The sequence below is a fragment of the Erythrolamprus reginae genome, chromosome 1 (assembly GCF_031021105.1).
Source record: "Erythrolamprus reginae isolate rEryReg1 chromosome 1, rEryReg1.hap1, whole genome shotgun sequence".
Classification (NCBI taxonomy): domain Eukaryota; kingdom Metazoa; phylum Chordata; class Lepidosauria; order Squamata; family Dipsadidae; genus Erythrolamprus; species Erythrolamprus reginae.
Genome location: NC_091950.1, coordinates 385,533,546 through 385,773,143, shown reverse-complemented (window position 1 = coordinate 385,773,143; position 239,598 = coordinate 385,533,546). Strand labels below are relative to the sequence as shown.

General features: G+C 39.4%; 2 protein-coding genes across 12 annotated transcripts; one reads left to right on the top strand and one right to left on the bottom strand.

The window, feature by feature from the left end:
- The first annotated feature begins 24,699 nt into the window (after positions 1–24,699).
- USP34 (ubiquitin specific peptidase 34) lies at positions 24,700–192,687 on the top strand. 5 transcript variants are annotated; one of them, XM_070734803.1, is made up of 80 exons: positions 24,700–24,731; positions 43,147–43,234; positions 46,198–46,621; positions 55,774–55,824; positions 64,807–64,956; positions 65,165–65,232; positions 66,162–66,354; positions 68,373–68,434; positions 68,804–68,885; positions 69,063–69,155; positions 71,001–71,126; positions 71,472–71,601; positions 72,283–72,318; positions 73,104–73,234; positions 75,615–76,258; positions 78,779–78,993; positions 82,618–82,733; positions 82,816–82,943; positions 83,142–83,231; positions 85,250–85,345; positions 87,070–87,152; positions 95,573–95,727; positions 95,815–95,928; positions 102,192–102,291; positions 102,661–102,820; positions 103,561–103,687; positions 103,775–103,922; positions 104,193–104,293; positions 110,442–110,651; positions 113,034–113,159; positions 114,759–114,881; positions 114,983–115,066; positions 117,123–117,209; positions 117,351–117,551; positions 119,020–119,102; positions 120,032–120,072; positions 126,229–126,353; positions 126,940–127,092; positions 129,697–129,801; positions 131,020–131,075; positions 131,210–131,330; positions 132,337–132,520; positions 133,367–133,530; positions 134,932–134,997; positions 143,443–143,589; positions 143,670–143,726; positions 143,893–143,970; positions 145,209–145,303; positions 145,434–145,606; positions 148,430–148,583; positions 149,319–149,397; positions 149,955–150,023; positions 150,124–150,219; positions 151,868–151,932; positions 152,044–152,119; positions 152,215–152,262; positions 153,059–153,124; positions 156,320–156,400; positions 158,462–158,547; positions 158,976–159,144; positions 159,314–159,388; positions 159,819–159,970; positions 162,378–162,426; positions 162,511–162,615; positions 162,716–162,760; positions 164,404–164,508; positions 164,960–165,107; positions 167,863–168,497; positions 169,763–169,920; positions 172,572–172,650; positions 172,791–172,917; positions 173,134–173,241; positions 176,274–176,378; positions 177,836–177,960; positions 178,563–178,686; positions 182,765–182,844; positions 183,234–183,374; positions 183,538–183,684; positions 187,416–187,575; positions 191,759–192,687. In XM_070734803.1, the coding sequence occupies exons 1-80, from the start codon at positions 24,707–24,709 to the stop codon at positions 192,367–192,369; spliced, it is 10,683 nt and encodes a 3,560-aa protein (XP_070590904.1). In that variant the 5' UTR covers positions 24,700–24,706; the 3' UTR covers positions 192,370–192,687. The 5 variants fall into 5 exon arrangements, with proteins under 5 accessions (XP_070590904.1, XP_070590905.1, XP_070590903.1 ...); XM_070734804.1 differs by lacking the exon at positions 24,700–24,731 and adding an exon at positions 26,002–26,142 and having other exon boundaries at positions 119,041–119,102; XM_070734802.1 differs by lacking the exon at positions 24,700–24,731 and adding an exon at positions 26,002–26,142 and having other exon boundaries at positions 149,970–150,023.
- A 12,607-nt stretch (positions 192,688–205,294) lies between these two features.
- SANBR (SANT and BTB domain regulator of CSR) lies at positions 205,295–239,273 on the bottom strand. Of its 7 annotated transcripts, none has more exons than XM_070734816.1 (22): positions 239,090–239,273; positions 237,981–238,070; positions 235,069–235,227; positions 232,306–232,492; positions 230,065–230,158; positions 226,077–226,315; positions 223,081–223,139; positions 220,576–220,736; positions 220,079–220,165; positions 219,870–219,980; positions 219,111–219,234; positions 218,839–218,991; positions 217,362–217,507; positions 217,029–217,128; positions 215,927–215,959; positions 213,322–213,421; positions 212,529–212,620; positions 212,099–212,127; positions 209,628–209,701; positions 208,934–209,022; positions 207,751–207,842; positions 205,295–206,739 (listed from the first exon to the last, which is right to left on the bottom strand). In XM_070734816.1, exons 3-22 carry the CDS (start codon positions 235,216–235,218, stop codon positions 206,703–206,705), a joined length of 2,157 nt encoding a protein of 718 aa, XP_070590917.1. In that variant the 5' UTR covers positions 235,219–235,227; positions 237,981–238,070; positions 239,090–239,273; the 3' UTR covers positions 205,295–206,702. The 7 variants fall into 7 exon arrangements, with proteins under 7 accessions (XP_070590917.1, XP_070590918.1, XP_070590919.1 ...); XM_070734817.1 differs by having other exon boundaries at positions 238,785–239,100; XM_070734818.1 differs by lacking the exon at positions 239,090–239,273 and adding an exon at positions 238,785–239,032 and having other exon boundaries at positions 237,981–238,033.
- Positions 239,274–239,598: the final 325 nt, after the last annotated feature.

The window sequence follows — 239,598 nt, the reverse complement described above, 5'->3', positions numbered from 1 at the left end:
TCTTTTTGAAATAGATGCATATCTACCCTGATTTGGCACCTCTCAAAATGCAACATGGCAAAGGCCAAAAGGGGGAAGATTCCTTCCTACAGGTGTATCACAAGCCATTTATGTCCTTCTGCTGGCTCTGCCCAAATAATTTTTTGCTTTGTGGTGTCCAGGAGTGGCCTCTTAAGATCATCACATACACAGATCCTTTTCTCTTGGTAAGGAGAAGCTGTGTTGATCAGAAGAGTGGATTGAGCAGCATCTTTGTTCAGAGTCAGAATTGCAGAAAAGGCAGTCAAGAACGAGCACTCCCAGGAAGGCAGACATGGGTTTTGTCTGGATTTGTTTTCTTTTGAGTAGATTTACTATTCAAACTTTAAATCCAAACAATGCAAGTGAACATCTGCTTGCTGTCACTGGCTTGTAACATTCTGATTGAAGTTTCAGTCAAAGCACTAATTTATGTAGTCATATACTGTATATGTATTTTTAATCCCTCATGTTCATTACTAAAATGAATACCAAATAGAGGATCAGTTTCATTTCAAAAAGGAAAATAATATATAATTAATCAAACCTCATTACAATTTTAAAAACTACCTTTTAAAATAATGTTCAATGTGTATCTAAAATTGCAAGTGCCAAGATACCTTTATGTATAATAAATGGATGCAGATACTATACCTTCCCCACTTTGTTGTCCAGTGGCATTGAGTTGTCCCTGTGTTTATTTGGCCAGGGCCATCCAGACAGCAGGGGCAACCCATCTGCACCAAATGGTTCTAACATCCTGCCTCTGTTGGCACGGTTGGGATGGACCTGTCTCACTTGTCTCCATTTTGCTTAGATGGACGGCAGGCCACTCCTATCTGAAGGAATTATATAGGGAAAAGGGCTTTCAATACTAAAGCATAATACATCCATCTAGTCTAATGTCCTATTTATTTTTGATCCTTCAAAAGAAATACTTAGATAAGTAGATAATCTAGATTTCCTAGATAAGAATGTAGAATGAAAAGATTTTTCATCCACATTACTAATGTAAATGTATATTTACTACTAATAAAATTGGTAGCATTTTATTAGTTGTCTCACAATTGTTCAGATTGGTCCTGTTAATATTTTCTGGATCAAAGGAACTAAAAATATGCAGTATTTTATTTAGGAGGATCCTGGAACATATAAGAAAGGAAACCTTATCTGGACCATTTTCAATAAGATTTCAAACCTACATACATTGCCAAAATGGCATTGATCGTACTTGTGGATGATTTCTGGTAGTGATGCAAAGGTGGTGTAGCCACCCTAACTCTTTATTTCAATGTCCATCATTTGTTCATGGTATACTTCTGGGCCAGTTCTGGGGATTAAGAGTGGAAGATGCAGTTCTGCACTGTTTCTCTTCCTTTCTCTGGAGTTCATTCCAAATATTGTTGGGAGGAGAGGGTGGGGGTTTAGTGCACAGCCTCTTCTATGTAGAGTCTTTCTGGGCTCAATATTCTTCTCCAATCTTATTTGATATCTACATATATAGGTGAAGTCATCCACAGCAAAGGATAAATTATCAGCATGTTGATGGTTACCAGTTTTACATCTGTGCCCTTTCCCAACCTAGTGATGCCTCAGTTGAAGGTATACTTGAGACAAGTGTGCTACAACTTGTTCTTTCCAAATTACATCTTCAATGTGCTTTTTACTCTCAAATATCAGGATATATGAGAAGTAATAAAAATGTCCAATCTCCAAGTCAAACCTGGAATTTCTATTGACTTCAAGGACACCGTTTTTTATTGTTTTTTTAATTGTTGCTTGCTTTTATTTCCTTTTAACTACCCAGTGTGTCTACAGTTCTGATATTTCCTGGACCTGGACTAATTAGGCTTCAACTTCCAATTCGAGATCATCCAGACAATGCTACTTGCCAAGTGTAAACTAGGTACACTCCATAGTAAGATGTCTCCTGTTTGCTATTAATACTGAATACTCACTCTGAGAGATTCTTCTAATTCAGTGTGATGGTAGCAACCTAAATAAATTGTATTTTGACAGGTAACTGAGTCACATATAAATCGAGCAAATCATAAAATCTGTTTATGCCATTTAGTTTTCCCCAAGTCCATTCCAAAACAGGAAAAGGCTAAGAACCAGATAAACCTCAATCTCAGCGAGGATCACAATTAGACTGAAATCTTCCATTATCAATAATAATAATAATAATAATTTTTTTTAAAAATTAGATTTGTATGGCGCCCCTCTCCGAAGACTCAGGGTGGCTCACAACAATAACAAGTGACAAATCCAATATTTTTTAAAAAAATCTAAAAACCCATCATTAAAACCATACAACACAGTCATACCATACATAAACTATATAAGCCTGGGGATATCTCAATTTCCCCATGCCTGGCGACATAGGTGGGTCTTCAGTAACTTACGAAAGGCAAAGAGGGTGGGGGTGGTTCTAATCTCCGGGGGGGGGGGGAGATGATTCCAGAGGGTCGGGACCGCCACAGAGAAGGCTCTTCCCCTGGGGCCCACCAGACGACATTGTTTAGTCGACAGGACCCAGAGAAAGCTGAAAGCATAGTTCTAAATTACACAAGCCTTGCCTTTCCAGTATAGTGCAAATAAATTAATTTTAGATGTTTTCATTACATTAGATTGGAAGAAATCTCCATGGTATATACCCAGCATTTCAATCTAAATGGAATAATAGATCATCAAATTAAAATACTACCAACGGTTCTCTGTATTAATTAATAATACGGGATTGTAACAGTAAAGTACAGTACTATAGCAGTTATATATATATATATTTCACAATCTACCAAATAGATGAAAGATGAGAGTTAACACATGCTAAGGACAACTGAAATTGGTACAGTAGAACGAAAGAAACCTGTGTTTTGCTTTCCCATAATCCTGTGTGTTTCAGATGTTAAACTTTAACTGCCATCATTCTCAACACCCAACTAACCAGCATCATCACTGTTGGTTCAATGCATTCAAACAGTGCTAATCTGAGTAAATACCAGTATTAATAAAAATTATAGTTACAGTACCTTAGCAGATCAATTATTTTGAAGCACTTTCTAGACTGCATGGTTACCTTGCAGTCTGATACAGTATACAAGGGGCTGGTTCTTCTTACCTTTACTATGGGTACACGAATTTACTTTGTGCATGCTCAGAGAGCCAAAAAAATTACAAAAAAAGATAGTGTGCATGGACCAGCAAAGGCTGCGCCGGAGCTGTCGTGCCAAAATTGCATCATTAACAGGCTTCTACCAGATCACGTGCACCAGACCGCATGGGTAGGAACCCACCTGTGAAGGTCTTCTAACGCTGGGAATTGGAACCAAATTTTCCATCACTAAATGACATCATAAAATGGGATGCTGCAGCAATTACCACTGTTGCTATTATTAAGAAAATCACTGCTGGTCATTAGGTTAAGATATCGCATGGTCACTATTTATAACCACCTGCTAGCTTCGCAAATGACTTTGCTTGTAGGAACCTGGAAAATAAGGTTGCAAATGGCAATTTTGTGACCATGGGACACTGCCACCAACATATGCTAATTATATCTATCATGATCAATTTAAACAATTGCTGACTAAATGGTCATTAAATAGGGACCACCTGCATTCTACAGCAGTATCTAAATAATGGAAAGATACAAAAAACAAACATTGAAATACATTGAATAGAGCCATGGTGGCACAGTGATTATAATAATAATAATAATTATTATAATAATAATAATTATTATTATTATTAATAAAAACAAAACAAAACATAGAAGTCTGACGGCAGAAAAAGACCTCATGGTCCATCTAGTCTGCCCTTATACTATTTTCTGTATTTTATCTTAGGATGGATATATGTTTATCCCAGGCATGTTTAAATTCAGTTACTGTGGATTTATCTACCACGTCTGCTGGAAGTTTGTTCCAAGGATGATGATGACGATGACGATGATGATAATAATAATTTATTAGATTTGTATGCCGTCCCTCTCCGCAGACTTGGGGCAGCTCACAACAATAATAATAACATAGAAACATAGAAGACTGACGGCAGAAAAAGACCCCATGGTCCATCTAGTCTGCCCTTTTACTATTTCCTGTATTTTATCTTACAATGGATATATGTTTATCCCAGGCATGTTTAAATTCGGTTACTGTGGATTTACCAACCACGTCTGCTGGAAGTTTGTTCCAAGGATCTACTACTCTTTCAGTAAAATAATATTTTCTCATGTTGCCTTTGATCTTTCCCCCAACTAACTTCAGATTGTGTCCCCTTGTTCTTGTGTTCACTTTCCTGTTAAAAACACTTCCCTCCTGAACCCTATTTAACCCTTTAACATATTTAAATGTTTCGATCATGTCCCCCCTTTTCCTTCTGTCTTCCAGACTATACAGATTGAGTTCATTAAGTCTTTCCTGATACGTTTTATACTTAAGACCTTCCACCATTCTTGTAGCCCGTCTTTGGACCCGTTCAATTTTGTCAATATCTTTTTGTAGGTGAGGTCTCCAGAACTGAACACAGTACTCCAAATGTGGTCTCACCAGCGCTCTATATAAGGGGATCACAATCTCCCTCTTCCTGCTTGTTATACCTCTAGCTATGCAGCCAAGCATCCTGCTTGCCTTTCCTACCGCCCGACCACACTGCTCACCCATTTTGAGACTGTCAGAAATCACTACCCCTAAATCCTTCTCTTCTGAAGTTTTTGCTATCACAGAACTGCCAATGCAATACTCAGATTTAGGATTCCTTTTCCCCAAGTGCATTATTTTACATTTGGAAACATTAAACTGCAGTTTCCATTGCTTTGACCATTTATCTAGTAACGCTAAATCATTTACCATATTACAGACCCCTCCAGGAATATCAACTCTATTGCACACTTTAGAGTCATCAGCAAATAGGCAAACCTTCCCTACCAAACCTTCTCCTATGTCACTCACAAACATATTAAAAAGAATAGGACCCAGAACAGACCCTTGTGGCACACCGCTTGTAACCTGTCTCTGCTCAGAATACTCGCCATTAACAATAACTCTCTGATGTCTATGCTTCAGCCAGCTTGAAATCCACTGAACTATCCAGGGATTAATTCCAATCTTCACTAATTTATCTATCAGCTCTTTATGTGGAACCGTATCAAAGGCTTTGCTGAAGTCCAGATAGGCAATATCCACGGCACCACCTTGATCCAACACCTTTGTGACATAGTCAAAGAACTCAATGAGATTAGTCTGACATGATTTGCCTTCAGTAAAGCCATGCTGATTTGGGTCCAATAAGTTATTGTTTTTTAGATGCTGATTTATCCTCTTTTTTAGTAGCGTCTCCATCATTTTAACTACAACTGATGTCAAGCTAACTGGCCTGTAGTTACCAGCTTCTTCTCTACTGCCCTTCTTGTGGATAGGCACAACACTGGCCATTCTCCAATCCTCAGGAACATCTCCTGTTAACAGGGATTGGTTAAACAAATCAGTCAGGGGGGTAGCAATGACAGATCTGAGTTCTTTAAGAACTCTGGGGTGGATGCCATCTGGACCCATTGCCTTATTTATCTTTAATCTTTCAAGTTCTTCTAAGACATCGGCTTCTAAGATCACTGGAGCTGAATCCGTACAGCTGGAAGCAATGCTATATCCCTCTATAGTATTATTTTGTAAGGTGTCTTTTGAGAAAACTGAACAGAAGTAGCTATTGAAATGGTCAGCGATCTCCTTATTCCCATCAATGCACGTATTATTCCCGGTACTAAGCTTTGTGATGCTGCAGTTTTTCTTCTTCCTATCACTAATATATCTGAAGAAGGTTTTATCCCCCTTCTTTACAGATTTTGCTATTTCTTCCTCTTTTGAGGCTTTAGCAGCATATATTATCTGTTTTGCCTCCTTCTGTCTCATTTTATACACCTCTCTATCAGCTATACTTCCAGACTCATTATACCTCCTATAGGCAGCCTTTTTTTCATTGACTATAGCCCTTACATCATTGCTAAACCATAGCGGTTTCTTCTTCCTTTTACCTTTAGTTACTTGCTTTACATAAAGTCTTGTGGCTTTTAAGATGGCTTTTTTTAATACAGTCCACTGGGTGCTCGCTCCTGCCATTTTATCCCTCCCCTTTAATTCATTATTTAAATATTCTCCCATTGCATTAAAATTTGTTTTTCTGAAATCCAATACTTTGGTTGCAGTATAGGATTGCTCACAATCAGTTTTTACATCAAACCACAAACATAGATGGTCACTGCAACCTAAATTTTCTCCCACCTTGACCTCTGAAACCCGATTCCCATTTGTAAAAACTAAATCTAGAATATTCTCCCCTCTAGTTGGTGTCTTAACTAGCTGTGCCATAGCTGCTCCTGTAAAGGCCTCTACTATATTCTTACTTTTGCATGTAAGGGCACTGGGGATATTCCAGTCAACATCAGACATGTTGAAATCACCCATAACCACAATATCTCCCTTTACTGCCATTAGGGTAATCTCATCCACCATCTTGTTGTCATGTTCCTCAGATTGCCCTGGAGGCCTATAGATCACCCCAATTCTAATGACAGAACCATCTTTATTTTGCATGCAAATCCAGAGGGTCTCCAGATCTTTACATGTATTTTGAATTAGTATTGTTTTTAGACTTTCTTTAACATAAACGGCTACTCCACCTCCCCTTCTCTCTATTCTATCCTTCCTATACAGTGTATATCCTGGTATGGATATTTCCCATTCATTAGAATCCTTAAACCATGTCTCAGTTATGGCAACCAGATCCAAATTATCTCTAGATATTATGGCCATTAACTCACAGAGCTTGTTGCTCAAGCTTCGAGCATTCGTGTACATTACCCGAAGAACATTATTTTCATTATTAGTTTGCCCCTTATCATCAACAACTACATCTATTTTATTTACAGCTCCCTTTTCATAAGCTTCCAGAAACTGATGTATCCTCATTGGTCGGGGACAGAAATCCTCCACATCTGGTACATCTCTGTCCCCTTTACCTAGTTTAAATGCCTGTCCAAAAAAGTTCTGAATTCCTCACCGAGCACCTGGGTTCCTCTGTATGATGGATGCAAACCATCCCTCTTAAACAACTCCCTATTAGACCACCTACTGACATCATGACTTACATAACCAAAACCTTCAGCTTTACACCACTGCCTTAACCACACATTAAACTCTCTGATACAACTTGTTTTACCCTCCTGGCCACAAACCGGTAACACCTCTGAGAAAGTCACTGAATCGGTTATTTTACCCAGCTCCACACTTAGACTTTGAAAATCTCTTTTTACTACATTAATATTTCTCTGGGACAAATCGTTTGTGCCAAGATGCACCACCACATCAACTTTATTACCTTTACTCACAGCCCTGACAATGTTTGTAATCCGCCTCCTGTCCCTGTGGGCAGTGGCTCCTGGAAGACACCTCATCACCTTCACCACATCCTTCCTCTGTCCCAAATCAACACCTCTGACAATCGAGTCACCCACAAGAACATGTGTCCTCTCTTTATTTCTACTAACTGGACTTGGTTTGGTGACACTATGCTCCACATTTACAACAACTTCTCCTTTGAACATCCCCTCATTCTCCACCTGAGGGGCCTTGCTAATATCTACAACATCCTTACTATTTAAATCCGCAAGAACATTATAGGAGTTGGATACAGAGAGACCAAAATTGTTATGTTTTTGTTCAACTGCACGTAATCTTCCTGAACCAACAGTTGTCCAAACAGCCCTCCTCCTTGGGGGGCGCTGTGGAAGTGGAGGCTGCACACATGGCTGCATTACAGCACGTGGCTGGGACAATCTTTCCACTTCTGCCTGCAAGCTACAAACTAAGGACTGCAATCTAGAGATCTCTCCATCTAACCTAGATGTCCTAATGCAAAGAGGGCAGTACCCCAAGTTCCACAAGGTATTGCGGAACACAACAGCCAAACAAGTGTTACACTGCACCAAGCCAATCATCTTAACAATGTATTGAAATACAGGTACTTAGGAAGAAAATGAACCCCTATTGCTACCAAACTTTGCTGATTTTGGTTTATAGTTATGTAATTCGCGCACCGCCAGGCGCGCGGTCCACTATTTTCCTCTCCTCTTCCTCTTTCTGAAAGTGCAGTTTAAAATGGTTTTACTCACTCTTTTAAACTTCCCAGTCTAGTCCCCTCCTCCCTGAATTCAAAAACACAATCAGCCAATAGAATTTCTTCTTACAGCCAGTTATATCCTCTCCCCCTTGAATTCAGAAATACAAACTGTAAGAGAGCACTATTTTCCTCTCCTCTTCCTCTTTCTGAAAGTGCAGTTTAAAATGGTTTTACTCACTCTTTTAAACTTCCCAGTCTAGTCCCCTCCTCCCTGAATTCAAAAACACAATCAGCCAATAGAATTTCCTCTTACAGCCAGTTATATCCTCTCCCCCTTGAATTCAGAAATACAAACTGTAAGAGAGCACTATTTTCCTCTCCTCTTCCTCTTTCTGAAAGTGCTTTCTGAAAATAACAATGTGCAATGTAACAAATCTAATATTTAAAAGAAAGTATCTAAAAATCTGTCATTTAAAAACCATACATCACAAACATACCATACATAAAACTATATAAGCCTGGGGGAGATGTCTCAATTCCCCCATGTCTGGCGATATAGGTGGGTCTTAAGCAATTTACAAAAAACAAGGACGGTGGGGGCAGTTCCGATCTCTGGGGGGAGTTGATTCCAGAGGGCCAGGGCCGCCACAGAGAAGGCTCTACCCCGGTACCCGCCAGATGACATTGTTTTGTCGACAGGACCCAGAGAAGGCCAACTCTGTGGGACCTTACCGGCCGCTGCGATTCGTGCGGCAGAAGACGGTCCTGGAGGTATTCTGGTCCGATGCCATGTAGGGCTTTATAGGTCATTACCAACACTTTGACAAAACAGCTCTCCATCGCCATGAACACTGCCGAATCAAGGATCTCCAGGAGCAGGGACACTTCGCCTCCCCAAACTTCCAAAACAGGTTTGCTGACTCAGGCCTGGAACTTGAGAAGGCAGCCTTCTTAAGATTTCAAAATGTTGAGGAATCAAGAGATGAAATTCTCCACTGCACTGCTCAGAGAGTCCAACGTGGGGATATTACTTCAGCCTTATTGGCAGGGACTGAGTTAAAAATTAGCATAATTATTATGTCCCGCCCACCACTGCCCCCTTCCAGTCAGTTTTAAAAACTCAGTCACAGTGTAGGGACTATGAGTTTTATTCTCCTTTGTTAGAAAATAAAATGCCTGTTTCTAATTAATTCCTTTTTTTCTCCTTTTCTACAGAAAGAAGACAGAGTTCCTGGAAGATGAGAGCCTCTGCCCTCCGGGGTATAGCACTCCAACTGTTCAGTCCCTGAGAGGCCTCTGCTCTCCGGAGTATAGCCTTGAAGACAGGGCTCGCTGGTATGGGGTCCCTGACGCCCGCGATCATAACCCCAGGTCCATCACCCTCTTTGGACACCCAGCGCAAGCCGGCACCTCCAAGATCGGTTCTTACCGGCAGAGAGGAACCGCGGCTGTCTCGAAGCCCCGATGGAGGCTAATCAGCTGGGAAGAGGCTGGAAACCCCGCGGTTGGCGGCGCAACGGCAAGAGCAGCCTCGAAACGCCGCGAAGGACTCCCAGGGACAAATCAGCTGGGAGACGGTTAAAAGCCCCGCGGTTCGCGGCGTAACGGCAGGGGAAGCCTCAGTTGCTGAAGAGGAGCTCGTTTTGCCGCTCAGGACAAACCGGTTTTTGGCGCCATTAAAGGACCTTGGGGGTCCTCTCCCGCCATTTTCAGGGCTGTCCCCCCCCCCGGTTTAACATACGGCTGCCATTTTGAGGAGGTGACAAGGCTATTTTAGCCTCTCCAGGGCCGCCATGTTGAAAGAGGGTGTTACCAGGACAGCAGTGGTCTAAAGCCACGCCTGCCTGGACAGGAGCCAATGAGGACACAAAAGAGCGAGGTCGCTCTATTTGGGCGTCACAGAGCTTAGTCATTGCTCTATTGCCCGGCATTGAATAGGACTATCCTTCCTGCGCATACAGTATTGTGAGTAAATTGGCAACAATTATGTCGCAGTTACCTCAGGGCAATTCCAGTGAACCTGCAGCCCCCTCAACTAGCAAGGGGAAGGAGAAGTCCCATAGTACTAAGTCTAAGGGGAAATCTTCCCAGTCCTCAGCAGCCCTGAAGGAGGCTGAAAAGAGAATTAAGGCCCTGGAGGCCCAATTGGAATTGAGCAAGTCCAGACAGGGGCCTAGCCCCTCTAGCACTTTCCCTCCACACCAACAGAGCCCTTTGGCCACTGATACAGCATTGGAGGACATACACCTCACTGGAGCAGGAGGCTTATCCCCTGATCGCACTTTGAGTGCTCCACCTTCAGAAGGGTTTCAGAGGGCAGAATGGTCCAGACCAGCAATACAGCCACGGTCTCAACCCCCTCAAGCTGCAGCAACGTTTACACCAACTGCAGCAGGCCTCAGAGGCTCCATGGACAACTGGCAAGCAATGTCTCCATCCTTAGAGGATATGATAGCCTCGGCCTACTCGCAGGGCATTGCGATAGGTGCCCAACAGCGGCCCTCCCCTCTTCCTAGAGCTAGCAAGCAAGATCCATGGACTGTGGCTGCTGTTGCTACATCGGTGCATGATTCCTTTCAGGAGGAGCAAGGCCCAGAGGAGATGCCCATGGATCCAGAGGAGGAACTCTCTGGAGATGAGGCCAACTTGCCTGAACAACCTCCCCTAGCAGGTCTATTCAAGCAGTCTCTATTTAGAGTTTTGTTGAATAAAGCCAAAACCACGCTGACCCCAGACAATTCAGCAAAGCCAGCGGGTCAGGAGGTGGGCATCATGCCAGCAGCCAGGCTCATCAACGAGCCACAGAAGGAATCTGAGCACATTCCTGCAGTGCCCATCTTTGCAGAAAATATCAAAAAACCTTGGCAGCAGCCAACTGCAGCTTTAGGACCCTCGGCCTTGGACAAAAAATTGTATTCATTCGATCCAGAGGTGGAGGACTTGTTCCAGTATCCCTCAGTGGATACCCTGGTAACGTCTTTGATGTCCAATGCAGTCGTGCCATCAGACATGGCGGACGGGCTAAAGCCAGACAATAGGAAGGCGGAAAACATGATCAGGAGAATTCATCAGCTGTCTGCCTGGGCCCTCAGAGCGGCATCGGCCGCATCCTTCTTCAACAGGGCCTCCATTCTGTGGTTGCAAGATATGCTTACCAGGTTGGGCCCTGAGGATGCCAGACTTCGTCAAGACGTTAACAAACTTATTGCCACCACTGCATTTTCCGCGGGTGCCACCTTGGCTGCAGCGAGATTTTCTTCTTGCACTTTGGCATCCAACCTATCAGCTCGACGCCTACTTTGGCTTCGCTCGTGGCAAGCGGACGCTAAATCGAAATGGCGCCTTGCCGCGGCCCCGTATCAGGGCTCCAAACTGTTTGGAGAGTCATTGGACTCGGTCTTGGTCGAGGACAGAGACAAGAAAAAAGTTTTGCCGCGATCTGCGCAAAGGCAAGACAGACGGGGAGCCCCATATTTTCGTAGGCAGTCCTTTCGTTCGGACCCTCCCTCGAATGCATCCCCAGTCGCAAGGGCTTACAGACAGGGGACCTACACACCTTCTTACTGAGCTGACCAAGGTGGCTATGGAAATAGAAACCAGCAGTTCCAGCAGTCCCGCAGATCATTCAGGGGAGGCAATAGGGGAAGATATCGCAAGCAAAAGTGACTCCTCCCAGGACATTCCCATCGGTGGGCGCCTGCAGTCCTTCACCGAATTCTGGGAATCCATATCTACAGACGCATGGGCCTTGGAGACCATAGATCAAGGCCTGTGATTAAAATTTCTGCACTGGCCCCCCAACAGATTTGTAGAAACATCACTGGGTCGTCCGCAAAAACGATCCCTCATTCTTCGGGAGGTCCAGCATCTCCTGGACATAGGAGCAATAGAGCCGGTCCAAACACATCAAGAGACTCAAGGGTTCTACTCCATCGTGTTCGTAGTTCCCAAATCCTCCGGCGGCTGCCATCTGATTTTGAACCTGAGACAGTTGAACCTTCACATAAGGTATCAACGATTCAAAATGCATTCACTGCACACCATATTAGCATCCATTCGTCATCAGGACTGGATGACTTCCATCGACCTCAAGGAAACGTATCTACACGTCCCGGTCCATCCACAACATCGGCAATTTCTCTGCTTCTGCCTTCACAACCAGCACTACCAGTACAGGGCCATGCCTTTCGGTTTGTCTTCGGCCCCCAGGACATTCACCAAGCTTTTGGACGCTTTACCAGCAAGCCTCAGAGCACAATCCATACGTCTTCTAGCATACTTGGACGACGTTATCATCCTTTCCAGGAGCCCTCAACAAGCCAAGCAAGACCTGGCCCGGACAATAGATTCCCTGGAAAGGGCAGGCTTTACAATCAATCAAGGCAAGAGCCATTTTCAACCAACCATGCGCCTGCTCCACCTAGGCACCATAATAGACTCCTCGACGGGCATGGTCTTCCTCTCATCAGAGAGACAGCAGAGGATAGTAACACTGGTTCGTTCCATCTCCCGGCGCAACAGGATTTCCCTAGTTCAGCTGTCACAACTGTTAGGGATGTTCATCTCTTGTATCAACATCGTTCCGTGGGCCCGGTTACACGCTCGTCCTCTGCAATGGTTTCTCCTTCCCTTCCAAAAAGCTCATCTCAGCAACTCAAAACAACAAGTGCACCTGTCCACAACAGTCCGCCTCTCCCTCCCGTGGTGGACTTCATCCGCTATAGCCAAGGGTTCCCCCTTTTTGCCTCACCAGGAGGTGACGATCACTACGGACGCAAGTCTCTCCGGTTGGGGAGCTCACTCCGGGGGCCAGGTGGCCCAGGGCAGATGGTCTCTGGAGGACCTGTCGCACCCCAACATCAACCGGTTGGAGTTACAAGCGGTGTTCAAGACGTTACAGACATTCACGGATATTGTAAGAGGCCAGCATGTCCTGATCTTAACGGACAACGTGGCGACAAGAGCACATGTGAACCACCAGGGAGGCACGCGCTCTGGACGCCTGATGCAGGAGGCCCACGCATTGATGTCGTGGGCGGAAAAGCATCTAGCCTCGATTCGAGCGGAGCACATCTCCGGGGTGGAGAATACCCAAGCAGACTGGTTGAGTCGCACAACAATCGACCCAGGGGAATGGACACTGAACCCGGAGGTGTTCCAACTGATTGTTCACAAATACGGCGCCCCAGTAGTGGACTTGTTTGCCTCGCGCCACAACCACCAGTTGCCGAGGTTCTTCTCGCGATTCCCGACGCCGGAGGCCGAACAGGTCAACGCGCTGCTGTCACCATGGCCCAAAGGACTCCTGTACGCCTTCCCTCCAGTCTGCCTGATACACAAGGTGGTCGCCAAGATCATTTCCGAGGGGGCGGAAATTCTTCTGGTAGCCCCATTCTGGCCCAGACGCCTGTGGTTTGCCGACCTGATGGGTTTGTCAATCCTTCCGCCGTGGAAAATCCCACACCATCTTCTGGTGCTGACACAGGGCTCGATAGTGCATCCAGACCCCCAGTGGTGGAGGCTTGCCGTGTGGCGATTGAGGGGAACCGCATGAGGGCAAAACAGGTTCCGGAGAGCGTCATCAGTACCATTCAAGCAGCACGGCGCCCGTCAACGACACGCATCTACCAGGCTACCTGGGCAGCATACGGCGCCTTCTGCAGGACTCAAGGAATCTCTCCCTCATCATCCTCAGTGCTACATCTCCTGGGCTTTCTCCAGAAGGGACTGGAACAGGGGCTGGCACCCAACACTCTCCGCCGACAGGTAGCGGCCATAGCAACAATTCTTACGCCAGACCCCTTCTGCCCGATTTCTCATCACCCATGGGTGCAGGACTTCCTCCGAGGGGCAGCCAACCTGTCCCCGCCAGTCGTACACCACTTCCCATCCTGGGACTTACCATTGGTTCTGAGGGCCTTGATGGGACCCCCCTTTGAACCACTGAGAGAGGTGTCGCTTCGCTTACTCTCGATAAAGGTAGCCTTCTTAGTAGCCATCACCTTGGCCCGTAGAGTCTCCGAACTGGCAGCGCTATCGGTCCGCCCAGACCTATGTATTTTCCATCCGGATAGAGTGACTCTACGATTGGATCCTAGTTTCCTGACCAAGATCAACACTAGGTTTCATAGGGCTCAGGACATTGTTCTGCCGGATTTTTGCACCCATGGCTCCCACCCATCGGAGCTGAGATGGCATAAGGTGGACGTTAGAAGAGCCATTAAAATTTACATCCGCCGCACAAGCACCTTTCGGAGGTCGGAGGCCCTCTTTGTGTCATTTCTTCCTGCATCCATGGGAGGGAAAATATCAGCTAAGACAATTAGCAGATGGATCAGATCCTGCATCGTCGAAGCATACAAAACCACATCAACACCCTTACCGGGTAGGATTACAGCTCACTCCACCAGGAGCGCGGCTACCACAGCTGCTTGGACTACACAAGCACCGATTGAGGATATTTGTAGGGCAGCAACCTGGGCTGCCCCCACGACTTTCATCAGACATTACCGTTTAGACTCTTTTGCTTCAGCGGAGGCTGCCTTCGGCAGAAGAGTTCTCCAGGGAGTTTGTGTTCCAGCGCCCCTGGTCCAGCCTATCCCTCCCTGAAGTGTGGCTTGGGTATATCCTACGTTGGACTCTCTGAGCAGTGCAGTGGAGAAGAACCGTTGAACTTACCTGAACGGTCTTCTCACTGCACTGCGAAGAGAGTCCAAACCCGCCCGGCTTATTGGCCCAGGTGCGCAGTTTGCTTAAGTTAATAGTTGTTAAATAAAGTTTGGTTACTTTCACTATTCCTTCGTTTTTATCACTGACTGGAAGGGGGCAGTGGTGGGCGGGACATAATAATTATGCTAATTTTTAACTCAGTCCCTGCCAATAAGGCTGAAGTAATACCCCCACGTTGGACTCTCTTCGCAGTGCAGCGAGAAGACCGTTCAGGTAAGTTCAACGGTTCATCTACCCCAGATTATTTGTGATTTACTAGCAACCATAACACAGAGAACAGTGCAGGAAATATCAGAAGTCATAGATGAGATGTACAGAGTTAGTACGGGCTTTGCCTGAAGAAATAGACTCCCAAGGGAAATTCATGTTCGCTTTACAAAAAGATCTGTAAGAGATGAAATATACAACCTTTCTAAAGATAATACACTTACATTCAGAGGAAGAGAAACCAAGTCTCTTTCTTTCTTTCTTTTTTCCCCTCCAATTTATAGGCCGCCCTTCTCCTCACGGACTTGGGGCAACTTAAAATAATAAAATTGAACTGCTGTTCTGTTCACCAAGACTATACACATGTACTGTTCCCGGACCGAAAATGTTTCATTTCAGGTACTTATATTTGGTCTTTTTGAAAACTTTTTTCATTTGGAAACTAGTTTGAACATTTCTGCACACAATGAAATGAAAATTGAAAAAAAAATAATTAATGCTTATATTTTTATTTCGCTCATAAATGTCTGCCCCCCCTTTTTGTGAATTTGTTTTCAATTTATAGATAGTTTTGCCTGCAAAATGCGTTCAATTTTACCAAAGTTGGTTTGGGATTACTAGTTTGAACATTTCTGAACATAATGATATGAAAATTGAACTGAAAAAATTGATGCTTATTGGTTTATTTTGCTCGTAAAAGGGCCGGCCGTCCCCCCTATTTTTCAAGTACTTCACTTTATATTTTTTATGCTCCTAATTCCAAATATTTTCAATAACTTTGGCATGGAAATACTAAAATGAACATTCCTAATCACAACTAAATAAAAATTGAACTGGAAAAATTGATGCTTATTTGCTTATTTTTTTCTGAAAAGCCCCCCACCAGCCTGTGCACATGTTTTTCACTTAGATATAAATTGAAAATGATTGCACATGGCCAGGTTTGGAGGCCTTTTTTCTGATGTTCTGTTTGGGTCTGTGAGACCTGAAATCAAAGTTTGAGACCCTGTAAAAAATTTTCCCTGCATATCTGAAACTTGAAATTTTATGACTTTTCATCATTTCAGGGGTTCTCTCTATGATAATTTTTTTTGGGGGGGTGGGGGGTTTCTTTCTTGCTGGGAAAAAAAAAATTCACACTTGTACTGTTCCCAACCCTGACCCAGACCGAAAACTCTTCATTTGAAGTGCTTATGTTTGGTCAATTTGAAAACTTTTTTCACTTGGAAAGTAGTCTGAACATTTCTGCACACAATGATATGAAAATTGAACTGAAAAAAAGATGCATATTGCTTTATTTTGATTATAAAAGGCAGATCCCCCCTTTATTTGTGAACATGTTTTCAATTTATAGATAGATTAGGTTGCAAAATGTGTTCAATTTTACTAAAGTTGGTGTGGGATTGGTAGTTTGAACATTTCTGAATATAAGAAAAATATAAATGAACTGAAAGAAATTATTATTGGTTTTTTAAAATCAGAAATAAGGCCTCCCCCCCTCCTTGGCTGCTTGCAACCATTATGAGCCAGGGTGGCGCAGTTCAATTTTCATATCATTATGTTCAGAAATGTTCAAACTAGTAATCCCAAACCAACTTTGGTAAAATTGAACGCATTTTGCAGGCAAAACTATCTATAAATTGAAAACAAATTCACAAAAAGGGGGGGCAGACATTTATGAGCGAAATAAAAATATAAGCATTAATTTTTTTTATTTCAATTTTCATTTCATTGTGTGCAGAAATGTTCAAACTAGTTTCCAAATGAAAAAAGTTTTCAAAAAGACCAAATATAAGTACCATTTTCGGTCCGGGAACAGTACATGTGTATAGTCTTGGTGAACAGAACAGCAGTTCAATTTTATTATTTTAAGTTGCCCCAAGTCCGTGAGGAGAAGGGCGGCCTATAAATTGGAGGGGGAAAAATTGATGCTTATTGGTTTATTTTGCTCGTAAAAGGGCCGTCCGTCCCCCCTATTTTTCAAGTACTTCACTTTATATTTTTTATGCTCCTAATTCCAAATATTTTCAATAACTTTGGCATGGAAATACTAAAATGAACATTCCTAATCACAACTAAATAAAAATTGAACTGGAAAAATTGATGCTTATTTGCTTATTTTTTTCTGAAAAGCCCCCCACCAGCCTGTGCACATGTTTTTCACTTAGATATAAATTGAAAATGATTGCACATGGCCAGGTTTGGAGGCCTTTTTTCTGATGTTCTGTTTGGGTCTGTGAGACCTGAAATCAAAGTTTGAGACCCTGTAAAAAAATTTCCCTGCATATCTGAAACTTGGAATTTTATGACTTTTCATCATTTCAGGGGTTCTCTCTATGATAATTTTTTTTGGGGGGGTGGGGGGTTTCTTTCTTGCTGGGAAAAAAAAAGTCACACTTGTACTGTTCCCAGGTCACCCTGACCCAGACCGAAAACTCTTCATTTGAAGTGCTTATGTTTGGTCAATTTGAAAACTTTTTTCACTTGGAAAGTAGTCTGAACATTTCTGCACACAATGATATGAAAATTGAACTGAAAAAAAGATGCATATTGCTTTATTTTGATTATAAAAGGCAGATCCCCCCTTTATTTGTGAACATGTTTTCAATTTATAGATAGATTAGGTTGCAAAATGTGTTCAATTTTACTAAAGTTGGTGTGGGATTGGTAGTTTGAACATTTCTGAATATAAGAAAAATATAAATGAACTGAAAGAAATTATTATTGGTTTTTTAAAATCAGAAATAAGGCCTCCCCCCCTCCTTGGCTGCTTGCAACCATTATGAGCCAGGGTGGCGCAGCAGGTAGAGTGCTGTACTGCAGGCCACTGAAGCTGACTTGTAGATCTGAAGGTCAGTGGTTCAAATCTCATCACCGGCTCAAGGTTGACTCAGCCTTCCATCCTTCCGAGGTGGGTAAAATGAGGACCCAGATTGTGGGGGCAATAGGCTGGGCTCTGTTAAAAAGTGCTATTGCTAACATGTTGTAAGCCGCCCTGAGTCTAAGGAGAAGGGCGGCATAAAAATCAAATAAATAAATAAATTTTCACTTTATATTTTTTTGGGCTCCAAACCCTAAATATTTTTAATATCTTAGGCATTTATTTACTCAATTTAACATTGCTGATCATCAAAAAAATATTTTTAGGTACTTGAATTTGGTCTTTTTGAAAACTTTTTCCACTGGGAAACTAGTTTGAACATTTATGAACGTAATGATATGAAAATTGAACTGGAAAAATTGAGACTTATATTTTTATTTTGATCAAAAAGCCCCTCCCCCCATCCTTTCTGAATTTTGTGTCAATTTATATTTTTTTAGGCAACAAATCTCTAAGGAATTTCCCCCCAAAAGTTTTGATATACTAAATTGAACAATCCTGATCATAAGAAAAATAGAAATGAACTGAAAAAAATGATTCTTATTTGTTTATTTTGGCCACAAAAGGGCCACCACCACCCCTCGCCCTTGCTGTGTGCCATTATTTTCACTTTTTATATATATTTGGCTAGAAATATTTGGAATATCCTTTTGAAAAGCAAGCACATTGTAGCCAGACAATTACTTTTATGAAAGAAATCCATTTTACTAAAAACAAGTATGTAAGTTTGAAATTAACAGCATAATTTTTATATAAATTGAAATAATTGAACACGGGGGGGGGGGAGACCTTTATGTATAAAATAAATAAGTATGCATCAATTTTTCCAGTTCAATTTTCATATCATTATGTTCAGAAATGTTCAAGCTACCAATCCCACACCAACTTTAGTAAAATAGAATGCATTTTGCAAGCAAACCTATCCATAAATTGAAAAATATTTCACAAAAACAGGGGGGGCGCATTTCATCAGCAAAATAAACCAATATGCATCAATTTTTCCAGTTCAATTTTCATATCATTATGTTCAGAAATGTTCAAGCTACCAATCCTACACCAGGTTTAGTAAAATAGAACGCATTTTGCAAGCAAAACTATGCATAAATTGAAAAACAATTCACAAAAATGTGGGGGGCGCACATTTTATCAGCAAAATAAACCAATAAGCATTAATCTTTCCATTTCAATTTTCATTTCAATGTGTGCAGCAATGTTCAAACCTGTTTCCAAGTGAAAAAAGCTTTCAAAAAGACCAAATATAAGTACCTAAAATGATCAATTGGTGGTCCGGGTCAAATAGACCCGGGAACATAACATTAGGGAGGTTTTTTTTTAACAGAACAGGGTTTAAAAAACCAATAAGCATCATTTTTTCAGTTCATTTATATTTTTCTTATGTTCAGAAATGTTCAAACTAACAATCCCACACCAACTTTAGTAAAATTGAACGCATTTTGCAGGCCAAACTATCTATAAATTGAAAAAAAATTCACAAAAAAAGGGGGGGTGTTTATGAGTCATATCATTGTGTGCAGAAATGTTCAATCTAGTTTCCAAGTGAAAGCTTTCAAATTGACAAGTAACAAGTGTGAGGTTTTTTGCCCAGCAAAAACTAAGCCTCCCACCACCCCCAAAAAAATTATCATGGAGAGAACCCCTGAAGTGATGAAAAGTCATGAAATTTCAAGTTTCAGATATGCAGGGAAAATTTTTTACAGGGTCTCAAAGTTCAAAATGGGTCTCTCAGACCCGAACAGAACTTTAAAGGAACTGAATATGTTGAGCCTTCTATTTTATAGAATAATACCAGGTATTTAAAGATTGTCTCATAGAAGGGGAAATTGAGTTGATTTCTAGGGTATGGATGGAATCAGCTGGAATCAATTCCCTCCAGAGATTCTTATGACCACCACCACCCTCCTGACATTTCTTAAGGTTTTAAAAATTCACCTGTCGGCAGGCTTGGGCTGCTCAGCATTAGCATCTTGCTCTGGCCCTATGCAGGATTGTGATGGAATTAATGGTGGATTATTGTTTTTAATAATTGCTAATATTGACTGTAAAAATTCCAGCTGCTTGCAAGCAGCTATTTCTTTTATTTGCCATGGAACAGTTGAAAAAGTAGCAGTGGTTTCTTTGCTATTGATCAAAATAAAATTGTTGATTGCTTGTTATGTCAACTTCCAGGTGAATTTGATTGAAATCATTGAAAGGTGGAATATATTTGATTGAAAGGTAGAATATAAACCTTTACTTCCCTTCCCCCATGAAATGTTTTCTATGTCTTCAAGTAACATGTGTGAATGAGATTATGGTTTTCCATTCTATATATAGCAATAACATTAGACTTATATACCGCTTTATAGTGCTTTTACAGCCCTCTAAGTGATTTACAGAATTGGCATATTGCCACTAACAATCTGGGTTCTCATTTTACCCACCTCAGAAGGATGGAAGGCTGAATCAACCTTGAACCAGTTTATGCTGCTTTCTGGAATTTTTAGGAAACATAAGGAATAATCTCAAGCACAAGACACTGTTGAATTAGAAGCCTTGAGTAAGTTTGTTGGATCAGGGTAGCTTCTTCTTCTTACAACACTTAATGATTGTCATAGGGGTCCAATTAGCAATCAAGAAACAATCAATATTAATAAAAATCTTAAGGATACAGGCAACAAGTTACAGTCATAAGTGGAGGAGGTGGGTGATAGGAATGATGAGAAAATAATAGTAATAGTAGTGCAGACTTAGTAAATAGTTTAATAGTATTGAGGGAATTATTTGTTTAGCAGTGAAAACGTTTGGGGAAAAAAGCCTGTTCTTATGTCTAGTTTTCTTGGTGTGCAGTGCTCTACCGCGATATTTTGAGGGTTTAAGTAAATAAGGTTGTCACTTTCCACTTTCCTCCTAGGACCTAGGCAGCTTTGTATCATGCATTTATGGAAAATCTCTTACTCCAAACTCAAGAGATAAAAGGATGATGGTAGTTTATTCTATGACTTAAATGTCATGCCTGCTAGTTTACTGTATCTTACAACGGACTCAAAAGATGAATGAAAGAAAGCTATCTTCTTTTCTATTATAGATGGCTTGTTTTCCCCCCCTCACTCAATCTAGAGTTTTTTTTCAATTTTAAAAAGAGGTTCTCAGAGTCTATTGAAGCTAAATAATTCCTCTTTTATCTTACTTTATTTTCCTCCCTTGTTTTCCCATAACAGATTTTAAACTAAGTTCTTTGAGGGTAGAGTTTTATTAACAAGGAAGTTAAGATAGGCAGTATTAGAGTGACAAGTATCTTTCTGTAGGAAGTTAGCACCCACCCCTCACCTAGGAGAATGAAATATTCTAGGAAATAATAAAAAGGCAGAATATTATACCTCCCAGGATGAGAAAAGGAGATACATGCTCTTGGAAAACAGCCCCAGAAAGAATGGGCCATCCTATCTATAGGACAAAAGACTTTTACCCTCAGGACATAATAATAGGATTAGCCCTCTCCTCACCTCACCATATGGCACCTGGGAAGATTACATCACCCAGCAAGATTCAACCAAGCCTGGGACTCAAGACAACCTACAAAGTTAGCCCTGCATGGCCCCATGGGAGTCTGACAACCAATCAGAGTAAATTTCTTACACAGGAACAGGAAGCTCCAAGGCGGGGCCCAAGAGAGGGTAAAAATATCTCCTTCACCCATGTGCTCCATTGCCCAGGACCTCAAACCATGTGGTCCTGTCTACCATTAAACCATCTTCCCAAGCAGTCTTCATGTTTCCAGTGTCTTTCTTCCCAGTTGGAATTGAACGCAGATGGACATTTCTTCCAACACTTCCCTCATCTTAGATTTTATTATTACCTGATCCCTTAGAATGCAGGTTGGCTGAATGATAAATTGCACACTTTGTAAATGGTTAAGTCAATAGTTCATAGTTCAATTTCACAGTTGACTTCTTTTAAAAACACTTATCTAAGAGCCATGTTTCTCCAGTAACTTGTTGCTGTTTTATAAGTCCTTAGAAGTTCACCCTTTGTCTTCTCTGTTCACATAGTTCTTAGTTTTGTTTTGTTTATAAAGGAATTTTTTATAGTAGATAACTGATCTGTGATTTCCAGCTTCAATCGCTCTAGAAAGGCAACGAGACAAAAAAGAAACTATGGAAAACTCTGAGTTTACTTTTTAAAATAAAATTTCTAATTATTTGAAACATCTATGCTTTTCAATAGAGCAACCTGGAGCAATTATACAAAATCTTTTTTGTGTGTGTCTTCAAGTCATTTTGATTCCTGATGACTACTGGATTGGTCCTTGCAATTTTCTTGGCAACATTTTCAGAACTTATTTGCTTTTGCCTCCTTACTGGATCTGAGAGAGAGTGATTGGTCCAAAGTTACTCAGGTAACTTGTGTCTAAGGCAGAACTAGAATTACTAGAGTCCTGTAATTTCTGACTTGGTGCACTATACTGCTGCTGCACCACATTGGCTCCCATACAAAATCTAAACATTTTAAAAAGCTGGAAAATGACACAAGAAGAAATACATTTTTTTAAAAAGGAAAATAATTGTATAGTTTTCAAGTTAGAACAACTGTTCTTTTACAATTTGCAATAAAACTTGATTAACAAATGTATTCCATTTCTTTGAATTTGTCTTTTTCTTCAAGGGGATAGATATGTTATTTTATTTATTTATTTATTTATTTATTATTTGAATTTATAGGCAGCCCTTTTTCAATGGACTCAAATTGGCCTATTACTAGAGACATTATTAAATTTATAATGCTGTGCATCTCAAATACATGACTCTGGACAAAAACATGATAAAAACAGTATAAACAAACACATATACAGCAGCCAAGAAAAAAGATTACCAACACAAGAATTAAAACAATTATGATATGGACTTAGCCACGTACCTGATGTCCTAAGTTTAGAAACAAAGCCAGGTTGTCAAGGCCTTGAGAAAGATTATCAAAGCCAGGGCAAGTCTACTCTCCACCACAATGATGTTGCAGAGAGCATGTGCACAACACAAAATTCTGTCCCCCTGGCTTCTGTCTGCTGGTGTTCCCTAATGGACAGGAACCAGAGCATGCCTCTCCTGTTATATCTTTAGCAAACAGATAATGAGGGAGAGATGGTCCTACAGATAATCTGACTATAATACACACTGTCTATTTTCTGGTTGGCAACCAGTCACTGATCAAATATTGAAATAATCATTTGGTTAATTAAATTGCAATTCTTAGCTACCAAATCCAGATCGCCATTTAAGTTGCATGTAATTTTAATTACATCTTCTCTTGAATTTTCCTTTGAAGTCTTATCTTTGCAGGAAGAGAAATTATCAACTACCCAGCCAAGTAAGGAACCAAGTTATTGGCAGAGGTTGCAAAGGAAGAAAGTAAAAAAGACTTAAATAAGAAATATTTGCACTGAGGCTAAGTTTAAATTTAGTTGCCGGGATGTCTGTGTAGCCTTGGCTTGTTTGGAATTCCTAGAATTTTCTCCCTGCAAAATCTCAGAATTGTTCTTCCCTTTGATCTGTCCCTTTGATTTTTTTTTTGCTTCTGCTTTTTAATTACTATTGCATTGTACTATGAGTAGTTCAATAGCAATAGCATTTAGACTTATATATGCTTCATAGTGCTTTTACAGCCCTCTCTAAGCAGTTTACAGAATCAACATACAGTAGTCCCTCGCTATACCGCGCTTCACCTACTGCGGCTTCACTTCATTGCGGGTTTCTGAGGAAGTCGATCGGCAGATTTAAACAGCCCGCCGAACTCGATCGGCAGGTTTTTCAAAAAAAAAAAAAAAAAATCTAAAATTGTAAATACTGTATTTAAATACTGTATTTAAAATAAATACTGTGTGGGAAGGGTTTATAAACACTTAAAACAATGAAAACCTACCAAACAATTACAATATAAATACTTAAATAAGTACTGTACTGTCAGTCGATAAATTCCCCATCGCGGATTTCACCTATCGCGGCCAGGTCTGGAACGTAACACCAGCGATGGGTGAGGGACTACTATATTGCCCTCAATAATCTGGATTCTCATTTTACCCACCTCAGAAGGATGGAAGGCTGAGTCAACCTTGAGCCAATGGTGAGATTTTAACTGCTGAACTACAGCTAGCAGTTAGCTGAAGTAGCCTGCAGTGCTGCACTCTAACCACTGTGCCACTCCGGCTCAGTGTTCAAGGCTCTTGGATTCCGGTTTTTATAAACATCACCAAAACTTAACATACTAGATTAGTAATACTGTACTAAATACTAATTTTAGTATTGCATAAAAAACAATTGCTACCAACCTGCCTTCCATTGAGGACCTGTATACTGTGTGAGTCAAAAAGAGGGATGAGAAAATATTTAGAAACCCACCACATACTGGACACAAACTGTTTCTACTCTCAGGATACTATAGAGCAGTGATGGCAAACCTTTTTTGGCTTGGGTGCCAAAAGGGTATGTGTACATGTAATAGCTCGCACATGCCCACACCCATAATACAATGCCCTCCTCTCCCACGCATGCACACAGGCCTCACTGAAGCCTCTGAACCCAAAATAGAAGCCCCAAAATCAGCTGGCCAGCGTGCACATGCACACTGGAGCTAACATAGGGCAATGCCTTTCGTGCCCTCAGATATGGCTCCGGCGTGCCACCTTTGGTACGGGTGCCTTAGGTTCACCATCACTGTTCTCTCTTGAACTTTTTGGATGAAACCAAAAAAATGAAATTGTTACATATGGATTTGAAGATCAGACAAAATGGTAGGTAATAGTATGTTGTGACTTTAGAGTTTAATGTAAATTTGTATTTGTAGTTGTGAAGGGAAGACTGAGGTTATTTCTTTGTATGTCTTTCTCTTTCTGCATTTCTGGCTTTACTTTCTTTTTCGTTGTTATTTATTTATTTATTTTGTATACACAATGAAGGTTATAGAGGTTATACTCGAGTAAAATATATTAGAGAAAGAATAGAAGTGAAAATTTAGGAATAGAATATATCAATTAGAGAATAGAAGGATATTATGAGAGTAGTATAAGAAGAATAGAAGAATAGTAGATATGATATATGATATATAGGAGAGACAATAGGACAGGGGACGGGAGGCACGCTAGTGGACTTATGCACGCCCCTACTTTTTAAAAAATTTCTCTACTTTAATTTTATCTCTACTTTTTAAAAAATTTCTTGAATTGAAAATGTTAATAGTTATCCAAATAGTCTTCACATTTTGTATTGTGAGAAAACTGACAAACATGGCGAAGACTCAAATCTAATTCAGCAAAGGATATTTTTTTCTTATCTCCACTCAAACTCTATTTACTCACATGATCAACAGTGTTATACCAAAAAAAAAAAAAGCCCTACAGCTGATTGGACAATGCATCTCTTCTTATGTTAAAGACTACGGAATTCTCTCGAAGGCTTTCGCCCTCCCACCACGGTGTTCACCACTGAGCCTCGGTGACGTTGGCAGCCGAACGCCTCCCGCCTTGGACGAAACGGGGGCGGAGACGTCCTCGCCGCCATTTTGCCCTCCCAACTGCACTCTTTTCTCATTCTGTTCGCGCCGCCTCCCCCCCCCCCTCCCGACGCCCTGAGGAAAGAACTCCTCCTCCTCCTCTCTTTCCTTCGCCTCCCGCCGTTCTGCCCGGAAATATCCGAGCCAGGACAGAACCTGCGCGCGCGGTCTTCGCACTCCCCTTGCCTTTCTTGCCCCGCCTCCTTCCCTCGTGCAATCTCCACCCCTCCCTTCCTCCCTCCGCCTTTCCCCCCTCAGCAAAATGGCGGCACGTAGAGGCCTTAGCAGCCAGTGAGTGACTTGCCTTCTCCTTCTCCCTGTTCCTCGGTGGTCGCCAAACTCTTTTGCATCAGACTGTCGCCTCCCACCTCGTTTTTCCTCCTATCCCGAAATCACTTTTACAACCCTTTCCTCTCTTCCCCCACCCCTTTACGATTATTCCTTCCTTTCCTCCCCCCCCTTCTGTCACACTCAGGTACCCATCCCCCCTCCACCGGCCTCTTCCCCTCCCCCTCCTCCATTCGCCATCAATCAATCAGCGGCGACCGAGAGCGGATCAATCAATGGTCGGGAGGAGGAGGCGGCGGCTGCTGCTGCTGTTTAATGAACAATGTGTGAGAGCTGTGCTGAGCTGCTGGAGGTGTTAAATGAGAGTAAGTGGGAAATCAACGAGGACCGAGGGGAAGCATCTCATACCCCTCTTCCCTGGACGGTTTTGCAAGGACCGGCTGGGCTAGAAAACGCAGGGATTGTTGTTTCTGCTCTAGAGGAGGGAGGGGAAGAGACTGTTGGTACCGGGTCTCCTTGCTCCCCTCTTTTTCACTCTCTCAGCGGAGGGAGAGCTGAAAGGACTTACTGGGAGTGAAAGAGTCATACGGGAAAGGCCCTGGCACCCTCCGCGCAGAGAGCAGGCCCCATTGGAAAATCTGTCGGCGCTTCCTCTGGAATAAAGCATGGGCTGGCGTTTGTCTTGAGAAGGAGTAGAGGACCAGGATGCTCTTTCTGGCCGCCGTCCCGGTCCCCCGGCCCCCCTCCTCGTTTTCTCTCATCTTGCAGACGGCATCTGCAAACGAGAGATAACTGGCGATATGAGCTGCCGAAAGATCCTCTGCCTTAAATGGCGCAAATTGGGTAAGGGGGTGGTGGTGAATGAAATCCAACGCTGGCTTGCATTTACCTCTGCTTTTTGCTCTTTAGTATGTTCCTATCAGTTGCATCCTCCGCCTAATAGAACGCGGCCTAGTTCTTGTGCTCCAGATGAGCTTGCAGACAAACGAAGCCGGCCTGGATTGATTATGAGATGTTTGGGGCATGCCAGGAATAAACCTATGGTTTGCAGTTTCACTTTTCTCACCTGCAGAGCTATAGGATCTTAAGTTGGGTTGATAGGAAGACTTTCAAGTGGACTAATCTTTCCTTTTTTGGAAAAAAAGGTTTATTGTGGAAAAGTAGTTAACTTTATGTCTGTTTCTATTTTGCTTTTTTTTTGCTGCATTCTACATTGTTGGATGATGTTACAGTGCTTTTTAATGCTGCAAGATATTCTTCAAATGTTTAAAGCTTGATGCCACCCATTCTTTAGATATTGATGCAGTAGAATCTATGATTTTTAAAAAAAATATTTGCCTCGTTTGCCTTGCTTCCAGATTTTTGTGTTACTCATAATGCAACTACAGTATGTGAAAATTTACCTTCCAAACAGAGTAATTTTTGTAGGTTTTGGAGTAAATCAGAACTATGACTTGCTTCTAGTGAAGAACATGTAGAATTTGGGCTGTAAGTCTTTGATATTTAATGTTTCTTTGGATCAAAAACCTTTAAAATTTATCTAGTGTAAAATTGTTTTTGATGCTTGAATGGATGTTGTTCTGCCTTAATTTGTGATATAAAAAGAAACCTGTAGCTCTTGGAAAGAATAGTTAAAAACAAACTACTGTACAAGAATAAAGTTATCTTTGGTATGATTTGCTTGCAGCTTATTGATGAGTTGGTTTCAAGAATTGTAGGCAATGTTTAGAATTATCTGTGGTATGTCTGATGTAATTCTAATTGTAAATTATTTATTTGTATTAGTATGGTTATAATTTGAGGGAGAAAAATGTTCTTGGTGCTGCGATTCATATATAATGGTAGATAAGACTTTCACAATCAAAGTTTATTGAGATCTTACTTTTGTAAGTTGTTCATTTATTTGGAGAGATTGGTCATACTTTGAAATAATGACTTTTGGCTATTTGAATTCAGAAATTTTCGTAGCTATACAACTTCCAATTATTTGGGATTTACAGTATATTTTCACAGATCTTGACCATTGATATGCAGTCCTCTGCGTGTTGACCAGAAATAGCTATCAAATTCTGCAATATCTCATCTCATTTTAGTGGATTTGAAAAGGCTTTTGCTATGATTAATTTCAGTTATTCGAAATTTTATGTTCTTGAGCGTTTTTTTAATATTGATTCAATTATTAAGAATCTAATAGCACCTTTTGAGACCAATGTGTTTGATTAAACAGCATAGGTACAAATAATCTGCAACTTGCAACCATTTGTTTAGAGACTGTTCAAAGTTTCAGTGGCAATAAAAAAGTGACTTTTATTACCTTTTTTCACATTACTATAGCACCCTCAGAAACACATGATGAAAATTCAGATGTTTGGAAACTCATATTCATATTTATAATTGCAAGTGCTTTGAGTCTATTTGATCACCTTTTGTGACCTTCCAACAAGCAAAGCCAATGGGGAAATCAGACTCACTTAACTTTAATAACTTAAAAACTGCAGTTGTTACTGTACTTAACTGTGGCAAGAAAGGTTGTAAAATGGAGTAAAGTCAGGAAATGGCTAGCTTAGCAGTAAATTTTTTAGTTTCAGCTGTGATGGTAAATTGAGAACTATTTGCATTTGTGAGCTACATCAAATGAATGGAGTGACTGAACTGAGTTATAATCTGGTTTATATATCTAAAGAATTGAGCTGCAGGGGACAGTGCTTTTGTCTTGTAATATTTGTTAGCCAAGCTACACAGTCCTCCTGATTTTTGGCTAGGATAGACTAATATTCTTCACTTTTCATTGTATCTTGGATCATTTAATATATAGTGCTGTGAACTGGTTATTACCAGTTGAATATTTTCATAATGTTGTTTAGTTGAGAATGTATTTTCTTATTTCAAGATAGAACTCATAAAAATAGCAAAATGATAATTGTGGTTTTCTTTTGTTTCTATATTAAAGTATATTTTTTAAAAAATCAAATCACATTTAAAAGTATCTATAATAGAACTTGTGAAAATAATTATAAATAAATATTTTTTTCTCCTTAAGTGTAAAAATATATGCCCCAGCTACAGTAGTCATGTTAAGAATTGTTATCATACACTTTTATTTCCATAAATCCATGGGCTTTGAAGATTATGGAGTACATACTTGCAAACAGTTTTTGCTTGCTTTTCATTTTTTATAATTGCTTTGTGAGTTTTTAACTGCTTCACATACTCCAGTATCTTCCACATTAAAGCTGCACAATATTTTTGATTCAAAGGCAATAATGTCCTATAGATTTCACAGTGATGTAAAGGTTGCAATTGTATACAATTCTTAAAGTAACCATACTTTTTTCTAAGCTGCCCAACTGCCTTTCAAAACTGGTACGCAACTTCAGAAAAATACTTTTGATATAGGAACAGTTTGAACAGAAAGGACATGTTCAGATAGTCTTCAACTTACTACTACAATTGAGCCCAAAATTTCCACTGGTAAGCAAGATAGTTAAGTGAGCTTTTCGTGGCACAGTTGTTAAGAGAATCAGTGCAGTTGTTAAATTAGTAGAATGGTTGTTAAATGAATCTTGGTTCCATATTGATTTTGCTTGTTACAAGTTTCAAAATGTGATCATTTGATCATGCCACACTGCCATTCTCATAAATATATGTCAGTTGCCAAATGTCTAAATTTTGAACACATGACCATGGGGATGCTGCAGTGGTTGTGTGAAAAACAGTCGTAAATCACTTTTTTCAGTGCCCTTGTAACTTTGATCATTACATGAATGGTTGTAAATCAAGGACTACCAGTATACATTACTTTGAGGCTCATAAGATTGAGGTGACTTTTAAAAATACTTCACATATAGTATATGGCTACTTTTGAGGAATGTTTAGAATTAACTCAACACTAGAATTAATGATGGTCAGTTTTTGGGAAGGATGTAATTCCATTATTATATCAAATAGCTTTTGATCTGTTTTTAAATTCAGGTTAATGTGCTATCTGTGACATTTAAAAACCCATACAGGTAGTTCTTGATTTACAACTGTAATGGAGCATGGAATTACAGTTGTAAGTTGTTGTGATTCTAAATCAATATATCATATGACCAGACCTGATATTTTGATATTTTTTTGCAATGCTTGTTGAGGGAATCAATTTTCTCCAAGGGCATTTTTTGCTGGAAACCAGAAATAAATGCTGGAAACTAGCAAAAATATTGCAAATTACAGTCATATATAAAATGTTAATTAGAATAAAATGATTTTGTATATTTTCTGGCATGCCTAACTAAAGATATAATGTAATCTTTCCATAAACCATTTTTTAAAAGGATAAACTACTTATTCAGCATACTAGGCATGTTTCAGGTAAAGCAGAGTCGAAATCATTCAGTCAGCCCATGTGTTATGAAAGTGTTCCGTGAAATAGTATTTTTAAATCATCCAGGCTTGTAAATTCATCCAAATATTATTGAAGACTATAGAACACACATACACACACCAGCCACAGAATAGTTTTATGACCAATGCTATATTTAAACAATTTCTGATAGCAATACCACTTATATTACTGCTTCAGAGTGCTTTATAACCTTCAGAAGCATTTTTTGTTAGATAATACACTCCATAAGCACTAGGAATTATACAGAATAAAAACATAGTATAAGGAATGATATACAATAGTTCTCTACTTAACAATTACAATTGGGACAAGAACCTCTGTTGCTAAGTGAGGGGTTATTAAGGGAGTTATGCCTGATTTTATGACCGTTTTTCCTGTACTTAAGCAAATGTGGTTTCCATCATTGACTTAGTTGGAAACTAGCTAGTAAGGTCTCAAATAATGCTCATATAACTCAAGACACTGTCTCCCTCATAAATACATGCCAGTTGCCAAGCACCCAAATTTTGAAAATGTGACTGCGGATGCTATGATGGTAATAAGTGTGAAGACTGTTTGTAAGTCACTTTGCAGCACTGTTATAATTTCAAATGGTCACTAAACAAATAGTCATAAGTCAAAGACTGTAGTAAAAACCAAAACTTTAACCAATAATGACTGATTATAATAGTCTAATATTTTGTATCAAGCTAAATAGAGGTTTGATTTTTTTTCTAAGAACATAAAAAATGATAACTGAATTTCTTAGTTTGCTAATAGATATCAACAGTATGACCTGTGAAAACTGCAAAACATGTAGAATTATATTTTATTTGCAAATAAAAACTACAGCAAAACTTCATTTTAATGATCAAATTAGAGGGTGGTGTGTTCCTTCATGAAAATATGGTAAATTGAATTCCATTGTTTTCATCATGGAAATTTTATTTATTATACTGATTTGAGATAAATTTGGCAGAGTTTTGCATAATTTGTATAATATGTGGTACAATTTAGACAATGTGCATAAATTTATTTTTTTAAATTATATCTGTATATAAACAGTATAAATTGTGGTGGCATTGTCGTTTAGCAAATTTTTCATTTTAAATACTTTATAAACTGTTGAACTCTTAATTGTTTTACTAAACATTTGCTTCAAGAGATTGAGTAAAGTTATAGCAGAGGGTTGAATGAAAATAGGGCTTTTTTAATATAAATGAACAAGTATTAAATCCCAACTGCGAATTTTTCATCAAAACAAAGTTTGTTCTATATGTGTGATAAGAATGTTTATGGTGGAGAGTAGATTATAAGTGTCTAATGAATATTATATACCCTAATTAATTAAATTATGGAATAGTAAACTTTTGAAATAGTTTTAAGTACAAGATTCTTAAAATTAACCACTTATGAAGGTTTTTGTTTCGTGTTATAGTAATTTATACCTTGGATAAAAGAGTGGGTAAATCTGAGTAACAAACATATTACAATTGGAAGGACATGATTTAGAGAAAGGATGGCATGCCTATTTATGGGATATTAGAAGCAAAACACAAGAATATTTTAATAGACATCTATTAGAGAATCCCTGCTAAATACAGTACTTGGAAAGAAATTAAACGGAAACACAAACAACTGCTGCATATGTGGGAGGGGCAGATGATAGGAGAACACATTAATAAATACCAATTTGTAGTCAGAAGATCCTATGAAAAGTCCTTAATTTCACAACAGATGGACAGATATCCACTCTAATTTCAATTGGGAAAATGTGAGCATCCTATATCAAGCTAGATCCAAAAATGCTAGGGAATTATTGGAAGTTTGTGTTTAGAAAAATCATCTGTCTATAGACACAAAGAAAATAAATACCATAATCAAGGAACTGCCAAGGAGAAAACCACACCTCCTATCAATACTGACAGGGCAAGCTTCAAATAGAAAGCAAGCCCCACATCATCCATACTTGTGATATTACCTAGTCAGGTAATAAAGTGTCTGCAACAAACAGTCAAACTCAGAAAACATTAAAGACTCCACAAGACTTTAATTATGAGCACTTTAACCATTTGATGCTCAAATTCTTGCAGATAATATTGAGTTTATACATTCTGCTAACTCATTGTGTGATTGATTTTGACTTAGAATATGTTTGAATCTAACATGGTTTGAATAGAAAACCATAGAAAATAGCATGTTGTGGAAACTGTCCCTCTCGGAGTCTTCGGAGAGGGGTGGCATACAAATCTAATAAACTATAACTATAACTATCATACATATCTTGATGATAAAAACAAATCATATACTGTATTGCAATATATGAATGCAAACAAAGCTATGATATTTTTTTAAATTTTGCTTTGTTAATATTTGAGCAGTGTACTTCAATTTTTTCATGTCTTTCTAAGGTATACCTTTATCTATGGCAGCACAGGTAGTCCTCATCTTACAACTAACTTAACCCAAAATTTCTGTTGCTTAGTTAAGTGCTGTCCCATATTATACCCTTTTTTGCTGTAATTAAGTGAATTAACTGCAGTTGTTAATTTAGTAATAACTTAATAATCTATTGGCTTTAGTTGTCAGAAAGATGCAAAAGGTGATCACATGACTGTAAAACATTGCAACTGTCATAAATATAAATCAGTTGGCAAGAGTCTAAATTTTGATCACATGTCTCTTGGTGCTGGAATAGTCATAAGTGTGAAAAAACATCATAAGTCATTTTTTTCAGTTCCATTGTAACTTTGATCACCAAACAATATATTTTAGGTCAAGGTCTATATGTAGTGTAATAGTAATTGTTATATGACAGTGATGGCAAACCTTTTTTTCCTCGCGTGCCGAAAGAGCATGCACACGCAGTATCGCACATGCGCGAGTGCCCACACTCATAATTCAATGCCTGGGGAGGGCGAATACTACTTCCCCCACACCCCAGAGGCTCTTCCTTGGAGGCTGGAAATGGGTGGGTCCAGTAGGCTTGTGTTTCGCCCTCCTCAGGCTCCAAAGGTTTCCCTGGAGCCCGGAGAGGGTAAAAACATCCTCTCTCATCCACCCAGAGGCTCTCTGGAAGCCAAAAATGACCTCCCAGAGCCTCTGTGCAAGCCAAAAATCAACTGGCTGGCACATTGGAGCTGAACTAGGGCAATGGCTTGTGTGCCAGCAGATATGGCTCCGCGTGCCACCTGTGGCACCTGTGCCATAGGTTCGCCATCACTGTTATATGATCAACTTGTTGATACAGTAGTCATTTGAGACTGTAGTCACATAATACTACATACATTCTTGAATATGTGTGCCATGAATAATGATTTATTTGTTGGATTAACCGGATTTAAACTGATGTTCAGTTTTCCCTAGGTGCATTGAGATAGTTTTAGGATAATTTTCTTGGCAGCATAAGAAAAATTAACATTAAAAAGAATTTTGAATTTAAACAAGAATGTCCTTCCTATATATCACATGTCATATACAAGGCAAAGTCAGATACTTAAAAATACAAGTTCAGGTGGGAAGAAGTTTTAAGGTTTATTTTGATGAAATCCATCAGATAGATGGGGGGGGGGGATTTAGAAAATTTATTGTGTTTTAATACTCATTTTTTATTTTTTAACAAGATCATGTTTTTTAGGAATAATGATAAGTGATATAAATTTAGAGTTTTGTAATTAATTGTATTTCTTAAGTCTAATTTTATATTTCAATTCATTATGTAATAAATGAAACAATTATTTATTGGCTTTGAACGTGTGTGTGTGTGTGTGTGTGTGTGTGTGTGTTTGTTTGGATTGAGAGATGTTGGAGCCTGTGGGGGAATTGGGGCAGATATAATGATGGTGACAGGCATGGATAGTTTTTGGGTGAGATATGGTGAATGGGACATTCTTAGGGAAGATGAAATTGGTGCTTTATACTGGTTCTGTGTTTTAGCTCCCCAAACTCAACCCATATACCTGACCAGCAAACCTTCAGAGGCCTTAGTTTTTGGCTGCTACCACTAAATACCAGTTTGACCTGTAATAAAGCCTCTTTCATTTGTGGTTTAATCTGATATGTATTACTGAGAGGCTGGGTCCAGAAGGGAGTATCTCTTCCAGAAATGTATTCAGCTGGATTTGGGGTGTGACATGAACTGAGACCTGAGGGCAGGGATGGTGGTGTTTGTAGCAATTGTCATGCAAGAATTATTTAAGGTTTTCATGAGTTCTGTTTCACAGATTGCATAGGTGAGATCCTGTTCATTAACTTGGACTCTAGGAATCAGTTAGTATTTCTGCTTCTATACCAGCCTTCCAGCTGCAAAGCAGCCTTTCTGCCTATGATGGTATGTGGGAATGACCTTGGGAGAAAGGGCAATGAAACACAACCAAAGGAACAATCAGATAAAATGAAGCTTAGTCTCTAGCAGGAATATGGATAAGGCAACAGGTTCAGAAAAAACTCACCCTAGTTTTTAGACTGTAAAGGGTGTAAGAGAGAAGTACTTTTGGATATATAAGATTCCATTAATGTAACCTTACAATACAGTACTGTGACCCAACCTGCGAACCTGTGACCAAAATTAGGATTGGAATCTCAGTTGTTGAGAAACATGGTCGTTAAGTAAGATGCCCATATGATTGCTTTGCTGAACAACTGCAGTGATGGTTTTCCCAGTTGTGGTTGTTAAGTAGAGAAAAAGCGCTGGTTAAAAAGGAGGACTGGCATCTCTCCTCTATACACAGAAGGGAATGCATGCGAAGTAGAAATCCCAAAGATCGGACCTTTGTTTCTGCAGCCTAACAAAGAATTTCTGTTTCCCTTCACTCCCATGCATGGAAGGGAGGGGAAATCCTTTGGCAGATGGCAGTGGCTTATAACTTTCTCTGCGAGCTTCCCCACTCATTTTCCGGGGAAAGGTAGCACAGAGGATTGCAAATGGCAATCACATTACAGGGCACTTGGCAAACAGTTTTAAGTGTGAAAGGTTGCCAAGCACCCTAATCATGGTCACATGACCATGGTGGAGGAGGTGGCTTATGAGGGCTGGATGTACTTCATGGATCATAAAGCACCACTTCCAAACCATTGTAACTTTGGTCGCTAAACAACAGGTTGTAGGTCCAAGGTCTTGGATCAGATTATGGCTATGTGACCTTATCTCTGATATTTTCGGTGATTCATGGAAAAATTTTGGGAGATATGAAATGGGAAAAGAGACATTTAGAGTATTGTTGACATTGAAGAAGGGACAGACAACCAAACATGGACTAGAATTCCTATTAAGACTACTATGTGGAGATAAGGGCAGTGAAACAGCAATATTTCTTTGGCTTTATTGTATCAGCATATAGCTGCCCCAAAGCCTTGTTTCTGAGGATTTGTGCACACTTGGGTAGAGAGGACTTGAAACTGTATGGAGAAATTTGTCAGTCAAAATTGTCCAAATTTGTTCTCAGTTGAATGTCAGCCTTATTGGAAGCCTTAAAGAGGTTCCAGGGCAGACTCTTGCCCTGCTATCCTAGATCAATTTGAACCTATGAGCCTGGGGAAATGAACAGGGCCCATAGGATTGTGAGCTTGGTCACTTCTCCATTGTGTTGAGCAGAGAATCCAAGGAATGGGTTAACTCTGCTCTTCTGCTCAGAGACTGAGTCAATCAATCCTTTGGTCATGACTCCTTTGCATGCCCAGTTTTAACTCCGTTTTCATTCAGAGGAGATGTACAGAGGAGTGCTCTTAGAACAAAGAACAGAACAAAGAACTATAGTAACATCCCACTTCCACATAAACCTTCATAGGACAGCGAATGGCTATGCTGGCTTCTCGCGGTCTGTGGAGTATAGCCGCCTCACCCATTCTGATTGGCTGGCTCCCCCAGTCTGTCTAACATAGCTGCCCTCATCACAGCTGGAGAAACCGCCTCACCCCTTGTTTAGTGGCTGACTCCCTGGTCTGCCTGACATAGTCACCTTTGCCACGATTGATTCCCTCATTCTGTCCAGAACAGCCATCTATGTCTCAGCTGGCTCCCCAGTTGATCTGGTATAGCTGCTGTTGTCCCAGTATCAGAATAGAGTCCAGGCTCCTCAGGCATCAGAAAGGGCAGGAGTTAAATCCTGGTGCATACTCCGTAGTGTTTAGATGGGAAAAGCCACAACAGCAAGCCTGAAATGGCAGATCTTGTGACCCCAGGAATGTCAGGAATGAGTGAGGAGGACCAGGGATTGCCAGTCCAAACCCAGAGCCATTCAAAAAGCTCTTTAGGGCTAAAGTAAGTCGGCCACTAAAGGAGCATGGCCAGATTAAAGGCTAAAACCCGTTCCTCCCAAAGAGCTTCAAAAGCAGAGAAAAATGACGCCCGGAGGTGCCAGAAGACCATTGACAAAAGAATTGCCAAGGTTGAGAGAGAAGTAGAACGAAGGGGGCAGGGGAAGTCCCCCTAGAGAGGAAATGGTTGAATTTTCCTAGGCTTTACAGCAGTTAAGCCAGCCACTTGATATAAAGCAAAAGATTCCACTTTGCTCTCAGATTCGGGTACACATGGCACCAGAGAGCAATTCTCTCAGCCATCCTTTTCAACAGAAAGCAATGAGGTTTTTGAAGACCCACCTCCAAAGAGAATGAAAGCTACACCAGAGGCCACCTTTACATCCACTGCAGTGGGACCCACAGGATGGTTGGGGGTCTGAAATTGTTGACAAGATGAAAATTATGATTTCAGAGGCCATAGCACAGGGCATCGCTGCAGGCTTACAACAGGGACATTAGGCTGCTCCTGTGGCCCCTGAAATTCCCCTGCATCATGACCAATATATGGCATCCCAGCATCAAAGAGATTTGACGACTTTCCAAGAGTCTCAGTCAGTCCCTTCCTCCATGCAGAGTCTGCCTCTGCCGGCCATTCACCGCAGCATGTTCACCACAGCTGCCCGTTCATCGTGATAGGTGGTGGCAGTCCCCACTGCCTAAAACAGCTGATCAACCTCTCTCCCCACCCACCATAATAAAACGTGCAGACATTTCCTCCCACTTTTGGGGGGAGGGGAGTGCGTCTTATAGTCCAAAAATATGAAAAAAAATAATTTCCCCATTGAATTTGTCAGAAGGTCGCAAAAAGTGATCACATTTCCCCAGGACATTAGAACACTTATAAATGTCTCTTGCCAAGCATTTGAATTTTGATAATGTGACCTCAGGGATGCTGCGAGGGTCATAAGTGTGAAAAACTGTGGTAAATCACTTTTGTTGGTGCCATTGTGAATGGTCACTAAAAGAATGGTTATAAGTCAGGGACTACCTGTAATTTATTATAATTTTCAGGAATTGGTATTTACATTTGAATATCATATTATGATACAGAACCTAGCTTACTGCGTATTGTACATAAGTGTGATTATGTACTTAGGCCTTTGTTATTGTGAAGAATTCTATCAGGAAACCAACGTTAAGACTCATAATGCATGTAGAACTTATGTCTAGCTTCTTTAATCTTGAATTATGACTAATCAAAAACAAGATGTTTAAACCAACTTTATGTATTGCAATTAATTTTAAACCCAACTTATTTTGAGATGAATTAGCTTCAGTCTCATAACATGATCTTTGTAGAATTATGTTGTCATTGACATGAAAGGAGGACATTAGAATAATTGAGGTTGTATACTAGCTTGAATTCATTAATTGCTATAGTTCAAACTGCTTGCTGTATCATTGACACATCAGGATGTAATAGCTCTGTATTTAGGAATATGCAAAAGGTATTTGTTTCCTAAAAAGTTCCAGAGAACTACCGTATATCATTTTGGGAGGAGCTTCTATAAGTAAATCCTTTGGACTGGAACGAGTTTCTCCATTCAGGAATCAATGCATTGTGTACATTTCTTCACTTTAGCTTTTCCTATGGGTAAATGATTATGATGGTATAAGTAGTATTTCCTTAACAATTCTAATTGGACGTGAAACTCTGTTGCTAAGTGAAGCAGAAGTTAAGCAAAAGATCACATGAGCATACTAATTTACGGTACAATGGAAGTCCCAGTTGTAGTTGTTAAGCGAATCACCCATAGCAGCCACACTATTCAATTTTTTTATTGTTATTTTTGCCTCAAAATATTTCAGTTTGTTTTTCAATTACTTATATGTTATTCTGAAGTGATTTATCGTTTTTAACATCTTAAAAATCTGCCTTTTAATATACATTAGATGTCTCGCTTCTATCTGATTTAATGTGTTAATACTGTATAATGATAAAAATAAATATATAAATGTGTGGCTTTCTAAAGCAATATGTGGTCTGCAAGAATATTAATGGTCCCATTTGTTTGACACACTTTTCCTATAGCTTACCATGTATAAGACGCACCTAGCTTACCATGTATAAGACCCAGGTTGATTTTAGAGGAGGAAAACAAGGAAAAAAGTATTCTGAACCTAATGGTGTACAGTGTTCCCTCGATTTTCGCGGGGGTTACGTTCCAAGACCTCCCGCGAAAGTCGATTTTCCGCGAAGTAGCGGTGCGAAAGTAAAAACACCATTTTTGACAGCCAAAAACTACCCCCACGCACCCTTTTTCAAGGCAGCGCAAGGAGCCGGGCTTGAAATTAGGGCAGGGAGCGACGAAAGTGCGGAGGCCGGCAAAGATTGCTTTGAATGTCGGCTGCCCCAGCGCCTCCGGCCCCCTCACCGCTACCTCCCGCCCGCCCGATCCACCCCTCTCACCGGCTTTCTTCGGACACGGGTCCTCCTGCAGCAGCGCTGGCGGCTACGGCTTCTCATCCTCCTCATTCGGCCGGTAGCCACTCTGAGCGCTTTCAGAATGCCTGCCTCGCCCCTCTCACAGTCCCGTAGCTGAGAGCACTTTCGTCCCAGCTATCAGCGAGGGGGCTGCAGGAGAGGTGGGGGCAGGCGTTCTCACAGAGAGGGAGAGGGAGAAAGAGAGAGAGCAAGAGGGGGGAGAGTGGAAGGTAGAGAGAGAGAGAAAAATTAAAGAAAAAGGGAGAAAAAAGAGAAATGAGAAAATGATTGAAGCAGAGAATGACAGGAAAGAAAGAGAAAGAGAGAGAGAAGTGACTCTTGGTGATGACGTATGACATCATCGGGTGGGAAAAACCGTGGTATAGAAAAAAAACTGCGGAGTATTTTTTAATTAATATTTTTTGAAAAACCGTGGTATAGCGTTTCGCGAAGTTTGAACCCGCGAAAATCGAGGGAACACTGTAGTATTAAATAGTAATAGTAATAGTAACCTCTCCAGCCATGAGGGGATGGGTTTGTGGCTCCCGGTGTTTTCTGTGGGAAATGTCTCCCTCCCTCCCTTCCTTCCTTCCTTCCTCCCTCTCCACTTCTTTCCCTCCCTCTCTCTTTCCCTTTTCTTTCTTTCTCTCTACTTTTCTGTCTCTCTTTTCCCTCTCTCTCATTCTTTCCCTCCAGGTCTCTCTCATTTCTGTGTATCTCTCCCCCTTTTCTCTCTCATTTGTTTCTTTCTCTCCCCTTTTTGCTCTCATTGCTCTCACTTTCATTTCTGTTTTTCTCTTTCCTCTCCCTCCCTTTTTCTTTCTCTCCTCTGTCTCATTTGTTTCCCTCTCTCATTCTCTTCCCACCTTCATCCTCACGATTATCAAAAGACAAAGGGTGTTAAAAGCGCAGTCTTCTCGAGCTCGATTCAGGATACATCTCAGAGCAAGATGCTCCGAATCATGCTTTCAGAATCCTAACTCCTCTCCTGCCCCCGCCGCCATACACACACACACACCTCACCCCTGTGAGTTCTCTGTCGGGGTGTTATTCAGGTAAAGCTGAGCTTTGCTGTCCGTGCAGGGTGCTCTTCTTTCAGTCCCCATCGTAGGGTGTAGTAGTGTCTGGCCGACCAAAGGTCGGTTCCCACCAGGAAAGAAGGCCCATGGCCGGCAGCCTGGAAGACAAGCCCAGAGGCCAGCTGACTGCCCATGGGGAAGGAGTCGGGTGCTCTGCCAAGTCCAAAAAGGCCAGCTGAACCGATGCCAGGAGGTAGAAAGGGAGGGAATGAGTTACTTCCACCGACAGCTGCCGAAAGCTCTTCCCAGGGGGGACGGACAGGGATTTCAGGAAAGTGATTTTCCCAGGAGCAGATCGGTCCGGGTTGAAGAGGGTGGGGAAAGGGCACCGGATGGGAGCAGTGCAGATGGAGTTGGAAAAGAAAACGAAAATTATAGTTAGGCACTTCGGACTGCCAGCAGCCTACCCCACTTCTGAGCTTATTATTATTATTATTTTTTATCATATCATGTCGTGGTCAGATCATTTCCTACTGCGGCTTAACTTCCTGGCTCCAATCCTTCCCCGCAGGGAGGCGGAACCAATTAGGAGGTTCCGCCCCAGACGCCTGATGGATCCAGAAGGTTTCCAGACAGCACTTGGGGTTATTCCAGATACACTTGTCCACAGTTCGGCAGAGTCTCTTGCTGAGGCCTGGAACAAGGCTGCAGTGGAGGCTCTTGACCGGATTGCGCCGTTGCGACCTCTCCGTGGCACTAGACCCCGTAGAGCTCCATGGTTCAACGAGGAGCTCCGGGTGTTGAAGCGCCAGAAGAGACGTCTAGAGAAGCGATGGAGGAAGAGTAAGTCCGAATCCGACCGAACACTTGTAAGAGCTCATATTAAGACTTACAAAGTGGCGCTCAAGGCGGCAAGATGCACGTATCATGCCGCCTTGATTGCATCAGTGGAATCCCGCCCGGCCGCTCTGTTTAGGGTAATCCGCTCCCTTCTTAATCAGAGGGGAGTTGGGGAGCCCTTGCAGAGTAGTGCCGAGGATTTTAACACGTTTTTCGCTGATAAAATCGCTTGGATCCGAGCGGACCTTGACTCCAATTGTAAAACAGAGTCGACTGACAACGAGTCAGTCGAGGTGACTGGGGCTAAACGTCTGTCCATCTGTCTGGGAGGAGTTTGACTTGGTGACACCTGATGAAGTGGACAAGGCCATTGGAGCTGTGAGTTCCGCCACCTGTTTACTGGATCCGTGTCCCTCTTGGCTGGTTTCGGCCAGTCGAGGGGTGACACGGAGCTGGGTCCAGGAGATTGTCAACGCCTCCTTGGGGAGGGGGTCCTTTCTGCCCCTTTATAAGGAGGCACTTGTGCGCCCCCTCCTCAAGAAGCCTTCCCTGGACCCAGCCGTGCTTAATAACTACCGTCCAGTCTCCAACCTTCCCTTCATGGGGAAGGTTGTTGAGAAGGTGGTGGCACTCCAACTCCAGCGGTCCTTGGAAGAAGCCGATTATTTAGGTCCTCAACAGTCTGGATTCAGGCCCGGCTACAGCACGGAAACTGCTTTGGTCGCGTTGATGGATGATCTCTGGCGGGCCCGGGACAGGGACTTGTCCTCTGTCCTGGTGCTCCTTGACCTCTCAGCGGCTTTCGATACCATCGACCATGGTATCCTTCTGCGCCGGCTGGAGGGGTTGGGAGTGGGAGGCACTGTTCTTCAGTGGTTCTCCTCCTACCTCTCCGGTAGGTCGCAGTCGGTGTTAGTGGGGGTTCAGAGATCGACCTCTAGGTTTCTCCCTTGTGGGGTGCCTCAGGGGTCGGTCCTCTCCCCCCTGCTATTTAATATCTACATGAAACCGCTGGGTGAGATCATCCAAGGGCATGGGGTGAGATATCATCAATACGCCGATGATACCCAGTTGTACATCTCCACCCCATGTCCAGTCAACAAAGCAGTGGAAGTGATGTGCCGGTGCCTGGAGGCTGTTGGGGCCTGGATGGGTGTCAACAAACTCAAACTCAACCCAAACAAGACGGAGTGGCTGTGGGTTTTGCCTCCCAAGGACAATTCTATTACCCTGGGGGGGGAATTATTGACCCCCTCAGAGAGGGTCCGCAACTTGGGCGTCCGCCTCGATCCACAGCTCACATTAGAGAAACACCTTTCAGCTGTGGCGAGGGGGGCGTTTGCCCAGGTTCGCCTGGTGCGCCAGTTGCGGCCCTATTTGGCCCGGGAGTCATTGCTCACAGTCACTCATGCCCTCATCACCTCGAGGCTCGACTACTGTAACGCTCTCTACATGGGGCTACCTTTGAAAAGTGTTCGGAAACTTCAGATCGTGCAGAATGCAGCTGCGAGAGCAATTATGGGCTTCTCTAAGTATGCCCATATCACTCCAACACTCCGCAGTCTGCATTGGTTGCCGATCAGTTTCCGGTCACAATTCAAAGTGTTGGTTATGACCTACAAAGCCCTTCATGGCACCGGACCAGAATATCTTCGGGACCGCCTCCTGCTGCACGAATCCCAGCGACTGGTTAGGTCCCACAGAGTCGGCCTTCTCCGGGTCCAGTCAACCAAACAATGCCGTCTGGTGGGACCCAGGGGAAGTGCCTTCTCTGTGGGGGCCCCAACCCTCTGGAACCAGCTCCCCCCTGAGATTAGGATTGCCCCCACCCTCCCTGCCTTTCGTAAACTCCTTAAGACCCACCTCTGCCGTCAGGCATGGGGGAACTAAACATCTCCCCCTTGCCCATGTTGTTTTGCCATTGATTGATTGACTGTGTGTCTGTTTTTATATACATTGGGATTGTTTTATGAATTTATTAATTTTAAACTGTAATTAGATTGGTGGGCATTGGATTTGTTATTATGTACTGTTTTTATTATTGTTGTGAGCCGCCCCGAGTTTGCGGAGAGGGGCGGCATATAAATCAGCCCCCACTCCAATTTCCCACCTTTGGGAGCAGGTCCAGGGCTGAGGCGCAGGTCTCCTGCCAAGGGCTCCTGGGACTCCCCAGCAACATTTGGTGTTTAAGACACACCCAGTTTTTGACACATGTTTTTGAAGTAAAAAGGTGCGGCTTATACACCGGAAAATACGGTAATTTAAATCTTAATATGTTGAAAAACTTTAAAATATGGGAACATCATTTTAATATTTCTGAATCATTTAAATTGTCATTATTTAATCTTTTATTTTTACTACAGAATATATAAAACATTTTCAACATTTCATGACAGTTAATAGTACCATTATTTTTCTTTAGTATCAGATACTGATGGTGGTGATGGCTTGCAACTCAGAAAGGAGCATGCACTCAAGATTTTTGCTTATATCAATTCTTGGACGCAAAGGTAAATCTGTTTTTAAGTAGCTCTTATTCATGATGCATCTACATGGATATGTGTATTTGTATAGGCAATCTGAATAGTAAAAGTAAATATGGATAAGTTGATATAGAAATAATTGTTTAATTTTTTATGCAATTCCGTATTAAACAGATAAATCATTTTGGTTTACATAGTAACTTTCACTTGAATTTTTGATAAAAGTGTTATAAGTATGAGGCTGTTATACATTTTTTTTTGAAAACTTGCACCAATTTTTCAGTTTGTGAGACACTACATTTTAAAACTTGCTTATATGTTATATTAAAGGTTGAAAAATTCTGAAGTGATTTATCTTGGTCTGAATTTTTTCAACATCTTAAAAACCTGTCTTTTGATATGTAGAATAGAATAGAATATAATTTTATTGGCCAAGTGTGATTGGACACACAAGGAATTTCAATTATATCTCATTTCTATCTAACTTTAATGTGTTACTATATAAAAATAAATATATAAACATGTGGTTTTCTAACTTAGTATGTGGCCTGCAAGTGCTTCTATTCATGGCTGTGTTGTAAATATCTGGCAGTGTAGGCTTTTCTATATCTGAGCAGAGTTTTCACTGTTAATAATTTCAAAGTAATTTCAGAATCATTGCCAGTTATTGTGTCACTATTCTCTTCACAGTTGAGCATATTTTAAATGAATCAATTGTATCTTTATAATTTCAATGGAATGCTATTACTTATTGGCATGTATTAATATGTGCAGCCATCAGTGTTATGGCACTGGCTGCATTTTTGTGCCTATTTAATATAACAGAATTGCATCCTGTTTTCTTAACTGATAGAAAAAATTATATTGGCCACAATAGATGAATCCCATGCTTTTTATTTGCAGAATGTTGAGGTGAAAGGGAATGTTGGACTCTTATACAAAGGAAAAAGTAAATACTAGCATAAAATGTCTCTTCTTTCTACTGTTAAAGGCAGGGGTCGACAAAGTTGTTCAGAATCTAGGAGCCAGCCAAAAAATTTAGGAGCCAGAATTTTTTTTAAGCAAACTTGGTTTTTTGCCGAGTCTCCACCTGACATCGCTTTCACCCCCTCTGTCTCCTCCTTCCTCTCTCATCTCTTTCCTTCCTCTCCCTCCCTTTCTCTCTTTCCTTTCTCTCCCTTTCTGTCTATCCTTTCTATCTCTCACCCCTTCTCCCTCTTTCATTCCCTTTCTCTCCCTCCCTTTCTCTCTCATTCCTTTCTCTCCCTCTTTCCTTCCTATCTCTCTTTCTTTTTCTCCCTCCTTCATATCTTCTTTCTCTCCCCCTTCCTCCCTCTTTCCTTTCTCCCCCTCCCTTTCTCTTCCTTTTTCTCTATCCTTTCTACTTCTTACTCTTTCTTTCTCTCCCTCCTTCATTCAATTTTCTCTCCCTCCCTTTCTCTCCCTTTCTCTCTCTTTCCTTTCTCTCCCTCCCTTTCTCTTCCTTTTTCTCTATCCTTTCTACTTCTTACTCTTTCTTTCTCTCCCTCCTTCATTCAATTTTCTCTCCCCCCCTTCCTCCCTCTTTCCTTTCTCCCCCTCCCTTTCTCTTCCTTTTTCTCTATCCTTTCTGCTTCTTACTCTTTCTTTCTCTCCCTCCTTCATTCAATTTTCTCTCCCTCCCTTACTCTCTCTTTCCTTTCTCTCCCTCCCTTGTTCTCCCCTGGGGCTGCCTGTGCCTGCCCTGCACCACCCAACACGGACGGACAGCCCCCGGTCGTCGGTTCGTCGCCCCCCACCCCCCCACGGAGGGAGATCAGGCTGGCGAGGGCGGTAGAACTACGTCACCAGCCACTGGAGGGAGATCGGGCTGGCGGGGGCGGCGAATCCACCTCCCCAGCCGCGCGGAGGGAAATCCGGTAGGCGGGCGGGTGGCCGCGGCTCCCTGCGCGCCCCTGGAAAAGCGTACAGGGAACAGTGCCCGGGGCCGCTTTAGCCGCCCCCCCTCCCCCCGCCATCTCCCCGCGACTGCCTGTGCCGCTGCAGCCGCGGCCCCCCCCCCCCCCGCTCCCACCGCCAGTGCCCTCCCGCCGGGCAACCAAAGGACACTTGCCGATGACGACAGGGAACCTTCAGCTGGGCGGGCGCTGCCGTGCCGGTGCCTCCGACCTCCCGGTTCCTGCTCGATGCCGCGGTTTCTGGCGCTCTCCTGCTGGGCCCCAAAGAAGGAAGGCGGGGAAAAGGCGCAAAGAATGGAGCTCTCCTTCCTGCCTGCCTTCTTTGGGACCCAGCAGGAGAGCGCCAGAAACCGCGGCATCGGGCAGGAGCGGAGAGGTCAGAGGCACCGCAGCGCCCTTCTAGGCGCCAGACAACATTTTCTAGGCGCCACTGGCGACCAGGCGCCTGGGTTTGTCGAACCTTGGTTAAAGGCACCATACATGAAGTGACTCTCATTTAGCATATTTAAGAAAGTTGTTATGAAAAACTCATTTTTAAAAAATGATGTAACACTTGCATCCAGTGTTGTCTGCTGGAAAAGCAACTGTTAAAGGAATAGATATCCATACTTCTAAGATCTTCTCTGGTAGTTTAAAAGGGTGCAAATCAGTGGGAAAGATTGAAAAGAATTTGAGCTATGATGAAACAATGGTTAGAATGCAGTATTGCAGCCTAACTTTACTCACTGCCAGGAATTCAATGGTTCAATGTTGACTCAGTCTTCCATCCTTCCAAGGTGGGTAAAATGAGGATCCAAATTGTTGGGGGTAATATGCTGTCTCTATGAAGCATATTAGAGAGGGCTTTTGGCACACAGCAATGAAAAGGTTAGCCATCACTGCCCTGTAGAAACTGCTGACCTTACAAGTCCCAAGAAAGTAGTGAGGGGTGCTAGAAAATATAATTCAGCAAAATCGAAATGATGTCATGTTATTCACTTATAGTCTAAAATAGTTAGCAGAGTTATTTATAGAACTTTGAATTTTAATTTTTATTTACCTTTCTTTAAACAGGCAGTGTCTATGCTGTTTCAAGGAATATAAGCATTTGGAGATTTTCAACCAAGTTGTGTGTGCACTTATAAATCTAGTGATTGCTCAAGTACAGGCTCTCCGGGACCAGCTGTGTAAACATTGCACTATTAACTTAGGTTCAACATGGCAAGACGAAAATAATGCATCTGATGAGCCATTGAATGTAGAAAGAGAAACTCGTGGAGAAGAAGAGAATGAAAATAGACACAAAAGTGCAGAAGAAAAAATAGATTCTGGGAGAACTTGTATCTTGACAGAAGAAGAATCTGCAGAAGGTTCTGATGCCTTTAGCATATGGAGCACTGAGGAGAAGGAAAAACTCTTGCTTTGTGTTGCAAAAATCTTTCAGATCCAGTTTCCTCTGTATACTGCCTACAAGCATAATACGCATCCCACAATAGAGGTACATATGTGAAAATGAACTAAAAGTTAGTTATAATTCTTTAGTGTTGTAAAAGCTAACAATAATAAGTATCCTATTCTTTGGATTATATTCAGTTCCAGTATCTGAAAACTTTCTTCTATTCCTAACTAGAGAGATATAAGAACTGTAGCATTTTATATGAAACGCATAAATAGCAAAAGAAATGAAAATACTTAGTTGATTTGAATGGAACAAATTATCATGTTTGAAATCATAATTACATTTTTACTATATTATGTGAGACTGTAAAATTAGCTTCAATTTGTTATATTTTTTAATCCCTAAAGTTGTACCAAAATCTACATATGGGTGGAGTGTTTTCTCTCTCTCTCTCCCCCCTCCAAAAGCTTCCTACACCACCCAAATCACCTCCAAAATCGTTCCCCCAAAAGCTTTCTATGCCACCCAAAATCGCTTCCAAAGTCTTCCAAAATCGCCTCTTCTTTCAAAATGCCTCATATCTCCTTGCTGCCCCTCTTCACTTCATTTGCCTTTGTTAGGACGTCGATTTGGGTGGCATAGTAAGTGTTTGCCTGGTTTCTCCTTGCTGCCTTTCTTCACTCCATTTACCTTCGTTAGGACTTCAATTTGGGGTGGCATAGGAAGCAGCTGGAGGGGTGATTTTAGGAGCGATTTGGGGCAACATACAAAGGTTTTGGAGGGGCAATTTTTGGATAGATTTGGGGCAATGTAGGAAGGTTTTGGAGGGGTGATTTTGGGAGCAATTTGGGGCAACATAGGAAGGTTTTGGAGGGGCAATTTGGGGCAACGTAGGAAGGTTTTGGAGGGGCGATTTTAGGAGCGATTTGGGGCAATGTAGGAAGCTTTTGGAGGGGTGATTTTTGGAGTGATTTGGGGCAACGTAGGAAGCTTTTGGAGGGGCAATTTTGGGAGCAATTTGGGGCGGCGTTAGCCTTTGTTAGGACCTCCATTCCTCGCTTCTCCTTGCGGTCCATCTCCACTTCGTTAGCCTTCACTTGTGCGCCCACCGCTTTTTTTTTTAAAGCCTTAAAGTTTGGATTTTCCTAATGGGTTTGCACGCATTATTTACATTTCCATTGATTCCTATGGGAAACATTGTTTCATCTTACAAACTTTTCTACTTACGAACCTCGTCACGGAACGAATTAAGTTCGTAAGGTGAGGTACCACTGTAATTCTTTCTTCTACTTTTCCAGTTCTACCAGAGGGTGAGATCTAGATTTGCACAGCTTGGTGCATGTGCTCTATGGAACACAGAGAGGGTTCTGTGTGCCATAGGTTTGTCATCATGTACCTAGATTAAGCCCATGATTGTCATGACCATGAGCTTGTGGGCTGATTCTGAGGCCAGTGCAAGGGATGGCAAATTAAAATATACTCCCCCTCCCCAGTCAGTAGCCTAGGGCCAAGGCCATAATGACCTGCAACAGCTGAGGCAGAAGGTTTTACACAGCAGTAGTAGTAATCTCAATTGATCCTTGCCCCCTCTTCAGAAACAGAATGTCATAACTAGGAACTTGTGGAGCAGTGCCTCTGAAGTTTCGGATAACAGTTGCTACCCCCCCTCCCTTGCCTTGAAGTCCCAGCTGGTATTATTCCCTAAAGTCATCTAGACATGTTTCAGAGAAGGGACCTTCTATCTGAGCCTAGTTTCAATAACAGAGTTGGAAGGTCCTGTAGTCCAACGCCATGCTTAGGCAAGAAACACCACATCACTTCAGACAAATGTTTATCTACTGTATTTTTCGGAGTATAATGCACATCTTTTTCCTCCCAAAAAGAGACTGAAAATTTGGATGCATCTTATTCTATAGCTTTCCCCCCCCAGTCCTAACTAGGTACTAACCATCTTCCCAGCTCTTACCTTGCAGGTTCTTTCATTGTTACTCTCTGCAAATAATGATTTCCAAGCCCTTTGCAGGGGTTTTTTCATTGCTCTACTTGTTCAGAATGTTTCTTTCCAGCCCTAACCAGGTGCTAACAATGTTCCCATCTCTTATAGGCTTGCAAGCTCTTTCATTGTTACTCTCTCAGAATAATTTTTTTTAAAGCCCTAACCAGGGGATAAAATAATGTGTTGAAGCTGATACTAGCCAGATGAATAAGCAGATTCTTTTCCCTGTTTTCCTCCCCCAAAACTAAGGTGTGTCTTATCCTCCACAAAATACGGTAATCTCTTAAAAACTGAAGTTGGCCTGTTTCTCACTGGTGAGATTGCAAATAAGACAAGCTGTGTTATTAAGTAGTAGGTCTTAGCCTCTTGTATTAAGCAGTAGGCCCTAGCCTCTGGTCTTCTTATTAAGACCTGGGTATATAGTATACAGAAGGAAAGAATAGGACACCAACCCCCAAAACAACTGATGTCTTCAATGGGACAATCCATCCTCTGTCTCCCATCAAAAAGTCCTACGCTTATCACTCTCTGAATAATTTGAACTGCCTCAAGCTTCACCAAGTCTTCATTCCAATTTCCAAACTATGTGATATTGGCGAGGTTGCATGGTTCTTTGGCTCCTCAGCATAATTGGGAGCCCTAACTGCTCTCTCCATCTGATTAAAATGTGTAGATAGATGATGGATGGATGGATGTAAGGAAAGAAAGAAAGAAAAGCATTGGAGAAGACCCTGATGTTGGAGAGGATTGAAGGCAGAAGGTTAAGGAAATAGTAGAGATGAGATGATTAGATAGCATGATTGACACAATGAACATGAAGTTGTGCAAATTCTGGAAGTTAGAGGGGCCTGGCGTGCTTTGGGCCATGAGAATATGAAGTCAAACACAATTTAGCGACTGATCAACAACAACAATGAACACACTCACACTTATCCTTTTTAATCTACTGTACCGTGTTTTAACTTTATGTACTGTATTTTCTTATATTTGATGATACAATATCTATATAGGCAGTCTGCTAGTCGATAGCAAGTGTAATCTGAGCCATTGAGTAAATGTGGCCATACATTTATCTTTCTAGTATTGCAATACCAGTCTTTTAGTTTTAAGAGCATGGACAGTCCTTTTATATTTATGGGGGTTTTGTAATTTCCCCCCACAATTTCCATATATACATCAATGCATATACCTTAAAATATGTCAGTAACAAAAATAATTATATGTTTTTATCCAATCAATCATAAATCAATTATCCTATTTTGCACCTATTTTATGTTACTATTCATCAGTCTTTTTTTCTACATTTCTTTATACAGTGGTACCTCTACTTAAGAACTTAATTCGTTCCATGACCAGGTTCTTAAGTAGAAACATTCTTAAGAAGAAGCAATTTTTCCCATAGGAATCAATGTAAAAGCAAATAATACATGCAAACCCAGTAGGAAAGAAATAAAAGCTCAAAATTTGGGTGGGAAAAGAAGGAGGAAGAAGAGGAGGACAGTCGCTCCCAAAGGAAGAAGGTGAGATGAGGGGAATAGATGAGGGGAATCAAAAATATCCAAAACTTTAAGGTTTTTTTTAAAAAAGAGGGACTCTGAGGCAGCAAGGAGGAGCATGCACCTCCCATACACCCGGTGTGAGGCTGCCTCCCATATACTGTTCCAGAGGGAGAAACCCAGGCAGGCGAGAGGGGGGAACCTCCCACTCCTTTGACCGAAAGGTGGCGGCTGCTGCTACCTCTTCCTTCCCATGCTGAAGGGCTCCCCACTCCTCTAGCTTGCTTTGTAGCCGACGCCTTTCCTTCACTGTGGTGACTCCTCGGCTGCCCGGAGCGAAGGGAGCATTTCTTTTCTCTGGGCACTGGCAGAGATTTATTCCCTCTCCAAGCGCCCAGAGAAAGGAAAATGCTTCATTTGATCTGGACTGCCAAAGCCTCCTTAAGTGCCACCAAAAGGCTCCTTTGGCAGCCCAGAAAAGCCAGAGATGAGTGGAATTCAAAGGGGAACGGCAGGAAACTCTAAAATTTCCTGGGAAATTTTTCTGGACTTGGGTTCTTAAGTAGAAAATGGTTCTTAAGAAGAGGCAAAAAAATCTTGAACACCCGGTTCTTATCTAGAAAAAATCTTAAGTAGAGGTACCATTGTACTCCCTTTTATCTCCATCTCCTACCTCTACCTTCTTACTTCTTCTCTTCCCCTTTCTACTTACCTGCACTGCTCTTCTTCCTTCACTTTTCTACTTCCTTTTTTTCTCTATTTACCTTTCCCTGAGCGATTCTTGTCCTAATTTATCTCATATTTAACAGACTGATAATATCTTTAAACTATCGGTGTCCCTTCTAAAATCAGTTTTTAATGTAATTTCTATACATATAACTCTTTATTCTAAGTACAGTGGTACCTCGTGATACAAACCCCTCATCATACGAACTTTTCGAGATACGAACCCAGGGTTCGAAAAAAAATTTCCTCTTCTTACGAACTTTTTTCACCTTACAAACCTGCCGCCGCCACTGAGATGCCCCGCCTCCAGACTTTTGTTGCAAGCCAAGCGCAGGTTTTTGCGATCCTGGGATTCCCTGAGGCTCCCCTCCATGGGAAACCCCACCTCCTGATTTCCGCGTTTTTGCAATGCTGTAAGGAAATCCCAGGAGGGGAATCCCAGGATCACAAAAACGGGCGCTCTGCTGGGCAAAGTAGGGGGGACAAAAACAGGAAGAAAAGACCCATGGAGCTCAAGGGAGGAGAAAGGTGTGGGGGAAATGAGCAGAGTGGAGTGGACAAAAACAGGAAGAAAAGACCCATGGAGCTCAAGGGAGGAGAAAGGTGTGGGGGAGATGAGGAGAGTGGGGTGGACAAAAACGGGAAGAAAAGACTCATGGAGCTCAAGGGAGGAGAAAGGTGTGGGGGAGATGAGGAGAGTGGGGTGGGCAAAAACAGGAGGGAAAGGCTCATGGAGCTCAAGGGAGGAGAAAGGTGTGGGGGAGATGAGCAGAGTGGGGTGGACAAAAACGGGAAGAAAAGACTCATGGAGCTCAAGGGGGGAGAAAGTTGTGGGGGAGATGAGGAGAGTGGGGTGGACAAAAACGGGAAGAAAAGACTCATGGAACTCAAGGGAGGAGAAAGGTGTGGGGGAGATGAGGAGAGTGGGGTGGACAAAAACAGGAAGAAAAGACTCATGGAGCTCAAGGGAGGAGAAACGTGTGGGGGAGATGAGCAGAGTGGGGTGGACAAAAACGGGAAGAAAAGACTCATGGAGCTCAAGGGGGGAGAAAGTTGTGGGGGAGATGAGAGTGGGGTGGACAAAAACGGGAAGAAAAGACTCATGGAGCTCAAGGGAGGAGAAAGGTGTGGGGGAGATGAGGAGAGTGGGGTGGACAAAAACAGGAAGAAAAGACTCATGGAGCTCAAGGGAGGAGAAAGGTGTTGGGAAGATGAGCAGAGTGGGGGGGGACAAAAATGGGGGGCAGGGACTCATGGAGCTCAAGAGAGGCTCTTTTCACCTTGCTTTGTTGGGACTCCCTACCTCCTTGCTTTGTTGGGACTCTGTTCGCCTCAGCTTTGTCTGGCCACCACTTTTTTTTTTAAGCCTTAATATTTTGGATTCTCCTAATGGGCTTGCACGTATTATTGGCTTTTCCATTGATTCCTATGGAAAACATTGTTTCATCTTACAAACTTTTCACCTTACAAACCTTGTCCTGGAACCAATTAAGTTCATAAGACGAAGTATTACTGTATATGCTGTTAATCTAATGCTGCCTCATCAAAACCTAATTTTGTCACCTGGGTCTACCACCATTTATTTTCCATTTTCATCTTTTATAGTCATTCTGATTTGATTTCTATATATATTCATTTTCTATCCAATTTCACCCTATATATATTTCTATAGAAATAGAAATATATATTTCTATAGAAATTCTATAGAAATATTCTATATTTCTATAGAATTTTACCCATACACTATAAAATTCTGTATCTTCCTTATCTTAAATTTTCATTGTCAGTCTATTCATCTCTGCACAATCCAAAATTTTCTTAATTACTTCGCTTTCGGAAGGAATTTTTGCTGCTTTCTATTTTTGTGCAAATGCAGTTCTAACTGCTGTTACACATGAACAATTAATATGTATCTTCCTTGTTAAATTCCTTTGGTAAAATACCCAAAATGAATGACTCTGGTTTTAATTCTATACATTGTTTCACCATTTTTTTCTATCCATATTTGAATCCAACTCCAATATTCTTTGGCCTCTGCAAGTCACCACATATGATTCTAAAAAGTCTGGTATCTGCTGACATTTCTAACATTTCATAGATTTATCTTTAAACATTTTATCTATCCTTTATAGTGACATGTGCCATCTATAAAACATTTTATTTATTTATTTATTTATTTGGTTGGTTGGTTGATTTATATGCCGTCTCTCTCCGAAGACTCAAAATATATATACAGTGGTACCTCGAGATACGAGTTTAATTCGTTCCGGACCTGGGCTCTTAAGTCGAGCAGCTCTTATCTCGAACGACTTTTCCCCATAGGAATTAATGTAAATAATTTTAATTGGTTCCAGCCCTCAAAAAACTCACAAAGTTAGTCTAAATTATGCAGAAAGACATGTTTTTAATGAAGAAATGTACATGTACATATAAATGAATAATGAAGTTTCTTTCACTTAACTTGTAAACTTTCTTAAACTTTTAAATTTACATATGTTCAACTTCTCTGCCACCCAATCCTGTAGGACAGAGGTCCCCAACCCTTTTTGCACCAGGGACCGGCTTTAAGCGATCAAGAGAGGAATGGGTGAATGAATGGACGGAGGGTGGGAAGGAAGGAAGGAAAGAGGGAAGGGACAGGAACAGAGGAAGGAAGCAAGGAAACTTATGAAAGGGGAGAGTAAGAGAGGAATGAGTGAAGGGAGGGAGGGAGGGAAGAAGGTGGGAAGGAGAAAGAAAAGAAGAAATAGAGGAAGGGAAGGTAAAAGAGAGAAAGAAAAAGAGCAAGAAAGAAAGAAAGAAAGGGGGAAGGGACAGGAACAGAGGAAGGAAGCAAGGAAACTTATGAAAGGGGAGAGTAAGAGAGGAATGAGTGAAGGGAGGGAGGGAGGGAAGAAGGTGGGAAGGAGAAAGAAAAGAAGAAATAGAGGAAGGGAAGGTAAAAGAGAGAAAGAAAAAGAGCAAGAAAGAAAGCTGCAAGCACCCCCCCGAGCCCCCCAGGCTGGCTGCAACCTTTTAAAACACGCGCGCCGCTTCGCAGCTGTCTCCTGAAGCCGAACGCGGAAGTTAGCGTTTGGCTTCAGGAGACAGCTCCTTGGCGCTTGTATCTCGAATTTGGGCTTGTAAGTAGAACAAAAATATCTCTCCCCTCCCAGCTCTTATCTCAAGTTGCTCTTAAGTAGAGCAGCTCTTATGTCGGGGTTCCACTGTATTCTGTTGCCATAATTAATTTATAATTTCTTTCCCAAAGTTGTTGCCATTTAGTCATTTATTTAATTCTATAGTGTAGCCAAAACTTCTTGCCCATTTTATAATTATTTATTTCACTTGTTTGAATTTTAAAGTCAATATAAAGTCAATAGTTATATCGTTATTTAATTAGTCATTGATTCGTTCCTGTATTTCATCTAGTTCTGTCATCTATAATACCCTCAGTTTTACAATCTTTATCATATCTTGACTGCATTTGCATTCTCATGTACCAATTCATTTTTATCCCTTACTTCTCCAGTTCTTGAGTGGATTTCAGTTTCTGTTAAAATGCCCTTATATTGTGGAATATTTTCCCAAATCAGTGTACTTGGGTGCATTAGTGGATATTGTAGTGGTGTTTTAGAATAATGTTTATCTTTTATCTTTTCCCAAACTAAATATAAAGCGTTCTTGATAGCAATGTCTCTGGAAATAGCTATGTATTTTATTTCTCCCACACCATATAAGTGCATGCCATCCTATCTCTAGGTTATGTCCCTCCAAAGTCAAAAGTCTTGAATTCCATTATTTGTCCAGCAAACCTGGAAATCAGGGAATTATAAGGGAAATTGGTGGTTCAGGATATATCAGGGAATTATCAGGGAATTTGTTAAAAAAACAGAATAAATCAGGAAAAAAACTGAACTGTTTTTAAATGTTTAAAAGTCAGGGGAAAATCATGTTTAAAAAATGGATTGTGCTGCCTGACAGAGTGAAACAAAGATGAAAATAACTGTGGCAACAACTAGCTTTTTCAGAGTACAGGTAGTCCTTGACTTACGACTGCAATTGAGACCAAAATTTCTGTTGCTAATTAAGACATTTATTAAGTGAGTTTTGCCTCATTTTATGACCTTTCTTGTCACAGTTGTTAAGTTAGCAACACAGTTAAGTGAATCTGACTTCCCCATTGACTTTGTTATTAGAAGGTCACAAAAGGTGATTTCATGAACCCGGGACATTGCAATTATCATAAGTACAAGTCGGTTGTCAGGGGTCTGAATTTTGATTACAAGACCATGAGGATGCAACAGTGGTTGTGAAAAATGGTCATAAGTCACTTTTTTCAAGGCTGTTGTAACTTTGAATGATCACTAAATGAACTATGGTAAGTCAGGAATACCTGTATAATATTTTCTTGAATTGTATATGTCTGAAACCTCTGTTAATCACAGGTAACTGCATGACAGGAACTGTTCTGAATTTATGCCAGTTAAAATTTGTAGAAATGGACCAACATCAAACGATAATTTTGGTTTGGCCTCTTTGATCCCAGCCATCATTAAGATTAAAAAAGAGAAACAGTGATGAACTTGAGAGTAGCAAATATTGACTCATGGCTTTACAAATTATACATTACTTTTAAAACAGTTATACATGTAATTTGCTGTATCAATTTTAATTTAAAATTCAAGTACAGTAATGTATAATTTTTAAAGCAATGAGTGTCTTCCTTTCCATGAGTAGTACTGGACTTTAATATATGGCGCAAGAGAACCAGTTTTATGAAATAATTGACCTTTTTTATATAATTGCTCTTTAACACATTCCTAGTTTCAACTTGAAAAGGGATTTGTTTCCTTATGCTGAATAACTTATTCGTTTGGACAATAAAATACTATATTTTTACTAATCCTAGATGAGATACAAAGAGAGAATAGAATAAGGAAATAAATGTATTTTGGATTTTATTTCTTGATAATTTTATTTTCTGCATATGTGCCTTAAATTTTTACCTATTTGAAACATTCATAATTAAATAATTTATGCTTTTTAAACAGGATATTTCTGCACAAGAAAGCAATATATTAGGGGCATTCTGTGACATGAATGTAAGTTTTCCATTTTTATTTAAAAATGCACATTGTCAAAAATTATAACCTATTACTTATGTTCATGATAGCATTCTAATGGTTTACGTATTGTCCTGAAATCAGTTGAAATAAAAGTTTATTAAATAAGATCCTTAAACTGCATTATACTGAATCAATATTACTTTTTATAGCCTATTTATTTCATATATCCTATGCTTTTCTACTGTAGCAAATGCTGGAGGATAATATTTTAAAAAACAAAAATAGTGAAAATCTGAAAATAATATTGAAATTAGTGATAAAAGATTGGGGCAATACATTAATCCATACAGATTATCTAAATCAGGCATTTTCAAATAGTTGGCTTGGTTGGACCCCATTGAGTGAAGAAGAGTTGTTTTCGGCTGCATATAAATATATATATATTTATATATATATAAAAACATTTAACATATATATATATATGTATATATGTATATATATATAATATAGTTAGTATACAAATGCACATAATGATAAAAGTGTATGATCTTGTGGGCCGCCAGTGTGTTGGATATTCCTGATCTAAATACTAATAGAACAAAGACTAAATATAACTGTCAAAAGACTGCATTTCATAGCCTGGAAGCAGTCCAGGGAACACATAACATATTTCTCCTGTATGCTTTTTTTTAAAAAAAGTGGGAGGTCTCTATTTATTATTTGTACCGGCTTTTAAGAGATATCTTTAAAATAAACTCTGTTATAGGTCTTAATGATCAGATAAGTTTAGAATAGGAAAAATAGTTTGTTATATGTTCAGATTCTAAGCCATTTAAGAATTTAGAGATGCCAACACCATAAATTGCCAATTAATTACTGTTTCATTTGGTATAGATATTTCAATGAAGGCATTTTATAATCTCTACACCTTATAGTGGTATCTGCCTAATAGCTGTACCTATTGAACACTCAACAGTGTTGATGGGATATAATCAAAGAGGGTTAAAAATTACCAAATCTAATTGCAAGAAAAGTTGCAGCTGGTGCCCTAGTCTATAACCTTCTGCATGACAGGGAACATAATAATAGCAATAGCACTTACATAACACTTCATAGTTCTTTACAGCACTCTCTAAATTAGGGGTGACAAATTCAGTCTCATTGTGGGCCAGTTCATGCCATATCGCAATGTTCTCCCTTATGGTGGATATAGCATCCAGAAATGGGTTGAATCCATCTGCTCTCTGATTGGACTGTGTCAAAACTGTTCAGGTCCTACCCTTATTACTATGTTTGACAGCTTTTTCATTCAGTCCCTCAGGGAGAACTGCCATTCTTTCCTCCTGTGCCATTTAACCTGTTCTTGGTTGTTATTCCACCTTGGTAGCCCTGAGTTGAATTAGTTTTGCTTAGCTGTGAAGTGTATCTGATATCTGATCTTGTGGATTACTATTTGTTTCTACAAACTGTAAGTTGACCAGTTTCATTCAGGCTTGAGAGCAGGCTCTGACTACCCTAGACAGCATATCATCAATGCTTGTTGGGAGAGACAATTATGGTTTCAATTTTTGCTGGCAATTACAGCTGGCTATTGTTTGGTCATCTAATTGTTTAATTAGCCTTGTGGAGCGCAGGACTTCAGTCTGTTTGACAGCCATCTAGGCTGTTGGAAGAGATTGTTAAGAACTGTGTGAGGATCAGCAGTTGCACAAGTCATTTTAAAGTGCCGGCAGCCATTTTAACTTCAATTTTTGCTCTCAGAAACAAGGTTTGAAATTTAAACGGACATTTCTTTTTCTCGAGTGCCAGCTTCTGTTTAAAGGCTATTAATTGGAGATTGCAACTGTCCCATCACCTGCTGGTGACTAGGAAGGACGAGTAACTAATACTTTAATGCATGAACAGTGCAAAGTGTTTAGAGGGAGGGGGTGACAGCCTCTCCTTGATCAGCTGCCCTCAAAGGCTGCAGGGAGTGATGATTCCTTCCTTTTCAAGCAAGACCAATACGATTCCCTTAAGGGAAAGGGTGACAGCCCTCCTAGATAGCCACTCCTGGAGGATTGATTAGCTGCCAATTACCAAAGGGACCGATGCATTTTTACACTCCCTCAATTGGCAGCTTGCCATGCCCCACAAAGAGGGGGCAGGCTGTGCCATGCCCCACAGGAGCATGGCTTTTGGAGATATTGCCATGCCTCACCAAGCATGGCTGGGCATCCCATAACAATACAAATTGAGATGTTATGCCCCATCAAAGCGGCCTGACCTGTCACATGGCCATGCTCCACCAGAGCAAGTTACAGCTTATACTTTGGCCTCATTGAGGCAACACATATACTTTTGGGAAGTCCAGTCAGCCACTGACTAGTCTAGGCACTGACAGCTGCCTAAATTGTTTCACATCATGGCCTCAAGGAAATTGACTTTTTCCAATGCAGGCTCTAGCAAGGGCCACAAGGGCCACCATAAGTCAGGGGAATCTGCCCACTCCTTCTGTCAGACAAGAGGAGAAACTTCGTCCTCCAATTCTTCCAAGATAGTCAGTACTACAGAACAGAGTCACCATAAAGGGCTGGAAAAGCTCTGTGCAAGGCCACAGAGCGTGAGCAAGCGTGTGCAGGACTTTCCCCCTCGGCTGCCACAGGTTCCATGGTACCAGAGGAGGGTATTTATTTCCTAGACTTGGTCGTGTCTAGCTCCTATGCTGATCTTTGGGGGGGCCGATTTGGCTTTCCTCCCCCCCCCCCGAGTGTTCATCTGTGGCCATGTGCCATCATAAACCTGCACCAGAGGCAACTTTCACTCCGACAGCCGCTGGTCTTAGGCCTTCGGAGGAGAATTGGGCAGTTTTACCAGAGAATATGCAGGCTATTGTACAAGAGGCAATACGCTAGGGTATTGCCTAGGGTCTTCATCAGTCCTGACACAAATGCCATTACAACAGGGGTAATCACTATAGCCACAAACACTATTTGGAATCGATTTAGCCAGTCTACCATAATGCTTATTATGAGCGGGGGTCTGATCATTCTTCTCGGGATAATCAGTCTCGGGTTTCTCAAGAAAGGGGTTCAGATCTTGACTTATCTGAGGATGGCAGCAGGCTTTTGGAGCATCCTTCTTTCTTGGACCTTTTCCCAATTCACTTGTTTTGATCACCCTGCACAACGGGAAAATAGCGGCCAGCTTAGCTCCTTTGTAATCTGAACCAGAACAGCAAACGGTCCAGGATTTTACTGATCCCTTGTTTCTGAAGCACACCTTTGAGGAGGAGGTGGTGCCATCTCCAAAACTCTTTGTTGATGTCATTACTCAACAGTGGTCGGCTCTGGGCGCAAGGCCCAACCCATCAGCCTCGGAGAGAAAACAGTACAACATGGCTTCTGACCTGGCTAAAACTCTTCAGGTCCCACCTTTTGATAATCGCACTACACAATTCTTCTACTATGCTGGGTAATCCAGCAGAAGTGTTACAACCGGAGAACCACAGGTCCAAGCAATCCTTACAATGGACACACTAATTCACACCTCTACCATGGCATCCTTTTTCTCTCGCACATATTTAAAACATCATCCTCTGATGTTTGTCTGAAGCAGGACATTAACAAGTTGATCATGGTGACTTAATTGACTGTGGATGTGACTTTAAATGCAGCCCAATTTGCTTCTAAGTCAATTGGACCATCGGTGGCAGCGTGGAGTATGCTTGGCTCAAATCTTGACAGGCGGATGCACACCACAAGTGGTGGTTGGTGACAGCATCCTTCACTGGGGACTGTTTATTTGGCAAATGTTTGGAACCGTTGTTGATGGAATCTAAAGGTCACAGGAAGATTCTCCCATCAATCTCCAGGTGGGGTGACTGTAGTCTGACAACATACTTTAGATGCCAGTCTTATTGTTCTTCAGGTATGAGTTACTTTCCCTGTGGGGATTCTTCCCAAAGACAGAGGCCATGTAACGACAGAGCAGAAAGAGGTAGTTCCTTCAAAAATAGGTGGCCCTTTCAAGGGATAGGGAAATTATTCCACCGTCCTCAGTGAATGTATTCCTCAGCACCCCATTAGGGGCCAGCTGGCCTATTTTGCAGACCGATGGAGAGAGTCCACGTTAGATACCTGGGTTTGAGAGATGATTTGATCAGGTAATTTTGCTCCATTCCCCCTCAGGTTTTGTCTACAGTGTATAGTTTCTAAGGTACCGGTGTATAGTTTCTAGGGTACCGGCCATGTAGACAGCTATTCAGCATCTGCTGGATATCCATGCCATTGAGGCCATCCCTGAGGATCAATATGGCTAAGGCTTCTACTCTATATTGTTCTTGGTCCCAAAGTCTTCGAGAAGGGTGGATGGAGAGTGGTTCTAGACTTAAAAAAGCTTAAAAGTTATGCCATCTCTAGACTGTTTAAAATGCATTCACTGTCTGTGATCTTGCAGGGCGTTAGAGAGGGCGACTTCCTCAGTTCTATTAACTTCACTGAGGTACATTTATATGTGCCAATTATTCCACATCATAAGCAATTCCTGAGGTTACAGTTCACTGGAGCTCATTATCAATATAGGGTCATGCCCTTTGAGCTTTCTTCGACTCCTAGAATATTCACAAAACTAATAGCAGCCTTTGTGGCCACCTTGTGGGCTTTACCTGTGCGTGTCAATTGCTACCTGGATGATATACTAATTCAGTCCTCATCCCATCTTTAGGCTCAGAGGGACTTACAGACCACCATCCAGGTCCTGGCACACCATGAGTTCTCCATTATTTGGGAGAAGAGTCACTTGACTCCATCTACCAGACTACTCCATTTGGGGGGCATTATTGATATGGTCCAGGTTATGGTATACCTCTCCCCAGACCGACAGGCTACTGTTAAAGAAATGGTAGTTACCATCAGGAAGGATATGTTTGTGCCTTTAGGAGTCTTAGCCAGACTCCTAGGCAAAATGGTGTCTATGCTTGCCATTGTGCCATGTGCCTATGACCATTCACATGATCTCCAATGGTTTCTCTTGCCATTTTAGAGGTCCAGTAGGGCACCTAGCTGGTCAGGGTGCTGAATGTCATCTCCTCTGTAACCTGATGGAGTTCCATGGCAATATCCATGGGCACCTTGTTCCGGGAGCCAAGCGATTAGTCCTTACAATGGATGCAAATTTAATGAGCTGGGGTGACTATATGCCCTCCAAGATGATCCAAGCTCAGTGGAACATTCAGGACCACGAGCTCAGCATAAATTGGCTGGAGCTTCAGGACTTTCATCTCGCCTTGTACCATTTCACATATGCAGTCGCCAGACACCATACCTTACTCACGATGGACATCAAACGCTGGGGTGGCACCCAGTCTCAGTTCCTGATAGAGGAGGCACATCAAATTTCTCTATGTGGAAAATGCCATCTTCCCTCCCTTTGGGGCAGACCTTTTTTCAGATGTAGCAAATATGCAGGTGGACTGGCTCAGCCGAACTGCTGTGGACCATGCCAAGTGTTCTGATGGCTTGTCCCAACCGCCTGTAATTACAGGGTAATTAGTCCAGAAAGACACACACCACACGATAGAAGGAAAACCAAAAGTCTTTATCAACAGAAAAACAGAAACAGCTCCCTTTTTAAATGTCAAAGGGATTTTCTGATATACACAAGGCACAGGTTAAATGCAATCCAATTTCTCACCCAATAATTGGGAAATTGAGTCCAATTCTAAAGTCCAGAAAGTCCACACACAGACCTGAACAGGGAAAACAGCAAAAACCACGATCTTGACGAAACTATGAATCAGATAAACTGCCATCAGGCTAAACCAGCACACTGCTCTTTTATCACTAATTACAGCACTAATTACAGCAGCCCCACCCAACCACAGGTGGCCTCACTTATCTCCTGTAATAATCCTTCAGTTGTTCTCTCCTATGCATCACTCTACGCATGCGTGGATCTGTCATAAGTTCTTGTTCAGAATCCAGGGATGATAAGGATGATTGATCTCCTGGGCGGTCTGCCAAACTCCGCCCTTCCCTGCTACTCACGCTTCCTTCGTCAGGAGATTCTATCGGAAGCAAAACAGACCTGTGGCCTGTGGATGTTTCCCCCACATCCATCTCCACATTCCTTGGGGCAGGAGCTGGGCCAGAGCCAACCACAACACCAAGTAGTGCCTGCCCCTGGCCTTGTTCTGGGAGATGATGAACATATTTGGCCTCCTGGAAGTGGACCTTTTTACCACCCTGATCAATGCCCAGTTCAGCAAATACATCACCAGGTTTGCGACCCTGAGAGCAGTGGGGACCAACATTCTCCGGATCCCGTGGCCCAAAGGTCTTCTATACGCTTTTTTGCTGCTTCCTCCAGTACTGTGGGTAATATGGAAAATCATAGAGGAGAAAGCAGAAGTGCTTTTCATTGCTCCTTACTGGTCTCACAGGCTGTGGTTTGCGGATCTAATGAGCATTTCAATCTCTTTGCCCTGGAAGTTTCCTCAGAGCAAGGAATCCCTCAGCCAGGGGTCCTTGATACACCCGAAACCTGAATGGTTCAAACTGACCACCTGGTGCTTGAGCAGGTTACTCTGATGAAGGACAGTTCTCCTGGGTCATCAAAATGATGCAAACATCTTGCAGACCATCTACTAGCCGCATATATGATGCTAGTTGGTGGACATTTTGCAGATGATATGAGAAGGTTGATATTGTTCCCTCAGAGGCTTCGGTGAAAAAAATTCTCGAATTTCTCCAGGTCAGATTGGAAAGTTAAGGCAACAGTTGGTGCCCTTGTCAACTGTTTTATCTGCTGACTGCACCGATTCTTTAACGCAGCATCCAACGTTTCACAGTTTTCTATGCGGAGCATCTAACATCACATTGCCAATCATTCACTGCTTACCTACATGGGACCTGCCAAAGTTTTGCGGTCCCTGACAGAGTCACTATATGAACTGCACCAGGAGGCGACATTACGTCATCTGATGTGTAAGGTGGCATTTTTAGTAGCTATTACATTGACTACATAGGTGTCCAAGTTGACAGGTTTGTTGATCCAGCCTGACCTGGGTATCTTCCATACGGACAAGATATTTCTTAGGCTTGATCCAGCTTTTCTATCCAAAATGAATATGTGTGTTCATTGTGTGCAGGAGATTGCTCTCCCTAGCTTTTGTCTTAATCCAATTCCCCGTTCAGAAAAGAGGTGGCATAAGCTTGATATACGGTGAGCGCCGCACATTTATATCAAACGAATTGAAGGGTTTCACAAGTCCAAATCACTGTTTCCTTCCAACCATCTTTGATGAGCTGTAAAGTGGCACCTTCCACAGTCAGACACTGGATACGAACAACTATGGCCAGGCCGTGTGAGCTTCAGTCACAGGCAGTGCCACTGCATATAACGGCCCACCCCACGAGGATTGCTGCTACTTTAGCTGCATGGGCGTCTCAAGCGTCACTCAAAGTTTGATGTACTGCAACTTGGTCTACGCCATCTCCCTTTGTGCATCACTATGAAGTTGATGTGTATGTGCATGTTTCATTTGGGAAGAGAATGCTACAGCAGGTCATTAAGGACTAGACCAGTGGTTCTCAACCTTTCTAATGCCGCAACCCCTTAATACAGTTCCTCATATTGTGGTGACCCCCAACCATACATCTAGTGCCTATTCTCTCAACATAGCTTTAAGCTGATTTGCTAAAAGGTCAGAGGGACACCCCCACTATAAACACCTGATTGGTCAGATTATAAAAATATGTTCCAAGGCGCCAGAATAGAAGCTTTAGTTCCTAACACCATAGGAACTTTGTCTTTTCCCATGGTCTTAGGCGACCCTTGTGAAATGGTCGTTAGACCCCCAAAGGGGTCCTGACCCCCAGGTTGAGAACCACTGGAATAGACCCTCAGCAACAGTAGGGCTGCCAATGTCACCTGCTTGTTTGGACAGGCAGCTTTGGTATGTCCCATTCCTCGTTACTATATCCACCATGAGGAAGAAGGGGCATTGGTCTTAACTTGATACACCTCTTCTCTGAGAAGTGGATATAGCATTCAGCCCCGTCCAGTATAGTCAATGCCAACTGTTGGCTTTGGTTCTACGGTAAGAATGTATTGACTATGGCACATCAGGATCTGTTGCTTCACGTCTTCATTTCAAGCTGTCAAGCATAGTAACAAAGGTGGGACCTGAAAAGCTTTGACAGAGTCAGTCCAATCAAAGAGCAGACAGATTTAACCCATTCCTGGATGCTATATCCACTTCTCAGAGAAGAATCATATCAGGTAAATCTAATGCCCCCCTTTTGCCTCACATTTATGCCTCACATAAACCATATTCTGTGCTTTTAACAGAATATCTTAATGAGTGTTATATAAATCTGTATACTGCCTTATATTTTGTGTTTGAATCTGCCTGGTGTCTGTTGGATTGTTAGAATCTTGCAGCAATTTTTTTTAAAAAAAAATTATTGCTATGTAGCTTACCTAAGCTACTCTTCCAGACTCAACAAATCAAAACAACCCAATTTAAACCAGTTAAAAAACAATATAACAATATTTTACTATTGGTTGAATAAACAAGTATAGCTCTTTTATTGTATATAGACTGAATAATTGCAACTATATCATAGTTATTGTTCAGCTTCATGGGTCATAATATGCATGATTATATAGAGTTGAAGAGCCAAATCTACCAAGGCAAATTTTAAAAATACATAAAATGAGTATGTTCAGCTTTTTCAGGAATTTCAAAAAGTTCAGCATTGATGTATAAACCTAAATACATGCAGATAGATATGAAATGTGAAATTACAGAAATTTCATATATTATTTCACAACATGACAGATTTAATTTTAACACTTAGTTCAAAACCAATACATTGAATTGTGCATGGAAACAAATAGAACTTATACAAATCCTGAAATATTGAAATGCTTCAGTGCTCATGAAGAAAAGATTTCAGAATAGCATGTAGGGCTATAATAATTTTGAATGGGAAAGATATATGTGGATTTTAAAAACTGATTTTACTTTTATAGGATGTAGAAGTACCATTGCACTTGCTTCGCTATGTTTGCTTATTTTGTGGAAAAAATGGCCTATCCCTAATGAAGGACTGTTTTGAATATGGAACTCCTGAAACTTTGCCATTTCTCATAGCACATGCATTTATCACTGTGGTTTCTAATGTAAGTATATGTCTACAATTTTCTAAATGTTCAATGTTCCCCGGGATTTTGAAAATATGAATAATGTGCTGCGGCTCAAAAAAGGTTGGGAAACACTGCTCTATATTATAGGGAAGAAAAAAATCTTCCTCATTCTAGTTATAGCTTAAGTTAGTTGCTGTAAGACATTTCAGTTTAAGTTGTTCAATTTTTTGTACTTTTTGCATAGATCAGAATATGGCTGCACATCCCTGCTGTCATGCAACACATTATACCTTTTAGGACCTATGTCATCAGGTAACATTTTGCACTTATTTCTGATCCCTAAATTTTATTTATATAAAATGCTAACCTATTTATTTATTGAAATTTGGCCATCATATAGTGTTGCTTGAATTTATCATATAGAAGGTACCCAGAGCATGTCTACTGTGTCAGATTCGGAAAATGGAGAGATTCAGTTGGAGATAGGCCCATGTAATTTAGTGTTGTATAATAAAGGGATTTATTAGGTAACCAGCATCATAAAATATACTCCGAAGCGTATTGGGAAGCCAGTGCAGCTTGCATAACATTGGTAGTATATGGGCATACCCATAACTACCCTCACCATTGCATTCTGGATGCTTAGCTTTAGAATTTAAGAATCAATAATTACATTGGACAACATTTTCTGGGGGAAAGTTTTGCTTCCTGAAAAACATTTGGTGATTATGATAGATGACTTCTGGAATGAAGAGGTGAATCTCTTGACTGCTGTACAGTTGAAATTGTAATCATTTGGCATCAAACTATAGCTGTAGAAATCAGTCACACGCAATTGTAATCTAGTATCCTCCACACAATTACAGGAAAAAAATTGGCAGTATAATCATAAGATACTAGGTTGGAGAGACTATTCCAGAATTTAAGACTTTATTTATACTTTATTTCTGATGGTTGTTATATAAAAGCCATTGTGCAAATGACTAGGAGAAATCTGGATTCAAGCACCCGTTAAACAGAAAAACAATCCTGTTTGAGCCTAAATAAAATCAAATTGCTTCTATCAGTCTAGTTCTGAGGGGAAAAAATGGAATAGTAATGTATATGGTAGATTGTCTGTCTGTCTGTTTAAATTTATAGGCCGCCTTTCTCCAAGTGGACTCAGGGCAAAAAGAAATAAATTTGCAAAATAAATTTGACTTGTTAATATTAATTTGATCTTCCTTGTATTTTTTGCTTAGGTATTTATGCAAACTGTCGGACCAGGAATTAAGACAGAGTGCAGCTCGTAATATGGCAGATTTAATGTGGAGCACAGTTAAAGAGCCATTAGATACTGCCTTGTGTTTTGATAAAGAGAGTCTTGATCTTGCTTTTAAGTACTTTATGTCACCAACCTTAACCATGAGATTGGCTGGACTTAGTCAAATAACAGTAAGAAGCTTTTGAATATATTTAGACATATAGATATACAAGTAAATAAGTATATATAAAATTGTTCTGAGGCAGTACAGGTAGTCCTCAACTTATGATCACAATTGAACCCAAATTTTCTGTTGCTAAGCAAGACATTTTTAAAGTGAGTTTTAGCCCATTTTATGACCTTTCTTGCTATGGTTGTTAAGTGAATCACTGCAGCTGTCAATTAGTAACATGGTTATTAAGTGAATCTGAGTTCCCCATTGACTTTGCTTCTCAGAAAGTCACAAAAGAGGATCACAGGACCCCAGGAAACTTTTATGACACTGCAACTGTGATAAATATAAGTCCATTGCCAAACATCTGACTTTTGATCATGTGAGCATGGGAATGCTGCAATGGTTTTAAGTGTGAAAAACAGTCATAGATCACTTTTTTTCAGTGCCATTTTAATTTAGAATAGTCGCTAAATACATTATTGTAAGTTGAGGACTATCTGCATCATTTTTCTTTTCTTCAAAAGTTATGATTTTACTGCAGAAATAGAATTTGGCCCACAACACAACAGAATAAGATCACAGATTAATGAAATGAGAGAATGGGTTGTACAATGTAGAACTGCATATTGGGATATAATCTTCCAGTAAATTCATCAAGGAATGGCTGAAAAAAAAGAAGAAGAAATGAAGTATTCTAGAATGGCCAAATCAAAGTCTAGGTTAAAATCCCAGTAAGATGCTATATGGTAATTTAAGCAGTCTGTACATGAAAGAAATACATGAATGATAACAATAACAGAGCTGGAAGGGACCTGGGAAGTCTTCTAGTTCAACCCCCTGCCCAAACAGGACACCCTATAATAGTGATAGTGAACCTATGGCATATGTGTCACAGGTGGAAAGCGGAATCATATCTGCCAGCACGCGAGACATTGCCCTAACTCAGTTCCAGTGTGGTTGTGCGTGCCAGCCAGTAGATTTTCAGCTTGTGCGAAGGCTCTGGGAGGGCATTTTAGGCCTCTAGAGGGCCTCCAAGTGGGGCAGGGGAAGCCATTTTAGCCCTCCTCAGGCACCAAGAAAACCTCTGGAGCCTGTGGATGGCAAAAATGGGCATACTGAGCCCACCTGAAGTCAGCAAATTGTTGGCTGGGGGGTATTGTGTGTGCATGCATGGGGGGCGGGGTAGCACACAGGGATCACACACACATGCGTGGGGGGGCAGGGGGCATTGAATTATGGGGCGGTGCGCTCACATGTGCACAATAGCATGCACGCATGTGCTTTTGGCTCCCAAGGAAAAAAGGTTCGCCATCACTGCCCTATATTATATCATTCCAGACTAATGGCTGTCCAATCCCTTCTTAAAAACATCTAGTAATGGAGCACCCACAACTTGTGAAAGCGAGCTGTTCCACTGATTAAGTATTCTCATTGTCAGGAAATTTCTCCTTGATTCTGTGTTGAATCTTTCTTTAATAAGTTTCTAACCATTAGTTCTTGTCTTGTCATTTGAAAAAATTCTACATGAAGGAGTGGGGAAAAGTTTCTTTTAGACAATATTACAGGTTGTAGGCAATTACAAGAAATGCCTACCTGAGGTGGTTTCTGCCAGAGGGGGCAATAGCAGATATTAGAGGAAATGATGTAGTTAGTTGTTACACTGAAAACTACCCTTGTTTAGAACGATTTGAATATACTGTACATACCGTACTATACTTTGGCTCACATGTGTTATCTGAAAAAAATAAATTCCACATAATTCTAATAGAACCAAAATGATCAAGGTGCATTTTTATCACACAAACCCACAAAAATGGCAGTAAGGGTAATTTGTAAATAAGATGAAATGTCTTCACAAATATAGCAAATTTAAATTAAGGTGGATATTTGATGCAATACTCAAATTTTGCAAAATTTGAGGAAAGAATCATATTGAAATAATTGCTGTTTCTTCAGGGTGTGCTACCTTTATAAATCAGTGGTATTCTTTGGTCTTTTAAATGTATACATTTAAAATATTTTTCCTACTTGTAGAATCAACTTCATACTTTCAATGATGTGTGTAATAATGAATCCTTGGTTTCAGATACAGAAACGTAAGTAACTTTTAACTTTGGAATACTTTCATTGCACTCAACAATAAAATTTCATTAGAATTTGGTGTGAACTGTGATTCAACACCAAAAGCAAAAATGATGGTTATTTTAAGTTTTATATGCACATTAAATAAAAATCTCAAATCCTTTCTGAAATGTTAAGCTGCCCCTCCAATCTTTCAAATACAAACCCTTTCTTTCCCATAAAATTGTATTGATTTTCACCAATTGTAAATGGATATTCCATACACTGATAGGAGAGGGCTTTTGTAATGCTCAAAGTAAAGAAATTGCATATCCCTATCTTAGTAGATAACAATTAATGGAAGTTCTGCAATCACCTTGGTATGTTTCCCCCCTCTAATATAGATCCATTGCTAAAGAACTTGCAGATTGGCTAATCAACAACAATGTAGTGGAACATATTTTTGGACCAAATTTGCATATAGAGGTATGTTTAATATAAGGCAGGATTGTCTCTCTTTATCATGAACTTTAAGTTTTAATTTATTTATTTAATTGGATTTGTATGCCGCCCCTCTCTGAGGACTCGGGGTGGCTCACAACATATACAAAGAAACAGTAGTAAAATCAATTAATGTTTTAATGTTGATTTAATATTTTCCAGATCATTAAACAGTGCCAAGTGATTCTTAATTTTCTTGCTGCTGAAGGCCGGCTTAGTACTCAGCACATAGACTGCATATGGGCTGCAGCACAGGTAAACTCTTATTTAAGAATTATATCAAAAAGTGGTCTCAGGCAAAATATTATTATGCTAAGAAAATAAAAATAATACAAAGGCTTGGGTTTAGATGGAATGGAAAATATATTTATTAAATATGGCAGGTATATAGTAAATCCCTTTTGAACCTGAAAGATTTGTAGAACTGCAAAAGCCATATGTGTTAGCAGCTTATTCCCAAAGCACTAAATTATGACTTTAATTATATCTGAATTAGAGGTGTTTCTTAAATATATGTGTATATGTTTATGTGTATTAGTGTAGATACTGTTTATTGTTTTGGGATTTTTTTTCTGAATAGCTACTTTGAATTATGTCATAGATATCAAGTGATATCAACTCTTCATGTGTTAAGTGTGTTTTTCTTCAGCATGCATAGCAATTTAATTTAGTTTCTCTGATTGTTTCAAGCCATCAAGAGTTGCTTAGAATTGGGCAACCTCTAAATTTAAATTAATAAACTTCAAAAAGGAAAGGAATTTTCAGATAAACCATGAAAAAGCAGTAGTTGGATATTAACTTCTTATTCTTAAACTTACTGTATTTTTCTGTTAAATGACTTGCACCCTATTTTATGACACAGTTGTTAAATGAATCATGTATTTGTTAATGAAATCTGCTTATCAGAAATCAACTGAGAAGGTTACAAATGGTGATCATATGACCCTGGGACACTGCATTTCTCATAAATAAATGCTAGTTGCTAAATGCCCAAATTTTGATCACATGATCACAGGGATGTTGTAACCATCGTAAACGTGGAAAAATAGTCTGAAGTCCCTTTTTTTCAGTGTCATTGCAACTTTGAAGGGTCATTAAATGAATGGCTATAGGTATCTATTGCAAATTGCAATTGTGCAGATGCTTATCTTTTACCAGCTTAAAGATTCCAACCATTTTAAAAACAAGCAAAACCATAATATACCAAAGCCTTTGCATGGTGATGAATTAATATTGAAAAAAAAATATCATCCTTTTGTTTTTATTTGATGATAAATATAATTTTCTTTCAGTGCTAATCAGTGAATATTTGGCCAGCACTGTAATTATTTTTCTGAATTAGATACTTCAGTGCTAAATTAATTTAGGTTTAGATTTATTTTCCCCATTTGTTTAAAAAAATGTTTCACATCTATGAATTGCCCTTTATTATTTGATATTATTGTGTATATTTGTATTTTCATTATCACAACTTTGTAAAATATTCTAGAAGAGGATGCTATTAATGAAAACTAAGAGACAGGGTGTTCAGAAAATGAAAAATGTATTTTGAATCTGATAGTTGTGAATTCTGAAGGTTCAGTCAAACCCTGTCTCTTCATCAGAAACAAAGATACTTACGTACTTTTTAGATGGCGTCATTGTCTCTGCTGCATGGCCTCTGCACCTGTTCCTTACTGCAGCAACCATTATCCTACCACCCTGCTTGTTCCATTTTGCCACCTTTCCCTGCCTTCCCCCAACTTCTGAATTGTGGCATATAATACAGACCTGCCCATTTTTCATCTTCACTTTCCTATCCTTGAGACATTGTCACCAAGAAAATTCTTGTAATGATTTCCTCGAAACACCTCTCCTCAAAACAATTGCATTTTAGTATCTGGAACAAAACAGCCTTATTATTTCTTTCTGTATCTGGGTAAAAAAAATATCTGTCAGTTTCCCAAATTTCTATTCCAGGTAAATGAATTATTTGTGCATGGATTATTTTACTAATCCTTAGGATATGCAAACTACAAGTTTCTTATAAAAGGTATTAGGAGGAGGAAAAGCCATTTCTCTTAATTATTCCTTAAGTTGATTTTCTCTTTCTTTTTAAAGTTGAAGCATTGTAGCCGCTATATACATGACTTGTTTCCTTCATTGATCAAGAACCTGGATCCTGTGCCACTCAGACATCTTCTTAATTTAGTTTCTATCCTCCATCCAAGTGCACATACTGAACAGGTAGAAATTAATTTAAAGCAGTATTTTCTCTGGCTGGTTTTTTTTCCATATATGTCTTTTTTAAAAATAAGCAAAATTACATATGAAAGTATTTGGGAAAATTACGGCATTACTGATAAAATAAATTGGATACCCTTGCTATGAAGAGAGGGAAAGGAAATTCATTTATCTGCATAGGTTTACTTAGATTAGAGGCCAATATTTATATCTCTATCATTTGTTTGCTGTAATAGAAAAAATAAATACATTAGGAAGATTCCATTTGAGCGTAGGATAATTTGCATTTGCATTGCATCATTTGTGAATTTATAAATAACAGAATACCCATTTATTATTCCTTCATAGACTTTATATTTGGCATCCATGCTCATTAAGGCATTGTGGAATAATGCTCTAGCAGCTAAGGCCCAACTATCAAAACAGAGTTCTTTTGCATCTTTACTTAGTACAAACTTACCCATGGGAAATAAAAAAGGTGAGTGCACATTTGTTTCCTGGGCACCATAAATAATTAAGTAATAGATTTAAAGTTTTATGGGTGAGTCTATTATAGGAACCATATAATAGTTTTTTAGTTAACCATAAGTTTCTTGTTGTATTTTTGTTCAAAAGTAGAAATAAGAGTTTCAGGTAGAAAAAACCAGCATATTCTGGAAAATAAAGAAATTTTAGTTAGATACTGATACTCCTTGATTTATGGACCCCAATTGAGACCAGAACCTCTGTTGTTAAATGATGCAGTTATTAATTGAGTCATTCCTGATTTTATTACCTTTTTTACTGCAGTTACTGCAACTTACTTCAGACTGCGAAGTGAGTTGCACAGTGGTTAAATCATAGAGTTGTTAAATTAATCTGGTTTGCCCCATTAGGTTTGTTTGTTGGAAGCCAGTTGGTAAGTCACAGATGATGATTGTGTGACCTGGGATGCTGCAGCTGCCATAAATGCATGCTGATGATCAAATGACCAAATTGTAATCACATGACCATAAGGATGCAGCAATGGTTTTAAGCATGAGGACTAGTTGTAAATCACTTTTTTCCAGCACTGTTGTAATTTGAATAGATAGATAGTCATAATTTGAGGACTATCTGTATGTTACTATTGATAATATATAATTAGTGCTATCTTTACTCCTCCCCCCCCCTTCTTCAGAGGAAGAAGAGCTTCGAAGAGCAGCTCCATCACCATGTAAGTTATTTCAGAAAGCACTATGACAGAATCATCTTATTAAGGAACCTTTATATAATTTTTCATTTTACCCATCTTTCATTTAGGTGGCAGCCAAACTAAGTTACATTTTAAGCAGCAGTTGCATTCTCTTTCTAATTTTTGATCCTCCACAGACATAATTCTGTCATTCTTACTTACTTACCCTTTGCAAGAACAGCAAGTTAACTTGCAGTTATGGTATTGATGTTATTAGATGCTAGACTAGTTTTGGGGCTAATCAAAGTTTTACAGCAAGAGCCACAGCAATACAGTGCCCCCCTCCTCCCTTTTTGGCATTAGGGACCAGTTTTGTGAAAGACAATTTTTTCCACAAATTGGGGAGAGGAGGAGCGCACAACCTAGATCCCTTGCACAACACATTTTACAGTAGGTTCACACTTCTGATGTAGAACTGAGGAGCTGATGCTAATGCTGGGAAGCAGCTGCAAATATAGATGAAGCTTCTCTTGCTCACCTGCTGCTCACCACTAGCTATGGATCCCAGTTCCTACTGTATTTCCCCAAAAATAAGACCCTGTCTTATACTTTTTTGAATCCTGAAATAAGCGCTGGGGTTTATTGCCATGCACTCAAAAGCCCGAATGGGCTTATTATCAGGAGATTCCTTATTTTGGAGGAAAATAGGGTAATAGGTCACTGACCAGTACTGGTCTGTGGCCTGGGGGTTGGGGACTCCAAGATTAATACAACCGAACCTATATTAACAATTTCTGAATATACCCCCCCCCCCCCCCCCGAATTAGGGTCGCCTGCAGCAAGCCCTCAAAGCAGTGACAACAGCGATACTCATCAGAGTGGCGGAAGTGACATTGAAATGGAGGAACAACTGATTAGTAGAAATAAGCATGTCCAACAGCGACTTTCAGATACAGAGGTACAAGAGTAATTTTTAATGACAACTTCAAAAGGCTAATTAAGCTAACAAAGATTAATAAAGAATTTGATTACCGTATATACTCGAGTATAAGCCGAGTTTTTTAGCCCAAAAAATGGGCTGAAAAACACAGCCTCGGCTTATACTCGGGTCATTGACAAAGTCACCACACGAGGGCGCCATTGCTTGAGCCAGAGCGAGGAGGCACCAGCTTTTGTCCCCTCTGGCACGCCGTAGTTCCTCTCCCTGCCTCAAGCAAATGAGGCAGCCATTTGCTCCAACCGAGAGAGGGAAAAAGCAATGGTGAGTAACTATTCTTTGCTCTGTCTGCATTGTCCTTAGTCGGATTAAAAAGGCCCCCTGCTGTCAGATTCTCCTCCCCCTCCTTTGAAAGGATTTAAACTGTTTAAAAAATGGTATTTTGTGGTAGTTGCTGTCCTTGCTTGGATAGGATCTAATAATGTGTTATGAGGCAGAGCTAGACAGGAATTCTTTTTCTATCTGTCTATTTTTCTATCTATTTTTCTATCTATCTATCTATCTATCTATCTGTATCTATTTCTATCTATCTATCTATCTATTTTTCTATCTGTCTGTCTGTCTGTCTATCTATCTTTCTATCTATATCTATCTGTCTATCTATCTATCTATCATCTATCTATCTATCTATCTGTATCTATTTCTATCTATCTATTTTTCTATCTTTCTATCTATCTATTTTTCTTTCTATCTATTTTTCTTTCTATCTATCTATCTATCTATCTGTATCTGTTTCTATCTATCTATCTATCTATCTATTTTTCTATCTGTCTGTGTGTCTGTCTATCTGTCTATCTATCTTTCTATCTATATCTATCTATCTATCTGTATCTATTTCTATCTATCTATCTATCTATCTATCTATTTTTCTGTCTGTCTGTCTATCTATCTTTCTATCTATCTCTATCTATCTATATCTATCTATCTATCTATCTATCTATCTATCTATCTATCTATCTGGTTTTCTATGCTGATAACCTCACAGCAGCTAATGCTGAAGCTCTTCTTTGGATACACTTATTTATTTGTTTGTTTGTTTGTTTGTTTATTTATTTAATTGGATTTGTATGCAATCCCTCTCCAAGGACTCAGGGTGGCTCACAGCATATATAAAAACAGAACAATAATGTAAATCCAATTAATGATGAGAAGGAATCCAGTTTTGAAGGATTTTAACTGTTAGGTTTTAGCTTTGTTCCTGATCGAGCTACTTTTTTTACTTTTTAATTTATTGTTAATATTGTTAATTTGTTTACCCTCTTTTAAATTTACAGAGCTAGTTTACTGGTTTTCTTTAAAATAAATATTCTAAAACATGTCTCAATTAATGTAATTTTATTGTTTTCCATTTTTATAAGTTACCAGTAGCCACTGCATTTTCTAACCTCGGCTTATACTCGGGTCAATACGTTTTCCCAGTTTTTGTGGCAAAAATTGGTGCCTCGGCTTATACTCGGGTCGGCTTATACTCGAGTATATACGGTATATGAAATATATGTATTGTTTTGTTCAACTTATATGGCAGAGTTTATACATTGCACTGAATTATTATTTGATTTGCTTCTCCATATACAGTATAATCTGTTGGGTGAACCAAGCATTTTAGTTTATAAATCATGCTATGTTTGTCACCAAATCATTGAACGAAAATATTTAGATACTCTTGAATTTTACCATTATTTTGGATTATTCAAATGCTCTAACAGGAAAAGTGCATTTAGATTTGGAATTGGCTACCTGTGTTTTGAAAGCTTCATTTGAAATCCTTCTGTCAGCACTCTCACCATCTTTCGTCAGTTTGACTGCAGCCATTTCAGAGAACATGCCTTACAAAAGGCTCTTCCTAGGATGCCTGACATAACTTGGGTTTTTAACCAAATCTAACTTGCCACCCCCTCAACTTCTACCCTTGCGTTTATAGAAGAGAGGAAGAGAGAGAGAATGAATATATATGTCACATGGTTTTGGTTTTTTTGCTGAATTTGAAAATTAAGGGAGACTAGGATAGATCTATTTCGGCCTTATTTTGGCCTCATCAGCTAGCCATACCCACTGGGACTTGAACCTGCAATCTTTGCCTTGTAAGGCAGAGAATTATCCTCTAGGCTACAGTATCCAATCCCTTCAGCTCTGCACCAGGGAAGGGTTACATATTTTTGTGTCAAATATATATGTATGAATATATATATTCATTCTCTCTGTCTCTCTCTCTCTCACTGGTTTATACGCTGTTGTTTCCTTTAAGATGGAAAATGCATAATCTCTGAACAACATGTGACCCTACCAGATTATCTAAAGGTTCAGCATGTAGTTTTAGTATTTTTTCATTTATTTTTTTTAGGAATCAATGCAGGGAAGTTCTGATGAAACTGCAAATAGTGGTGAAGATGGCAGCAGTGGGCCTGGTAGCAGCAGTGGTCATAGTGATGGATCAAGCAATGAGGCAAACTCTAGCCATGCAAGCCAATCTGCAGGAAGTCCCGGCAGTGAAGTGCAGTCAGAAGATATTGCAGATATTGAAGCTCTCAAGGAAGAGGAAGAGGAAGAAGATGAAGACCAGACTCACAATTCCCCCAAAAATAGTCGGAATGTAGATTTGCGAAGCCGAAAAATAGAATCTCAATCAGGCATTTGCTTGGGAGATGCACAGGAAACAACAGATAGGAATGTTGTTAACAATGGATCTGGGAATAGCCATGTTTTTAATAGTGAAACTGTTCAATCAGTGGATAATAGAATTAGAATGCTAGATCCCTGTTCACACTCGGAGAATACTGATCATGACATAACTGGTGAAATGAGTACTGCTCATATATCCCAGGGCTCACAAGATTCCTGTATCACACACACAGGAGACTTTCTTGGGGAAGCAATTGGAAATGAATTATTTAACTGCCGACAATTTATTGGGCCACAACACCATCACCACCACCACCACCACCATCATCATCACCACCACCACCACCGCCACCATCATCATGAAGGGTAAGTTACTTTCAGCGTCTACTTTTGGCAAAAGCCAAGTTTGAATTTCCAGCTGAATATTATGTCTTGAAATACTGAATTCTGTGACATGAATATATTACACAAAATAATCACATTTAATAAGTATCTTTTGTTTCTTTTTATAATTCTTTTGCTGATTTAAGGGTGTAAAAAGTCAAGAAATGATTGTTCACTCAAAATTCTGCATGTAAAGCTTTGAAACAAAACATAGTATTTTCTTTAGTATGCTGAAACTTTGTTGATATATCTGTATATCAGTATATATCAGTATATTAATTTAGTATGCTGAACCTTTGCTGATATATCTGTCCACATGTGAACGTAAGCAGTCTTAGGGACAATATTAAAATCTTGTGAGATAAGTAATTTATTGCAGTCTCGTTTAACTGTGCTAAGTAATTCTGAAGCGTAATACATACTTCTTGTCTTATGTGTATATATATATATATATATATATGTCACATGTTTTTTTGCTGAATTTGAAAATTAAGGGAGACTAGGATAGATCTATTTCGGTCTTATTTTGGCCTCATCATATATATGTATATATATGACGGTCTTGGTATATTCTGGTTTCTTCCCGTGTAGGATTTGGAAATTTCTGGCGACGTTTCGACGAGGTCACACTCATCATCTTCAGGCTGGTGTTTCTGTCCTTGTTCTAAGGCGAACACGGACAGAAACACCAGCCTGAAGATGATGAGTGTGACCTCGTCGAAACGTCGCCAGAAATTTCCAAATCCTACACGGGAAGAAACCCGAATATACCAAGACCGTCATACCTGTACCCGTGAAAATCTACGAAAACAAATATATATATATATATATATATATATATATATATATATATATATATATATATATATATATTTGTTTTCGTAAATTTTCACGGGTATATGTATGTAGATTGTTCTGAGTTCGGGTTTTGCCCTGTGTAATATTACACAGGGCAAAACCCGAACTCAGAACAATCTACATATATATATATATATATATATATATATATATATATATATATACACACACATATACACACACACACACACACACACACACACACACTCTTAAGGAATGTGTAACAATTAGTGTGATGATGATTAAACTTTGTTGATATAGCTGTATATATCAGTATATATATTTAGTATGCTGACCCTTTGCTGATATATCTGTCCACATGTGAACGTAAGCAGTCTTAGGGACAATATTAAAATCTTGTGAGATAAGTAATTTTTAATTAGATTTGTATGCTGACCCTCTCCGCATTGCATTTCTACAATCAGATCTTTTTAAAAGTTACATTTGTTGTTGCGGACGAACAAGTTGTTATGTTTCTCTTCCAGATGGAATTCTATCATAGTACCACTTGCTGTGGGGTAGAGGAAGGAGATATGTTTCTTTATTAGATTTGTATGCCGCTCCTCTCCAAGGACTCCTGCTATGTGCTATTGATACAGTGTATTGTTTTATTGCATCCAACCATGATTTATTATGACTGCAAAAAAGCAACAATATCTATTAAGAATAGTTAGTTGTTTGTGTATACTTAAGAATAGTTAATTGTAGTATACATTTTAACATAAATTATCATGGTGATATGTGGTTCTTGGAGCTTTAACATAGTTGGATGCTCATACTGCAGTCCTAGCAAATCCAATCTTTATAGATATGAATGAAAAATTATTTATATATTTATTAAATTTATATACCATTAATCTAGCTGCCTAAAGTGACCATCCAAATTAGAGTTCTCTTTAGACTCTTGAAGATTTTTTAAAAAGAGTTCTAAGTAGCTATTTCTGAGAATAGAACACCTTGCGTTCAAAAATTTGATTTAAGATTGGGACAAAATGGGGACGATTCCTGTATTTCAGGACTATAAGACTCACTGGAGTATAAGACGCACCTTAGTTTTTGGGGAGGAAAATAAGAAAAAAGCTGATTGGTGGGTGGATCGGCCTCTTGGAATACCCCCAATCAGCTGTTCCTAGAGGTGAATTTTAGTAACAGGTTCATTATTATTATTATTATTATTATTATTATTATTATTATTATTTATTACCATTTCAGGGGGTTTTTTTCTGAAGCTCTGCTTCAGAGGCTTTTTTCAGCCTCTTTTTTTTGGTGCTATAGAATGGAAACATTCAAAACACTGTTTTTCCTGTTTCACCCACTTTTCACCAGAGAAATACTTTTAACTTTTCTCATATAGATATGGTATCTCTATCCTTGATCAGGCTGCTGAACTTGTTTCATATTATTTCTAAAATAGTAAAAGGAAAAACCAAAAACCAGAAATGATGACATGCTAGGTACTTCAAAAATGGCTGGAAGGGATTGCTAAAATAGTTATATTCACATACTGTATATTACTGTTATCAAGAAAAAAATTTTTCCACTGGCTAATAAGACTTTCCTCCCTTTGCTTATGTAAAATTAATATTATTCCATACTTTGCATATATTAAGGTTTAGTTAGCATATACTTGCCTTTATGTTGTAGACACATGGTTGATGATATGTTAAGTGCTGATGATGTCAGTTGTAGCAGCAGTCAAGTCAGTGCAAAATCAGAGAAAAATATGGCAGATTTTGATGGGGAAGAATCAGGATGTGAAGAAGAGCTGGTACAGATTAATTCACATGCTGAACTAACTTCTCATCTTCAGCAGCACCTTCCAAATCTTGCTTCCATTTATCATGAGCATCTCAGCCAAGGTAAGAAATAGTTAAATCAAAGATAGTCAGTCTCTAAAAAACAAAACAAAATTGTATTTGATGGAAATAGCATCATAATATTACTAATCTTCCTGCTAATGATGACCTTCATGTTACAAATTTTACAGGCTTTTTAACTTTAAAAAAACAATGAATATTGTCATATGAAACAATTGCTCCATATTTTTTATAAAAATTACTGACTTAATATCTCAAAGTTCACACTGCTTGCAAAAGAACAAGATATGAAACTAAAACATGTGATGTTTGTACTGAATAGTGTGGGCTATTGATTTGAGCAGGTTATATAAATGCTCACAGATTTTAAAACTTTATGTCAGAGGAGCTCAGACATTTAGTATAAGCCAGTGTTTCTGATAGTGGGTTAAAAAAAATATCCAATCAGGCCTTCAGAAAATAAGCTAGCTTATTAATGTGGATTTTATCAGCTTTATTTCTATAAATCGTGCTATAATTGTGGTTTATTTTTTATTTTACTTGTATTAAAAGTTGATTGAACACAATTTAGAAGTTAAAAGGTGAAGTATAAGAATAATAAAATATATAAAGAGCTAAACTACTTTATCTGATCTACAATATCAGATATCAATATCAGTTCTACAATATCAGATAAAGAAGTGCCTTTTCATCTGTGTTATTCTAGTTGTAGAGGATGTTCTCTTGAGAGGCATTGTCAGGCAGAAACTTTTTTTATGCAGGTATTTTAATCCAATATAGAATTTTACAAATTACTTTTGGTAAGAGTCAGGAATGACACAGAATTATTCCTCAGTAGTTTCTTTATTATTATGCAGCTACAGATAAAATTCTTGCTGGTTTCTAAAGTTAGACTAAAGAAACTATCTCCGTAACTATAGATATAGTCTGATTTGCTAGGTAGAGGCAATCTTAACCCTCTCCCTGCCTACCAGACTTTCCATGTCCTTCTGCTTCTTCGCCCTCTGGGAAGCAGCCCCTCCCTCTTCGGACTCCAGACTACATTACACTACAGCTTCTGTTATTATTTATGCAAAGGTAAAAGGGTGTAAAAGTAACCTGTGTTAAAATTTTAAATAAGTATATTTTAGATTTACCTTTTAAATAATAACATCAATACAAATACAAATTATTCAAAATGTATAAGAAATGTTTTTGGCTTCCAATAGTAGTATTTTGACTACATTCCAGCCTGTTGCCAAATTTTCATTGCATTATTACATACTCACAGTTACAAGGTTCTAGATAAAATTAAACTTTGAACAAATCAGGAATCACTGCAATACCAACACCAAAACCTAATGAGGCTCAATCCCAATAGCAATCTTCTACTGTAAAGTAAGTATTGCATAAGCACATGTATGGATTGTTAAACATATATATCCATGTGAAACTACAGGAAAAACCTGTCACTTAGGTATCTTCTTGGACCTTATGTAAAGGCTGGAATACTGTCAGGTTTGCAGCTCCATAGTTACTGCCTTGTTCTGAACTTCTGGATGTTTTCATTATGCTTGTTTTGATACATGCTGCCTCTTAATTGGGAAGGAAGGGAGGAATACATATGATGCTGATTAAACTGAAAACTGAGATATTTTATCATGCATCCTGAGTTATATTATGATTAAAGCTGTATGTAGGAGAGGTTTAGGGAAGAATATGCCTTACACATGCACAGAAAAAAGCCCAGTTTGGATTGCAGTGATATTTCGTCCAATGATCTTTGTGGATAATGACATACCATATTTTCCAGAGTATAAGGCACACTGGAGTATAAAATGCACCTTAGTTTTTCAGGAGGAAAATAGGGAAAAAATAATCTGCCTACCAGGTATTCATTCATCTGGCCAGTTCTTAGCCTGGTTAGCTTCAGCATATTAGTTTGCTGTTTTTGAGCACTTGTGCTTGCTTTCTATCTCCTGATTGGGGATAAAAAAGTTTCTCAAACACTTCACTTGTCTCTCTCTTCAGAGAGGGAAACAATGAGAAAATCAGGCAAAGGGAAGATACTTAGCTGGCTTCACTCTTTAGCACCTCTTTAGGGCTGAAAAAAAGCTTAGTAAAAGCAACATTCAGAGTATAAGACACACCCAAATTTTCAACCTCTTTTAGAATTTTTTTTATTGTCCAAGTGTGATTGGACACACAAGGAATTTGTCTTGGTGCATATGCTCTCAGTGTATATAAAAGAAAAAGATACATTTGTCAAGAATCATGTGGTACAACACTTAATGATTGTCGTAGAGGTCAACTAAGCAATGAAGAAACAATCAATATTAATAAATATCTTAGGATACAAGCAACAAGTTACAGTCATACAGTCCTACGTGGGAGGAAAATGATGATAGGAATGATGAGAAAAACTAGTGGAAATAGAAGTGCAGATTTAGTAAAAAGTCTGACAGTGTTGATGGAATTATTTGTTTAGTAGAATGATGGCGTTCAGGAAAAAACTGTTCTTGTGTCTAGTTGTCTTGGTGTGCAGTGCTCTGAAGCAACATTTTGAGGGTAGGAGTTGAAACAGTTTGTGTCCAGGATGCGAGGGGTCAGAAAATATTTTCCCCACCTTTTTTTTGATTCGTACAGTATACAGGTCCTCAATGGAAGGCAGGTTGGCAGCAATTGGTTTTTTTTGCAGTTCTGATTATCCTCTGAAGTCTGTGTCGGTCTTGTTGGATTGCAGCACCAAACCAGACAGTTATAGAAGTGCAGATGACAGATTCAATTATTCCTCTGTAGAACTATATCAGCAGCTCCTTGGGCAGTTTGAGTTTCTTGAGTTGGCGCAGAAAGAACATTCTTTGTTGTGCTTTTTTGATTACCTTTTTGATGTTAGGTGACCATTTTAGGTCTTGAGATATGATAGAAGCTAGAAATTTGAAGGTCTCTACTGTTGATACTGTGTTGTCTAGTATTGTGAGAGGTGGAAGGGTTTCTCCTAAAGTCTACCACCATTTCTACGGTTTTGAGTGTGTTCAGTTCTAGATTGTTCTGGTCACACCACAAGGATAGTTCTTCATCCTCCCATTTGTATGCGGATTCATCATTGTCTCGAATGAGTCCGATCACTGTTGTATTGTCAGCAAACTTCAGTAGTTTAACAGATGGATCGTTTGAGATGCAATCATTAGTATATAGAGAGAAGAGAAGTGGTGAGAGTACACAGCCTTGGGGGGCACCTGTGCTAATTGTACATGTATCTGATGTGATTTTTCCTAGCTTCACCTGCTACTTCCTGTCTGTTAGGTGGGGGAGGTGTATCTTATACTCTGAAAAATACAGTAATAGGAGGGGAGCTCTTTTGCTCCTTCTAAAAATGAGTTGTGCATAATATCTGTTGCTTAAAAACTATGCAACTTTGCCAAGAAAGAAAAAAACCAATAACATTTCATATGTTTGTTCCATAGTGATTCATAATAAATTTTAAAGAGATGAAGAATACCCAATTTATTATAATATTTTTAATAAAATTAACTGCACTTGCCTATATTTAGTCCCCCTATATCCTGACTTGCTTCAAGTTTATAGGGTTGCATATTAATGTTTATTTACAGGTATTCATGGACAGTTTCCACTCAAGTCAGGATACACATTCTATATTTTTAATAACACCTGTCTTTTGCTCAGGGCCAGCAGTTCATAAGCACCAGTACAACAGCAACGCAGTGACAGATATTAACTTGGATAATGTTTGTAAGAAGGGAAATACCCTTTTGTGGGATCTGGTCCAGGATGAAGATGCAGTAAGTTAAATATCACACAAGAATATTTTCCAAAGAAAAAAGTAATAATAATTGTCAATAACTCTTCTCTTACTTACTCTAGATACATCTTTCTGAAGGTTTAATAAATGAAGCAGAGAAGCTTTTATGTTCACTAGTATGTTGGTTTACTGATAGACAAATTCGTATGAGGTTCATTGAAGGCTGTCTTGAAAATTTAGCAAATAACAGGTAAACAACCCAGAGTTGCTCTGAGGGACATGGGCAATTTCTAAATATGATAATAAACAATTAGGCTTATTAGGTATTAGTTCTTCACTATTTTTTTCTTTAAATATAATCATATGATAATGTCAATGTAAAGGCTGTAAATTAAAGATCACCATGATGCAAGTGTTAATTTATATCTAATTTTCTTTCACTCCTTAGATCAGTTGTAGTTTCTCTTCGTCTTCTCCCAAAATTATTCGGTACATTTCAACAATTTGGGAGCAGTTATGATACACATTGGATTACAATGTAAGTACAAATACCCTGACATAGCAAAGGAAGCTGAATATGATTCCTTATACTAGTAGTATGATTAGAAATCAGAAATCATACAGGCATTCTTTACAAAAATGCTAAAAAATTTAAAATCCATTTCATTTTATCTTCAATTTAGTAACTTCAAACTACTTGCTGATTTATTTAATTACAAATGGAGTGGTACGAAATCTCCACGAACTGCTCAACGTACAGGGCAGGGAGACATATAGTGCACCCAGGCCAGCCAGTGGGGGATCAACCAATTCTCTGAACTATCTATCTATCCATCCATCCACACACCCACACACCCATACTCATACGACAAAAGGCGGTCCTGTAATTGGCATTTGGATCGGCCTCCCAGAATACCATCAATCAGCTGCCTGTTGCCGCTGCTCCACCAACTCCCCTCTTCCCCAGCTATGGCAAACCACCAGCTGATGCAATGTTCAATGTATAAGATGCACCAAAATTTTCGTCCATTTTTAGGGTTGGGGAAAGTGCGTTTAATACTCCAAAAAATACGGTAGGTCTCAAGGAAATAATAGAAAATTTGAAGCTAGCTTGGATCTTTAGCGGCTATGTGGCACAACATTAGTTTATTCCTCATTTATTTAATTACATCCACAAGATCTTTTTGAATAATGGAAGTGTTAAAACCAGTCTTGGTAATAGAGGAATAAACATCTTGATGTATTTTTTATTCTCATTAAGAGATCAAACAGCATTTATTTTCAAGTTCTCTTTTAGTTATGTTTTCAGTATGATGTTAAGAGCTATATTTACAACTAGATTACATACTACCTTACACTTGGCTGCTAAACTGCCATGGCTTGATTTTTAAAATGTCTTAGAAAGAATTATTTTTCCTTCTGAATTGTATGCAAGCATCTGTCTTGGTTATGTGATTACTAGAAGTCAGCAACCATTTGATGACACATAACCAGTATGTAGCATAAGTATTCTCTGCCTGTAAATGTATGCATTCTATCATGTATAAGAACCAGTTTGGCCTAGTGTTAAAGTACTGGCCTAGAAACCAGGGGACCGTGTTCTACTTCCACCTTAGGCATGAAAGACAGCTGGGTGAATTTAGGCCAGTCATATTCAGCCCAACCCACTTCTAAAAAAGTTACTTCTAAAGTAATAAAGGCAGGACAGAAAATCTAATAAATAGCTTAACATATCTATTGTATATGCACTGTTTGCCCTTCCACATGGATATTGTCTTGTCACTGTGTTCTGTTTTAAGGTTGAAAACGATGCTGGAATGACACCATCGGATAGTGAACTGTTCTATTTTGAAATTATCTCTATTCAATTTAGAGATAAGAAACAGGCTAAATATGCTAATCCAATGTGACCTTCAATTGTTCAATTGATTTTCACAACCTCCCATTCATAAATGCTGCAGAGTTCTTTCCCCTAAAGCCCTCCTTGAATACAAGTCTCTTCAGCAAGAGAACACTGCCCAGTCCATCTTTAGATCACCACCCAGCAGTGTTTTTAATATAACTAATGATAATTGATAGCCAGTGTCGCCAAGCTCCTAGAAGGTTGCCAACCTTCATACATCCTTGTTATTTTACCCAGCATATAATTTACTTTTAAAATCACTTCCTTTGGCTTCTTAATTGCCATCTTACCTTTCTCTTGTAGAATATATCTTCCTATAGAACACTATTATTCTCAGGTCCTACTTATCAATTAAGCAAAAATAAAATCTTGCATGGATGTGTGTAAGAAGACATTCACTCCTGCATGCTGTCACAAGATAAAACCTGCCATATCATGTCTAGTAGTGGATGTAATGAGTAATGAATGGAACAATTGCTTTACCAAAAAGTAGTTATAGTTATCATACAGAGAAACCTTAAACCTAATATTTAAGAAATATTATGAACTATCTAAGAGATCTTATTAAATGCAGCGTGGGTGTGTATGACTTACATAATGGATTTCTTTTCTATAATTCCCATTAAATGATATAAACTCTTACATTGAAACAGGTGGGCTGAAAAAGAACTTAATATGATGAAGCTTTTCTTTGATAATTTGATATACTACATTCAAGCAGTCAGAGAAAGACGGCATAAACACACATTGTAAGTATGATTCTGGAGGATAAAGATTTTGGCCTTTTTTGTCTGTTCATGATTTAATATTTTGTACTTTCATTGTTCATCCTGGCCTAGCTAAACTCTATTTGCACATGACCACACTAATTGTTTGATCAGTCAGCATCTCAGTTATTTCTGCCATTTTTCTCCAGAGATGTACTAGCTCTTTTGGTATGTGGAAAAAGGAGTTTAAAAAAAAGGAATTCTGATGCAAAATAGAATTTGACATTTTAAAATGGCATTGACCAAATAAAATTATACTGAGCCAGTGTGTAGCTCCAATATCCATCAATATTTGCTTCTGCTATAAAATCATGACTTATTTATACCATACTATTTTATGCTGAGTGCTGACTGTTAATTGAAATTGTTTATGTTCAGCAATGTATATATTGGAATGGGAGAAAGGTAAAAAGATAGTTTGGAAATTAAAACAAAAGAATGTCATTTAGGTATTAAATATACAATAGATTCCATATCTTATATAACATGAGATACAAATTCAATAAATGTATACTGAATATACATGTATGTTTAGTATTAATAACTGAAACTATTTTGAATACCATTTGTTAAAGTTTCCATATGGCACTAGTATACACCTATTTAAAACATTTAAATAGCCACACGTCTTGTATCCAACACTGGGTGCTTCACAATCAGAATATAAAACATCTATTTAAAATAAAAATATCAAAACCAAGTACTACAGTCAAAAGTTTCCCATGCAGCCCCTACATTCATCTCACCTTAACCCAGCCAATGAAGGAAAACCTACAGTTATAGTGTATTAGTCTTAAATTCATAAAAAGGTTATTTCAGGTTAATATAGCCAGCATATATATTCTCCAGTGTTATATGACAAAAAAACCACCCATGTTTCCTTGAAAATAAGACTCTGTCTTATATTTTTTTTGAACCCTGAGATAACCGCTTGGCCTTATTGCCATGTACTCAAAAGCTCAATTAGACTTATTATCAGGGGATGTCTTATTTGGAGGAAAACAGGGTAATAATATTTGATGTATACTCTGTAAGTTAGAAGGAGAGGGATGACTTCTAGGTCATGTTCACCTCCAGTGGTTTTTTTTTTTTTACATCACTAAACCCTCAGTGCAGTAAATTCAGCAGTAAAAATCAGTACTCAACATTGTGATTTTTGTTTATTTAACAAAATAAGAATGAAATAGATTAATATTTTTGTATTTATGCTATCCTATGACTAATAAAAAATTGTTCTATTTTATATTTTACTTTACAAAATATCCCCATATAAATTTTAGTTTGTTTTGATTGCGTTTCTACATTGTTGCTATGTATCACCATGCACCCTATAATCTATAAAAGCTGGGGAAACTAAAGTATTTCATCCAACTGGAAAAATGATGGAAAAAAATCTGAATCCTACAATAAAGTTTAGTTTTAAGATTTGATATTTTACAATGGACAAATTAAAATTCTCTTTTTGATTTAGGATTTTTAATTCCTCTACCTTTCTTGTCGCAAACCCTAAATTGGATGTCAGTGAAGTCTACCACAGTCAAGTTTAAATGATTTTAACTTTTTCAACATTTATAATAACTATTTTTTATCTGATAATGAGATTAAGACAATCCTCATAAAAGATGAGATGTATTAGTGTAATTTAATGTGGAAAAATGCTAAGCTGCCTTAAGGTTTACTAATTTTTTAAATAATTTCAATGATAGATACAGCCATAGCGCAGAGGTTCAGGTGCGTCTTCAGTTTCTGACATGTGTCTTTTCCACTCTGGGATCACCAGATCATTTCAGTAAGTTCTCACTATATCTTAATTTTTTTATAAACAATTTTCTGCTTTTTTGCTGAAGATTTATTTCTTAAACACTTAAGTTGAAGAATTTAGAATGCTTATTGTAACAGCAAACTTTAATTACAAGTAGTCCATGACTTACAGCCAGTTGCTTAGCAACCATTTAGAATTACAACAGACACCAAAATATAATTACTACCCGATTCCAAACTTTCCGTGTTGTGTTCCCATTGCACTTGGGTGTTCAGCAACCAGCCCAGTTTATGATTAATAGAAGGTAGGTAGCTAGATGAAAGAAAGGGAAGGAAGGAAGGGGGAAAAAAATCAATAAATCAAGGGTATAAAATCAGGCATGCAAAGAGAATCTGGATTCATATTTATTGAGCTAAAAGTTTGATGCAGCTACAAACAAAGCAAATAATTGTATCTAGGCTGCATAAATAGAAGTATTATATGAAGATCAAATAAGTTCTTTCTTTTCTGCATTGGTCCACATATTATCCGGTCGTGGACATTACATTTTAGGAAGGACAGTGATAAACTGAAACCTGTCCAGAAGATAGCAATCAAGATGATAATATGTTGGGAAAAGTGAACCTATGATGAAGTATTGGATATGTTTAGCCTATGGCTGAGGCAATTGCAAAGAAATATGATAAAAGTTTTATATGAATATCTGTCATATAAAAGAAAGAACAGAATTGTTCCATGAGATAATAAAGAAACAATAGCGCTAAATTACAATTTCTAATACTAACTAAGGAACTGTTGAGTTTTCAGTAGGGGACTTTCATTCAGTGAAGGTGTTTAAAGAGCTTGGATAGGCATATTTTGGGGATGCTGTAATAGTTGGTTCCTGAATCTTGAAGGTTGTTTACCAATTAAAGGATAACAATTATTTCTGCAGGTGTATGGAGCTCAAGTAATTTTGTACTGTGGTACTAGTTTTCTGGGTATGTTTTTTCTGGCTATGTTTGCATCCAATTCTGAGTTTTGCTGTGAAATGACAAGATAGGAAAAGGCATGAACACAGTCATTACTGACACAATCAGTTATTTTCTCCTATTCATTGATCTCAGATAGGTATTTGATTTTCCAGTAATCTGTAGACAGCAAGGCAAGGCAGATAACTGGAGAGTAAGTGGCTTGAAATGTTGGGCTTAGGTTGATCCATACTACTTGCACCTCTTCTATGGTTGCAAAGGTATAAGAAGTTTTCTTTGCTGAAATCTAATTTTCAAGTAACCAGCCACAGCCATCTACTATGTGATATTTGCAGAGCTATTTAGTGGGGAGAAGCCTTTGTATTCAAGTTGATGCAGTTTCACATAAAACATTCAAAGCCCCATTTAATCTACATTACAGGATTGAAATCTGAGCAATTAATATATAATATAAAGTTTTGCCCAATCACGTATTTTCTTAATAACTACCCTTCATGACTAATTCAATGTAGCTGGAAAGGGTTGACGGAATTTGTCAGGTTATCACTGTGGAATGTGAAATATTAATTTCTTTGAAATGAGTGGGCAGTACTGTGCTTTTTAACTCACAATATTGATGCTTAATATCTGTTGCTTAGTAGTAATATTCTGCTTGCAAAATATTCAAGGTGTTGGCAGCCCTGCAGCTTTAGATAATCTTTTTAAAAAGTGACTATCCCTTTTTATTAAATACTGGGTTCTCTTCTCTTCGTCTCATTTTCTTCTGTGCGCTGCTTAGAGTCAATGCATGGGTTAACTTCTGTCTGTTTACCAGGGGCTGACTAAGAAATATTCTGCCACACCTCCTCTCTGGCTCCACTGGGTCAGTTGTTTTACTCAGTCTGACCTAGAGGGGCGTTAAAACTTTTTCTCTTGAAAGCAGAAACAGTCTTCAGCACAAAATATTCTTTTAAAGTACCCAGAGTTTCTGTCCAGGGCTCTGGCAGAACTCCAAATTTCCACGTGAGTCAGGGATCTTCCTGTTCATGTGCCCCACATTTTATTGCTGTGGAGTTTCAGGTGCCATTTTAGCTTCCAGCCTGACTATTTAAAGGCAGAAGGAGTGTCTGTTCAGGGTTCCAGCAGAACTCATGGATCCACAACAACAGCGATCAGCTGTGAATCGGGGAGCTTTCCACTCACATGGTCGGTGCCTTTTAGTGCTGTTGCTGGGACAGTTCGCTCCCCGATCGGTCAGCATTTTGAACACAAGGAGAGCTGGAAGTCGCAAAAGAGATCTCAGTGAGCATGTGCTGGGAGAGAGCGTCTCCTCAGCCACCATGTTATTTTTGGTTGATTCCTGCTGCTAGCTCCCCTGCCACTGATGTGTGTGCTAGGTGGTCCTGATTCACTGGTAAGCTCACTACCACCTTTATTCTTTTCTCATCTCAAGTGGCCTTGGAGTCCTTTTCCTTTATAGGAAAAACTCCTTTTTAAAAGCTTGTTCCTGGATTGGAGCTGTTTGTTTATACAGTGGTACCTGTACTTAAGAACTTAATTCGTTTCGTGACCAGGTTGTTACATAGAAACATTCTTAAGTAGAAGCAATTTTTCCCAAAGGAGGAATGTAAAAGCAAATAATGTGTGCAAACCCATTAGGAAAGAAATAAAAGCTTGGAATTTGGGTGGGAGGAGGAGAAGGACAGTCCCTGCTGAAGGAAGAAGGTGAGGTGAGAGCAATTAAAAAAACCCAAAACTTTAAGGCAAAAAAAAAAAAGAGAGACTCTGAGGCAGCGAGGAGGAGCATGCGCCTCCCATACACCTGGTGCGAGGCTGCTTCCCATACACTGCACCAGAGAGAAACCCAGGGGGAATGGCAGGTAACTGGCCAGGCCTTTGTGCCACTCTCAAATTTCCTAGGAAATTTTCCCAGGCTGGGGTTCTTAAGTAGAAAATGGTTCTTAAGTAGAGACAAAAAAATCTTGAACACCTGGTTCTTATCTAGAAAAGTTCTTAAGTAGAGGCATTATTAAGTAGAAGTACCACTGTATAAGTGACCCTTGCTCCAGGGCTTAAAGAGAACTTGATCTTCCAAGGAAGTTCCTCATTGTCCCTTCTTATACATCTGACTAAGCTTCCAGATATTGTTCTGTGACCATAGTTCCAAGATTATTATTATTTTATTATTATTTATTTTGTCAAACATGTACAAAATAGTAAGTATTGGTATAAACATTATCAAAGTAGGTACAGGTAAATTAGGCAATAGGACAGGGACGGTAGGCACAGTGCTGCGCTTATGCACCCCCCCCTACAGACTGTATATAGTCTTAAGATTTTGGGGTTGGGGGAAGAAACCATAATTAGGTAGTGCATTCCAGGCATTGATCACTCTGTTGCTGAAGTTGTATTTTCTGCAGTTGAGTTTGGAGTGGTTAACATTAAGTTTGAATCGATTGTGTGCTCATGTATAGTTGCAGTTAAAGCTGAAGAAATCATTGACAGGCAGGACATTGTGATAGATGATTTTATGAACTACATTTAGGTCAGATTGAAGGTGACAAAGTTCTAGGCTATCTAAGCCCAAAATTTCAAGTCTTGTGGAATAAGGTATTCAGTTGCCAGTAGAGGAATGTAGAACTCTTCTTGTGAAATATTTTTGGACTCTCTTGATTGTATTGATATCTGATATGTGGTGGGGGTTCCAGACAGGTGAGCTGTATTCAAGAATTGGTCTATCAAATGTTTTGTATGCTCTGGTTAGTAGATTAATATTGCCAGAGAACAAGCTACGCAGGATTAGATTAATAACTCTTACTGCCTTTTTTGGCAATGTTGTTACAGTGGGCTCTGGCACTTAGATATGAGTACTCCAAAGTCCTTGACAGAGTGAGGGTCATGTACAAGGGTGTGTCTTCCAAGCTTGTATTTTGTGTTTTCATTCTTTTTGCTGATGTATAAGATACAGCTTTTATTGGTTGAGATTTGAAGTTGCCAGTTGTCTGACCTTTGGTCAAGGTCTTTTTGATATATGGTCAAGATCTTTTAGAAGGGTAGCAGTATTGTTGGTGGTATTAAATAATTTAACATTGTCAGCAATGAAAACACAGTTGCTTGTAATATGATCACAGAGATCTTTTATGTAATTTATGAATAGTATTGGTCCTGGAACGCTGCCTTGAGGGCCACCATTGTTGACAGGTGCAGGATTTGATAGGGTACTCCCTATTTTAACCACTTGTTATCTTTTGACAAGAAATCAGTTAGCCAATCATGAAGAGGTCCAGAGTTGCCATAGGATTTGAGTTTCAGGAGAAGTTTGTCGTGTACCACTGAATCAAAGGCTTTACAGAAGTCTATGTAAATTGTATCTGTTGTTTTGCACTGATCGAGATGTGTTGTCCACGTTTTTGCATTGTAGGAGTTGGAGGTTACAGGATAATTTTTTCTGAAACCAAATTAGAGAGTAGGTTGTTGGTTTCTAGGTGAAGATAATGGATTGGTTTATGATTGATACCTGACTTTGCAGGTATCCAATCATTGAGATTGGTCTGTAATTTTCAACATTACTTGGATCTCCTTTTTTGAAGATAGGGATACTGTAGCTAGTGACCATAAGTTGGGTAAGAAGCTAGTCCTGAAGGATTTTTCAAAAATTATGCTAAGAGGTTCAGCTATAGATGAGGAAAGCTTTTTTAAGACGTATGCACATAGTCCATCGAATCCAATAGATAGGGATGGTTTTAGTTGTGTAAAACCTTTCCAACATTATCTTCTGTAAAATGGATTTGTGTTAGATTGTTGTTGTTATTAGTGGTATGACTAGGAAATATTGAGCATGAGCCATTGCTGTTTACAAAGACTGACTTGAAGAATGTGTTAAAGTTGTTGGCTTTAAGAGCTTCATCGTTATATTTTTTACCATTTGGTCCTTTGAACAGTGGAATGTATCTCGAGTCTTTGAGTTGGTTAACAAAGTTATAATGCAATCCTTTAAAACAAGCATCAGACAAAAGGATCTGTTAAGCTCCATAGATATAGGCACCTTCAAGTGCCTATTCGGCCATCACACAGAAGGTTCCTAAGATTCAACTTAGCAGGGGTTCATTGTCAATAGAGAATCATGCTATTTGGCCTGTCATCCATCCCTTGCATCTTTACCAAACTCTTGGCAATGGTAGCGGCAATCCTCAGGGCGAGTCTGATAAGGCTGCAGTGTTACCTGTATGACATCATCACTATTCAAGCCCTATAAGGCCATGGCTTTTCTGTGAACATCTCCAAGAGCCATCTTGTTCTGACCACCAACCTCCTACACTTCAATGCGGTGATAAACACAGAGTCTTGTGAGGTATTTCTGTCTCAGGACCATCTGTCCAGCATCTGGTCTTTTATCACACAGATTCGGATGCTTCAGTTGGTCCCATTCATTGACCAATTTCAGATCTCTCCATTGGTGGACTTCCAGCGCCATGGTAAAGGGCTATCTATTTAGGGAACCCACCTGCATTACGATAACAACAGGCACCAGTTTTTTTCGGTTGGAGGCTCAAGTCCAGTCCCAGGTGACCCAGGAACATTGGAGCCAATCGGATTTGTCCAAAAGCATAAATTGGTTGGAGCTGCGAGCGGTTCATCTTTATCACTTCAAGCACGTCCTGGTTTTGATAGACAATGTGGCTATCTGATTACACATCAATTGCCAGTGTGGCACTTCGTACAACAGCTTCGTGCAGGAGGCCCAGAAACTAGCTCTCTGGGCAGAATGTCATGTCTATTCCATCAGCAAGGAACACATTTCTGGGGCATCAAATATGCAAGTGGATTGGTTGAGCAGGACCACCATAAATCACTCAGAGTGGTATTGCACCTGGATCTATTTGAAGCCCTCTCCCCGAAAATCAGCAGACCAGTAGTGGATTGTTCATCCATCTACCCAATACTCACCTTCCTGGAAACATGCATCGCAAAGGCCTATGCAGTCCGGGCTACTCTGTTGCCATGTTGCGTAACTGCTCAATGGACTAGAAGTGTGGCTACTACAGCAGCTCGGGCCACACAAGCCTTTGTTGAGAACATGTGCAGGGTGACAATGTGGACATCACCTTCACCCTCTCTTAGACACTAATGGCTGGATTCTTTCACATTCGCGGAAGCCTCATTTGGCAGGAGAGTTTTGCAGAGGGTCTACTCCACTTCAGGGACTCTGGACTAGCCTTCTTCCTGCCCTTGAGTCTTTAAACTTGGGTATATCCCATGCTTGGACTCTCCAAGCAGCACACAGGAGAATGAACATTGTCTTACTTGAATGTTTCTTCTATGTGTGTTGCAGGAGAGTCCAAACCCACCCTATGGTCTTCTGGTCCAGGGTATGGGCATTATTAGATTTAATGATGTTCCGACTCCCTTTAAGTCTACACCTTCGTAAAACAACTGATGCAGTGGAGCCAGAGAGGAGGCATGGCTGGATATTTATTACTTAGTCCTTGAAGCATCCCTTCACATGGGATGCTTCAACCTATGCTTGGGCTCTCCCACAGCACTTTAGAAGGAATGTTCAGGTTCATTTTCTCCTTTTATTTTTATTATCAATAACTGAAGGCAACAAGTACATCAAATACTCCTTCCTTCTATTTTACCCACAACAACCAACTTGAGAGAGAGTGACTGGCCTAAGGTCATCTAGCTGGTTTTTATGGCTAAGGTGGGAGTTGAACTCACAGTCTCCCATTCCCAATTTCTAGCCTTATACCTTAACCACTAGACCAAGGGTGTCAAACCCGAGGCCCGCGGGTCGGATCCACCCCATGGGGTGCTTAGATCTGGCCCATGGGGCTGCCCTGGAAACAGTGAAGGACTGGCCTGCACTTGGTCCAAGCTCCATTTTTTGTTGACAGAGGGATTTGTAGGAGGCTGTTGGGACCCGTTAGGGATTGTAGAAGCTCAGGGACCCGTTTTCTGTAGCAGAACTCTCAGGCCACCACAGGCACTTCTGACACGAGTGACGTAGAACTGGCCATGCTCACCCTGGCCCCTGAGGTTAAACACAGCCTTGATGTGGCCCTCAATGAAATCAAGTTTGACACCCCTGCACTAGCCCAAACTGGCTCTTCGTCAACATTGATGGATGACCTTTTTGAGCAATGTAACTCTTGAAACATTTTGATGGTGGGAGGACTTTTGATACTGTTTACAACTATATTGTGGATCAGCTAATAAGTCTGAAGTACACAATAGTGTTAAAATGGTACTATTGCAGGACCAAGTTAACATAGGGACATAAAAGTGATAGGTCTCTTCTTTTGTTGCTCCCTAGCAGCTGGAATACAAGGCATGGCATCTGTGATTCTGAAGGTAATAAATAGCCATCAGTACTGATAGACACTGATAGCTCAATCTTCCATGAATTTTTCCAGCTTCCCTATAGTCTAATTTGGTTCATGTCACATGTGAAAGGAGCATTTTCCACAGTTTACAGGTAGTCCTCAAGTTACAACATAATGGAACCTGCCTCATGGTTCCAAGTCATAATGGTCGATAAGCAAAATGCCCACGTCATAGCATTGCTTAATAACCCCCACTCATGTTCCTCCCAGTGCTTCATTAAATGGCACATGGGATGCTTCAGGTGCGGGAGGCATTGGGAGGTTAACAATAGGCACCTGTCCTGAGCCTCCCAAGGCTTCCTGTACCCATAGGCATCCTCTACTTTGCTTCCCATCCCTCAGGGTCCTCACAGCCTTGGGCCTACTTCCCATCCTGCAGGTTTCCCACACTTCCACATATTCCCAATCTTGCACTTACTTTTGAAAGATCTCTAGAGCAGGGGTGAAATGCTACTGTTTCAACCCAGTTTGGGTATACTGGTAGCGGCCATTGATTCAGAGAGAACTGGTAGTGGCAGCCATGCAAGGATCTGCCCGGACGTTGCCATTTTGAATAAGTACGTATGATGGTAGCACACGCAAAACACGTGCACAAAGCACATGCTTCCAAACCGGCAAGGAAGGTAAGTAGATTTCACCGCTATTCTAGAGGTCATATTAGGGAAAGATAGCATGCCAGTCCACTTCACACCATCTGTATGTCATGTGACTCTGCACTGCAATAGGGCAACATTTAAGATCAGGCACAGTGTTGTTCCAGAGCAACCACTCCAAAAACGGCACCTGTTTCTGGGATGGAGCAATGCAGCCTATGGATTCTGAGTGTTGGAGCAACCTGCCCTCCTTCCCCAGACAAGGTCTAGTACACCAAAACTCTGGAGCTGATGGACATCATGCACATCACCATGACAATGTATGTTTATCAGAAATTCACTGATTAGAAAAATAAAGGCTAACCTAGGATTTTATTGAACCTATGCTGCTATTGGGTTTTGTTGTTCTGGTTGTATATTATATAGAGATATTAAGCCACATTATAACCCATTGGAGGATGGGTTTTGAATAAAAATGGATAGCAAATTTCATAAATAAAATATATTTGAATTTTTAGGGTTGAGTCTGGAACAAGTGGATGTACTATGGCATTGCTTAGTTGAAGATTCTGAATGTTATGATGATGCTCTACATTGGTTTTTAAATCAAGTAAGAAGTAAAGATCAGCACGCCATGGGAATGGAAACCTATAAGCATCTTTTTTTAGAAAAGGTAAAGTCGACTTGATCTTTGCTGTATAATCAGCTATCATTTCTATTGAGCACATGCTTCAAAAATTATAATTCTTTTTCTTGTTAGATGCCTCAGCTGAAGCCTGAAACAATTAGCATGACTGGATTAAACTTGTTTCAGCATTTATGTAATTTGGCTCGATTGGCTACTAGTGCGTATGATGGTGGTTCAAACTCAGAGGTAAGCAAATGTACTGGAGCAACTGTTTCATTTTTTGTAAAATTAATATGTCTATGAATCCTTGGTGTTTTCTGAGCATGGTTGTTTTCTTGTAGATGTTTTATTACCCAACCCGATAACACCATCACTGCTAGAAGGGAGTGAATTGTATTGAAATGAATCATTAGATTTGTATGCCGCCCCTCTCCGAAGACTCGGGGCAGCTCACAACAAAGCAGCTTTGTTCCCTGTTTATAGTCTAATGATTTTCCCTATCAGTGTTGGTGGGAAGGCAGAATCCTAATGATAAAATTAGAGATAGAATCAAAATCTGTCTTTTTTATAAATGTTTACACACCAAACTCAAATAAATATGAATTTTACAAAATAATACCTAGTAAAATAACAAGATGATGTAGAAGAAAATGAAATGAAGAAATATTTAATGGCAGGACAAAAAATAGCACAAGAATCATAACAAATATTTTGGAATATTACAAAGTTCACCTCGACAAGCAACTTGCATTGGTTTTCCTGGATGCCCAAAAAGCATTTGATAATGTAAATTGGGAATTCATAAAATTACAATTGGACTATATAAAATTTTGCCCTAAATTTTCAAAATTAATTGATAAAATTTATGATAAACAAATTGCAAGCGTAATAATAAATGGTGAATTAACAGAAAATATTGAAATAAGAAAATTAGTAAGACGAGGATGCCCACTTTCATCACTCCTGTTTATTTTAACTTTAGAATCCCTCTGAAATAGAATTAGAGAAAATCAAGGTATCAAAGGTCTAAACATTAAAAATAATATAAATTACAAGCCTTTGCCGATGATCTGGTGTTTGTTCTAGAAGAACAGTTAGAGTCTGGATCAAAATTAATTAAAATGACATAAGAATTTGTCAAAATGGCAGGATTGAAAATAAAAACAAAACAAAAATAATTACTAAAAAATGACAAAAAATAGGAACTGGAATTAGAACAAATAACAAATGTACAAATAGAAAAGTAAAACATCTAAGTATATGGTTGATGGCAAAGTATTTTTTGATAAAAGAGGACAATTATAACAAATTAATTTAACAAATAAAAAAAGACATAGAAAATTGGAATAAACTTCAAATTTCATTCATTGGACAAAGTTTGGCAACAAAGTTGAATATACTACCCAAAAATTTATTTTTATTCCAAGTTGTCCCAATAAATCTAGAGAAACCATTTTAAAAAAATGTAAATAAATAATTTAAAATAAAGTAAATACAAATTTCATTTGGCAAGGGGAAAAAACAGGATTAAATTAAAACCCCTACAAGATTTTAGAGAAAAAGGAGGATTGGCATTACCCAACTGGGAACTATACCATTAAGCGGCAAAAATGACCTGGATTAAAGAGTGGATATCATTGAAAAATAAAAAAATATTGATCTTGAGGATCATGATATAAGAGCTGGACGTCATGATCTAATATGGGATGACAGATACAAAATATACAAATACAGTGGTACCTCAAGATACGAACCCCTCGTCTTACGAACAACCCGAGATACGAACCCGGGGTTCAGAAAATTTTTGCCTCTTCTTTTCGTCTTATGAACGCCAAACCCGAACTTCCGGGTTCGGCGTTTGAGAGGCTGCTGGGAAGCCCCCCCGGCTGTTTTAAAAGGTGACAGCCGGGCGGCGGGGCTTCCCAGCGGCCTCCCGAACGCCGTTCGGCAAAAGTTCGGGTTCGGGAGGCCGCTGGGAAGCCGCACTATGACAGGCAGGGGAAGCGGCGTGGAGCAATGGGAAGCTGAAGCCGGCGGCGGTTTGAGCCTCCCTTTGCCCCACACTGCTTTGCCCTGCCTGTTGTCCTGGGCGAAGTGCTGGGGGGAGGGAGTCAGGAAGGTCCTCCTGCTCCCCCCCCCAGCCAGGGCGGAGCAGTATGGAGCAAAGGGAGGCTGAAACCGCAGGCGGCTTCAGCTTCCCATTGCTCCCCGGGCGGCGGCAGACCGCCTTTGTATTTTTGGCTGGGTGGGGAAGCAGGAGGCGCAGGATCGGGCCGGCGTGGGGCGTGGGGAGAGGCAGCAGGTCAGCATCCTGGGCGGGCGGGCGGTGGGCGAGGAGGCAGGGAAGCCTCTTGCAGCAGCTGCCGGCTTCCGCACCGCCCGCCCGCCCAGGATGCTGACCTGCTGCCTCGCGGGGAAGCCGGGCAAGAGCGATCTTCTGCCGGCCATGGGCGAGCGGCAGGGAAGCCTCTTGCAGCAGCTGCCACAGCTGCCGGCTATCCCCCCCCTCGCCCCTTCGCCTCCCTGTGTTCCTAGGAGAAGTGCTGGAGATTGAGGCAAGACAGCCCTTCTGCTCCTCATCAGCACTTCTCCTAGGAACACAGGTAGGCGAAGGGGCGAGGGGGCGGAGAGAGAACGGGAAGCTCAGCATTCCGTCAGCCGCAGCGCTGGCTGTCAACTTTTCTTTTTAGCACTGGCCAGGTGCAGAAGTGCTGACTTGCCTCCCCAGTGCTAAAAAGAAAAGTTGACAGCCAGCGCTGCGACTGACAGAATGCTGAGCCTCCCGTTCTCCCCCCCTGCCCCTTCCGGTTTCGGCGTTCGGGAGGCCGCTGAGAAGCCCCACCGCCTGGCTGTCACCTTTTAAAACAGCTGGGGGGCTTCTCGGCAGCCTCCCGAACGCCGATACTGGAAGTTCGAGTTTGGCGTTTGGGTTCAGGAGGACGCTGGGAAGCCTCCCGGCTGTTTTAAAAGGTGACAGCCGGGCGGCGGCATTTTTTTTTCATTGCACGGATTAATGGATTTTACATTGTTTCCTATGGGAAACAATGTTTCATCTAACGAACTTTTCGTCTTACGAACCTCCCCCTGGAACCAATTAGGTTCGTAAGATGAGGTATGACTGTACTGTATTTCCAAAGGCATTTAATTAGGAAAGCTTTATTACAAACTTGGATGAAAATTAAGAATAAACATTACACAAAAATTCCAATTTGGCTATCAACAATTGAAGCAATAAAACCCCCAGTATTAACAAATCTAGGGAAAATAATGAGATACAAATATCTATTAACTGAGGATAGAGTATTAAAACTAGACAACAATTTCAAGGTTATATCACCTTTATGCTGGAAATTCCACAAAGTATATGGCACATACTACATCAACAGTGGACATGTGAGAAAGCTAAAAAAAATGGATTAAGATTAGAAAACTGATACAAGATATAACAATTGATTGGAAATCAGATTTTTTAAAAAATTGGGAATTATATCTGGAAATTATCCAAAAGAAATATATCATTTAATAATTCATATTTTAATGGCAGCTAATATCTGTTATGTGCAAAAATGGAAAATAGATGAAATACCAAGTGAAAATGAAATTATAAAGAAAATTCTTGATTGTGCCGAAATGGATAAGAGGACCAAAGAACTGCAGAATAAGGAGGAAACAGAATATTATAGAACTTGGAACAGGTTTTATGACTAGTTAAAAAATAGGAACTTGGAATCATGAAATCTCTCTCTCTCTCTCTCTCTCTCTCTCTCTCTCTCTCTCTCTCTCTCTCTCTCTCTCTCTCTCTCTCTCTCTCTGTGTATGCATGTGTGTGTGTGCGTATATAATGTAAAAGATTTGTATGCAAATAAATGTATATAGACGCTGAAGATTGAACATGTATTATAAAATTATAAAATTTCATAAAAAGATTAGCTGAAATAGGGTAAAAAGTAGATCAGAAATTAGAAATATATGGAGAAAAATTCAAATAAATCACAAATGTATCAAATGAGTAAACTAAATGGCAAGTATATGAAAAAAAAATTGTAGACCGATCTTCAGCTATAACCTAAATAGGAACTGTGCTTCCTATCAATGTATGTTTGTACGTTTTGTAACGTCTTTGTGTATACACAAATAAAAAAAGATTTTAAAAAATGTTGGTGGGAATTTTCTTGGCAATTTCTCTGTAGTACAATCAGGCAGAAAAGGTAGCAGAATGCATCCATAAATACTAACTAGCAACCAGAAGATATGATGAAAACTCCTTAATTTCAAATACATTTAGAAATACAAATACAAATCAAACTTAACCATAACCTCTATTGGGAAACTGAGTATCCTAGACCAGGGGTAGACAAAGTTGGCTTTTCTGTGACATGTGGACTTCAAGTCCCAAAATTCCTGAGCTTAGCATGATTGGCTCAGGAATTCCGGGAGTTGGAAGTCCACAAGTCATAGAAGAGCCAACTTTGCCCATCCCTGTCCTAGACCAAGCTAAGTTCAAAAAGGCCAGATAATTCCTGGAAGTCATCAACAGGCATGTAGAGATAAACAACATCTGCATAAATTTGAAAGACAATCAATAAACCAAAAAGGAAACAGAAAGATTAAAATATCTTCCCTCCAGAAATCAATACCTGCCATATTTCCATGAAAATAGGACCGTGTCTTATATTTTTTTGAACCCTGAAATAAGTGCTTGGGCTCATTATCAGGAGATATCTTTTTGGGGGGGAAACTGGATATATAAGCAAAGATTAACACCAAGACTAATACTAAACCAATAATCATGCAATAAATAATATCCTATTCAAGGAACTACCAACTCAAACGAACATCCACCTACTCAAGGAACCATCAAAAATAACTTCCACCAACATTTGACAGGGCAAACCACTAGCATATAAACAGAGCAAACCCCATTTCGTTCTACTACTGATGATGCTACCTAGTTGGAAAATAAACATCTGCATTAAACAACCAACCTCATAGAGCACTTAAGGACCTCACAGCTCAATTCTGAATTACAGATATTATCTTCTATTAATATTAACATGTATCTTTAATAAGATACACCTTAATAAGGAATTGCTCAGTGAACAGTATCACTTGACTACGCCATTGTCCAGTCATTCCTGTAATTAGGTAAGATTTTTATTGGAATTAAATATTTTGTAAAAAAAATTTAAAGCCAGACAGAGTATTTTAGGGAATGCAATGGTGTGTATGCTTCTGATCATTGAATACCTTTTCCAAGAGCTTCATGGCCATTTCAGCAAAAATTAGTCTGTGACATACAGTATTTCTTGACTGTTTGTTCTTTTACTGTTGATGCTTGATACTAAAAGGCACAAGCTAGCTACCCTCTAAGGTTGGTTGTTCCACTTTTTGTAATTTGTTTGGTTTTCTTTATATTTAATTTTAATCTCTAGTTTCATTTTGTTCATTATCCTTTTTTCCTAGGACTTGCAGATTCTTTACATTTTTGCTTTCAGCGTATACTGCGGGTTATTGATGTATGTTTCTTCAATTTTGATACCAGGAGTGTCTTTGTCCAATCCAGCTTCCCTTAATCTGTATTCACCCTATAGGTTGAGCAAATAAGGGGAAAGAATGCAGCCTTGTACCCTTTACTCTCTAGGCTCTAATGCAATAGAGGAACATTTCTACCATCATGCTTTATAGTTTTATCCGATTATTATGAGACATCTTTGGTTTTCATTAAACATGTTATCTAGTACTATTTCCAAATTACCCCATCTTTGCCTCATTTGTCCAGAGCACATTGTTCTAGAAATCCTGGTCTTTATTTAGTTGAATAAACTTTGATTTTGGCCTGGTGTTTTTTCTGGACAGCTGAGGTTTCCCCCTGGCACACCTTTCCAGTAGATCTAATTTATGTGGTTTATTTCTAATGATATAAAGGACATTTTTATCTCATTAGTGATGAGAGCTACCGGAAAACTAGTGATAAAATTCTGGAGTTTATAGAGGCTTCTTTCACCATGCTGTGTGAATTTCCTAAGATGGTTTGACCTGAGCAATTTGGCAGTTGTTTGAAATCATCTCCACTTTTTTTAATCTTCTAGACAGTGGAATAATTAACATCCAATTGTTTGGCAAATACTTGACATTCATTTCCAAACTCACAGGCATCTTTAACATTTTTGAAGACCTCAGAATGTTCTTTTGATCTAGACATGTGACCCTGATCTGATCTAAAATTAAATTACACAATGGACTACAAAATGTAAATGGTGCATGATATTTGTTATATTACATTCCTTTACTAATGTTGAAATGAAGATCAGGATTGTTTGTTGAAAAAGGCAATTTCAGTGAGGCGTCCTTATTTTCTCATATCTGTGTGCTTTCCTTTGGTGTAGAATAAAATCCTTACCAATAATACTGATAAAGACGTGAGGAAGATATGGTAGATAATTGTATTTGATTCTTGGACATAAATTGTCAACTGTCACCTATATTAGTTTTTCTTTTTTCTTTTACAGTTGTGTGGTATGGACCAATTTTGGGGCATTGCTTTAAGAGCTCAATCTGGAGATGTGAGCCGGGCAGCTATACAGTACATTAATTCCTATTATATTAATGGTATGATAATTTATTTGAAAATTCTGGGCTTAGAATTCCAACAAAAACACTGTATATTATTATTATTTTCTTATGGAAATAAAATAAGAGCCGGGGTAACAGATTGCAGCACTGCAGGCTACTTCAGCTAACTGCTAGCTGTAGTTCAGCAATTCAGATCTCACCACCAGCTCAAGGTTGACTCAGCCTTCCATCCTTCCAAGATGGATAAAATGAGGACCCAGATTGATGGGAGCAATATGCTGATTCTGTAAACCGCTTATAGAGGGCTGTAAAAGCATTATGAAGTGACATATAAGTCTAAATGCTAATGCTAAAAGAAATGTAAACAGGATTTTTTTTTCTAGTTCATTTATTTTTAACTCTTAGGTAAAACGGGTCTGGAGAAAGAACAGGAATTTATTAGCAAGTGCATGGAAAGCCTGATGATAGCATCTAGTAATCTAGAGCAAGATTCTCATTCCAGTCTTACCATTATTGAACGAGGACTTCTCATGCTTAAAACTCATTTAGAAGCTTTTCGGAGAAGGTAAACTATATCCTTGTATTGTTTTATCAAAAAGTAGTATCTCAGTAAAAATGACTGGCAGTTATGGACATTATTTTTGTGGTCTCAATATTAATGTGTTATATTTTTAACTGCTTTCAGTTAGAGTTTTCAAAAGAAAATTGATAATTCTGTTACAAATTGAAGTGAGTTATTTTCAAGGACTAGGCAGTAGGGCTGGAATAAAAGAGAGAAAGAAACTTGACTGTGGTATAAATTAAGGATCCCCAGATCCCAGTCCATGGACCAGTACTGGTCCATGGCACTCCAGAAACTAGGCCATGCAAAAAAGTGATGCCCCGTTCACAGGATGCAGGCAGCATGTGGAACCAAGCCCACCACCCACCCCACCGCCGCCAGTCCATGGAAAACCTTTCTCCATGAAATCAGCTCTTGGTGCCCAGAAGGTTGGGGGCTGCTGATATAAATCATTCTGGTTTTGGAATATCTTCTGGTTTCCTATGGAGTGTTGAGTAACCCACTTTTAAAACAAGACTGAAACATTAAGCTCATAAAATTATCTTTATAGTTCTTTAGATTCTGACAAAAGCCCATAAACACCACAAGCTCTAAAATACTAAGAAATTCATAGTCACTTTTTTTAATATGTTAGCTCAGCCTATTAATTTCACCTTGAACAGGTAGATATGTGCATTTCCATATATTTGCTCAGAAGAAATAGTTTGTCATTGTTTTCCCTTTTCATAATACTTTTTCTTCAGGTTTGCATATCATCTGAGGCAATGGCAAATAGAAGGCACTGGTATCAGCAGCCATTTAAAAGCATTGAGTGATAAACAATTACTACCTCTCAGAATTGTTTGTCAACCAGCTGGACTTCCTGACAAAGTATGTCTTCATTTGCTTTCAACCCATATGTTGTTTTCAATCTCTTATTTGAAAAATACATTTAATGTATAATGTGTTCTGTTCCAGATGACAATTGAAATGTATCCAAGTGATCAGGTGGCAGATCTAAGAGCTGAAGTTACACATTGGTATGAAAATTTGCAGAAAGAACAGCTGAATCAGCAAGCACATTTGCAAGAATTTGGTCAAATCAGTAGAAAAGGAGATTTTCCAGGTACATTTTTAGTACTTTTCTGATTAAAACGTGACTGATTTGCAATCCAATTTGAGTTGGATGATAGGTTTAATTTTGTCTCTATTTTGAGACTACGCTCATATCCTCCAAAAAGGCTGTTCTAATGCTTTTCTCAATTTAGTACATGGATGAGTGAATAAAATAATATAAAATCTATTACTTCTGTAGTTCTGTTAAATGATTTGTCATATATTTGGTGACTAGAGTAGAAGGCAAGATACTGAAAACAAATTTGTTTTTCATTTTTAGGGGGTCTCATGGGGCCTGTAAGAATGATTTCTTCTGGACATGAACTAACAACTGACTATGATGAAAAAACTCTTCATGAATTGGGGTTTAAAGATATGCAGGTATTAATAAATATTCAGAGGTTGATTATAAAACATTCTGTAGTAAAAATAAATTCATTATATTTACTTATTTGTTAGATTTTTATCCCACTTTATTACTTTATAAGTAACTCAAGGCAAAAAGCATACATAATACTCCTTCCTATTTTCCCTACAACAATAGCCCTATGAGGCGAGTTGGACTGACAGAGTGATTGGCCCAAAGTCACCCAGACTTTTGAACCTAAGGTGGAACTAAAGCTCACAGTCCCCTGGTTCCTGGGCCACCATCTTAACCATTACAATTGGAACTGGCAATTCAATCACTAAGCAAAGTAGTTGCTAAATAGGAAATCATGTGACCACAACTGGGCTTTTCTTTTCCTCGGCTCACAGCAACAGAACAATACAAATTCAATACAGTAGTACCTCTAGATACGAGCTGCTCCACATGCGAGTACAGTGATCCCCCGGTTATTGCGTTTCCGATCATTGCGAACGGGCTAATTTGTGATTTTGCAACCCGGAAGTAACACCATCTGCACGCCCTTTTTTCTATGGGCACGCATGCGTAGATGGCGCCGGGCAGATCAGCTGCTGGGCGGCTTCCCTGGGTCTTCCCCCTCTTGCTGGCGGGAGGGCGAAGCCCCCCCAGCACCCGCTCGTTCGCCGCTCGCCCGCCGTTCGCCCGGCCACCCGCCATTCGCTGCTCGCCCGCCATTCGCCCGGCCGCTCGCCCGGCCATCCGCCGTTCGCCCGCCCTTCGCCCAGCTCGCCCACCCTTCGCCCGGGTTGGGGGCTCGGGGGTTGCTGGAAAGCCCCCCCAGGCCGGCTCCGATCTTTTAAAACAGGCGCGCCGCTTCTCCGCTGACTCCTGGCGAACTTCCCCGCTTTAGGAGAAGCCGCGCGCCTGTTTTAAAAGATCGGAGCCGGCCTGGGGGGGCTTTCCAGCAACCCCCGAGCCCGGGTTGGGGGCTCGGGGGTTGCTGGAAAGCCCCCCCAGGCCGGCTCCGATCTTTTAAAACAGGCGCGCGGCTTCTCCGCTGACTCCTAAAGCGGGGAAGTTCGCCAGGAGTCAGTGGAGAAGCGGCGCGTCTGTTTTAAAACGATCGGAGCCGGCCTGGGGGATCGGAGCCGGCCTGGGGGGGCTTTCCCTTTCAGTTGGGAAGCCGCGCGGCTTCCCAACTGAGTCCCGAAGTCAAAGGCGAACTTCAGGACTCAGTTGGGAAGCCGCGCAGCTGTTTTAAAACGTCGCCGCCGGCATGTCCCGAAGCCAAACGAACCCGGGTGGCCGGGTGAGCAGCGAGCGAACGGCGGGTGGCCGGGCAAAGGGCGGGCGAGCGGCGGGCGCGGCAGTAGCGAGGAGTTTGCGTGGGCGGCAGGGAAACCCCAATCTTCGGCTCCTCGCTGCTGGGAAGTAAAAACACCATCTGCGCATGCGCAGATGGTGTTTTTACTTCCGCAGCGCTACTTCGCGAAAACCCGCTCGTTGCGGGGGGTCCTGGAACGGAACCCTCGCAATGATCGGGGGATCTCTGTATTCCAAGTTACGAGCCGCGACGCGAGCGAAATTTCTGTTCGACACCCGAGCTCAAATTCGGGATACAAGCCGAGCTTCCACTAGATGGCACAAGAATCTCCTTGCTTCTGGTTATCTCGGCGCGAAAAACAAAGTCTAAAGGCATTCGTTCGAGATGCGAGTTGATCGACTTACGAGCTTGGGTCTGAAACGAATTAAACTCGTATGTCGAGGTACCACTATAGTTAGACTGCTCACCCCAGTGACTCTGTGAATAGCAGACTCAAAACAATTATCACACATTTGGCTTTTGTTGGCTTTCTAACACTCCCCTGGCCTTTGGAAACCTCACCCTTGCCCTGAGTTAATTAACAAAAGGGAAAATAATGTTTGTATTTATAGTAATTGGAAACAAAGCGATTATAAAAGAGTAAGCAGACCCATAATGGGAACACACATGGAAAGCATGCACTAGTGAATGCGCTAGTGTTGGCAACTGCATTCTACACAAACAACCCAGTAATTCATATTGTGAGCTGACTTACTCTCTCTTAATTGCTCTCTTGCCAATCTTTCCACTATGCAAAGTGTGTGTGAGAGATGATGAGTCAAGCACAAGAGACACTAGTTATTGAAATAGCTTCTCCCCCTGCCCCCACAGAGTACAATATTGGGGAGGAAGGGATTACAAGAAAGTAAGCATACACAATGAAAAATACACATTGAAAGCAATGTGCTTATCAAGGTTCCAAGTAGCATCCAGGCTAAATCAAGAGTCCAAGTCAAAGCACTCCTCAAAGTTCTACTTTATTGCTGGAGCCATCCTAGCACCTACACTGGGAAACCTGAATCTGAGTTTCCCACCCAGTTGAAAGTTCATATCCTTTGTCCCCTACCCACAAACTTGTCACATTGCCCACTCAGATTGTGCCAGCATGGCCAGTCCTCCTTCTGCTTCCTCCCAGGTGGGTGGAACCTTGAACCACTCGAAAGAATGCTTTGTGGCTGCATCTATTCCCTCATAAAAATCACCCCTCCTAAGTTCCCATAAACATCAGGCCTTCTATAGATAGTGTAAGGCATTAATTTATCACCAACTTCTGCACCAGCTTGACAGTGCTGGCACCAGAAGCTCTGTCCCCACAACACAAACAACCTGGTATACAGTAATACCCCGGTTATTGCGTCCCCAACCATTGCGAACAGGGTAATTTGCGATTTTTGAACCCGGAAGTCAAAACACCATCTGCGCATGCGTGCCCTTTTTTTCTATGGGCACGCATGCGTAGATGGCGCCGGGCAGATCAGCTGCTGGGCGGCTTCCCTGGGTCTTCCCCCTCTTGCTGGCGGGAGGGCGAAGCCCCCCCCAGCACTCGCCCGCCCTTCGCCCGGGAAGTTCGCCAGGAGTCAGCGGAGAACGGCGCGCCTGTTTTAAAACGATCGGAGCCGGCCTGGGGGGGCTTTCCAGCAACCCCCGAGCCCCCAACCCGGGCTTGGGGGTTGCTGGAAAGCCCCCCCCAGGCCGGCTGCGATGTTTTAAAACACGCGCGCCGCTTCGCAGCTGTCTCCTGAAGCCGAACGCTAACTTCCGCGTTCGGCTTCAGGAGACAGCTGCGAAGCGGCGCGGGTGTTTTAAAACGTCGCCACCGACATGGGGGGCTCGCTAGCACCCCCCCCAAACCCGGGTTGGGGGTTCGGGGGGGTGCTAGCGAGCCCCCCATGTCGGCGGGGACGTTTTAAAACACCCGCGCGCCTTCCCAACTGAGCCCTCAAGCCAAGCGCCAGGGCGAACTTCTGCGCTTGGCTTGAGGGCTCAGTTGGGAAGGCGCGCGGGTGTTTTAAAACGTCCCCGCCGACATGGGGGGCTCGCTAGCACCCCCCCGAACCCCCAACCCGGGTTTGGGGGGGTGCTAGCGAGCCTCCCATGTCGGCGGCGACGTTTTAAAACACCCGCGCCGCTTTCCAATGAGTCCCGAAGACAAACGCGGAAGTTTGACGTTTGTCTTCGGGACTCATTGGAAAGCCGCGCGGGTGTTTTAAAACGTCGCCGCCGACATGGGGGGCTCGCTAGCACCCCCCCAAAGCCCCAACCCGGGTTAGGGGGGGTGCTAGCGAGCCCCCCATGTTGGCGGCGACGTTTTAAAACACCCGCGCCGCCCCCAATCTTCGGTTCCTCGCTAGCGCTGCGGAAGTAAAAACACCATCTGCACATGCGCAGATGGTGTTTTTACTTCCGCAGCGCTACTTCGCGAAAACCCGCTCGTTGCGGGGGGTCCTGGAACGGAACCCTCGCAACGAGCAGGGGATCACTGTATTCTCCATTATTGCTTATTCCCTTGTAATTTATTTATTTATTTATTTTTAAATTTTTTTAAATTTATTTTATTTCTATGTCACCCTTCTCCTGAGACTCAGGGTGACTTATAACATGTTAATAATAATAATAGTAATTTATTAGACTTGTATGCCGCCCCTCTCCTAAGACTCGAAGCGGCTCACAACAAATAATACAGAAATACAAATCTAATACTAAAAACAATTATTAAAAAGCCATTATAAAATACAATCCGAACAAACCATACATGAAATGGAACAGCTAGGGGTATGTCAATTTCCCCAAGCCTGGCCACATAGGTGGGTTGTCAGAAGTTTGCGAAAGGCAAGGAGGGTGGGGGCAGTCCTAATCTCTGGGGAGAGTTGATTCCAGAGGCCTGGGACCGCCATAGAGAAGGCTCTTCCCCTGGGTCCTCCCAGACAACATTGTTTTGTCAACGGGACCCGGAGAAGGCCAACTCTGTGGGACCTAATCGGTCTCTAGGATTTGTGCAATAGAAGATGGTCCCAAAGGTATTCTGGTCTGATGCCATGTAGGGCTTTATAGGTCATAACCAACACTTTGAATTGTGACCGGAAACTGATCAGCAGCCAGTGCAGGCCGCGGAGTGTTGATGAGACATGGGCATATTTAGGAAAGCCCATGATAGCTCTCGCAGCTTAGAAATCTAATCAGAACTGCAGAAAAAATCTATTTATTTGTTGGATTTTTATCCTGCCCCCTCCGAGGACTCGGGGTGGCTTACAATATATGAAAAAATACAGTTCTGAAATAAAATAAAACTAAAGCAAACAGTCTAAAAACCCCAATTTAACTTAAGTCAGTCCACCAACATACTTTCCATTCAGCATACATTCATTCATAGGCAGGGGCTGTAAATATTAGTGTCCCCAATCCTGTCGGCAATAGCGCATCTTCAGTTTCCTATGAAAGGCAAGGATGGTGGGGTGGTACGAATCTGCCAACCTGCCTTCCATTGAGGACCTGTATACTGCACGAGTCAAAAAGAGGGCTTGAAAATATTTATTCACACACACACACACACACACACACACACACACACACTGTATCCTGGACAAAAATTGTTTCAATTCCTACCCTCAAAGACAACAAGAACAGGTCTTTCCCGAAGGCCATCACTCTGCTAAACAAATAATTCCCTCAACACTATCAAACGATTTACTAAGTCTGCCCTACTATTACTACTAGTTTTTTTCTCATCATTCCTGTCACCCATTTTCTCCTATTTATGACTGTATGACTGTAACTTGTTGCTTGCATCCTTAAGATTTTTCTTAATATTGATTGTTACCTCATTGCTTATTTGACCCCTATGACAATCAGTAAGTGTTGTATCTCATGATTCCTGACAAATGTATATTTCCTTTTATGTACATTGAGAGCATATGCAACAAAAACAAATTCCTTGTGTGTCTAATCACACTTGGCCTATAAAGAATTCTATTCTCTATTCGCTTTTAAAAATCCCACAGTTAACAATTAGACAAACAGATTCATACACCATACATCCTACATTCATTCATTAGGCGGGGCAAGATGTTAAAGTTTCAATGGCCCCAAGCCTGGCAGCAGAGATGGGTCTTTAGAGCTTTACAGAAGGGTAATCTTTCCCTCTCCAGTTTCTTTGCTCTGCAAGGATAGGAAAGAAAATCAAAACAACAGGTCAGGTATGGGACAATATATATCGATTGTAACTTTGATAACATACATGACCAAGGGACATTATTAAAGCCAAATAGGGCATTGATCATAAAATTATTTTTTCAATACTGTTGTACTTTCAGTCACTGGAAGCAGTAGTTAGGTGAAGACTACCTATAACTAAAATACATCCCAGTGGAAAAGCTTTAACTAATTTTAGCAGAAAGCTTTATTAAATGTGCAGATAGAGGTATCTGTTGGTCAGCTGGAAAATACAAAAGATAACAAGGTTATGTATTGCCCATTGCCAGCAAGAATTTTTTATACTTTGCCAGAGGACTGACTTGTACTTTTCCTTCTCTTTGCTACCTGAACAACTTTCTCATGGCTCTAATCAGTGTGTTGAATGCATATCATTGGTACCAATATACAAATGCCTTTATAATAATAACTTTCTTACTTAAAAAAAAATAAAATTGTGTGTATGTCTGTTTAATAATGGGGTTTTTAAAATGTTTTAAATTATTAGATTTGTTATGAATTGTTTTATTGTTGTTGTGAGCCGCCCCAAGTCTGCGGAGAGGGGCGGCATACAAATCTAATAAATGAATGAATGAATGAAATAAAAAATGATCTTCACTTGTTATTTCAAGATGGTTTTCGTGTCCCTGGGTGCTCCAAGGAGAGAGCGAAAGGGGGAAGGAGTTCAGCTTCCAGCATCCTGCTTGCCAGCGCCACAGAAGGACAACATCCCAATGCTCTTACTTCTGCAAGAGCCTCATCTTACCACCCTGTTTGATTTGTTAGAAATGCTTGCCTCCTTTAAGCCTCCACCCGCAGAAGTGGCTATGGAAGATAGTGAGGTAACTTTAATTAAGGTTCTCGGGCATAAATTGTCAGGGCCCCCAACCTGTGGACCATCTATTTGTAATCGGGCCACAGGCTGGTTCACATGCATGCAGCTCAAGTCAAAGAAGTGACAGGCTGCTTGTAGTTTAGCGGTTTGTGCCGGCTGGCTTGCCACCCGTTTGAGTCACAGGCTGCCAAGTTGTAAAAGTTAGGGGCAGCTATTTTTTGCAGTGTTTAACCTTGCAAGCACAATCATGGTAGAAGTCTACGATCTGTCAAACTATAGACATTGCTGCATGATCTCAGATGATATGGGTAACAAAAATAAAATAAAAATGGAACAACCATAAATTTGTATTTTTTTAAAAAATGCCTAAATTCCCTGTCATCTCATGGAAAAATACACATTTCTGCAATCTCTATAGCAGCATTTAGGCATATATTGCAGAAGTCTATAGTGGATAGGTATGTGTTTGTGGGGATTAAATTTCAGAAGATGATGGGTGCTATCCAATGGCTCACCAAATACTGTATGTGTATAGGTAACATAATTGTTAACTTTTGCTGTTAAATTTAAGAGATTAATGAAAACCTTTAGTATTGATTAGTAAAATTGGACATTATATTTTTGTGATATGTCAGTTTTTTTATCCATCTAAAGTTTAATTTTCTGTTATCATACACGGAGCTATAGAATGGCTATATATAGTGTATAATAACTATAAGTATGATTGTCACTGTTTTGAGGCATGATAACAGTATAGAAACATAGAAGACTGATGGCAGAAAAAGACCTCATGATCCATCTAGTCTGCCCTTATACTATTTCCTGTATTTTATCTTAGGATAGATATATGTTTATCCCAGGCATCTTTAAATTCAGTTACTGTGGATTTACCAACCACGTCTGCTGGAAGTTTGTTCCAAGTATACATAAAAGCAAAAAGCTATTACTATCAATTTTACATTTAACCTGAATATAGAGTATGCTTAAATTGTTTTCACCTTCACCATGGCACTAGGTTGCCATGAACTGCCCTCCAGAGAGAGGTAATGTTCACATCTAGCAAATTCAAACATGATTCAACATGCACAATATGCTGCTGTGTGCTTCATGCCTCCTACCTTTGATTGAAAGTTATTAAAAGCAGTGGAAGTGTTGTGCTGGTGCTTGGAGGCTGTGAGGGTCTGGATGGGGGTTAACAGGCTCAGACTAAACTCCGACAAGATGGGAGTGGCTGTGGGTCCTGCCTCCCAAGGACCAGTCCATCTGTCCATCCATTACTCTGGAGAGGGGGAATTTTGACACCCTCAGAGCAGGTCTTCAATTTGGGAGTCCTCCTAGATCCACAGCTGAGACTAGAACATCATCTCTTGGCTGTAGCTAGTAGGACTTTTGCATAGATTTGCCTGGTGCGCCAGCTGCGGCACTATTTGAATAGAGAATCTCTTCTCACAGTCTTTCATGGCTTCATCACGTCAGGGTTCGATCACTGCAATGCACTCTACATGGGGCTACCCTTGAAAAAAAGTTCAGAGACTTCTAGCTATCCAGAATGCAGCTATGCGAGCAGTCCTGGCTGTATCTAGATACACCCATGTAACTCCATCACCCCCTGAGCTGCCCTGGCTTTCGATTGGTCTCTGAATGCAATTTAAGGTATTGGTAACCTATAAATCTTTACATGGTTTAGGACCATATTACCTGCAGGACCATCTTCTGCCTCAGACATCCCAGTGACCAATAAGAGCCCACAGAGTCGCCCTTCTCCAGATCCCGTCAGCCAAGCAATGTCACCTGGCGGGGCCGCAGGAAGGGCCTTCTCTGGCAGCTTCGGTCCTATGGAACCAACTTCCCCTGGAGATTCATATGGCCCCCACCCTCATGGCCTTCCGAAAGGCCTTAAAAACATGGCCCTGCCTGGGGCTGTTGAGCATTATATTCTGCTCCGGGCAGTAGCTATGAATTCATGAAGTATGAATATTTAATATTGGGGATTTTAAATTGTATTTTTATTATTGTATTTTGCTATTGTGTTTTTTATTCTTGTAAGCCGCCCTGAGTCCACTTGGAGAAGGGCGGCCTATAAATTTAAATGTAAAGAAACAAACAAATTTATGCTCAAGAACAACAGTAATAACTAGTTTTTATTGATACTGATATTCTAAAGTTAAAATATTATATGGTATTGTAATTTAACTAATTGAAAGAATAAAGAAGATAAGTTCACTAGAAAATTAAGCCTGATAGAAAGAACTGATTTTCTTTTTGAATTCAGTGTGAAAATTTTTATTGGAACATTTATTACAATCTGTGTGACAAAATTTTTGTTATTGTCATTTATTTAATGCCTGTTTTTTATATATACATGATATATTTTTACCTATGCCTTCAGAGTGCAAAATGCGAAGAACTCCATCTTCATGCAGAAAATCTTTCAAGGCGAGTTTGGGAGTTGTTAATGTTACTGCCTACATGTCCTAATATGCTTCAGGCATTTCAAAATATTTCAGATGATCAGGTGAGCAAAAAGTCATCTCTTAAATATTTGCAGTTGTTGATGCATGAAATTGGAAGTTCTACATAGAGTTGGAGTTTGGGGGTTCAAATATCTATTACTATTCATATGTCTTGAGAAGGAGAAGAAAGTTATTATGACATTCAGAAGGCCTTATGAGTTGCCAGTATTGACATCATAGACACCTTGCCACTCCCTTCTTTTTATACAGATATCAGGAAGTAAGAGAAAGGAAGTTGCTGGAAAGATTGAGGCAGGTCGAGCTTCCTAAGGCCACTATAGCACAGAATGGGAGAACTCGCAGCAGCCAACTTGCCACAGCCAAATTTGGCACAGTCAATTCCCCATGGCCAACTCTCAGTCGGTGATCTCGCCACGGCCAATTCACCACAGGAGTAGCATGGAATGGGACAATTCACCATAGTCAACTCGGCACAGGACAGCTTGCTGCAGGACAATTCAACAATTTAATTATTTAAAATAGTTTATTTAAAAAAAAACATTTTATTTTTTCTCTCCTTTGGCATCCTTTCTTTAATTATTCTATACCACTATGTCTTCAATATTAGTGTAACTCATCCCACAGTGAGTTGACCATGGTGAATTGTCCCGTGGTGAGTTGCCTGTGGTGAACTGACCATGGTGAGTTGGTTGTGGTGACTTTTTCTATAGTATAAATGAAAGTATATTACTGATAACAGCAAATGATTTTACATATCTGGAATAATTTTGTCGAATGGACAATCCAATTTCATTTTAACAAGTTAAGCATAAACTAAAATAGAGATGCAAATTGTGGAAATTTCAAAAATTGTTACCTATTCAACATTTCGCCTTTCCTTTTAATTTAGCTATAACTCTAGAAATCTCTAGTGAATCATAGATTAAAACAGAGTTTTAACGATAGGTTCAATATGAGTCAGATTATATTCAACAGAGTGTTTTTTATATTTTTTGCACTATAAGACTTTCTGGACTATTAGATGCACATTAGTTTTAGAAGAGGAAAACAAGTGAGGAAAAATCTGCCTCTGCCTCCCAGCATTTATCCAGTATTCATCTGGCTAGTGTCCTTGCAGCAATCAGTCTGCCTCCTCCATGTCTGCTGCCTCCACCGGGAACACTGGAGTCTTTGCTGCCAAGCAGCTAATTGACAGTTGGATTGGTCCTCAGAATATCAATCAGCTGTTCTAGATGGTGGGGATCACCGCCGGCAATTGGCAATAGGTGGCTGAAGCAATCCCAGTTGCCTAGAACAGTTGATCGGTGATATTCTGGGAAGCCAATCCAACCACCAATCATCTGCTTGGCAGCGAATGCTCCAGTGTTCCATGGCAGTGAATGCTACGGCCACACCCAATTCCCTCCATCCGCCACAATATTTGCTCTATAAGACACACAGACCTTCCATCCACTTTATGGGTGGGTGGGTGTGTGCATCTTATAGTGTGAAATAGAAGAGCATGTTATAGTGTATCTTATAGTGTGAAAAATACATTAATTTAAGACATGAGTTTATATAACTACAAGTATATATTCAAGTTCAGATTATAATTCTCTCTTACAGACTTCGTTTGTCTAATCTGTTTTATTTTTTAAAAGAGCAATGATGGATTCAGTTGGAAAGATCTTTTAAGAATAAAAAGTGCCCATAAACTTTTGTATGCCCTTGAAATAATCGAAGCACTTGGAAAACCCAATAGAAGAATAAGACGGGAATCCACGGTAGTATAATTTTATATTTCAAAGTTTGTTTCATATAAATTTGTTAAGTTCCTTTTATAACGTGTCTTTCACCATCATTATGTTTTTCTTATTGATTTTAGGGAAGTTATAGTGATCTTTACCCAGATTCTGATGATTCAAGTGAAGATCAAATAGAAAATAGTAAAAATACTTGGAGTTGCAAGGTTTGAATTTTATTATATAAAAATGGTATTCTGGTGTCTTTGTCAACTTGTCTGTACTTTTACTTTTTAATTTGAATTAGAAAATGAAGTATTAACAAAACAATCATAAGATACATTTTTAATAAACCATTTCATAAAACAGAAGAGGAATTGTTCTTTGCAAAAAATTGAATTACTTATTTTTAATTTAAATTTTAATAAATTTATAATGGCTATAGACCAGCAAAAGGAGCATGGGTTACAGTCAATTAAAAACAGAAAATACTTGTTTTTAAAAATATGAAAAGCTGAAATATATAAAAATATATTAAAACAAAGTAAAAAAAATTAAAAGTCTTTAAAAATCTTAAATTAAAAATAGCATTAAATAGATATAGGGAAGCATCTATGGAAGACTACCGTATATCAAATTACAACAATGGCTAATACTGGAACCTTCCTGTGTTGCCTTTCAAAAACAGCTGAAGGAAGGACATGATATCATGTCAGACTAAAGTCCTCTGACATTTAGGTAGTTCAAATTTAGTTAAGTATGCCATAGGGGAGGTAGAGTACCTGTTGGACTCACTAGCAGGAATGTTGGTGTCCTAGCTAGTTCTGTTTGGTACTCTATATCTGCTGCTTGCTGTTTAATAAGTGTTTTGGTCTGATAATATCCTGTGCTGAATAGAACACCCTGAGAGTAATCCAAGCATAAGATTTTAGTTGCCTTTGCCTTATTTCCATATAGATTGACAACCGTTGCTCATAATTAATGAAGAAAAGACAAGGGTGGAGAGGAGATAGTCTAAGCCAGTAGTTGAAAATGGTCACCTATACTTTAGCCTCCATTTTGATGAGGCCTTTCTCTAGTTGCCCGGTATCATTAGAAACATATTTTGGGACTTGAAGAGATTAAAAATTTGGATTGTACAAATTCTAATAATGCAAAATTGGAGAGGGAGCCCAACTGGGCAAAATAAAGTTGTGTTATTGGCTTGGCTTTGAATAATTTCAGTTCTACTTGTATATTGTGGCAACTTCTTGTTGAGTTAATGAATATAAGGATGGCAGCTAAGCTCCTTCATGCGTTCTTAGCAACATAGTTCCTATGGGCTTTTCTACTACCAGAGGAATGGCAAACTGCCCTCAGGTATTTGAAACAGAACATTTATAATCTTTTGGCATCTATCCCTCCCGAGAGTGGCTCTTGGATCTTTTGCCAAATGCTGTGGTTTTAGTTTTCTGATAGTTGAGTTCACAGTTGAACATAATTTTGTTAGCTTTCTCACTGTTATTTTAAGCCAGTGGGTATTCTAGAAAGTATTGGTGCAGTATCTTGATAAAATAAAACAGAGAAGTACCTATGCTCCATCAAATTTGGGAGAGTAAGTGAAAATCCATGTTGTGGGGGTGACCCACCATAAACCTGATATAGAGTAAGAGTGGAGCTAATATGCAACTTTGCTTGATGCCTTTCTCAGTTTCACTATCACTGATGAGATGGCCTTGGAGGTTACATCTTACATTGAGCGTGGTTCCTTCAGGTACCATACATATTAAACGAAGCAGACTTTGGTAAATTGAGACTGTTCAATTTCTCCCCACAAATTAGCTCATGATATGGAATCAAATGTTGCTTTGAAATCTATAGCATAAAAAGAGATTGTGTTGTGTTGTGGAAAGAATATTTTTCAATAAGATAATGAATTTCTAGGCACTGATCAGTGGTGGATTGATTTTCCCTAATGCTAGCTTGCTCCTTTGCAAGTGCATTTGCCTTTTCTATCTATTCCTGGAATTTCTATTGTAGGCATCTTTGCTGTTTGTCTTGAGGGAGACTCGTTGGTCTATAATTAGCAGAATCATATTTTTTTCTTTTTTGTATATAGAGATAATTATTGCAAGCCCCCAATCCTTGGGGACTGCTGTAGATGCTCATGAAGATAAACAGTAAAGCCAGAGTCCAAGCCAATAATTATTTAATTATTAGTGAGAGGTTTTTGTACAATTATACATATTTAGTTGCTTGCTTGCTTACTTATTTTTCTTGCTGACCCTTCTATAATTTGATTAGTTTGTAGCTTCTGGAGGCCTTCAGCAGCTGTTGGAAATATTTAATTCTGGAATTTTAGAACCTAAAGAACAGGAATCGTGGACAGTTGTAAGTAACAAGCTGTAACTGAATGATCTTAATGAGATATAAAACTTCTCTAATGAATCTGTAATTTTGTTTTAAAGTATCTGCTATTATCTATCAAAAAAATAAATGAAGTTAAAGTTGCTTATTCATTCTTATTTGTAGTGGTTATTAGATTGTCTGGCTTGCTTGCTGAAGTTGATATGCCAGTTTGCTGTGGATCCTTCTGATTTGGATTTAGCTTATCATGATGTTTTTGCCTGGTCTGGAGTAGCAGAGAATCACAGGAAAAGAACTTGGCCAGGAAAATCACGGAAAACTGCAGGAGATCATACAAAAGGCCTTCACATACCCCGTTTAACAGAGGTGAAAAACTTCTCTTTAAAAGCAATAAAAAGAAAGACTTTAGGGAAAGTCTTATCTGCAAGTTGTCATGTGTGACACTGTAAATATAGGTTTACATAGAAATTTAATTGGGAAACCCATTTTCAGGGGAAAAATTGTTAGTAAGTATAATGACTTAATTGGAATAATTGGACTAATGCAGTCTTACTAAATTACTTAAGAAGATTTATTACTATTCCACCTATCTTTGATGACTGAAAATTATGGGAATTGAAGTCCTATATATCTGAAAAATATTACGATGGGTTAAGGTTAGTAATATATATTCCTGTTTATTTTCTGGAAACATATGTACACAATAAATTAACAAGAAAATTGGATCTGAGAACAGCATATTTTGTATATACACCGATTTGACTGCGATAAATTCAGCTTCATCCACTGATATTTTAATTTTAGGATATAAGTATATATAGTCATACTTTTATTTATTTATTTTATTTATTCAATTTTTATGCCGCCCTTCTCCTTAGACTCAGGGCGGCTTACAACAAGTTAGCAATAGCACTTTTTAACAGAGCCAGCATATTGCCCCCACAATTCGGGTTCTCATTTTACCCACCTCGGAAGGATGGAAGGCTGGGTCAACCTTGGGCCGGTGATGAGATTTGAAACGCTGACCTACAGATCTACAGTCAGCTTCAGTGGCCTGCAGTACAGCACTCTACCTGCTGTGCCACCCCAACGCATTTTGATATTCTTAATTGCAGTTTGCGAAATTGAAATGGCTAATAGAAATCCAAAAGCAAAAAGACTTGAGTAAGCATTTTTGTTAATTAATTTTTGAATATATTTAGATGGGTCAGTGATTTCCAAGATATTTTAGAAGATAAACTAAACCTACATCCAAAGTCTGAACTTTTTATTTAGTTTAATTATAAATTCCTAGTTGTGATTTTTTTATATGTACTAATATTAATGTTGAAATTGCTTTAGGCCATTCATTTCAAAGTCCTTTTACAAAGTAGAATATGAATATATGGTAAAATGGTATTAATCAGATTCATACACAGCACTATATTGAATTAAATTTACAATTGCACAGATAAGTTTACATTCCCCTTGAATTATGGATCATTTTGTAAATATCTCAGAGATTCTCCAGGAAATCAGGGATTAATTCTACCGCATTAGTTGTTCTTTTAAAGATGACAATTCCCTAAATTTCATAATTGAAGTAGCAGCTGTGGAAATAGCTTCCAACTGCAAATCCTGTTAAATAACGAACGCAAACACTTAGCAAGTCCAGGATATGTTTACAGCCACACAGAAGGAAAAAAAGATACCAGTCTACCACTTGTGTGAAATGATCACATTATTATACACACAGACACACACCAACACCCCCCCATACATGTACACATATAACACATAGTTTTAAGGCAGCAGTTGCATTAACTGTTCTTTTTTGACTTCAATTTTTTTAAAGGTATTTCTTGTACTTGTCCAGGGAACCAGTTTGATTCAGCGACTTATGTGTGTTGCTTATACATATGACAACTTGGCGCCTAGGTACAATAACCTTTTTTTAATATCTTTGGTAAGATTTATAGTATATATATATACACACACACATACACATATATATATCTTTGCATTAAGTAGGTTATTAAATTATCTATTTTAGTCAGAAATGTGTAGTTAAAAGTACACATAATTATATAATTATGTTATATAATATAATTCTTTCTTGTTAGTAGTGTTTTGATCTTACTAAAAGTGTTCAAAGTATCTCTGATAAGATCAAAGCCATATGTTTTGAATTGAAGATATTTTAAATTTGGATTTTCCTATAAGTCACTTTTAGTGAAAGCGGGCTTTTGCCAGGTTTTAAGGCAGAGAAAGTTGCACAATTGTAGCTGAGGCCATGTTGCAATGTTCTAATATCTGAGTCTTGCTAAAAAGACACTTTGTGACCTAAGAAACTTACATGATTGAAAATTTATTAGGTAGCCCTAAGTGGTCTACTTAATCAACTAGGAGTCAAAGACTTTAGCTCATCTCACCTATCTCTCATACACTCAGGCTTATTGCAGCAGGTTCTCAGTTCTTCAGTTAAGTAAAACCTATTTTTTGAGGCTAAAGAAGATAAAATCAGTCATTATTATTGCTAGTCAAGAATGTGCTTGATATAGCTATTTTACTTCATAAATTGTGATTAAATCAGGGGGAATTAATTAGTTATCTGCTTGGACCAGGTAGCCATGTATAGTGCTATATTTCTGTTATCATCTAATTACCCTCTTTGCTGCAAGAGGAAATAAATATTATATAGCAAGCTAGTAAAAAATCTAAAAGATTAGTACATAATTCCGTATAATATTAAATCAGTTTTTTGAATTTGATAATCTAGTGACAATGAACAACTTTATTCATCTGTTTTTATTATTTGAAGTAACATTTTCTAAATTGATTTATTTTACTTATTTATTCCTCTACAGGGTGTTGAAAGCTCAAGCTGATCATAGGTCAAGACATGAAGGTCAGTGCATTGGTTAAGACATAATTTTTTTTAAGTTATATGGAGTTTTCAATACATCTTTCTTGACCTGAAATCCAGATATGTTAAATATTAATATAAGAGTATATAGTCGTGAAAAAGAAATTACACCCTCTTTTACTCTACGGTTTTATGTATTGGGACATAGTAAAAACCATCTAGTTTTTAGCAGTTCTTAAAAGTAGGTAAATACAACCTCAGATGAACAACAACACATGACACATAACACCATATAAAAAAAAATATTTTACAAAAAGAAAGCATTATTACTTTCATAGGTGTGAAGAGACTAAGTAGCAGCCAGGTGCTGCTAATGAACTGCCCTTGAACAATTGATTATCAGCAAGTGTGACTAACTCTGTAAAAGCGTTTTATGGTGTTTAACATATGTTCAGGTTTGTGTTAACACAGTGACAAAAAGTAAAGACTTCAGCAGTGATCTTAGAGAAGCAATTGTTGCTGCCCTTCAGACTGGGAAGGGTTGTAAAGCCATTTCCAAACAATTTAAAGTTCATCATTCTACAGCGAATAAGGTTATTCACAAGTGGAAAGCATTTGAAAGAGTTGCCAATCTTCTTAGGAGTGGATGTCCCAGCAAATTCACCTAAAGGTTACACTATGCAATGCTCATAGAAATTACAAAAAATCCAAAACGTATGTTAAATGTTCATGATAGTATAGTAGAAACAGACTGAACACGTATGGTTTGTTTGGAAGAGTACCAGAAAAAAACTTCTTCTCTCCAAAAAGAACATGGCAGCATGGCTTTAGTTTGTAAAATTGCATCTGAACAATTCACAAAACTTCTGGAATACAGTCCTTTGGACAGACACAACGGAAGTGGAGATGTTTGGCTTTAATGCACAGTCCCACTTTTGGCGAAAACCAGACATAGCTTATTGGCACAATGATATACCAACTGTCAAACATGATGATGGAAGGGTAATAATTTGGACTTGTTTTGTAGCACGGGACCTGGACGCTTTGCATTTTTTGAGTTGATCATGAACTCCTCTGTATGTTAACGTATTCTAGAGTCAAATGTGTGGCCACCTGTTCCAACAGCTAAAGCTTGGTCAACATTGGGTCATGTAACAGGACAATAATCCCAAGCACACCAGCAAATCTACCAGAGTGGCTGAAAAAGAAAAGTATCAAGTTGTGCAATGGCCCAGTCAAAATCCAGACCTCAACCTAATTGAAATTCTGTGGTGGGACCTCAAGAGAGCTGTGCATAAATAAATTCCCACAAACTTCAATGAACTCAAGCAATATTGAATGAAAATTGGGCCAAAATTCCTCCACAACAATATGAAAAAATAATAAAATCATACAGAAAATGATTTACCTCAAGTTATTTCTACTAGTGCTATTGCTAACATGTTGTAAGCCACCCTAAGTCTAAGGAGAAGGGTGGCATAAAAAAATCAAATAAATAAATAAATAAATACTAATGGTAGTTCTGCAAACTATTCAATCATAAGATGTACTTAGTTTTTCACACATTGCCTCTCCATTTTGTCTTTTTCTAAAATAAATGATGACATGATGTAATAGGCCATGTGTTGTTCTTTGTATTTACCTATTTTTAAGAATTAATAGTTTTTACTATGTCCTGATTTGTAAAACCATAGACTTCAAAGAGAATGTACTTTTTAAAATTCACATGACTTTATAGTAGGGTCTTTGGTGCTCTCTGAGCTTAGTTGTGAGAGATGTTTTATTGTTGAACTCAGTAACATCGGTGCTAGAAGGGGATTGTTGTGGTCTGCTCTCATCCTGCACAATTAATCATGGACCCATAGATCTGCGAGGAAGCATTTGGCGAGGAAGCATTTGGACCCATAGATCTGCGACAAGACAGATTCGCGGAAGAGCGGAACAGGAGATAAGTCCAGAGTCTCCTTAGACCTGTTCCAAAGACTTGCTCTGTTTTGGTAACAAGCTCTCCATTCCAGCAGGCCACTTTGAGGATAGATATTACAACAATGTCATGATAATCCCACAGCAGGACATTTCAGCCTTTTCAAGACCTTACATTTAGTGTCCCGGATATTTTGGTGGCCTCACCTTCGGCTTGACATTCACGCATATGTCACTTCTTCTGATCGTTGCCGTCAGGCCAAATCTGCCACGGGAGCGCCCCCAGGTTTGCTGCAACCCTTGTTCATGCCCAAGGGGGCTGTTTCCATGAACTTCTTGACTAACTTGCCCCCTTATTCTGGTTTCACGACCATGTTCGTGGTTGTGGACATGTTAACCAAGATGGTTTGCTTTATCCCTTATAGAGGGTTATCAACAGCACACGCTGCAGCACACATGTTTATCCAACATGTTTTCAAGTTACATGACCTGCCAGATAGGGTAATGTCGGATCGAGGGGTACAGAAGATTCGGAGCGGCTCACAACAACAATACAGAATACAAATCCAATGATTAAAAAATGAACAGTTAAAAACCCTTAATTAAAAAACAATCATACAACCTATTATTATTATTATTATTAATAATAATAATAATAATAATAATATTAATATTAATTAGATTTGTATGCCGCCCCTCTCCGCAGACTCGGTCACAGCTCACAGCAATGATAAAAAACAATATATAGTAACAAATCTAATATTAAAATATAAAATAACAATTTTTACATTAAAAAGCCTAAAAACCCCAGTATATAAAAAACATAGACACAAACATATCATCCATAAAACTACATAGACAAGTGGGAGATGTCTCAGTTCCCCCATGCATGAGGCAGAGGTGGGTTTTGAGACGTTTACGAAAGGCAAGGAGGGTGGAGGCAGTCCTAATTTCTGGGTGGAGCTGGTTCCAGAGGATCGGGGCCGCAACAGAGAAGGCTCTTCCCCTGGGTCCCGCCAGCCGACATTGTTTAGTCCACGGGACCCAGAGAAGGCCAGCTCTATGGGACCTAACCGGCCGCTGGGATTCGTGCAGCAGAAGGCAGCCTCGCAGATATCCTGGTCTGGTGCCATGAAAGGCTTTATAGGTTATAACCAACACTTTGAATTGTGACTAGAAACTGATCGGCAACCAATGCAGACTGCGGAGTGTTGGAGTAACATGGGCATACCTAGGGAAGTCTATGATTGCTCTCGCAGCTGCATTTTGCACGATCTGAAGTTTCCGAACACTCTTCAAAGGTGGCCCCATGTAGATAGCGTTACAGTAGTCAAATCTCGAGGTGATGAGGGCATGAGTGACTGAACAATGACTCCCGGTCCAAATAGGGCCGCAACTGGTGCACCAGGCGAACCTGGGCAAACGCCCCCCTCGCCACAGCTGAAAGAGGTTTCTCTAATGTGAGCTGTGGATCGAGGAGGACGCCCAAGTTGCGGACCCTCTTTGAGGGGGTCAATAATTTCCCCCCCCCCTCAGGGTGATGGATGGACAGATAGAATTGTCCTTGGGAGGTAAAACCCACAGCCACTCCGTCTTATCAAGGTTGAATTTGAGTCTGTTGACACCCATCCAGACCCCAACAGCCTCCAGACACCGGCACATCACTTCCACTGCTTCGTTGACTGGACATGGGGTGGAGATGTACAGCTGGGTATCATCGGCGTACTGATGATACCTCACCCCATGCCCTTGGATGATCTCACCCAGCGGTTTCATGTAGATATTAAATGGGGGGGGGAGAGGACCGACCCCTGAGGTACCCCACAAGGGAGAGACTTAGAGGTCGACTTCTGACCCCCCACTAACACCGACTGCAACCAATCAGAGAGGTAGGAGGAGAACCACTGAAAGAACAATGCCTCCCACTCCCAACCCCTCCAGCCGGTGCAGAAGGATACCATGGTCGATGGTATTGAAAGCTATATAACACGTAGCTGTTGGATTTGTTTTCAAATTCCTAATATAATGCATACAGCAAAGTGAAGGTAATGTCATTAATGCCATTTAGCTTAGTTTTATCTTAAATGCATTTTACTCTAGTTTTAATGAGGAAAATATCTTGATTTATTCACCTTTTATATAATTTACCTTTTATTTATATATTTAAATAATAAATAATTCACCTTTTATATAATTTATACAATGTATATATAACTAATCTAATTATATAATAACTAGTAAATAATTACAGTAGAACTTCATACTTTTCTTGTTTTTGTTCAATGTATAGCTCGTGTAGAATCAAGCTTTTGAGATTTGGCCAACTATAAAAAAGAAGAAAAAGCATACCAACAATTGATTTTCTCACATGTTTTCATGTTTAGCAACTGAAAAACATCCACTTTAAAACAAAAAACAGTGAAGGAATATTTAAGATAGACGTGCAAGCAATAATTTAGGTCAAACAGTAGTATAGTAATCCAGTAGCAGTCAGATTTTTGACTCCCATGACAGTTAGTTCCAGCAAGCATATTAAGTGGCAATAGACTGTGAGAATTTGTCCCAAACCTCTGGTGGAGTACCACATTATTTCTCCCTAATGCAGATTCTGGCCTGTGAAAATACAACTATTTTTCCATCCCAAATAGCTTCTGGCAGGCATTTGAAGAATTTCCCAACACAATTGAGAGCCTGGTTTACAGTTGGCATTGTAATTCAGGCCTTTGATGAAATTATCTCTAAGATAGTCTCCCTTTTTTGGCCAAAATCAAATGGCTCCTTGGTTTACCAGTTGCCTTCACAAGATAAAATGAAAGAAGCAATAGCTATAGTGCCATCAGAGTTCAAATCTATATTCAAATTTATACCATGGTGATAAAAGAGGTGAAAGACTTCTTTGATTACATTAAAAAGTTGACATTGAATAGTCAGAAAGGCCTCAAGGTTGCTGTCATAAATTCACATATTCCACTAACAAAATTCCCCAGATTCTTTCAAATCTTGTTGTCATGTGGACAGAATATAGGATAATGACTAGGGATGGTCTTGTTTAGTTACTCGGATTTCTTTTGATCCATGCTTTCAAATGAAGTTAATCAGGTGATATCTGTTCTCTTCCTGTAGCTGAATCCTTGTCCCTCTTGGTTCATTGGGGTAATTTGGGTGCTAGGTAATTTTCTGGACCAGGAAGACTGTTGACACTTTGTTGTGAGAGGAGATATTACTGGCAGCTTGGAAATAAAGGGGGCATACTAATTGGCTCTTTCTATTATTATATCCAGAACATTGAATAATTACCACCTAGTCTCCAGCTTTCCTTTTTTGGGAAAAATTATTGAGGCAATAGTTGGGAATAAACTACAAAGCATCTTAAAAGAAATGATCTCTGCCTAGAGTTCTCACTGTTGCAGCGCTCTAAGTCTCTTCATCAAAATTCAGCTGGCAGCATTCCCGCTCTGACAATTGCAGGAGCATTGCCATTTCTTCCCACTGTAGTCTGGGAAGCTTGGGCCAACTAGGCCCACCACTAGGCAGTACTTATAAGAAGCTCAGGTCTTCTCCATGATCCACCAAGCTTGGAAGGCCTCAGATTACTAGGATCATTGGCATCCAGATCTCTTCCATGCATTGCCACTCCTGAGAGACCTGGGTCTTTCTTCTTTCCAACCAAGGCCAGAATGCCTCCGCCAGGCCTCAGTCAACATAGGCCCACTGGCACATGGGTCTTTTCCCTGTCTTACCACTCCTTCTCCCTGTTCAACTATGTCTAGGTCTATTTACTTTTCCCTTTCTCTGCAGCTGCTAACAGATGTGCCCAGCAAGGTGAAACTAAAAAGTTAGCAAAGACAATCTGATTTCTGTGGACAGTGTATCTAGTCATCTCAAGTCTTCCAGGCATGATGGAAGAGAAAGAAGACCCAGGCAGTGGTAGGCCTATCCAGCTGAGGTTTCCTGACCCATGTCAGGTTTTCAAGTGTAGGGAGTCCTGGGCCTTCCAAGCCTCTACCCATTCACCACTCACTCACACACACACCCCAGAGGTATCCTGGTGCAGTCACTTAAGAACTTCAATGGGGAGAGCTGGAATTGCTGTCATTGAGTGAGACAGTCAGGTGAATATCTTGTTTAACAACAGCATATGACCAAGATTCTGAGTTTAATTGTGCTTAAAGGTCAAGCTAAAGCGATTTAGCATTCAAACATAATTTATCTTAATTTGAAAAAATACAAAATGGCATATATGTAATGTATAATTAATGTTTTTGATTCTTTTAGTAACTCACTATTCAATGTGGTTGCTAGTGAGCTGGGCTCACTGTTGCTCTTTAGTGAAATCCAACCTAGCAGATAGTGATAATTTACATGACTGGCTGAAGAAACTTACTCTACTAATTCCAGAGGTGAGCTTTGAAAACAATTTCTAGTTTAATATAACAAATAAGCCAAAAGTAGATTAAAAATACTGTATCTGTTGAAAAAAGCATTATAGGAGTGAAGAAAAGGCCTTTAGTATGGGTTTATTAGTAATTTAAATATTGCATTTAGTTTCCCTAAACTCAAGGTTTTTTTAAAAAAACTAAATGAATGGTTTAATCGGATTCATATTTATTTAAAACCAACCCCTACTAGATCCATAAACCCAATTGTTGCCTTCTAGGTAGCCAAGATGTCTAGCCAGCCAACAAGAAGTCAGCCAATGTCCTCGCAATCTATCTAGTATAGAAAATTAGCTGTCTCCTTCAATATTTACAACGTTATTTACAATTTCCCACTATTAATTCTTTGATGGGGTTTTTTTAGTTTCCAAAGTGTTCTAGCATCTTGTTTATAGAAAATGAAAATTATTGGTACAAATGCTTTAGTTCAAAATATTGATAGCAAATAGACATTGAAAATAGTTTATAAATCTAAAAATAAAGAAAATAAGAAAATTTGTTTTTATTTGAATTGTTTCCATTTAATTGTAATTTTTCACTTCAATTTCAGACTGCAGTTCGCCATGAATCTTGTAATGGTCTCTATAAATTATCACTGTCAGGGTTGGATGGAGGAGACTCCATAAATAGGTCTTTTCTGCTGCTAGCTGCCTCAACACTGCTTAAATTTCTTCCTGATGCCCAGGCACTGAAACCTATTAAGGTAAAATAAAAAAAAGTAACCTATTTATTTATGTGAAATTATGTTGCCTAGTAAATTATCAAAAAGCAAGTTCCTCACAGTGAAATTATCATAAATTTATAGTTCTTACATCTGCAGAACAACTTATATTAGAAGGCTAAGCAAACAATTTATAGTTAATGGGTACAAGTTTTTATTTGTCTGATTCTCCAATTCCCATAACATCAGCAATCGGTGATTCCCCCTTCCCCCTTTTCATAGTATATAATAAATTATTAGTAGTAGTAGTAGTAAATAATTAGTATAAACATCTGCCACCGATACAATACCAGTGCTTTGCCTTTCCTATGTGCATGTCTCAGCTATTATACCAGTAAGGCACATACTGGATCAAGGTGGGATAGGGACAAAAATAACTTCTGCTGACAGACTCAGAGCACGATATTTCTTTTGCCAAAAAAAAGAAAAGAAAGAAATACCCATAAAAAATGGAATAAAAGAAGAATTTCCCAAAAGATCCATCAATTACTCTTTCATAATTGTTAACCTTAACTGTAATTTATTTCCATTTCACCACTTTATGTAAACAAAAAAACAAAACAAAATATTAAACAGTGCTGGGTTATTATAAGGAGAACAAATTTCTAGTTGAGAGTTTTGATGACAGAAAAATAAGTTAGTTTTTCAGAAATATGAAATTGACAGAGAAAGAGTATCCTTCCTTATATTGTCAAACTTTTTGGAAGTAAAACTGCATACAGTATTCATTTCACTTTCACACTATTGAGGTGTTAATCAAAAGAATGTGAGCTTCTCCAATGTGATTGCGGGATAGGCTAGGAATAGGTGTTCACCTTGTCCTTCTGCCTAGAGCAGTCATGGCGAAGGTGGCACGCAAGCTGTTGCCCTAGCTCAGCTCCAATGTGAAGCCTTTGGAGCCTGGGGAGGGTGAAACATGAGCCTACTGGGCCCATCAGAAGTTTGGAAATAGGCCGTTTCCAGCCTTGAGGGCCTTCGGGAGGTGGGGGAAGCTGTTTTCGCCCTCCCCAGGCATTGAATTATGAGTGTGGGCACTCACACATGCGCAATAGTGCACGTGCACGCTCTTTCAGCACCTGAGGAAAAAAAGATTTGCCATCACTGGCTTAGAGACTGAATCATCAAAGAGTCAGCATTGATAGATGTCAACAATAGGAAGCTTCTCAAGGTGAAACAAACCAAGGACCAGTACAGAAAAACTAATTCAATGTCATGTGGACAGCTGGGGGAACAAAGCATTGCATGGCCAGTTCTTGGAGAAGATTGAATCAAAGTAGATAAAGAGAAGACCTGGTCATGGCTTACAAGTGGAACACTCAAAAAGGAGACAGAAGGACTAATTCTGGCTGCACAAGAGCAGGCCATTGGAACAAATGCTATCAAAGCCATAATTCAAAATCAACAGACGATCTGAAGTGCAGATTCTGTAAAGAATCAGACAAAACAATCGATCATATACTCAACTGCTGCAAAAAGATTGCACAGACTGACTACAAGCATAGACACAATGCGGTGGAACAGATGATCCACTGGAACTTGTGTCAGAACCAGTGAAGTCCTACCAAAATTTTTACTACCACACTGTGGGCGTGGCTTATGCAGGACCCCCTGCATTTTCTTTCAACATCTTTCAGAGTAAATTGGGTGCTCTGGAGCGGAGTTCCATTTTCGCTACCCCACTGCGTTCCTCTCTGTGGCCAGAACTATCATCTATCAGTGGGTTCATAAGCCCGAAACTGTTGGGTTCATAAGCCCGAAAAAGTGGTTGAAAATGAGCAAGCAAAACTATCATGGGGCTTCTGACTTCAGACTGACCAAATTTCGAAACATAACACACCAGACATCATGATTGTGGAGAAAAAGAAAGTATGGATCATTGACATCGCAATCCCAGGAGACAGCAGGGTTGAGGAGAAGCAGCTAGAGAAATGTTGAAATACGAAGTTCTGAAAATCGAGCTGCAACGACACTGGCATAACCCAGAAATTGGTCCCAGTGGTCCTTGGCACGCTGAGCGCAGTGCCAAAGGATAGCCATAGGAATGGACAAAATCTCCAGCTGTCAATTGCAAAAGACAGCTTTACTGGGATCGGCACACATAATTTGCCGCTACATCACTCTTGGGGAAGTGATGCTTGGTGCTTGGGAAGGGCCCAAATGGTGATGAAATATGACATCCAGCATAGTGATCGCATTTGCTGTGTTGTATTATTGAGATGATGATGATGATAATAATATCATTGTGCGCTTTTCATCCTCAGCCTCTGATCCCGGCAGTAATGCAGAAGGTGATTGCAGAGGAAGCTGAGGTTTTCCTCGTCACTCCATATTGGTCGAGGCAGAAATATTGGAAGTTGCAAACTGTCTTTGGTTCTAAAATAAAGTGTATACGAGTTACATAAATACTAATGTATATTTTATATAATTTTAAAAAACCTAGAACAAAGTAGCCAATAGTCATCTTCATCTTATTCTTTTCCTTATAATATGTTAGGATTTTTTTTATTAACAAGTTTCTTGACCGAATTTGGAAAAAGAAAAAAAACCCACTCTTTTTTCTCCTCCCCCCCCCCCCCCCCGCTCCAGATTGAGGATTATGAAGAAGAACCCATTTTACAGCCTGGTTGTAAAGAATATTTCTGGTTGCTGTGCAAACTAATAGATAATATACATGTAAAAGATGCTAGTCAGGTAAGCATAACTGATTTCATGTGAAAGGTTTGTGTTATATTTATGTTTATGCTTGCTCCTTCCCATAATTGGATAGACCAGGCATGCAGGGTGAGAAAAATGAATGTGAAATCTGTGGTTTGACCTTGTTAAGTAAGAGGAGGGAGAGAGTTTATAAAATGATGAAGTACTGTTTTTTTAAAAAAAGTGAATCCATTATGAAACTTCATAATAATAGAAGAAAAATTATTGTGGTTTGCCTGGTTCATTTATTTCCAAACTGGAAGGAGTGCTAAATTGAAAATACGTTATTGTGTTTTATTCTATTATTGAGTAGGAGGAACAAGAATGATAAAGCCTGTTTCCTTCCCCTTCTTTTTTCTCCCTTTCTTTTTTTCTTACTCTCCAACTGGTTTCTCTCCGTCTTCCCCCACTTTTTTCTACTCTTTTCTCCCACTCTCAAACTCACCCTTCCTTTCCCCTTTAGACATACCTACATGCACAAACCTTTTCTTCCCATTTGGGTGCAGATTCTTAGAGGAGCAAGGCAGCCCCAAACAGATTCCTAGAGGCTTTTGCTTGGGAGCCTGTGGGTTAAAATTATGAAGCAGATTCCAAGAAAAGATCTTCTTTCTCGAGGAATGTGCTTAATAGATTTAACTGTCAGGAAGCCAAACACTGTCTGAGAGAGCCTATGCAGATTTATTCCAGCATGGTGGAAGTTTTGCATTTTTTTTATTTTGACAGGTACCAGAGTAGAGAAGCAGTGGTAATATAATGTAATAAACACAGATTACATTATAGATATGGGAGAGGCCATAAGCACAAGCTATGTGCGAGTGTCTGGTGCTGAAGACCTCTCTTACCTACCTCAGACACCCCATATTCTGCCTGGGATTCAATCAGTTTCATGGCCAAAATGATCCTGTAACCAGGAGTATTGGGATTGCAATCATTGAGCAAAGCAATCACATGGGTGTTTTGCTTAACAACTGCTTTGCTCAATAACCAAGATACTGGTCATGTTGAGGACTACCGCTAAAGGCATATAATTCAAGTACACATAAAACATTTGATCATAAAATCAAAGGTTGGAAGTCTGCATTAGGTAACACCAGTCAGATTGCATTTATGTATATTATATTGCTTATTAAAATATATTCTAAACTTTTCTCAATACAATAAATATTTTAATAATAGCTTTGCATTTACAATTTCATTTTGTTTCTTTTAACTTAGACAACTTTACTTGATTTAGATGCCTTAGCGAGACATTTGGCTGATTGTATTCGAAGGTAAGTTAATTTGTTTAAAATATTTAGTTATTTTAATCTTGTTAATCTTGTTAATTTGTTTAAAATATTTTAGTTTAAAATGATTTCCATCAAAATATCATTTTAATAACAGAAAATTCTCTGTGTCTTTACAGCAGAGAAATTCTTGATCATCAAGATGGTAATACTGAAGATGATGGCCTTACAGGTCTACTACGTTTAGCAACAAGTGTTATCAAACATAAACCACCTTTTAAATTTTCCCGAGAGGGGCAGGTAAGACCTAAAGAACTAAACCAGGATTGTAATACTTGATCTTTTATATACTTATTATTACATTTTCCCTTAAGTGTGAATACTGTTGTAAGATATATGTTAATGTTTTCTTACTACTTCTTTTTAATATTTCTACTCAAAATTGCAGTTTGAAAGATCACATAAACTTTGTATTAGGAGAAAAATACTTGACTGTGAAGCAAAGGCAGCAGTTTCCATGATAAGCATAGTTTGAGCCTCAGGTACATATAGTTAATTTTGAAAATCCTAATTAATCAGTGATTATGACACTGATTCCACTCAGAGCAGCATTAATTTCTCAAGATCCTTGTATTATCAGTGTATATAATTCATAGTGGCAAATGAATATGAGAAATATGCAATAATTTGATTTTATGAATTATTCAAAGGCTGTATATGGTCAAGATTTAGGGAGGCAAAGACTTTGGAAATGAAAGACTTATGTCATTTGTTTGCAGCTGCAGAAGCTTAAGGCTCCTTCTTCCTATGACCATGCCTAAATTTCCCCTTATTTCACAATTGTTATTTTTTGTGTACATTTAATTGGATTAATAGATTAATTTATTGTGATTAGCCTCCTTTCTTTCCATCTTTATAAAATGAATTAAGGCCTTTCTATTTAGCCAAATGTTTTTAGTTAATATATAATTATTGTGGCATTAATTGAATAGTTTAATTAGATTTTAATTGTTTTGTAGTGTATATTTGTTTCTGTGTCAGTTCATTATTTTGAATTATTAAATATGGATATAAATTTAAATAACAAATAGCAGTTTCTATGAGTTTTCACAACTTTCTTTTCCCTCTTCTCCTTTAGAGACAGACTTGAATTGTTTACACTGTATGAAGTAATAGCTTAGTTAAGGGCCGGGGAGAGAAAATAAGTGCTCACAATGAAACTTCAGATTGCAATATTAAATTCTATGTAGAATATTCCAGCAAGTAAATGTTGATGTCAAACTTTTATATTTTCCTTATTTTATAGGAATTCTTGAGAGATATATTTAACCTTCTGTTCTTATTGCCAAGTCTAAAAGATCGACAACAGCCAAAATGCAAGTCACATTCTTCAAGGGCTGCTGCTTATGACTTATTGGTGGAAATGGTAAAAGGGTCTGTAGAAAACTATAGGCTCCTCCATAACTGGGTTATGGCACAACATATGCAGTGTAAGAATATTTTTTCAAATTTCTCAATATTCTCTGAGTAAGCAGATAATTTCAATTTCTTTGTATTTTCCCTTTAAATTAAAAAACAATTTTTAGGATGTTGATTATGTTTAGAAATATATTAAAATATTGTTGCATCTTATCAGGACCTATCAGGAGATGGGCAACCTATAAATTTAATCCATAAATAAAAACAAAAAGCTTACCCATCCTTGAATATTCCTATTTTTAAAAATGTATTTGCAAGCACTTAAGCAGCCAGGAATATTTAGATGATTAAGTTGCCCCATCATGAGAAGTCTTCTTTAAGATTTTCTGCCATAATATTAGAAAATATTGATACCCATTTTGATGGCTCTTATGTTTCATGTTTAGTTGCAATTCTGATTCATAAACATTTTGATGTACTTTAATTCATGTCAGAATCACATTGAACTCAGTTTTGAAATGACAAAAGATGTTTTTCTCCATTCAAATTGCTTTATTTTGTTATGAAGCTGATGTATAATAGAATATGCTAAAGAGATAACAGTTACTATGGAACCTGAATGAAATGCAGCTGATAGGCATTCTATTTTAATTTTACCAAGTCTTCTCTTGGAGAATCATCCTTTTATCATTTCCTAGTGCCAAATTAAGAGAGAAAAATAGTTTGTATTCAGATCAAATATGAGCACGAGGAGGTTAGAGAGAAAAATATACCATATTTAAAAGTGCAAATGTGGAGCCCGAGAAGGGAAAATAGACACTGGGCTAGGTGCTGGTTTATTCACCCAGAAGATTATATAATTAATGATTTTAGCACATGTACTCAGAAATAAAATTACCTTAATGTCACAATTTCAGCTTCTCATGCACCTTATAAATGGGATTATTGGCCACATGATGATGTTAGAGCTGAATGCAGGTTTGTGGGATTAACCAACCTTGGAGCAACTTGTTACTTGGCATCAACTATTCAACAATTGTATATGATTCCAGAAGCCAGACAAGCCATTTTTACTGCAAAGGTATGGTCTTCCACTTTTAACTTGACACGGGTTTTAATACAGTAGTACCTCTACTTAAGAACTTAATTCGTTCCGTGACCAGGTGGTTAAGTAGAAACATTCTTAAGTAGAAGCAATTTTTCCCATAGGAATCAATGTAAAAGCAAATACAGTAATGCGTGCGCCCAGAGAAAGGAAAATGCTCCGTGGGCAGCCCAGAGTGAAGGGAGCGTTTCTTCTCTCTGGATGATGGCAGAGGTTTATTCCCTCTCCAAGCGCCTAGAGAAAGGAAAATGCTTTGTTCACTCTAGACTGCCAAAGCCTCCTTAAGACCACCGAAAGGCTCCTCTGGCAGCCCAGAAAAGCCCAAAATGGCCGGGATTAAGGGGGGAATGGCAGGAAACTGGCCGGGCCTTTGTGCCGCTCTCAAATTTCCTGGAAATTTTTTCCCGGTCTCGGGTTCTTAAGTAGGAAATGGTTCTTAAGTAGAGGCAAAAAAATCTTGAACACCCAGTTCTTATCTAGAAAACTTCTTAAGTAGAGGCGTTCTTAAGTAGAGGTACCACTGTATTTCAATTAATATCACTGCAAAAGTCAGTTTACTGAATGAATAACAGTCTGAAGCAAAACTTTTCCTGCAAAATAGCCATCCTGATAAGAGAGATTCTGGTAAAGCTGTCTAGGTCTACCTGGAAAAAAAATGTGGGTTAAATAAACATATAAAATCTAACATGGTAAGATTTTTTATCTTCCTATACGTCCCCATTTTAAAATTAGATCATTTCAACATAGTACTATCAGAATGGTGCTCATTCCAGTATTATTTAGTAATTATGTGGAGGCAAAAATAAAAGGGGGAGTATATTTTATGAAAATGAATATCATGTTTGTTCTTTGAACGAAAGAAAAATTCACATATTTTAATTCCAATTTTTAATTTCATTGATTCTATTAATTTCCAACTTTAAAATAAATACCAAATCTCCTCATTGTGTTTTATTATAAATTAAGTGGAAAGCTTTAAAAGTTTTGAAAACTTTTTATTTTGTTGTTTAAACTTTAAAGAAGGCCCTCAAGAAATGTTTCTGCTTATTGGCCTGGGGACTCCAGAGTGATACAGAGCCCATTGAATAGCTTGTGTGATTATTGTCACCAACAGGATGGGAGGTTTTATTTCTTATTTTATTGAGGTTTTATCCTTGTAAACTTCCCAGAGTCACTGAGAGTGAGTTGGACAACCATATAAATTTATTTAAATAAATAAATACACTTTCTAGAATAGTTTAAAGTAGGTTTATTGTAAAATACTGTAACTTTTTAAAAATTAGTAATAAAAAGATTTTTAAATTACTAACTTCACAAAACCAATTTTATGTGTTTTATTTCCATTTCAACCTTTTCCTTCATGTTTTTTTTTTAAAGTATTCTGAGGACATGAAACACAAGACTACTCTTTTAGAACTTCAGAAAATGTTCACACATTTAATGGTAAGTTAATTCCCCCCCCCCCAAAGATATGTCCTTATGATAATGTATACCATATAAAATATCTTAATGGTCTTAGTATTTGTTTGTTTGTTTGTTGCTCACTCCAAAACAGACTCTAAACTTTTTCATTCACCTTCTGTAATCCAAGCATTAGTGAGGTCTCCATTATGGCTACTGTTTGGCAGATCCTTAAAAAATGTGCAGGAGTGGAAACCTCCATCTACCTTTGTTTCCATATTGAATGTTCACAGATGCTCATATCTGGACTGGAGTGTTTGTTGATTTTTATTTTCTTTATACAAGTTGTCTCTTGCAAGACAGAAAAAGATATAAAGAAATAAATGAAAATTAAAGTTAAATCTTGTTGGATTGAAATTACAGAATCTGAATGGCCCACAGCAAATACTTTTGATTTTCCCTACGCCTTTATGCATGCCGATTGTTGGTGTAACATGGGCAGATTTGGGGAAGCCCATGACTGCTCTCACAGCTGCATTCTGCACGATCTGAAGTTTCCGAACACTTTTCAAAGGTAGCCCCATGTAGACAGTATTGCAGTAGTCGCGCATCGAGGTGATGATGGCATGAGTGACTGTGAGCAGTGACTCCCGGTCCAAATAGGGCTGCAACTGGTGAACCAGGCGAACTTGTGCAAACGCCCCCCTCACCACAGCTGAAAGAGGTTTCTCTAATGTGAGCTGTGGATCGAGGAGGGCGCCCAAGTTGCAGACCCTCTGAGGGGGTCAATGACTCCCCCCCCCCAGGGTGATGGACGGACAGATAGAATTGTCCTTGGGAGGTAAAACCCACAGCCACTCTGTTTTATCAGGGTTGAGTTTGAGTCTGTTGACACCCATCCAGACCCCAACAGCCTTCAGGCACCGGCACATCACTTCCACTGCTTCGCTGACTGGACAAGGGGTGGAGATGTAGAACTGGGTATCATCTGCATACAGATGATACCTCACCCGATGCCGTTGGATGATCTCAACCAGAAGTTTCATGTAGATATTAAATAGCAGGGGGGAGAGGACCGACCCCTGAGGTACCCCACAAGGGAGCAACCTAGAGGTCGATCTCTGACCCCCCACTAACACTGACTGACCGACCGGAGAGGTAGGAGGAGAACCACTGAAGAACAGTGCCTCCCACTCCCAGCCCCTCCAGCCGGCGCAGAAGGATACCATGGTCGATGGTATCGAAAGCCGCTGAGAGGTCAAGAAGCACCAGGACAGAGGATAAACCCCTGTCCCGGGCCCGCCAGAGATCATCCATCAGCGCGACCAAAGCAGTTTCCGTGCTGTAGCCGGACCTGAATCCTGACTGTTGAGGGCCTAGATCAGCGGTCCCCAAACTACGGCCCGCGGGCCGGATGCGGCCCAACGAGGTCTTTTAAACGGCCCGTGGCAAGCTCACGAGATTTTACTGGTCGATAAAATAAGCTCCCGAATCTCCTGTCAACTCACCGCGGTCGGCTGCTCAGCGAGGAGAAGGTGGAGAGGCAAGGGGGCGGGGAGGAAAGCGGGACTGCAATTGGCCCCTTTGTCGCCTTTAGGGAGAGAAACTGTTGCTGCCCTATGGCAGAGCAGCAACAGTTCCTCTCCCTAAAGGCGAGAAAGAAATTGGCCAATTGCAGGCCCGTTTTCCTCCCCGCCCCCTTGCCTCTCCACCTCCTCCTCCCCTCCTCCTCCGCAGTGAGTGGACGCGAAATTCATGAAAAGGCGATTGGCAATTGAAAAACTGTCCACTGAAAGTCACAGCTAAGTGCACCATGGGTAAGTTTGTGTGGGGGGGGGGAGGCGGCTGCTTGAAAACCCCTGACCTCCATCGCCTCCCCCCCACGGCACAAGGCGAGCACACCTCGCCGCTGACACAGGCGGCGGGGACTGCCCTGTCCCCCTGTCCCCCCTGCGCAAAACTACGCAGCCCCAGATCGCTCGCTTCTCCAGCCAGCAAAGCCGACTGCCCGGCTTTGCTGGCTGATGCAGGAAAGGAAAGCGTCACATTTAAAAAGCACGCCACTTTCTGGGACTGCGGCGCCGTGGTGGCCTTCAAGCGCGGCCCTTCGCGGCGCCCCACCACCCGTTCCTGCAGGAAGAGATCGGGCACTTTACCGGGAGGTGGAGGCGGCGTGGGGCCAGACGCTGGGTGCCGGGGAGGGCGAAGGAGTGGACGTGCCTCTCAGCTGCAGAGCGGAACGGGGGTGGAGATCAGCAGCGGAGTCCGGCGTTGGGGGCCTGGGGCCATGCGGGACCGCTCATCCAGGCTTGCCGGTCCACGCGCGTCTGGATGAGCAGTCCCGCATGGCCCCAGCGCCGGACTCCGCCACTGATCTCCACCCCCGTTTCGCTCTGCAGCTGAGAGGCGCGTCCACTCCTTCGCCCTCCCCGGCACCCAGCGTCCGGCCCCACGCTGCCTCCACCTCCCGGTAAAGTGCCCGATCTCTTCCTGCAGGAACGGGTGGTGGGGTGCCGCGAAGGGCCGCGCTTGAAGCTCTATGGAACCATGGAGCTCTATGGGGTTTAGTGCCATGGAGAGGTCGCAACGGCGCAATCCGGTCAAGAGCCCCCGCTGCTGCCTTGTTCCAGGCCTCAGCAAGGGACTCCACTGAACTGTGGATTTGTATGATTGCTTTTTATATTAAGGGTTTTTAAATTGTTTTAAATCATTGGATTTGTACTGTTTTATGTTGTGAGCCACTCCAAGTCTCTGGAGAGGGGCGGCATACAAATCTAATTAATAATAATAATAATAATAATAATAATAACAACCCCACTGATGGGTACGCCTTGTCGTGGTAGTTGGGCTTGTGTGCTTCAATGAAGCTGAGAGCTGTGCCGGTGGTAGTGTAAACTACTGGTAGGTCTAACCTTGCCAGAGTAGTCAAAGCAGAGGAGCCAGACTAAACGTACCTAACCCATTTAAACTAATGGAGAGACAAAACAAAAATAAGTCCATTCTGTCGCCCAGGATAAAAAGGACCGCGGTGGCTTCTGTGGAACCTGGGCAGCCATCGACAAATGAGCTACAGGAACAAAACAAACAAAGCTTACAAATCAAAAAGCGGCAGAAATTCTCAATATCAGAGAATCGCACAATCATGAAGTGTTATTACAACTCCGAGCCTGAAAAATGTGGATATCAAAGTCGGATATACCAATTATGGAAACAAGAACATGCAAACTCAAAAATAACAGAACTTCGACTGGCCGATCACCGACGACGCATAATCAGGAACCAAATGTTCAGTGAAGTCAAATTAGAAGAAATACAGAAAATTTGTAAAATAGAAACACCAAAATCTGATCTGGCAGCAGTAGAAGCTCCAATAAGATCTGGAGTCACTGCACAACTGGAACCTGATGAAAACATGGAAAGACAGCAAGAAGCTGCAGATGAGACACTTGACACTATAACTCAAAGGCAGCAAGAACTGAAGGACCAAATACTTGCTCATGCAGGGTCCAAGGCAGAGCGAAAGAGACTGCCAGCCTTAAAAAACATAAGCAAGAAACAACTTGTCCCACTGATGGAAGATATTAACTCTGCACTTGCAACTGTCAATGTAACTTCAATTGAACAATTGAATCAGCTTGCCTACAGTACAGCTGTAATAATAACTGAAGAACTAGGGTTACTGCAACAGAAACCAACTGGAAAACCAAAATGGAAAATCTGACTAAAACTGAAAATCAAAAGCTTGAGATCAGATGCAAGTAACTTGAAGAACATTAAGGAGCAGAAACAGAACAATCAGAAGATCAAAGACTATTTGACAAAAAAGTACTGGCTTAGTACAAGAAAGATCGAGGAAGCTCTGGAAATTGTAAAGCAGCAGATAACAGCGACAGCCAGGAAAATTGAGTGATATGAAGCTAGGATCACCCAGTACAGGCATAATCAAACATTTCAATCCAACCAGAGGCAGTTCTACCAGAACCTGCATCAACAAACAGAAAATTGAAAATCCAGAGGTGAAAATAATAACAAAGTTCTGGAAAGATCTCTGGGAGGTTGAAAAGGACTATAACAAAACTGCTGGGTGGATAAAGGAGTTTGAGAAAAAATTCTTAAAGAGCAATATGCAGCAGTTGGAAATAACACCTGAAATGGTTGCAGAAAGAGTGAAGAAAGTAAAGAACTGGACATCCCCTGGCACTGATCAGGTGCATGGTTTTTGGCTGAAATACTTGACCAGACTGCATGCAAAAATGGCCGAATTGGTCAACAAAATGCTGCATACAGGAAATATCAGTGAATGGCTTACAACTGGCAGAACATATTTAATACAGAAAGATGCAGCAAAAGGAGCCATACCAGGAAACTACAGGCCAATAACATGTTTGCCGACCATGCTCAAACTTCTGAAATGTATCATAGCTGACAGAATTCAGGACTACCTAGAAGAAAATGACATCATGCCAGTGGAGCCAAAGGGCAATAAAAGACAAAGCAGAGGTATGAAAGACCAGCTCCTAATTGATAAAATGATTTCGGAGAACTGTAAGAACAGGAAAACAAACCTATACATGACCTGGATTGAGTACAAGAAAGCCTTTGACTCATTGCCACACAGCTGGATCATAAAATGCCTGGAAGTCATTGGAGTCAATGAAAACATCAGGAAATTCATAGAAAAGGCGATGAAATATTGGAAGTCTGAGCTTTTTGTTGGAAATGAAAGCTATGGACTGATCAACATCAGAAAGGGCATCTTCCAGGGGGACTCTTTGTCCCCATTGTTATTCATCATCGATATAATCCCGCTGTCACTCATCCTACAGAAAACAAAGCTAGGCTACCAAACTACTAGGAATTCACCAAAAATTTCACACCTGTATATGGATGACCTGAAATTTTATGGAAAATCAGAAACTAAGATACAGTCACTAACCAACACCGTGCGAATCTTCAGCAATGATATCAGCATGGAGTTTGGCCTGGATAAATGTGCCACAGTGGCACTGAAAAGGGGGGAAATCACTGAAAGTGAGGGCATTGAAATGCTAAATGGTCAAACCATCAAGTGCCACCAGCCAGAAGCCTACAGATACTTGGGCATCTTGCAACTGAATAATATAAAGCACGGTCATGTGAAAACTGTGATCAGCAAAGAGTACATCCAGAGGACCAGAAAAATTTTGAAGAGTAAACTGAATGGTGGCAACACTATCAAGGCTATAAATACTTGGGCCATACCTGTCATTAGATACACAGCTGGCATAGTGAACTGGACTCAAGCAGAGCTGGACAACTTGGACACCCTCGCAATGACGTTGACAGGCTGTCTTTACCAAGGAAAATAGGCGGCAGAGGACTTTTGCAAGTGAATCAGACAGTGGAAGAAGAGAAGCATGCATTAGCTGACTATGTGAAGGAGAGCAAAGAGTCAGTGTTGATGGAGGTCAACAATAGGAAGCTTCTCAAGGTGAAGCAAACCAAGGACCAGTATAGAAAAACTGTAACTCAATGTCATATGGACAATTGGCGGGACAAAGCATTGCATGGCCAGTTCTTGGAGAAGATTGAAGGCAAAGTGGATAAAGAAAAGACCTGGTCATGGCTTACAAGTGGAACACTCAAAAAGGAGACAGAAGGACTAATACTGGCGGCACAAGAACAGGCCATTAGAACAAATGCTGTCAAGGCCAGAATTGAAAATCAACAGACGATCCAAAGTGCAGACTCTGTAAAGAAACAGATGAAACAATCGATCACATACTCAGCTGCTGCAAAAAGATCACACAGACTGACTACAAGCATAGACACGATGCTGTGGCACAGATGATCCACTGGAACATGTACCGGAACTACCATTTACCAGTGGCAAAGAACTGGTGGGATCATAAGCCCGAAAAAGTGGTCAAAAATGAGCAAGCCAAACTACTATTGGACGTCCGACTTCAGACTGACCGAATTCTGAAGCATAACGCACCAGACATCCTGATTGTGGAGAAAAAGAAAGTATGGATCATCGACATCGCAATCCCAGGGGATAGCAGAATTGAGAAGGAGCAGCTAGAGAAATTAGTGAAATACGAAGATCTAAAAATCGAGCTGCAACGACTCTGGCATAAGCCAGTGAAAGTGGTCCCAATGGTACTTGGCACGCTGGGCGCAGTGCCAAAGGATCTCAGCAGACATTTGAAAACCATCGGAATTGACAGAATCTCCATCTGTCGATTGCAAAAGGCCGCTTTACTGGGATCGGCAAACATAATTCGCTGCTACATAATGCAGTCCTAGGTGCTTGGGAAGCGCCCGCCTGGTGATGAAACACGAAATCCAGCATAGTGATCTCGTTTGCTGTGTTGTATTGACATAATAATAATATAATAATGTAACCATACACCATCAAAAATATGTAATATATCCCCCAATTAATTCATCCTTAATCCCAAAATTATTTTTATTTCCATATTCACTAATTGTCTCTTTATATGTTTCAAGCCCATCTTGTTCTGGTACATCTTCTACTCCCACTTCATGTTCTTCTGCTTTTTCTACTCCAATTGCAAATTCATCAAGTCCATTATAACAGTTGTCAACGTCCTCTTTGCCATCTCCAATTTGTAATTCTATTCCAGTTCCAATTCCAATGTCAATTATTAATCTCATTTCATGATGGAAACCCTTAATGTCCTCAGAAATCTCCATGCGAAGCTCATCGAACAAGTCTTATTTCTCTTAATTCCTCCATCTCCTTCTCCTTTATGAAATGGCTAATTTTGTCCAGCTGCTTAAACAAACAGCCTACAAAAAAGCCAACAAGGATTTTTTTGTGCAGAAGCAGCAACAGATGTAATCAATCCAGATAGCACGTTTCATGAAGTTCGAGTCTAAGAAAACAAAAAATTCCAACTCGAAAACTTTCTCACGAATACAGTCTCTACCAATAAATGGCAACCATACTGTCCTTAAATCTCTTGTTGTTTTTTAAGTTTTCAACTTTTCAACTTTTCGATCCAAATAACATATATATAAAAAAATTAAAAATAAAATTTTAAAAATTCACCAATATTCTTCCAAAATGATTTTTAGACGTTAACTTCTACTCCCATTCAAAACAAAAACAGCAATTGTAGTATCCATTTAGCCGCTCTCCCCAATTTCTCAAACTCCTTTTCCAGTAATCCATAAGCAGAAAGTAACAAAAAGATTTCTCCCTCCGGCAGCAATGCTGAACTTGACAGTCAATTCTCCTTGCCACAACACCAGCACAAAACTTACATTCCCTTTTCTTTTCCGGATGACTTCCAATTCTTCAAGCAACTCTTTCTAGCACGTAGTCTCCTCGGCTAATGGTGGCTAGCCGCCTTCGCAGTGCTGATGGTGGAGGCTCCAGATCTGGTCAAACCTGGGGTTTGCCAACCCCAAACAGGGACCAAACCAAGTCCCCTTCTTCCCCTCCCCTCCAGGGAGGTTTGGGCCAATTCAAACTGAATCGGCACCCCCAAGAGCGGGGAACCGGCGTTTCTCCGCGGGAGCGAAAGAAACGCCGCTGCCACCAAGGCACTGACCACGCCCCTTCTCCCCAGTGAACACTCCCGGAAAAGAACTGGTTCTGGTAGCCTAGCAGCTCATTACAGTTCAATCAGGCCCAGTGGGTCTCAAGTCATAGTTTGGCTTTATTGGTAGACTAAATAGTTGACACTCCATGGCCTCTTGCATTGTTCGATACTGTTGCCCAAAGACCTGCTCTCACTCTTATGCTCTGTAGCAGGCTCTGCTTCTGAGACTGTTCCAGTATCTGGGACATTTGGAAGTAAAGACTGGTCAGTGAAGATGGGCCATGATCTTGGCATTGGGAAAGAGATTAAAGGAGGGTTCTGATAACTCTTCTTTGAGAGATCTCTGCTGAGAGAAAGAACAGCTGCAATGTGAGCAAGATCTTATTGCTAGACAAAGTAGGGAGGAAGGACTCTGTGCAAGGCAAAGAGGAAGTAAAGGGAAACCAAATGAAAAAAATAAGGCAAGGAGAGAGAAGAAATAAACTTTCAAGAGAAGAAAAGGTTGCACAGTCCTTAGTGGAATAGCTAAACTACGTATTATCCTATAAAGATTCTCATAAGCAAACAAATATGCTGGGTGCTTGGTTTTCAATTTCTCACATTGATTCTATTATAAGTAGAAGTTACTAAGCTATTAAAATACTCCATTCTATCTAGCTGATTGGTCTTCCACATGCCAAAAATATAAGCCAAGAGCATTTCTTGTGTTATGATTATAATGAGCAGAACTATGTTAGTATCCTAATTACCTTAACCAAACAGATTACAGACTGAACCTCCTACTTTATTTTATTCCTGTGGCAAACAAAAAGATCCAGATCAGAATCGGTTCATAAGCAGACTTAGCCATACTAATAACTTTTGACAAACACATGTACGACCTGCTGTATGTTCTTAACAATTAATTGCTTGTTTTCCTTGTTTCTAAACAAAGGAAAGTGAATGCAAGGCATATAATCCAAGGCCATTCTGCAAAACCTACACCATGGATAAACAGCCACTAAATACTGGTGAACAAAAGGACATGACAGAATTTTTTACAGATCTTATAACAAAAATTGAGGAAATGTCTCCAGAATTGGTAAGTCTAAAGAAATATTTTTTTAATGTGCTTGAAACAATTATCCCTATTTTAACTGAAATTCATTCATTCATCCACAGAAGAATACTGTGAAAAGCTTGTTTGGAGGTATTATCACAAACAATGTTGTTTCCCTGGTGAGTTCATACTTTTACTACCCAATGTTCCTTTCAACTAATGGTTTCTTTCTTTTCTTTTTTCTTTTTGTTTTTTTGAGGGAGGCGGGAATGCAAGTATTTGCTTTATATTTACAGATTCCTGTTGATACTGTTAGTTTGATCTGTCACAACTATTATTATTTAGGACTGTGAACATGTTAGCCAAACTGTTGAAGAATTCTATACAGTAAGATGTCAAGTAGCAGATATGAAGAATATTTATGTAAGTAAAGCCATAGCAATAACATTGCAGATCTCTTGGCTATCTGAGATCTCCTAAATAGTATTACAGTGTTCCCTTGACTTTCGTGGGTCCGACATTCGCGAAAAGTCTATACCGTGGTTTTTCAAAAAATATTAATTAAAAAATACTTCATGTTTTTTTCCTACACCATGGTTTTTCCCGTCCTTGACGTCATACGTCATCGCCAAATTATTGTTAATAAATAATTATGTTAATATCAGGATCACTAAGTATCTTCTTCAATCGTGAATACCAGTAATAATGGTGAGTAATAATCTAAAGGTTGTTAAGGGAATGGGAAATTGTAATTTAGGGGTTTAAAGTGTTAGGGGAGGTCCTGCGATACTGTTCATAGCCAAAAATAGTGTAATTACTTCCGGTCTTGGAATGCATCCCCCATGAAAGTCAAGGGAACACTGTATATCTAATGAAATTGTTATGTTCTTTATATATATGTATTAAATTTTTCAGTTTTTAAAAAAAAACAATACATGATCATATTTACAGATGAATCTACATCATACATACATTCCTATCGACATGAATATCTTTTAATTGCTTTTAGATTTCTTGATGTTTTATTTCAATGTTTAGTTTGAGTTTCTTTTTTTTGTCCATTGATACCATTTTGTCCAGATTTCATAATAGTCCAATTCTTTACGATTATTGAGTCCATTGTCAATGCGTAAATTTGACTTTAGCGGGCGGTCTTGGAACGCATCCCCCACGAAAGTCAAGGGAACACTGTATATCTAATTAAATTGTTATGCTCTTCAAAGGTGTTGCTTGTTTTGAATGGCAATGCCTCCAAAATTTTTAGATATGCTCTTTCTAGAACCTGGGAACACAACATGTTATTTTCTTCTGAATCAGATCGTTGTTTCATTTAAGCCAGTATTGTCAGTGATGAAAGCCAAAGCACCCTAAAATTTCAAGCAGTAATTTTTCCTCCCTACTTTTAACTACTCTCAAGTTTCAAAGTATTTGATTTTGCCTTTTAGAGCAAAAACATGCAGAGCTGTGGCAGTCTTAGTTGTATTTGTTTGCATCAGTAGCTTTGTAATATTTTTTGTCCCTAGAAACTTCATGTTTGGCGTCATAAATTAATAATTTAATAGTATTTTTGTTAACATCTATTTAACAAATAAATTTTAATAATGAATTATTATTGTAAATTCCTTTACTTTAAATGAACTTTCCTTATGTATTATATATAGGAATCTCTTGATGAAGTTACTATTAAAGATACCCTTGAAGGTGATAATATGTATACTTGTTCACACTGCGGGAAGAAAGTACGGGCCGAAAAAAGGTAAAATGGTTTAATTTGCTATACATTAAATACATCATGTTTCTAAATACTGTGTACTTACACTCTAAATATATGATGCTTTGAAAGTAAGGTAACACATTAAAGAATGAATATTTTCTTCTTGTCCTAGAGCATGTTTTAAGAAATTACCTCAAATCTTAAGCTTTAATACAATGAGATACACTTTTAACATGGTTACTATGATGAAGGAAAAGGTGAACACACACTTCTCATTTCCTTTACGTTTGGATATGACCCCTTATACTGAAGATTTTCTCATGGGAAAAAATGACAGAAAAGAAGGTATTTTATTTTATTCATCTTCACTTTTTTCCTACTAATTATGTTGACCATTTTAACCAATTTGCACGACATTTTTGGATAATGTTGGGCAGTTGTCACGGATGGGATAAGCAGAAGTTGTATTGATTAGAAAAGGCTGGTGCTTTCTGAGCTTTTGACATAGCTACTGTCAGTAGGTCACCATCTCTCTCTCCCCACCCCTTTCCTCTTTATTAGAAAAAGTCATATCTAAGAAATGAGTAGCAGAGATGGAGAGCATCAGTGAATGTAACATTATATTTTCAGAATGATATGGATGTCATGATTTTCTTCAAGAAAACCTTTGGAACCTTGCTGTTTGTTAGTCTACCAATAAAGCCAAACTATGACTTGAGACCCACTGGGTCTGATTGAACTGAAATGGGGAGAAGGGGCGTGGTCAGTGCCTTCGTGGCAGCAGCGTTTCTTTTCCTCCCGCGGAGAAACGCCAGTTCCCGCACTTGGGGGTGCCGATTCAGTATGATCTTCCAAGGACTGTTGGAGTTGGAGCGACACCACCTTCTCAACAACATTCCCCATAAAGAGAAGGTTGGAGACTGGACGGTAATTATTAATATTGGCTGGGTCCAGGGAAGGCTTCTTGAGGAGGAGGCGCACAAGTGCCTCCTTGTAGGGAGCCAGGAAGGACTCCCCCCCCAAATAAGCTTTGACAATCTCCTGGACCCAGCTCCGTATCACCTCCCTGCTGGCTGAAACCAGCCAAGAGGCATACAGGTCCAGCAAACAGGTGGCGGAACTCACAGCTCCAATGGCCTTGTCCACTTCATCAGGATTGCAGTCAGGATTGCAGTCATTAGGTGAGAGTGTTACATGGGTGCTTCACTAAACTACCACAATGAATTAAAACTAATTCCAGGGTAAATGTGTTAGTAAATCAAGGACTACCTGTAGTGGAGTGCAAACACTTGCGGTCCAGCAGTATAACCAGCAGTGTTTTATCATATTCCTGCAAGTTATGCTCCTTCCACTGTCACTCTGGTTGCTGATACTGTTCTTGATGTGCACCTGTTCAGTGACAAATTACTAATTAATATTAGCACCTGCTCTAGCACTGATTCTATATATCAGAGATCCCTAGTCTTCACAGGGATTTGACCATCAGCAGTTACTGTTGCCATTCACTATTCTTTATCATCATCAGCAGAGTGAGGAAAGCAGCAACCAGAAGAGAGAATTATGAGTTCCTTTACTGAACAAAGCAGATTTTTGAAAGCCTCTTATTTCTCACATGTTCTGACGATGATAGAGATATTATACATTCTTACATGTTCTTTCAGCTGTTAGTACTGACAATGGAGATGGATCCCTTCCTCAATTCAAGGAATGAATTATGAACTGTTCTAAAAGATAGTTTGAGCTTGGGGAGCTTCTTTTTATTTTCCCTTTTGCCATACTGCTAAATGGGGATTCTTTAGATCTGCACATATTGTGCCAAAAATGATTTGTAAGGTGTTGTAAGCACTCTTTGTCCACCTCTGGTAATGTCAGATTCTGAGGAGGATGAGCCAGGCCCCTCTGGATATCCAGGGACAGTGGGGTTGCCAGCTGATGCAGTGAGAGTGAGGAAGAAAATGGCTTGGATGCACCTGAGGAACCATCAGAGGAGGCTGATATAACAATGAGGGAGTGGTCTCATTTGGAGGATGAAGCAGACATTAGAGGGGATGATCCACTCTTCCAGATATCATAGATTTCTGAGAAGACAAAAGGACTTGCATAGTAAAAAAGGAAACAAGCTTACAACTTTACCTTTTAGGGGTTTGATGTCACTTCCAGTCAGTATAAAAGGATTTGGGATAATTGGGCATAGGGTTTCAACATCGTTCATAGAAGTTGTGTTAGAGTGTGGGGTGTTTGAAAAATGCCCCCCGAAAGCTTGTTCCTGCTTTGCTAAAAACTATTTGCCAGATGCTGTTTGAATATTAGACTCTGGTGAGCAGATTTATCTCTTCTAAGATGAATTTCCCTCTCCTATCGCAAAGGAATGCAATTAGGCCGAAGTTGGTGTCTTTCCCGGACTTTACCTGCTTCTCAACTCAGAGAGAAAAACATACTCCCTGCCTTTCCATTCAGTCTTCTTTCACTTTGTGTTGCCTTTTTATAATAAAGAGTGTGATTTTAACATGACATAGTATATTTTGAGTCTGGTTTCCCTCCAAGAGGATGTGAACAGAACATAAGCAAGGGGATATATTCTGTTCGTTGGTATCTTGATAAATAACCCAAGGTCTAGGTCCTTAGAGGCAATAATTTGTTTTTTGTTTTCTCCCTTGTTGTCTACTAGATTTTACCTATTTTTATTTTATCTCTTGATTCTTTAAATTAAAATCAATAAATGGGAAACAAACATATTGCAATGTAAAGCACTATGTGTCAAGTTTCAAGAACACCTTAGTTCCTAATTGGTCTAAAGGCATTTTTTTAGAAAATACAAATTGGTGGGTATCTTCTTCCTATTATACTATTCTTATTATCTCAGAAATAAGATAAATTAAGGTGATAAATCATATCTGGAGATAAAGGAAATGATGGAGGTTATCTTACTGATTTGCATTAAATAGGAATTCTATAAATGCCTGCCATTAAAGATAGGCTGGGAAGTTCTCATTCAATAATTATGCCTTAATATCAGTATATTTAAAGTCTCTATATGTTGTTTAAATACTATAGAGAGAGACTTTATATATATTGTACAATATATTTTACAATATTTTATAAAATAAATGTTAACTTTTCTAAGGGATAGCACAGTAAGATACTAAGTTTTGAAATATGTTATTTTAGGTTTCAAGGACGATGGCAATAGTTCAAAGGAGACCAAGAATTATGAGTATGATTTGATAGGTGTAACTGTCCATACAGGAACTGCTGATGGGGGGCATTACTACAGTTTTATCCGAGATATTGTTAATCTTCATGCTTACAAAAACAACAAGTGGTAAGTTATGAATGTTTAGTATTGATTAATTGTAGAATTAATTTAGAATTGATTAATAGTAGAATATAATTTTGGACATAGTGGCTTAGTGGCTAAGATGCTGAGCTTGTCAATTAGAAGTTCGGCAGTTTGAATGCCTAGTGGCACGTAATGGAGTGAGCTCCTGTTATTTGCCTCAGCTTCTTCCAACCTAGCAGGTTGAAAGCACACAAAAAATGCAAGTAGAAAAATAGGGCCACTTTGGTTGGAAGATAACATCGCTCCATGCACCTTTGGTGTTTAGTTATGTGGGCCACATGACCATGGAGATATCTAGGGACAGCGCTGGCTCTTTGGCTTAGAAACTGAGATGAACACCACACCTAGAGCTGGAAATGACTAGCACACATGTGCCGGGGGAACGTGACTTTTACCTTTTAATCTTTTAATTTGTCAGTTACTGTATCGGAAAATGAGAGATTTGTTTTGATTGCTGGACAAACTTATTGTGTCTTTTCAAAATTAGTCACTACATTACTTTATTAAGATTTCAGGCATTTATTCTGTCCCAGCTTTAATAGCAATAGCTAAATATTTATCTTACTAGTAGATAGGATTGTACTTACTTTGCTTGACTTTTGTTACCTGTAATATTATAGCAAACTTAAGAACTTCACTGCATTTCACTTTCATTTATCTTCAGTGCAGTGAATATTTGAATCTTAAATGAATCAAGCCAATGCCTTCATTTTCTAGGTATCTGTTCAATGATGCTGAAGTAAAGCCATTTGATTCTGCTCAGTTGGCTTCTGAATGTTTTGGTGGAGAAATGACAGTGAGTTGTGATATTTTTAATATTATTTAAAAGGAACATCTGTTGTTGCAGGCTCTGTTAATGTTAACCTCACCTTGCTATTTCATTACGTATTTATCCACTACAATCAGCAACTAGCTGAGAAAGCCTCTGATTTGACAATATGATGCCATCCTGGGAGACAAAAGAAAGAAGGGATTTTTTTTTTTAAGGTTGCAATTTTTTTTAAAAAATTACCCAAGTAGGGTAATGATGCAATGAAGTGATATCTTGATCAAAGACTATGGAAGTGAGGTTCCAATACACACTTAAAATGTATTCATCTGAAATTATCTATTATTCAGTTCATTACATTTTCATATATTACTGTTGTAGCAACAACTTGTAATTATAATTGTATGCATAAGACAGTCCTACATAAGAGACAATTATATTATTGTATTAAATATGAAATTGTAGAAAATTATACATATCCATTCTAACAAATTAAATTTGCAATGTGTAATATGTAATGTCAAGTAGTATTGATATTTGTACAGTTATCAGAAACAGTACAAAGAAAATGTATTCCTTCTAAGATTTTTCTTTTCCAGACGAAAACTTATGACTCTGTCACCGATAAATTTATGGATTTCTCTTTTGAAAAGGTACCTAATTTTATATTTAGTTTAGACAATATTATCTTTCAGTTATCTTCCTCTTTTCTGATATCAATGAAGTGTTGGCTTTTTGTTTCTCTTCTCTCAGACTCACAGTGCATACATGCTCTTCTATAAACGAATGGAACCAGAAGAAGAAAATGGCAAAGACTATACATTTGATGTTTCTTCTGAATTACTAGAAGTATGGGCTTCCTACAATTATAAAATTATTATACTTCAAACAACAACAAAAATTTATAATGATTCTGATTCAGAATTCGCCATTAGTTGTCCAAGGAAAAAATGATTATTTGTCAAGCACTGTGACTTTAAATTCTTACTGTACTTGGTGCTCCACCCATTTACCTTTAGTTTATGTTTGTATTTTCCCCCTTTGCTCTGCGCTCCCATATGGAACATTATGCAATGACATGAATTAGACAGAGTCATGCTGACCACTGGTTGTAAAATAGACAGAATTCTTAGTTTGGCCTAATTTGAGCTAATTTCCATTGCATCAAAATAACATCATTTAAAAAAAAATATTTCTGAGTAGACCAGGGGAGAAAGGGCTCTTTTTCATAAGTCATATTTATTTCATTAAATTATTAGTAATATCAATGCCAATTAAGTGGATAATATTACTAAGCATTATCATACCCTTACTATATAATGTATAGGACATTTGAAATGAAAATATTAGGATAAGAATGTTCATCAAAAAGCATTATTACTCTGTTGTTGGGATCTTCCATTTAGACAACAGAAAGCACCTATTATTCAGTAAAGCAGTAGTATTAATATTATTAAATATTAACTTAATCAGTTGGCTAAATGGAATTTTCTTTGATGTTATAGAATGCATAGAATTATATGGCTTGAAGATATATTTTCTCTCCCTACCTACCTCCCTTCAGTACTTCATCTTTAGGCGAGAACATCTTTTCAACCCAAAGGTTGCATTTCTTACATACCCAATTAAAATATTTCTGGGTGCAAGACTTAGGAAACCTCTTTCTCAAGAGAGGAATTCCAACAGTATAAACAAAACTGAGTTAGGTGCATTAGGTTGCCTCAGTATATAAAGATTTCAGGTATTCAATATATTATACCTTGGATTCTAAGGAAAGCTAAGACCTTTAGTGTGGGAGAATGAGACCCTTCGTTTCATCAGTCTTCTTTCTTTCTTTCTTTCTTTCTTTCTTTCTTTCTTTCCTTCCTTCCTTTCTTTTTTCTTTCTTTTTTTTCTCTCTCTCTCCCTCTCTCTCCCTCTCTCCCTCCCCCCCATCTCATTTTCAAATGACTGGACAACTTACAAAAATATATAAAACAATAAGATTAAAACAATGAAAGAATTAAATTTTAAGTATTAAAACATTAAAATTAAACATTTATTGATTTATTTTAATTTCTTTGGTGACTGTTGTGAACCATTTAAAGTCACTAAGAGTTAGGTAGCATGAAAATTTAATAAATTGTGAAAGTTGTTTATTTTACAGCAATAGGAAGACACCCAAACAGTTTGGAATAGGATACAGGGAACATTGTTTAGTTTACTTACTTCTTAGACACTTTTTATTATTTAAATGAAGTTTCCATGAGAGAGAATACCAGTAGCATTTTAATATACAGTAATGGCAAATTTTTAATTCTGTTACATTTAAACAGAAAGATTTATTTTATTTATTTTATTTGTTTGCCTGCCCATCTCTCCACAATATTTTTATTCGTTCAGTCAAACAATTTATAGAGGTCTAGAAAAACTTATATTAGCCAATAATCTATTTTTCATTCATCTCTGAATAAATAGCTTTACCTGGGTTGTTGTTTTTTTCCATTTTTCTCTTCAGTGGATATGGCATGATAACATGCAGTTCCTTCAGGATAAGAATATTTTTGAGCATACATATTTTGGGTAAGGTTTGCATCAATTTATATATTCTTTTAATAAATAAACTCCAGGCTTTTAAATCCATGTTTTAAAAAGTCTGTTTAAAACAAGTATTTGTGCATGTATTTGTCCTAGATTTATGTGGCAGTTATGTAGTAGCATCCCCAGCACATTACCAGATCCAAAAGCAGTTTCTCTGATGACAGCCAAGGTAGAGTCTCTTATTGTCAGCTTATTTATTTTTTAAAAAGAAATGTTTTAGCACTTGTTCAGGTTAGTCTGTGACACTCACTTATTGTCTTACAGTTAAGCACTTCTTTTGTCCTTGAAACATTTATCCACTCAAAAGAAAAGGTATGTGCCTAGATTTCCTATAACAGTGTATATTTCTAACATTGATTAACATAAACAATAATTCTTTGCTTCACTCACTGAAAAATGAAGCCAAACTTATAATGAAATTTCAGTTCGTTTCAAACTAGAAATAGAAATTCTGGTCCCAATTTCCATTTTAACCCAAGAACTACCTGGCCAGTCAGATAGATAGTATGTATTGTCCAATGCCTTACTTATTCCCCACTCCCCATCGCAGACTGGAGTGATTGGAGATGAAGGAATTACAAGACAGCAACCAGGCATACAATGGGGAATACATATTGACAAGAATGCATTGATGCCAGCTGTTTACTTACAGCAACCCTGTTGCAATTAAGTGATAGATATTTAGTCATTCAGTTATTTATTGAAAACATTTATATAATTGCCCATTTGATAACAAATTCTGAGAGGCCCCCAGCAATTGAGCCTCCACTCCCAATTGTGGTTGCTGAACAAGGACTAACTGTATGAACACATTTGATTTTCTTAGGATAGGATATCTTAACGTTAACATTATATAACATAAAATCTTATTCTTATTTTATTGTATAAATAAATGATACAGTATTATATGTCATCTTTAAACCAGATGAGTTGACTATGTAAGACAAAAGTGTTTTATGAAACTTCAAAACCAAATCACTATCCATTTTGTGGGTCTGGGAAAGTGGGAGGGTAATGCTGAACCATCACTGCATCATACTTATTGTTTTTAATGTTATGTAACTGAAGAAAAAAAATGTGCTTCAGTTTGAATGTTTACTTCCTTTAGCCCACAATGCTTCAGTGGATTGAACTGTTAACTAAGCAATTTAACAACAGCCAAGCTGCTTGTGAGGTAAGACAGAAATGAAGAATTCAGAAAAATATGCAAGTTAGTAAAACCTATCCTTTTTGTGTTTGGTAACTTAAGAAAGATAAATTTATGGATTTGGCAATGTGCTAAAGACATTACGCTGTATAAAATAAGAAAGAAGTGTTTCATGAAACCATTCCAGCTTTAGCTACAAATCTAATTAAATTAACTAGAAGCTTTGTTTTCATTTTGTATTTAATGTACTTATAATTATGTGTTTGTATACTGCCTAGATCAGTGATAGCAAACCTTTTTCCTCAGGTGCTGAAAGAGCGTGGGCATGTGCTATCGTGCATGTGTGAGTGCCCACACCCATAATTCAATGCCTCTGTGTGTGTGTGTGAAAACAGCCTTCCCCCAGCCCTTCAGAGGCCCAGAAATTGCCTATTTCCCAACATCTGGTGGGCCCAGTAGGCTCATGTTTCACCCTCCCCAGGCTCCAAAGGCTTCCCTGGAGCCAGTGGTGGGTAAAAATGCTGTCCCCCAGGCCCCAGAGGCTCTCTGGAAATCAAAAATGCCCTCCCAGAGCCTCTGTGCAAGCCAAAAATCAGCTGGCCGGCACACATGCACATTGGAGCTGAGCAAGGGGAACAGCTTGCGTGCCAGCAGATATGGCTCTGTGTGCTACCGGTTCACCATCACTGGCCTAGATTACTCTGAGAGAGATGGGTGATTTTAAAAAAAGATATAAATAAATACATTTTGATCAGTTATTTTAATAGAAAATGCTTAGGGTTTTTTGGATTAAACATAGTGAACATGGTGAATGCAGAAAGATCTTGGTCTCCTAAATTAGTACAGTTGGTTTGTTCACAATTTGAGAGCCCCATAAAATTTGCCTTTTTTATCTTTGTTGTGGAACAAATGCTTTCTAATACATGATTGCCTAAAAAGAAGGGATTTCTTTTTTGTTAATTCATAAGTAAAGTAGCCAACTATAACAAGGGTGTCAAACTCAAGTTTCCCATTGTTAGTATCCTTGAATAATGTTATTTACAGTGCATTCAGAAAGTATTCAGATCCCCTTCACTTTTTTCCATTTTGTTATGCTGCAGCCTCATTCTAAAGTTGTTGAAATTCATTTTTTCTCATTAACCTATACTAATGACAAAATGAAGACTGAATTTTTAGAAATGTCTATAAATTTATTAAAAAGAAAAAAACTGAAGTATTGCATTGTCATAAATATTCAGACCCTTTGCTCAATACTTTGTTGAAGTACTTTTGGCAGCAATTGCTTGAGTCTTTTTCGGTATGACTTTACAAGCTTTGCACACCTGGATTGGGGGATTTTCTGCCATTCTTCCTTTTAAATCCCCTGAAGCTCAGTCAGATTAGATGGTGACAGTCGAAGAACAGCTACTTTCAGGTCTCTCCAGAGATGTACTAGTCAGGGCTCCGGCTGGGTCACTCTAGGATATTAACAGAGCTACTTCTGTGTTGTCTTGGCTGTGTGCTTAGGATCATTGTCATGTTTGGAAAGTGAATCTTTGACCCAGTCTGAGGTCCTGAATACTGTGGAACAGGTTTTCATTGAGGATATTCCTGTACTTTGCTACACTCAGCTTTCCTTCAATCCTGACCAGTCTGTGCTGCTGAAAAAAATACCCCCACAGCATGATCCTGCCATCACCATGCTTCACTGCTGGGAGTATATTATGACTGGTGATGAATTGTGCCTGATTTCCTCCAGACATAACACTTAGAATTGAGGCCAAACAGTTGAATCTTGTTTCATCAAACCAGAGACTTAGTCCTCACAGACTGAGGCTGAGTTGTTTTTTTTTAACTCGTATCAGCTTTCATGTATTTTACACTAATGAGAAGCTTCTGTCTAACCACTCTGCCATAAAGCCCAGTCAGTGGAGGGCTGCAGTGATGATTGTCCGTTTGGAATTCTGTCCCATCTCCACACAGAATCTTTGGAGCTCAGTCAAAGTGACCATCAGGTTCTTGGTTATCGCTCTTACTAAGGCCCTTCTTCCCTGAATGCTCAGTTGACTGGGCAATCAGCTCTTGGAAGAGTCCAGGTTATGCCAGATTTCTTCCATTTGAGAATTATGGAGGCCATTGTGCTCTTAGGAACCTTCAGTGCAGCAAAATTTTTATTGTAGCCTTTCCCAGATCTGTGCTTTGAAATAATCCTATCTCTGAATTCTGCAGGCATGCAGAAACCTTTGACCTCATGGCATTTGCTCTGCTGCAATATGTGGTGTGTGCCCAAACAATTTGTTTGTTTGTTGCATTTATATAGTGCTCACTCCGAAACGAACAACAGCTATAAATATAATAAATATAAATATATAAATATAATACTGATAAAAAGAGCAATTAAAAAACCATCAATAAAATCTACAGTACAAAAACTGCTGTATAAAAAAACCACATGTACTAAAATTCAATTCTAATTCCAGGCCTGCCAGAAAAGCCAGGTCTTAACAGCTTTCCGGAAGACCGATAGGGAGGAGATAATGCGAATCTCTGGGGGAAGTTGATTCCACAGGATCAGAACTACCACAGAGAAGGCTCTTCCCCGAGGTCCCGCCAACCGGACGGGACCTGAAGAAGGCCGACTCTGTGGGCCCTTACTGGCCGCTGTGAGGTATGAGGACAGAGGTCCCATAAATAGCGTGTTCTTGAGCCATTTAGGGCCTTAAAGGTAATAACCAATACCTTGAATTGTGTTCGAAGACCGACTGGCAACCAATGCAGCTTGCGTAAAGATGGAATAATACAGGCGTACCTTGGTTTAATTGATCACAGGTCAACTCCAATTAAGGTGTAGAAAAATGTCAGTGAATATCAAGAGAAATAGGAGGCACGAGAGCTAAATTTCAAATGTTGTTGCAAAGGGTCTTAGTATGTGATATTTCATTTTTTTCTTTTTAATATAAATTTACAGACATTTCTAAACATCTGTTTTCAGTTTGTTACTATTAGGTACTGAGTGTAGATTAATGAGAAAAAATAAATTTGAACAACTGTAGAATCAGGCTGCAGCATAACAAACTTGACAAAAGCGAAACGGGTCTGAATGCATTGTAGGTGGCATTCACTGGAATACTTTTGGAGTTCTACTTAAGTTGTTTTAAGCATTGATAATAATGTATGCTATGAATGTATAGTAGAATAGAAAATGCTTTCGTTGTTAAGGAATATGGTACATTTTTTTCCCAGTGGTTTCTTGATCGTATGGCTGATGATGACTGGTGGCCTATGCAGATTTTAATTAAATGTCCAAATCAGATTGTAAGACAGGTAAGTAAAGCATAATATGTGTCATTTGAAATGTTATTGCGTAGGATTAGTTTCTTAAATTCACAGTATGAATTTTAACCATCCAACCCAATATGTTAGGTTGAATTGTCCTGGATATTATTACATATATTTGAGGTGTAGTTCACATTCTTTGAGGTCTTCAGCTGACAAACATTATGACAGTTTTTAGAAGGATTTCTGATACTCAATATAACAAAGTCTAAGTGTACAAGTGGACCTTGAAATTCTGTCTGCATACCAAAATAGATTTTCAATTTTTTTACGTGCATTTTTATTTGAATAAGAGGCCCTATTACACATTACAAAAAGCTTATGTTTAATTTAATTTAAAAACCTGAACTTCTTTTCCTGTAGTGTTTTGTCATTCAACCAGAGAATAGAATAGAATAGAATAGAATTTTTTATTGGCCAAGTGGTGCACATGCTCTCAGTGTACATAAAAGAAAGATATGTTCATCAAGAATCAATATACGTGCAATCAAATCATATTAGGAACCAGTCATTATAAATCGTAAAGATACAAGCACCAAAGTTACAGTCATACAGTCATTAGTGGGAGGAGATGGGTGATGGGAACGATGAGAAGATTAATAGTAGTGCAGACTTAATAAATAGTTTGACAGAGTTGAGGGAATGATTTGTTTAGTAGAATGATAGCGTTCGGGGGGACGGGACTATTCATGTGTCTATTTGTTCTGGTGTGCAGTGCTTTATAGCGTCCTTTTGAGGGTAAGAGTTGAAACAGTTTGTGTCCAAGATGTGAGGGGTCTGTAAATATTTTCACAACCCTCTTTTTGACTTGTGCAGTGGAGCTGCTCCCTTAAATATGAGGCCAAAGGCAATTTTGTGTATGGAAATACTGCCTCAATTTGGATCATTGCAAGTGGAATACCTTAGAAGTTATACTAATGTCTTCTATGTAGTTCTAACTGTTTTTTGTGCTGGTTCTGCCAAAAAGAAAAAGGCAAATACAGTGATACCTTGTCTTATGAACTTAATTGGTTCCAGGACGAGGTTCGTAAGGTGAAAAGCTTGTAAGACAAAACTATGTTTCCCATAAGAATCAATGGAAAAGCGATTAATGCTTACCAGCCCCAAATTCACCCCTTTTGCCAGCCGAAGCGCCCGTTTTCGTGCTGGTGGGATTCCCCTGAGGCTCCCCTCCACCTCTGGATTTTGCGATGCTACAGGGGAATCCCACCAGCGCAAAAACAGGCACTTCGGCTGGCAACGGAAGTCTGGAGGCGGGGCATCCCAGCAGTGGCTGCGGGTTTGTAAAGTGAAAATAGTTTGGAAGTAGAGGCAAAAAAATCTTAAACCCCGGGTTCGTATCTCGAAAAGTTCATATGATGAGGGGTTCGTAAGACGAGGTATCACTGTATAGTCTTGGGCTGCACGAATTGAAGTACAGTGCCAAGACCAAAGGAAGTCGTAATTCTTCTCTATTTTGTCTTGGACATATTCTTTTATAAAGAATATTGAAAAATTGGAATGTATATAAAAGACAGCAGTCATGATAAGGGGCTTAAAAAACAAGAAATGGTTGGCTGTGTTGGGTTTGTGTAAGTCTGCAAGAACACAGGATAGGTGTCTTCAAATATCTGAAAAACAATCACAAAGAAGGCAATGTGATATTTTTCAGAGTTATTTCTGAAGACAATATAAAAACCAATGTGTTTAAATTAAATAGAAATAAATTATGTTTGGCCATCAGGAGAAATATTCTGAGCTGTTCTACAGGAAACTGACTACGTTAAAATGAGACTGCATGGCTGTTTGTCAAGAATGCTACAGTAATAAATTCATGAATTGAGCAAGAGACTGAACAAGTGTATATTGAAAGTCTTTTCTAATATTTAAGTTTCTATAATTAAAGATGTAAGATATAGTTTATATAAAATAGTATTAATTATGTAATATGAGGGCAAAATATCACTAATTCAAAGATATTTCAACCAAATAATCCATGATCACTAAAGCTTTGTGAAAGCAAATATTTCTGTGACCCCCAAAGTAACCTTAAAGCTTATGACTTTACAGATGTTTCAGCGTTTGTGCATTCATGTGATTCAGCGGCTAAGGCAAGCCCATTCTCATTTCTACCTACAGCCAGGACTAGAAGACTGGTATATTTTCTTAAAACAATTATATGTATTTCAAATATTTATTTTGTAACACTAATTTTATCATATGTCAGTATTATACAATTATATTGGAGAACATTTACATTGGACATTTATATCAGATAACACTGTGATCAGAAAATAAATGGCAGTACAGTAAATTATTAAGAATTTCTCTTGGAGGATTATGGCATGCCTTTTCAATGTTACTATAGTGTTCAGTTCATGTAACTAAGAAGAATTTATTCATGCTGGTATAACTATAGCATGTACTGTATAGTAAAGTAAGCACTGTTGACCATTTCAGATGCTATCCTAAATATAATGCATTTTGCATAATGGATGTTGGAACAACTTTTCAGATTGATTTTGGTTCATTTTGTCTCCAGTGACTTCAATATACACTGATGAACAATTCAATGTATTTTCAGTTCAGATGACATGGATGGTCCTGTGGAAGATATTGGTAGTCGCTCGTGTGTGACACGTTTTGTGAAGACGCTGTTGTCAATTATGGAACATGGTGTTAAACCTCATAGTAAACACCTCACAGAATACTTTGCCTTTCTTTATGAATTTGCCAAAATGGGAGAAGAGGAGGTGAGTGATTTTACATGAATTCTGCTATTATATTATCATTACAAAGTTTGAGTGCCGTTAACAGATTTGTTAATTAATCTTTGCATTTCTATGTTTATTACAAAAATCAATTTAGAGAGGAAGGCAGAATATAAACAGTTGTTATATTTTATATTCAATTTATTTCCAGAGCCAGTTTTTGCTTTCTCTACAAGCAATTTCAACAATGGTTCATTTCTATATGGGAACTAAAGGTCCTGAAAATGTAAGTCTGGAGTAATCTTTTATAACCTAATTCTTATTTGCTCCTTAGTGGATAAGACCCAATCTTTCAAGGAAATATTTCATGACTACTCTCACCTTTACTCTGCAAAAATGTGTGTTTAACAAATTTATCATGATCTCCACTCCATTTTTAAGTTTTTTCAAATAGATTATCTCTTTAGTATTATCCATAGTAGATCCTTATTCTACATTTTAATTATGAATCTAGATTTGAGATAATTTATTGCAGTTCTATAGTTTAGCATGGTTAAACACTCCTAAAGAGAGAGAGAAAGAGGTAGGTAGGTGGGGAGAGACAGAAGAAGAGTAATGTTATGTATCCTTGCTACTTTAGTAAAATAAAATAAGTCCTTTTGCAGAGATTTGTAGTATGAGAGATGATGGTGATAATTTGCTCTTTTTTTTGTCAGCCCCAAGTTGAGGTACTATCAGAAGAGGAAGGAGAAGAGGAGGAGGAGGAGGAAGACATTCTTTCTTTAGCAGAAGAAAAATATAGGCCTGCTGCACTTGAAAAGATGATTGCTCTGATAGCTCTTCTGGTAGAACAGTCTCGATCAGAGAGGTAAGGAGTATATTTACATAGATTAGATTATTTATGTATTGTATTTCCTCATCTCTTTTTAATGGATTTTATTAAAAGCTAACTCAAAGTAATAAAGAGTAAGAGGAACAAGAAAACCTGTACTGTCTTTTAACACTTTTTATATTATTTGACAGCATAAGCCAGTCTAGAAAACTCACAGTCGGGCTCTTTATGTGTTTGGCTTAATATTTTACATATAATTTCAGATGTCAAGATATATCCAGAAATTGGGTTCAGCTTATTAATGAAAACATATGTCAATACTTTTTACAAGTACCTATATATCCTTTATACACTCATAGATAAACCCATCTGTTGTTAAGCAGGTGGGCACATTTTTCATAGTATTTTGGTGTAAAATTTGATGGTTGGTTCAGCTCAAGACTATATTTGCGTTTTTTGCAGAAACAGCACAAAAAAATGTTAGAACTACATAGAAGACTTTAGTATAACTTCTAAAATATTCCACTTCAACAATCCAAATTGACTTTAGGGCAATTTCTTTCTCTGAAAAAAAGTTCTGAGTTATACAAAATAGACATAATGGTTTACTATATATTATCCTTCCTTATTTACCGTATTTTTCGCTCCATAAGACGCAGTTTTTTTCCTCCCAAAGTAGGATGAAAAATCAGCCACGTCTTATGGAGCGAAGATGCAGGCAGGGAGGGGGGGGAGGCGCTGGAGCAGAGGGGGGGGCGGCGATATACTCATCTGGAGACCGCCGCCTCTGTCGCCGCCTCTCCTCTTCCCAACCCCGAAGAGAGCCGCGCCTTTCGTCCTCCGGAAGTGCTGGGCCGGGGGACACCTCCACCCCGCAGGTTTAGGAGGCGGAGCGGCACCGGAGGAGCGTTGGCGGCTCCGAGCCTTTGGGAAGGCTACGGGAATCGCTTCAGGAGGCGGGGAGGTCTCGAAGACACAAAACCCAGCCAGTCGCTCGCAGCCGGCCGCCGCCTGTGCAAAGTTTGGCTGCGAACTCGGCTGGCTAGCTGCTGCCTGGCCCCCTCCCTCCCGGAGGGGGATCTCCCTTCGCACCACCAGCTGCGCTCCCCCCGCCAGCCAGCCAGCCAAGCCCCGCGCCCGCCGGAGCCGGCTCCTCGCTCTCCCCCTGCTGCCCGCCGCGTTTGCAGGAGGTGGGGAGGATCGGGCGGCCCGCCAAGGCCAGGAGGGACGCCGCTGCTCCCCCCTCCCTCTCTCCGCCCGCCGCTGTGCCTCCTGCTGAGCCCCCTCGGCCCCGCGCGGCGCCTGTCAGAGGAAGCTGCCCTGTCCCGGCCAGGATCCGGGGGCGAGGTCGTCGGGGTTTGAGGGGCCCTAAACCGCCCACAGCAGAAAAACAGAAAAAATAAGGGAGAGAGAAAGAGAGAGAAAGGAAGAGGAGAGATAGAAAGGGGGAGAGAGATAGAGAAGGAGAGAGAGAAAGAGAGAGATACAAAGAGAGTGAGTGAGAGAAGGAGAGAGAAGAGAGAGAGAGAAAGAGGGACAGAGAGAAAGAAAGAGAGGGACAGAGAGAAAGAAAGAGGGACAGAGAGAAAGAAAGAGAAGAACAGAGAGAAAGAAATAGAGGGACAGAGAAAGGGAGAGGAGAGATAGAAAGGGGGAGAGAGAAAGAGGGAGAGATAGAGAAGGAGAGAGAGAAAGAGAGAGATACAAAGAGAGTGAGTGAGAGAAGGAGAGATAAGAGAGAGAAAGAAAGAGAGACAGAGAGAAAGAAAGAGAGGGACAGAGAGAAAGAAAGAGGGACAGAGAGAAAGAAAGAGAGGGACAGAGAGAAGGAAAGAGAGGGACAGAGAGAAAGAAAGAGAGGGACAGAGAAAGGGAGAGAGAGAAAGAGAAAGGTAGAGAGAAAGAGGGAGAGATAGAAAGAAAGAGAGAGGGGGGCTTGTTTGTATATTTTCCCAATTCCCCTAGGGCAGTGTTATTGTAATAAATATTTTAGCCTACTTTTTGGCTCAAAAATTTTTTTTTTATTTTCCTCCTCTAAAAACTAGGTGCGTCTTATCAGCAGGTGCGTCTTATAGAGCGAAAAATACGGTATATCAATCTTATCTGAACTAGCAGAACTGCTAATCATTCATCAGTCAAGGTTCTAAATTGAAGTTGTCAGCCATATATAAAACATTCAAAGAGCAAAAACAGTTGTTTGATTGTAACCCACATTTTGCAATATTTTTGCCATTAAAATCAATTCACGTTGATCCCCCCCCCCCAAACTGTGAAAAGAAAAATCCTCTTTTTTGTTTTTTGTCTTGCTTGAGCTTCCTAGGCATTTATTAGCTGCCTGATTTCCTAAACGTGTAGTTTTACATGGATTATTCCAAGAAAATTAAGAAAGCAAATTTGTTTTTACTAATTGGTTGATTAATGAAATAATCTTTATGTGTTTTAGGCATTTGACTTTATCCCAAAATGATATGGCAGCATTAACTGGAGGCAAGGTAATAACTTGACATGGAAAACAAGAATTTTAAAACATGTTCTTTTAAAATATCTGCTACAGTAACACATTAAATTTGTTTTAGGGTTTTCCTTTCTTATTCCAACATATTCGCGATGGAATCAATATTAGGCAGACCTGCAATCTTATTTTCAGTCTTTGTCGATATAACAACAGACTTGCAGAACATGTAAGTTACTAGCTGTTATTAGTTATATCTACTCTGAGAGCATTACTGAAATACTTTCATTAGAATTGCATGTAACAAAGGATTTCTTCCTCTCTTACAGATCGTATCCATGCTTTTCACATCTATAGCCAAGTTGACTCCTGAGGTATGGTCTAAAAGTACAGAATTTTACTACCATATATTACATTGTTAGATTGTCACATTCAACATTCTTAAAGTTGTTATTTGTCCCCAGTATAGTAATCCTGTAGTGAAATATGATCCTGCATTATTTTATGCCCCCATTGTGCTAATCCTGTACTTTCCTCTGGCACAATACACATAGCTGATGCCTTTACACTAAAATCAGATAAGCATTATGCCTTGGTGCCACACAATTAATTCAATCTATGGCTCTGGCCAAATAGAAAGCTGCCTTACCTTAATACTAATACTTAATACAATAGCACTGGGCCTCTTCAGATCCAGTGTTTATTTTAAAAAGCTACTTCATTTTGTTTAATTGCCTACAACTATAATAAAGCAGTCTTTTAAAAAGTAAATAATAATAATCATTATACAGACATTTATAATTATTGATTTACCTCCTTGCAGCAAAAAAACAAACAGCTAGTTTCAGCCTTTGCCTCTCCCTGCAACAATTTGCCTCCCTGTATCTGGTAACTTCAATCAATCAGCTGAGTGTCAGGAGGCAGATAATCAGTGGCTTGTGCTAATCAGGCTCTGCTGCTGTTTGCTACAAGAAGGTAAATTATTGGCAGGCAAAGACCTAAGAGTAGGTGCGGCTGGATAGATGCACCCAAGTTTTCACCCTCTTTGGGGGTAAAAAGGTACATCTTATACTCAGAAAAATACAGTAAGTTTAAGAGTAGCATTGGTTGGAATGAAGTCAGGGTTTTGAATTCCTCGTCTGTTAACTATAAAATGGATTATGATTAGAAGTACTCTAGGAAAGATAAGAGGGAAGAAGAAGAAGAATTAGAAAGGAAGGGGAGAGAGGAAGAAGGGAAGTCAGAAAGAGGGAGAGAGGGAGAAAGAAGATAGAAGGAAGAATGGGAGATAGAGGGACAGGAGTAGTATGAAATATAAAAGAAAAATAGATAGGAGATAAAATTACAAAAGGTACAAATTTAGGATATTTATGGCATTTTGGACATAAATGTATAATTATGTATGTTTTGATATTATGGTACATGTAAAGTTGGTGAAAAAATTTAAAAAATATTTTTTTTAAAAAATCACTTGATAACTTGGCTCAAACTTTCTGTTGCATCAATTTATCTCAGGATGATTGAGGGATGAATGAAAGGAAATCTATATATGCTGCATTGAACTAATGGAGAAAAATGGGATGTAAATGTAGCACATTAATAATACTACAAGATGTTGCATGGATAATTCCACCATTCTATTTATTCTGAAATAGAATCCGGGTGTGAGCAGCTATTGAATATGCCTTCTTCTGTATAAGAAATGGTTGCCTTGAAGTTGATTCAGTCTTTAGGATCTACCAGACTCTGTTCTGATCTTCCTTTCCTTATAGACACTTTTTGGCTTTTTCATTAGAATGCCAATTCAAAATTATCTGTTGCCTATGATTATCTTCAGTATACACAGACATAACATCAACTGAAAAGATTAAAAATCACAAACAGGGGATTGGTATATATATGTATTTAGAATTTGTGTTTAAATGGGTATAAATAAATCATTGAGTAAAATCAGTTATGACTTGGAATATTTTAAAAAATCTATATATATATGTTTTTTTCTTGTTTTGAACTTTAGGCAGCCAATCCTTTTTTCAAATTGTTAACTATGCTTATGGAATTTTCTGGTGGACCTCCAGGAATGCCCCCATTTGCATCATATATTCTCCAAAGAATATGGGAGGTAAAGAATGTCTATATTAAATACACTCAAACATTTGTCATATCTCTATAATATTTAAAGAAAATAATCAGTATAATATCTATGCTGTAAAACTTATTAGACTTCATTTTTACACTCCTGGACTGTGGAAATAAGAGTTATTGTCTGACAGAGAATATAATAACTTTGGCAGCCTTTTTGCCACAGTTAGTAAATAAAACTAGTAAAACAGCACTCCCCAACCTTTCTGGTTCCATGGACCAGTGGCAGAGGGGTAGTATTGTGCACATTTGCCAACAGCTTTATAGCCCAATTCCCTACCAGTCCATAGACTTGAGTGTTGGGGATACCTGTAGTAAAAGATTCAGCCTGCCTGCTTATTAGCTGAGCTGTTGATATGTAGAGTGCTATCCACTAGTCTTGTTTTTGTTTTATGTTTCATGATGTTTGTCCATTTTCCCAATATTTGTAGGTGATTGAATACAACCCATCTCAGTGTCTGGATTGGCTAGCAGTGCAGACACCACGAAATAAGCTTGCCCACAGTTGGGTCCTGCAGAATATGGAGAACTGGGTAGAACGCTTTCTTTTGGCTCATAACTATCCTAGAGTGAGAACCTGTAAGTTGCTAAGCAGAAAATAATTGGCTTCTTACTTTCTGATAAATAAGTTCATCGTTTACATGTGAAAGTTCATTATTTATGAGTGGTGTGCCACAAGGGTCTGTTCTGGGTCCTATTTTTAATATCTTTGTGAGTGACATAGGGGAAGGTTTGGTAGGGAAGGTTTGCCTATTTGCTGATGACTCTAAAGTGTGCAATAGGGTTGATATTCCTGGAGGCGTCTGTAATATGGCAAACAATTTAGCTTTACTAGATAAGTGCACAAAGCAATGGAAACTGCAGTTTAATTTTTCCAAATGTAAAATAATGTACTTGGGCAAAAGGAATGCTCAATCTGAGTATTGTATTGGCAGTTCTGTGTTAGCAAAAACTTCAGAAGAGAAGGATTTGGGGATTTCTGACAGTCTCAAAATGGGTGAACGGTAGGGAAAGCAAGTAGAATGCTTGGCTGCATAGCTAGAGGTATAACCAGCAGGAAGAGGGAGATTGTGATCCCACTGTATAGAGCGCTGGTGAGACCACAGTTGGAATACTGTGTTCAGTTCTGGAGACCTCACCTACAAAAAGATATTGATAAAATTAAATGGGTCCAAAGACGGGCTACAAGAATGGTGGAAGGTCTTAAGCATAAAACTTATCAGGAAAGACTTAATGAACTCAATCTGTATAGTCTGGAGGATAGAAGGGAAAGGGGGGACATGATCGAAACATTTAAATATGTTAAAGGGTTAAAAAAAGGTTCAGGAGGGAAGTGTTTTTAATAGGAAAGTGCACACAAGAACAAGGAGGCACAATCTGAGGTTAGTTGGGGGAAAGATCAAAAGCAACGTGAGAAAATATTATTTTACTGAAAGAGTAGTAGATGCTTGGAACAAACTTCCAGCAGACGTGGTTGGTAAATCCACAGTAACTGAATTTAAACATGCCTTGGATAAACATATATCCATCCTAAGATAAAAAATAGTATAAGAGCAGACTAGATGGACCATGAGGACTTTTTCTGCCGTCAATTTTCTATGTTTCTAAAATGTGGACTTTTAATTTTATTTATTTCTTAATATTACGATAAACAACATGTAAAAGAAAATGAGTGAAATATTTCCAAATATTGATTTCAATATTCAGTATTACCTGCAACAATTTAGAAAGAAAGGAACTGAAGTCTCAACATTGCTTGTTTTTGTGATCTCTCTGCCAATAACTACCGTACTTTTTGGTGTATAAGACACACCAATGTATAAGATGCACCTAGATTTTAGATGAGGAATACAAAGAAAAAAGTATTCTGAACCAAATGGTGTAGTATTGTATTGTTTAATAAAATACCAGTGTAGCAGAATACTTTTTACAACCATGTATACTTTTTAAAACCACGTACACTTTTTACAAACTTCAAACTTGACAGCTTCAAGTCTTGTGGACTTCAACTCCCAGAATTCCTCCACCAGTCATGCTAGTTCAGAAATAGGAAATGAAGTCCACAAGCCTTAAACTTGCCAGGTTTGAAGACTCTTGCGCTCCTAACCCCTAACTCAAACAAACAAACAAAACAAACGAACAAACTAGGACAATTAATTTTGTTAGTTGTTCTTTTAGTAACAGAAATGGCTAGTGATAGAATCATTTACAATTACAGTTCCCTGCTGAGGTTGCCTTAATATTACTACTATGCCATGAGGTTTTCAAAGACGCTTCTCTTGACTACTCCAATTTTCACAAATGAAGTGCATGGAAATACAGTGATGCCTTGTCTTACGAGCTTAATTGGTTCCTGGAGGAGGTTCATAAGGTGAAAAGTTCGTAAGACGAAGCAATGTTTCCCATAGGAAACAATGTAAAACCAATTAATGCGTGCAAGCCAAAAAAAATCATCGCAAAAACGGCGCTCTGCAGGGCGCCGCTGCCTGGCTGTTACCTTCTGAAACAGCTTTTCCCCTCGGCTGCCTTTCCATGGCGGGAGCGGTGGTGGTGGTGCTCCAAAACCTAGACAAGCCCATCTCCCAGGACCTGCCACCGGCCACGGGGTTGCTGGGGGCTCTGGCTAAGGATCGCCCCCTTGCCTCTCCCCCCTCCCTCCCCGGCCTAAGGTCCCTCCCTCTCGGGACTTTTCTGAGCCGATCCAAGCACAGTAGGCAGGTGACGGTGCAGCTGGCCACTTCCATGAAGTCCCCTTAGGGCCAGGAAGGGAGGGGGGAGAGGCAAGGAGGCGATCCTTAGCCATAACCCCCAGTAACCCCATGGCCGGTGGCAGGTCCTGGGAGACAGGCTTGTCTAGGTTCTGGAGCACCACCACCACCGCTCCCGCCATGGAAAGGCAGCCGAGGGGAAAAGTCACCTCAGCAGTTGCCTCTGCCGGGACCAGCTAACTCAGGCGGAATGCGTTGTCCCTGCCAGCTGGGACCCCTGCCAGTCAGCATTGACCGAGGAGCCCTCCCGGCAGGCTGAAAAGCGGCTCAGGTGAGCGGCTCCGCCCTTCTCCGAAGCCGCTTTTCAGTCTGCCAGGAGGGTTCCTCAGCCAACTCTTGCCGTTCATTTTTAAAGCACTTTTTAAAGGTAAAAAGGTGCGTCTTATACACCAAAATAAATGGTATATTTTTCTTTTTGAAGTTGTGTCATATGGTTGTTGTAAATATTTTGTTTTGTTTTTGTAAATAGGTTTTAAACAAAAAGCAAAATTCATTTTAAAGTGAATGTGTGCAGCCAAAAGGTCTAGCCGATTTATTTATTTATTTATTCCTTTATTCCTTTGCAGCTGCAGCCTATCTTCTGGTCTCTCTTATTCCAAGCAATTCATTCCGACAAATGTTCCGATCTACCCGCTCACTCCATATCCCTACTCGAGATCTTCCCCTTAGTCCAGATACTACAGTTGTTCTTCATCAAGTTTATAATGTGTTGCTTGGACTGCTCTCAAGAGCTAAGCTTTATGTTGATGCTGCTGTGCATGGGACTACAAAACTGGTACCCTACTTCAGTTTTATGACGTACTGCTTGATCTCCAAAACAGAAAAACTAATGTTTTCTACTTATTTCATGGATTTGTGGAACCTCTTTCAGCCTAAACTTTCTGAGCCTGCTATTGCTACCAACCATAATAAGCAGGCCTTGCTCTCTTTCTGGTACAATGTGTGCGTTGACTGCCCTGAAAATGTGCGCCTTATTGTGCAGAATCCAGTGGTCACCAAGAACATTGCCTTCAATTACATCCTAGCAGATCATGATGACCAGGATGTGGTGCTTTTTAACCGTGGAATGCTACCTGCCTACTATGGCATTCTACGGCTCTGCTGTGAGCAGTCCCCTGCATTTACCAGACAGTTGGCTTCTCATCAAAATATCCAGTGGGCATTTAAGAATCTCACACCACATGCCAGCCAATATCCTGGGGTAAGTCAAATTCATACAGAGTTAAAGGGCAGAAAGAGATTTTTCAGAGAACAGCATTAAAACAGCAACGGTTTATAGAAAGGCCATTTTTAGGGGGTAGGTGATTAAAGTATTCACATGAATGAAATATCAGAAAATAAATCTGTATCTGTTTGCCAAATCCAGAGATGTCGGTTGATAATAATGAAAATATATTCGGCTCTAATTTAAACTCAGAAAATTCTCAGAAGATGGACTTAATGGGATTGCAACAGTGCTTTCTTCCAGTTTACCAGAAGTTCTGTCATTGATGGCAACTATGGTACAATTATGAGGGTCACCCAGAAAGTAATGCACCACATTTTTTTTCTTCAACAATTATTTATTGAACACAAAGAAACTTACACACAAGAAAGAATGATGTTTCTTCTACACTCCCTATTTTTCCACGTAAACTCTGTTCCATTCTATAGCCTTCCTTCAGCAAGACACAAGGGCGTGTATGCCCTGTCGGTACCACTCCTTGGTTTGGTCACAAAGCCATTTCTGCACTGTGCGAATCACCTCTTTGTCATCCTGAAAATGTCTTCCGTAAATGGTATCCTTTAATGCTACCAAACAAGTGGAAGTCTGAGGGAGCTAAGTGAGGGCTGTAGGGTGGATGGGGTAACACTGTCCAACCCTGTTTAGTGATGTGTTCCGAATTCCATCCATTAATTCTGAAGCTTATGTGAAGACATTAACCAAACTCAAGAAGCACTTCCAGCGACTTTGGTGCCATAACAACCCAAGTGAATGTTTTATTCAACATGATAACACTCGGCCTCACACAAGTTTGAGGACTTCGGAACACATCACTAAATTTTCACCCAGATGTGTCCCTGAATTAATAAGTCATGATTCCCCCAAAGGAATTCATATGAAGCAATTATATTTATGTTAACCATATCTTTTATGTGATTTCCAAATGGTTATGTAATTAATATACCATCATATTTAATGAGTTTTCAGGAGCAGTGGACATCTTCCTCGAACTGCTCCATTTAAACGAAGATTCATGGTGTTTATTTGTATTAGTATGGTCCATTTTTCTTTCAGTTTTAAACAGGTCAAGTTGTAGAGCTGGAAAAGGAAGTATTATAGAAAAAAGTAAAAGATTGAGAGCACGTGAAACTTAGAATGCAATTTTTATTTAAATACCTTTGGTATACTGGTTGTCTTTTTAAAGCATTTACCTTTTATTGTTTTTTCAATAAGCCTCATGATAAATTCTTTTCTTTATTTAGGCAGTGGAAGAACTCTTTAATCTCATGCAACTCTTTGTAGCTCAGAGGCCTGATATGAGAGAGGAAGAACTGGAAGATATTAAGCAATTTAAAAAAACTACTATAAGCTGTTACCTTCGCTGCTTAGATGGACGGTCGTGCTGGACTACTTTAATAAGGTATTTCATATTTGGTGTGTTGATCTAGAATAAATGTTAGAGTTTATAGAGTGATTTTTGTGCTTCTCCTGTGTGCTGCTCGGTGAGTCAAAGCATGGATTAAGTTCTTGTCTGTTAGCCAAGGATGAATGAGAAATATCCAGCCATGCCTCCTCCTTGGCCCCAACTGAGCCCGTTGTTTCACTCAGTCAAGCCTAGAGGGACGCAAAAATATTTCTCTACTCAGTTCTTGGACAATGGAAAGAAATTGTCTTGGATTCGCTTTTTACTAATTATATGGAATTAGGGGCTGGTGTGCAGAGAAGCCCTGAGACTTGTGTTTTGCTTCCATGGGGAAGGCATGTGTTTGACTTTGGTTACTAATCAGACCAATATCCTTGGTTTCTGTGGGATTATTATTCAGTTCTGGGCATAGTTCCCTCTAAGCTGAGCAGGTGAGCAATCGCTCACTTAAAAATCATCATCAACTCAGAGTTTTCCAAACCTGCCCAGAAGCCGAGAGGGAAATTTTATTATTATTTCTGTGTCGCCCAGTCCCAAAGGGACTGCCGCTCAGACACTATACTTTTCCGCCCACCCCAAAAAAAATTTAGAGAGAACACTGGTTCTGGGGTGCTTGTCTGATGTCCCAACGAGCCCCATTTCTGTTCTGTAAGCTGGCCACTCGTGAGTTGGGGTTCCCACTCACATGGTCTCGTTTGAGCCTCGTTGAGAGAGAGACATTTGTTAGTAACAGAAGCGGTTGTCCAGATCTCTGGCGAGGCTCTGGTGCCAAATTACTTTGATCAGCTGGGAGTCGGCTTTCCCTTTGCGGGGGTCTCAGCACCAGATGATTATGCTTTGAACTTTTGTAGGTATGCTTGTCTGGAGAACCGGCAAGCCTCTGTATTTCTTTAGACATAGTTGACCAGCTGTGAGACGGGTCTCCCGCCCACATGGCTTCGGAGTTATTTGAATGGAAAGCAAGAGTGCCTGTCCGGATTCCCAGGAGCTCCAGATTCAAACAGCGAGCCATTTCTTTGTGAACCGGGTTTCCCGCTTACACAGCTTTTTATTATATTGCCAAAAGTCCTACCACTAGGGGAGGAACTGGGGAGAGTTTCCCAGATTCCACCTTCTATTGAAAGTGCCAGTTTCTGTCTGGGAATCTGGCAGAGCTCAGGCAAGTTGGCGGAGCGATTGTAGAACCTCATAGGTCGCTCGCTCAAGTGGCTGCAAGGATGTGGCAGGAACAGTCTTGGCACCGGGAGGATGCTTCTTAAGAGGATGCACTGACTACATATTCATTGCTTATAGTGAGTCGGCGTTGAGCAGATTTCTAACTTCAGTCGCTATTTCTTTTGTTAGAATTGGACTGCATGCGTAGCCACTAAGGGAAAGATCCTTTTAGTAGGGGTTCAGTACTCCTCTTCCAACCCTTCTGTGTTCCCAGCGGCCTGGTGGATTCCTGGTTGTAAGGAACCTCTATTAAAGAGCCTTTCTTCACCTGTGAGTGGCAGACTCCTGTGCAGAGCAAGACTCAAAGGATCTTTCTAGAAGGCATTCTTCCTCAGCTGAGGACAGGGACGCTCAGAGGCATCTGAGATCCCTAGAGAAGCATTTTGCAAAAGCATGCCAACAAATCTGCAATCTATCTCCTGTGCAGCAGGAGGAGGATCCTGCCCCTAGGGAGGAATCTCCTGAAAATACTGTGACAGCATTCTATTAGAGAATTGCCTCCAGATGTAGCCACAGAGGCTCCTCTCCTGGAAACAGCAGTTAGCAAGTCCCCATCTGGATCTTTGGTTGGCCTTTGGCTCATGAATCAGATCTGTCTCATTCAGTGACCAGATCAGTGACCCATCTGCAGTGATCATACTGCAGCAGGCCTTAGGGGGATTCTAGGAATTATCTCTGCCCCAAGTTATCAGAGATCTTATTGCATCTACCATTTCTCAAGGAGTCCCTGAAGAATTGCAACACAGAGTTTTCTCACCTGGACTACAGGAGCCATCTGCCTGGATTTCCCAACAGGGTCATTGTTCTTCTTGATCCTCCCTTTGCAGCAAGCATTCTCGTGTTGAAGAGGACAGTTTAGTAGACCAGGACCTCTGAAGATGAATGCCATATTCCTGACTGGCCTTCCTATTCTGGCCACTTTAAGCCGGCCTTCTTTAAATCTCTCTTATATAAAGCCAAAATGACATCACACATGGGGTTAGTTGACATTTCATCAGACCAGGGCTTGATCCCACAGAGGGCGTATTTTCTGAACCAGTTCTGGAAAAAGACTGCCCCAGCGCCCAAGATATTTGTGGATGTTATCCAACACCAGTGGAATCAGCCTGCTTCACCAAATGCATTCAGTAACAATGACAAACAATTCCATAAGATGGGATCAGATCTGGAGGATCTTCTCCATTGATTGATACTCCAGTGTCCAATCTAGTCTCTTTCTTAGACCTCTTTCTTTCATTATATGTTAATGCCCTTTCTTCCATTATAAGTTTTCTTAGTAAGGATAAAAAAAATATAGTAATAGTACAAGATCAGATTTGGAAATCAAAACAGTATTTTAATGATGTGCATTCTGTTTAGGATGCAACTGCTGTGTCCATATTAAAACAGGTTGTAACTTTACATTTATTTTTTCTTTACTGTTTTGCTCCAAGTGCCTTCCGAATATTATTAGAAACTGATGAGGATCGGCTTCTTGTCATATTTAACAGAGGCTTAATCCTGATGACTGAGGTACAAATATTATTGTCATTATTTTAGCCTTTTGGTGGGTGGAATATTGCAAAATAAAGTAAATTAGGATATCTTGTTTGCAGAATTCTATCTTTATATTTTAGTAATATGCTATATCATTTAATATATATATTTGGCAGTCCTTCAATACGCTGCACATGATGTACCATGAAGCCACAGCTTGTCATGTAACTGGAGATCTGGTAGAGCTTCTGTCCATATTTCTTTCCGTCCTGAAATCCACTCGGCCATATCTGCAAAGAAAAGGTTTGGATATTATCTATCTATCTATCTATCTATCTATCTATCTATCTATCTATCTAATCTATTTCTATGCCACCTCTCTCGGAAGACTCGGGATGGCAATTGTAAGTTTTATTTTAAAAAATAAAACAGATGAGAACCAAAATATAATTATCACTATCAATCAGCTGTTTATATGCCAGAGTTGTAAACTATATTAATTTGGTTTTATATTTTCAGATGTGAAACAAGCCCTTATCCAATGGCAGGAGCGGATAGAATTTGCCCATAAACTTTTAACTTTGCTAAATTCCTACAGTCCTCCGGAACTTAGAAATGCTTGTATAGGTAAAGTATATTAAACCTAATGCACTTTCTTTGATCTCAGATTACCCATCAATCACAATAAAGATAAAATAGAAACACTTCCATTTCTGTTGTAATTGTGGTTAAAGACTAAGACTTGAATGAGTGAATGATTAGGTGCCATCAAGTCATTGTCAACATTGATAGTTTTATTTACAATCAGAATTATAATTGAAAAAAATACAAATTAAAAATAATAAAAGAGAAATTTGATTCCATCCATCTGAGGCTAGTTTGTTTGTTTGTTTGTTTGTTTATTAGATTTGTATGCCGCCACTCTGTAGACTCGGGGCAGCTCACAGCAACAATAAAACAATGTACAACAAATCTAATAATAATAATAAAAAACCCACTAAAACCCCATTATTAAAAGCAAACATACACACAAGCATACCATGCATAAACTGTATAGGCCCAGGGGAGATGTCACAATTCCCTCATGCCTGACAGCAAAGGGGTTTTTTAAGGAGTTTACGAAAGGCAAGGAGGGTGGGGGCAGTTCTAATCTCCGGGGGGAGCTGGTTCCAGAGGGTTGGGGCCACTGTTACCTCTAAGCTGCAGCCATCAGGACCCCCCACACACGAACTTGTTGACGGCGCGCAAAGCCACGCCGTCCCGGATTGCGTGGAGGGGAGCTCTTCCCCGGTCAGGCGACGGTGAGGCCCTCCCAATGCTCGCCCACCGCCCAGGCCCCGTGCTGGGGGCTGCCCCTTGAAGCCGGGGGCGACGGACCTAGCCTTGGCTTACTTGGCCCCAGTGCAGGCAAAGCGTGGGGCGGATTAGGCGGCGGCGGCGGCTGCTGCTCCGGGCCTGCCTCCGAGCTGAGCTTCCTTCAGCTTCCTTGGACGCAAAGCTGCAAAGCTCACCTGCCGCCTCCAAGGAAGCCAAAGGAAGCTCAGCTCGGGCGCGGGCCTGGAGCAGCCGCCGCCGCCTACTCCACCCTACGCTTCAGCCGCACCGGGAAGCTCTGGTAGGCGCAGTGCAGTAAGGCAAGTAGCGAAGATGGCGCTGCCAAGCGTGGGTCGAGCGGGAGGGCACCGGCAGCAGCAACACTGAGCAGTAGCTGTGCGGCGGCGGTGGGGCGGTTGGCTGTAAGGCACTGACGGCAGCAGCTGGATGTGTTGCAGGACGCCGTACATGCTGGCGCTGCGCTGGGCATGGGGCTGGCCCCTCTGTCCCAGTCCAGCCAGCGGGCCAGTGCCAGCCCTGTGCCCATGCGCAGCGCAGCGCCAGCAATGTACGGCGACCCACCGCCACCGGTGGGTCGCCGGTGCCATCATCCTGGAGCTCCTGCTTGCAGCCGACCACCCCGCGGCGCACAAAAGGTTTTTGTGCGAGTGAGTGGTGTTGCAGGGCAGAAAAAAAAAGAAGAGAGAAAGAGAAAAAAGAGAGGTAGGAAGAGAGAAAGAAACTGAAAAAAAATTAGAAGGAACAGTGGTCGGAGCCGCCACAGAGAAGGCTCTTCCCCTGGGTCCCGCCAAACGACATTGTTTAGTCAACAGGACCCGGAGAAGGCCAACTCTGTGGGACCTAACCGGTCACTGGGATTCGTGCGGCAGAAGGCGGTCCCGGAGATACTCTGATCCAATGCCATGAAGGGCTTTACCAACACTTTGAATTGTGACCGGAAACTGATCGGCAACCAATGCAGACTGCGGAGTGTTGGTGTAACATGGGCATACCTAGGGAAGCCCATGATTGCTGTCGCAGCTGCATTCTGCATGATCTGAAGTTTCCAAACACTTTTCAAAAGTAGCCCCATGTAGAGAGCATTACAGTAGTCGAACCTCGAGGTGATGAGGGCATGAGTGACTATGAGCAGTGAGTCCTGGTCCAGATAGGGCTGCAACTGGTGCACCAGGCGGACCTGGGCAAACATCCCTCTCGCCACAGCTGAAAGATTGTTGTCCTCTTATTCTCTTTCTTTCTACTTTCCTAGTGTCTTTTTTTCTTTCCAGCTTTATTATACTCACTGCTATGTTACTTCTCAAGAGTAATAGTGAGTTCATGCACAGGCCCAGTGGTGAAATGTTTCTGGTTTGCTCGTGCCTGTCATTCATCAGAGAACTGGTCACGAAGGGAGCGTGAGGCTCCGCCCACACACGTGGACACTGTCATTTGGATCTTTAACCCTCTGCACATGCGCAGAACGCTTTGCACATGCACAGAGTGTAAAAAACCCAAATGGCAGTGTCCAGGCGGGTGGGCGCTTCAGTGACAAAGGCACGAGCAAACCAGGAGCATTTCATCTCTGCAGGCCATGTAGTTTTTTGCAGTAAGATGGAAGTAATTTTGCCATTCAGCTGTTACCTTTAATTTCTCATTTTAGTTTACAGGCCTGGTAGTTCTGGTGATCTTCCATTCAAGTACCAATGTCTGACCAAGTTTGGTTAAGAACGGCAGTACTTGGCATTTGTCCAAAATGAAGGCATAAGTAGTATAATAGTTAACTCTGTTCAATCAATAACATTTTTTTGGTAAACTGTGAATAGAAATATAAATTGGATAACAAAGGTAGTGATTAGCAATTTGCCCCAATCACAGGGTTTCTAAGTTGGCATTTAAAGATTCATTTGGACTACTAAAGCCTTTTTATTATTATCACAACTAACAATTTGGAAAAAATTTGCAAGGAATTATCCTTCTAATTCAGTAATTCAAGATGCAACAAATAAAGCTTAAAATTTATAGACTGATATACAATAAAGCAAACAAAATGTAGCATGCTATATTGATTGCAGTGTTTTATTTGCTGTAAAATAACTTAAAGTAAATGGATGATACTAAAAATCAGGTTGGCTGAATAACATTTCTATTAATCATGAACAAAATTTTAATATGCCTAAATGAAAGCAAACAATTACAGTCTGATCGTGTTTATGTTTTTCCTAGTTTGAATTTATAAAATGTTTATGCAAAGTTTATTAGAGTACAGTATAGATTTCTTCTTAAGAGCGCCACGTAAGTCTAATAAATAAATAATTATATACAAATCTTTTTTCTTTCTTTTGTAGATGTCCTCAAGGAATTGGTGCTGTTAAGCCCTCATGATTTTCTGCACACTTTAGTTCCTTTTCTCCAGCATAACCATTGTACATACCATCATAGCAACATACCAAGTATGTATAATTCAGATGACAAGATTATTTATACTTTATATAGAAATACTAACTTATAATATTATTTTGAGATTTGATTTGAGGCTGGAAGTAGTTTGACAGGTGAGATGGAAAATTCAATTAACTGCAAATAATATGACCAATCTAATTAACCTGAGGTATTCAACTATTGATAGATGTTTTAAACTTATTACTTTTAGATTGCTCTTAAGATTGAGAAAGTTCATTTCTCAATCAGAAAAATATATTTTAGGCAGCCTAAAGCAGGCGTGCCAAAATTGCAGCATGTGAGCTGTATGCGTCATGTGCCGGCCATGCCCATGCCCAGTTTATCAAAGAGGAAAGAAAGCCATGAGCCATCACATGGCGGTGCTGTGACTACACAAGTTTGACACTTCTGGCCTAGAGTGAACTGCATATTGTCAAGGCATTGTTTCTAGATGACAAAATCAACATTCTAAATAAATAAATAAAGAGGGAGAAAATCCCCTTCTTTTTCCTAAACAGCTGAGATTCAAAGGCAACCTGAAATACAGTGATACCTCATCTTACAAACGCCTCGTCATACAAACTTTTCGAGATACAAACCCGGGGTTTAAGATTTTTTTGCCGCTTCTTACAAACTATTTTCACCTTACAAACCCACCACCGCCGCTGGGATGCCCCACCTCCGGACTTCCGTTGCCAGCGAAGCACCCGTTTTTGCACTGCTGGGATTCCCCTGAGGCTGCCCTCCCTTCTGTGTTTTTGTGATGCTGCAGGGAAATCACAGCAGGGGAATCCCAGCAGCACAAAAACAAGCGCTTCGCTGGCAACGGAAGTCCGGAGGTGGGGTTTCGAGGGCTTTGGTGTTTTTGCAATGCTGCAATTTCACTGATGCTCCCTTCGCTGGAAAACCCCACCTCCAGACTTCCGTTGCCAGCGAAGCGCTTGTTTTTGCGCTACTGGGATTTCCCTGCTGGGATTCCCCTGCAGCATCACAAAAACACAGAAATCTGGAGGTGGTGTTTCCTATGGAGGGGAGCCTCAGGGGAATCCAAGCAGTGCAAAAACGGGCGCTTCAGCTGGCAAAAGGGGTGAGTTTTGGGCTTGCACGCATTAATTGCTTTTCCATTGATTCCTATGGGAAACATTGTTTCATCTTACAAACTTTTCACCTTAAGAACCTCGTCCTGGAACCAATTAAGTTTGTAAGACAAGGTATCACTGTAATTGTGGAGAGCCAAGGGCAAAGCCAGCAGGAAGTCAGAATTTGCGATCACATGCAACCCTTACTTAATGATGGCAACTGGGAATACTCACTCTCGGGCGGATTGCTATTACCGGCCACTACCGGGGCACTGCTTATTATGATTTAACTTATCTTTTTTAGGGGGCAGAGAATCGGGATGGCTACTCTCTGTAAAAAGGAAATATACACATTTGTTAATGCCTCTCTTTTTTCTTTACCACTACAGTGTCTCTTGGTCCTTATTTCCCATGCCGTGAAAATCTGAAGTTAATAGGAGGCAAAAGTAATATCCGCCCACCTCGCCCTGAACTTAATATGTGCCTTTTGCCTACAATGGTAGAAGCTAACAAGGTATTTATTTTATTAATTTATCAAATTTATATGCCATCCATATTGATGAAGGCACTCTGGGCAATTTGCTACTATTTAATTAAAATCAAACATTAAAACAATAAAAAAAGATCTTGAATTTAAAATTCAATTAAAACAAAATATCTATAAGGAAAGTACATTTTTCCTTTATGTAACATTTGATTAATCAAGAGTATGCCTTGATTGATGAGTCTTAAGAATATCACACATGTAACAAAATTTCCATGGCAATTTTATTATAGTAGTTTTCATAAGAGAGAAAGAACAAAAAGGCCTTTACTTGTCGCTCATCTTTGATCCCAAAAAATCCCTATAAATACTTTGGGTCCCAGATATGTTCAGCCTTTTAAGTAAGAATGGGAAAGTGGCAAATAAGAAAATAGTACATTCTTTTTAACATCTTAAGTTTGCTATATATTTATGTAATTTTTATTAATCCCTAAAATTCCCCAGTTCTGTAGCAAATAATTTCTGAACCAAGTTCTATAGGGTTTTTTAGCAAGAATTTATCATTTTTCACATTTAGATATTATATTTTTCATGTTTTTATTTTGTTAACAGAACTTTCCTTAAATCTTCAGGGTAAAGATGAGGTTTATGACCGTATGCTACTAGATTACTTTTTTTCATACCACCAGTTCATCCATCTCTTATGCCGAGTTGCCATCAATTGTGAAAAATTCACAGAAACCTTAGTGAAAATGAGTAAGTATTAATTTGTCGCATATCTAAAAGATTCATTTAACAAGCACATTCGTTCAGAATTCCTCAAATGTTTTCAGCTTTGTGGACCAGTGGAAGAAGGGGATAGTTTTGTGTGAGCATTCAGCATGCACACCATTTGTGCAAGTGATCTACAGGTGCACCTGCTTAAATGGACTGTGTATGCTCACCCATTGCTTGAGCAAGTGAGGATGTGCGCTTCAGCCATTTCTGTAACCCAGTTGCAAACCTCTCACAGCCCTCCAGTGGGCCATGACCCACAGGTTGGGCATCCCTGCATTAATTGACAAGGTCTGTCCTTTAGAGCAGTGTTTTTCAACCAGTGTGCCGCAAGACATGGTCAGGTGTGCCACGAAGAAGGAAGCTGAGCTTCCGGTCTCACAACTTTTTGCTGAGGGCATGAAGAGCAAAAAGTTGCGAGACCGGAAGCTCAGCTTCCTTCTTTGCGCCTTCCAAGTTTTCTAGCAGCTGCAGCGCCTGCCTGGCTGGAGCTTCCCTGGCGGCGGCGGTGGCAGGTGAGCTTTGGGTCCCAGCGGGAGGGTGCCGGCAGCAACGGCACTGGGCAGTAGGTGCAGGGGGGCAGCTGCAAGTGGTTGGCAACAATGTACATCACGCCGGCAACAGCAGCATCAGGCAGTAGCCATGGGGCGGCTGCAGGGCGGTCGGCTGTGAGCGGTAGCTCCAGGGTGGAGGCACTGACGGCAGCGACTGGACGTGTTGCTGGATGTTGTACATGTTGGCGCTGCGGGGCTGCCCAGCGCAGCGCCAGAATGTACGGCATCCTGCAACACGTCTAGCCGCCGCCGTCGGTTCCTCCGCCCTGGAGCTCCCACTCGCAGCCGACCGACCGACCGCCACCCAACGGCTACTGCTTGATGCTGCTGTAGCCAGCGTGGTGTATGAGAGAGAAAGCAAGAGAGAGAAAGAAAGAAAGAAAGAGTGAGCAAGAGAGAGAGAGAAAGTAAGCAAGAGAGAGAGAGAAAAGGAGAGGAAGGAAGAGAGAGAAACAAATGAGAGAAAAAAGGGGAGAAAAAAAGAAATGAGAAAATGATTGAGGCAGAGAATGAGAGGAAAGAGAGAAACAAAAAAGAGAGAGAAGTGACTCTTGATTTAAAGCATATGATAAAAAGCACCTAAAGAATGAGAGAGAGAAAAACCCCAGCCCTCACCTGTTTTTGGAAATTGTTCAAGAGTGTGTACACACACACACACATACACACACACACAAAAGGGAGGTAGGAGACAGGAATGGAAAAAGAGAGGAGAGTGTCTTAGAGTGTCATTTTGGTTGGTGGTGTGCCCCAGGATTTTTTAAATGTAAAAAATGCCGCAGCTCAAAAAAGGTTGAAAATCACTGCTTTAGAACATAGGCCAGTCCTTAGCAAGCCTTGTGTATATGGAAGAGTAAATTGCAACCTCAGAATTAATAAGTGTTTAATTTTTAGATAAGTAGATTATATGAATGAATATTTCTCTTTTATAAAAATTACATGAAGAACGGCTTTATTCAATTTTCAAATTCATTTACTAAAATAGCAAGTTGGGATTAAATGAATTAATATCTATCTATTTAGTAGAAGCCTATGTGTAAATTCAAAAATGTAGAATTTTATTTAAATTGTATTACATTGCTACCCAACCGTAGAATAAGCTAGAAAGACAGGTTAATTATTTACACATTTATCTAAGAGTAAAACATGATAAACAGTGAATTGAGGTTTATTTATATTTAAACTACTTCTATTAAACACATCATGATTTTTGATTGGAAATTGGAACAAGGTCATTTGGGTAGTGACAATACATTTGTTTTATTTTGCAGTTAAACTAGTTTGTGCCTTTTAAAATCAATTATTTATTTATTTAATTTGCAACTGTCATTGGAGCTTGTACTGTTTATGATACCTACCGTATTTTCCGGCGTATAAGACGACTGGGCGTATAAGACGACCCCCTAACTTTTCCAGTTAAAATATAGAATTTGAGATATACTCGCCGTATAAGACTACCCCTCTTCTGTACATCATAGACCTGACTGAGTCTAGGTCTATGATGTACTTGCATTGAGAAAAAAATCATTTCTGAACATGATAACACAATATTTTAATTACTAATGATGAAGATCTTATTGTTAAAATTATAAATGAATTATTTAGAGAGAGAGAGCCAAGTGGGAGCACTCTTCTGTCTATCTCTCCATATGTCTCTGTCTATCTGTCTTGTCTGCCTCTCATATTTCTCCTCACCACAATTAAGTTTATTATTATAACTCATCATAATTTGTCAACACAAAAAGGTGAACCTGGCTATTTTCCTTTCTCCTACCATCTATTCTGCAGGTATCTTTCAGTCTAACATGCAGCATGCTGACACCTATGTGAGAATCTATTATGGAATGAGAATCTGTATGTGATATGATATCGCAATCCAAACAGCCCATCCATTTTTTCCTCTTTCCGCACTTTCTGTCTTTATCCTCTTGCAATGTCACTTAAACAGATTTTAACTTGTCGGGTTTAATTAGTGACCCTGCCAATTTTCAGTACTGTGCAGTGTGCTATGATACAGAGCAGGGTGAATAATATGACCTCAGCTTTTAAAGTTATTTTAAAATGTTGCCTAAGAAATATGAAAAGATGATTCTTTTTGGAGGGAAAGTACATTTTCAATGGTTAAACATAAGAACAAATACAAACAGGCAGAAATAAATGCATCCAGTTTAACATTCAATCATTTCCCTGGCTCTTTTTATTGAAATGAACAAGTTCATACATTCAATTTTGCAACCACTAATAATGTTGGTCAAGTAGGTACAAAAATACCTGGGGAAATGATCAAAGTCTTTCTCTCTCCCCCTCTCTCTCCCTCTCTTTCTCTCTTGCTATCTCTCTTTCTCTCTTTTTTTTTTGCTTTCTCTCTTTCTCTCCCCCTCTCTCTCCTTCTCTTACTATCTCTTTCTCTCACTTTCTGTCTCCCCTCTCTCCCTCTCTCTCTCCCTCTCTTGCCATCTCTTTCTCTCCCTCTCTCTTTCTCTCTCTCCCTCTCTTGCTATCTCTTTCTCTCTTTCTTTCCCCCCTCTCTCCCTCTCTCTTTCTCTCTCTCCCTCTGTTGCTATCCCCCCTCTATCTTTCTCTCTCTCCCTCTCTTGCCATCTCTTTCTCTCCCTCTCTTTTTCTCTCTCTCCCTCTCTTGCTATCTCTTTCTCTCTTTCTTTCCCCCCTCTCTCCCTCTCTCTTTCTCTCTCTCCCTCTGTTGCTATCCCCCCTCTATCTTTCTCTCTCTCCCTCTCTTGCTATCTCTTTCTTTCTCTTTCTGCCCCCTCTCCCTCTCTCTTTCTCCTTCTCTTTCTCCCTCTGTTGCTATCCCCCCTCTCTCTTTCTCTCTGTCCCTCTGTTGCTAACCCCCCTCTCTCTCCCTCTCTTGCTATCTCTTTCTCTCCCCCCCTCTCTCCATCTTTTTTTCTCTCAGCAGCGGCAGCAGGGTGATCAGCTGTGAGGCGGAGCTACGGAACTGAGGCACGGACGGCGGCGTGTGGGCGAGCCTGCGCTTTGCGCAGGCTCGCCCAGCTGGGAGGCGGTGTTCGCGCCCCCCAAGTTGAAACTGACGTCCGGCCGGGGCGATTCTTCCCCGGCCGGACAGGCAGCGTGTGAGCGAGCCTGTGCTCCGTTCAGGCTCGCCCAGCTGGGAGGCAGTGTTCTCGCCCCCCCCCCCCCCAGCTGAAACTGAGGTCCGGCCGGGGCGATTCTTCCCCGGCCGGACAGGCACGCTTGTGCTGCCAAAGGCAGCGTGTGGGCGGGCCTGCGCTCGGCTCAGGCTCGCCCAGCTGGGAGACGGTGTTCTCGCCCCTCTCAGCCATCGCAAATAGGCGCCACTGTCCTATATCCGGCGTACAAGACGACCCCCCACTTTGGAAAAGATTTTCAGGGGTTAAAAAGTCGTCTTATACGCCGGAAAATACGGTAGTTTTCTTCGTAATTGTTAAATGTTAAACAACTGTATTTCTGGCATATCCGTATCTTTATAATCTTAACTTAATTGCATTTTTATTTTTAAAATGTAGGTGTTCTTGTTGCATATGAAGGCTTACCTCTTCATCTAGCTTTGTTTCCCAAACTTTGGACTGAACTTTGTCAAAGTCAGGTAAAATTAATTTATCTCTGGAAGGGATGTTTTTATTTGGAAAGTAAAGGTGTGTGTTTGATCATCATTTTATGATAGATGATAAATGGAGAAAGTCCTACCTTCAGTTAATGGCATTTTTATATAGGCTTTCTCTTGCCCACAGACTTAGACTTTTTTCTAAAAGTTGGTGAGATTCTAATAACTCCAAATCTAATAGTCTGTTGTGAGCAGAGGTTGATTTTAAGATACTGAGGAATTGTTACAGACCGGTATTCTTAGAAAATTCTGAGTTCAGTTCCAATGAATGATTTTTGCGTAACATCTCTGTGTAGCGAACTGAAATCACATATCTACAATGGATACGTGGAATCCTGGCTCTGAAGCTCTGATCTCCTTTCTCTTTTCAGTCTTCCATGTCAAAGAATTGCATCAAGCTCCTGTGTGAAGATCCTGTGTTTGCAGAGTATATTAAATGCATTCTAATGGATGAGAGGACATTTCTTAACAACAACATTGTTTACACTTTCTTAACTCATTTCCTTCTCAAGGTATGAAAAATAGATCAAAACTTCAATATAGATCAATTTTCCACAGACATTCACTCTTCTTTCAAATTCCACACCTGTAGTTTGGTATACAGTAGGAAATAGTGCTATGATGAGATCATTTCACTGAATTGCAAATTAAGTTTCAGAATTCCTTATTTTACAGGTACAAGGACAAGTGTTTTCTGAAGCAAATTGTGCTGGAATAATCAATAATCTGATTACAAATTTGATCAACCAGTATCAGAATCTGGAATCAGAATTTGCCAATCAGCGGGTTGAAATTTTTAAAGCAAGTTCCACTTTAAATGGGGTAAATAAAATTTATTTTCTCTTCAAATATTGTATTGATTTATGTAAAGCATTTTTCTTCCTATTCCTCAAATGAAAATGTTCAAAATGACAATCTGCAATCACAGGCATACACACACACACACACCCCATACCTGAAACAAAATGTGGTTACTTACCAAACAGATTATATTAAAGTAATATGTCTCTTGTTGGAGTAACGTTTTGCAGAAGCTAGCCCACCCAGATAGGCAAAGCAGCTAACCAGCCTACCTCAGACCAGGATATCAGGAACCTTTGTCTTGAAGATAATTGAATACACGTACTGCAGAGTTTCTGGGTGGATGGGGATGACTAGGTGGTCATGTGACTGGGTGAGCATGGCCAATTTGATGTTACTCAAGTTGAGGGATGCCTCAACAGCCTTTTCTTGCTCCTTCCCTCCCAGACACTTCTCTCCTGCTCTGCCCGGGTTCCTTAGGGCCCCAACAGGTAGCAGTTGTTGGAGCTAAGCAGTCACCATGAGAAAGAGTTAGCAAAATAGTTGGCTCAGTTCAGATTGGATCTGACCAAGAAGGAGGCTCAGCAGAAGGACTGAGGACTACAAGCATAGGCTTTCCAAGCAGAGGGAAGATCTGCAGGAAAGCAAGGCCAAATACTGGCACCTGGAAGCTCAGCAGCCAGTTCCAGGCCATAATACACAGGAACAAGGCCCTCTGCCAGCGGCATTTCCCTCCAGCCTTCGCCCAAAGTCCCACACTAAGAATTTCTGCCCCCTCCAACCAGCACAAAAAGATCACAAAGGGGAGAGACACTACAGCAACACAAGTATTCATTGAACGTATCTGGTCCAGGGCCATAATTTGAGGAACCTTGACTTGGTGCAATATAAAAAAATGCAAATAATTTTTCTTTGGACCACCAAAATTTTCTCACTGACAACCAGTAGTCCTTTGCTACCAATTGGTAATTGCTATACTAAAAATGATAAAAGGTGATGGTGTTTAATGGAAGGGAGTTACCCAAAATAAAAGCTTTGAAACTGGGCACTTTGAAAAAGTGGAGAAAATAAAATAAGAATTTAGTTCTAATGCTAATTTATTGTTAACAGTTAAAACTGCATTTATCAATAATATAGCATATACGTACATACTGTCCGCATCCCATTTGCTTCTTATAATAGATATACAGTATACATGTTACTATGTGTTTTGTTTTTTTAACCTCATAATAATATTTTTATTTAACACTATTACATATTTTGAGGGGAAAAATAATTAGATAATAGATAATTATTGAGGTTATATATTATTGTTCAATATATTAATAAGATGATATTCCATTATATTGTAGTATGATATTTTACCCATTATAACAATTATCAATAAATCATTTACAGTAAAAGATTCTGTCAAACTATTTCTCCCATCTGAGTATAATACAATAAAACTGTTCTTTCCGGCCTGGTTAATTAGCAGTAATTAAGCCCCAATGAAAATTTGGAAGCCAAATGACTAAAGTCCTTGGAGAGGGGCGGCATACAAATCTAATAAATAATAATAATATAAATGGAAGGAAGGAAGGAGAGAGAGAAAGAAAGAAGGAAAGAAAGAAAGAAAGAAGTCTATTTACAAAGCAAGGTGCTGGAAACAGTAATGAAATCAGAGGAATGTCAGTTCACCTGCCAAAAATCCAGCATTATCGGCACAGCTAATATCCTGTCTCCAACCTTCCCTTTATAGGGAAGGTTGTTGAGAAGGTGGTGGCACTCCAGCTCCAACGGTCCATGGATGAAGCCGATTATCTGGGCCCTCAATAGTCAGGATTCAGGCCCTGCTACAGTATAGAAACTACTTTGGTCGTGCTGACGGATGATCTCTGGGGGGGCCGGGATAGGGGCCATTACTCTATCCTGGTGCTCCTTGACTTCTTGCAGCTTTCAATACCATTGACCATCGTATTCTTCTGCGCCTGCTAGAGTGCTTGGGAGTGGGAGGCACCATCTTACAGTGGTGCACCTCCTATCTCTCCAGTTGGTCGCAGGGGATCAGAGGTCGACTCCGAAGTCCCTCCCTTGTGGGGTGCCTCACGGGTGGGTCCTCTCCCCCCTGCTGTTTAATATCTACATGAAACCGCTGGATGACATCATCCAAGGGCACGGGGTAAGTTACCATCAGTATGCTGATGATACTCAGCTATACATCTCCACCCCGTGTCCACTCAGTGAAACAATGGAAGTAATGTGTTGATGTCTGGAGGGTGTTAGGGTTTGGATGGGTGTCAATAAGCTCTGACTCAACCCCGACAAGACGGAGTGGCTGTGGATTTTGCCTCCAAAGGACAATCCCACCTGTCCATCCATTACTCTGGGGGGGACTTTTGACCCCCTCAGAGAGGGTACGCAACTTGGGCATCCTCCTCAATCCACAGCTGAGCTTGGAACATCATCTTTCAGCTGTAGCGAGCGGGTCATTCACCTGGACAGAGAGTCTCTTACTCACACTCATGTCCTTATCACCTTGAGGTTCGACTAGTGCAATGCTCTCTTTGAAGAGCATTTGGAAACTACAGATCATGCAGAATGCAACTGCAAGTGGTCATGGGCCTGTTTCTCCAGCACTCTGCAGGCTGCCTATTGGTTTCTGAATGCAATTCAAAGTGTTGGTTATGACCTGTAAAGCTGTACATGGCATCAGGCCAGATTACTTACAGGACCGCCTGCTGCTGCATGAGTCCTAGCGACTGGTCAGGTCCCACAGAGTCGGCCTTCTCCAGGTCCTGTCAATTAGACAGTGTCGCCTGGCGGGGCCTAGGGGAAGAGCCTTCTCTTCCCCCAGAGATTTGTACCACCCCTACCCTCCTTGCTTTCCACAAGAATTTGAAGATCCACTTGTGCCAACGAGCCTGGCGACATTAAACATCAGCCCCCGCCAATGAATGGAACATTTGTTGCTGTTAGAATGACTGGGTTTTTTTAATATATTAGGATTTTAGATTAGTTAGCTTAGTTTTAAATAATTGGATTTAGGATGTTTTGTATTGTTTTTTTATATGCTGTAAGCCTCCCCAAGGCCCCAGAGAGGGGCAGCATATAAATCCAATAAATAAATAAACGCCCAAAAGAAAGTCATTAATTCAAGTCATTAATTCTTGCCGTAGACAGGTACTCACTTCGGCTGTTAGTTCTTTCTCTCACAATAAAGGAATATTGAACTTCTGCAATCAAATTCCCATGCTCCTCCCCTTTTATACTATCTGTGATGAAAAGCTATGCCTAGATCTACATTGCCGGAAATATTCTTGTCTCCCTCGCATTCTTCTGACTCATGCATTTACTATGGGGTCCACAATATCCCCCTCCTAATCTAACTTCAACATTACCACAGCTGGGGGTTCTGCAGCCCCTGAATGGTTCCCAAGCCCTAACTCTCCCTCACTCTCGCATTACGATTCCTCTGATAAACACACTGGCCTCTGATATCCATATGGACCCAGTTCTTTCTCTTCAAAGTCCGCAACCAAAGGAGCTGGATATGAGCCAACCACAACAAAAAATACCTAAATATTGTTAGATTTACAGCTGTGACCACCATGGTTAATAGTTTGTACTTGCCTCCCTCTTGATTTAAGCTAATATATAAAGATATATGCAATTTCTTTGGTTACTGTTTATATAATCTGCATACACAGAGAGCAGATTAATTTATAAAGTCCAATTTCATTAAATGCATTGACTTAAATTTTCTTTTATAGGATCTTCGAGCTCTCACTTTACTACTTTCTGTGCACACCCCCAAACAGTTGAATCCTGCCCTAATACCTACTTTGCAAGAGCTACTAAACAAGTGCAAAACTTGTCAACAACAAAAAAGCTCATTGCAAGAACAAGAAGCCAAAGAACGAAAAACTAAAGGTTTGTTTTGTTTTCTTTATTAATCAGATGTATAGCCTATCGATCATCTGTCCAAGTGACTGATGGCAATCAGTTTACAAGTAAAAAAATTGTTTTAGGGATCCTATTTAACTTTTCCTTGCTGAATCATGTTTGAAAGTATCTACTGATTGTTCTTAGAACTATTCAGCTAGAAATATTCTGGGATACCCTCCTATCAAAATGACAAAGTAAAATCAGCAGTCTTGCAACAGCTTGAAAACTAAATATTTCTCTGCTTGTTGACAGGAACCCAATTTATCATGTACATTGAATACAAGATGGTGATAATCATCTTAAAGCTTGAATGTATATAAAATAACTTTAGCACTGATTAGTTAATTAAACCTTATTGACAAATGATTGTGAACAAAATTCGGGTTGAAATAACTCACATTTTTTCTTACATCTGGTAGCTGGGCTGGGCCCAGAGGGAGGAGTTCCTCTCTCGGAAATATGCCCAGCTGGGTTTCAGATATGGCATCAGCCTCGACCCCAGGGAAGGAGGGGAGGAGTGGCTATTGTAGCCAAGGAGAACCTTCGTCTGCGTAGACTCACTGCCCCTGAGATTGCGGGTTGTGAGTCACTCCTTGTGAAGTTGGACTTAAGGGTTCAGGTGGGCTTGTTACTCACGTACCTGCCTCCCAGCTGCATGTCAACAGCCCTGCCTGTGCTGCTCGAGGAGGTGGCCGGGTTGGCGGTGGAGTTCCCAGGACTCATTGTCCTGGGGGACTTCAACCTGCCGTCACTCGGCAGTTCCTCTGGATTAGCACAGGAGTTCATGGCCACCATGACAGCCATGGACCTGACTCAAGTATTCAGTGTCCGACTCATGAGGGGGGACACACAGGGTAGTGCCAAGGAATTTAACTCATTTTTCGCTGATAAAGTCGCTCGGATCCGGGCGGACCTCGACTCCAATTGTATAGCAGTATCGGCTGACAACGAGTCAGTCGAGGTGACTGGGGCTAAACGTCTTTGTCCATCTGTCTGGGAGGAGTTTGACTTGGTGATACCTGATGAAGTGAACAAGGCCATTGGAGCTGTGAGTTTCGCCACCTGTTTACTGGATCCGTGTCCCTCTTGGTTGGTTTCAGCTGGTCGAGAGGTGACACGGAGCTGGGTCCAGGAGATTGTCAACGCCTCCTTGGGGAGGGGGCCCTTTCCGGCTCCTTATAAGGAGGCACTTGTGCGCTGCCTCCTCAAGAAACCTTCCCTGGACCCAGCCGTGCTTAATAACTATCGTCCAGTTTCCAACCTTCCCTTTATGGGGAAGGTTGTTGAGAAGGTGGTGGCGGTCCAACTCCAGCGGTCCTTGGAAGAAGCCGATTATCTAGATCCCCAGCAGTTTGGATTCAGGCCTGGCTACAGCACGGAGACTGCTTTGGTCGCGTTGATGGATGATCTCTGGCGGGCCCAGGACAGGGGCTTGTCCTCTGTCCTGGTGCTTCTTGACCTCTCAGCGGCTTTCAATACCATCGACCATGGTATCCTTCTGCGCCGGCTGGAGGGGTTGGGAGTGGGAGGCACTGTTCTCTCTGGTCGGTTGCAATCGGTGTTTGTGGGTCAGAGGTCGACCTCGAGGTCTCCCTTGTGGGGTGCCTCAGGGGTGGGTCCTCTCCCCCCTGCTATTCAATATCTACATGAAACCGCTGGGTGAGATCATCCAAGGGCATGGGGTGAGGTATCATCAATATGCCGATGATACCCAGTTATACATCTCCACTCCATGTCCAGTCAACGAAGCAGTGGAAGTGATGTGCCTGGAGGCTGTTGGGTCTGGATGGGTGTCAACAAACTCAAACTCAACCCAGACAGAGTGGCTGTGGGTCTTGCCTCCCAAGGACAATTCCATCTGTCTTTCCATCACCCTGGGGGGGGAACTATTGACCCCCTCGGAGAGGGTTCGCAACTTGGTCGTCCTCGATCCACAGCTGACATTGGAACATAATTTTTCGGCCGTGGCGAGGAGGGCGTTTGCTGGATTCACTCATCCACAGTTCAGCAGAGTCTCTTGCTGTGGCCTGGAGGGTGTTGGGGTCTGAATGCATGTCAACAGGCTCAAACTCAACCCTGACAAGACGGAGTGGCTATGGGGAATTACTGACCCCCTCAGAAAGGGTCTGCAACTTAGAAGTCCTCCTCGATCCACAGCTAACATTAGAGCAGCATCTTTCAGCTGTGGCAAGGAGGGCATTTGCCTAGATCCGCCTGGTGCACCAGTTGCGGCCCTATTTGGACAGGGAGTCATTGCTCACAGTCGCTCATGCCCTCATCACCTCAAGGTTCGATTACTGCAATGCAACGCTCTCTACATGGGGCTACCTCTGAACAGTGTTCAGAAACTTAAGATCGTGCAGAACACGGCCATGAGAGCCATCGTGGGGCTTCCTAGATTCGCCCACGACTCTGCAACACTCCGTGGCCTGTATTGGCTGCCGATCAATTTCTGGTCACAATTCAAAGTGTTGGTTATGACCTTTAAAGCCCTACATGGCATTGGACCAGAGTACCCCCAGAACCGTCTGCTACCGCACGAATCCCAGCGACCGATAAGGTCCCACAGAGTTGGCCTTTTCTGGGTCCCGTCGATTAAACAATGTCGTTTGGCGGGCCCCATGGGAAGAGCCTTCTCTGTGGCAGCCCCGGCCCTCTGGAATCAACTCTCCCCGGAGATTAGAACTGCCCCCACCCTCCTTGTCTTTCGTAAATTACTCAAGACCCATATATAACACCAGGCATGGGGGAGTTGAGACACCTTTCCCCCAGGCTTTTTTATATTTATGTTTGGATATGTATGTGTTGTTTGCTTTTAAAATATGATAGGGTTTTTATGTGCTTTTTAATATTAGATTTGTTTTCGCTAGAATATTGTTTTTATTTTTGTTGTGAGCCGCCCCGAGTCTTCGGAGAGGGGCGGCATACAAATCTAATAAATTGAATTGAATTGAAGAGAGAAGGAAAAATAAATATATAAAAAGAATTTATTTATTTATTTATTTGGATTTCTATGCCGCCCCTCTCCGAGGACTCGGGGCAGCTCACAGCATGTACAGAAAAAAACAGGAAACAATAATAACAATCCAATTATACCTTAAAAAACAATCTTAAAATTCTAATTAAAAACTATCAATATCATTCATTCGGCAGTCAAACTAAGCATTCATCGGTCAGGGGGAAGGTCTAAGGAACCCCAGGCCTGGCGGCAAAGATGAGTTTTTAAACTTTTTTGGAAGGCAAGCAGGGTGGGGGCAGTACGAATCTCAGGGGGGAGCTGATTCCAGAGGTCCGGGGCCTCCACAGAGAAGGCTCTTCTCCTAGGTCCCGCCAGCCAACATTGTTTGGTCGACGGGACTCTAAGGAGACCAACTCTGTGGGACCTCACCGTTCGCTGGGATTCATGCGACAGAAGGCAGTCTCGGAGATAATCTGGTCCTATGCCATGTAGGTCTTTATAGGTCATAATCAACACTTTGAATTGTGTCCGGAAACAAATTGGTAGCCAATGCAGTCCGCGGAGTGATGGTGAGATATGGGCATTTCTTGGAAGGCCCAAGACTGCTCGCGCGGCTGCATTTTGGACGAGCTGAAGTTTCCGAACACTCTTCAAGGGTTAGCCCCACGTAGAGAGCATTGCAGTAATCGAACCTCGAGGTGATAAGGGCATGTGTGACTGTGAGCAGTGACTCCCGGTCCAGATAGGGCCACAACTGGTGCACCAGGCAGACCCGGGCAAACATCCCGCTCGCCACAGCCGAAAGATGATGTTCTAATGTCAGCTGTGGATCGAGGAGGACATCCAAGTAGCAGACCCTCTCTGAGGGGGTCAATAATTCCCCCCCCCCGGGTGATGGACGGACAGATAGAAGTGTCCTTGGGAGGCAGTACCCACAGCCACTCCGTCTTGTCTGGATTGAGTCTGAGCCTGTTGGCACCCATCCAGACCCTGACACCTTCCAGACACCAGCACATCACTTCCACTGCTTCGCTGAGTGGACATGGGGTGGAGATATACAGCTGAGTATCATCAGCATACTGATGGTAACTCACCCCATGCCCTTGGATGATCTCGCCCAAATGTAATATTTTGTTCTGCCAATAAAAATAATTCATTGTGACAATTGATACTTGTGTTATTTCATCAATATTTATTTTAACTATACAGATGATGAAGGAGCCACTCCAGTAAAAAGAAGACGGGTTAGCAGTGATGAGGAGCACACAGTAGACAGTTGCATCAGTGATTTGAAAAATGAACCTAGGGAAGCCTTGACTCCAACTAGCACCTCAGATAATGAGACAAGAGACTCCTCCATCATTGACCCAGGCACCGAACAGGACCTGCCTTCTCCTGAAAATAATTCTATTAAGGAGTACCGTATGGAAGTTCCTTCTTCATTTTCTGAAGATATGATGCTAGCTACTCATTCACACCATGGGGAGGAGCAGTTGGGCAGTGGAAGATTTGAAGAATGTAAAGATCTGAAAGAGCCGTCAAGCTCCAAGGATTCTCACATTATTGAGGATGATACAGAGTTCCCCTCCACATCTATTTCTGCTGTTCTTTCTGACCTCACAGATTTGAAGAACTCTGAAAATCAAGCTTCCCAAGACCCTGAGTCTGGCTTATCACTTAGTTGCAGCCATTCCAGAGGACTGTTGAGTCACATGCAGCAGCAACATCAAGACATTTTAGACATCCTTTGCAGGACCATTGAATCAACAATTCATGTGGTTACGAGGATATCTGGCAAAGGAAACCCAGCTGCTTCTTGACAGTAGAGGAGCATGTGTGCGTTTAAAGTCTTTTTTTCTCCCTTTAAAAATGCTGTTGGTATAAGTTCTGCTTATTTCTGTTTTGTGCTTCAGTTTGTCCAGTGCTTTCTGCTTGAATGGCAAGATAAAATTTATATGCTTAATTGGTCAGGCAGAACTTCAAATTAAAAAAAATATTTTGCATCTACCGTATGTTTTCTTAAAGGGCAATCAAATAATGAATATGTTTATGTAATTCAAAGTTCACTGTGGTGGCTTTCATTTAATATGCCTGTCTGGGAGAGCAGGGACTCTTTGCCCTGTATGATGTAATTGAAATTTAACTGCATTTTTACGGTGTATAATATGGTGTCCTCTGTGCCAGTTTTGTACCTTACAAAAGAGGCAGCTTGCCTCCAATTGCTGTGGTTCTTATTATCAAAATTAAGTTTACTTGTATACTAAACAACCACAAAAATTGATTCTATAAAGAATCCTCTAGCTGTGGCCTGACAGTATACACATACACAAATGCGCACACACACACACAAATATATATATATATATATACATATATATGTATACACATATTATATATATATATATATATATATATATATATATATATATATATATATATATATATATAATTAGTGCTTTATTTAACAGAGTACCTGTAATGAAAATAAAGCACATTTGATGTAAAATTGTTTTATTTTTATTGACATGACCAATTGCTATTCTGTGCACTTCATTAAACTGATTGTGATGACTTTTCATTTGTTTTTATATATGTTGCCTCTGTAGTCCATTATTTCCTTGCCAGAAATAGGAGCTCAGAGAGGTGTGGGCACGCTTCCTAGCTGCACTCTTCCCTGACATCCATGGACTGTTGAAGAATGGACAGGGCTATTTAGAATATTCTATACTTACCTATATATCCCTGTGAAGTCCTTAGTGAAGCCAGTACTCCTCTGAGTCTCACATGTGGTGATATATTTTACATTTTGGATACTTTTTTTGTCTGTAACTATTTTTTAATAAAGCAATGAATACATCTGAGTGAATGTCAGAGGATGTATCATGCAGTCAGAAGAAAAAATGGAAAATTAATAAAGGATTACAAATACACATTTTACAGGAATTGCATATGTCATACAATTACATGACAACTTGAAAATGAAAATTAAATATCAGATTATGATGATACTAAAAGTAGTAGCAGTATATTTAAAATAGGGTTTTCACCCCTATATTGAGCAAATGCAGATAGATTCTGAAGGGGGCTATATAATGTATGTCAGTTCAGTTCACTATACTAGTGGTTAATATGTGCATACCTAAAAGTAAGCATAATTCTATTATTTTGAAAGGTATCCAGATTTGAAGGCAAGAAAATCTTCAGTGAAGATGTAAAAGAGACAAGAAGGAATGAAATTAGAAGAGGTGCTTTAGCAGCATAATATACCAAAAGTGTTTTAAAGAGTTCTTGAATACTTTAAAAATATTTGGATATATATAAATCAAGAGAAAATAGTTATCTTTTTCTTATCAGAGGAGTGGATAAAATGGTAAATAGAGTGCATGAGAGGTTAATGTGCATTTTTAATAAGATTTGTTTAATGCTCTGAATTATTAAAAAATCTGTCAAATAAAATTGAATAAGAACATCAATGAAAAAATACTTTGTAGTCTTTATTTTAAAAATCTTAAATTTGTTTATAATTACACTTTATAAAATAGATATTTTGAATATCAAAGTATTTAGTATAATTCATGATTGGTAACATGCTATAAATAAATATTCAGAAGTGTTTGAAATGATAAAATGAAATAATCCTTCACTGATTAAATGAAAGAAGCATTCAAATAAAATAGACATTCCCTACCCATATATGAAAAAGTGAGGATTATGTGATCAGCATTACTAGGCCTGCCCTTTCTCTATCAATTTCATTGTAAATTTTACCTATGATAATGAATTCTTTAATTTTCCAAGCTCTGTATTTTCTTTTAAAACTATGTTTTCAACTATAATGGCCAAGTGAATACAGCAACGACCAAAAATCATGCCCACCCCCAATATTGCCAACAAGAACAATGGGTGAAGCTGTAATTGGGCATACGAGACTAGCAAAACAGCCACTAGCCATGCCTGTGATGAACCATATTTTTCTGAAAAATTTAAGAGATTTGTGTCAACTTTTCCATTTGCTTTTTATATATATATTTTTAAAGGTTTTATTATATAAACATTAAAAAAACAATAAGATAGTACATAATTTATCATCTTACAGTAATTATTTGTTTAAGTATTGTACCTACATCTTATAAGATAAATAACGAAACATAACACAACATAACCACCACCACCCCATCCCTTTGAACTGTTATCCTCACAGGAATAGGTAGAGAAACTTTGGTAGAAACCCTTGGCGCATCCCTTTCCAAATTTGGAATGGTTCCGTTAATTCTCTGTTAATCATAATTTTTGCAGACTGTGTGATGTATTGTAAATTTAGAACCAAATTTCATTTGCTTTAATAATTTGAATATAAATTCCCACCTCAAATTATTGAATGCTTTCTGCGCATCTAAGAACATGAGTGTGCTTCATAAAATTCTAATACATCCAATATGTACCTTTCTGGCAAAAATCCATTCTAATCTGTATTTATCCAGTTATTTAGAATTGGTTTTATTCTATTCGCCATGATTGACATAAAAATCTTATAATCTACATTAAGTAACGATATTGGTCTGTAGTTTTGTATATTCTGTTTTCCTAAACCATCCTTCGGTATTAGGCTTAGTAACACTTCTGACCAAGATTTCGGTGTTACTCCCTGTTCTAAGACTTCATTGAATATGACTAGCAATATTTTCCCTAATAGTTCTCTTAGTTTTTTGTATAATTCACTTGGTATGCCATCAGGACCTGGAGGTTTGTTATTTTTTTGTTTCAATATTGCATTTTCTAGTTCTATTGGGGTTATTTTCTTGTTTAGTGATGTTTTGTCTGATTCTGATATTTCTCCTAATTCTATTTTATTTAAATAAGCTTTCAGTTGTTCTTCTTTTATCTCCTCCTTTTGGTATAGTTCTGTAAAATATTTAACTGCAATTTTCTTTTTCGCCTCTATTGTATATTTGACTGTCTTCCTTTTCATCTTCTAGTCTTTGTATATAGAAACATAGAAGATTGACGGCAGAAAAAGTCCTCATGGTCCATCTAGTCTGCTCTTATACTATTTTTTATCTTAGGATGGATATATGTTTATCCCAGGCATGTTTAAATTCAGTTACTGTGGATTTACCAACCACGTCTGCTGGAAGTTTGTTCCAAGGATCTACTACTCTTTCAGTAAAATAATATTTTCTCATGTTGCTTTTGATCTTTCCCCCAACTGACTTCAGATTGTGTCCCCTTGTTCATGTTCACTTTCCTATTAAAAATACTTCCCCCCTGAACCTTATTTAACCCTTTAACATATTTAAATGTTTCAATCATGTCCCCCCTTTTCCTTCTGTCCTCCAGACTATACAGATTGAGTTCATTAAGTCTTTCCTGATACGTTTTATGCTTAAGACCTTCCACCATTCTTGTAGCCCGTCTTTGGACCCGTTCAATTTTGTCAATATCTTTGTAGATGAGGTCTCCAGAACTGAACACAGTATTCCAAATGTGGTCTAACCAGCGCTCTATATAGCGGGATCACAATCTCCCTCTTCCTGCTTGCTATACCTCTAGCTATGCAGCCAAGCATCCTACTTGCTTTTCCTACCGCCCAACCACACTGCTCACCCAATCACTCACCCAATCACTACCCCTAAATCCTTCTCTTCTGAAGTTTTTGCTAACACAGAACTGCCAATATACTCAGATTGAGGATTCCTTTTCCCCAAGTGCATTATTTTACATTTGGAAACATTAAAATGCAGTTTCCATTGCTTTGACCATTTATCTAGTAAAGCTAAATCATTTACCATATTACAGACGCCTCCAGGAATATCAACCCTATTGCACACTTTAGAGTCATCGGCAAATAGGCAAACCTTCCCTACCAAACCTTCCTCTATGTCACTCACAAACATATTAAAAAGAATAGGACCGAGAACAGACCCTTGTGGCACACCGCGTGTAACCTGTCTCTGCTCAGAATACTCGCCACTAACAACAACTCAGATGTCTACACTTCAGCCAGCTGCAAATCCACTGAACTATCCAGGGATTAAATCCAATCTTCACTAATTTATCAGCTCTTTATGTGAAACCGTATCAAAGGCTTTGCTGAAGTCCAGATTGGCAATATCCACAGCACCACCTTCATCCAACACCTTTGTGACATAGTAAAAAAAAATCAATGAGATTAGCCTGATTTGCCTTCAGTAAAGCCATGCTGATTTGGGTCCAATAAGTTATTGTTTTTTAGGTGTTGATTTATTCTCTTTTTGAGTAGAGTCTCCCATCATTTTAACTACAACTGATGTCAAGATAACTGGCCTGCAGTTACCAGCTTCTTCTCTACTGCCCTTCTTGTGGGTAGGCCATTCTCCAATCCTCAGGAACATCTCCTGTTAACAGGGATTGGTTAAACAACTCAGTCAAGGGGGTAGCAATGACAAATCTGAATTCTTTAAGAATATATATATATTTTCTTTTTTTAATTTATATGCCAACCACCTACCTGTTTTGTTCGCCTTTTCAAAATGATTTTATTTGCTGGCCCTGATTTTACCAGCAATGTCATCATGTATCAGTAGATTGATATAATGTTTTAATTTATTCCTCTTTTCTCTTAGTTTCTCATTTTGTAAATCTTTTTGCATTTCTATTTGTAAGTGTTGTATTTTGTTTTGATATTCTTTCAATTTTTTGTCTTTGGTTTTCTTAGCTTTAGCTGAATATGCTATTGTTAGCCCCCTTGTGTGGTGTCCCAAATGTTCTGTATTGTTGTATCATTGTTCCAATTATTGAAAAAAATAATTTGAGTTCTTGTTTCATATAATTGATATAATTTTGTTCTTTAGTCAGAGTTTGGTTTAAAATCTATAATATTCTCTCTCTGGTTTCTTTATCTTTATTATTATTGGGTGGTGGTCACCCCATATATTCGGCCCTATCTCAACTTCTTCAGTAATGTTTTCTATTTCTTTGTCTGCCCAAATCATATCAATCCTTGACCATGTCCTCTGAGTTGGTGAGTAGAAAGTGTATTATAAATTTTGTATGTGTCTTTCCCTCCATAAGTCTGTAAGTCTATATTCTCTCAAATAATTCAACTGGCAAGGTTTTCCGCTCTTTATTTTTCTTTTTTGCCATTTTGTAATCTTTTTGGATATTGTGTACGGCATTAAAGTCGCCAATGATACATATATTTCTCCCTCCTGTCTATCTTACCTGTTCTTCTAGTTTTTTATAAAATTCTCTCTGATTTGAATTTGTGGCATATATCACAATTAAAACTATTTCTTTGGATCTTATTCTAATTTTTATACTCAATATTCTGCCGTCATTGTCAGCATAATTTTTTTCGGGTTGAAATTTTTCCTTGATATATACTGCTACGCCCCTTTTTTTGAGTTTGCAAGTGCCGTAAATAATTTACCTATTTTTTTGTTTTCTAACAGTTTGGATTCATGGTTTCTTATATGTACTTCTTGTAGGCACAATATATCTGTGTTTTGTCTCTGCAATTTGGTCATTGGCTACGGAGTCTACGGAGAGGGGTGGCATACAAATCAAATAAATAAATAAATTGTTTGTTTTCTTTTTATGGCCGAATTCAATCCATTAATATTCAGAGAAAAAATATTGACTGTATTCATCTTTTTTTTCCATTTGCTTTTTAAGTTAACTCCTCTTAGCTTCAGTCTGATCATTTGTTAGCTTTGTCATAGATAAAAACTAGAATAGGAATTACAAAGGTCCAACACTTTCTAAGTTCATTGTAGAATACAAGCAATCTGCAAATCACAGAGAGGTGTATCTCTGAACACCTTTTAATCATAATAACCTATTAAATCATGCTGTCTCAACAAAACAGTGATAAATGGAGAATTTTTGTTAATACCCAGTAAATAAATGTTAACAGTGTTTAATACAACTTTAAACATTTTGGAATTTGAATGTTTAAAGTTGTATTAAACACTGTTAACATTTATTTACTGGGTATTAACAAAAATTCTCCATAAACCAATAATTTTTTTTTTTTTTAAATACAACTTTAAACAAAATTTTTACTCTGAAAGACTACCTTCTGAAATCTTGTCTGGTTGCTACAGCTAACCTGCCCCCTCTGCCCCCTCCATCCCTCTGTTGAAAAAAGTAGTCCTAGGTATCTGAAGATCGTAAAATATCATTCATGTGATCACAGCATGCTTGGTTGGTTGGTTGGTTGGTTGATTGATTAAACTATAGTTCTTTGTGTTACAGATGTCTTTGAATACAGATAGTTCAGATTTGCTGTACATACTAATTGGGTTCTCTAGGCTTCTCCGGGATTTTTAAAAGATTTTTTGGGAGCGAAACATTCATAACAACAACAACAACAATAATAAAAATTTATTAGATTTGTATGCCGCCCCTCTCCACACCAATTCATTAGTGTCTTCCAGTGAGCTGCCTATCACACCCAGCCTTCCCACAAATTAAAATCTTACACAGACTGTATATACTACAAGGCAAATCCACCTTTCAGCTGGTGAACTAAGGAACCCATGGGATGGGGTGCTAACATCTGCAAATCCCACTCCTCAGTGTCCCCAAAATCAGAGAAACAGTCTGCTAAATTTGCTGTCTGAAGAAAATAAAATGCACATTTCTCAAATCAAAGCATAAACTAAAATTTAGATCTACCATAGTGTAAGTTTTCCAATTAAAATGTGTTCATTAGAAAAAAAATAAACACGTATATGTATGTATGTATAAAAGGCTGAAAAATAGCCAAATAAATCCAAAAGAAGTGCAAAAAATAACAAAAACGCACCTCTGAGGTTAACTGGTCAGCTATGTACTTGCAAATCAGATAATGAAAACATTTACTCAGTTGATAATTGTATTTCAAAACTCATAGAATTATTACTTTTGTTTAGCTAAGAAAATACAGATGTATACACTAAATGTATCTCAAGTATTATTACATGAAAAAAAGTAAATCTATTTTTAAATTTCCTGTCAAAGTATTAAGTAACTTAATATCACTTAGAAATTCCTAGCTAAAGACATGTCTGTCTTCATGAAACAGACACCTCTGTACAATAAATTCTAATTTTATCATGCCCTGTGAGATTGTTCTGCCTTTTTTATGATCAGACCATTTTCTGCTGCGGCTTGACTTCAAGGCTCCACTCCTCCCCCGCAGGGAGGCGGAACCGAGTAGGTGGTTCCGCCACAGGCGTCTGATGGATCCAGAGGGCTTTCAGAGGGCACTTGGGGTTTTACCAGATTCACTCATCCACAGTTCGGCAGAGTCTCTTGCTGTGGCCTGGAGGGTGTTGGTGTCTGAATGCGTGTCAACAGGCTCAAACTCAACCCTGACAATACGGAGTGGCTGTGGGGAATTACTGACCCCCTCAGAGAGGGTCCGCAACTTGGACATCCTCCTCGATCCACAGCTAACATTAGAGCAGCATCTTTCAGCTGTGGCGAGGAGGGCATTTGCCTAGATCCGCCTATTTGGACAGGGAGTCTCTGCTCACAGTCGCTCATGCCCTCATCACCTCGAGGTTCGACTACTGCAACGCTCTCTACATGAGGCTACCTTTGAAGAGTGTTCAGAAACTAGTGCAACGCTCTCTACATGGGGCTACCTTTGAAGAGTGTTCAGAAACTCCAGATTGTGCAGAACGTGGCCGCGAGAGCTATCGTGGTGGCTACCTAGATTTCTCCATGTCTCAACACTTCATGGCCTGCACTAGCTGCCGATCAGTTTCTAGTCACAATTCAATATTGGTTATGACCTATAAAGCCCTACATGGCATCGGACCAGGATACCTTTGGGACCGCTTTCTGCCGCACGAATCCTAGCGGCCAGTTAGGTCCCACAGAGTTGGCCTTTTCCGGGTCCCGTCGACTAAACAATGTCATCTGGCGGGACCCAGGGGAAGACCCTCCTCTGTGGCAGTCCTAGTCCTCTGGAATCAACTCCCCCCAGAGATTAGAATTGCTCCCACTCTCCTCGCCTTTCGTAAATTATTGAAAACTCATCTTTGTAGGGGATGGGGAAACGGACATATCCCCCAACTATCTTGGTTTGTGTATGGTTTGAATGGATTGTGTGATTATTTTACTAGAAGGGTTTTTTAAATTTTTTAAATTGTTTTTAAAATATTGGATTTGTAGACTGTTTATTATTGTTGTGAACTGCCCCGAGTCTTTGGAGAGGAGCAGCATACAAATCTAATAAATTATTATTGTTGTTGTTGTTGTTGTTTCTGTTCATAGCTATTAAAGTATCTGAGGTAGGGGTGTTTGTTATATGTCATTAACAGTTTGTTAGGAAATTAATTTCCTCATTTCTTTATAGAAGTAGAATGTAGAATTTATATACAGTGGAACCTCGGCTAGCGAACGCCTTCGATAGCGAACATTTTGGATAACAACTAAAAATTTTATTAAAAATTTGCACCAGTTACCGAACAAAATTTGGATATCAAACAGCCACGTCACCCACATGTGACCGACCAAAAAGAGACAGAAAAGGGAAGTCACCCCGATTTTACAATGCCACATGTTCTCATGCAATGCATTACAGGGGGTTTTTTTTCTTTCTACCCCCCCCCCCCCCAACACATTGTCCCTCACTTCCACCCTCTCTTTACCTCTTATCTCTCTGCCTTCATTTCTCTGTATTGGGGAATCCTCACCAGGGGCTCCTGAAGGCTCCGCTCCACACCCAGCAGCAAACTGTTGCTTTGGCAGGGATGAGGCAGGCACGCCACTGTCTATGCTGGCTTAGAGCGGTGGGCTCAGTTGTAGCTTGGATGACCCGAGGAACTGCGGGGAGCCTCCTGCATTTTATACCCTCTCTCAGCAACATGGGGGGGCTGAGTCCACTGCTCTGAGCCACAATAGCAGACGGTGAAGGCATTTCCCTTGGCAGTGGGATTTTTCCTCAGGGTGATCCCAGGGCGACTTGGCAAAGCAGCTGACACAAGATCTGAGGGGACGGGATGAGACAGGATGGGAGTTGGAGCTTGACAACCTCCCAGTCTCTACCATCTAACCGCTCCAAGCTGTGGGAAGGGTGGGGCTGGCTGCAATACCGCCAGCTTCGAGGGGCTCCTTTCCTCAGTGCTGCCACTGTCCTCGAAGGGAAACCGCAGAGCTGCCACAGCAGTTGATGCCACTGCTGCCAGGACCGGCTAACTCAGTGAAAAGAAAGCCATGCACGCACGAAGTTGGTGGCAGTGACCGGAGATATTTTTGGGGCCTTGCGCCAGCAGCTGGGTGAAAAAAAGCCTCTTGGCTTCCAAGTTCAGCAAGGTTCTGTTAATGCAGGGTCTCATTATGAGTACACGGTCCTCCCTTTTGGCCACTCTTAAATGCTGAGGGTCTTTAGCAAGGTGCTGGGGACACTGGCAGTGCATTTGAGATAGATATCTGTGCACATCCAATGTTACCTGGACAATATACTTGTTCATTCATCATCTAGGCACCAGGCAGTGCACAATGTCCAGGTAATGGTTAACACCCTCAGGCACCACAAGTTCTTGATAAATTTAGACCACTACACTGACCCATTTGAATTTACTAATTGCTAGTTCCATTCTTCAGATATCTTCTTTAACATTTCTGATGTTAAACTGTTTTGTTTTATTTCTGTACATTCCAGTACTAACCAACATTAAGAATAGGCTTGTATTTATTTTTCCTTCCGGTTGGCATTTTTATTGCTTTGTAAAATGTCTATAAGTCATGTATCCAATTCCTAAAAATGTCCAATTTTTAAAATCACAATGTATTAATTTTTGTTATTATTTACAGTGGCCAGAAAAACCAAAATTAGTCTATTTACCATAAGAAGCCATTCATTTTTATAGTTAATTAAAAATCTTGCAATAATACTGGAATTTAGCAGTATTGGAATCTGGACCCCTAGTCCATTTACAACTTTGTTAGATCAAAATCTTATTTATTTCAAAATCTGTTTATTTCAAATTGTTTAAGTTCTTAAGCATATAATTAATTTTTCTTCTCTTCAAAGTTGAAGATAAACTCACCCAAATGCTTTTCAAATTTGTCATTCTAAAGATCTCTAAAAGCTTTAAGGTGGTTAGCAGGCAATTTCTGAAAGTGATTACAAAGTGAGATCTGGAAAAGCTTAAAAGTTAATGTGTTTAAAAAGTTGTGCCACAGTTATTACAAGATGGCTGATCTCTTCATCTCCTAGCGCGAAACCATTCAGAAAAGTATTGTCCTGTAGTCTCTTTGCGAGAAGCAGCTGTCCAGAGTGCATGTAGACAATTTCCTATCCTCTTCTTTGTTTATTAATTTATTAATTTTCACATTTTTTAAACTCCCTTTCCCTCCTCCTTATTCAGATTCTAAGGAACCAGGCTCAGTCTTTGTTACAATTGTCAGCTCCACTTTCATAGAGACATCTTCAGTTCATCATACCTCTCTTGAAAATCCAAGATCAGTGCATTTATGTATCATACATCATATCATGCATCTCAATGTAATAAAAAGTAAAGGTTCCTGTTCTATCCCAGTGTCGAGTCCCCCAAAATAAGATGCACACCACTGGATTTAGTACTAAATGATTACTACTAATAAAAGTCTTAGCAGTTTTGAGTCTCTTCTAAAAGCAAGTTGTTGTGGTTAGCTCTGGCCCAGCTCCTGCCCTAAGGACTGTGGATGTGGGGGAGACATCCACATGCTGCAGGCCTGTTTTGCCCCCCCCCCGTGGAATCTGCTGATGAAGGCTCCTCTGACCAAGAAGACATGAGTGACAAGGAGGAGGAGAGTGTGGCAGACGGCTCAGAGGGAGATCAATTATCTAGCTCCTCCTTGGATTCAGAACAAGAGTTAATGATAAAGCCACACATGCGGAGAGAGATGCATAGGCAACAACAACTGAGAAATTATTATCAAAGAAAATGAGGCCACCTGTGGTTGGGTGGGGCTGTGGTAATTATAAATAGCAGCCTGTGGGTTTGGCCATTGTGGAGGATTATCTGATCATTGTGTTTCATAACTGCTTTACTGACTTTGACCTTTTGTGTGCTGATTTCCCCCCCGCTTTGAAACTAAACCAGAGCAAAGTGTGTTTCACTTTGTGAAAGAAGAAGGACTGTGAATTGCCTCACAGCTGCAAGCTAAGTATCACAGAACTGATAAGGGACTTGTACAAATTACCAGTTTGTTTGGAGACGAGTGCTCTTTGCTATACCAAAAGAGAGCTTGGTTTAAGTGAGTTTTCATTATAAAGAACATTGTTTTGAATTTTCAAACGTGTGTGTGTCTGAAATTATATCTGTGCATTTTTGGGAGGATTCTACCAGAGAGCTCGACAGAACAGCAAGTAAACTAATAAAGTCTTCACCACACTGCTAATAATGTCTTAGCAGCTGGCTAGAGTCCCAAGAAAAGGTAAACACAACAGTAATTAGTAGATTGTAGCAGTTCCTTATCATAGACATACAGAGGTTGGCTGGAAGCCCAGAGCTAATTAATGCAGTCAAGAATGTGGTTCTTTTACAATCACAAGCCAGAGACAATAGATGCAGCAAGAGTCTGGAATGAAATGGTGTTGTCCTCTGCACTGAAGCGTCATATGCAGTAATGGGCAGCCAAAAATTTTACTGCCACACTGTGGGTGTGACTTATTTTGTGGGTGTAGCTAGATGGTCCTGTGACTTGGTAGGAGTGGCTTGTCGGCCATGTGACCAGGTGGGAGTGGCTTGAACGATCATCATCGTTCAAGTGAACTGTTAAGTCCTTGACTTACAACCTCACCAGTGTCGCTCTCTGGGGTGACAATTTGCTTCGTGTTTCCCCCACTCTCCTTCCTGGGGCTGGGTAGCTAGGTGAACGGGTGCCAATCAGCTGTTGAGAAAAAAGAGGTGAGGAAATGGGACCCCTGCAACTCCTGCCAGTGCTGGTCTCCCTGCTGCTTTCCAAGGAAGAGGAGGAGGATGGGAAGGGGGATAGTCAGCTGGAGCTGGGCACACAGCTTCATTTCTGTCCTGCCTGCTGCCCACCCCTGGTCATGTGACTCCACCTTAAATTTCTTGAGGGCGTGGCCCAGTAGCCAGCAGTGCTATTGAGTAAGACTCCTCCTGAGTAACCACTCTTATTTATTTATTTATTTATTTATTTATTTATTTATTTATTTGATTTCTATGCTTCCACACTCTCTCTTGCCTCCTATAGCGCCTGCATCAAGAAGATGCTTCTTCTCCTGAGTCACTCATCTCAGGAGGTGCAGAAGGTCCCGGTTGCTCTTCAGCCTCTGACACTATGTCCCCTTTGCGAGGAACACAAATCACTTGTACCATACCTCCACTGTGTCTGAGTCCTCTGGATCCATTGCTAATTGTGCAGAATGCAAACGGGCCACAACAATCATGTCAGACTTTAGGGCACAGTGCTCCTCTATGTTTCTTGGCTAAGGGAGCCAACATTGTCCAAAGACAATTGCAGCATAGCTATATGCCAAAGACATATCTACTTGCACTTGAATTGCTAGGTAGACAGGAGTTGGGGGTCAATGTTCCCTCTAATTTTTTTTTCAGCGTGGGAAGAAAAGTATAATGTCTGAGCGGCACATTTTCATGCCTGGACGTAGATCGATTAGAAACCCAGTCCTTAAGTGAATCTGGCTTCTCCCCCCCTCCCCCATTGTCTTTGTTTGTGAGACCTCTGCTAGGTCCTCAATATTTCCCTAACTAGGTCTGTATCAACCATCATGATGATTGTATAGATCTTTAGGACACAACATTTGTATTAACAAATCATTTATTTCAGTGCAACAAAAATTCAAGTGAATTTGATAATGACTATTTGTATAAGTGCCTAAAGATACTTGGAATTTTGCTATGAAAAATATCTAAGTAAAAACACAAATATTATGATGGATTTTGACATACAGTACAGCATAAAAACACAGTATTGCTGTATGGGATTAACTTTTGGAAATTATCAACATTTACTTTGGATTCGCTTTTCCTGCAGTGCATTAAAGTTTAAGAATTCATTTTGTTTATGTTTAGACATTGGATCTTCATTGTCTATTATCTGTTTGAGAGTATATACTACCAAAGGAAGTTTATGAATGCGGCCTGTTTTTCGACCTCCAGCAGCACTCTGCCAGCCAAAAACGAAGGCTGTTTAATATTTCCCAGGTGGCCCTGTGGACCAAATTTAACCACCCTGTGGGTTGGATCCAGCTGGGGACCTTGAGTTTGATACCCCTGCTGCAGATACTTCTGCATAATATTCTTTGCAAAAGAGTTGCAAATGAGAAATGCATTTGCTAGCTCTTCAGTCTCTTTCACAATTTGTTCTATCTTTACAGCACTTCATAGCATCTATTTCTGCCAAAAGGTGTTATTACACTTAAGAGATGGATGACTTCTATTTTTTAGTTTCATATCAAGGAGCAAGTTGACAACTTGAAGCTTCCCATACACAAATCTTTCCAAACAAAGATTAATTTTGCAAAGAGATGTATACATAAGTCAGTTATGAAAAATCTCAAAGTTACAAGCATTATCATATTTGGCACTTCAGTGCAGAAAAGACTGCAGGGTTGTCTGTAACTCATAAAATAGTGTGGAGTTTTTTCTCTTAACTATTTTTTTTATTGAAGCATTCAAGAAAGGAAGTTTGGAGAGGAAGCACTTATTAACATGTACATTGTTTCACTGTAGAAAGGAAAACTTAATGGCAGAACAAGAATAAGATCAAGATTTTAAATAGGATGCAAGGGCATCACCAACCTTATATTTATACAACTAAATCATTACAATGTAATACTCTTGCCAAATAAAGCCCAAAGTATATAAAAAGGCCAGGTTTAACCATTACTAAAAACTGATAGCAAAATATGAAATTCTTAATTTCATTAGCACCACTTTTTCTACCCTCAGTCAAATAAGGGCTTTACATTCTGTTTTGCAGGTTTATAAATGCACCATTGCTTAAGAGAAAATGGTGTATTTACAACTTACGACAGATGTAAAATGGGTATTAATTCATTAAAACAGAATGATTAATGTGGCAGACCGGAACATCAGTCACTGAAACCTTTCGGAAGAAGCATGCCCGGATTCTGGAATCCTGGAAGCAGTTGCAGGAGGCAGGAAAGTGCTTTGGCTTCATCACAGAAAACTTCTCGGTTTTGTTTTTAAGTTGGGCGGCTCTGACCAAACCGAGTTTTTGTCCTAAATTGACAGAAATACATTGGAAAAATTACAACAGAAGTTAACAGGAACAATTCATCTATTACCAGGAATCATTTGCTGCTTTAGCTATACTGAAGGTGGCACTACCAAACTAGAAACCGTCAAATATGAACTCTCATTCTTCAATGGAATATGTTATGGGACTCACTGATTTCAGAAACACCCATCAAATTAGTAATTAGATACAGGGTGAATTAAAGTAAAAACTAAAAATAAAAAGGTAAGTACAAAATAAAATTACTACATTGAATTCAAATATCGAAGCTGTAAACTAGTTTCTAAGGAGAATGAAAATTGTATCAGCTCCAAAATTTTAGAGCATGTTATATAAATATTGATTGATTGATTGATTGATTGATTGAACATATTGGCCACTCCTCTTAACACGGACCACTCTGGGAGGCTTACAATACTACAGTGTAGATACACTGCATATAAAAATCCAGCTGCTCTTCTATAAATCTTTATATATCAATTATAATATTCCTTTTCATTCTCCTCCTATGTCAGTTTTGGAAAACTTTTTTTTGCTCGGATGCCACTTGTGTGATAGCCCACTGCCATAATGCAATGGCTTCTACCCATGCATGCGCACACAACCCCCTGTGCTGTCTCCACTGTGCATGCTCACTGAAGCTTCCAGAGCCTGTGGTTGGCAGGCTTCTTGTAGGCTTGTTGGATCCATTTTTCACCATCTCCGGAGGCATTCCTGAAGCCTGGAGAGGGTGAAAAATGGCCAAAACCGGAAGTTAGTTTCTGAACTTCTGGTAGGCCTGTTGGGTCCGATGGGTCCATTTTTTTTCCATCCACAGGCTACAGAGACTTTCCGGAAGCCTGGGGAAGGCAAAAATACTTCCCCCGCAGTCTGGAAGGCTGAAAATCAGCTGGCATAGGGCAATGCCTCGCATGTCCTCAGATATGGCTCTGCGTGCCACCCATGTCACCTGTGCCATAGGTTCGCCATCACAATCCTATGTACTTAATATTTACCTTATCATTTTTTCAGGGATGTTCTGACGAATATTGACTTGTGCTGCTGCCCTGATCTGAGCTTCAAGTCTTGCATAAATTCCGGATGCAGACTGAAAGGACAGAAGTCAAACAATCATGTGATTTAAAGATTGGCGCTTTCTTTCTTACTCTACATAATGGGAGATGGATAGCTAAATTGTTGGAGGGTGGGTGGGTTTGGTCCTAAGCAGAGACAAGTTAAAACTGAACTGTAATTATACTATAATAATACCCAGTTTTACTAAACAATGAGAAGAAATTACTACAGGTAATGCTCAAATTGCGGTCCTAATTGAGCTTTCAAATGGTTACATGGTTAACTACATAACTCTGCCTGATATTTACAATATTTTGGGGGGCAGTTGTTAAATGAAATCATTGGTTGTTAAGCAAACTGGTGATTGTTAGATGAATCAACTTTATCCATTTGCAAACAGCCATGAAGGCAACTGGACTTTCTAGGAGGGTTCTGCCCTTGAAAAATGTTTTGCTTCTCATCCAAGAAGCTTTTTCAATTCAAATAACACCTTTGGGACAACCATGACCTGGATGATTGGGAACCTCCATAGAAACTAAAATACCGTAAAATCCAGAGAGGTTACTCAAGAGGAAGAGCAAAGGAAAACCTAATTGTGGGTAGAAAATGCTGATTTCTTTTAATGCGACAGAACATTCAATACGACATCATGGGTGACAAGAAAACGACTAAACAAAAAACATCAGGCAGCTCATTGCTTGGGGGGGAAATCCAGGGGGTGGAGAAGGAGATACAATCATTATATTCAGAAATCATTACTATACCCAGCATTCGATGGAGGGTTTACTGGATTATTGAAAGGCAGCAAATACACTGCTCAAAAAAATAAAGGGAACACTTAAACGCCATAATATAACTCCAAGCAAATCAAACTTCTGTGAAATCAAACTGTCCACTTAGGAACCAACACTGATTAACAATCAATTTCACATGCTGTTGTGCACATTCAACTTTATACAGAACAAAGTATTCAATGAGAATATTTCATTCATTCAGATCTAGGATGTGTTATTTGAGTGTTCCCTTTATTTTTTTTGAGAAGTATAATAATTTAAAGGGGAAAAGAATCAAATGTGTAGCCAAAATATGTCAGTGATATTAAATTAGAACAGCAATAAAGCTCACTTCTTTGTTTTCCTTTGATTTCAGTCGATCAAGATCCCCCAACCTAATTTTTATTAGATGTCCTGTTATCTCAATCATTCGCCGCTGATCTGGGGGGAAAAAACACATCACAGAAAAGAAATAGAAGAGCCAGTGCATAAAACTTTTTCACTCTTCAGAGTAGCAATTGTTTTATGTTTGGTCAAAGACCAAACCCAATGAAGACAGGAAAATTAAAATAAAATGTAGTAAGCACCAAATAATTAAATGAATAACAAACCATATCTAAAAACATTTAAATGATTCAATAAATATTAATATTAAATCCATAGCTCTTTTTCAACAATTATAGTCACAAAAATTGGTAAATCTCTTATATCTGGCCCACAGAGAGCTTAAATCCAGCCTGCGGAAGTGGCCTGGAAATATCAAAGGACCGGCCCATGGTGCCTCTGGAGGTAAAAACGGGCCATGTGCACACACACACACCACACCTCATTTTCGCCCTCCATGGCCTCCTGCCGGTGGGTCGTTTTCAGTCTGCAGAGTGCTGCAGGAGGCCAAGGAGGGCAAAAACAAGATGCAAGGGGGCTGCATGTGGGCCCCTAATTCCTACCTCACAGAATCTTGGACATTTACACCTTTATGAAGGTATGGAACAACACTAGCATTATTTTAGCTACTAAATCACAGAAGCTAAGCAGGTACATCTTACCTTCTTCTCTTTGAGCATCTTGATTGAATCTTAGTGATCTGGAAGGATCCCACTTACTCTGCTGCAAACTCATTCTAATGAAAGAGCAGATAAGCCATGACAAAGAATATAGAAGCAGACAATCAGTCATATTCTTTCTAGAATAATTCAGGGCACTATTGGGTCTGTTTCAAAAGGGACAATTATCTGCCATTGCAAACTCAAAGGAACTGGATAATTTTAGGGCAGGTTGTGAAAGAGGAAGCAGATAATTAGGATCCTTCCATGGGCTTCAGACCTCGTTACAGCATTAAGATAGCACTGCTTACATTTGCTGATGACCTTTGGTGGATAACACACACACACACACACACACACCGCCCTTCTTTGAGCTCTCAGCAGATTCTGATACTATTGATCGTGGCATCTTTTGGACTAGGTCTGAAAATTAGGAGTGGGTGGCACAGTGCTAAATAGTTCTTCTTCCTCTGACGCTGATTCCAGTTGATATTAATTAGCGAGGAGTCTCAAAAGCCAACTTTGTTTTTGCTTGAAGATGTTTCGATTCTCATCCCCAAAGCTTCTTCATTCAGTACTGAAGAAGCTTCTTGGATGAGAAGAGAAACATCTTCAAGCAAAAAAAAAGAAAGTTCAGTTGCCTTTTGAAAAAGCACCTTTGGGACAACCGTGACCTGGATAACTGAGAATCTCCATAAATAATTACTGGTGAGAAATCTTGCCTGTGGCCCCTACTTTGCACAACTTCTCAACATTCTAAGCACTCTGTGTAACATCTGAGCAAGTTTATTTATTTATTTATTAGATTTGTATGCCGCCCCTCTCCATAGACTCGGGGTGGCTCACAGCATCTGTTGACACAGGGCAAGATATGACCAGTACGTTGATGATGTTTAATTATATATCTTTGCTCCAGGCCAATAAAGTGATTTATCTTTATCTTTTCATGAAGCAGAACTTCCACGGAATTGGGATACAACTTGGAGGTTCTAGTTGAAGAGTAGTCTCTGCTTAAAGAATAAGTGGTAGCTGTGGAGTGGAGGGTCTATGCACAGGCTCATGTTATGCGTCAGCTGTACAAATTCCTGTACCAGGAAGCCCTGACCATGATACTTCTGGTTTTGGCAACTTTCCAGATGGAGTGTTGTGGAGCCTGCATCAAGATTTCCTTGAAGAGTATTCAAAATCTGAAGTTGATCTGGAGCCGCATGTGGCTCTTTCATCCCTCTGCTGTGGCTCTGTCACTCAAAATATACATCATAACCACTAACGTGTGAAACCTGCTGGTATGCAATTTATTGAGCTTTTCGACCCCTGGTAGACCAACCATGGATAAATTGAAGAAAAGAAAAGTTTCAGAAGAAAACAGAATCTTTAATTCAACTATATATGCTAGTTTTGTGGCCGCTCAGGAAATAAGTTAGGCACGGGTAGAGTTTTGTGGCTCCCGATATTTTGTTTCATGTGGGAAATGGATCCAAATAGCTCTCTGAGTGTTTAAGGTTGCTGCTCCCTGGCTTAGGATTTCCCTCCAAACTACGACAACACATTACAGTCTGAAAGTATTTGAAAGGAAAGTATAAACCAGTTTGTCAATTCAGATATCAAACTGTTTCTAGTAAAAATAACGGAGCATAGCAGAGGAGGAAGACATGCATAAGCACTAAATCTCTTAACTACAGCATTAAAACTATGGCTACACATATTGTATTAACCAAATTAATACAGATAGTCCTTGCTTCCCCAATCCTTGTTCACTATTTGAACTGTCAATTCAAAGTGTTGGTAATGACCTTTAAAGCCCTACATGACATTGGACCAGAATACCTCCAGAACCGCCTTCTACCGCACGAATCCCAGCGGCCAATAAGGTCCCAGAGTTGGCCTTCTCCGGATCCCGTCGACCAAACAATGTCGTTTGGCGGGCCCCAGGGGAAGAGCCTTCTCTGTGGCGGCCCCGGCCCTCTGAAATCAACTCCCCCCGGAGATTAGAACAGCCCCCACCCTCCTTGTCTTTCGCAAATTACTCAAGACCCACCTATATCGCAAGGCATGGGTGAACTAAGACATCTCCCCCAGGCTTTTTATATTTCATGTTTGGTGTGTATGTGCTGTATGGTTTTTAATTACTGGGGTTTTTATATATTTTTATTATTAGATTTGTCCCATTGTTATACTGCTTTTATTACTGTTGTGAGCCGCTCCGAGTCTTCGGAGAGAGGCGGCATACAAATCTAATAAATAATAATTAATAATTGAAAATAGAGATTTATGACTGGGTCCTCAAAATTGTGATTATTAAGGGTGGCCCCACAACCATGGGACTCTGATTTGGTCACTTGGCAACCGGAAAATACTTATGATCTTTGTAGCTATCCAGAGTCAGTTGTTTAGATCGGCAGCTATATAAATACGGTAATAAAACGTTAGAGTCTGCTTTAATGGCTTTCCTCTAAATTTTAGCCAATACTTACATAAAGGGAGATGTGTCTCGAGAGTTAGACTGTCAAATAAAAGAAAAAAGGAATACACTAAGATAGATATTAAGAAAAATCTTTGATCAAATTTTCTTTACTTAAACTATGCAAGCTATTAACCATGAAGGATTTCCCCTGGAGATACATGTATTTAGGTTCAGAAGAACAACAAAAACCCTAGTATTACGAAGTCAGATTTTATATCTACTAACAAAACTAACGATGGAAAGAAGGTACCTCATTATGACTAGTTCTCATTTAATTATTGAGACTCAAGTCTTATTCTAGATCCATCAAACAGACAAAGGAAACTAATTTTTCAGGGTTAGGCGAAAATAAATTCAAAGTTGTTGCTACATTTGGTGAATAAAAAAAGTTATTTTTATCATACCTTATTTTTATAATATTTTACACATTTTATATTTACCTTCTCCAATGTTTTTTCTTTCTTTTGGATATTAGGTGAAGATACTTGCTTTTTTGGATTTTTGGTAATTTTTTTGGGCTTCTCTTTTTTTCCTGTTAATTAAAAATAGTATACACAAATGATCAGCATATACCATATTAGGCTCTCTTCATTCATGTTCAAACACACAACAATGAAAGTCCAGGCTGAGCAAGCATCCTGCAGAATCATGATAAGGAAATATATGCCTTACACATTCCTTTGTTAATCACCAGTAAATACACATTCTAGGAAAGGGGCAAAGATTGTAGCTTCCATTAATTATCTATAGGGAAGCCACAAGAGAAGTTTGCTTTATATGGTGCTGGCATAATGTATGTGTCGTTCACAATTGGTTATTCTGTACCACATGTCAGAACTGTGAATACACAATAAATAGAAGAGACCATGATCTATTTGAGGTCGTCCTCCCATCGAGAAAACATTCTCTCTGTCATTTCATTCTGATGTGACAATTCATGGCATGCTGTGCCTTCCTAGAAGGCGACCCACTGAAGGAGGGCTGCATGCCTTCAATTTTGTGCTATAAAATTATGGTTATTCCTATACCCAAAGGCTGCAATGCTTGTAGGACTATTAATCCAGACAGAGCCTAAATTGCCCTATCACTGAAGCTTGGCCTAGATCTGACTAAATTTAGTTCTATTTGACTAAGTCCACTTTATCTTAAGAGAAACAGGCCACTGCAATATCAGTCATTTTCTTACATCCCTAACTGCTATCATATTTAATATCCCAGCCAGGAAAAAAATACCTGCTTTCCTCGACACTTCTTCTTCATCACCTACTTCATCCTCTGTGACTTCAGACCCAGTTGTGTATTCATCATCTTCTGAAAGCAGCAACTGTTGTTTCTATTGTAATCAGGGGATAGAGAAGAAATTAATGGGTATCACTCATCTCCAAACAACAATAGATTGTTGGGTAACAATAAACTAGAAAGAGAAACTGGTTGAGAGGATTATCTGTTGCAATATTCATTGCAGTTTGTCAATTTAATTTAATTTAGTTTTAATTTAATTTATTAGATTTGTTTGCCACCCCTCTCAGGACTCAGAGCAGCTAGATGAAACAGAGAAGGCAATCCTCTCTTGCTTTGGAGTTCAAAATTGGTAGCACTATAAAATGAGTGAAACTGCTGATGATTCATTCTCATGACTTGTGTTTCTTATTCTTTTAGATTCTGCCTAGCAAAACATTTATTTATCTATGTGTTCACCTATCTTAGAACAACTCTTGTATCAAAAAGAAAAAAGACCCACTCATTTTGCATTACAAATCTCAACCAGGTGTAGTGACTCAGAGTTATAGCAACCACCAACATATTTAGAAATTCTGTTATGTTTCAAAACAGCCCAAATATAATGGATTAAGTGGGGCACTGTTTTTCCCCTAGTTGGAGTTGTGCTGCAAAATCAACCAGGTCATGGTTGAGAATGGCAACCTAATAAAATTCAGTGAAATTATAATGGTAAACTGTAAAACTGCCACTTTGAGCTCCTGAATGAAAAGCAGGATAAAACTTAATTAATAAATACAAAAGAAAAAGAAAGAGAAAAAGAAGAACAAGACCAATAAACATTCAAATATAAGCCACTGTAGCAATTGAAATTTCAGAAACTACCTTATAGACTAGAGCACTTGGGATAGTGTGAAGGAGATGTTTTAAAGCTGAACTAGCAGCTTTCCAAATACAGTGTTCCCTCGATTTTCGCGGGTTCGAACTTCGCGAAAAGTCTATACAGTGGTCCCCCGATCATTGCGAGGGTTCCGTTCCAGGACCCCTCGCAATGATCGGTTTTTCACGAAGTAGCGCTGCGGAAGTAAAAACACCATCTGCGCATGCGCAGATGGTGTTTTTACTTCCGCAGCGCTAGCGAGGAGCCGAAGATTGGGGTTCCTGGGAAGGGGACTCAGCTGGGAAGCGGCGCTGGGGTTTCCCCACCGCCCACGCAAACTCCTCGCTGCCGCTCGCCCGCCATTCGCCCGCCCACGCCGCTCGCTCGCTCGCGCCGCTTCCCAGCTGAGTCCTGAAGCCAATTCGCTTCAGGACTCAGCTGGGAAGCGGCGCGAGCGAACGGCGTGGGCGGGCGAAGGGCGGGCGAGCCGCGGGTGCGCGGGCAGGCAGGCGGCGGACAAGCCGTTCGCTCGCGCCGCTTCCCAGCTGAGTCCTGAAGCCAATTCGCTTCAGGACTCAGCTGGGAAGCGGCGCGAGCGAACGGCGTGGGCGGGCGAAGGGCGGGCGAGCCGCGGGCGCGCGGGCAGGCAGGCGGCGGACAAGCTGTTCGCTCGCGCCGCTCGCTCGCGCTGCTTCCCAGCTGAGTCCTGAAGCCAATTCGCTTCAGGACTCAGCTGGGAAGCGGCGCGAGCGAACAGCGTGGGCGGGCGAAGGGCGTGCGAGCCGCGGCCCGCGCGGGCAGGCAGGCGGCGGACAAGCCGTTCGCTCGTGCCGCTCGCTCGCGCTGCTTCCCAGCTGAGTCCTGAAGCCAATTCGCTTCAGGACTCAGCTGGGAAGCGGCGCGAGCGAACGGCGTGGGCGGGCGAAGGGCGGGCGAGCGGCAGCGAGGAGTTTGCGTGGGCGGTGGGGAAACTCCTCGCTGATGCCCGCCGCTCGCCCTCCCGCCAGCAAGAGGGGGAAGACCCAGGGAAGCCGCCCAGCAGCTGATCTGCCCGGCGCCATCTACGCATGCGTGGCCATAAAAAAAGGGCGCGCATGCGCAGATGGTGTTTTGACTTCCGGGTTGAAAAATCGCAATTTAGCCCGTTCGCAATGATCGGGATCGCGATACCCGGGGGATCACTGTACCATGGTTTTTCAAAAATATTAATTAAAAAATAGTTTGCAGGTTTTTTCCCTATACCACGGTTTTTCCCACCCGATGATGTCACATGTCATCGCCAAACTTTCATCCAACTTTAATAAATATTTTTTTAAATAAACTTTAATAAATAAACATGGTGAGTAATGATCTAAATGGTTTCTAAGGGAATGGGAAATTGCACTTTAGCGGTTTAAAGTGTTAAGGAAAGGCTTGTGATACTGTTCATAGCCAAAAATAGTGTATTTACTTCCGCATCTCTACTTTGCGGAAATTCAACTTTCCCTGGCAGTCTCGGAACGCATCCCCCGCAAAAATTGAGGGAACACTGTAATGTTCTAACCCTTCTTGCCAAAAACTTGCAGTTTTACACAAATTGTTTACCATATTTCTATCCTAAAATATTTGCTGAAGCCATGGTTTAAGTTAAGTTTCAAAGGGGTTTCCTTGAAAGCACTATAACAAAGCAATTAAACATGCAGAATATTGAAAATGAAGGAATTTTATCTAATGGAATGTAAATAACTAAGATAAACATACCAGCTGAAGAGTCCAGTTTTTCAGAGAAAGGAACTAAAGAAAGAAAAAGAAAGAAAACCAGGACAGAAGTGAGAGTTGGAGAATGTGGCAAGTCTACTGTGAGAATTTTTAAAGGGGTCTAATGCATACAGAAAAGGCAATTCTCCTGTTACTATGCATGGTAATGATACAGGCATCCAATCCCCCCAAAAGGTGTGCTTGACATCAGCAGTTCTGGAAAATGTTAGGCTATAACAACTCAAAAAAATTAAAAATCATAATATGTGGCGTTAAATTATTATTTGAAAGTTCCTCTTGAGCAGGATTTTGTTCTTTGGTACAAAATCATCTCAAGATGTAAAATACCCAAGGAAGCAATATTTTTCAAAATTCAAATTAATTTTTTTCTTATATTATCAACCAAATAATATCACAATACTTTCTGCAACAGTGATAATAGAGAGTCACCATGCATAGAATGATATAATTATTTTTCCACCTCTGGCAATTTGATGTCTTATGAATGTGCTTAGTGCTATTGTGCTTCACTCATATTTTCAGTTTACTTTAATGAATTATTCTCCTTTTCAAGCAAGTCTTCGTTACAGCTAACATAGTAAAGCTTCTGTGAAGGGAGCTAACGAAGGCAGAAGGGAAGGGAACAGAGGACACTCATTCATATGTAACTAATTTTGTATTGAACAATAATCAATTTCTTTAACCCAAACACCTGGGTCTCAGCAGCTTTCCCTCTTTGGAAAGAACTTGGCTAATAAAAAAACAGATACCGATATGCATCTATGCATCAAGCTTGCTTCCAATTTACTGGTTTGGTAGAAAGAATTTCCCAAACACACTGTATTTACATATTTCACTAAAGACACCAAGGTCAATATGCTTCACTTGAAGGACAAGTGAGGATATCAGCAATTGTCCAAATATGCTACATTTTCTATTATCGCTCAAGCTTGATGGCTGATCTCTCCAACAACATTTGGAAAGCCAATTTCCATACACCTGTCTTAAAGAAAGTGCCTCCCTGAACTTATTTTATTCAGTTGGAATAAGTGGAGTGAAACAACTTAATGGAAATCTAAATAAGGGGGGGGGGGGGATTACTCACAGCATTAATTTCTCCTGTTTTGGGCCCCCATGACGAATTTGGCTCCAATAAAATATTATATTCAAAACCCTTCTCATCATTCAGCCCTATTCCAGAAATGCTTCAAAAAGAAAAGAAACAGTTAAGGTACGTTATTCTAGTCAGAATTCTGCAGGGAGAATATTAACAGAACATTTTTTTTAAAATGGCAAAATATTAAATCAGCAGACAACATGACACTTTATTATGCTTGTGCATAATATTGTTGTTGATTCTAGAGAAGGTTATTTAACTGATGCCCTACATCTAGAAATTATTTTATATAGATAAATAATAACATATCTATTGACTTACCTGTTCTGGTCTTTTGAAAAGGGCAGAACAATAATATTTCGGTGCTGAATCAGATCATTCAATATTTTAGCTGTCTGATAGGGTACATTATCTCCACCTTCACCTCCAGGAGGCAAGCCAATCACATGATCTCTTACTTTACAGCCCTTTTATTAAAAAAGAACCGAGAGGGAAAGCCAATGAGACAAATGAAATAATACATACGGTAATTATAATATATATAATAACACAATCTTTACAAACAAAAGTGATTTTGGCACAATGATTACAACACTAGTTATAACATGTGTTCTTTTGGACAGCCAGTATAATGTAGTGGTTAATGTGTTAAACTACGAATGAGGAAAATGAATTCACCCCAGAGGATGAGATGGAGTATGCTGAAAATAGCAATGCAAGGTTATAATGCAACTTTCCCCCTTTTTATGTATGTGCTGTTACATTGCACTCATCTATAGTGAAATGTAACAATATCAACAATAGAACTGATAACATGATATCACCTTATTGTTTTGAGAAAAGCAGACAGATACTGTGGAGATTCACATTCCAAGTTCTACCCCCTACCACCACCTGTCACAGAAGATTAGTGGGTGCCTCTCAAGCTCCCCTCAAAGGTTTGTTTTCGTGGAAAAGTCGGCCTTGTACTGTATGTAGCTATGATTGTGCATGATTGATTGACTGATTGATTGATTTTGCCACCCATTTATTTATTTATTACTTAGATTTGTATGCCGCCCCTCTCCGAAGACCCATCCCTTTTCGAACTCTGGGTGGCTTACAGAACAAAATCTTTAAAATCATCAGAGACAAATACTTCTAACCCAGTAAAAAGAAAGTACAATTAAAGTAAAATTATAGTTATAAGATGGGGAAGGAGGAGGCCAGATTTTTTGGGGGGGGGGGGAGGAAGTGGCTCTTAATTGACCACCTTCATTGAGATACACCCCTGTTATAGGGCCATTGGTCTGGCCATATTAACTAAAAGTAAATATTAATGCTAATGGTTTAAAAATCATCCAGTGATTCAGGTCTCATTACAAATCATAGTAAAACACAAAAAAGTAAACACATAGAAGTCTGATGGCAGAAAAAGACCTCATGGTCCATCTAGTCTGCCCTTATACTATTTTCTGTATTTTATCTTAGGATGGATATATGTTTATCCCAGGCATGTTTAAATTCAGTTACTGTGGATTTATCCACCACGTCTGCTGGAAGTTTGTTCCAAGGATCTATTACTCTTTCAGTAAAATAATATTTTCTCATGTTGCTTTTGATCTTTCCCCCAACTAACTTTTCTCTATAAACTTTTCACATAAATCAAATTTGCACACTGGCTGGTATTTATAAATAAATTTGCAGTAGCTCATTAAAAGGGCAATAAAGCCTTGCGGCTGGAATGGAGAGTGAGGGTATAACTTGGTTAAAAATTACATAGCAAGATGATTTCAAAAGATTTCTTCCAAATACATACTTTTGGAATAGGAGCAGGATCAAATCTAAGAACTTTTTGGTTACAGCAGGGATATATTCCAGTACCAGTGGAACCAAGGGAACTTGCTATACCAGGATAGAGCACTGGTTGAGGATGATATTGGCAGTGTGAAAACTCGGCGCACAGGAAAGTCTGCAAGAACAGATACATTGTTCCTAAAAATGTATATTTCTTTAAAAATGCTGCTGTGTAAAGTCTTAGCATTTATATCTAAATAAAAATATCCTCATGAGGCTAAAAAAAATACTCACTTGATTACACCTTGAACAGGTCAACCAATTAATAGTTCCCCAAAGACGCCAGTATACATCTCGCCATGATTTTAATTCTTCAAAAAGACTCAGGAGATACTCATGTATATCCCAAGATTTATCTCTATAGAGAAAAATGAGCAGCCGTTTTAGAGAAATTTTTAAGGAAATTTTAATTCTGACTTGCACAGGTTAGAAAAAACGTAATTCTTTTTTCTTTCATTTTCTTTGAGTGATTCTCATTGTACTAATTTAATGATTGCCAATGTTTCATACATCTTACCTGTGTTCTGCTAACATCATATTTTTGTGTTGATTGCTACAGTGTAGGGAAAAAAACTTTAAACTATGAATAGAGTTTAAGTTCTAATAACCTCATTGGCATATCCATATTTATTTAACAACAACATGGAAGCGGTTTATCAATGCTTCCTTCCAAGAAATTGTTTTGAATAAAGCCTTGGCATTTTTTATTTTCTGCCATCCAAATAGTAATGCAAATGTGACCCTGCTTACCTTTTGTTTTCAGTCAAAGTAAATTATATATTTGAGACAGTAACAGGGTTTGCTAAATTATCTTGTTAATCTATCTATATTTCAAAAGTCATCACTCCTTAGCCACTGTTCCCTAGAACACCTGGTTAAAACTGTCAGCTGGGATAATAGATGGAATGTAGTTTATAAACTAAAACTTTTCTATAGCATATGTTAAAAGAAGTCAAGATAAAAACAAAAAATACAAAATGACATGTGAAGCACCTTATGTGAATATAAAGTATATTTCCATATTGATCCACGTTAATCTTTCCAGGAATACATGGGATTTTTCTTTCAGTATCCTTAATAAGAAGTTTCTTACATAAGTAACACCTGCACAAAAAACCAAAAATATGAGAATAATATTAGAAAATTGCAATGAGCTATGGAACATATGCCAAGGTAGTACAAAGCAATGGAGAGCTGTATACCTGTAAAGAGTTGCAGCATTTCCTTTAGAATCTGCATTCTGATACTCTGGATCAAACAGTCTTTCTATCTTCTTACAGAAAAGTTTGCTATTAGTTACAAAAGAAAAAAACTCATAAAAATAAGTTACCAAGTATTTCATTCGTATTCTAAATATTGCATTATAAACAGAAGAAAAGTGCTTATAATATTGCAGCAATTTTAAAATTTCAGGCTACTGATGAAATCTCACCAAAGAAGAATAGAGTAATATTACATTAATAGTTCCATCGGCTGGGTACATTTGGTGATTGTGCTATACCCAAGGAGAGGAAATTTTTATTTATTAATTGATCTAATTTCTATGACTTTGTTGAAGCTCAAATTTTGTCTTGGGAACTTAATTATAATTAACTATAGAATCAATTGTGCAGTTAGTAATATATCTTTCAAACTAATGATAATATGAATACAAAAGGAAAGGAGACAATGATAAGGTTTTGTTTTGCTCAAAAAGTACCTCTTAAATTTATCTCTCTTGTCCTTCACCTCTTCTACTTCATTATGTGTGAAAAGATCAGTTATGCGGGTTAGTAGGTTAGCATTTATGCAGTTCATATTGCATGGCGTGGCTACAATTGTACTCATATTCTTGTGGCAATAATTAATACATTTTTCTACCTAAAAAACATAAACATAATTCACTTACTACTGAATAATCATACAAATATTTCTCACAGCATTTTCATATTCCAAGAAAAGCATTAGGACGATCCAATGACCAGAGGAAATGAATCACTCAAACACTTTTACATACAGAGATTCAAATACTTACTGTTATCTATTAAGGTTGGAATAGAGTTGGGGAAGAACCTGTTGGATTGATCAGGCTGAAGTTAGCAGTGGGTGGAGCGATTCCTATCTTTTTTTGATGAGTATGCATATTAGAAAACGTTTTTCATAGTTTATACAAAATTTGGATTTGGTGGTAAATAGCAGTCAAAGAATTTAATTTCCCCAATGTCTTTGAAATATGTAATTAGCAAGATGACCAGATCTCTAAAAATAGGAATACTGCACATTCTTTTCTATTTCTTTTGAAGATGGTAGTTAAAGTTTGGAGGGACTTTTCTAAGAAAGCAGCTATAAATATTCCATACATTTCCATTTCCTGTTCTCTATTGTGCTTGGTCAAATCAAGTTCAAAAATGCTTAACAAACAACAGACTTTTCTATCGACCAGGAAGTTTTTAAGCACCTTATTCAAGTAACTCTAATTATAATTTGCAAGTAAAAGCATAACAATATTGCAAAACAGAGACATGCATATAAAGAATACTGCCATCTTTGTTTAGCAAATATTTGGAAAACACACTTCACATTTTTAAGAGCTTAGAAATTAAGGCAAATCACAATCTTTTTAAAGATTCTATAAACTTCTGCAGTCCCTGCTTTAGGAAATATCACAGAGAGACTCATCAAGAAAGAGTTTGTGTTAAGTTGAGCTTCTTGCTTAAGCCAACTAGATTAATTGTGTACCATCAAACTGTGCTGGTTCTTAGCAATCACATAGATTTTCTCCACAAAAAGCCAATGTGAGGCATTTCTAATACCAAATATTATTTGATTTGGAATAAAAGGATTTAAGTTTTTTTTTAAAAAAAAGATATGGAGAAAAAAGAAGATAACTATTGTTCTGTCTAAGCTAGAAGCCAGCAAGAATTAAAACCCCTCCTCCTCCACACATCCGCGAGGTATATAATGGAGATATATTGTTCAATAATTCATAGCATAAAATGGTTAAATATCAAAAAGGAGTCTTAGTCCATCCTGGGCAATGTTCCAAGGCTAATGACTAGCAGATAAACCCCATCTCAGGCTGGAATCCAAAAACTCATTAAAAAGTCTCTTTGAAGTAATTCTATTAATCACCCAACTCACAGCATCTTGGCAGAAATCCTACAGAAGCAGATTGCAGTTATCAAGGCTGTCTAGTAGTAGAAATGATCTGCAATGGCATATCCTGCCATTGCTCGAATATTGTTGTTCACACTGACACATTGCAAAAACTCCCCTTTTATAGCCACAAGGTGTGGCCAAGTGTTCTATAGAACTATTCACACCCAAATCTCTTTCTCCTCAAGTAATTGTGTCTCCTTTGCATCCTTGCATCTATAAGTGGCTCTTTGACATCTCCTGAGTCACTCAAGAACACCTCTGGAGGTGCCACAGTGTCTGCTTGGCTTTCAGCCTCTAACTCCACAACCTCTCCACTCTCAGACACGGGTGCCAAGTACACTGGCCCAGGATACCAAAATACACCCATCTCTCAATCCTCAAAATCCGTGATCAGCTGAGCAGGACGTGGACGGGCCACAACAACTATAAGCAATTTGTATCCATTAGTAAAGATCTGCTGTATATAACCATAATCTCTGAAATGAATATAGCATCTAAATACCAGAGATAAAATACTTGCAAAACCATGGCTTGCTCATTCATTAACTCATTCATTTGATTTTAAAAGCTGACCATATTCCTGGGTAGCTCACAGAAAGAAAGGGTGCCATAATGCTGAGTAGCTCCCAGTAAGTATGGAATAGTAAGTATAATTTCAGACCATACAGATCAGCTCTGTGGGCTGTATGTTCTCATTCTAGATCAGTGGTTCTCAACCTGGGGGTCGGGACCCCTTTGGGGGTCGAACAACCATTTCACAGGGGTCACCTAAGACCATGGAAAAAGACATGGTGTTAGGAACTAAAGCTTATATTCTGGCACCTTAGAACATAGTTTTACAATCGACCAATCCAGGCATTTACAGTGGGGGTGTCCCTCTGATCTTCCTGCCAATCAGCTTAAAGCTCTGTTGGGAGAATTGGCACTAGACTTATGGTTGGGAGGGGTCACCACAACATGAGGAACTGTATTAAGAGGTTGCGACATTAGAAAGGTTGAGAACCACTGTTCTAGATGAATTTAGAACACCCAAGATACAGAATGCTTATTGCTATAGTATACTCACTAAAGAATCCATCTTCAGGAATTCAGAGGAAATAAGTATTGAAATGACATTGCTTGGTTCTAAAAAAACACAAGATAGCAAATTGAAAAGTTATTAGATTTACAAAAAATGGAAAAATAGTTAAAAGGCTTTAAAACAGGAAAAAAAACCTCAATAAATATATTCATTTAAAAAAAGTTAGAGACAACATTGCTGCAGAAAATCCATATTCTATAAAAATGGAATAAGAGAAAGTTTGGAGATTTGTTTTGGGCCCTTTTATCAACTACCTTGACCTTCTATTATTTAGATTATAATTTAGATTTTTCCATTCTAGTTACATCTATAGCTAAATAATTAAACTGCTTAATAATTCAATGCTAAATAATTATTTGCTTTTTTATTAATTTTTATCCTAATATGCAGTCAGAAATAATAGTGTAGGGTTTTACAGTTCACATTATTATGACAAAGCAAGCCCCACAACACAAATAAACTAAAGAAAGTAAGTAAGTAACTATCTCAAACCAAGATTCAGAATTTCAATCCTGTCATTTTAAATGTGTTTCACAAATACATTCACAAAGTAGAATTTTGAGTTTCAAGCTATCGGTCTCTCTTTTTTTTAAAGGCAAAGTTGTCTGTTTTCAGAGAGGAGTGGGCTCTCAATATTGAAAGCTGAGTTACACAAAAGACCAATTTCAAGTTTCGATATATCTAACTTCAGTCCCTTATAAATTAGACAGTATAAGCGCGCACTTAATTTGTAAAATGTTTGCACTTTAGATCAAATATAAAGCTGGATCAGAATCACATTTGAAAACAAAGCAATATTATGGAATATTGTGGAAACAATTTCCACAAATACCTGCAATTTTCATATTAGTATTGCTAACTGAGCATATTATTTTCCACCCCAGAAATAAACTTTTCATAATCTAAAAACAGCTGTGCTTATTTATTTATTTATTTATTTATTTATTTTATTTATTGGATTTATATGCCGCCACTCTTCGAAAACTCCTCCTTTATATACAGTAAGAAAAGAAAGGTCTGGTTTTAAACTGTGTATGAGCAATCTTTATATAGCCATAACCAGTGTTCCCTCTAATTTTTTTTTTGGGGGGGGGGGCGGAAAAGTATAGTGTCTGAGCGGCAGTCCCTTCGGGAGAAATAATAAATAAATAAATAAACAAATAAATAAAGAAAGAAAGAAAGAAAGAAACAAACAAACAAACAAATAAAAAACCCACCCTGTTTTGCCTCAGAGAATTTAAAAATAAAATACTGTACTGTGTGTCTATAACAGTGAGCTCATAATAGGGCAACTCTATCAATATCAAAATGCCACTTAAATAGTTGAGCTACTTTCAAACTAGATTTTGATTTTCTTTCTCTCTTCCTTACTCCCATTCTTTTTCTTTCTCTTTTCCTTCCTCTCTTTTTTCTATCTGTTTATCTCTCTTCCTCTCTTCCTCTCTCTCTCCTTCTCTCTCACTCTTTTCCTCTCGGCTTCTGGGCAGGTTTGGAAAACTCTGAGTTGATGATGATTTTTAAGTGAGCGATTGCTCACTGTTCAGCTTAGAGGGAACTATGGCCATAACTCTTACAAAGGATTGTGGTGGTGACAAAGTCTCATCATCTAAAGGAGATCATTCTGTTTAAGGAATGAAGGTAGGAACTGCTTTTGGGTCTTTTTTGACAAAATGTTAACTTAGAAGAAATATAACACATGCATTTTAACTTTTTTTAAAGGTTAGAATACTGCTCCCAAAAATTTGTAATGCAATGTTACAAGATGTGACAAACCAAGGAAATGTTACAAGATGTGACAAACCAAGAAAAACTAGGGCCTAGCCCTAGTTTAAATTAAATAAATATTCTGCATTTACTATACTATGCAAACTTTAATATGTGCTGTACAGAACATAAGTGAGAACTAACAAGAACAATATTTTTTAAAAGAAAACAAATGCTAAAAATTGTTTGATTAAGCCAGAATCAAACAGATGTACAGTATTAATACCATGAATTTTAGTGAAGGGAAAACCAAATGTATACTTAAATCTTCTACTGATTTCTCCTGGACTTAATCTTGATTGATGTTATCAAGAGCGTTCTACCCAATCAAGGAACCACCAAAACTATTCCTACCAAATCTGACAGGGCAAACCACTGGTATATAACAAGAGAGCAAACCCCACTCTCTAACTAGCATTGATGATGTTACCTAGTTTGATAATGAATTGTCTGGAAGGGAACAATCAAGCTCAGCAGCAAGGGCCCCTTGTTACCTGTCCCTAGCTCTATTTATCTATTTGCATACATAAACACACACACATACATGTAAATAAATACAAACAAACTTTCTCCTCCTAAAATAGGGGCAGATATTTTTCACCATTGAGGCTATCATCATCAGTTGTTCACATTTTGTCTTTAAAAATGTTATAAGCAGTAAGCAAGACTTTAAAATAGGGTACTTAGAAAGCTTTGCATCCATTTTTAGTAACTTTGATATCCTTCATCCTAAACATTTGCATCAAATCCATTTATTTATTTATCATTTAGATTTGTATGCCGCCCCTCTCCGCAGACTAATTTAGATTAGAACACATCAAGTCATTACCATATTTCTGGATCAAACCCAAAATTTAATAGGGTGGTTTCTGTATAAAGAGTGCAAAATAACAGGGCCGTATTTTCTCAAAAGGAAATGATGAATCTATACATGAGAATGAATGTGGTTAAATGGGAAGCCCCAACTTCTTAACTACTGCTAACTAATTAAGTTGTGTAGCACTTCTACTATACTCATTTTGTAAGGCATGAATCCCATTAAACTTTATATCTTATTTCAGCCTTCCCTGTTAGTATAAATTAAGGTTTCATCATCAAAAGCAGAACAGGAAAGGAAAAATCACCTTTCAAAGCCATTTTTGCAATCAGACTTTTGCTCTGGTGTAGGAGTCAGGTTTTCAAAAAATTTGTGGCAAAATGAATATATTTTCTTTTACCTAAGGTGGGTATTTCATCAACCTCATATTCCTTAGTGTTCCTTTTAACATATCTTATCAACCAATTAAAGATGTGAACGTCACAGTGAACTGAAATGTCCACTTCTTCCCAGCGTTGGGCATCCATTGATAGATATTCAGCAAAGTACTTCATTTCAGAAATCAATAGAGCTCGTGGACAAACAAAATCTTCTTTCAGATTTTTTGCTTCATCACACACATGGATCACCATATTTGGCCTTCATTTAAGAGGGAAAAATCATAGGGATGAATATTATTTTCATTATCTGGAATATTAGAATAATTTGTGAAAAATATTGTTCAATTTTAAATTTAGGTACAATTTTACTGTTATGGAATGTATTTTCTTAGATATAGGCATTCATTGTTTGTATAATACTTTCATGACACAAAAAACATGGATTTTCAAGTTATAATGATATTTTAATATGTGAAAAAAGTTCAGGAGCACTAAAATAGGAAAAGGATAATAGATACTAAAATATTTAGTGGACCATGAGCTGAGTAAATATGCATTTAAAGCACACAGTAGCTATGTTTGATAAGAAGCAATAAAAGAATCCCCCATAATTATGGAAAAAAGTAAAATACATTATTAGTGGGAAACAGACCAGTATAGCTTCTTTCTATTTCTCCAGAGTAAAATTAAGCACAGTGAAACATTTATGAACATGCTTAATTTGCTTAAGTTTTATTTTTAAAATTTGTTATTTATTTTATTTATATAACATAAAAATTAAATTTCAATCAAACAGTGTGTTGCCTGGGTACAATTATTTTAGGACATCATAATCAAAATGTTTTCAATAGTATTCATCACAATATTATTAATTCTATAGTAACAATAATATTTTACTTGTCTACTTTAACAAATCTCCTTTATAATATTAGCCCTTTTTATATTCCTATATTTCTAGCTTTTGTCTTTATTATCTAAATTATCTAAATTTGCTTATGTTCTATCTGTCTCAAGACACAATAGCAGATAATGCATGCAGACCTGTTATTCGCATACAAATCTTTGGCCCAAACACAGTTGCATTCGTTACCATCGTAGTAATTCACTGAACTGCTCTACAGAACTATCAAGGATCTGCTACAAGCAAAACTTAAACAGCACTTGGAAAAGTCAAGCAGGATGTTGGGTCCTATTGGGTTCTATTGACTGGGATTCAAGGAATGGGAGTCAGCGAGACCAAGAAGGTGATTTTATTTCTGTCATAACCCATGCTTTTTGTTACATTTTCCCTCCAGAGATCAGGATGCCCGCAACCTGCTGGCTTTTCCTTAAAAGTCCTTAAAATATGGCTCCATGTCCAGACCAAGATCCCAAGTATACGCAGGACCTGATTTTTGGTTATTTTAGTAATTATGTTTGATTTATTCTTGGCTGCTATGTATTTTAATGCTTGTATTGTTGTAATGGTTTTTATTTTGTTTTTTAATTTTATCACCCACAATTACTTATTGAAATGGCCACACTAACTAATTAACTAAATAAATAAAAATAAAAATTGAACCAGGTGTGTAGTCTGGGTTTTCATTTTCTCTACTACTGGACGTATTTTTTATGCTATTGTTGTGAGTGGTCCATGACCAGGTCAGTTAGTGACAGATTCTGAGGAGGATGAACCAGGCCCGTCTTGGTACCCTAGGCTGGTTCTTGCTAGCTGAATCAGACAGTGAGGGTGAGGGAGAGATGGAACTTTTGGAACCCCCAGAGACTGTAGAAACCCCAATGATGATCTCTCTTGACTCAGAGGGTGATGAGGACCTGGGGGATCAGGAGCCCCTATTAGATGCCTGGGTCAGAAGATTTAGAAGCAGACAGGAACAGTTTTATGGGAAAAGTTATAGAAAATAGTCTATAGAAAAAATTTAAGGCAGTCATAGCTCTAGGAAAGAGTTGACCACACCCAGTCTGTATATAAGGGAGGGTTTCTGAGTAAAGAGGCATGGTATTGCAACGTTTGTCATGGTGGAACATTCAAATCCAGAGTTCTAGAACTGCAATGCTGAAAAGCTGCCATGGTTCCTTTAAAAGTTATGCAGAGAGGCCGATGCATGAGAAAGAAAATAAATCGAGAGAGCTGTTAGGGTGTGTGTGATTTATGGACTTTAACTCAAGAAAGAATGTTAATTGGCTCTACCTCTCAGCTCTCAGCCATTTGTTATCTCTTGGACAATTTAAGCGAGGCCTCTGCCAATATGAACTGAACAATCTGCTCCTGTCTGTACAAAGCATCTTTAAGTACAGTGTTCCCTCGCTTTTCGCGGGGGATGCGTCCGAGACCGCCCGCGAAAGTTGAATTTCCGCAAAGTAGAGATGCGGAAGTAAATACATTATTTTTGGCTATGAACAGTATCACAAGCCTTCCCGTAACACTTTAAACACCTAAATTGCAATTTTCCGTTCCCTTAGCAACCATTTAGATTATTAGTCACCATGTTTATTCATTAAAGTTGATTAAAAATATATATATATTAAAAGCAGACGAAAGTTTGGCGATGACATATGACGTCATCGGGTGGGAAAAACCGTGGTATAGGGAAAAAAACCTGCGAAGTATTTTTTAATTAATATTTTTGAAAAACCATGGTGTAGAGTTTTCACGAAGTTCAAACCCGCAAAAATCGAGGGAACGCTGTATATTAAAAAGTGTTTGAATTGAATCCTTTGCTTGCGGGGGCTTCTTTGTTCCAATCTGGCGTGCCCAAAACATAACAGCTATCTATTCATTTCCTTCAAAAGTTCAAGACAACACACAGTTCTTCTTCATTCTAATTTTATTCTCATCACAGTCCAGTAATATTAATTATGCCAAAAATTTGTCTCAAAACCATCCACGAAGCTTTATTGCTGAGTGGGAATTTGAATCTAATTCTAATTCACACAATTCTAATCCAATAGGGTTAACAGCTATATCAATCTCTATTAAATTCCATTAAAGACTGTCTTCTGAAGACAAAAAGCACAAGAAATTGCTGCTTTTAGTCCTTTATTAATTACAAATATGTTAAAAAAATAAATAAAATTACATCTAGGTAAAGTTATCTTGTTTATCTACTCTAATTACAGTAAGACATTTAAAGAAATTCCTACATGCAGATTTAAAAAAAAATGTACTGAGGTGTGTAAAGCAGAAGAGAAAGAAGAAAAAGGTAGGAAAAAAAGATACTCAAAGTCTCATCCTCTGTGCAAATGAATGAAGAAGATCTTCACTCCTAGAAAAACTCATTTGATTAGAAGGAAAGCTTCCAAGGCTTATAAGAGCGGTTTGCTTTTTATAAACACAACAATAAGGTATTTTTTTCCTACATAATTTGTCACAGAACTCCTAAATACTGAAGACCAGCAGAGTGAGGCTTGCTATGAATCTGTTGGCAAGTAGAGTACATTGACTCCTTGAGAAAACTGAGTTTTGAAGAGAAAGCTTAGTGTGCAAACTTTCAAAGATTCACTGAATAAAGACGAAAGAGAAAGCTGGTGCTGGTACTGTTCAAGTTCATTGTGGAGCAAGAGTTTTTTGGCAACTGAAAAATGATACCCAGAAATCCCATAATTCCATTTGTCAAGATAATCCAGAGAAATAGTACTCCTGTCACTCTGGGCTTAACATTTTCTTCTCCAATTCTATTCCCGGCTATAATCTAATACTATTTTATTAAACCATAAAAACATTATAATTATGTGAATATGAAGGAATCCAGAATTAGAATATTTTCAAAACTGAAATTAATTGGATAGGCTAAGATACTATCATCTGTAATATTTTTAGACTTGAACAAATATATTTTTCCCAAGGAACACATATTTTGACTATTTTTTTCCCCTTTTGCAAGCCAATGCTCCCCACAGAAACCCCAATCCCTCCCTCTGAAATTCCACAAAATATAGAGAAATAAATACCCAGAAAAAAGACTAAGGTTAATCTAGCTGTTTAAAATGAAACAGCCATCTTCCTACCCTTCAGTTTCATCAGCATTTTCTCCACCTTTAAGTGCAGGGCATTTTTCACTTTCTGAAGAGCAATTCCTTGTGGAAGCTATACTTGATTTTCCTTAAATACAAGTGGGGAGAAAAAGCATTAGGTCATAATGTTGAGATGTGTACTTCTCATGTGTGGTAAGCAGTGTTCCATAGTCAGAGGAATGATGTGATAGTTATTTAAATTTTAAATGAATACTTTTAATGCATTTAATGCAGATTTTTTTTTAAAAAAAAATTAATATAACTACAGTAGAAGATGAACAAATCTTTTTAATCTCAGAGTTTATTTGCACTTGCAAGAGAGAAGGAAAACCAGCATAACTCTATGTACCACTATATAGTACATGTCTAATATACTTTATGGGAGAGTAAGTGCAAAAGTGCTTAAAGAAACATTCCGCTATTATGCATAACATAATGTAATGTGGCAGTTTTCTCTGCCCTTATCGAATTCTTCCTTCCTTGGCAATTCCTCGCTAAAATACAAATGAACATTTTTTAAAAAATCTATTGGGGTATGCTGGCATTTTTCTTATTTAACATAGTGCTCCTAATTCCCCCAAAATGATAATACTAAATCCAGGGATGAAATCCAGCAGGTTCTGACAGGTTCTGGAGAACCGGTAGAAATGTTTTTGAGTAGCTTGGAGAATTGGCAAATACTACCTCTGGCTGACCCCAGAGTGCGGTGGGAATGGGGATTTGGCAGCATCCTTCCCCTGCCATACCCACCAAGCCACGCCCATCAAGCCACACCCACAGAACTGGAAGTTTTAAAAAAATGGATTTCATCACTGACTAAATCTCTGATTATCGACAGGACAGGTAAAATAGGATTGCTGTAGATTCCAAGTAAGTTATGTATAAAACAAATCCCTGAAAAGAACAGCACCCAATACCAAGAGGGGTAACACTTCCTCTATGTTATTTGTATCACAGATTTGTCCAGATGTGAATATTCTAAATAGATATGTAGTCAGTTTTTGGCCGGTAAATTATAATTTGCAGACTCTTTCCTTCTCACTTACACAAATCAGCAGGTTTCAGGAGGAGATAAGTGATTTTTGCCACAAAATTCTTAGGTATAATCTTTCTTTTCTCATAGTTTTCACTGTCTCACCCGCACAGTTGTTTATAGAACATGCTTGAGTTTGTCTGTTTCATACTATATATTGTTTTCACTTGCACACTTTCTCTCACTCATACTGCTCTTTGTGTAAGACTTCATTACACCACCATATTCAATGTTAGTATTTTTAACATAATCTCTGAGCAGCTTTCATAGTACCTACCACCTAGCATTATCTTGAGTAGCAATTGTATCATTCTCAATTGCCTTTTCTCAGCCATCCCCGAGAACATCTGAAATTCTAAGCATTGTACTACAGGAAATAGTCATTTGTTTAGCGACTGAAGTTGCAATGGAGTTGAAAAAGTGACTTAGGACTGCTCCTTGCACTTAAACCATTGCAACATCCCTGTGGTCATGTATTCATGATCTGGACACTTGGCAAATAGTTCACATGTGCAACAGTTGCAGCCTTCCCAGATGGCTTCTAACAAGCAGAGTCAATGAGGAAGCCAGCAACATGTCACCAATCAGTCTCACATGATTTCTGAGCAAACAATAACATTTGGAGGCATCACATGATGCCTTACTTAGCAACTGCACTGCTTAATGATGCAATCCTAAATTGAGGGCTACCTGTATGTTACATAGCTACTGTATATGCCTTATATTCTTGGTAGGTTCCTTGCATGGCTTATACAACTTCCATGATTTACAGACTATAAATTAATTGGCAACATTCCTAGAAAGCATCATTTTTTTAAAAATGCTGATAAAGGGTTAATTACAGCATGGTTCATACAAGTTTCATAAAGCAAAATAACTTCCGTCTATAATAAATAATTTGTAAGGTGCTGTCCAATGCATAATAGAAGTGTGATATCCTTTTGAGGCCTGATTGTTTTAATTACTTTTAAGGGTAGTTACCAAAGAATTCCGGTTTTTTTGTTTTAAAACCACAAAATGTTTGGTAGAAAATGGATATACATTTAAAGAAATCCACATTAATTTTAAAAATCCATTTTGGTTTAATCTAAAAAGCGATATATAGTTGATATATAGATTGACAAAAGCAATTGATACATCAACAGGAGAAAAATAACATGCATAATTCTATAAACACAACAACAAAAGTGATTAAAGCCTACCATTTAAAGAAATTGCATCATTTTCATTAGGGGATTTTTGCAATTCATCCTGAGTATCAAGAAGCGATGATTTAATATAACCAGCTAGTGTTTCCACAGGTTTTGCACCACCGGCCATTAGTGGATTGAATTGGTTATCCACAGGAGAACTTCCATTGCTTTTCAGATCATCAAACCTTTTTGCACACTGTTAAAATATAGTAGAGAAAAGAATATTTAGTTAAGACATCTTACCTTGCCTAGGGTGCTGAGAGCTGACCAATAATAAATAACATATTAGAAATCTTTCTGAAACAGACCAAGGTCCATCATGTTTTGTTTCTCAGAACCAGATGTTTTTGAGATAATCTCAAGCAAGAAATGGAGACAAATCCCTCTCCCTTTATTGTTTTGCTCTAATATTTAGAACAGAGTTGTCTAATTTTTTTATTTGCCTTGGCCACAATGAGTCAGGGGGAATTGTCTTGGATTGCTATATATATATATATTCGTAATATTTATTATAGGTAAGGTCTACAAATAACAAACTTCATTAAAAAATTTTTTAAACTATCTGCTGTTCAGGGCTGTATGTGACCCTTGGACCACAGATTTGACATGCCCAATTTAGAGAAACTCAAAGTTTTCAAGGGGGGGGGAAATAATTCATAAACGTTTTTCCATGAATTTATTTGATCCCCTTTTAAAGGTATATAAATTAGTGTGATTCATCTTGTGACAAAGAATTTCATAGGTTAAGTATCCTAATGCAAAAAAAAAGTTACCTTTTTTTCTGGTCCAATTTTCCTTTCAATAAACTTTTATTAAATAATTCCTGGTCTTAATATTCTGAGAAAAGGAGCAAATTTACTTCTTATATGTAGTATTTCTATGCAGTTTAAGATTTCATATACTGAATTATCATACTTTTTTAAAATTAATTTTTATAAAATAAGTTTTTGGCAAAGTAAAAACAATGGAAATTTAAAGGAAAAAAGAAAGTAAAAGAAAAATGAATAGATAGAATTTTTTAAAAAAGATAAAAAGGAACAAAAATGTTCTTTACAAGTTATAATGGATGTCTACTGTATTCTCTCTTTACATCAAACTTTTGAGCACTAGGGACTGATTTCATGGAGAGAGATTTTACCATGGACCAGAGGGACTGTGGGTTTGTGTGCTCCCTGTATTCTGCAGATGGGACTTTGACCTGTTGCTGGAATTTACAGTCCAGTGCCAGTCCATGGACTGGAGCTTGGAGATCCCTGCTTTATACTTATTCCATGACTCCCTTATTTCCATATTCTACCCTTTTTAATCAAACCCATAAATTATTTACAGGGTGTCCAGGGGGAAAGCATTTTGAACTTCCCTGATATTTCCCTGACATTTCCCTGTAACTTGCGATCTAGTTAAGGCACGGTTGTGGATGATGTCATATCAAACAGCTAAGCCGTGGAGAAATATCGGTGGCTGAGGAAGCAAGCTGTTGCTTGTTATGCTCATTTTTGTTTAACTCTGCCAGGCAGCACAATCATTTATTTTAATTATGACTTTTCCCTGACTTTTAAACATTTTAATACAGTTTGCCCCCCCCCGCACCCTGATTTTTCTGTTTTTTTCATAAATTCCCTGATATTTCCCAAACCACTGATTTGCCTGATTATTCCCTGATTTCCAGGTTTGCTAGACACCCTATATGTACATCAACTGCTTGTATTTTAAGCTAAAGGCCCAATTAATTTGGAGGGGTGTGTATATTCTTCTAAAAAAGATGTTGAAGCCCTCTGATAATTTTACTTACTTTCTTCTGAATTTTTTCCTGTTTACGACATGAATAATTTAGTTTCATAAGGATCCTTTTAGAGAATTTATATTTTTCAGAGCTGCTGCATATCAAATCAAGATCACCAACCTACCTGTTAAGGCCATTTTTTTTCCTGAGTGGTTGCAGACAGCTTAAATTCCATCAGTGTATATATGCACTTGGGCTGAAGAGTTGCCTTAACAATCCCTTTATACTTACTATTCAATTTGTCATTTGCTTGTCATTTATCTATTTTAAAGACTTCCTTCTGATGTTCTTCATACTCACTTGTGTTTTTAGTCACCCAGAATAAATTGGTTTTGAATCATCTGCAAACTTAGCTAGCTCACTATTTCCCCCTAAATCAAGATCATTTATGAATAAGTTGAAAAGCTCCCATCACAACAAAGATTCTCAAAGGTCTTCATTTCTTTCTTTGCTCTACTAATATTGGTGGGGGGGGGGCAATCACCAGGAAATCAGATTGTTCCTGTTCCCAATGTTTTCCCCCCACTTAGTCATTTTGCACAATCTTAGTTTTATATTTATATATATTTGAATGAACTTGTTATTAAAGTGACAAGAGGCTCCAGCACAGTTCAGCTATTGTAATTTTGATTTAATCTATTATTTTCATTTCTAATGTAAATGATTGTATACTTCTATTAATTGAAAAACATTTACATTATTTTATTTATTATTGAAATTTGTATAGCCATTCATCTCACAAAAATCATCTCTTGCCAATATTAAATACCCTGAAATGCAAAGAATAAATATTTTCCCTCTCTTGTTTTAAACTGCAATTGTAGAAGCAATTGTTCAAATATTACTCTATTGGACAATTTATGTACAAACATTGAATTTACAACATACCTATGATATATACATAGGAGTTAAGTAAGCAACATTTCCAATTTGAACTTGCCTAGAAATAATTTTTCAGTTAAAATTTGCTAGAAGAAGAAGAAGCCTACCTCTTTGGATGAATAGCCTGGAACCAATCTTGCCACATTTTCCCAGTTGATAGGTTGAGGAACCCCAATTAAAGAACAAAGAATCATATCCAAAACCATTTGATTATTGTCGTGTGGAACATTATTATTTTCTATATATCCACGATTCATTTTTTGGCACTGGAAAAGACATGAAAATTTAAAATTTCTCTCACTGTTTAAAGAATTTTGGCTTGCTGAATTATATAGTAGCTGTTATGTAACCTGTAAGGAGAGAACAGCTTTCTTTAGATAAAAATGCACCCAAAACTAATTATTCATTGTATTGTTGCCAACAGGATGAGTGAACATATTAACATCAGAGTCTATTGGTACTATTTTGGACAGCTGAGAATTGTCCCATCACACTATTATTTCCTTTTCCAACCCACCTCCCCCAATCCTGCCAATATCAGACTGGCATGTTTACTAAAGGCTACAGTATGAACACCAAAAATACAATACAGTGGAACCTCTACTTAAGAACTTAATTTGTTCCGTGACCAGGTTCTTAAGTAGAAACGTTTGTAAGTAGAAGAAATTTTTCCCATAGGAATCAATGTAAAAGCAAATAATATGTGCAAACCCATTAGGAAAGAAATAAAAGCTTGGAATTTGGGTGGGAGGAGGAGGAAGAAGGGGTTGCTGAAGGAAGAAGGTAAGGTGAGGGGAATCAAAAAAATCCAAAACTTCAAGGCTTAAAAAAAAAAAGAGAGGGACTCTGAGGCCTCCAATACACCTGGCGGGAGGCTGCCTCCCATACACTGCCTTCCATACACTGGCTGCTGCTGCTGCTACCTGCTGCCTCTTCCTTCCCATGCTGAAGGGCTCCCCTCTCCTCTCGCTCACTGGCTTTGTAGCCAGCGCTTTTGCTTCACTGTGGTGACTCCTTGGCTGCCCAGAACGAAGTGAGCGTTTCTTTTCTCTGGGTGCTAGCAGAGGTTTATTCCCTCTCCAAGTGCCCAGAGAAAGGAAAATGGTTCGTTTGCTCTGGATTGTCAAAGCCTCCTTAAGTGCCACCAAAAGGCTCCTCTGGCAGCCCAGAAAAGCCTAGGACGGCAGGGATTAAAGGGGGAATGGTAGAAAACAGTGCCACTCTCAAATTTCCTGGAAAATTTTTCCGGGCTCGGGTTCTTAAGTAGAAAATGGTTCTTAAGAAGAGGCAAAAAATATTGAGTTCTTAAGTAGAGGCATTCTTAAGTAGAGGTACCACTGTATACTGTATACAAAATCTGATATTACTATAGCATCAGTTTATCAGATAGCTGAATTATTGTGGAAGTAAATCAGATAACAAGAGCTTACTACCCAATCCCTGAATTTCAGTAGTACACATTTTAAAGCATATACCATATCTACATTACTAAAGCAGGTTCTCCATTAGCATGCAAGTTTAAAAATATACTCAGAAAGACAACACCGACAATAAAAGACATGAAACATTAATAAAATCTAAACATTTGAAATGTTTTTGTGCCTTCAATTTTCTGACAGCATTGGAGGAAATTCCACCATACATAGGAAATGTCCTACTATTAATATTTACCTGAAAAAACTGGGTATATGGTAAATTAAGCAACTGGCAGTCAATCAAACTTTATTTTGATCAAAGACCATTGCAGAACAAAACGATTAACAAATTGTTTAAATAAGGAATGTCAAGGAATGAAATTAGGATTCATATCTGCTCTTTTTAGAATTAGTTGCAGTCATAGAGACAAATTTTCCCTCCTCACTTCCTTCATGCATTCAGACATTCACTCATACATTTACTCAAAGGCATCCAAGCCAGTGTTACAGGCACTTGTGATAACTGAGCCACACCTTGGCATTTTCAAAGATGTGCGGAAGTACAGAAGCATCCTAACCCCATCCAGAGAGCTATTACAAGCAGGCAAGAGGATTATCATTCAATTGCCACGATCACAAGCAATCATCATGCATCCAGATAGGAGTCCTGCCTGGAACAAAAGAGTTCCACCTTGGGCTCTGCAGCAATTAGAAAAGGACCAACCATATTCAAAGAACACTTCATCCCAATGAGTGCACCAACTTTGGGGAAAAGGCATAGGTTACATGTCATTTTAAATACTATGAGCCTTTTTATGGAAAGAGCATTATAAGAATACATATTAAAGGACTGAGTAATTAAAGGTATCTTTAAGGACAAATCACTTTGCAAAGTTCTAGAAAGGGGGAGTTGACTCAAAACAATAGCCTGTCCTTGGGAAAGGCAAATTATGTAAACTTTGCTACACCATGGTGTATTTTTGGAGAACAGAGAACACTTACATAAGAGAGGAAACAAAAATAAAAAGCTAACACTGTAATACAAAATATTGTCATTCTCGCCACTCTAAACATTTCTAATACAAACCACCCACCAAAATCCATTATTTGACTAAAACTAAAAAAACTAAGCAATTGGAGATAATTTGCCACATAATTATTTAGAGTACAGGTTTTCTTTTGTGTGCATTTTAAGGATAGGATTTCCTCTCAATCTATTTATTCTCTGTACATTTGTGAAGAAATATAGTCTCTCTCAAACAATTTAAGTCTTATTTGAACATGGAAATGATAAAAAATTAAACCTGTAAAATGTTTCTTTTATTAAATTAATGATGTTATATGTAAATGCAGAAAGCATTATGTGCTGGAAATAAAAAGTCTTTCTCAGTCAAAAGCTGAAGAAATACATCACTATTTAGCTAGTTTACTTTGCTTACCTGCAGTTCTTGCAGTAACTACTTAGCTGTAAGAAGCACCTTTCCAATGTCTAGTATTTCTTTAAGTACTCATCCTTCATTTATTTCCTGACAGCCCTAATCCCCAATTGCATAAACACATGCAAAAAATGAAGTATTAGGAAGAACACAGATAGTATCAATTACCTGGAGTATGTTTCAAAAAAGTCAGTGTTGCTTGCAAACCAATAGGTAAATTCCTGTAAATTCAAGATATAGAGAAAGCACTGTACAAACCTAAGTAACAATAAGAGAGAAGTAAATTATAACTTGAGTGGAGGCAGAACTTCAATGTCAACTTTATCACACATTTTTAGAAAGCAAGTCACTGTGTTCAATTCTAAGTTTAGAGAATACAGCATCCTAAACTGAACTTGATCCATCCTTTCTATCACAGTTGGCTTTTTTTGTGCCTGTTCACTGAATCTTCTTTGGTCTCTTCATCCTCCCCACCCCTTTTTATGTAATGGAAGGCAAGAAAGCCTGAATCACTCCAACCCACTAAGCAGCAATTACCACTTCAAACACACAAAATGGAACGTTTCAATCTATACACTTATCAAGATATCAAACACACAAGTGCAAATATTCAACCCTCTCTCCTCAAATCCTGAGACTTCTCCCATTTTGTTACAGTAAGTTATATTTTTTATTCCAAGGTACATATAAACATTAATAGCAATACAAATATTGCTCAAACATTTTCATTTTTTTCAACTTTCAACCTCAGGATTGTAAATAATAAGAAAGCAAATCTAAGTACTAATGGTAATAGCTTTCGAGTCAACCCCAAAGCATCTTGAGCAGCCTGGGTGACTATGCATCCAACTATACAGTATATATTTAAAAAGCTCTATAGGAATTCATTTACTGAATTCTAACAATAGCTTCATAACATTTCCTCTTTAGGAATTTTGCTGTTAAAAAACATTGCAAATCGAAGAGACTCACAGTATTTTTTTAATGAGCCTTTTTAGATGCACCACTTCTAAGAAACCATGAAATCAAATGAATCATGAATTAGGGAAACTGCTGCTCCATCCGAGGCACTTATGCTAAATTGGGAGGCAGCGGAATTGTGCCATGTTTATAGCTTCCTTCCACCCACCCGTCCACCCGCGCTCTCGCCCATCCACCTGCTCTCCCAGTCTCCTTAGCCCTTTGACAGTCCGCTTGGTCTCTTAATACCGCCCTTTTCTGATTAAGAGAGAGAAAGAGACCGATTCAGGGGAAGGGAAATATTGAGTCGTTCGTACCCTAGCTAGCCAATCCACGCGCCTCCCCTCGCTATATCTCGCCTTCCCGGGGTCCCAAGGAGCCTATAGCAAACCAGGAGGGCTGGCGCACGCGCGCCTCCTCCTTTTCGTTTTTTGTCGCAGTGCAGCGGCCTTCTCTGCTCGAGCCTCTTCTCTCACGCTTTCTTCCGCCCTGCCCTTTCGCGTCCGGTCGCCTAGCAACAAGCGACAGCGCCCTGTAATTGCAGCCCAGATCATCCCCCCGCCCCAGTCAGGGCGCTCCCTGATTGAATGGAAATATACTGCTCAAAAAAATAAAGGGACCACTCAAATAACACAACCTAGATCTGAATGAATGAAATATTCTCAATGAATGCTTTGTTCTGCACAAAATTGAACGTGCACAACAGCATGTGAAATTGATTGTCAATCAGTGTTGCTTCCTATATGAACAGTTTGATTTCACAGAAGTTTGATTTACTTCCAGTTATATTCTGTTATTTAAGTGTTTATTTTTTTGAGTAGTGTAG

Coding starts and splice junctions, on each gene's coding strand:
- USP34 (XM_070734801.1), top strand. CDS start 26,100: ATGTGTGAGAGCTGTGCTGAGCTGCTGGAGGTGTTAAATGAGA. Junction 152,120..152,214: donor TTTCTCTGATGACAGCCAAG/GTAGAGTCTCTT, acceptor ATTGTCTTACAG/TTAAGCACTTCTTTTGTCCT. Junction 176,379..177,835: donor CCATCATAGCAACATACCAA/GTATGTATAATT, acceptor TTACCACTACAG/TGTCTCTTGGTCCTTATTTC.
- SANBR (XM_070734816.1), bottom strand. CDS start 235,218: ATGAATCGTGGATATATAGAAAATAATAATGTTCCACACGACAATAAT. Junction 230,159..232,305: donor TGATGCAATTTCTTTAAATG/GTAGGCTTTAAT, acceptor CTTGTATTTAAG/GAAAATCAAGTATAGCTTCC. Junction 219,981..220,078: donor AATGCTGCAACTCTTTACAG/GTATACAGCTCT, acceptor TTTTTTGTGCAG/GTGTTACTTATGTAAGAAAC.